Genomic DNA, 240,411 nt, shown 5'->3' on the forward strand with positions numbered 1-240,411 from the left:
TAGGTTTAGGTATAGATATCATTAGATCCCTCAAATTCAAAGCTGTTATATAAAGTATATGATGAATTTTAGATTGAAGATCTGCCTTATTACTTGCTTCACTCTGTTAGGTTTTCCATCAGCCAGATTCTGATTAGCAGAAATTGAAAACTGAATTTAAAAGTACTCTCTTGTTTAATATGGTAAGTGTTCTGCATTTATGTGACAGAAATTGGACAATAATTGGTGGGTTTCATCTTGATTTAAATTTGGGTATACTTCATACAATGAGCTATACATACACTATATATTCACGTGAATATTTTTTTTATTTATGAAACATCATTTTAGACCACATCACTATCCAGTAAAAACAATAGATTATTAAACTTAAGTACTATTATTGGCTTCTCTTAAAATACATCCTTACCACAGTGTCTGATTAGCAGTTCTACAATTTCAGTCCCTCATTCCCAGATCTGATTTTACCCAGCTAAGACTCTCTTGGTTTAGGAAAGAGTTACGGCATACAAAAGAATACCACAATCACTGTACAGTTATATCCTTAGCCTTATGTTTACAATTGCTCATATTGTACAGTCTCAATGACAAGAAGAAGAGACAGCCAAATACCACAAAGATAATACATGTCTTTCCGAAAGGCGTACTCAGGATTGAAAATCATATTCCCAGGAAGTCAAAGTCATTAATGTGACATTAAAATAACCTTTTAGAAAATTGTTCCTTGGAGGCAGACCTAACCTTTTTGCTTCAACCATATGAAACAAACTCTACATGAGGCCACATTAGAGCTGACATTTTTGATCAATCGGAAATCTGTACAGAAGGAACTCCAGGTAACTAAAACTAGGGAAGCATCAGCTGCCACGAGAGTCTCTGGCTCAGATTAAAAATTTAGAAACAAAATTCTTTGCATTTCAAAGAGCAAAGAATTGCTAGCATTGCCAGTTATAGAGATATTTTCCTGGCCGGCTTCTAGCCCTCTGAAAGGTCTCAAATTAACCCTTTGCAGAGGACTAAGAAAAACTATCAAAAGGTGAAATGGGCTATTGCTCTCCTGCAATTAAACATGCAACTTTTATTGAATCAAGGGCTCCATTCAGCCTTTGAAAAATGTGCTGGGGGCCATATACTAACAAGTGAAACCATACAAAAAATGGGTGGGGTCATGGCCCTCTGGGGAAACATGGAATTCACCCCAATATTCAATATATCCTGATAACACTTCCCCTATATCTGCAAGTCGTTCACAACAAAAATCACTTCAAATGCAACATTTAATGCAACATTTTAAAAGAGTTGGGAGTCGAGAAAAATGAATCAAAACAAAACAGCTCATTCCATGTACATACAAGGGAAATGTGGGTGAAAGAGATGCCCAGAACATTGAGGGCATGCCCTCAACCTTTTGGGCACCAGGGACCGGTTCCATGGAGAAAGGTTTTTGCGCAAACCAGAGAGAGTTTGGTTTTGTGTGCTGCCTACATCCTGCAGATGTTTGCATGGCCTGGTTGCTGGCATGCCACAAACCAGTGCCAGTCCACAGACTGGGGGTTGGGGACCCCTGGCCTAGAACAATTAACAATAATTAGGAATAAACAATAATAGCTTCATAAGCTATAGTAAGAAAAAATATTTTGGTATATAAATGGCACCAAAGAAAAGACTGTCCTGTGAAGGAATGACCACAAAGTCAGTCATTCTTTCAATGATCTTACTGCTTAACTAGGTCTGTAATGCTAAAGATAGGAGCTGTGGTGGAGCAGTGGTTGGAATGCAATATTTTAGGCAAATTCTGTTTTATTCTCACTGGCTTAAGGCTGACTTAACCTTCCATCCTTCCAATGTTAATAAAATGAGGATCCAGATTGTTGGGGGGCAATATGCTGAATCTGTAAACCGCTTAGAGAAGGTTGTAGAGCACTGTAAAGTTGTATATAAGTCTAAGTGCTATTGCTATTGATGTAGTCAAGTGGGTATCATGGTCCCAAGTTATTTAAGGATTTATATGTCAGAAGCAAATCAGTAACCAATTGTGATTGCTTCAAAAAGGGTGTAGATTGTGCATGCATGACCTGATGGCACACTCTACAAACTAGTCATCGTTTACAGATTTGGACCAGTCTCAAGAACATCCTCACCTTATGAAGTTAACAGTGAATGAACAACCATAGCTAGGTTGTCCTCTCCAGAAAGGAATATAACTGGGTCAATCAACAAAGAGCCACTGCCCATCACCAAGATTCTTAGAGACTCCAATTATTCCAGGAACATTCAATTTTTACTAATCCATACCCCATTAAAATAGCAATGCCTTCTCTCATACCCAGGAACCATCTACCCACAAAGTCCTTCTATTACCAGCAGTCTGCACCTAGTAGCTATAAATGAATAATTACATTTTACTATGGATAAAGGGAGGGATGTGGCGGCTCAGTGGTGGTTCGAATCCCTAGCACCGCATAACGGTGTGAGCTCCCATTACTTATCTCAGCTTCTGCCAACCTACCAGTTCAAAAGCATGTAAAATGCAAGTAGAAAAATAGGGATCACCTTTGGTGGGAAGATAACAGCGTTCCATGCGCCTTTGGTGTTTAGTCATGCTGGCCACATGACCATGGAGATGTCTTCGGACAGCGCTGGGTCTTCAGATTTGAAACGGAGATCAGTACTGTCCCATAGAGTTGGGAACGACTAGCACATAAGTACAAGGGGAACTCTTTACCTTTACCTTTTATGGATAAAGGGATACTTTCAACATATCAACAGCATAGCAGCCAATACGCAGCAGCACCATCATCCGCCATTTCTTTCTGAGATAATCTTTGCAGTTAGGACCAAAACTCTATGGAATCCCGAATCTACAGAGACAGCCCAGGAAAATACTATAGTCAGAGTGGCACTGTCTCTTCAACACTTACTGGCCACAAGAAACAATGATTGTAGATAGAAAGTAGACAATTTAGACTTTGTGTATCATTATTTCCTTAAAACATATTTTTGTTATAGTTATAAAACTTAGTTCATTAATGCTTACTCAGGTCAGATTTCTGCTTTCAGGAAGACTCGTATGCAGACAGAGAATGCTTCTATCTTCAACAGGTCTATAGTATTAAAGTTGCTGAGAGATCAAGATGGACCCTTTCTCTAACTCCTTCCCATATGAGATGGGGTAGAATCACCAAGGCAGCCATGAATGATTCTGTCCCTAAACCAGACCTGAACTCAGATTGAGAAGCACTGAGTTAATCAGCATCCTTCAAGAATGACTGCACTATATACAAACTATGCTCACAAATTTCTTGCACGAAAAAGGGGTTTCTGTCACTGGGAAGTACTGGCGTATCCAACCCACAGCTCGTGAGCTGCATGTGGCTCTAGTAATGTGGCCCCACCAGACCTCAAAAATTAAAGGAAGTTTATTATTTATATATATTGTATATATCATATATTTTATACACAGCCCAAGATAATTCCATTTCACTCAATGCAGTCCAGGCATGCCAAAACTGTGGGCACATCTAGAGTAATAGTTGGCATAGGAGTTGGTTCCTTGGTTCAAGGAGATTTTTTTCACAAATGGTAGGACTGTGTCTTTTAAAATTGAAAGTTCACACTTCTTGGGATCTACCAAGTCAATCTCCTTGACATAGCTTCTTTTTTTAAAAAAAAATATTTTTAATTGAATATTTTACACTTTTAAAACCAAAGACGTAACAGAAAAAGACAAAAAAGAAAGAAAAAAGAAAGAAAGAAAACATACATACACCAAATGGTAAAATACAAAACGTAAGTAACAATCAGATGGAAAGCCATCTGATATGGAAGACTTAAAAATTCACAGCCGCTTGATCTTGCCTGGATTGAGCTCCATAAAAGCATATCTTCTGAGTGAAATGTTGCCTTTCAATTATTTGAATCCATGCAAATTAGCATCATCACAAACTCCTCTAAATTCATGTTTTACATAAAGACTGATCGAAACAGGGAACATTATGGCAACAATGAGGATGTGTGGGTCCCTTTCCCTACAGGTAGACCTCGACTTGCAAGGGTTCATTTAGTGACCATTCAAAGTTACAGCGGCATTGAAAAAATGTGACTTGTAACCATTTTTCACATTTACAGCCATTGTCGTATCCCCATGGTTACATGATCAAAATGGGGAAGTCAGAACCATGTTACTTACTTAACAACTGCAATGATTCACTTAACAACTGTTCCAAGAAAGGTCGTAAAGTAGGGCAAACTTAACAAATGTTTCACTTAGCAACATAAATACTGGACTCAATTGTAATCCTAACTCAAGGACACGAATCCCAACCGTGGCTTTTCTCATGCAAATATGGAATATGGAATTAGAAATATGGAAAATTAAACTATGCTGTTAATGGAAGATGAATTAATTGAATACCTTCCATGGAAAAAATAGGTCCAGGGATTCAAGTAATTTAACAACCGGTTTTCTGCCATGATGATTTCTTCCAACAACCAAGTTGCCAAACTGCTCAGAAACTTAACAACCGGTTCTCCCGAAGTGGTGCGAACTGGCTGAATCCCACCACTGGGTCCAGTGCTCCTGTTTGGAAGGGACAGTTGAAATCAGGGGTGAAATGCTACTAGTTCGGACAGATTCGGACGAACCGGTAGGGAAAATCAGCTGTGCCATGCGATTTGTATTCGCTAGAAAGCAGGAAATCCTGCTTTCTAGCAAATCTAAATTGCACGGCACAGCTGTTCCCCCTGCCACCGCCTCGCTCTTCTATTTACCTTGGAAAAGGCTTCTTAATGCTTCTTTTTCAGCGCTGTGCAGTAGTGCCTGGAGTGTGCATACACACGAAGTGTGCATTTGGCATGCAATGCACATGCATGCGTAAAGTACTCGTTTGGCGGGCATTAGGCATGCACACACAGCAAGCCAGTAGCAGACCTTGGAGGATTTCACCACTGGATGAAATCAACTTCTTCAAGGATTAATTTTGATTGTCACTTTTTTTTTTTATTTGCATTTATATCCCGCCCTTCTCCAAAGACTCAGGGCGGCTTACACTATGTCAAGCAATAGTCTTCATCCATTTGTATATTATATACAAAGTCAACTTATTGCCCCCAACAATCTGGGTCCTCATTTTACCTACCTTATAAAGGATGGAAGGCTGAGTCAACCTTGGGCCTGGTGGGACTTGAACCTGCAGTAATTGCAAGCAGCTGCTGTTAATAACAGACTGTCTTACCAGTCTGAGCCACAGAGGCCACTGATCGGAATGATACCTCATAACAAAGCAAAAGAGAAAAAAGATTTTAACAAACACAGTGAATGTGCATGTTGATTCAACACTCCTTGAAAAAAGAAAATATACAAAGTATATAATATACTTATTAAATTTTGCAAGTTCATTATTAAATGAACATTCCTTAATATCTGACCAGGCTCAATACTGGTTTTTTTTACAAGAGCAATAAACATTATTTCTCTTTCTCGTGCTTCTGTCTGTAGTGTAGTTTTTCCAGAATGAGCAAAAAGGAAAATACTTGTATTGAATAGAGAAGAATCCAGCAAGAGGCTGACAGCTTTCTCCACATAAATATTAAATTGGATTTTTTTTTAAAAAAAAATAGAGGTTGAAAGCAAGCCACTAACATCAATTTGCATGAAACCCAGCCTTTGTCAGGCTCCTGCCTAATTACTAAGATGAAACAATTTACTTGGAGCAGATATTCCTTTGTGAGGAGGGAAATGAATGAACGCAATACAGAGCACAAAATGCCTCGTTTTAAAAGAAAAATTACGGGCCGCACTACACTCATTCAATTCAATGATGTGTCATCAAGGTCCTTGTCCCATCAATCTAATCAAAAGCAATCAGAATTAACCCTTGGAAAAGACGATTTCAACAGTCCCTTTAAAACAGGAGCATTGAACCTATTTTTTCCCCCTGCAAGTTATCCAATTAGTTCATCTTCCATTAACAGCAGAGCTTAATTTTTCAGGCCTGTGTAGCAGAGGTGGATTCTACTTACCTATACTACCGGTTCACAACGGGAGCGTGCATGCACGCTTGTTTTGCTCGGGAATGCATGCGCTTCTGTGCATGAGCAGATCATCAATTATGACATTTGGGCGGGTGGGTGGAGCCTCCCGCTACTTTTACTACCGGTTCTATAGAACCAGACAGAACTGGGAGCAACCCACCACTGCTATGTAGCTGATGCGGATGGGGCAATGCCACAAGCAGATATCCATGCACAGCACGCTCTACACAGAAGGAAATCTTCAAATGAAACCAGAAGTGAAATTTTCTTCAAGCAGGATAGTATTGGAGGTGAATGGCAGTTGAATTGGATCCGATTAGCCTCTATAAATGAATGGTTTCATTTCCAAGTCAAGCTGCTGTCATTAGCAAGGTCAAGAAAGCAAGCTGGGTGTAGGAAGTGATCGTGAATATCCTCCCAGATTTCTCATTTGGAATGACCGCCCCCCTCTCCCTTCGTCCTGCTGTGTGCAGCAGATACATTTGGCAATAAATTAATCCTTGGACTCCTCTCACTGCATTTTGGTGTTCCTACTACACCTTGTTATCGGATGAATAATATAAGAAGCTAGAGAAGTATTAGTATTTTTCTGGTTTTAAAGAATAACTTAGAGGAGAGACTCACTGATTTGCTCTTATCGGGAAGGGAAAGAATGGACAATCATTTGTCCAAGATGGTATAAGGACTCCTTTCTTCGGTAGAGGTTTTTTAGACTAGAAGACCCTAGACATTAAAGATCCCTTCCAGCCCTATCATTCTATGATTCTAAGATGTACTCTTCTGATTCAAACATCCTCTTTGGGTTGCTTGGTTGGATGTCCATGTATGATCATATATGATCCTCTGGGCAATCCAGGAGGCATTTGTGAAAAGAAGCCCATTTGGAGAACTCTGAACAGCAGAAAGAGAAGGAGATCTGAAGACTGGTTGATGGATTTCTTTTTTTATTGTTTAAAAAGCAAACTGCCCACCTGCATCAAGTTGCTACCTTGGCATTAACCATTCCATAATTTTTGCACACTTTTCTTAGATCCTTGACTTTATCTGACAATTCCCATATTCTGGCTCAACTTCTCAAAGTATTTTCTTTCACTATAACATTTTCAACATTTCTCTCAACGTATGTATTCAAAGTGGTTGAATGAGAGTAATATTTTATTTTATTTTATTATTTTTTATTTTTGTCACAACAATATACATAAGCATCAAACAAAATGATTATATAGTATATAAACATATATATGAGGAAATATGAGGAAGTATAAGCATATATATATAAGAATTTTTTAAAAAAGGACAGGAACAGTAGGCATGTTTGTGCTCTTATGCACGCCCCTTATAGTCCTCTTAGGAATGGGGTGAGGTCAATAGTAGAAAGTTTTTGGTTAAAGCTTTTGGGGTTATGAGAAGAGATCACAGAGTCAGGTAATGTTAGTAGTGTAGTGTTTCTGGAGAAGAAGCTATGCAAAATTAAGTTTACAACTCTTAAAGACTTTTTTGTGATGTAGTTGCAGTGAGCTTTGGAACTTAGATCATTTGATATGAAAACTCCAAGGTCTTTAACAGGGTGAGGGTCATCTACAAGGTAATGTCCATCAAGCTTGTATTTAGTGTTCAGATTCTTTTTTCCAATGTGTAGGACAGAGCATTTGCTGGTTGAGATTTGGAGTTGCCAAGTTTTTGACCATTCCGACACAAAGTCAAGATCTTTTTGAAGGGTAGCTGTATAGTTTAACATCATCAGCGAAGAGAACACAATTACTTATAATATGGTCACAGAGATCGTTAAAGTATAATATGAAGAGTGTTGGTCCAAGAACGCTGCCTTGGGGAACGCCGCTATTGACAGGAACAGGATTTGATAGGGCACTGCCTAATTTGACCACTTGTTGTCTGTTTGACAGGAACGCTGTTATCCAATTGTGGAGGGGTCCGGATATGCCATAGGATTTTAGTTTTAGGAGAAGTTTGTCATGCACCACAGAGTCAAAAGCAGGGGTGAAATGCTCCCGGTTTGCACCGGCTCGCCCGATTAGGTAGCCATGGCAGCTGCTGGTTTGGAGGACCGGTAGCAAAAATCCCTGGCCCTGCCACCCCCCCTGCCTCTGCTGAGCCGCACCATCAGCAGAGGTTTTTTTTTTACTTTTAAAAGTTTTTCTTCAGCCGAAACATGCCTTTAAAAGTAAAAAAAAAAAACCTCTGATGATCGCGGGGCTGAACAGAGATCATCAAAACCCTTTAAAAGTTTTTTTTTAAAAAACCCTCTTCAGCTGAAGAGGAAAAAAAACAAGAAAAAAAACGAGGTTTTAAAAGCCTCCTCTGGTGATCCCGGAGGAGTTTCCTGATCCTCACAGGCTTTTAAACTCCCTTTTTAACAGCCCCCATTTACAAGAACCCCCACCCATGCCCAGCCAATTCCCCCTCCTCACTTACCTATAATTCCTGGTCTTTCGGACTGGCAACGCCATGCTTTCTTCAGCTACTGAAGAAAAAAAAAAGCTTGCTTTGACTTCCTGCTTTGCTGGCTAAGGAACTCTGGGATTTGAAGTCCACAATAAAATAAAATAAAATAATAAAATAAAATATTTGTGCAGCTTTCTGAGATTTGGTCTGTTTCTGTAGTGTTTCACTTTAACTACACAAACACACAAAATCTCAGAAAGCTGTATGTGGCATTTTGTGTGTGTGTGTGTGTGAGTTGTGTGTGTGTAAAGTGTGAAAGCTGGTTTCTGAGCTTTTTGTGGCTGTGTGAAGTGTGAAGTGCAGTTGCTTTTACATTGTGTGTGAGTCAGTTGTGTTGTGTTGTATTGTGTGTGTGTAGTGTGAAAGTTGGTTTTTGATACCTCTTATTGTTTTTTATACTTTATTATTTTTATTATTTATTGTTATTGGCCATGCCCACCCAGTCATCTGACCACCAAGCCACGCCCAGCAATTAAGCCACGCCCACAGAACCGGTAGGGAAAATTTTTAGATTTCACCCCTGGTCAAAAGCTTTACAGAAGTCTATGTAAATTGCATCTATTACTTTGTCCTGATCAAGATTTTTAGTCCATATGTTTTTGCAGTGCAGAAGTTTTAAATTACAGGATAATTTTTTTCTGAAACCAAATTATTCATTAGAGAGTAGGTTGTTTGTTTCTAGATGGAGGATAATGGATTGGTTGATGATTCCATTACTTTGCAGGTGACGCAGCATAAAGAAATTAGTCTATAATTTTCAACAAGGTTGGGGTCTCCTTTTTTGAAGACAGGGATGACCATGGCTAGTGACCAAAGTTTGGGAAGGGAGCTGGTCGTGAAAGCTTTTTCAAAGATTATGCTTAGGTGTTCTGCTATATTAGTGGAAAGTTTTTTTAAGAAGTATGCACATAGGCCAGCAGGTCCAATAGATAGAGATGGTTTCAGTTTGCGAAGGGCCTTTTCAACATTATCTTCTGTGAAATCTATCTGTGAAATCTAATCTATTAGGTCATTGTACTCATTGTTGGTACGACTGGGGAATGTTGGGTGTGAGCCATTACTGTTAACAAAGACTGAGCTGAAGAATGTGTTAAAGAGGTTTGTTTTAACTGTTTCATCATTATATTCTTTGCCATTAGATCCGTTTAGTGGTGGGATGGATCTCGAGTCTTTAAGTTTATTGAATAAACAATGAATGTTTATTGTTCACAAAATTATAAAAAGCACAATTGGATTTTGTGCACAGAAGGTGTTCTTCTTGTTTGGTGTGGTAATTGGTGCATTCAATTTTTATTTGGTTGCATATATTTTTATAGCGGTTTCTAGAGTTGGCTACATAGCCAGTTTTGTTTCTTCGCCAGAGGAATTTTTTGGGGGGGGATTAGAGCTTTTTTATTGATATGGGTAATTTGTTTTTTCTGATTTTGGGGGTGGTTTGTGGTGGTTTGTTAATGACTCTAATGACTTCAAGTAAGAAATCTCTATAGTGGTCTTCAGCAGTGATACAGGTTGAGAATAGATTTTGCCAGTCAAGAGATGAGAGATAGGTGTTTATTAGGTCATAGTTGGTTTTTTTGAAATTGTAGTTTGGAATATCATTATTATGACAATTTTTGTAAGGGCGTATATTGAGACAAAAGTCTATCATGCTGTGGTCACTGTTGGAAAAGGGTTCTTTTATTTGTAGTCCATAAATTGAGTTTGCATTGTTGTAGAAGATGAGGTCAAGGCAGTTGTTGAGTTTTGTATTGTTAGTTACTAGTTGATCAAGACCTAGATTTGTAACAGCATTGTACAGGGTAGTATGGATGGGTTCAGTTGTGCATTCATTTGTTATCCAGTTAATAAGAGGTAGATTGAGGTCACCCAAGAAGATGAGAGTATATGGGCAAGAGGTAGCCCATGTTAGTAGCGTGGTTAACCTATTCGCATGTGCGATGTCGTAGTCAGGGGCTCTGTAGCATAGCAAGAAGCGAAGTGTGATGTTAAGGGACAGTTCATATACAATAGTTTCAGGAAGAGTGAGTTTATGTGCAACTTGAATATTTTTTAGATTCAGTGACTTTTTGTAAAAGATAACCACTCCACCTCCTCTGCGGGTATCGCGATCTGACCGAAAAACATGATACTCTTTGTCTGAAATAGTGGAGTCAAGGATGGATGAGTTCAGCCATACAAATATAATGTCAAATTTACCAGTATTTAACAAGAGGAGAAATTCAGGCAATTTGTTTACAATGCTTCTTCCATTTATCAATTTGCATTTAAGATCTGCAGGAAATAAGGGGCGTGCGTACCTAGTTTTGGATGACAGTTGGTTGGAGGTTCTGAACGACGGGTGGTTGGAAGTTCTGTACGACGGATGGTTGGAGGTTGGTTGGTTGAACGAAGGTTGGTTGAAGGTTCTGTACAACAAGTTGATGGTTCTGTACGACGGGTGGTTGGAAGTTCTGTATGGGTGGTTGGAAGTTCTGTACGATGGATGGTTGGAGGCTGTTTGGTTGAATGATGATTGGTTGAAGGTTCTGTACGACGGATGGTTGGAATTTTTGTACGACGGATGGTTGGATGTTTTGAGTGATGGGGGGTTAGATGTTTGCCAATTGACTGTAGGTTTTTCTTTTTATATAGTCAGCACGGTAGTCAATATAAAGGTTGGTTTCGCCTTCGTCTTGTTATCGTTTGAGTTCTATGCAGAGTTCACGGGAGCAAATTCATTGCAGAAATGATAGAACTTAGGCCTTGCTCTAAGTTTGTTGAGGCTGGGGATGTTTCTGGCAATTGAGTTTATAGCATGAATGAACTTTCGTTTCCACCAATTTTTCTTCTAATTTCTTTGTAACTGTAGCCTTGTTCACTTAATAATACTATTTTACATTGCTTTCTGGGTGACCAGTCAACTCTTTGCACCATTACTTTAATTTTATTACATTTTACAAGCTCACTAAATGAAAGAACAGGAAAAAAAACCCAACCAACTTGATAGCGATCACATAACACACTGACAAATGTCTCAGCTTCAATACATGACATCATTAACTGAATCCTACTGTGATCTGATTGGCTCATTGCCAAAACAAGATGACACCTGATTGGTTCTCTAAACACTCATGATCATTGGCTACAATCAGATGAAGGAAAGCTACCTGATATCAGCCTAAGCAAGTTGTGCTTCCTTTTTCTGGTTATTTGGCTATAACCTTTCATAGAATACAGATAATTGAGCAAACTTTGTTGCATTATATTCTTGATTAAATTATCTTTCCATTGATATATAATTTTATGGTAATACTCCAAAAAAAGTGGTATTATTAGCCATCAAACCTTAAAAATACACTTTTCCCAAAAGGTTTCCATAATTTTGGCCATTACTGTACATTAAATTAACACAGAAATAAAGACAAGCTAGAATGCATTTTAAACTGGATGCAATTTTTGTGATTTTATATTGAAATTTATAAGGATTAACTTTTTAACAGAACAGAAGGTACATTTCGAATGTTGTCAGCTAAGTTTCACAAGATTAACAGAAACAACTTAATAAGAAAGTATAATAAGAAAGCAACATAAGACATACTATTACTACTGTTCTTCTTCCATATTTGGTGACAGTTTAAACATTCACATATTTGATTTTATATCAAGTCACATTGCACAAAAAAAGGTCACAAAAAAGTGGGATAATAAGTTTCATGAAAAAGCAATAATTAAAACATTATTTTAAAAATGAAAAACATATATAGAAAAAGTTCTTGGGTTTTATATCTGTGATGTTTTAATGTGACCAAGAAATGCAACTTGGGGTGAAGCTAAAATAGATGCTTCATTTCATTCCTAAATAGCTCGTATTAAATAATAGACCAGGAAATATTTTGACTATTGTTTGAGATAAAGAAGGGAGAAACATGTTCCTTTTCTAAGCACCTAAAGTTACTCCTTAGCCAAATCAAGTTCTTTACTTACTCAAGTAAATTGCTCTAGTCTACTTCTCAGAGGATAATTAGCACATAACGTTAGACAAGCTAGAAATTCCTGTTTATAGGTGGTGTGCGAAGAATAATTTGGGGTTCCATCTCAAGCCGGGCTTGCACAAGAATAAATAAAAATGAGATCCAGACATCTGTGAGGAAAGAAGAAATATTTATTCCTAAAAGCAGAACAGTTTGTTTTAGGGGAAGGCTGCAAAGAAATAGGGTATATATATATGTTTTCTGAGGTTTTCGCGGGTGTTTGTATGTAGGTCTTTGGTTATTCGGGTTTTCTCCTGCGTAAAATTGGAAGTGTCTTGGCGGCGTTTCGACGAAATCCCATTCGTCATCATCAGGCTAGGTGTTTACAGCTTCGTGCTTCTAGGAGAAAAAAATATATATAATAATATATATAGTATATAATATTATATCGGAGGTAGATTGTTCAGAAAATGATTGGAATACTGTTGATTAGTTTATGATTAAACAGTATATTAAGACAATTGAAGTATTTACCAGAATTGCCAAAAATTGACAAATGGCATTATCTTCAGTTAAAACATCTTTTAGTTTTACAGTTTGGTCCAGATGCACGAGCAGCTTCTAAAAATCTTAAATTAGAGTTTCGTTGGTGTCTAAATTTACTCTTCATTTTTACACATAGCTGAAACTATTATTAATATAGGAGTGGTGATTTGCAAGAACTCTGAAATAATGATTTAAAGAATCTCATTTTAGCAAATCACAAGTCCTATGTTTTGAAGAATGTTAAACATGTTTCTTACAATCCAAAAAACGACACTAATTCATCAATAGATGGCTAAAGATAGATACTTAAATACCATTATGCTGAAAATCTAATATATTGAACAGGAATTTGACTCATTATTTTACATAATAATTTCTAAAATTATTTATGCTTGCTGTTATGAAGGGGAGAGTCATTTCTTCATATATTTCTTTTTTCTTTATTATATTCTTATTTTTACTTCCTTTTCTATTTTTCCTTCCATTCTGCACTTTTTATTTTTTTTCTTATCCTTTTTTTTTTTAGTGTGTACTAGTTCTCATCTTTTTAATAGTATTATTCCATAAAATTACTACAAAGAAAAAGACGTACATACTCTCATTATAGTACTTATGACCAAAACAATTTTATCCTGCTTCTCCCAGGCAGATGGACGGGATTATTCCCTTTGCACTATGAAACAGACTCCAGAACTACAGAATCATTAAATGAAAATAAACAAAGACCTGTTGCTGGGGAAAATATTGCATTCCCTGCCAAACACATGATGACCTGACTTTGTGCATCCTATATTTATGTACAAACTGAGAAAAAGCACAAAATGTTAGAGTGATGTAGCTCCTCCAAATGCTCCCATTTTTCCTTTAAAAAATCTAGATCTTGAGACTTTGAAAAAAAATTTATTTGTGCATTTGTTTATAGAAGTTTTGTACCACCTTCTTGCAAAATGTTATACAGAGAACATCTGATAAAATTACATAAGAATTAAATATAATTTCTATCTTTACATGCAATTTTTTAAAAAATTAAAATGTTTTGCTTGCCAAAGCAATGCTGGACAGATAACTGAATAAATCAAAACATTCCTTGTATATCCCTTTTGTTTTCTTACAGGAATAACAGAGATAGAATAAGGAAGCAAATGTCTCAGCCTTTATTGGGAGAATAATAATTGACCTGTATGAGGCTCAGATCAGAGTAATAATATAGAGGATGTAGCTGCAATTAATATTAGGATAATACTTATAATGTACTATGTGTTTCAAAATGTTCCTCTGCAATTTATTTTTGAACAATCTTCAGTTTGTCAAGGAATAAAAAAAATGTAGAAATATATGAGTTGATAGCAATCTGGCTCCCAGCACACAAATTGGTCAGAAGACAGCCGAGACATGTATATGAATGTCTGACTTCTCTTGAATAATCACCTCTCCAGACAACTGCAGCTTCTCTGAATTTTCACACTTCCATTAAATTCAGATATCATGGGTGTTCCTTCCTATAGGGAAGCTGCAAAGTGATAGAAAGATATATAAGAGAAAAAAGCAATGTTAGCCTCTCCTTCCATATGTAAAGTCAAAAGATATTTTATAAATACTTTCAGGCCAAGTCAATCTTCTACAAGATGAAGGACTCTTCGCTGGACCCTATTCTATCACTTCTCGATCTTTTAACTAAGATCAAGTGTGTGTTTTGTGACCATAATCTACAATGCTGGTCCAGTGTTAATTAGTAGATAGCAGAGGTGGGTTTCAGCAGGTTATGACCAGTTCTGGAGAATCGGAAGCGGAAATTTTGAGTAGTTCAGAGAACCGGTAAATACCACCTCTGACTAGCCCCACCCCCATCTATTCTCTGCCTCCCGAATCCCAGCTGATCGGGAGGAAATGGGGATTTTGCAGTAACCTCCCCCTGGAGTGGGGAGGAAATGGAGATTTTACAGTATCCTTCCCCTGCTATGCCCATCAAGCCATGCCCACTAAGCCACGCCCACAGAACCAGTAGTAAACATTTTTGAATCCCACCACTGGTAGATAGATTTTTTTTTAACTTCCTAGTTTAGTCTGAGAGACTAATCGTCCCATAATCAATCTCATATGCCTAAGGGTTATGAAGGACTAGGTCTCCCCACTGCTAATCCAGCATCATAACATAATACTCATTATAAATATATATTATACCAAAAACAATATTCATTTTTTAACTTTATCGCTTTATCATTATATTCAACTTTTGTTGATATCCAAAAATGATTATTTCATCAGATATTTCATTTGATTTTCACTATGGTGCTCCAGATCTTTTCACAATCCATCTTTACATCTGAAATGGGCATGTGTGATTATAAGGCTGCAAGCATATCTTTTTTCATTGTCAGGTAGAAATGCAATGTGCTGTGCTCATATATATTTCTGTTTTTATGCTATTTTTTATGACATCTTTGAAAATGCACCACTGACTTTCCTTACTTCTGCTCTGCTCTCTAAGGAAGATTTTTAACATTCTTTTCTGCATCTGATTTCTGCAGCTGCTACCCTTCAAAACCAGATTGCTAGAAGGACTATTGTATTTAAAAGTATATGTTGTCATTATTGTTGCCATTATTTTTTTATTATTATAGTTTTGTTAAATATAATATATTTAATCAGAACTAGAATGGGTTCAAGAAACATCCAATACACTTAATATTTTTCTCCAGCTTTTTGTTTTTTGAAGAGGAAAAAAATCTTCAAGTGAATCTTACCATCACATCCTGTATCCTGTGGAGGACCCTAAAATAAGTGTTCTCCAGTTAAAAAAATGTTTCCCTACAAGCTGACTTCACACAGCTTTCCAGATGGCAAAGAATTCCATTTCCTTTGAAACAGGAAGAAGAGTGGGTTAGTATAAGAAACAGAGAACACACACACTAAATCTCACAATGATGCATAGATAGAAAGACCATCTGTGATGCTCATAGAGTTTGTATCTGACATCTGATACCCTTCCAGTTCCATCTAAACCCAGGCACAAGCACTTAGCTCCAAAACTTCTTGAAGTTTACACACCCACGGGTAACTTTTCACTTCTGCAAAAGCTCATTTATCACTGCAAGATGATGCCAAATCTCACTAGTTCTACTTAGGAATTTGAATTTGTTTTCTGCGTTTGCTCCAAATTTCATCTCTCTTGTTTCTAGCTTGCTTGAACTAATCAAGATGATGGTAAATAATCAAGAGGCATAATATTTGATGCCTAGCACCTTTAGGCTTGGTGTACATTCTTCCTGAAAGTTCTTCAAGATCAAAACACATGGGCACCAACATGGCGGTCTTCCATAGTGGCGCAGTGGTTAGAGTGCAGTACTGCAGGCTACTTCTGCTGACTGCCGGTCGACTGCAAGTTAGCAGTTCAAATCTCACCAGGTTCAAAGTTGACTCAGCCTTCCATCCTTCCGAGGTGGGTAAACCGAGGACCCAAATTGTTGGGGGCAATAGGCTGACTCTGTAAATTGCTTAGAGAGGGCTGTAAAGCACTGTAAAGCCGTAGCACTATAAGTGCTATTGCTGTTCTAGCCTGGATTGTTTGGTCTTGTTTTGTTGATACGTTTGCTTGCTATGTGCAAATCATTTTCATTTATGAGAAAAAGGCCATCAAAATGTTGTTAGACAATTGCATTTGAAGACGTCCGATCTAGCAAAACGGCACCCAGGGTTTTGCTGATCAAACAGCTTCATGTTTCCTTTGGAGATTCAAGAGATTGTCTCATTGTTCACATGACCCTTTATCCCAGTTTCTATTTATTCTTCACTGGAAGACAAACCATATTCCTTATAATGGCCAAGGCAACAGATGGTATCAGTTTTTCCTCTAGGGGAAAAGGAGAGGGAAATGAAAAATAAATTAATTCGGATCAGGACATTGTTTATCATTTATATTGTATTTTTCCCTAATGCACTGTATTTGCATCTTTGGCTTTGGCTTTGTATTTTATGGTGTTTTTAATTCTGTACGTTGCCTTAAGTCTTTTGATTTGACACCTGTATAAATCTAAGGAATTATTCCAATAGTAAAATATAAATGTAGGTCCGGGTTGAATTGTTACCTAGCCTGATAATGAAACATCTGCAGGAAAACAATCAAACCCGGAGAAGCCAAGAAATTTATTATTATTGTATGTGGATAATCTATAGTTAGATTCACAATCTAAGACTGGTAGAAACTTAATAATTCAAGTCCCAACCACGAACCTAAGAATTATTAAGGAAGCATCTAGGAATATAGGCAGTTCAAAGCAGGATGCTGTTTTTCTTTTTCTTTTTTGTAAAATTTAGGGTGTTCAGGGTCAATAAATTCAGTATTTCCATATATCAAGGGAATCCTTTAGTTATTGCTCCGAGGGCTCCGGTCATGATTGATAAAACAACAGATTTCTTTTTCCATAAACATTCAAATGCAAATCCTGGTATTTGTAATTTCCCCCCAACTGTTTTTCCTCAATTCTAACATCTCCCACTATGTTCTACAACAACATTATGGTTGGTCACACAGTCAGCCAGATGTTTACACTGGGTCTGGCATTTTTATCCACTTAGCAAATCCTTCCTAAGGATCTAGGATAGACAGATGTTGTTGTTGGATGGTGTTACAGTTATCGTCACAGGATATTATAAGCCAGTGATGGCTAACCTTTTCCTGACAGAGTGCCCAAAGTGTGCGAGTGCCCAACCCCCCAAAATGCTATGCACATGAGCTCCGCCCCTGTGCAAGCATGCACACCCCCTTCACATGCCTTGCTGCCCATGCATGTGCATGTGACCCACACACACACACACACACACACACATACACACACATGTGCATCCCCATGCATGCATGCATGGCCCCCCCTGCAGCAGCACCCCCATACATGCACACATGGGCCCACACACATGTCCCCCGTGCATCCCTTTGCATGCTTTGGGCCCCCCATGCAGTGCCCCACCCACCACGCATGCACGGCAGAGACCCAAAGACCAGCTGGCTGGTGGGAGGCACACATGCATACACAGCAGAGCTGAACTGCTCTGGCAACAATACTCATATTTGTGACAGTTGCAGTCATGTGAACCACTTTTGTGACCTTCTGACAAGCAAAGTCAATGGGGAAGCCAGATTCACTCAACAACCACGTTGCTAACTTAACAACTGCAGTGATTCAGTTAACAATGGTGGCTAGAAATGGGACAAACATACTTAAGAAATGTCTCATTTATCAACATAAATTTTGGGCTCAATTGTGGTCATAAATTGAGGACTACCTATAAAAACGCCTTTTGCAATTGACAGTTGAGGATTTTGTCAAATGCTGATGATGTTCAAGTGATGCTCCAGAAGTTTTGGGATTGCGTTCCAGGCGTCTATTACTATATTTTCTCTCATTTTCTTCTCTTCCCCTATCTCCAGGTAATGCCACATCCACTCTTCAGACTCTTTTGTCTTTCTTATTGACATTTAAGGGGGTTTTTTTTTAATCTTTTCTTTTTCTTTCTTTTCTATTCCGTTTGCCCATGGTTCTGTCCCAAGGTTGATTGGTTGGTTGGTTGGGTTTTGTTTTGTTTTTTAACTCAAGTAATTTTTGGAGGTATTGCCTGGAGGTTTTTTTCTTTCAATAAGAAAGCAAAGCAGAGCACAAACAACTCAGATGGAGGGAAAACAGGAAACTATCCAGAAGTTGGAATGCTGCCAGCAGAAGCAGAGGCATCCTCAGTGGGAGGCCAAAACCACAAGATGGCTGACGGAGCATCACAATACAGGCCCCATCCTTTTTCTAGGTGCATTGTATCCGGGTTTGAAATGGGTGGGGCTTGTATCAGGTCTCTTCTTCTGCTCAATTGCCAATGTTGATGCATGAACCGTCCCTAGTGGATGGCACTGAGCACGAACAGTTGTTGTCCAGGTGCATCCAAGAAGCTAAAATGGTTCTTTCGGTGGTTCTTGAAAGACCTAAGGAAGCACGATAAAAAAATATCCTACATTCTCTTCTAAGACCCAGACTGTTTCAGCTGGAACTGGATTAGTTTCCTCATCACTCCTGACCACTGGCCAAACTGGGAATAAAATCTGGAGGATTATGCATTGCCTATTTGTACCTGGTTCAAAAACAGTAACTGTGAGAGGGACCTTGGAATCCTAATGGATGATCATTTAAACATGAGCCAGCAGTTGTTGTGACTGAGGCCAAGTAGTGATTACCAAACACAATTAGTCCTGAACAAACTTATTTTATTAAAACAGCTAAGAATTAATTCATTCTCAGTTTAGTCCAAAACAAATTCTTCATAAACAGTCCTTTAGCCTTATCACCAAACTTCATTGTCTTTGGCAACCTGCCAAAGGCTTTTCTTGGCAAAAACCCCACAAAGTTCAAGAAACGTTGACAAGAAGCACTGGAATCAATGTTGCTTTTCTACAAAGAACCCAACGGCTCGTTGCTGCTCTTTTAAGCCTTATGGAAGTGGCCAATCATCTTCTGGCCTTACTCCTGAGTCATCCTTTTTGCTTCAGCTGCTCTTGCCTTCTGGAAGCTCTTCTCATGCATGAACTAGGAACAGGCTCCTCCTGTTCCTTTGCTTCTTTGCTGTCTGCCTCTGGAGGCTCTGGAGTCCGTGCATTGCTCCCAGATGGCCCTGGTCCCATCTCTGCCTCTGACACAGAGCCCTCATCCAGGCCTTCCCTTGACTCCAGGACTGGCCCATTATCCTCCCCAGCCTCCTCACAGTCCAACTCTACTGCCAGGTCCGCAGGCTGCTGGCAGACCACAACAGCACTGTGCGGCAGCAGCCAAAAAAGCTAATACAATCCTTGGTTGTCTAAACAGAGGCATAGAATCAAAATCAGGTGAAGTATTAGTACCACTTTATAAAGCCTTAGTAAGACCACACCTGGAATACTGCATCCAGTTTTGGTCACCACGTTACAAAAAAGATGTTGAGACTTTGGAAAAAGTACAAAGAAGAGCAATTAAGATGATTAAAGGCGAGGAGACTAAAACATATGAAGAATGGTTGCAAGATTTGGGCTTGGCTAGTTAGAGAAAAGAAGGACCAGGGGTGACAGGTTAAAGTATTCCAGTATTTGAGATGCTGCCACATAGAGGAGGGAGTCCATTTATTTTCCAAAGCACCAGAGTACAGGACAAGAAACAATGAATGGAAACTAATCAAGGAGAGATGCAACTTGGAATTAAGGAGAAACTTCCTAACAGTGAGGACAAGTAACCAGTGGAACGGCTGGCCTTCAGAAGTTGTGGGTGCTTCATCACTGAAGATTTTTAAGAAGAGACTGGACAGTCACTTGTCTGAAATGATATAGGATCTCCTGCTTGCGCAGGGGCTGGACTAGAAGACCTCCAAGGTCCCTTCCAACTCCATTCTGATTCTGATTATTTTCATGAGTGAAAATTGAGTGGCACGGAGGCCCCAAAGAGTTTCTTTCTGATAGGGTTCTAGTGGGCTTTCTCAACTGGGAGGAACCACCCAATTCCCATTCAGCCATTCAGGATGTTTTGCTAAGAGGGAACCCATTGTAGTCCCAAATCCCTACAGCTTCTGAAAGCCAGTGGTATTAGTCAGTATGTCTAAAATCCAAACCAGAGCATTTTTTTAAAAAAGAAACCCTTCCTCTTCCTTCACTGCCATGTCATGTCACTTCTTGCCAAGGGCAGTAGCTGATCGATATGCTCACAGCAGTGACCCGTCTTCACGCCTGCCACTGTCTGTCTGGATAGCCTCATCATCTGTCTGCGCTGTTGCTCAACAACACACCCCCTTATTGCTCCCCGACCCCAGCCTTATTACTCACTGCTAGAAGCTGCGTCCTGGCAGATGGAGAAAGTAGAGAGGAAGCAGCTGCTTCCTCTCTAGTAATCAGAGGAGCAGGAGCACAATATAATTATATTGTATTGTGCCCTTGCTCCTGCAATCGCTATAGTGTCCTTCTCTTCTGATTGCTAGAAAGCAAGAAGTTGCTTCCTCTTTACTTTCTCCATCTGCCAGGATATATTATTCTTGTGTAAGTTCCTACTTTTATGGTGTTTTTTTTTACTTTATGGTTTTCCCAGTTGCAATGTATGGCTGTGAAAGTTGTACCATAAGGAAGGCTGAGCGCCAAAGAATTGAGGCCTTTGAAGTAGAGGTGAAATCTACTTACCTTCCCTACTGGTTCGGAAGTGCGTGCACCATCGTCAAGTCCAATTGTAGACCCTCTGCACATGTGCAAAGCCTTCTGCGCATATGCAGAGGGTCAAAAAGAGGTTACTTCCTGGTTAAAACCAGAAAGTAATGACATCCGGGTGGGTGGGTGGACCCTCATGCTGCCACCATTATCGCCACCGCTGATACTGGTTCCCCTGAACCAGAGCGAACCAGTAGCATTTCACCCCTGCTTTGAACTATGGTGCTGGAGAAGACTCCTGTGAGTCCCTTGGACTGCAAGGTGATCAAACCAATCAGTCCTAATGGAGATCAACCCTGACTGCTCTTTAGATGGTCAGATCCTGAAGATGAAACTCAAATACTTTGGCCACCTAATAAGAAGGAAGGACACACTGGAGAAGAGCCTAATGCTGGGAAAGATTGAGGGCAAAAGAAGAAGGGGACGACAGAGAACGAGGTGGCTGGATGGAGTCACTGAAGCAGTAGGCGTGAGCTTAAATGGACTCCAGAGGATGGTAGAGGACAGGAAGGCCTGGAGGAACGTTGTCCATGGGGTCAGACATGACTTCGCAACTAACAACAAAGCTCCTACTTTTAGCTACTATGGTTGAATAATCACCATTTCTTTAGCTAAATCTCAATGAGCCTGGACCACAAGGAATCCAGCATTTCCCTGGGCATATTTCAGAAAATGAATCAATGGCGAGTCTGCAGTTAATCCTCCAATACAGGGGTCTCCAACCTTGACAACTTTAAGACTTGTGGACTTCAACTCTTAAAATTGCAAAGCTAGCTGAGGTATTCTGGGAGTTGAAGTCCACAAGTCTTAAAGTTGCCAAGGTTGGAGACCCCTGCTCCAGTGTCAAAACAGGCTGCATGGTTGACTCCTCCAATTGTCCAGCAGCCCAGGCACCATATGTCAAGAGCATAGGAAGGCAGATTTTAACAGCAATCAAGAGAACTCAAGCAAGGAAGAGAGACCTGAGAAAAGAGTGCAAATGTGTGAATATGAGATTTGAAAAATAAAAGTAAGCAGATTTGCGTGGCTACGAGGGGTAAGATCAGGATCAATATTCTATAATGGCGCTCTAAGGAGCCAAGTGGCCTAGGGACAGCTAAATATGGTGCATGCAATGCAACACAACACAACACAACACAATCCAATCCAATCTTGAATAAAAAGAATAGCAATCACACTTAGACTTATATTCTGCTTCACAGTGCTTTTACAGCCCTCTCTAAGCAGTTTACAGAGTCAGCCTATTGCCCCCAACAATATGGGTCCTCATTTTACTGACCTTGGAAGGATGGAAGGCTGAGTCAACCTTGAGCCAGTGAGACTCGAACTGCCAAACTGCTGGCAGCCAGCAGTCAGCAGAAGTAGCCTGCAATACTGCACTCTAACCACTGCGCCACCACAGCTCTTTGTTTCTCATGTATCTTTGGCAGTTTCCTTGGCCTATGGGGATAAAACAGACTTTCTTGTGGAGCCAAGGGGCACTCAGGTAAAGATCCTTTCCTACATGCTAATAATGAAGCTTCTGACACTGAGGGCATGTTCAAAAGCGGGAGTTCCCAAGCCCCAGTCCATGGCCACAAACAACCCATTTGAAACTGGGTCACAGAAGTGGTGGGCAAGTACATGCGTGTGTGTATAAAGGTGCATTTGTGAAAGTGGCCCATGAGCATGCGTGAAACTATCCCCTCTCATTCCTTCCACCCTATCACTGCCACCAGTCCGCCAAGCCAGAAAGGTTGAGATCACTATTTATTTATTATTTATTTTATAATTTAATTTCTATACCGCCCTTCTCCCGAAGGACTCAGGGCGGTTTACAGCCATATTTAAAAACAAAATACAAACAGCAAATTTAAAACAAAATTAAAACCAAATATTTAATAGGCCGAATCAAACTAAAACGGTCATAGACCGACGTAAAACCCATTTAAAAATTTTGATTTAAAATTACGCTTAGGCCGGTCCCGCACGATAAAATAATAAAGTCTTAAGTTCACGTTTGAAGGTCCGGAGGTCGGGGAGTTGGCGCAACCCCGGAGGCAGCTCATTCCAAAGGGCCGGTGCCACCACAGAGAAGGCTCTCCCCCTGGAGGCCACCAACCGACATTATTTGGTCAACGGCACCCTGAGAAGGCCCACCCTGTGGGAGCGCACAGGTCGTTGGGAGGCTATAGGTGGCAGAAGGCGGTCTCGTAAATAGCCCGGTCCTAAGCCATGGAGCTCTTTAAAGGTGATGACCAGCACCTTGAATTACACCCGGAAGGCTACTGGCAGTCAATGCAGGCCGCGCAGGATAGGTGTTATATGGGAGCAACGAGGTGCTCCCTCTATCACCCGCGCAGCCGCATTCTGGACTAGCTGGAGCCTCCTGGTGCTCTTCAAGGGGAGCCCCATGTAGAGAGCATTGCAATAGTCCAGCCGGGAGGTAACAAGGGCGTCAGTAACCGTGCATAAGGAGTCCCGGTCTAGGAAGGGGCGCAACTGGTGAATCAGGCGAACCTGATAAAATGCTCCCCTGGCGACGGCCGTCAGATGTTCCTCTAAGGACAGCCGATCGTCCAGGAGAACGCCCAAGTTGCGCACCCTCCCCCTGGGGGGCCAGTACTTCACCCCCAACAGTCAGCGATGGCGTAAGCTGACTGTATCGGGACGCCGGAACCGACAGCCACTCTGTCTTGGAAGGGTTGAGCTGGAGCCTGTTCCTCCCCATCCAGACCCGCACGGCTTCAAGACACCGGGCCATCACCTCGACGGCTTCGTTGGGGTGGTTCGGCGTGGAAATGTACAGCTGGGTATCATCAGCGTACAGATGGTATTCCACCCCGAAACCACGGATAACCTCGCCCAGTGGCTTCATGTAGATGTTGAACAGGAAAGGCGAGAGAACCAACCTCTGTGGCACCCCACAAGTGAGGCACCTCGAGGTTGATCTCTGCCCCCCTGCCAACACCATCTGCGAACGGTCCGAGGGATAGGAGGAGAACCACCGATAAACAGTGCCCCCTACCCCCAATCCCTCCAACCGCTGCAGCAGGATACCATGGTCGATGGTATCAAAAGCTGCTGAGAGATCTAAAAGGACCAGGACAGAGAAACATCCCCTGTCCCGAGCCCTCCAGAGATCATCCACCAACGCGACCAAAGCCGTCTCTGTGCTGTATCCAGGTCTGAAGCCAGACTGGAACGGGTCTAGATAGACAGTTTCCTCCAGGTATTGGGGAAGCTGATATGCCACTATTCTAAAGCAGGTGTCTCCAACCTTGACAACGTTAAGCCTGGTGGACTTCAACTCCCAGAATTCCCCAGCCAGCAAAGCAAAGCTGGCTGAGGGACTCTGGGAGTTGAAGTTCTCCAGGCTTAAAATTGCCAAGGTTGGAGACCCCTGTTCTAAAGGACTTCCTCTGCTGATCTGAGCAGGTTATTAGTGGAAGAAGTCCATCCGATCTCTACCTTCTGTAGTTGCTGAACCAGTTGAGAATTCTAGACACTTCTCAAAAATAGTGTCTCTAAAGTACAGGTAGTCCTCAACATGCAACCAAAATTGGGACCAGAATTTCTGTGGCTAGGCAAGTTGGCTGTTAAGTGAGCCACGCCTGATTTTTTTTTTTTTTTGCCATGATTGCTAAGCAAATCACCTCCATTGTTAAGTAAAACATGTAATTGTTAAGTAAATCATGTAATCTCCCCATTGAACTCTTGCCAGAAGCTGGTTGGGAGGATCGCAAATGGTAATCAAATCACCCAGGATGCTGAAGCCGTCAAAAATACATGCCAGTTGCCGAGCGCCCAAATTTTGATTACTTGACCATGGGGATGCTACCACTGTCATAAGTGTAAGGACCAGTCAAAAGTAGCTTTTTTCAGTGCTGCTGTAACTTTGAACAGTCACTAAATGAATGGTTGTAAGTAGAAGACTACCTGTATATTGATTGGCATAAATTAGACAAATTGTCCAGACAAGTCATATATAACTAATCATCTCAAGAAGGTGGCACGCTATTCAGTTAGACTTAAGACTTAGAATAACTTTACTGTCACTTTGAATGTACACTAATCAGCATACATTAAAATGAAATTTCATTGCATACAGCTCTCAAAGGGTCTCCACCTCTAATATACACTACATAAACTTGACTAAATGAATGAATAAATGAATGAATGAATAAATACATACATACATACATACAAAATTATGCATATACTCACATATATTACATGACACAGAGAAACAACAGAGTCTAGTTCGGATGTATACATGTCAGAGGTGGTATTCAGCAGGTTCTGACCAGTTCTGGAGAACTGGTAGCAGAAATTTTGAGTAGAACTGGTAAAAAATACCACCTTTAACTGGTCACACCTCCATCTATTCTCTGCCTCCCGAGTCCCAGCTGATCAGGAGGAAATGAGGATTTTGCAGTAACCTTCCCCTGGAGTGGGGAGGGAATGGAGATTTTACAGTATCCTTCCCCTGCCACACCCGCCATGCCACGCCCATCAAACCATGCCACGCCCATCAAACCACACCCACAGAACCAGTAGTAAAAAAAATCAAATCCCACCACTGATACATGTATATGGCAAGAGAAACGAATCTTGCGAGTTTACCAGACGGATGGCATAGAGGACAAAGCTGTTACAGAATCTGGAAATCCTGCTAGAGATGCTTCGAAACCTCTTCCCAGTGGGGAGCAACAGAAACAGACTGTGAAGTGGGTGTGTGGGGTCCCTGACAATGCTTTGAGCTCTAAGCACATAGCGCTTATAAGCACTATCCTGAATGAAAGGATGCCAGCTTCCTATAATCTTCTCGGCTGTCCTTACCACTCTCTGAATGGGCTTTCTATCTGAGGCACTGCAGCCACCAAACCAAACAGTGATGCAGTTTGTTAAGACTCTCCTTGCCACACTGAGAGACAGTGAGGGGATCAAAGAACAGTTCCCCTGTTGTAAAGTGTCTTTTATCATCAGCTGGTACAATAAGCTTCCTCTGAATCCTCAAGCCCATTTTTCTTTTTAACAGCATCACCTCCATCCTGCATGAATTTAATTTCAGCGTCTTCTCCCTCTTCCACCATGCGATATCTTAATTGTATGTGCAAAGCAGGCCATTATGGTGTTGTCGAAAAGGAAAATTCCCATTTTTAAAAATGCTGGATTAGTGTGCTATATGGACTCAGCCATTCAAAATTGAACTTGCAATACGTGAAAACCTGCAAATGTCAAACCATCCATATTCAGGGGATTCTCCAATATATAGAAGTCATCGTTCCCATCATCCCCAAATTTGTATTTAGAAGACATACATTTTCTTTCTAATGGTTGAAAAGCCAAGAGTGAAGTTTTTAAATAAATGTATTTCCACATTTATCTCTCACTGTCCTTCAGTTCAGCCATTATTCTTTCTCCCAACAATCTATGGAAATAACTTCAAAGTTATTTGGACATCTAATAAAAATAATTGCTATTTAACGTTTTTTTATGTTTCTAAAAACACAACCTTCCACACTCCAATATCCTTTAAACTCAAGTTGTCACATTTATAGAATAGAATAGAATAGAATTTTTTATTGGCCAAGTGTGATTGGACACACAAGGAATTTGTCTTGGTGCATATGCTCTCAGTGTACATAAAAGAAAAGATACCTTCATCAAGGATCATAAGGATTGCCAGCAACAAGTTATAGTCATACAGTCATAAGTGGAAAGAGATTGGTGATGGGAACTATGAAACGATTAATAGTAGTGCAGATTCAGTAAATAGGTATAGGTATATATATATATATATATATATATAGGTATATATATATAGGTATATATATATATATTATAGGTAGTCCTTAATTTACAACAGTTCATTTAATGACCAATCCAAGTTACAATGGCACTGAAAAAAAGTAACTTTATGACCGTTGCAACATCCCCCATGGTTAAGTGATCAAAATTCAGACATTTGGCACCTGACTAATACTTATGACGGTTGCAGTATTCCAGGGTCACGTGATCACCTTTTGCAACCTTCTGACAAGCAAAGTCAAATGGGGACGCCAGATTCACTTAACAATCATGTTACTAACTTAACAACTGCAGTGATTCACTTAACATCCGTAGCAAGAGAGGTCACAAAACTCACTTAACAAATGTCTCACTTTGCAACACAAGGTTTGGGCTCAACTGTGTTCGTAAGTCAAGGATTATTGTTAGTCTTAGCAAGGCAGTCTCACTGAATTTTGCTCTTTTTTCTCTTTCACCAGGAAAAAGAAAAACAGGAGGACATCAGTAACTGAAACACATTAAATTTTAGCAGATGCCCTTGGGAATAGGCAGAATCCTTTACTAATTCAGAATCTTCTTAAAAAATGGAAGGAAGATGTTAATTATTTTTGCTATTCATGGTTTAAAGAAATGATGAGCTACCTGGGGATTCTGAATACGCTGTTTGTTGATTATGTTTCAAGTGTGCTACATCAGTGTCGGATGCAAATCTAATGATGTCAAAAGGTGCCCAAGCAAATTACAGTCACGAGATATGCATTAAAATGCAAGCATTCATCAGTGGAAACAAATATCCAATTCTGATTTGTCAAAACAGCTTATGACTTCTCTCTCTTCTTGAGACTAATTTTTCCATCATTACTGAGCACTTCTCGCCGAGCTTAACTCTATCAACACACCTAGTTCCTCTTCATGCTTTACCCGCAATAAATATGTTCATGAATTTGAATGGGGGACTTGTAGGGCTACATATCTGGAGTACGTGAGAACTCAGGAAGTGGACTGAGTTCAAATTAAATCAAATCAAGGAGAGATTTAGGCCTCCCTGCTGTTACAGGTGTTATGTCTGCCTTGTACTTTATGATTCTTGACGAATGTATTTTTATGTACACTGAGAGCTTAAGACAAATTCCTTGTGTGTCCAATCACACTTGGCCAATAAAAAATTCTATTCTATTTGCAAATACATTCATTTGCATCACCTTGAAGTCAGAAATTAGTCCAAGGAGATACTTTCCAAAAACCCATCTTGCAATGTTATCTTGGAAGAGTTTGAACCTATTAATACTCAGGAAGTGGATTGAGTCCTTAATGAGATGAGGTCTGTCACCTAAAGGCTGGGTCCTTTTCCATTTGAATTGCATATGGCCAACTGAAATTTATTTATTTCATTTCATTTCTATAGCCACCGATCTCAGACCAGCAACTCTGGGCAGTGAACAGAATAAATAGTCCAGTTGAGCTGAGTCCAGTTTGTTACCAATGGTTTTTGTGGGATGGGAAGATGCCAATGTCCTGGAAGAGGGCACTGCCCTGCCATCTCCTTCATGGGCAAACAGATAAAACACTTTTTAACTTTAAAACGTAGCCTTGCAATTATGCAGTGTGGCAGAGTATCACAGAGCTGCCTAATTAACAAGATACAACAGCTGGTAAATTATTTAAAGCAAAACAAAAACAAAAACACAAAAGACTGCAGGAAGACACTCAGGTGTTAAATTCCCCCAAGCTCCAGGTTTTATGGTTGAAATATATATATATATATATTTGTTTTCTGAGGTTTTCACGGGTGTTTGTATATAGGTCTTTGGTTGTTCGGGTTTTCTCCCATGTAAAATTGGAAATGTCTTGGCGACGTTTCGACGAAGTCTCATTCGTCATCTTCAGGCTTCAGCTTCGTGCTTCTGGGAGCAATGTGTGATCGCAGCTGTTTCTTCCTTTTAACTGCTTGTGGGGGTTTGAACTGATTGAGTGGGAGCTTGGCTGTGCTCTGATTGGATGGGGTTTTTTCTGTGCTCTGATTGGATGGGGGTGTGTCCTGTGTTGGTGGGGGCTTGGTTGTGCTCAGTCTAGTCTGTGCTGCAGGGGGATTTGAGCTGGTGAGCTGCATAGCTGTTGTTTGGCTTTGTGGTCATGCTACATCTTCATAGTGGGTGTCAGTCTGCTGCATGAATGGATTGGAGGGGTTTGAAATGGCTAATGTTGCAGCTGCGGTCTGGCTTCTGGTCCTTGGTCGTGCTTCATGATCAGTGTGGGTTTGGGTCTGCTTTCTGGGTGGATGTGCAGTGGTGACATCCTGTGTGGACCTTGTGAGTGTGGGTCTGGTGTCATTCCTCGTGTTAGGGACTCGTTTGTCAATAAGGGCGGGTTTCCAAATGGCTGGTAGGCGGGAGGTATCATCTCGTTTGTTCATGCTGTGTGGGCGTTTTTCTATCTCAATGGCTTCTCTGATTATTATTATTATATATAAATTTTATAGGGAAAAGTGAGATGCTTTAAACTGAAGTTGCCCCACACCACTTTCTATACCTCTTAAATCACACGAGTAGACATCAAGCTTGCCAATAGGGTGTCCTGCCAGCAAGTGCTGATGAAGAGATAGTAACTTGACCAATATCCAGTGTCTTTCTTTTACCAAGTTGGTTTTTGAGTTTTTGTCCTTTCAGTTCCCTTCGTGTACATCTCACACTTTGCTCATTGAAACCTGGCAGGTAAATAAGGCAGAGGCTCCTCACACTGAGAGGAAGGTTTAAATCATTTGTTATGTTTCTTGGTTTCTGCAGGAGGAAACAGCTGAAACATTTACATAAATGTGGCTGAAGTCCATTTAGTTTAGGAATTATATTTGAGAAACAAAAAGGAAGCCCCAGAGTTTAGATTCGACCCCAAACTGTCAGTTGTTGATCCCAACGGTAAAAGTTTGCCCAAACTGGCACTTCGTAGCAGCAGGCATGATTTCAGCTGCAGGCTGGTTCCACTAATGAGCTTAGCAAAGTTTCAACACAACCGAATGAAAAATGTTGCTAGGATGAATAGGATCCAATTGATATAGTTATTGCATGCTTATGCTTATATATATATATATATATATATAGCTTATATGTTATATGGTTACTTTCATGCTTATGCTTATATATACGCTGTGGTGACAAAATAAATAAATAAATAAAATAAATAAATGAACTGATGTAGTGAACGTAGTCAACCTAGCCCTCTTTGAAACTTGTCTGGGGAGAGAAGAGGAAGATTTCACAGCGGAGCTGTCAAGCTTCCCCCTTGGCCTTCTGGAAGGGTTTCAAAACCTGGTTTTGCTGGTTGGCCTGGAGCCCCAATGAGGGCACTCACCGCTGGAGTTGGCTGAGAGGGTAAGAAGACCTCATCCCTGTCCCATCCGTCTCTTAACTCTTTCAGCACGGTTTTTAATAAGATGTTAGTTGTTGGTTCATTTTAATATTTTAACTAAGCCGCCTAGAGTCATCTTATAGGAGAAATGGATGGCATAGAAATTTAATAAACAAAATATCAATCAATCAGAATAGAGCTGGAAAGGACCTTAGAAGTCTTCTAGTCCAACCCTCTGTTCAAGCAGGAGACCCTATACCTGTTCTGTCTCCTTCCTCACTTCGGATTAACGAGCTGGCCTTCAGCCAGTGGATTCACGGCTCTTATCAGTCTTGGCAGAGAAATCGCAGCTGCCTGCCAAAGTTCAAACAAATGACTCATGTAGCAAGACGTTCAGCTCTTTTTAAAACGGTTCAGCTAAACTTTTGCTTCCCATGGAGTGAGAGCAGTCCCAAAGCTCCTTATATATCCTGTGGGGTGGGGCTCCTGCCCCACCCTTCCCTTTGATGACGCCGCCTCTCTAATCTTCTGAAGTGCGGGTCAATCCAAGCTTGATTGTTATTATTGTCAGCTGAGTCTGAAGGCGTAGCCTGAGGAAGGGAGGAATCAGGAGATGACGGCCTCATTACGTCCTCTGACTGGTCTGGTTCTGGCTCCTGGAGTTCTGGCTCCAAAGGAATCGGTGCTCCCGAGGTAAGCCTTACCGGCCCTTCCCCCTCACTCTCGGAGTCACTTTTGGGCATGGGGCCAGGCTCAGGGGCTGGAATCACAACAATACCAGTGATGGTGAACCTTTTTGCTGTCACGTGCCAAAAGCGGGGGGAGAGGGGGGAGGTCACGTGCGCATGTGCCAATACCCATAATCCAATGCACCCTGCCCCCCATGCATATGGATGTGACCCTCCCACACTTCCCCCACTTTTGGCACATGATGGCCTGATGGGCCCGGTAGGGCCGTTTTTCGCCCTCCCCAGGCTCCAGAGCCTTTCTAAGAGCCTGGGGAGGTTGAAAACGGCCTTCCCCAAGGCCCAAAAATCAGCTGGCCAGTGCGTGCATGTGTGCTGGAGCTGAGATAGGACGTCTCTTGCGTGCCCACAGATATGGCTCTGCGTGCCTTAGGTTCGCCATCATGGCCCTGTACCATTTCAGACAGGTGGCTGTCCAGTCTCTGTTTAAAAACCTCCAGAAGTATAAATAAACAAGTTTTATTTATTCATAAATAACTAAAGTAGAATTAAATAAATAAGTTTTCTCCATGACTAGACTTCAGAAAGGATTCTTCATAGCATTATTAAATTTAAAACTAAAAGCTATCTCTGACAAGTTCATGTGTGCCCTTATTCATACTGCAGCCGGCTTTCTTCAGTGATTTACCACACCTTGGATGCAGTGCGTTGCTTTCTTCACCACACAACGAATCAGTGGATACAATGGATTAATTTTACTTTCCACGTGACTTTATCCCCTTTGGTTAAGCAAATCCACAAGGAATATGCCTTCCTCTTCGGCTGACCCGCTGAAGAGTATCTTTCCTTTCCCATGAGAAGTGTTGACTTTTCCTGCCCCAGGCCCTACCATGAGACAGACACAAGGGAAGAGGAAGCAGGAAGGGGAACAGAGGCAATAAGCATTCATTTTTATATTGGGAAATCAAATACCTTGCAAGCCATCTCAGGCTAGCAGGTTTAGACATAAAGACTGGTCTGGTAAGGGCTTCCTGTATACTACAGATATTCTACAGATGTGTTGTGACCCAGACCCAAGTAGGTAGTAATAAACTTAGTCCGTGGAAAAACAAACTTTATTTGAACAGCTGGGAATTACTTCATTCCCAGCGTCGTTCAATTCAGAGTAAAACAAATGCCTCCCAACACAAATTCCTCAGTTATCTAATAAACCTTAGTCCAATTAGGCAAACTGCCAAAGGCCCTTCCTGGCAAATGTCCAGAAGCCACAAAAACAAAGACGTACATGAAGCAGAAGATGGAGCAGATGACGCAGCTACAACGTTGTTTTCCAGCAAAGCTGAAACACCGGTGCTGGTCTGTTTTAAGCCTTATGGGAGGGGCCAATCATCTCTTAGCCCTACTTCTGAGTTGTCCTCTCTGGCTGAAGTTGAAGTAGTCATTGACAGGTAGGACATTGTAGCAGATGATTTGATGAGCTACGCTTAGATCATACTGAAGGTAGCATAGTTCTAAATTTTCTAAACCCAGAATTTCAAGTCTGGTGGCATAAGGTATTTTGTTGCAAGCAGAGGAGTGGAGGAGGACTCTTCTTGTGAAATATTTCTGGGCATGCTCAATTGCATTAATGTCCGATATGCTGTGCGGGTTCCAGACATAACATAACATAACATAACATAACATGACATGACATGACATGACATGACATAACATAACATAACATAACATAACATAACATAACATAACATAACATAACATAACATAACATAACATAACATAACATAACATAACATAACATAACATAACATAACATAACATAACATAACATAACATAACATAACATAACATAACAACAGAGTTGGAAGGAACCTTGGAGGCCTTCTAGTCCAACCCCCTCCCCAGGCAGGAAACCCTACACCATCTCAGTCAGATGGTTATCCAACATTTTCTTAAAAATTTCCAGTGTTGGAGCATTCACAACTTCTGAAGGCAAGTCGTTCCACTTATTAATTGTTCTAACTGTCAGGAAATTTCTCCTTAGTTCTAAGTTGCTTCTTTCTTTGATCAGTTTCCACCCATTGCTTCTTGTTCTACCCTCAGGTGCTTTGGAGAACAGCCCGACTCCCTCTTCTTTGTGGCAGCCCCTGAGATATTGGAACACTGCTATCATGTCTCCCCTAGTCCTTCTTTTTATTAAACTAGACATACCCAGTTCCTGCAACCATTCTTCATATGTTTTATCCTCCAGTCCCCTAATCATCTTTGTTGCTCTTCTCTGCACTCTTTCTAGAGTCTCAACATCTTTTTTACATCGTGGCGACCAAAACTGGATGCAATATTCCAAGTGTGGCCTTACCAAGGCATTATAAAGTGGTACTAACACTTCACGTGATCTTGATTCTATCCCTCTGTTTATGCAGCCCAGAACTGTGTTGGCTTTTTTAACAGCTGCTGCACACTGCTGGCTCATATCTAAATGGTTATCCACTAGGACTCCAAGATCCCTCTCACAGGTACTACTATTGAGCAAGGTACCACATATACGGTACTGGTGCATTTTGTTTTTTTGGCCTAAATGTAGAACCTTACTTTTTTCACTGTTGAATTTCATTTTGTTAGATAGCGCCCAATGTTCAAGTCTGTCAAGATCTTTCTGTAACTTGAGCCTATCTTCTGGAGTGTTGGCTATTCCTGCCAGCTTGGTGTCATCTGCAAATTTGATGAGTTCCCCATCTATCCCCTCGTCCAAGTCATTGATGAAGATGTTGAAGAGTACTGGGCCTAAAACAGAGCCTTGGGGTACTCCACTGCATACTTCCCTCCATGTGGATGTAGTTCCATTGAGGACTACACGTTGAGTGCGGTTGGTCAGCCAGTTACGAATCCATCTGGTGGTGGTGCTGTCTAACCCACATTTTTCTACTTTATCTAGTAGTAGGTTATGGTCTACTTTATCAAATGCTTTACTGAAGTCCAAGTAAATTATATCGACAGCATTCCTCTGGTCTACTAATTTTGTCATTTTGTCAAAGAATGCGATAAGATTAGTCTGGCATGATCTGTTTCTGACAAACCCATGTTGGCTTTTGGTTATTACTTTGTTTGCTTCTAGGTGTTCGGTGATTCGTTGTTTGATTATCTTTTCCAGAATCTTCCCCGGTATTGAGGTCAGGCTGATAGGTCTATAGTTTCCTGGATCTGTTTTTTCCCCCTTTTTTGAAGATGGGAACTACATCAGCTCTTTTCCAGTCCTCTGGCAGCTCCCCTGTGCTCCAGGATCTTTGAAAGATATAGTTCAGTGGTTCTGAGATCACGTCTGCCAGTTCCTTCAGAACCTTGGGGTGTAATCCATCCGGTCTGGTGATTTGAACTTGTCTAGGGTAGACAGGTGTTCACTTACCATTTTCTTCCCTATTTTAACTTGTGTTTCTAATCTGTTTTTTGTAGTGCTGTTTTTGATAGGTTGGATTGTTTTTTCCTTTTGTGTAAAGACAGATGCAAAATATGAGTTAAGTAGATCTGCTTTCTCCCTGTTGCTTGTCATCTTCTTGCCACTTTCTCCCAGCAATGGGCCAATTGTTTCCTTGACTTTTTTCTTGTTTTTAACATGTTGGAAGAAGCTTTTTTTGTTATTTTTTACTTTTGTCGCTAGCCTTTGTTCATTGTGAGCCTTAGCTTTCCTCACTTCATCTTTACAGGCTTGGGCTATTTGCTGATATTCTGCCTTAGTTATTTGCCCCTCTTTCCACTTTTTATATTTGTCCTTTTTGTCTTTCAATTTGTCAGATAGTTCTTTATGCATCCATAAAGACAGATGAGATGTATTTGAGAATTGGTCTAGCAAATGTTTTGTATGCTCTATTTAGTAGTGCAATATTACCAGAGAAGAAGCTATGCAAGATTAGGTTTACAACTCTTAATGCCTTTTTGGCGACGTTGTTACAGTGGGCTTTGACACTTAGATCATTTGATATGAGTACTCCAAGGTCCTTGACAGAGTGAGGGTCATCTACAAGGTCATGTCCACTCAGTTTGTATTTTATGTTCTGATTCCTTTTGCCAATGTGTAATACAGAGCATTTGGTGGTTGAGATTTGGAGTTTCCAACTTTTTGACCATTCCGACACAAAATCAAGGTCTTTTTGAAGGGTAGCAGCATTGTTGGTAGTGTTAAATAGTTTAACATCATTGGCGAAGAGAACACTGTTGCTTATAATATGATCACAAAGGTCATTTATGTATAGTATGAAGAGTGTTGGCCCATTGTGTTGCTATTCATGGTACACAGAAACAACTTTGTCCCATTGTTGTTTGATAAAGCCAATTCTTCCCTCAATTAAGAATATAAAAATGTTTTTCTAGCTCACAATAACATTCCTTTGCCAAGAGTGATTAGTTAGATATTTCTGTAACTGTTTCCCCAGAATAATCAGCCTGTAAAGGTTGTGCTGGCTGGGAGTTATAAAACTCCACAGGGATCCAGATTGGGTAAAATTGCTCTGAAGACAAACATTCTTCATTTCTGATTACCCTATATCCAAGATTGAGAACTTGTTTGTATGCTGTGTCTATACATGGAATTTCTATTTAGGGATCATGTTATATCATAGTTTTTATTTTATCTTTGTTTAACCTTTCTCAGAAAGCTCTTTTGGGCAGTAGGCACATCAAGTAAATTCCTTCACAAGGCGATATGAAAGCCTTCTTCCTTAGTTTGTAGATGATTGGTTTGCAACCTATCCACAGAGCTTACTACTATATGCTTAGTTTCTGGCACAAGGCACATTGGCCACTATGAAAGACAGCATAGGGCCTGCACTAAAGAGCTGTCCGACAACGTACAGTAGTGGCCAAAATTGTGGAAACGTTTTGGGAAAAAAGTATTTTCTAAAACTAGCTAATAACCACCACTTTTTTTTTTTTTTTGGAATAGTACCATAAAATTATATATCAATGGAAAGATAAGAATGTAATGCAATAACTTTTATGAAGGATTTGCTATTAGAACAGCAGTTACAGTATAAAGAAGAAAAGTGAAACACGTAGAAAAAATGAGATATACAAAAATTATCACCATAGAAAAAATGAGATATATAAAAATTATCACCATGTCAGTTAATAGTTGGGTAACCTTAAGCATGAATTACGACCTTAGAGCATGGAGTGAACCAAGTCTTTTAGTTCTGCAGCTGCTCTAATGTGAAACCAAGATCGAATGATTTGCTTTTATTAACTGGGTTTTATTTCTGGGTCGCTTCTGACTAACAAGTTTCTTTAGTTGGCTCCATAGATTTTCAATTGGGTTAAGGTCTGGGCTATTTCCAGGCCATTCCAGAAGTGGTGTTATCAGCAATCAAACCTCAAAAATACACTTTTCCCAAAAAGGTTTCCACAATTTTGGCCACTACTGTAATCAAAAGTAAGATAATATCACTTATATCCTAATGGTTTTGCTAAGCAAAGTTAGCTTTCTGGCCAAAAACCATGAGCTTGGGGGCAAAAGGATCTATATCCATAAGAGATGGAAACTCTGAGTGGTAAAATAATAATAATAATAATCACTTTCTCATGTCCTAGATCTTTTAGAGGATGATATGAAATCATCTATTAACATCATCAACAAAGAGTGTGGCTGAAATTTTTCAGCCTGTTTATGCCATTGGGAGGGAATTTTTAATATAAGAAGGGGAGTAGGAAGTCTCAAAAAAATTGAATAGTGGCCCAAACCATGCCACTCTTTATTACGCTGCTGCTAAATTATAGCAATATGATGTTGGGATTATATGGGGCTTTATTTTACACAAGAAGTTTATTATGGTGTATTTATTTATTCATCCAATTTAAATAGCTGGCCATCTCAATGTGACTCTGCCTGGTGAACAGAATTAAATTAAAATAAAATAAAAAGAATAATTACAAGCATTAGAAAAATTAAAATACAAAGAAGCTTCAAATGTGCAGAAGCAAACCTTAAAGTTTACATAACATAACATCAGAGTTGGAAGGGACCTTGGAGGCCTTCTAGTCCAACCCCCTGCCCAGGCAGGAAACCCTATACCATCTCAGTCAGATGGTTATCCAACATTTTCTTAAAAATTTCCAGTGTTGGAGCATTCACAACTTCTGAAGGCAAGTCGTTCCACTTATTAATTAGTTTAGGCTTCAACAAATTTGACTTTGTTGTGTAACCATTTTGAAGTAAAGGTTTGCAAAGTTTTGAACTGAACTTCTGCCCAAAACTATCCTTATACCTTAACTATTCTTGTCTAATCATCGTTAATTGCTGATACAGAGTACAGGGCGTACCATAAATCAGTCTGCATAGACAATTTATTATGTAAATTACATTAAATGTGCAAATTGGTTGCCCTTTTCTTCAAAACACTTCCTTACTCATTTCATGCATGACCTTTGAACATTCCTATATACAGGAACAATTAAGCATATTATGAATGGCCCACGACATTGGTGAAATCGTTAGTAAATGAGTTTAAACATGCCTGGGATAAACATGTGTCCATCATCTGAATTTTTTTAAAAAAAATAAAATAATAATAATAATGATGATGATTAGGAATTAATGAATTAATTAAAAAGGAAAAAAAACCCTCAAAGGGCAGACTCGATGGACCACTAGGTTTTCTTCTGACCTCAATTTTCTATGTTTCTTAATATGATATAAATTAATCATTGTGGTTTATCAACATGGTTTATAGTTCATCTGCATATCTACCTTGAGCTGCAGTGGCGCAGTGGTTAGAGTGCAGTACTGCAGGCTTCTTCTACTGACTGCTGGCTGTCTGCAATTTGGCAGTTCAAATCTCACCAGGCTCAAGGTTGACTCAGCCTTTCATTGTTCCAAAGTGGGTAAAATGAGGACCCAGATTGTTGGGGGCAATAGGTTGACTCTGTAAAATCACTTAGAGAGGGCTTTAAGGCACTGTAAAGTGGTATATAAGTCTAAGTGCTATTGCTGCATTCCTTTCTTCTTTTATTAGCTCTGGTCTTCTTATCAGGACATGAACATGTTATTCATAACAATACGTTTGTTTCCTGATTGCCTCCATAACAGTAATCTTGTAAAGAAAACAAGGCTAAAAGCAGGTGACTGGCCCAAAATCCTTCAGCAAGTGGATTTGAATCTTCAGTTCTACCATCCTAATCCAATAAACTACCTTCTATATCACACTGACTTTACATATGCATCAATTTACTACGGCTTATTTTTAAAAGCCATAGCTAAAGAACATTCAGCAATTACTCCTTTGCCCTAGTGACTGCCTGACCGAGATGCTGGTTGTGACCAGTGCCTTTCAAACAAGGTTGGTTGGGCTGCTGCCCCACCACTTAAATTCTAGGCCAGCATATTTTTCATTCTCGTGTTGGTGTTTTAGATTGTTCTACCTTGTATATACATATGGCACCAATGATGTTACCTAGCTGGGTAATGAAAGACCTGCAAGAAAACAACCGAGCTCAGAGAGTACCAAGAACCCAATTTGTGCATAGTATCCCAAAATCAACTTGTGCCCGACTTATCTGTGTAGAAGCTCTCTATCACTACAAAGACCTAAAAAGAGAGAGCACACACAGAGAAGTCATAAAATCATAAACTTGTGCAGTCTTTAATAGAGTGGATTTAGGTGGCTCAGTGGCTAAGACTCTGAGTTTGTCAATCAGAAAGGTCAGCAGTTTGATGGTTAGAATCCCTAGTATAGGTGTCCTGCATGAGCAGGGGGTTGGACTAGATGACCTCCAAGGCCTGGGTGAAATGCTCCTGGTTCGGACCCGATCTCCCGATCCAGTAGCAATGGCGGCGGGTGGTTCGGAGAACCGGTAGCAAAAATTCCTGCCCCCCTCTTTCCCACCCCAGCTGAGCTGCGCGATCATCAAACGATATTTTTACTTTTAAAAGCATTTTTTCTTTGGCTGAAAAAAATGTTTTTAAAAGTAAAAAAAAGAAGCCTCTGATGATTGCATGGCTCAGCTGGGATTGTCAGAACCCTTTCAAAGCATTTTTTTCTACCAGCTCTTTGGCCGAAGAGGCTGTAAAAAAAAATGCCTTGAAAGGGTTCTGACGATCCCAGATGAGTTGCCTGATCGCCTGGACCGTTTCAAAGCATTTTTTCTACAAGCTCAGCTTTTTTACAGCTGAAGAGGCTGTAAAAAAATGCTTTGAAAGGGTTCAGGCAATCAGGCAACTCACCTGGGATTGTCAGAACCCTTTCAAAGCATTTTTTCTACAAGCTCTTTGGCTGGAGAGGTTGTAGAAAAAATGCTTTTAAAAGTAAAAGAAAAAGAGTTGGCCAAGCCCACCCAGTCACATTACCACCCCCCACCAAGCCACCCCCACAGAACCAGTAGTACAAAAAATTTACATTTCACCCCTGTTCCAAGGTCCCTTCCAACTCTGTTACTGTTATAACAACTGTTAGTTCTGAGCAAAGATGGAATCTCAGTCAGGGAAGGGAGAAGACTGGGAAGCAATTCTTTCCTTAATCATCTTTGTTCCAAAGTGTTAAGGTGTGCAGACACAGATAGTATGCCTGCTGAGATATACAGAAGCTAATTACCCCGGCAATGTAGGAACTGAACTGAGATCTATGTAATCAGGTTAATCCCATGGTGGGGGGGGCGAGGAAAAACATTAAGTCAGAGACAGGTTGATGCTGGTAAAACCTGCGGTCAATGCCCTTGACTCCCCTTGACAGGTTGGGCTCTCTGGAAAGGTTTTTAGCCTGCTCAACCTGTTCTAAATCTGTGGGGTTGTTGTTGTTTTTTTCAGGAGTTAAGGGGTGATTTATTGCTTAATTAGGCAGTAAGAACATCATAAAAATAAATATGTGGATTTCTATGGAGATTTTGCAGCCACTTCAAATCATGTTTTAATTGGAAAAGGAAACATTATGATAGACCTCCCAGTGACACCCGCATACAGGCCCATTATGCTACCCTAAGCCTCCCGTGCAAATGGTTAATGAAAAGCCATCACCGGCTGGTTCGGTGGGAACCACAGTTTGTTTCAAGAGGAAACGTGCATTTTTAAAATACGAAATGCCTATCAGGCAGAAGTTTCAAACTTGGAAAAGCAAAGGAACCCTGCTAACGATGATTTGTATTGACAGTGTACACTTCATTATAAATTTAAGTGTGTGTTCAGCTACCTTATTACAGCACAAGTTCAGTAAGAGGCAATCCTTCTCTCTCTCTCTCTCTCTCTCTCTCTCTCTCTCTCTCTCTCGTGTGTGTGCGTGCACACACACATATGCATGGGGACTTCTGTCAGAGCAGAAACTGATCCAAATTCCTGATATCCTGCAAACAAATTAAAAAGCTCTGCTGAGATGAAGCCCCATGTTTGGCTTCTGACTCTTACAAAAAACAAAAGAAAAAACTGTCTTCATTTTCCCAAAAGACGCTGAATCATTTTACTCCGGGACATGAAGAATAGGGCAATCAGGAAACGATCTCAATCGATTTGGAAAGAGGGCTGTTGGTCTTTTCAAATTCCTGGCCCTACTAAAAAAAAGAGAAGAAAAGGAAGGAATATGTGACTATTCTTATGTACTGATAAATATGTAAATATTGCCATCTTCCAGCACACAGATGAGTCTGAAAAACATTTCAAAGGACCTTTTCAAAGCTGCGACTTTCTTCCTGTAATAAAATATATCCTTCAAAAAGTTAAATGTCAAAAAATGGGAATATTGTGTGTGTGTGTCTGTGTGTGTGTGTGTGTGTGTGTTCACCTGGAACAGCAGCAGAACACTTAAAGAGAAATAACACATTTACAGAAATTATTTTATGCCTTGGACACTCGATTTAAGTAAAGATCTCAGCACCTGTACAGTAAATCTTAGAACAAAGGTGGAAGAGCAAGGGTTAGAAGTCTCTCTCCCTTTTAGCAGACATTAAGTAAATAATGATTATTACCGAAATAGACTCTGAAAGGGATTTGGTAAAGGACTGTATGATAAAATGGGCACAAAATTTTCAGGAGCCAATATTATTGGAAACTTGGGAAAAATTTGGGTTAGAAATGTTAAATTTACACAGGCACAGAATTTAAGGGAAAATTTTTATAAAATGTTTTACAGATGGCATTTAGATCCTAAGAAATTATCGTTTATGTATCCAGATATGCAAGCAAAATGTTGGAGATGTAATTGTGATGACGCTACATATTTTCATATTTGGTGGACTTGCAAAAATATTAAGGCTTTTTGGATAAGAATTTGGTGGATTCTACAAAATGTTTTGAAAAAGAAGATAAAGTTCCTGCCGCAAGTTTTTTTGCTGGGAATTATCACAGACTGTACAGTAATTGAGACTAAGTTGATTTTAAATTTAATAACAGCGGCAAGATTACTAATAGGACAGTATTGGAAGAAAAAAGAAGTACCTACAATAGGAGAATGGATATTGAAAGTTGCCAATTTGGCTGAGATGGCAAAAATCTCAGCCTTTTTGAAAGACAATACGCAAGAAAAATATTTAAGTGAATGGAAAAAATGGATTGACTATATTCAAAACAGATATCAGACTAAGAGTTATCAGACTGCCTTTGAATGATTAGCATGTATTATTTTTGATTGTTTTGGGGGAAGTTAGGAATTGATGAGAATTGTAGGATTATAATTTAGTTAGGAAGGAAAATTTTTTAGTATATGTTTGTTTTATTTTTACTATACCTTGTGTTTGTTCCAGGAAGTCGGGGGAGGGGGATTTGTGAAGGGAGGGGGGAAAGGGGGGAGGGGGGAAGGGGGGGAATTTTGTAAAACTTTTTCAATAAATAATAATAATAATAATGATGAATATTACCGCCAAAAGCCCAATTAAGGTACAGAATGATTGTGGCGTCTTCCCCTTCCAGGAGTGTATTTTTTTTCCGTGATGTTCATCTGGTGACTCATAGACATGTCCAGGTTGTGGTCTTAGCAACAAGATGCAAAGGCTTTGCTATTGGCTCCTCTCAAGGTACTTTTTCAGCTTCCATGACCATGACTATGGGGTGCCTCTGACTCTTCATCCAAGCATCAATCAGGTATGACCCTGCTTAACTTTTTCAGACAGGGTACCCATGATCTAAATAGGTGAAAATCAGTTTGGTCTAGTGGTCAAAGCACCAGGCTAGAAAAATGGGAGGCTCTGAATTCAAGTCCTAGCCTTAGCCATGAAAACTGGGTGGGTGACCTTGGGTCAGTCTCTCTCTCTCTCTCTCTCAGGGCAACTCACTTCAGAGGTTGTTGTTGTAGGGAAAATAACAGAAGGAAGATGTGTTGGATATGTTCGGTACCTTGAGTTGTTTGTAAAAAAAATAATAAAGGCAGGATAAAAAAAATAAATACAATCAACATTACTGAATGGTCTAGAGTCAAACTAATCACTCAATCCTATGCATCTGCAATCAGAAATAAATGTCTATATAAGATTACAAAACAGATCTTACATAGATCATGATTAATATTAACTGTAATTCACAGGCTACAGTTCTGTACATACTCACCAGGACTGCTCAACTCATTAGGTTTCCGCTGGCGTTTTCTACACTTTCATTCCAGCAGTTCTGCACACATCCTGCCACCATCCCAGGACTTGGTATCTCCCAGTTTCTAGTGCTTGTTCTCACATTCTTTCAAAGCCTAACCAAAGGCAAATCAAAGGTAAACTCATAGTTATAGCATTGGACTTTGTTTTCTTCTTCCATTCCTTTTGCTTTGCTTTGTTTACCATCTTGCCTGATCAAGAAGACATGAATGCAGAGGTGGGCTGCTGCCAGTTTGGACCAGTTCAGGCAAACCAGTAGTTGTGACCTGTGGGTGGGCCCTCCAGCCCGCCCCAGCGCTATCCCAACCTATATCACTGTGTTTTTGAAGCTGTGCTCATGTGTGGAAGGCCACAGGCACACTCACATTTTCAGTGCTGGGCGAACTGGTTGTTACAACTGGCAGAAGCCTACCACTGCATGAATGCCTGTAGATTATCTGGTGGCCTCAAGTAGGCATCATAACATTATTGCCCTAAACATAGCCTTTTAGAATTTCAATAAGTTGCCCTTGGTTTTTTTAATGCTTCATTGGTAAGACTTTTTTTGTCAATACAAATGTCCTTAATTAGAAATCTTTAAATCAAGATAGAGCACGGATGTCAAATTCAAGGCCGTGGGCCAGATCTGGCCTGCAATGTGGTTAGGTCTAGCCCGAGAGTCATCCTGGAAACCGTGAAGAAGATGCCTGCAATGCCTCGACTGGCCCAGGCTGACTGGGCACTGATCTACAACCCGGTGGCAACCATCCAGGCCAGAAAGGAGATAGGAGCTGCTCACTTGCATACGCAGGCCTTATTGTTTGAGTGCAGGAATGAAGCCTTCAACTGAACGAGGAGGCACCACGGGGCCAGCCCCTCACACTCGCGTCCAGCCCGCAAGAGATCCAAGAGATACCAAGAGAGAAATGAGAGACCCTGGTGTCTCACAGAGCGCACCACCGCTTGAGTGGGGAGGACAAGGAGGAGAAGAGCAGGAGGCTTTGTGGCCCTCAACAAAATCGAGTTTGACACTCCTGAAATAGAGAATCTTATAACCTTTAAACTGGGTCAATCAATCAATCAATCAATCAATCAATTCCCAGAACCCTCTATGGATACTAAGAAAAAAATAGCCTCATAGATTTGTTCATCCCTCAACATGAATAACATAAATATTGGTTCTAAAGAAATGACATCAGATTGGTGGATAGGGAAGCGAAAGATCCCCTACTTTGAAAAACACTATCCAACAATGCCTATCAATATTCTAAGCCGAAAGTTTAAAATGTCAGTTTCTAAAGTTTGGTTATTCTTTGCTAATTCCCAGTACTGAAGAAACGTGCGTTATTTAACATCATTACCAAGGCTCACAAAATTTCCTAAAGTACTCATCACTCATTGGTAGCTGGTATTGTAATAGACTTGATATTTATAGCTTATATCAGGGGTGTCCAAACTTGGTCCCTTTAAGACTTTTGGACTTCAACTCCCAGAGTCCCTCAGCCAGCAAAGCTGGCTGAGGAACTCTGGGAGTTGAAGTCCAAAAGTCTTAAAGGGACCAAGTTTGGACACCCCTGGCTTATATGCTTTCCTCTGTGCTATTCTAGCCACTTGTGCTAAAAATAAATCAGTCATAAAAGCCTGTCTTCCCACACTTATGACATCTCAGTGATGTTTCTTCTTTGCTGTTTCTGATTTCAGCAACCAAGTGCAAACAGCTGATTGTCCAGGTGTTGAATTAGCTTGTTCCCATAATTTATTTATTTTATTTATTTTATTAAATTTTTATACCGCCCTTCTCCCGAAGGACTCAGGGCGGTGTACAGCCAAAATAAAATACAGACTATATACAATTAAAAGAATTTAAAATAAAACTATTACTAAACGGCTGATAATTAAAAAAGATTTAAAAATTTAAAATATTAATAAAACCCCAATTTAAAATCAACTATTTATGCCAGTCCTGCTTGAATGAATAAATATGTTTTAGCTCACGAAAGGTCCAATGCAGTAACATGTATTTTTTCAGCAGTGTCCATACCTTTGAACAGAAGGTATGGTAGAAAGATAATATCATTAATAGTAAAATCACTGCTGTATTCAAGCATGTCCTCATCGCTATATTATATTGCCTTGTCTGAATAATATTACTCGACTGAATAATGAAACATCTATTGTAGGTTTAAAACAAGAAAGGGAAAACTAGTTTAGCAGCATACTTATTACCTATATTTACTTGAAGATGAAACACTTTTGAGAGCAAGATAAAAATCAGTATTTTTAATTTTCCTCCACATTATGAATGTGAACTGCAAGTTTATCTCAGTTATGTTTCTGGAAAGCCTGAGTAGCTACATGTCAAATACAAAATCTCCCACTGTCAAATGCTAAATACTTGTCAGCATGAAAGCTGAAATTAATTCATCCCATATTTTTTCCTTAAAGACCTTCAATTTTGATAGTGAATATTATATAGGTAGTGGTTAGAAATATAGATATTCTGTGGATGGGCAATAATTAACATTGACATTCATATCCCCAATTTTTACAACAGGGGGAAAAACTCATTTGACAATATGGAATGTTAACAACTTTGTCAGGATTTAATCATTTTCGATCCATAACAGTCTCAACACGTGTTATTGGACAAATTAATAAATCACTAGACATGATAATGTTTTAACAGCTGAAATTTCATTTTTCGTTGTTTTGTCAGGGAGCACAAATGCCAGACAATATTTGATAGGCAGCATCCTCCATCAAGCATTGAGATAGCAACTGGCGTGGTGTGGTGGTGAAGGAATTAGGACTAGAAAAATCCAGGTTAATGTTCACTTTCAGGCATGAAAGCTCACAGGATTTGGGCCATTTTTTTTTACTTGCAACCTAAACTAGCTTACCAGGTTGTTATGATCCAAAACTGAAGGTGAGAGTATGTTCTCCCTGCAGCTCTGAAAGGAAAGGTGAATATGAGTAGTCTTTGGCTTAAAATTGGGACCAGAAAATTTGTCAATAAGCAGTATGGTTGTTAAGTGAAGCGTCACGTGACTGTACCTGATTTTGCAGCCTTTTTTGCTGTCAAGTAAGACATCATATGGCAGTCAGAAGACACAATGAAAATTCTTTAATTTCACAACATATAGACAGATGTAACCACAGTTTCAACTGGGAAAATGTGTCAATCCTAGACCAGGCCAACAATGTCAGGAAATTTCTAGAAGCCTGGCACGCTGACAAATCAGGCATCCATGGACACATAGACATTAACAACATCTATAGACTATGCAAAAGAGACAATCAGTCAGCCCAAAAGAGAACAAAAAGACTCCAGCACCTCTCCACTGGTAATCAGTACCATATAAAATAAGAGGTGGATGATTAACTTAGTTAAAAAGCAAAAGTGGAATAAGTTGAAATATATGGTTAATAATTTTAAAAAATATGATGGGAGTTCTGAGAAATAATATTAATAAATGGAGGAAAAATCGGGGTTGCCTGGACACCATAGTGAAAATACTGAATTGAAAATGAATACAGCAACAGAGAGAGACGGCAGAAGGATAGAGAGATGGAAGGGAGGGAGAAGGAGAGAGAGGAATAGAAGAAAGAGAAGAGGGGAGGAAGAAAGGGAGGGGAATTAAGAGTAGGAGAGAAGATCAGATAGGGAGGAAGAAAGGAGGAGGGGAAGAGGAAGGTGGAGGAGAGGAGGGAAGGCGATAGTAGGAAGGATAAAAGAAGGGAGGGAGAGGAAAGAGAGGGAAAAGAGAAGAAAGATTGCTACAAAACAAAAAAGATGAAATGGAAGAAAGGCAACCTCTAATGCATTTAAACAGTAATCAACATCCAGTTCAGCATAGTCTAACTCCAAGGTTAACTTCAGACTAACAATCAGGTAAACAATACCCCAATCAAGAAACTGCCAAAGAGTCATTAACAAACAGCCCAATCAAAGAATCCCTAAAACTGCCCCCACAACAGTGGTGAGTTTCAAAAATTTTTAATACTGGTTCTCTGGGTGTGGCTTGGTGGGCGTAGCATGGCTTGGTGGGCGTGGCAGGGGAAAGATACTGTAAAATCTCCATTTCCTCCCCACTCCAGGGGAAGGTTACTGCAAAATCCCCATTTCCTCCCAATCAGCTGGGACTCGGGAGGTAGAGAATAGATGGGGGCGGGGCCAGTCAGAATTTTTACTACCGGTTTTCCAACTACTCAAAATTTCCACTGCCAGTTCTCCAGAACTGGTCAGAACCTGCTGAAACCCACCTCTGCCCCACAAGTGGTGGGATTCAAAAAAATTTACTACCGGTTCTGTGGGTGTGGCTTGGTGGGCGTAGCATGGCTTGGTGGGCATGGCTTGGTCGGTGTGGTAGGGGAAGGATACTGTAAAATCTCCATTCCCTCCCCACTCCACGGGAAGGATACTTCAAAATTCCCCTTTCCCTCCCGATCAGCTGGGACTTGGGAGGCAGAGAATAGATGGGGGTGGGGCCAGTCAGAGGTAGCATTTACCGGTTCTCCAAACTACTCATAATTTCCGCTACCGGTTCTCCAGAATTGATCAGAACCTGCTGAAACCCACCTCTGGCCCCCACCGACACTGACAGGCAAGTCACCAGAATATAAACTGACAGCAAACAGCACTCCTTACGAGCACTGATGATGTTACCTAAGTTAGGGTGATGAAACATCTCCAAGAAAGCAAGCAAGGTCAGAGAGCACCTAGGACTCCCTCAAGACATCATATGGTCATCATTTGCAACCTTCCCTGCCAGCTTCCCCATTTGACTCCACTTGTCAGAAGCCAATTGAGAAGGTGGCAATTAAATGATAACCTGGAATGCTGCAATCATTGTACATACAGGCTAGTTGCCAAACCCTTGAATCGCAAGCAGGTAACAATCCCTGTGTGAAGTCCAGTCATAAGTCACTTTTTTCAGTTCTATCATAACTTTAAATGGTCACTAAGTGAACAGTCCTAAGTCAAGGTCTATTTGTATCTAACAAATGGATGAATAACATGACAGTGAGTGGAACTATATATCGCCTGCCACAAACAAATGATCCATGGAAAGTTTCTGATTTTGCTCAATGATGCTGTCAGCCTGCCCCAGATCAGTGTTTGAGAAAATAAAAACCCAACTTCATCATGTTGAAGAATTTGGTAATCTTTATCATACAAGTCTGGATGCGGTGAAAGCAAAGCTGGAACTGGAAGTAAATCAAATCCCCAGAGTCATATTTTCTCCTGAACCCTCCCCCTACTAGAGGTCATACAATAATAGTCCAATGTCTTCTTTCTCCTCAGCCACGTGTAGTTTCACTTCCAATATTCTCCCTCTGTCAATCTTCTGAATGGAATGTGGAATCAGCAGCTGCCGTTACATTCGCACGCCAACACAATTCAAACCTCTGGTTTTGAAAATGGCATTTCCCCTCTCCCCCACATACAATGTCAGCCGACGCTGGGAACAGTGAAAACCTCCCCCCCTTCTCCATAAAGCAATCAGTAGAGCAAACTTTTAACAAGGTAATAAAATAGTCAGATAATCTAGTAGGAGAAATACACTAAATTAAAGCAGAGGCTGACATTCGGCCCTCCTTCGAAAGAAGGACGTTAGTCCTGGAAAAGAAAAGAAAAGTTAGGGTTTATCAGGATATTTGTTATAAAATTATGCCAGTTTTTTGGGGGCCTGCATATCTTCCCAATCCAGTTATTATTATTATTATTATTTCTTTTTAATCTGGACCGTGTGTTCTCATTTGAAATCTTTTGCGAGAACGTTAGAAAACTCATTAGATTTGGAGCACTTAAAATATATTTTTTAAAATATTATTTTGTTTTGATCTTGGAAACGAACAGCGCAGGCATTACAGCTTTTACCTGATTCTCCGCCCACTCCTTCTATTTGTCTGGCTACCTGGGGCAGGGAGGGGAATCTGGATAAACAGCAGAAGTTTTCAGGAGAAGGCCTGCTATTATAAAAGACGATTTTGTGCCTTTCAAAACAACACAGGAATTTTCAGGAGAAAATGTTTTTAGCTCTCTGACCCAATTACCTGCTTTTTCCTGCTTGCAGCTTCCTTGTGAACAGGACAAAATACAAGAAGTCTGCAGGGGATAAAAACATCATATATATAATGTACTCATAATTTTTCTCCCCCTGGGATACATAAATATGTGCTAAAATAAATCAGTCATAAAGGCCTGTCTTCCCACACTTATGACATCTCAGTGATGTTTCTTCTTTGCTGTTTCTGATTTCAGCAACCAAGTGCAAACAGCTGATTGTCCAGGTGTTGAATTAGCTTGTTCCCATAATTTATTTATTTTATTTATTTTATTAAATTTTTATACCGCCCTTCTCCCGAAGGACTCAGGGCGGTGTACAGCCAAAATAAAATACAGACTATATACAATTAAAAGAATTTAAAATAAAACTATTACTAAACGGCTGATAATTAAAAAAGATTTAAAAATTTAAAATATTAATAAAACCCCAATTTAAAATCAACTATCTATGCCAGTCCTGCTTGAATGAATAAATATGTTTTTAGCTCACGACGAAAGGTCCGAATGCAGTAACATGTATTTTTTTCAGCAGTGTCCATACCTTTGAACAGAAGGTATGGTAGAAAGATAATATCATTAATAGTAAAATCACTGCTGTATTCAAGCATGTCCTCATTGCTATATTATATTGCCTTGTCTGAATAATATTACTCGACTGAATAATGAAACATCTATTGTAGGTTTAAAACAAGAAAGGGAAAACTAGTTTAGCAGCATACTTATTACCTATATTTACTTGAAGATGAAACACTTTTGAGAGCAAGATAAAAATCAGTATTTTTAATTTTCCTCCACATTATGAATGTGAACTGCAAGTTTATCTCAGTTATGTTTCTGGAAAGCCTGAGTAGCTACACGTCAAATACAAAATCTCCCACTGTCAAATGCTAAATACTTGTCAGTATGAAAGCTGAAATTAATTCATCCCATATTTTTTCCTTAAAGACCTTCAATTTTGATAGTGAATATTATATAGGTAGTGGTTAGAAATATAGATATTCTGTGGATGGGCAATAATTAACATTGACATTCATATCCCCAATTTTTACAACAGGGGGAAAAACTCATTTGACAATATGGAATGTTAACAACTTTGTCAGGATTTAATCATTTTCGATCCATAACAGTCTCAACACGTGTTATTGGACAAATTAATAAATCACTAGACATGATAATGTTTTAACAGCTGAAATTTAATTTTCTGTTGTTTTGTCAGGGAGCGCAAATGCCAGACAATATTTGATAGGCAGCATCCTCCATCAGGCATTGAGATAGCAACTGGTGTGGTGTGGTGGTGAAGGAATTAGGACTGGAAAAATCCAGGTTAACGTTCACTTTCAGGCATGAAAGCTCAGAGGATTTGGGCCATATTTTTTTTTACTTGCAACCTAAACTAGCTTACCAGGTTGTTATGATCCAAAACTGAAGGTGAGAGTGTGTTCTCCCTGCAGCTCTGAAAGGAAAGGTGAATATGAGTAGTCTTTGGCTTAAAATTGGGGACCAGAAAATTTGTCAATAAGCAGTATGGTTGTTAAGTGAAGCGTCACGTGACTGTACCTGATTTTGCAGCCTTTTTTGCGGTCAGGTAAGACATCATATAGCAGTCAGAAGACACAATGAAAATTCTTTAATTTCACAACATATAGACAGATGTAACCACAGTTTCAACTGGGAAAATGTGCCAATCCTAGACCAGGCCAACAATGTCAGGAAATTTCTAGAAGCCTGGCACGCTGACAAATCAGGCATCCATGGACACATAGACATTAACAACATCTATAGACTATGCAAAAGAGACAATCAGTCAGCCCAAAAGAGAACAAAAAGACTCCAGCACCTCTCCACTGGTAATCAGCACCCATATAAAATAAGAGGTGGATGATTAACTTAGTTAAAAGGCAAAAGTGGAATAAGTTGAAATATTATGGTTAATAATTAAAAAAAATATGATGGGAGTTCTGAGAAATAATATTAATAAATGGAGGAAAAATCGGGGTTGCCTGGACACCATAGTGAAAATACTGAATTGAAAATGAATACAGCAACAGAGAGAGATGGCAGAAGGATAGAGAGATGGAAGGGAGGGAGAAGGAGAGAGAGGAATAGAAGAAAGGGAAGAGGGGAGGAAGAAAGGGAGGGGAATTAAGAGTAGGAGAGAAGATCAGATAGGGAGGAAGAAAGGAGGAGGGGAAGAGGAAGGTGGAGGAGAGGAGGGAAGGCGATAGTAGGAAGGATAAAAGAAGGGAGGGAGAGGAAAGAGAGGGAAAAGAGAAGAAAGATTGCTACAAAACAAAAAAGATGAAATGGAAGAAAGGCAACCTCTAATGCGTTTAAACAGTAATCAACACCCAGTTCAGCATAGTCTAATTCCAAGGTTAACTTCAGACTAACAATCAGGTAAACAATACCCCAATCAAGAAACTGCCAAAGAGCCATTAACAAACAGCCCAATCAAAGAATCCCTAAAACTGCCCCCACAACAGTGGTGAGTTTCAAAACTTTTTAATACTGGTTCTATGGGTGTGGCTTGGTGGGCGTGGCTTGGTGGGCGTGGCAGGGGAAAGATACTGTAAAATCTCCATTCCCTCCCCACTCCAGGGGAAGGTTACTGCAAAATCCCCATTTCCTCCCAATCAGCTGGGACTCGGGAGGTAGAGAATAGATGGGGGTGGGGCCAGTCAGAATTTTTACTACCGGTTTTCCAACTACTCAAAATTTCCACTGCCAGTTCTCCAGAACTGGTCAGAACCTGTTGAAACCCACCTCTGCCCCACAAGTGCTGGGATTCAAAAAATTTTACTACCGGTTCTGTGGGTGTAGCTTGGTGGGCGTAGCATGGCTTGGTGGGCATGGCTTGGTCGGTGTGGTAGGGGAAGGATACTGTAAAATCTCCATTCCCTCCCCACTCCACGGGAAGGATACTTCAAAATTCCCATTCCCTCCCGATCAGCTGGGACTCGGGAGGCAGAGAATAGATGGGGGTGGGGCCAGTCAGAGGTGGCATTTATCGGTTCTCCAAACTACTCCTAATTTTACTACCGGTTCTGTGGGTGTAGCTTGGTGGGCGTAGCATGGCTTGGTGGGCATGGCTTGGTCGGTGTGGTAGGGGAAGGATACTGTAAAATCTCCATTCCCTCCCCACTCCACGGGAAGGATACTTCAAAATTCCCATTCCCTCCCGATCAGCTGGGACTCGGGAGGCAGAGAATAGATGGGGGTGGGGCCAGTCAGAGGTGGCATTTATCGGTTCTCCAAACTACTCCTAATTTCCGCTACCGGTTCTCCAGAACTGATCAGAACCTGCTGAAACCCACCTCTGGCGCCCACCCACACTGACAGGCAAGTCACCAGAATATAAACTGACAGCAAACAGCACTCCTTACGAGCACTGATGATGTTACCTAAGTTAGGGTGATGAAACGTCTCCAAGAAAACAAGCAAGGTCAGAGAGCACCTAGGACCCCTCAAGACATCATATAGTCATCATTTGCAACCTTCCCTGCCAGCTTCCCCATTTGACTCCACTTGTCAGAAGCCAATTGAGAAGATGGCCATTAAATGATAACCTGGAATGCTGCAATCATTGTACATACAGGCTAGTTGCCAAACCCTTGAATCGCAAGCAGGTAACAATCCCTGTGTGAAGTCCAGTCATAAGTCACTTTTTTCAGTTCTATCATAACTTTAAATGGTCACTAAGTGAACAGTCCTAAGTCAAGGTCTATTTGTATCTAACAAATGGATGAATAATATGACAGTGAGTGGAACTATATATCGCCTGCCACAAACAAATGATCCATGGAAAGTTTCTGATTTTGCCCAATGATGCTGTCAGCCTGCCCCAGATCAGTGTTTGAGAAAATAAAAACCCAACTTCATCATGTTGAAGAATTTGGTAATCTTTATCATACAAGTCTGGATGCGGTGAAAGCAAAGCTGGAACTGGAAGTAAATCAAATCCCCAGAGTCATATTCTCTCCTGAACCCTCCCCCTACTAGAGGTCATACAGTAATAGTCCAATGTCTTCTTTCTCCTCAGCCACGTGTAGTTTCACTTCCGATATTCTCCCTCTGTCAATCTTCTGAATGGAATGTGGAATCAGCAGCTGCCATTTCATTCACACGCCAACACAATTCAAACCTCTGGTTTTGAAAATGGCATTTCCCCTCTCCCCCACATACAATGTCAGCCGACGCTGGGAACAGTGAAAACCTCCCCCCCCCTTCTCCATAAAGACAATCAGTAGAGCAAACTTTTAACAAGGTAATAAAATAGTCAGATAATCTAGTAGGAGAAATACACTAAATTAAAGCGGAGGCTGACATTCGGCCCTCCTTCGAAAGAAGGATGTTAGTCCTGGAAAAGAAAAAGAAAAGTTAGGGTTTATCAGGATATTTGTTATAAAATTGTGCCAGTTTTTTGGGGGCCTGCATATCTTCTCAATCCAGTTATTATTATTATTATTATTTCTTTTTAATCTGGACCGTGTGTTCTCATTTGAAATCTTTTGCGAGAACGTTAGAAAACTCATTAGATTTGGAGCACTTAAAATATATTTTTAAAATATTATTTTGTTTTGATCTTGGAAACGTACAGCGCAGGCATTGCAGCTTTTACCTGATTCTCCGCCCACTCCTTCTATTTGTCTGGCTACCTGGGGCAGGGAGGGCATCTGGATAAACAGCAAAAGTTTTCAGGAGAAGTCCTGCTATTATAAAAGACGATTTTGTGCCTTTCAAAACAACACAGGAATTTTCAGGAGAAAATGTTTTTAGCTCTCTGACCCAATTACCTGCTTTTTCCTGCATGCAGCTTCCTTGTGAACAGGACAAAATAAAATAAATCTGCAGGGGATAAAAACATCATATACATAATGTACTCATAATTTTTCTCCCCCTGGGATACATAAATATGTGCTAAAAAAATCTGAGGGCCCCCAATGTCAAATGTAGCCTGTGTGTTAAAATGGTTTAAGATAGGTGCAATTCAAAGTTGTTGCAATTCAAATTGCAATTCATAGGTGTAATTCTTACCTATAAAGCTCTATGTGGGGCCACTTATTTGAGGAACCATTTATCATTCATGGTTTCTGTCTTTCCAGTATGGCTTTACAGAGGGCATACTCTGGATCAGTGATGGGATTCAAAAATATTTTCTACCAGTTTTGCGGGCATGGCTTGGTGGGGGTGGTTTGGTGGGCATGGCAGGGGAAAGATACTGTAAAATCTCCATTTCCTCCCGATCAGCTGGGACTTGGGAGGCAGAGAATAGATGGGTGCGGGGCCAGTCAGAATTTTTACTACCAGTTCTCCGAACTATTCAAAATTTCTGCTACAGGTTCTCCAGAACTGGTCAGAATCTGCTGCAACCCACCTCTGCTCTGGATTCCCTCGATCAAACAATGTCCTATTTTGGGACCAAAATTTATTTATTTATTTTGTTGAATACATATTAAATAATATATATAAGTATAAGCATGAATTGAATACATAAAATGAATACAATTAAAGGGAATATTAAGACAGGAATGGTAGGCATGCTGGTGCTCTTATGCACACCCCTTACAGACCTCTTAGGAATGGGGTGAGGTCAACAGTAGACAGTATTAGGTTAAAGTTTTGGGGATTTTGGGATGAGACCACAGAGTCTGGTAGTGCATTCCAGTCATATTTTCTGCAATCGAGATTGGTGTGGTTCACTTTAAGTTTGTATCTATTGTGTGCTCGTGTATTGTTGTGGTTGAAGCTGAAGTAGTCATTGACAGGTAGGATGTTGTAGCAGGTGATTTTATGAGCTATGCTCAGGTCATACCGAAGGCGGCTTAGTTCTAAATCTTCTAAACCCAAAATTTCAAGTCTGGTAGCATAAAGTATTTTGTTGCGAGCGGAGGAGTGGAGTACTCTTCTTGTGAAATATTTCTGGACGCGCTCAATTGTACTGTATTTTGGGAGCCCTCCAGAGTTGGCTGGGAGTAAAACTGGATAAATATTTTGTTAGTTTGTTAGTTTTGCCGTACAGTATTAGATTATTTTAGACTGGGTTGTCTCCTTGAATCAATATTTTTAGCTGTTTTTATATTTTTCCTAGTTTGGTATATCACCCAGAGTCCACTGAAGGTGGGAGTTAAATTTAAATAAATAAATCATACTGTCTACAGGACTATTGAACTGGGATGCAGGGTTTCCCAATTTTAGCAGCTTTAAGATACATGAACTCCAACTCCCAGAATTCTCCAGCCAACACAGACATGCTCTGTAAAGGACAGCATGGCTGGCTAGGGATTCTGGGAGCTGAAGTCCACATATCTTAAAATGGCCAAGGTTGGGAAACCCTACATAAATGGAAGGGAAGTATTTAAACAAGCGAAGATGTTGGCTCATCCAAGCAATTGAAGCTCCATCCTTTTTACATGTGTCCTGTGTGCAATGCACACTTCAGTTGCACAATTGAAGGCACCATTTCGACAAAATTTTTACCTTTAAATAATCCGTCTGTCTGTCTCTTTTGCTTTCGCAGCCCACCCATCTAATTGATGATTCTTCTTGAGTGAAATTTTAATATAACAACCTTCAGTTAAATTCCCAATTCTGAAGTTTTGTTCCCATTCAGTGTATATTTCTAAATTTCGTATGGTATGCAATACTAAGCATTGAAGTATGCAGATACACTTCAATATTGTTCTGGAATTATTATGATTGTTTTAAGATGTTTTTTCGCCTCTGTTTTTAAAACGCTTAGCTGGGTGATATTGTTTTCTTTTTGAACAACTCATGCAGCTGCGCGGGTGATAGAGGGAGCTACGCGTAGCTCCCATGTAACACCGCTCCTGCGCAGACTGCACTGGCTACCTGTGGCCTTTCGAGTGCACTTTAAGGTGTTGGTTACGACCTTTAAAGCGCTCCATGGCTTAGGGCCTGGGTACTTACGGGACCGCCTGCTGTTACCACATGCCTCCCACCGTCCCGTACGCTCTCACAGAGAGGGACTTCTCAGGGTGCCATCCGCCAAACAATGTCGGCTGGTGGCCCCCAGGGGAAGGGCCTTCTCTGTGGGGGCTCCCACACTCTGGAACGAGCTTCCCCCGAGCTTACGCCAAATACCTGACCTTCGGACATTTCGTCGCGAACTGAAGACACACCTTTTTACTCGCGCGGGGCTGGCTTGAATTGAATTTTAATTTCAAATTTTGTAAATTTGATTAATTTTAAATGGAGTTTTTAGTTCATGGCATATTTTAATTTTTTTCAGGCTAATTTTAAAATAAGTTTTTTAAATTGCATTTTAATTTGTACATTGTATGTTTTATCTTGCCTGTACACCGCCCTGAGTCCTTCGGGAGAAGGGCGGTATAAAAATCAAATAAATAAATAAATAAATAAATAAATCCAGCTTCACTGTGAGGCTGTGAAGGACTGACAGAGGACCTGTTCAAAGAAAGGCTCAAAAACTATGCTTAATTTACAGACACAGCCTTGGTTAATGTTCCTATACACAAGCAATTCTACATCATGCTTTTCAATCCCATGGATGGCTTTAAATGAAATAGTCAGATAGTGAAAAATAACGTAAGCAATTATGGCAATTGCCTTTAAAAGGAACAGTAACACTATTTTTGTATTGCTCTCCTGAGTATTTGCTCACAGTTCAAAATGAGGCCGGGATTTGGCAATTTCCCAGCTTAAATGCTTCTGCACTAAAGGCCTCTTAAATTGCTCCTGTGAGATTCATTTATAGATTTCCATAAAGTGAATCTAGTCTTCATTTAGGTGGATTACATTTGCATCCTGTCTCATTCCATCGGATAGTTTATGACCTTCTTTAACTTCTGCATCCCATCTATTTTATAACAAAACTATGGAGAAAACTGCTTGGTGAACTTTGAAAAACCTACTATGACAAAAGCTGTAGAAATCAAAGTCCCATCTAGACCACAGGTAAGGAGCCAATTCATTTTTGTGGTGTGTCTCTTAAGTTACATTGATGTCAGAAACACAAAAGAGGAAAGGGGACACCTTTCTCAGTGGGAAGGTAGAGAGAAAGCATCAACCTTGTTCAGGGTTCGTAATGAGTGTATGCTTTATTTTTGGTATTGCTGTAAAATTTCAATTAAATTAGAAGACATGAAATCCTTTGAATACCAGGAAGCTCTATGGAACTGTTAAGTAATATTCTCTTTTGACACATGCTAATTTTGTTTCACCAAACCTTGGAAAGATGGCAGGACTATGCTAATGAAGGGTGGGAACTGCTCAGAGATTGACACATTGACTGCCCATTAACATGTCCCAAATTCTTTCACATCCATATGGCCTTGAAGCCAAGTGATGTAGGGGATGACCAGGCTTGAAGGAGAGGTCAAATGCATCATCAGTCATGAATCTCTTCATGCCCACAAGAGATCTAAGTCCAGTCCACCTTGAATTCCTATATCTACCACAAAATTGCTCTGACTATTAGTAGTTCAGATTCTTATAGAGAGCTTAAACTTGCAATTAAACTAGTGGTGGGTTGCTACCAGTTCGCCCCAGGTCAGGCGAACCAGTAGTGGCGGTGGCGGGAGACTCCGCCCATCTGTGCATTTGCAGAAGCAGTAGTGGGTTTCAAAAAATTTTACTACCGGTGATGTGAGTGTGGCTTGGTGGGCATAGCATGGCTTGGTGGGCATGGCAGGGGAAGGATACTGTAAAATCTCCATTCCCACCCCACTCCAGGGGAAGGATACTGCAAAATCCCCATTTCCTCCCAATCACCTGGGACTCGGGAGGCAGAGAATAGATGGGGGCGGGGCCAGTCAGAATTTTTACTACCGGTTCTTCGAACTCCTCAAATTTCCGCTACCGGTTCTCCAGAACAGGTCAGAACCTGCTGAAACTCACCTCTGTGCAGAAGCATGTGCACACACCCACAAGCGAACCGGTAGCTACGGGTTTTGAAACCCGCCCCTGAATTAAATTTTATATCCATTTGAACTGCCTGGATCTCCTGATTTCCCTGGTACTTGACAAGTACATGGTGGGGCCAACCAGGACAAAAACTACTTCTGATTCACTTTCATTCGTTTTTAAACATCACTGAAAGTAAAAATAGATAACATCACCAGCAATTGTTATGTCTTCAATATTTCCTCGTTTACATTGAAAATAATGATTTAATTACTTTTAAAGTAATAATTAGAAAAGTTTAAAAAAATTTTTTTTACAGGGGTTAAGGGCATAATCAGGGGTTCAAGTAGAGCCCCTGAAGATGATGAAGCTACACAGGAATATACCTGATCAATATTAGCAACTGTAAGTTGGGCCATCAGGAGACATTTAGGGGGTAGGAAAAAGTAACAAAGACATAAAATTGTGACTGATGGATTCAGCAAGACTTTGTGAGTTACTTGCATTAGTGATGAAATGTCATTTGACCTACATTTCAACCATCAAAATATTTTGGGCCTAATAAGAAGTGAGCACTTAATAATGATAATTTAAATTTAATCATCATAAGGATACTTTCATATAATAATAGGTCCCAAGTGTGACAGGAAGAAAACTTCAGCTTAATATTACCTTAAATCCTTATACAAATTCAGGTTTTCTACATTAAACATTTATTTATTATTTATTATTTAAACTTTTATACCGCCCTTCTCCGAGGACTCAGGGCAGTGAACATGAACATGAATATTTAAAATAAACAATTAAATATAATTGCAAACTGTGAGCAACATTTGTAAAAAACAGTAAATAAATGAAGCAGAAGAAATGAAACAATCATATAAAACCTAAGTCCTCATTCTAATATAAGGATATTTTATATTTTCTTACAGAAATTGAAGAAAGTGAAAATGCAGATGAAAATGTAGCATATCTATTGGTGCTAGTAGAATTCTTATTTGACAAATAGGAAATAAATGACATCTCCTTCAAATAACTGATTTTACTGGGAGATGATAAATATACATTCCTGCTGTGGAAAATATTCTAATTATCTGGGTCGTTAGGAGCTGGACTCTGATTGGGCAAGTCCATTGGGGTGATTGGAGCTCAGTCTTGAGGGATTCCGAGATGAATTTGAATTAATAACTCTTGAAGAAGTGGACAGGATCCTCCTGCGTGGGTAAAACCATAAGATTACATGCAGTGGAGTCAACGTCTTTGAGAGAGGTAGTAAAGCTTCAGACTTGAAGGAAGCTGTGGTGCACTCCGTCTTCTAATTTGGGTAATTACTGCCCTGTTTCCAACTTTTCCTTTCAAACAATAGTTATAAAGAATCCTGGAGGAAGCAAATTTTCTGGATTCATTCGATCATACCCATTATATATCTTGATTCTGAGCCAGCCAAGTATGATGTCAGTGTCCTGTCTCAGTATCTGGAGGCACTGCAGATTTAGATGGAGCAGAAACAGAATCTGGCTCAATCCACCAAGACTGAATATTGCGGCTATTAGGGGCCTCTGGATCTGATGATGCCGCATCCTTAGCCTCTGATGGGTTTGCTGTTCTCCATTCACATGGTCCATAATATGAGTATTGTGTGAGATCCACAGCTCCAGTTCGGACTAGGTGGCGACTGTGGGCCAAGAAGGCTTTGTTCAATTACATCTTATGCACCAGTTATGCCCATTTCTGGATCTGGAGGCCCGTCATTTACATCTTTGTCAGTCCAAGTTGAACTGTTGCAATGTGTTCTACAAGGGGCTACTCTTAAAACCATTGAGAAGCTACAATTGATACCAAATGCAATGGTGCAGGCAAGGAAGACTGCGTCTCAATATGCCCATGCTTCACTTTTCTGCAAGGTGTACTGGGAACCAATAAATTTTCAGCTCCTATTCAAGGTAATGCTTCTTACCTATAGAGCTATTCATGGCATAGAACCTGGCTGTTTGACGGTCCCCTATTGGAACCAAGGAAGCATGCTTTCCCTGTCATGGCACCTACCCTTTGGAATAATGATTGTCCAGAAATCTGTCTGGCTCCCATCATATTGGTGTTCCAGAAGTCCTTGAAAAGTTATCCTAGACTCTGGAGTTGGGCATCTGTTGAATCTCTCAAATTTGTGATTTGTATACTGTTTGGATCTAATGGTCAGAATGAATCTGAGACCTTCTAGCTTGAGTTTTTAATTTTTTTTCTAGTATATCTCCCTTTTTGTAATTGTTTTCAATCTCCTGGTATGGCAGCTTTGCTTTTTTAAGAAGAATTTGTTGATTCTGTGCAGTTCTGAAGGTAAATCCACCCTTGAGTTGAACTCAGTTGCTGGTGACTATGCAGATATATCATTGTATGGAAGTGGTTGGAAATTGTTTTCTTCTGAGACATTTTCTCAACTCTGTAGTCTGGTCTACCGTTGGAGTTTGCTGTTGGACATGAAAAGTCCAACCCTATTCAGATGTTTTTGCAACCAGCCAAGGACAGCAAGGTACTCCCACACAGCTCTGAATTGTTTACGAAATGAGTGAAGAAGATAACGGGGAGAGCAAAAATCCGGCTATGTTTACCCATGAAGTTTCTTTCAGATTATGTAGTTGTTTTTCTATTTCTTTCCTTTCTTTTCCTTGTAGTAGTTTGTGGAACTGCAATATGCTGCGGAACCCACATTTCTGTCAAGTGATTTATTGTCATGAAATCTTGACATATTTCACATCTTGGCAGGATGTACTTCAACGTCTGTAGTTTTGAGTCACTAGCTTCAACCTTTCTTCCCACGCCTAGTTAACGCCTTCTTATCGCACAGCAGAAATTCTGAGCATGTACGCAAATGGTTCACACATTATCCACAAGCACTATGTTTTCTAACTGGAATTTCACAACCACCAGTTATCTCTAAGCCACTTCTTTACTGCACCCTTTCACAATAATATTTTATCTTTTTATTTTCTAATAATGAAAAAATTCTATTATTTGCAAAGCAATCTTTAACAACAGGCTTGCTCAATTCAACCGAGCTCTTTAATGCGTAAAAAATTGTCCTATGAAATTTTATTTGCTAAAAACTTGGCAATAGCCTTATGCACCCATGTGGTCTTTTTAGCATCGGTGTTTTCATACAAACATATCTTTCTCTTTAAAAATACAGAATACTAATTTACAAATAGATCATTCTGAACACATGAAGGAAAGTAAACTTTTGATTGTAAAAGTAAGGACATCAATGTGGTTTTCTCTTTTAAAAAACAAACCAACAGCATTCCAATGTACAACTGTATATACAATTATTAGTTGTCCAATTTCCAGATGTTCTATTTCCTAAGGAACTGGGAAAGAGAAGAAGGGAGGATAAAGAACAAAGAATTCAAAGCTCATAAAACATCACTGAAAAAGACAGTAGAAAATTTGCATCTGGAGAGATCTGACCGGTTAAGAGAAAAAAAATGAACATTAAAATATGAGCTTGTGGCCAAAAGAGAACAACAATAGAGCTATATGTCCCTCTTTTTCTTCTGCAATTATCATTGAACTTCTAATGGAGAGATTCACAGTACAAGAACCAATACTATATTAGCATTTGAATTAATCTTACTCAACATAAGATTACTCTTTACACATATAATTTGATTTTCAATTCTAACCCAGTAAGAACAATTCCTGAAGTTGCATAGGCTTTTTTTTAAATTTCCTGAAATATCAGTCCTGATGATAAAGAGGAACAAAATGGGTTTTTTCCCCCTGATTATTATTCTTACCAGCAAGTTTACAGGAGAAAATTCATGGGCTTTCAGGATTACAATTCTTTTTTTTTCTCTCTTTTAAATATCTTGAAATGTTAATAGCAAAAAAGCTGGAACAATTAGTGTTGAGAAATTCTAATTCGCTTGTGGGGGGAAAAAATCAAATGAGACTTTGACAGGCAGAGAACAATTAAATCTATCACTCCTAGATAAAGCTATAATACAAATTACAATCCTTCCTTGCTTTTTTAACCCCCTCCATTTCAATATATTCCCATTGTGCTCTCCAATGAGAAACTCAAACCCTGTTAATCTCTTATGGAAACATTTATCAGCCAGGGCAAAATGTTTCCAATTTCTAATGTAGTTAAATATTGGGGTGAGACTGGTGTGTGTGTGTGTGTGTGGCAGTGGTGAATGATGTATTCCAAGGCTTTATCTACAGCACAACATATTTGCAGCATGTCACATGCACAATATAACATACCTGATGGAGGAATATGCATCAAGGCCCACAAAATATGATGGAATTGCCTCCCATAGGAAAATACAGTTATGCTAATCATCTCCTGCTGTCTATATTAACATCCACCTCTTTACATTAAAGCACTTGCAATGCCAACCAAATATAAATAAGAAGATAAATAAGAAGAAAGAGGCATGTTCTGGGCATCCAATTTAATTTTAAATCATCTACTTTGGTCAGTGGATCTTATTTAAAGCAAACTTGAAGATCAACCACTGAGCTTCATTCATTTATTTCAAGCTTAATAACAAAATGGGAGGTTGCATAACAATAGAATAATCTTGTGTAGCTCCAGAAGGGTTTCTAAAGGTTTAAGGGGAGAAATACGACACCACCTGTTTCTTGTTTACAACTACAGTTCTTTCAGCAGTTCCAAGAAGGTTCCACACCCATTTGCACTATTCAGGTGACGCTGAGTGCACAGAGGAACTTTCAATTGGCCTCAACGATTTGCAGAGAGAGTACTACTGATCAGATGACCAACAAGGAACATAAATTACTTCCATTCTGCACTATTGATATATTGATATATTGATCATCAATTGTGTTGTAAATGTTGTACCTTGATGAACGTATCTTTTTCTTTTATGTACACTGAGAGCATATGCACCAAGACAAATTCCTTGTGTGTCCAATCACACTTGGCCAATAAAATTCTATTCTATTCTATTCTATTCTAAATTACTTCCATTCTGCACTATTTAGTCAGAACCGAAGAAGCTTGTTGGATGAGAAGCAAAATGTCTTCAAGGCAAAACAAAGAAAGTCCAGTTGCCTTTTGAAAAAGCATCTTTGGGATAACTATAACCTGGAGGTCTGAGAATCTCCATAGACATTTAATTTAAGAAGTTTATGGATTATTGATTTTGCACTTATTCATGCCTAAAATCTTTGTGAGGAAATGTCATTATCTGATTCTCAATGGGAAGGGTTGAGGAATCATTCACTAGAAAACAGTTTCTGCAGAGTTTGGAAAAACATTTTAAACAAATGCATGGATGTGGCACTTAACCTTCATTAAATTATACCAACGGTTGTTTTCTTTTTCCATCCGTATAGTGAGGCTAGCACTGCTCAGCACACTTGGCTTATCTGACCAACTATTAAAAAAAACTTTTTGGAAGCTTTAAAGTTTACAAAATTTTACAATTTTGTAGAGGTGATTAGATTGTTCAGCTTCGGAGTGTGTTGCTTTCTTTTCTCTATTAAATATAGTTTTGTATTTTAACCAATATGTTACTCGGAATACCGAAGACTGAATTATCGAAAAATATGGAACATGATTCTGGCCCAAAGCTTGACGAAGGCTAATTGAAAACCAAAAAACAGAAATTGCAAATACAGTGTCAAGCTTTCCCCATTACTCAAATTCCAAGTCTACCTTTGAAAGTCAAAAAATAAACTTTTACAAACCAGTGTAATAAGATATTATTAGAGATACTGGAAAAGCCATAATTTAAGCAGAAAACCATACAGCTTTTTCTCCTCTCACATATACACTCTCCCCTTCCCTTCCATTGTATCTTTTTCATTTCTTCAGATCTTTGCATGCTCTTTTCTCACTAGGAAGGTCCAATGATATGTTTATTACTGCCTCAGACTGGCCTACTGTAGTCTCAGATATATAAGTAGTCTTCAACTTACAACATTACATTTAGAGATCGTTCAACATTACAACAGCACTGAAACAAATGACTTATGACTGTTTTTCACACTTATGACCATTGCAGCATCCCCATAGTGATCAAAATACTGATGCTTGGCAACTGATTCATATTTATGACGGTTGCAGGGTTTCGGGGTCATGTGATCTCCTTTGGCGACCTTTTGACAAGCCAGCGACCTGGGTAAGCCAGATTCACTTAACAATCATGGAGCTAACTTAACAAGTACAGCAGTTCACTTCACAAATGTGGCAAGATAGGTCATAAAATGGGGCAAAATTCACCTAACAAATGTCTCACTTAACAGCAGAAATTTGGGCTCAGTTGTGCTCGTAAGTCAAGGACTTCCTGTACTGTATGACTTTTGACTGCAGTATTTTTAGTCCTCACACATGGTCTCCTTTAAATTCCTTTTGCATTCATTCTATGCCAAGGAGTCCTTCCTTCAACCAACCAAGTGGAAGATAGTACTTGAAAGTATTATCTAATCATTTTCAGGTTAAACAGTCAATCCTCTTTATTTATGGATGGCTTCTTTTCAATATGGGCCTTGCGGTCTTTTATAAAGGTCTGGTTTCTTTTGTTGAAAAACAAACTCTGCATTTCACATTTGCTTGAACCAGATAAATAGACTCTTAAGGCAGACATCAATTGCTTGAAAGCTTAACAGGACAAGATTTGTGGAAATTGAAGTTTTCTTCTCTCCATTCCAAAAAGCTTTCTTGGGCTCCATGGAGCAGAGAAAGTAAATATTGCTATTTTATGTCATTGGGTAATTCTTAAGAGGCATACAATTATAATTATGATTTTGGTCAACTTTAAGTCACTGTATTTTGACTTCTAATTCCATTTGAGTTTGGGAAATAAATACAATGGGCATATAACCAGTGGTGGGATCCTCTCTGTTGTAACGCAGGCCCAAGTAGGTAATAAGAAATTCAGTCCATGAAAAAAAAAAAACTTTATTCGAACAGCTGAGAATTACTTCATTCCCAGCGTGGTTCAACTCAAATTAAAACAAATGCCTCCCAACACAAATTCCTCAGTTCTCTCACAAACCTTGGTCCAATTAGGCAAACTGCCAAAGGCCCTTCCTGGCAAATGTTCACAAGTCACAAAAATAAAGGCAAGATGTAGACGAAGCAGAAGACGAAGCAAAAGACAAAGCTACCAATGTTGTTTTCCGGCAAAGCCCAAACGCCATTACTGATCTGTTTTAAGCCTTATGGGAGGGGCCAATCATCTCTTGGCCCTACTCCCAAGTTGTCCTTTTTACTTGAGTTGCTCTTGCCTTCTGGCAGCTCTTCTCATGCATGCATTAGGAACAGGCTCCTCCTGTTCCTCTGCCTCACTACTATCAGTCTCTGGAGTCTCTGGAGTCGACACCTCACTTCCTGATGGCCCTAGCCTCACCTCAGCCTCATCACTGTCTGACTCCATTGCCAGTTCCATAGGCTGCTGATGGACCACAACACTCTCAATTTAATGACCACCTGGACGTCATCACGTCCCATTATTGACCCTCTGCGCATACACAGAAAGCTCTATTCATGTGTGGAGGTGTGCACGCTCACATTTGCGAACCGGTAGCAAAAGTAAGTGAATACCACCCCTGATTTTGATACTCAGAGAGTAAGAGAGATACTACATGTGGCTTGTGAATTAGTAAAGAATTAGAACAAATTGCCCAGTAGTTTCGACTGTTAAACCCACAACGCTCTTTTCCAGCTGGTTGTTACATTATTATGAACAGAAAGGTTATTGGAGAAATGCATTGGCATATATTTCAGTCAGCTGCGTGGAAAGTGGGTACAGTCTCTGTTAATTGGTCTTATTTAAATGCTCCATTTTCCTTTTTCAACAAACAGTAGAAATTCTGCCTCTGAATATTATGTGTTTATGTTCTGTTATTTCCTCTTTGGATTATTAGCTTGTTCATTGTGGCTGTCATGTGAATGAATGAATGAATGAATGAATGAATGAATGAATGAATGAATGAATGAATGAATGAATGAATCTATCTATCTATCTATCTATCTATCTATCTATCTATCTATCTATCTATCTATTAATTTTGGCTACCAGAAGGAAAGCATAATCCTGATTTCATGGTTTGTTTATTTGTTTTTCATTCCCACTTTCTACAGGCTGTTCTTGCACGATTTCTAACAATGTTTCAATTTACTAAACAAATAAGCAAAAGTTGTTCATGGCAAAACCATATAATTGGATACCTATTAAAGGGATATGATATAAAATTGCATGTGAATTTATCACACAACTAGGGATACTAATCTGTGTTGTAGAAATCCAGATGATCATTAGATGGTAGCAAATATTTATAATGTTGATATCTTCCCCTGATCATCTAGGGCACGGGTGTCAAACTCACAGCGTCACATTGCCGTCACATGATGTTTCACTAATGTTTTTTCCCTTCGTGGAGTCGGGGTGGGTGTGGCCTGCACCACAAGTGGGTTTCAACAGGTTCTGACCAGTTCTGGAGAACCGGTAGCGGAAACTTTGAGTAGTTCAGAGAACTGGTAGTAAAAATTCTGGCCCTGCCCCCATCTATTCTCTGCCTCCCAAGTCCCAGCTGATCGGGAGGAAATGGAGATTTTACAATAACCTTCCACTGCCATGCCTACCAAGCCACGCCCACCAATCCATGCCACACCCACCATGCCACACCCACAGAACCGGTAGTAATCATTTTTGAAACCCCCCACTGGCCTGCACGTGACACATCCGGCCTGTGGGCTACCAGTTTGACATCCCTGACCTAGAGGTCTACAGTCCAAATCTTCTGACTGGAATAATTTTGGAACAAAACAAATTCTACAATGACTATCTATATAGCAGGAAATGGTTCACCACTAAGACAAGAAAAAAATTTTGTTCTCCAATTGTTTCATGTGTTGGGACACAAAATACCTCTAGTCAAGAGAAAAAAAACAGAGGGTAAGGAAAGAAAATTGGAATTTTTTTTGGTCTCATTTTTGGCTGTTAAGAAATACTTTAAGGAAACAATCTATCTCCATTAATCCTTTCCCTGCCAACTCTCACCCCAACTGATAATCTAATCCCAAAACAAACCAATGCATATCTTAAACTAATGGAATCAAGCAGTAAAAACAAAATGTGTTTCACATGACTTGACCAGAATCATTGCTTGATATTTCTCCACCTTGTAATACTAAAGAACACAGAGCAAAACAAGAAAGGAAAGGAAAGGGAAGGGAAGGGAAGGGAAGGGAAGGGAAGGGAGGAAGGAAGGAAGGAAGGAAGGAAGGAAGGAAGGAAGGAAGGAAGGAAGGAAGGAAGGAAGGAAGGAAGGAAGGAAGGAAAGAAAGAAAGAAAGAAAGAAAGAAAGAAAGAAAGAAAGAAAGAAAGAAAGAAAGAAAGACGTTTCTTCCTTTTTGCTCACAATACTCTATGCATTATAAAGTGACAGCTAAGGTACACATACATATATCTATGTATATTTAGAAACCAAACTCACTGACATAGCAGTAAAATACTTTTAGTACTTTCCAATTCACTCTGTCGAATCCAACAAAACCCCCAGTATAAGAATGTAATAACGTTTCACTTTTTAAATTACTCCCACTGAGCATTTTGTCCGAAATGCTTCGTCTTATATATGAGTGAGGCCTCCGGTAGTACATTCTAGACCAGTCCTTCTGCTAATGAAATCCATCCATATTGCTACAGGGGGACAATAAATTACAAATATTGATTCGAGAGCGACAAAAGTTTCCAAATCTCATTGGCCTGTAATTCTGGTTCTTTGCAACACTTTTGATGCCAGTTGGGTGTACAATTTATCCAAGTATCAACTGATGTCAGTGCTAGTATAATAACATCATTTTCTCCAGAAGCTGCACAAGCAATGAAACTAAGATTACACCATATATATAAAATTAATGGACAAATAGGTACATTATATCTTTGCATTTCACATAGATAGGTTAGATCAGGGGTCTCCAACTCCAGCTTAGCTGCCTGAGGAATTCTGGGAGTTGAAGTCCACAAGTCTTAAAGTTGCCAAGGTTGGAGACCCCTGGGTTAGATTGTATCTGTTGTGAGGATACACACACATACACACAGAGAGAGAGAGAGACAGACAGGCCCTCACAACAGATATAATCTAGCTTGATCTATGTCAGGGGTGTCCAAACTACGGCCCGCGGGCCAACTGCGGCCCGCGGGTCAGTTTTTATTGGCCCGCAGCAAATTCTGAAAATATAATTGAATATGGCCCGCCGCCTTCACCATTCTGCGCTGTTGCAAAGAGGGTTGGGGCAGTTCAGCCGCCGAGCAGCAGGGGGAGCTCGCGCAGCAACGGAAAGGTGGCGCCTGCGTAGCTGCGCCGCCAAAATGGGTGACTCTGAGGATGAATTTCGGTGGCGGGATCCGCTGGGGGGGCGGCGGGGGGAAGCGGCACGCGGGATAGGCACAGGCGCTGCTCCGCCACCGCCCGTCCCGTCCCAGTGCGGACTGAAGCGAGGCGGTGCCCCTCGGCTGCCCGGGAGGAAGAGGCAGCGGGAGGCGGACGGAGAGCCGTTGGTGGTTCCGGCCAAGTTCCGCTCGGAGGCCGGGCCAGGCGGGAGGCGGCCCAGGGCTGATGAGTCAGGCGGGAGGCGGGGAGTGGGGGGGAAGAGGCTGAGGGGATCGCCGCCTGGGAGCCACTGACTGCCACCTGCTCTCCGCCTAGGGACGAAGGGCCACGGAGGCCGCCGCCCCGCTGCTGCTTCAAGGGCGGAGGACGCCAGCCGCGGACTCAAGGTCCGGGCGGCCCTACTGCTTTTGGGAGGCCCCGCCCGCCCCCCGCACGCCCCCGCGCCCCACCAGCTGCGGGAAAGGGGCCCTGGCTAAGGCGAGGCCGGGCTGGCTGTGGGAGCTGAGCTCGTTGACGGGCACCCCGGGCGTAGCTGCGCCGCCAAAATGGGCGACTCTGAGGATGAATTTCGGTGGCGGGATCCGCTGGGCGGCGGGGAAGCGGCGCGGGATAGGCACAGGCGCTGCTCCGCCACCGCCCGTCCCGTCCCCGGAGTGCGGACTGAAGCGAGGCGGTGCCTCGGCTGCCCGGGAGGAAGAGGCGGCGGAGGCGGACGGAGAGCCGCTGGTGGTTCCGGCCAAGTTCCGCTGGAGGCCGGGCCAGGTGGGAGGCGGCCCAGGGCTGGTGAGTCAGGCGGGAGGCGGGAGTGGGGAAGAGGCTGAGGATCGCCGCCTGGGAGCCACTGACTGCCACCTGCTCTCCGCCTAGAGACGAAGGGCCACGGAGGCCGCCGCCCCGCTGCTGCTTCAAGGGCGGAGGGCGCCAGCCGCGGACTCAAGGTCCGGGCGGCCCTACTGCTTTTGAGGCCGCCGCCGCCCCGCTGCCCACCAGCTGCTGGAAAGGGGCCCTGGCTAATGCGAGGCCGGGCTGGCTGTGGGAGCTGAGCTCGTTGACGGGCACCCCGGGCGTAGCTGCGCCGCCAAAATGGGCGACTCTGAGGATGAATTTCGGTGGCGTGGTCCGCTGGGCGGCGGCGGGGAAGCGGCGCGGGATAGGCACAGGCGCTGCTCCGCCACCGCCCGTCCCGTCCCAGTGCGGACTGAAGCGGCGGTGCCCTCGGCTGCCCGGGAGGAAGAGGCGGCGGAGGCGGACGGAGAGCCGCTGGTGGTTCCGCCAAGTCCCGCTCGGAGGCCGGGCCAGGTGGGAGGCGGCCCAGGGCTGGTGAGTCAGGCGGGAGGCGGGGAGTGGGGGGGAAGAGGCTGAGGGGATCGCCGCCTGGGAGCCACTGACTGCCACCTGCTCTCCGCCTAGAGACGAAGGGCCACGGGAGGCTGCCGGCCCCGCTGCTGCTTCAAGGGCCGGAGGACGCCAGCCGCGGACTCAAGGCCTGGGCGGCCCTACTGCTTTGGAGGCCCGGCGCGCCCTGCGCCCGCTCCCCACCAGCTGCGGGAAAGGGGCCCCGGCTAATGTGAGGCCGGGCTGGCTGTGGGAGCTGAGCTCGTTGACGGGCACCCCGGCCGTAGCTCCTTGGGAGGCCGATCAGGTGCGTGGCTGCGGCGAAGCGTCGGGCTCTTCTCCGGGGTCCTCCCTTCCCCTTGGGGGCAGCTGAGCTGTCGCTCTTTTGCGGCGTTTCTGTCCCCGGAGCATCCCGAGGCCGAGTTCGCCTTCAATCCAAATATTACATTAAAATCAACATAACACAAACACACACGTACACAAACATAGAGATACACATGCACATATATATAACTCACACATATAGTATACTTAAGCCTAAACTGTGCATAGGGACTACCCAGACGGCTGAAAAAGTGATTTCTGACAGGTTCTCACACTTTTGACTGGTCCTCACACGTACAACTATCTTTACATTTTGCACCCTATCTTGTAACCGTGGTGAAGAGAAGCAGTTGTGAAATGAGTGATATGGTTGTTAAAAATGCTGCAATGGGCATAAATGTGAGGATGGTCATAAGTGTGAGGACTGGTCAAAAATTACTTTTTTTAGCCCTCTGAGTAGTTTCTATGCCCATAGCCACATCCACTCAGTCACATGAGCAGTTAGCCACGCCCACCAGTCACATGACCACCAAGCCACACCCCAAAATAAGCCACGCCCATTCCCCGTGGCCCGGGCCTTTGCTTATTTTTCTGTATTTGGCCCTCACTCAAAAAAGTTTGGACACCCCTGATCTATGTGAAATTCAAATACATAATGTACCTATTTGTCCATGACCATTAATTTAGGGTTATCTACTTGCATGCTTTTAAAAACTAATTTTATTAAAGATTATAATAGCAGTAGTAAAAACTGATACAAACTAATAGGTAGAAAGATAAAGTGCAACGGAAAGGGATTTTTTTTCAGGGTTTATATTAGAAGTGCGTTGTTGTTTTCCTTCTTGTTATTTCCATCTTTTGAACTATAAATGTTTTAGATCCAGGATACAAAATCTGTAAAACGAACAAACCAATGAACCAGTGGCAGTATTCAGCCGGTTCTATCCGGTTCAGGTGAACCGGTAGGGGCGACGGTGGGATGCCCCGCCCACCCACACGGACATCATAACATCCCATTTTTCCACGTTTTTGAGGCTCTGCACACGCACGGAAGCAATCAAACTTACAACAGTTTGTTTAGTGACTGTTCTAAGTTATAACAGCACTGGAAAAAAGGACTTATCATTCCTTGGCAACTGTCTCATATTTATGACAATGGCAGGAGGTCATTTGATCCCCTTTTGCTACCTTCTGACAAGTGAAGTCAATGGAGAAGCCAGATTCACTTATCAACTGTGTTACTAACTTCACAACTGCAATGATTCACTTAACAACTGTAGTAAGAAAGCTCGTAAAATGAGGCAAAACTCAGCAATAGTGTCGCGTAGGCACAGAAATGAGGTGCTCAATTGCGGTTGCAAGGCATCTAAAAAACAACAGCTCCCAATGAAACAGAGGCTCGTTCCATCCTTGTGCAAAGGCTGAGGCCACTGAAATCCCGCTTCTCCTTGGCAGTGGTTCTTTATCTTTAAAGCAGACTTGGATCAGACTAAGAGGATCTCTTTAGCTAGAAAATTGCTCTTAAACCCGGTTTGGGACTAAGTGGGGCTAAAATTGAGAAGCAGCCATTTGGATAGAGACCACTAAGCCATTCTCTCTGGCCCTGATTCAATCCTATGGATAAAGTCTCCAACTTGGCTTCTGATTCTTGTCCAGGCACTGCATTTGTCATCTGCCTTGGCACATGGACCTTGCTGCCTGCAGTTTCTACCCAGTCATGAAGGTGACCTTAAATGAGCCTCACACAAGAAGCAGTTCTAAGTCTTCTTAACTATCTGGTTTGGTTCTGCAACCCAACAAGACAGACACAGACTTCAGAGGATAATTAGAACTGCTGAAAAAAACAATTGCTACCAACCTGCCTTCCATATCTCCTTCGGGAGATAGGGCGGTATATAAATATGATTAAATAAATAAATAAATAAATAAATAAATAAATAAATAAATAAATAAATAAATGATTCTTGATGAAGGTATCTTTTCTTTTATGTATACTGACAGCGTATGCACCAAAGACAAATTCCTTGTGTATCCAATCACACTTGGCCAATAAAGAATTCTATTCTATTCTAGAATTCTAGAATATATTTGTATACTGCACAAATCAAGAAGATGGCTGTGAAAATATTTACAGACCCCTCACATCCTGGACATAAACTGTTTCAACTCCTACCCTCAAAACGACGCTATAGAGCACTGCACACCAGAACAACTAGACACAAGAACAGTTTTTTCCCGAACGCCATCACTCTGCTAAACAAATAATTCCCTCAACACTGTCAAACTATTTACTAAATCTGCACTACTATTAATCTTCTCATCGTTCCCATCACCCATCTCCTCCCACTTATGACTGTATGACTGTAACCTTGTTGCTGGTATCCTTACAATTTATATTGACTGTTTACCTATGACTATCATTAAGTGTTGTACCTTATGAGTCCTTCGGGAGATAGGGCGGTATATAAATATGATTAAATAAATAAATAAATAAATAAATAAATAAATAAATAAATGATTCTTGATGAAGGTATCTTTTCTTTTATGTATACTGACAGCGTATGCACCAAAGACAAATTCCTTGTGTATCCAATCACACTTGGCCAATAAAGAATTCTATTCTATTCTATTCTATTCTATTCTATTCTAGTCTAGTCTAGTCTAGTCTAGTCTAGTCTAGTCTAGTCTAGTCTAGTCTATTCCCAGTTTAAGGGATCCAGTTTCTAAGTAGGACACAATCAAGTTGGCATCATCCTTGCTTTTCCATAAGCGATCATCCTTGCTGTTCAATGGTTGGCTGCTACAGATTTTTCTGCTTGCTTGCTACATGACACGATTTCTAAATATGGCCCTTTGACTGGATTCTCAGGTAGGAAACCCATATGCTCAAGAGCCTGGCTCTCTGAAAAGAATGCTGTTCCTCTTGCGTTCTCTGGGGAAAAAATAATAGGGTAAACCATAACCCTTTGCCTGGAAACAACTGAAAATGGCTTAGCTGGGCACAAACTCCTTATGGCCACCCAGATGAAAATGCTGGCGCATTGACATTTATTCAAGAGCCATCAACTATTATAGCAAGAGTATCAAACTCAAGGCCCGTGGGCCAGGTGTGGCCCATAGGGTGTTTAGTTCTGGCCTTGGGGCGGGGGGGGCACCCTGGAAACAACGAAGGACCAGCCCATGGTTCCTCGGCTGGCCCAGCCCGACCGGGTGCTGATCTACAACCTAGTGGCAGCCATTTTTGCTGGCAGAATGCTGAAGGAAGCTGTCACAGCCAAAAACAGAGCTCAGTGTCCCTTGCCCTCTCCCTGGTCTCGCCTTCCTCTGCTGGAGACAGTGGATTCCCCTCAACCCTATCTGGGCCACCACAGATGCCCTCAACATGAGTGATGTCGAGGTGGCCATGCCCACCCCAGCCACACCCACTGATGCGGCCCTCAATGAAATCGAGTTTGACACCCCTGATTTAAAGGAAAATTTACCTTCAATCCCGGAAAGATACTTACTGCTTTTACTGTTCTTTCTTTACATCATTTTCCCAGAAGTTCGTAAGCCACTTCACACTGAGGCAAACACTGCACCCCAGCAAAGCAAAAATAAAAATAAGAAAATTAAGGTTTCAGCAGTTTGATATGATTGCAGATGCAGAATTCCAAGAAACCATTTAAAGGCACCGGAATGTATACCATGTCCATAGGGGAGAACAAACCAAGAATTTTTGGAATTGTTATGTTGTGTTCTTGTGTACATTTATCCTAAGTTCTCTTGGTTGTATATACAGTACATCCAAGGGTGGGAGGAATTGCCTCAAGCATGTACATTTTTACTTATGAGGCGGGAAGATTGGTCACCTTGCTGTTACGGCCCTCAGAAGTATATTTGGATGCACAGCAACAATAGCAATTGAGCTAAGAGGATAGCATCTGGCAGCCAAATTACTCTTTGTTTCAGAGGCATCCTAAAACCGAGGAGCAAATTATCCAAGAACAAAATGCGATGACATGTGGATGTGGCAGGAATACTTGTGTGTTCTTTGAAATGCCCTCCAGCCTTCTAAGATCAGGATGTCAGGCCTGGAAGCCATCGTTTGCACTAGGCCTTCAGACCTGCCACGTTTACTATTGTGGAAAACTCGGAGGAATTGCCTCAAGCATGTACATTTTTACTTATGAGGCGGGAAGATTGGTCACCTTGCTGTTACGGCCCTCAGAAGTATATTTGGATGCACAGCAACAATAGCAATTGAGCTAAGAGGATAGCATCTGGCAGCCAAATTACTCTTTGTTTCAGAGGCATCCTAAAACCGAGGAGCAAATTATCCAAGAACAAAATGCGATGACATGTGGATGTGGCAGGAATATTTGTGTGTTCTTTGAAATGCCCTCCAGCCTTCTAAGATCAGGATGTCAGGCCTGGAAGCCATCGTTTGCACTAGGCCTTCAGACCTGCCACGTTTACTACTGTGGGAAACTGGGAGGGGGAATTGTATGGAACTGGGATGATATATAGACATAATAACATTCCTTTCTCAGAAAATCAAGGATAAATTGCCCTGCACCTGGAAGGCTGGACTTGGGAGGCATCTCTAGTTGGGACAATGTTTGATTGGACCATGTGATGGACTTGTGGGTGTTGTGGGTCTTGGGCAGGGACTTGAACTTTCCTTTGGCTGAGGAAAACCTTGAAACTTTCAGATTCGGGTTTTCCCAGATATGCCAATATAACATCTCTAATAAAATGTAGCTTTGAGGAACTTCAAGCCTCGGAGTTTTATTTCGTTGGGGGTGTTACTTGGAACCCTGACACAGGATACTTTTTAGGATGGAAGGTGGACCTCCATATAGGGAGTCCTTGACTTACGATCACAGTTGAGACCAAAGTTTCTGTTGCTAAGCAAGACAGTTGTTAAGTGAGTCTTGTTCCATCTTTACTACCTTTCTTGCTGCGGCAGTTAAGTGAATTGCTAGAAGAGCTCCAAGTTCTCTTCCAATCCTGTTATTCTATGTTACATTCTGTGTGAAAAGGACCCATACCACAATTATCAAAAGCAACAGCATCAGAGAGGTTGGGAAATTTCTTAAGCTTGCTTAGCTTGTTGTAGTACCCCCTCGCAAAGATGGATTTGTTTGCCAGTCACTATTTAAACCAATTGTTTTATATAGGAGTCCTCAGACCCCACCCAGCAGAAAAAGATTGGCCCCAGAATTGAACTCACCAAATTTTGAAGTCAAGCATACCTGTTCTGTCCTCCTCCGCCTCCATCCGAATGATGGCTTAATTAGCCGGCACTATCAGCTCTGGCGGCAAAAGAGCCAGCGTCTGCCAAGAGCCCTCGTTATCTTCCACGACACTGGTGAGGCACAAACTTCAGCTCTAGTCAATCAGTGGATTTGCCTGTTACAAAGAGACACACCAGCTCTCGCTGGGGTATGGCTCCATGACTCAGCACTTCCTGGGCCTGCCCCACCCTTGCTTCTGTTGTTCCCTCCTCTCCTGCCTACAAAACCTAGGATTCAACCAAGCCTGATTGCTGTCAGCTGGGTCTGCAGGGGGGGAAAGAGTCGGGATGGAGGCCTCATTATTTCTTCCACCTGGCCTGCTTCTGGCTCCTGGAGCTGAGCCAGGGAAGCCAATGCTCCCGAGGTAAGTCCTGACGGCCTTTCCCCCTCACTGTCCAAGTCACTTTCTGGCAGGAGGGCCAGCTCGGGGGGCGCAGACACAACAGTACCATCAAGAGTGGGGAACTGCGTGAATATGGGGCAAATCCAGCTGTTCAGGGATTTCCTGACTATCACTTCCCATCCCTTCTAAATGCATTGAAATGAATGGGCCACCCAAGCTTACCAAATAAGACTATAAATATCAGGATGTACCTGATCTAAAAACGAAGACCTTCTGAAGAACAAACACTGTTTAAGACGAGGATTGCAGAAATACACAAGGGGTAACACTTTTCACACTAATCCAAGGCTGGGGAGGGGGGGAAGAGCCAGAGTTAAGGATTTGTTTAATAAGATCTGGGGTGGGGGGGAGTAAGAGCTTAAAAGCCATCTGAAAGCCCTTTCCCTTCTTCGCAACATTTCATTTGGCCCTTATCAAGGTGTGAACCTCACAATTATTGCTGCTGTTTAGGAATTGGTTTCTTTGGAAATTAGCTGAACAGAGAGCTTCAGCCTCTGAAAGACAGAGAATTTGCATATCTACATTGTGCTGTTTCTCTTGTTTTCTCTCTTTCTTTGGCGAAAAACAGGGGGACCTTTCAGGCATTGGTGATAAATATAGAGAATTATTTATAAGTCATTTGAAAAGAAATGCTACTGAAGAAACTGCAGCGGCTGCTTCACAGTCTAATTTCAAACGTTCTGAAACTGCCAGAGACTTGGCTTTTGTGCCATTGTGATGCAAAGTATCTTCAGACCAGAGTGTTGATGCATACAGGGCAGTGAGCTCCTATATGGAAATGAATACATAAATGTTCCTTTTTTTTCAGTTTAATTGTGTTCTACACTTGCTTCAAGATGCTACAACCGACAAAACTCTTGGAATAGCCTAGACCAGGAGTCTGCAAACTTGGCTGTTTTTAAGACTTGTGGACTTCAACTCCCAGAGTTACTCAGCCAGCAAAGCTGGCTGAGGAACTCTGGGAGTTGAAGTCCACAAGTCTTAAAAGAGCCAACTTTGCAGACCCCTGGCCTAGACTAAACAGCCTTTGGGATATTATTGTGTTTCACGTGAATCCTTCAACCCACACAGATGAACTGCAAATATGTTTGGGACATGTCTGTTGAAATCAGATCTACAGTCCAATCCTACTCATATTCTTTTGTTCAGATTTATTCCCATAGAAAGGAAGCCTACAATCAATTTCATTCCTGACATGCTTAAATGCTGAATACTGTAGAATCAGAATAAAATATTTAGTAAGGCAAGCTTTACATTTGGCTTAATATCATTAAGGTAATTAGTTGTTAGGCTCTGCCTAGCCTTTTTTCCATTATTTTTGGATTCCTACAATGTCCGCAATGTTCTGTAGACTTGAGGCATCATGAAAATTTTTATTCCCTACTGTGTCCCCCAAAGACTACTATGTTGGAGACACTACTAATACCAGGTAGTCCTTGACTTAACAACCATTCATTTAATAACCATTTGAAGTTATAACAGCACTGAAAAAAGTGTTTTCTGACTGTTTTTCACCCTTATAACTGTTACCGTATCCCCATGGTCATGTAGTCAAAATTCTGGTTCATATGTTTGTCAGTTGCACTGGATGCATCTGGATTGACAAATATCCGTATTCCACGATAATGTCACAGGATCCAATCTGGGTCAGTCAATGGGACCACAGTTCTTCAGAGCTTTCAGATTTGTTGTGGGAGGGAGGTCATCCTCAGGGAACTTCTTTCTACTGGAATATGTCCTGTTGACCGATATGGGGCCTGTTTCCTAAGCCTCAATCATTTCCCTTGCTAAGATTGATGGCTGAGCATGTACAAAAATAGCCAGAGAAATGATTGAAGCCTGGAAAACAGGCCCCTTGTCAGCCAACAGGAGTGCTGGTTTACTGCCAGCTTATCAGGTACTTAGGAGCAAAGGTCTTGGCAGCACAAGGAAACAACAGCCATCAACTTAATAACCAGCCATCAACACCTAATCAACAACTAAAAAGCCACACCCAATCCAGTACCCCATAAATACTATGCATAGAGTAGCCCAAAGCACACATTATGGTGAAAGAGAAGTTCCCTGAGGAAAACTCGGAAGACTAAACCTCTGGCTGATTACTGTAGTGCAGGGGTGTCAAACTCACGTCGTCATGGCAGCGTCACGTAACATATTGTGACTTTTTCCCCCTTTGCTAAATGGGGCATGGGCACAGCCAGTGCGTGACGCATCTGGCCTGTAGACTGCGAGTTTGACAGCCCTGCTCTAGTGTATGGGAAACCTTGATCATCAAATCTTGCCATGAATGCATCCTAGAATCTTAGTGGCACAGTAAGCTATCTGTAAATCAATTCCTGTGGCAAAGCGTACCTTTCATTTTATGAAGACCAAGTCTATTAAAGAATCAACTGCATCATATTAGAATTAGAATCAAAGGATTAGATTGATAGCGCCCATGAATAAGTCATTAAAGTATTTTTACACCAATACACAAATACATCAGTGTTTCTCTGTAAAGCAGCTGCTCACCAGTTTAGCTGAGATAATCAAAGGGGAGGGGGAAGAGCATTCTACGCTTCTTTGGGCTCTGGGTGTTTTTACCCTTCCAACCTGTTTACCTATAATAAATATTTCATGCTCCGTTCATTGGAAGTGCTTCACGTTAATCATGGACTGATAACTATCCTTCAAAATTATAAGAATGTCAGTGCATGCTTAAGAAATAGTGATAAGAGTAAAATGAGGTTGTGCTGAAGTCCCAAAGGTGCTTTTTCGGAAGGAAGGAAGGAAGGAAGGAAGGAAGGAAGGAAGGAAGGAAGGAAGGAAGAAAGAAAGAAAGAAAGAAAGAAAGAAAGAAAGAAAGAAAGAAAGAAAGAAAGAAAGAAAGAAAGAAAGTCTAGTTATCTTTTGAAAAAAACGTCTTTGGGACAACCATGACCTGGATGATTGAGAATCTCCATAGACATTTAGTTCCCCTGAAGACCTCCCAGATTCAGGGGAGTAGGGGGCAGTAGGGGGCAGATGTTCCTACAAAGATGAGGGAACAACCACAGGAATCTGTGCCAGGAATATGCAATAGGGTCACTCAAAGTGTGAAGGTCATCCTAGCTACCCAACTAAAGCAAGCAGACAGTGTGTCGAGCAGCAGCGGTATAGGAAGATGCTGAAGGCAGATGATCGCTTGAGTGACAAAGGCAGAAGCATGAATTCATACTGCACAGGAAAAGGCAAAATTAAATCGCTCCTGTATGTTTGGCAAGAAACCCATATGGATATAAGTTGATTGAAGTCAGTGTTGGGCTCCTCAGGTCAACAAGCTACTGAGCAAGAGCCAAAAATGGTTGGGATGGCAATTACATTCCTAAGACAGCAAGGAGCACCATTTGCATTTACTGCTGATAAGTCTGAATCTTTGGTGATAAGTGAATGTTTAAATAATTTTCATCTGGCAGAAAGATTGTACTAATACGTTTCCATTTTAAAAATGGAATGCATTATCCTGGGAAGAATCAATCAGTGTTTAGAGCAGCCTTCCAAAATATACACAGCTATCACAAAGATAGGTCGTGGGGGTTGGGAAATCAGACAATTTGATATGATTTATGGGCACAAGAAATTGCTGATACCAACAAAAAAGCAAACAGATGTAACCCTTTCAAAATAGGCTGCAAATGAGACTATGCTTTAAAAAAAAAGACAGAGACAGACATCAGTGAATTAACAAATGCTGCCTGTCACTCTATAAGGGTGGGGTTTTTTATCTCTTTTTTTCCTCTTTCAAATGAACCCAGACAAGCATCTTGGAGTGAAGCATTGAGACACCCAGTGGGGTATTTTGTTTGGATATTTTGGGAATTGGTGCCACATTTCTGAAATGGAAATTGGAGCTGTCACCAAGAATGTCACTTTTACAATCACCTCAATAAAAAAAAAACTATTCCATTTCCTAATGTCCCAGTGTTGCCTCATCAGTCTAGAGAATTCTGATAGCCACACTAGATATTAACACTGTCAGGGCCAGTTCTGGTTCTGGGCTTCAACTAAAGTAGGCTTACATTACCCATAATTCTTAGAATTCCAGAATGATCTATTGGAAGGAAAATCCAGTCCGGTTCCAAGTCAGGAGAAAGGCGCTAGAAATAAAATGGAGGCTGTCTGGGTGCAAGGAAAGAAGGTGAGCCAAACCAACTATCAGCATGTAGTTCTGGGGCAGCTGACAATGTGGTTTGACGAGTACGTGGAGTTCTGGAATTTTGTGATTGAGATTTTGCTATTCTAATGGTGGTGGCTTAATCTTATTATATCCTAAAAGTTGTGACCTGTTCTTAGAATTTGGGGGGGGGGATGTAAATTCTAAATCCCATCAGCTGGAACTGAAGGTGTTTTGTTTCTGAATAAGTTGGCCAGGATTTCTTAATGCGCACAAAATATCCATCTCTAAAGGCTTCAGGCATCTGCTGGAGGATGTTTTACTATGCAGGAAGCTCCATTTCTCCTTTGGGAAAATATAATATTCTGCCTCTTTTAATGTTCCTCAAAATATTTTATTCTTTGGGGGAGGGGGCTTCCTACAGATCTTTTCCAATCTAAAATAAAAGCCATTTATTTTATTTTTTCCGATCCAGCAACTTTATTGAGCATACCATCTGCTTGGTTTTGGTTTTGGTTTTGGTTTTTTGCAAGGAAAAATTGAACTATACTTAATGTTTTATATTAAAATGAAGAAAACATTGGACAGGTCTATATTTTAAACCTATATTTCAAGCATTCTTTGCCAGAGGGGATTGTACACTACATTAAAAAAAAAAGCACAGTAACATTAGATTAGAAATAAAATCACGAAGCTCATAGGATAAATCAGAGATGAAGTATATTAAAGTTAAATCTTTCCAAAGCCAGTTTGGTTACATAAATTTTACACAAAATGCCATTCACTGATTTAAGACAAAGAGAATCATAACTTCAAGAAATTCTGTCTCAGGTGGTTTATCAGCCAATCCAGATAAAAAAGCAAGCAATTGCATAATAAGAAACAAAATTCCAAACACAGGTATCAGATTGAATGGTTGATGCATTTTATTCCAACACTTGTTTATGTCAGCGGCCACCCAATATTTTGGGCACCGGGAACCATTTCCTTGGAGTGGTGGAGGTATGGTTTCATGTGCTGCCTACACCCCATGAATGGGGCTTCGCTAGTTTGCGCAGACTGGTTTTTGGCATGCCACGGACTGGTATCAGTCCCCAGACTGGAGGTTTGGACCAGTGGTGGGTTGCCCCCGGTTCGTACCGGTTCTATAGAACCAGTAGTAAAACTGGTGGGAGGCTCCACCCTCTGACCCAAATGTCATCAAAACTCTTCTGCGCATATGTAGAAGAGCACGCGAGCAAGCGGAACGACCGCATGTGCGCAGGCACGATGCGAACCGGTAGTAAAGGTAAGTAGAACCCACCCCTGGTTTGGACCCCTGATTTATTGATTAAGCAACAAAATGACCACATGCCCGAGTATTAATAGCCTCCTTGAAGAACCAGCAGTTTGTTCTGTGTACTTTTCTGAGGTACAAAACCCATGAAAAAAATTAAAGGGATACTATCGGTCGGTCGGTCTGTTCATCAGAAGGATCTCCCTCTGCAAGCAAACCAGAGCAGATTCAACTCTGATGTACAGGGGAAGCCAGAAAAAGAAAGATGAATTCAAAAATGGGCAGGATCCCACTGGGGGCTACAAAAAAACTGTTCTCCCCCAAATTCCTTTCTATGGGGAAGAAAATTGAACAATGGCCTGGAATACTGCTACCTTCTCCTTTCTTAAGATTCCTCTCTCTTCTTTCCCAAAGTGGCATACTGTATATGCAACCCACCCTGTGCTTCTCAGAACACACATACACACAGAAATGCAACAAGGGGAGAGTAGAATCACACATAAAGCCAACACATATGCACCAGTGGTGGAATTCAATTTTTTTTACTATCGGTTCTGTGGGCATGGCTTGGTGGGCATGGCAAGGGAAGGATACTCCCTGCAAATCTCCATTCCCTCCCCACTCCTGGGGGAAGGATATTGCAAAATCTCCATTCCCATCCCACTCTGAGGCTAGCCAGAGGTGGTGTTTGCCAGTTCTCCGAACTACTCAAAATTTCTGCTACCGGTTCTCCAGAACCTGTCAGAACCTGCTGAATAGCAACCCTGATACACACCCAGCTTGATATGGAAGAAAGTGCAGAGGTCTTCTATGGCTTCAGCTGGTAAATAATTCCAGAAGCTGTGACCTTGAATGTCTTCTCTATATGATTGCTTTTAGAGTAAATATCAGACAACTCAAACCTGGCCTTCTTTTGAATCTGTAGCGATACATCTCTAAAAATCTTATAAGTGAGGACATTATAATGCCAAATTTCTGGAGGACACTTCTGGAGGTGGAGAAAGGTGAAAATTAGGAAGGATGTAAATAATGACTGTGTCCTTGTACTAATAAGGGTGGGATGTCAAAAGGACAGAATTCAAATGTTATAGCAATTTGCTTACTTGGTACAAGGGAATGATAGGTATGTTCTTTTGCTTTGCCTTCCACATTTTAGTGGAAACAGAATAATCAAATATTGGGATCTTTTTTGCTCCTTTTACCTCCTTGTTCCTTTTTTGCTTAGAATTCATTTAGGTCTTCATTCTAGAAGAATAAACAATATGTGTGTGTTTGTGTTTGTTTCAGGGGTGAAATCCAGCAGGTTCTGACAGGTTCTGGAGAACCCGTAGAGGAAATTTTGAGTAGTTCAGAGAACTACTTCAGGGGTGGGAATGGAGATTTTGCAATATGCTTCCCCCAGGAGTGGGGAGGGAATGGGGATTTTGCAGTATCCTTCCCCTGCCACGCCCACCAAGCCACACCACGCCCACCAAGCCATGCCCACAGAACCGGTAGTAAAAAAAATTGGATTTCACCACTGGTTTGTTTGTATGTGTGGGTATGTGTGTGTGTGTGTGTGTGTGTGTGTGTGTGTTAATAGAGATTGAAATGGAGGAGGAGAAGGAGAAAGAAGGAGAAGGATAAAGAAGGAGAAAAGAGGAGGAGGGGGACATGGACATAGGCATAGATAATAAAGTGAGGGCAGAAAAAACTGTATTTTCATTATCTCTGACACTTGGAAAAGACAGAGTTTGCACAATTTGAACTGAGAAGAAGGGGAGGGTTACTGTCTAGAAGCACCTGCTATCTTCAGATATGATACGTGACTTTGTTTAATTTCATAATACAAAGTTGGATGAGAAAATTACAATTACTGAAAAACCCGATACACATCTAAAAATTGGGAAAGGACAAAACTAGCAATTAGTGGTTTCCCACACTAATTATTTTGAAAGATACCATAATTTACAGAAAAGGAAACAAATGAGAATGGTACAACTGTTCACTGTTAAAATTGCAAGCACCGAATGAGCTCGATTGCAACTGAGGTCTTGGCATTGCTTCATACCTTCTGTGTCAAGGGCAAGTACTCTGTTGTTTCTAATCAAGATGAAGACAGACAATGTGTTGTATTCTTCAGTGGGACCAGCTTATCCACCTAAATCTTTTCCAACAAATAAAGGCAGGCGTTCAGATTCAAATTTATGGAATACCCTGATCTAATGGCTAGGTAAATACCAACCATTTTTAATATTTTGCATCTGCCTTTATAGCAGGAATTTAATTCCCAGTGTCTCACTAACAGCTATGGATTCATTCAAGATCATTTTATCAAAAAATCTTACAGACTGTCAAATTCTGATTTCCTCCAGTCATAAATGACGGTATTCAGTGTTATGGGTGTCACAGAAATGCCAACCTAAATCAGATTGTGCCAGATTGGAGATAAGCAATATATAGTTCATCAAATGTTATTCAGTCATTTAGTTATCTAGCTATTAAATCTTTACCACTTTATCACTTTTCTATTTGTAAAAGCACTCAGGGCGGCTTATGGTTCTCATTCTTACCACTGGTAAGGCCATTCAAGGGATCTGCTGAAGGACAGTTGAGCAATAACTGGATAATCTGGATAAACCCGTATTTTCCATCTAAGGGCTATGTGATTAAGAATTTCATTAATACTGTAGAAAATATGGCAGGCAAAAAAAAAAATCCTAACAGAAAAATATCTTACAAAAAATTGTCCTTGCTACATAGTCAATCTTCACTTTCTTTTGGCCAGCAAATGGTACTGTTTTAGTGCAAGGCAAATCAAGTTGCGATAAATGGTGGATTTTTCTGCCGGCTGAAAAAATATATATTCCCCAACCACTCCTTCTAAAATGGGTTAAGGGAGGTGGTGAGTTTTGGCAGATAGCTACCCCAGTGGGTTCAGCCATCTGTTAAAACCTCTAACTGTGTTCTAGCAATCTTCGTCCAATCTAGCTGTCAGACCCAAATAGGAACTGTGAAGCCCAGATGATAGGCAAGATGGTTTAGAAAGGAACTGATCACCACCTGTAATGATCATGGCATTATTTTAGCCATAGCAGGCAAAACAGAACTTAGTAGTACGCTAAATCGACCTGCCTGATGGGGCATTTATTATTTAAATGGAGCTGATAGGCTGATCAGTTGGAAGGACACCAATCAACTAGCAATCTTGATGGCGTTTCTCCACCAGTGTCACATCAGTGTACCAGAAGAAACCCTACCCAGGGAGGGAGCTGGTTGCAACCAAGAAAAGGAGACCTTCCCACAGCAGCCCAAAGTGGGTCGTAAAAGTTGGAGAAATTCCAGTCCTTATCATTTCATCACCAGGTTCATGATAGAATGACAGAAATAGGAGTAAGGCTAGTATTTGGAGAAGAAAGAACACATCAATCTAATATCAGGGACAAAATGGTTAGCTGTCCTTGGCTACGGGTTGAGATGAGAGGAAGGTTACATCATGCAAATAAGTCATTATAGAAGACATTGTTATTATAGAAGATAACAAGACATTTTCCTATTGAAGTTAGGGGGCTGTGAAGTTATGTGTTTTCAATGACATATGATGATGCATTTCTTGTGCGAAAGATATTGTAATATAAACATTCTGCTCAGGTTAAGATACAATTACTAAGATGAGGAATCTTCCTTTGGAAGTTCATCAATCAATGCTCATTTATCTAAACGTATTCTAAATAAAGGGGGACCCGGTGGCTCAGGGGCTAAGACAGCTGAGCTGTCGATCGAAAGGTTGGCAGTTCGGCGGTTCGAATCCCTAGTGCTGCCGTGTAACGGGGTGAGCTCTTGTTACTTGTCCCAGCTTCTGCCAACCTAGCAGTTTCGAAAGCACGTAAAAACGCAAATAGAAAAAATAGGGACCACCTTTGGTGGGAAGGTAACAGCGTTCCGTGTGCCTTTGGTGTTGAGTCATGCCGGCCACATGACCACGGAGACGTCTTCGGACAGCGCTGGCTCTTCGGCTTTGAAACTGAGATGAGCACCGCCCCCTAGAGTCGGCAACGATTAGCACATATGTGCGAGGGAAACCTTTACCTTTACCTTATTCTAAATAAAAACCTGTTTGCTTTAATGATTAATTATTGCACATTACTACTGAGACTGGGAATGACAGTACAGTTATGGAGATGTGGCTTGCAAGTGCATCTTTTATTAAAAGATGTAAACTTTCATAACCTATAGCTCACTTCATCGTAATCATAGAATGACTAAACTTATATAGGATTTAATCAGAATGTGGTGGAAGAACTACTGAACACATCTATATTCAAGTTACAGATAATCTAAATATCTCAATAAACACAACTGTTTCATATATTACAAATGTTAATTGTTAACATTACGATCTGTTTTACATGTAACCTGTATCTCTTTTTTCTTTTCTGTGGTCTCTGAGCCATTTTGGCTTCAACTGCAGCAAGCATTTCCAAATTCATCCCTTTTGCCTCTTCCAAACAGCTTATTCACTGGCTGGTTTTGGACATCGTGTTCTTTCTTTTTTTAAAAAAATAAATTTTATTAAAAGTTTTACAAAGAACATAAAAATTATTAAGTTGGCAAAGGACAAAAAAGCAATGAAAGAAAGGGAGGAAAAGAGAAAGAGAGAGGAGAAGAGGAAGAGGGAAGGGGAGAAGAGAAAAGAGAAGAGAAGAGAAGAGAAAAAGTGCAGAATAATTGAAGCAAAAAAGGTAGAAAAATTCTGCAGCAATTTCAAATTACAATATTGGTTCTCAAGTTCTCATGACAAAATCATTTTTTCCTAATCATCAAAAATCACAGATCATTAGTTCATTTTTTCTGCTTCATACAAAAAGTCCATAAGAGGTTTCCACTCAGCCACAATATTGTTTTTTTATCTAATCAAAGAGGTTTTGTCAGGCTGCCTCTGATTATATCTAGGAAAGAATACACCTTGACTTCATTTGAAAATAAAGAAAAGTACTTTTACTAGGTACATCTTGATTGCAGCAGTATAAAGTTGGATCTGAGACAAAATATGGCTAACATTTCATATCCCCCCATTTGTCCCTCCTCTTCTCAGGAGGTCAGGCTGGTCTGGTCCAATGCCAGCTCCTTCTCGGGCCCCGTGGTAATCTTCTTCCGCCAGTCTCTAGCTGTCAATCATCTCAGGAATGTAGTGTCTGTTGAAAAAGCCCGTGCTCTTAACATTCAGCCGTTAATCACCCCTCCCCCACTGTTATGTCAGACGACACTCTTAAAGGGCCCTCTTCCCTTACCCTGTATGGGGCAATGATACATCTTACATCCTTAACTATTTTACATTACAGAAAGAACCCTTTTACATTCTAACTACTGAATATAAATTGTACAAAAAATATGTGAGGATTGGAGTGGAGGCTGACATTCGGTCCTCCTGCAACAAGGACGTCAGTCCTAGAAAGAAAAAGAGAAAAGTTAGGGTTTGTCAGGATATTTTTTATAGAATTGTGCTATCTTTTCTGAAGCACGAACATCTTCCTTGTTCACCCATTCAGCTTGGGACAAAGGGAAGTGCTTCCAAGCAATGAGATATTGAATTTTATTTCTATGTTTTCTTGAATCCAAGATTTCTTTTACTTCAAAATGTTGTTCGCCCTCTATGAGAATTGGTATAGGAGGGGGTGTATGGTTAGCACGGAAAGTAGATGTGTGTTCTGGTTTCAGCAAGCTTACATGGAAAACGGGGTGAATTCTTCTAAGTGTTTTTGGTAATTCTAGCTGTACAGTCACGGGGTTGATGATTTTCACTATGGGGAAAAGTCCCACATACTTAGGTCCCAGTTTTTTAGATTTTTGAGTGGTTTGTAAATATTTGGTGGAGAGATAAACTCTATCTCCAACTTGGTATTTGTTCTCAGGGGATCTTTTTTTATCTGCTTGTTTTTTATGTGCATGGTGAGCGTCATCGATCGCCTTGCGAGTCATTTTCCATGTGCTTTGTATTTGATCTATCCATTCTGACAAGGAGGAAACCGTGGTTTTTTCCTTTGGAAGTTCCGAAATGGGAACAAAGTCTTGGCCTGAAGCTATTTTAAAAGGAGTAAATCCCGTGCTACTATGAATTGAGTTATTGTAGGCGACTTCAGCAAAAGGTAGTAGGTCTGCCCAATTGTCTTGTTGATAGTTAATGTAACAACGTAAATATTGTTCTAGTACCGAGTTCGAGCGTTCACAACTTCCATTAGTCTGGGGATGATGGGAGGAGCTTAATCCTTGGGCGGAGCCAATCAGTCGCAAAAATTCTTTCCAAAATTGAGAAGTGAATTGAACTCCTCGATCTGAGATGATGCGTTCAGGAACTCCGTAGAGTCTATAAATGTGTTGCACAAACAACTTCGCCAGAGGCTTTGAGGAGGGTATTTTTGAACATGGAATAAAATGGACTTGTTTGGAGGAAAGGTCTGTGACTACCCAGATTACAGTATTGCCTGCACTTTCGGGTAGCTCCACTATGAAATCCATGGATATTTCTTTCCATGGAGCTCCTGGCCGGGCTACTGTTTGAAGTAGTCCAGGAGGTTTTCCTGGAGGCCTTTTAGACGATGCACAAACAGGGCAACTTGCTGTATACGATTGAATGTCCTTTTTAAGACTTGGCCACCAAAATTGTCTTTTAAGAAGATGCAAGGTTTTCACAAATCCAAAATGTCCTGCCATTTTGGCATCATGGCATCGTTGTAGGATGGTTTCTCTGAGTGATAGAGGAACATATAGTTTCGCTCCAACCCAAGCTAGTCCATCACGGAGCGTGCATTCATGCGAATGCGCCAAGAACCAGTCATCGGAGTTCAAAGCTTCCTTAAACAACTTAGTTAGTTCATCTGGCAGTGATGTCAGCATCTGCCAAAAAGTTTTTTCCTCCAGGAATGTAATGTAAGATGAAATTAAAGCGGTTAAAATATTGAGCCCAACGGGCTTGTTTAGGCGAAAGTTTTCTAGGAGTTTTTAGCGCTTCTAAATTTTTGTGATCAGTCCAAACTTCAAAAGGATGATTAGAACCTTCTAAGAATTTGTCCCCATGTGCGAAGAGCCCAATGAACTGCAAATGCTTCTTTTTCCCAAATAGCCCACCGTCTTTCAGTTTCAGTCAATTTTCGAGAAGTGAAAGCACAGGGTTGTAGCTTACCATCGGAATTGTTTTGGAGTAAAACGGCTCCGACTGCTACATCACTAGCATCTGCTTGTATCACAAAAGGAACATCCATGTCGGGGTGTTTTAAAATAGGTTCAGCGGCAAACAGTCGTTTCAATTTCTCAAACGCTGCTTGACATTCCATTGTCCATTCGAGAGGTAATGATGGTTTGGGTTTTGTATCTCCTTTAGTTTTTAAGAGGTTGGTGATTGGCAAAGCAATTTGAGCAAAGAAGGGGATGAATTGACGATAAAAGTTTGCAAACCCCAAAAAACTTTGTAGCTGTTTGCGTGTGCGTGGGGGGGCCCATTCCAAGACAGCTTTCACTTTCTCTGGGTCCATTTCTAATCCATCTGCTGATATGCGGTACCCTAAATAGTCTATTTTTGTTTGATGGAAATCACATTTGGATAGCTTGCAATAAAGTTCTGCAGACAATAACTTTTTGAGAACAGCTCTTACTAGTTTAATATGTTCTTCCATTGTTTCTGTATAGATAAGTATGTCGTCAAGGTAGACAAGAACCCCTTTAAACAAATGCTGATGGAGTATTTCATTTATCAGTTGCATGAAAACTGCGGGCACCCCCTGCAGTCCAAACAGCAGTACTCAAAACTGGAAACACCCTAGAGGACAGTTGAAAGCGGTTTTCCATTCATCCCCCTCCTTTATACGAACTCTGTAGTAAGCCTCTCGTAGGTCCAATTTGGTGAAAAACTTTCCTTTCACTAGATGCGCTAACATATCTTTCATGAGCGGCATGGGGTATACGTTTTCGGCGCATACTGCGTTAAGATTTCTATAGTCAACAATAAGATGAAAAGAGCCATCTTTCTTTTCTCGGAACATCACTGGTGCGGCCACATGAGGCCTAGCCGGTTGGATAAACCCCCGCTATGAGTTTTTGTCTATAAATTTACGTAGCTCCCCCAATTCTTTTTGGGTCATGGGATAAGCTTTTGGTTTTGGAAGCTTTACCCCTGGAAGTATGTCTATTGCACAGTCAGTAGGCCTATGGGGAGGTAGAACATCTGATGCTTTCTCACTAAAGACTTCTCTCAAGTCCCAGTATTCCTTAGGTATCCTCTCCTCCCCTTCTATTCGTTCTGTCATTGCCCCCATCACGTCATGGGACATGGCCATGGTAGATCCCTCCTTGGTTTCTCTTTTCTCCCCTCTTAGTGTCCTAGAGTGAAAACATAACACTCCCGTCTTCCAATTAATCCGGGGGTTCCACTTCCGTAGCCATGACAACCCTAGCAACAGGGGTTGGTCCATCCCCGGGGCTACTATGAAGTTTAAGACCTCACGATGGTCTCCCATTATCATTTCTATGGGTTCTGTTACAAAATGGGTGGGTCCTCCCCCTGCCACAGAGCCATCCAATTGGGCAAAGGCTATGGGCCTACGTAGGGTTCTCAATTTTAGTTCCATTTTCTCTACTACCTCGGGACTAATGATGCACCTAGTACATCCAGAGTCTAGTAGCGCTAGCATTTCCCCCTTATTACCCGAAGAGGGGACATGCAGTTTGACTGGGATGTCCAAGGGACCCCGTGTCCAACTCACCAGAAGATCTTCATCGGACTCTGACGTGGTTTTGCTGTCATCGGATTCGGTCAGCGTTTCACGCTCCTCCCTGATGGGAGTGGCCTTCTTGGCGGCACCTTCTCCCACCTTTGCCGGCTTTCTCACCTTAGCAGCTGGTTTCACTGGTTCCTTTTCACCACCAGGGGTTGACTTAGGCACCAGCTTCACCCAACAGTCGGCTGCTCGGTGGCCTTCTTTTCCACATCTGTAGCACGCAGTCGAGTGTTGCCTCCCACTCTCCAACGTAAGAGCGTCCTTAGGAAGGCCTCTAGGAGCATGGGCAGGGTATGGCCTTCCATTGCGCTCTCTTCTGCCACAATCCTTCGCTAGCTCGATTTCCATCTCCGCTACCAGGGTGTACCAGCTGTACAATGTAGTTGGAGAGGCCCGTGCCCGGCACAACTCATAGAGATCTCCATTCAGTCCATCTTTGTAGATGTCCACAAGGGTCACCTCCGACCATCCTCTCATCAGGGGAACCAAATCACTGAACTCCTGGCTGTAATCAGCCACCGGTCTCCTCTCTTGCCTGATAGTTTTCATCCGGCCTTTGGCCTTCTGCTCTGCCAGGGGGTCTTCGAACCTCCTCCTCAGTGCAGTCATAAAATGCTCGTAGTTTTGCAGCAAGGGGGAGTGGTTGGTATATAGTGACACAGACCATGCAGCTGCTCTTCCTGTTAGGTTTTGGGTCACAGCTCTAACTTGTGCTGCCTGTGACCAATAATCTTTCCCCCAGTCCATCATATGGTTATTCACTAATGCTAGGAACAGCCCTAGCTCCTTGGCATTTCCATCAAATTTCCCTGATATGGGGGGGATTTTAGGCTTTTTCCTTCCTCTGCGCGACTTTGCTTGGCCAATAGGTGGCGTTCGCCCTCCATCCGACTCCTCTGCCTCTGGGAAGGGGATTTCTGGCTCTGGTTGTTCCAAAATCTCTACGCATTGGGAATCTTCCCCAGTTGCTCCCCTGGTAATTTCTTCTTCCTCTTCTCCCTCCCCCCTGGAGGACCGAACAGGAGATTCATACCTTTGGCGTGCTGCTTGCCTTACTTTCACCTCACGGTAAAGACGCAATGCCTCGTCCAACTGGAGCTTGTCTCTGATCTCCTGTTCTTCCTTCCAGTCTGAAAGTCTTACTTTCCCCTTTTTTTTTCTTTTAGTCACTCCAGAAGGAAACTCTTCAGGGTCTGGTTTCCACCCTTTTTCTTCCAGGTGTAATTGCTCCATCCACCGGGCTCTGCAATCCTCCAGTTCAGGGTTAAAACTGTCAGAAGGAAATCTTCCGGACGCCTCCCCCAGTTCAGCAGTTGGCTGGCTTCCCATCAAATTTTTTCTGTCAACCCCCTCGGTATTTTGGTTAAAATCCTGGTTGGTTGACATGCTGGGAGATCCAACTTAATGTCAGGCTGCCTCTGATTATATCTAGGAAAGAATACACCTTGACTTCATTTGAAAATAAACAAAAGTACTTTTACTAGGTACATCTTGATTGCAGCAGTATAAAGTTGGATCTGAGACAAAATATGGCTAACATTTCATATCCCCCCATTTGTCCCTCCTCTCCTCAGGAGGTCAGGCTGGTCTGGTCCAATGCCAGCTCCTTCTCGGGCCCCGTGGTAATCTTCTTCCGCCAGTCTCTAGCTGTCAATCATCTCAGGAATGTAGTGTCTGTTGAAAAAGCCCGTGCTCTTAACATTCAGCCGTTAATCACCCCTCCCCCACTGTTATGTCAGACGACACTCTTAAAGGGCCCTCTTCCCTTACCCTGCATGGGGCAATGATACATCTTACATCCTTAACTATTTTACATTACAGAAAGAACCCTTTTACATTCTAACTACTGAATATAAATTGTACAAAAAATATGTGAGGATTGGAGTGGAGGCTGACAGGTTTATTTAGCCACCTCTGCAAGTTCCATCATCTTCACCAGCCTTTCCTCTGTTATGGTATCCCATAACAGAGGAACCTTTTCATTTTGAACATGTTTGCTGTTGTTATATATAAAAACAAAGTTCCATTATTATTTTTTCTTATTGTCTGCCCATTAGTCTCAAAAGAAAATCCCCTAGCTTCAATTGCACTTTAACCTTCAACATCTTCTGGATTAATGTATTAATTTGATTCCAAACATTTTTGCTTTTTTTCTATGTCCAGCAAACATTGTAAAATGTCCCTTCATGTTTTTCATGGTTCCAGCAAAGATTTGAAGTTCCTTTATGTAGTCTAGACAATTTCTTTGGTGACAAATACTACTGATACAGCATTTTATAAAAATTCTCTTTAAGACTACAACATGAAGTGAATTTCTATCCTTCCAATCACATATTTTCCTCTTGATCCTCCTTTGTATATTATAACCAACATTTTTAGCCCATTTTATCATACATACTTTCCCTTGTTCTTTAGATTTAGGGCACTTCCAAAATAGCCTGACAGTTCACATAGACAAGATATTACTTGTGACCTATTAGACAATTTCACAGTGGCCAGAACCATCATTCAAAGCACTAGCTTTCATTCAAGCAGCTTTCATCCACCTCCACCCACCGCATGTTAAGAAAACTGAGTGGTGACCAGCAGGTAAATGTTAGCAGAAGAAATGAAGTTTGAGGTAGTATTTCACTGGTTTTTTTTTATTATTATTCAAAAAGTTTTACAGAAAATTTTTTTCCCCTTTCCCCCTCCTCCCCTCCCTTCACAATCCCTCCCCCGACTTCCCGGAACGAGCACAAGGTATAGTTAAAAATAAAACAAACATATGCTAAAAAATTTCCATCCCAACTTAATTATACCCCTACAATCATCAATTCCTAACTTCCCCCGACAACAATCAAAAATAATACATCATAATCATTCAAAAACAGTCTGATAACTCTTAGTCTGATATCTACGTTGAATATAGTCAATCCATTTTTTCCATTCCTTTAAGTATCTTTCTTGCGTATTGTCTTTCAAAAAGGCTGATATCTTCGCCATCTCAGCCAAATTGGCAACCTTCAATATCCATTCTTCTATTGTAGGTACTTCTTTTTTCTTCCAGTATTGTCCTATTAGTAATCTTGCTGCTGTTATTAGATTTAAAATCAATTTAGTCTCAATTACTGTACAGCCCGTAATAATTCCCAACAGAAAAATTATGCAGGAACTTTATCTTCTTATTCAAAACATTTTGTAAAATCCACCAAATTTTTATCCAAAAGGCCTTTATATCCTTACAAGTCCACCAAATGTGAAAATATGTAGCATCATCACAATTACATCTCCAACATTTTGCTTGCATATCTGGATACATACATGATAATTTCTTAGGATCTAAATGCCATCTATAAAACATTTTATAAAAATTTTCCCTCAGATTCTGTGCCTGTGTGAATTTAACATTTCTAACCCAATTTTTTCCCCAAGTTTCCAATAATATTGGCTCCTGAAAATTTTGTGCCCACTTTATCATACAGTCCTTTACCAAATCCCTTTCAGAATCTATTTCAAGTAACACATTATACAATCTCTTTATATGCTCCTGAGACTGATTTCTAATTTGCTTTACCAAATTTCCCTCGTTCTGCTCTATACCAATTTTCTGATCTTCCTTCCATCTAGCACGTAATTGCTCGTATTGAAACCAAGTATAATTTTTCCCTTCTTCTTTTAGTATGTGCAGAGATTTTAATTGCAAATTACCTCTTTCAGTATACAAAAGATCTTTATATGTAATCATTTCCTGATTCTGTTCTATATTTATATTCTCTATTGTATGTCTTCTACCCCCAGTCTTTGATGGTTTAGTAGCCATTTCAGTTTTTTTAAAATTCACAAAATATAAATCTAGAAACTTCTCTTTTCCCCTTTAAGTATAGGAGAGCTCACTTCACTTCATTAAAATCCACACATAACGTTTCTTAGCTTCTTAGTTACACAGGCTGTTTACAATTCCATTCTTCACTTTCACTTCCTTGCAGGCGCCATCTTAAACAGTCAGTTAAAACAAAGAAAAAAAGTTTCTCTTTTTAAAAGGGTAGAAGTCAGGAAATCAAAAATACTTGCAATCCAGTAGTTGTTCACTCGTGCTTATTCCATCTGCTTATAAAAATCCATAAAGATAAGACAATTAGCAGAGATGGACACTTTCTTCTTTTCCTGCTTTTGCAGGAGCGCACTGAAGGTCGAAGCTTGTGGCAGGGTGATTTATGGGACTCGACCCTCAGGCCTCTGTTTAATAAAACAAAGTTCCATTATTATTTTTTCTTATTGTCTGCCCATTAGTCTCAAAAGAAAATCCCCTAGCTTCAATTGCACTTTAACCTTCAACATCTTCTGGATTAATGTATTAATTTGATTCCAAACATTTTTGCTTTTTTTCTATGTCCAGCAAACATTGTAAAATGTCCCTTCATGTTTTTCATGGTTCCAGCAAAGATTTGAAGTTCCTTTATGTAGTCTAGACAATTTCTTTGGTGACAAATACTACTGATACAGCATTTTATAAAAATTCTCTTTAAGACTACAACATGAAGTGAATTTCTATCCTTCCAATCACATATTTTCCTCTTGATCCTCCTTTGTATATTATAACCAACATTTTTAGCCCATTTTATCATACATACTTTCCCTTGTTCTTTAGATTTAGGGCACTTCCAAAATAGCCTGACAGTTCACATAGACAAGATATTACTTGTGACCTATTAGACAATTTCACAGTGGCCAGAACCATCATTCAAAGCACTAGCTTTCATTCAAGCAGCTTTCATCCACCTCCACCCACCGCATGTTAAGAAAACTGAGTGGTGACCAGCAGGTAAATGTTAGCAGAAGAAATGAAGTTTGAGGTAGTATTTCACTGGTTTTTTTTTATTATTATTCAAAAAGTTTTACAGAAAATTTTTTTCCCCTTTCCCCCCCTCCCCTCCCTTCACAATCCCTCCCCCGACTTCCCGGAACGAGCACAAGGTATAGTTAAAAATAAAACAAACATATGCTAAAAAATTTCCATCCCAACTTAATTATACCCCTACAATCATCAATTCCTAACTTCCCCCGACAACAATCAAAAATAATACATCATAATCATTCAAAAACAGTCTGATAACTCTTAGTCTGATATCTACGTTGAATATAGTCAATCCATTTTTTCCATTCCTTTAAGTATCTTTCTTGCGTATTGTCTTTCAAAAAGGCTGATATCTTCGCCATCTCAGCCAAATTGGCAACCTTCAATATCCATTCTTCTATTGTAGGTACTTCTTTTTTCTTCCAGTATTGTCCTATTAGTAATCTTGCTGCTGTTATTAGATTTAAAATCAATTTAGTCTCAATTACTGTACAGCCCGTAATAATTCCCAACAGAAAAAATTGCGGCAGAAACTTTATCTTCTTTTTCAAAACATTTTGTAAAATCCACCAAATTTTTATCCAAAAGGCCTTTATATCCTTACAAGTCCACCAAATGTGAAAATATGTAGCATCATCACAATTACATCTCCAACATTTTGCTTGCATATCTGGATACATACACGATAATTTTTTAGGATCTAAATGCCATCTATAAAACATTTTATAAAAATTTTCCCTCAAATTCTGTGCCTGCGTGAATTTAACATTTCTAACCCAAATTTTTTCCCAAGTTTCCAATAATATTGGCTCCTGAAAATTTTGTGCCCACTTTATCATACAGTCCTTTACCAAGTCCCTTTCAGAATCTATTTCAAGTAACACATTATACAATCTCTTTATATGCTCCTGAGACTGATTTCTAATTTGCTTTACCAAATTTCCCTCGTTCTGCTCTATACCAATTTTCTGATCTTCCTTCCATCTAGCACGTAATTGCTCGTATTGAAACCAAGTATAATTTTTCCCTTCTTCTTTTAGTATGTGCAGAGATTTTAATTGCAAATTACCTCTTTCAGTATACAAAAGATCTTTATATGTAATCATTTCCTGATTCTGTTCTATATTTATATTCTCTATTGTATGTCTTCTACCCCCAGTCTTTGATGGTTTAGTAGCCATTTCAGTTTTTTTAAAATTCACAAAATATAAATCTAGAAACTTCTCTTTTCCCCTTTAAGTATAGGAGAGCTCACTTCACTTCATTAAAATCCACACATAACGTTTCTTAGCTTCTTAGTTACACAGGCTGTTTACAATTCCATTCTTCACTTTCACTTCCTTGCAGGCGCCATCTTAAACAGTCAGTTAAAACAAAGAAAAAAAGTTTCTCTTTTTAAAAGGGTAGAAGTCAGGAAATCAAAAATACTTGCAATCCAGTAGTTGTTCACTCGTGCTTATTCCATCTGCTTATAAAAATCCATAAAGATAAGACAATTAGCAGAGATGGACACTTTCTTCTTTTCCTGCTTTTGCAGGAGCGCACTGAAGGTCGAAGCTTGTGGCAGGGTGATTTATGGGACTCGACCCTCAGGCCTCTGTTTAATAAAAAACAAAGCCCCTGGGGAGGTCTACCACTCCCTCACAGCTCTTATCTTTCCCTTTCATCCAGGGAGAGAGATTAAAGCCGGCTTTTCCTGGCTTTTACGATGTTCAGTACGGAGCCCCTTAATTAGGAACTCAGCGAAGAAGGTGGAAGTCTGTAGTATTTTACTGTTGATGGGAGGGAAAAATCTGTCTCGAGACACTTGCTTTGCCGGGTGTCTTGTGGTTTTGTTCTCTGTCTGTTCCTGTTCAACATCTGTATGAGATTGCTAGTCATCTTTCAGTATGGGATTAGATGCCATCTTTAATAATGTTCAACTATACATCTCAACTTTAGGGCCTCCATCAGACGTTCACTCTTGGTGTCTAGAGGCTGTAGGAGTTTCAATTGATGCATGCAGTTTTATAAGACTGAGTGACTGTGATTTGTGGTATCTTAGGTCCAGGTATAGTCCTTCTTTGGTCTGGATCAGAGGTGGGTTTCAGCAGGTTCTGACCAGTTCTGGAGAAACGGTAGCAGAAATTTTGAGTAGTTCGGAGAACCGGTAGTAAAAATTCTGACTGGCCCTACTCCCATCTATTCCATGCCTCCCAAGTCCCAGCTGATCAGGAGGAAATGGGGATTTTGCTGTAACCTTCCCCTGCCATGCCCACCAAGCCCCATCCACAGAACTGGTAGTAAAAAAATTTGAAACCCACCACTGGTCTGGATGGAGTTGCACTGCCCAAGATGCCATGTATAATTTGAGATCTTCCTCATTTTACAGCTCAAAGGGCCTTGCACAGCTCCATCTTCCACACCAATTGGGCCTGCTCCTGGATTACAGTCACTCACCATCTCAACCGCCTTGTGAGGAGATTGCTGCAATGTATTCTACATGGGGCTGCCCTTGGCTACCAGTTGGAAACTTCAGCTGCATCAAGAATGCAGCATCATTGGTAATTATGGGCATATTTTATTATATTCATGTAGTATCTCTGCTTCCCAAGCTGCACTGGCTACCAGTGAACTTCTGGGTGCAAAGGAAGGATTTGGTTCTTACCTATAAAGCCCTTCATGGCACAGGGCCAGGCTACTTGTAGGACCATCTGCAAATCATTATTTCTGCCCAGTCAATAAGATCTGACAGGGTCAAAGTGCTCTGGATCCTGCTGTTGAGTCAACATCTTCTGGTGGGATGAGGAGAGGTGTCTTCTCTGTTGCTGCTCCAACCTTTGGAAAAGGTTCCTCCTTGAGAGTCAGCTGGCCCTGCTCCTCCTTCCTTTCAGAAGATCTTCACCATTCCCCCACCCCACCCTCCCAGCCCTCCAGCATTAGATCTGACCTATTTGGATGATTTTTTTCCCCCAACACTTTATGTGTTTCTTGTATTCCTGTTTTGGATTATAGTCATCATGCTTTGTTTTATTGTGTGTGTGTTTTTTTTAATTGAGTCATTATTTTTTATTAGTGAAATAAGGCACCCTGTTTCATTTGCTGAGTGGGCAGCGATATAAATCAAGCAAACAAATAATTAAAATACTACAATGTGTGAGTTCAGCTATTTGGCTTTATAAATTGTGGTTGATAGCCTGGCATTATACACAAGCCAGGCCATTATGACTTGTTTAACTAACCTTGGTAAAACCAAACATGACCAAGGTCAACTATACTCCAGTTAAACTGTTCCAGTAATTTCAATTCATATCCAACCTGTAATAATATATGGTCACAGGAAGACCACCATAGTTAGTTGTCTGTCAGAATGCTGTGGAATAACCAGAGATCTTTTAATGCCATGTACAATTTCAGACTCACTGGAGAAGACCCTAATACTTGGAACAATTGAGAGCAAAAGAAGAAGGGGACCACAGAGAACAAGGCGGCTGGATGGAGTCACTGAAGCAGTAGGCGTGAGCTTAAATGGGCTCCAGAGGATGGTAGAGGACAGGAAAGCCTGTAGGAACGTTGTCCATGGAGTCGCGATGGGTCGGACAGGACTTCGCAACTAACAACAACAATTTCAGCTAAAGAGCACAGGTGAATCACTGTTTAAAGTAATAAATTACTGACCCCCTCCCTCCAAAAAATATGACATTAAACATGTTTTTAAATAGTTCACGCTCATAGTCCTTTAGTTAGGCTTAATTTCTAATTCATGTTATCTATATTTACAGCCTTGCTGCATTTATGCGTATTCTTGCATAAAGCTGTTAATTAATTTCTCAAACCTGGTCCCTTCGTTTCCAGTTACTTAGCATTGGTTTTTCAATTAATAAGCTTTTTTTTTTCATTCATATCATCAGTTCAAAGGCAATTTCTGCTCAGAACGTCACTCCACATTATGGAAAAGAGCAGTTGTACAACAGCCTTATGTGGAATTAGATGGAGAGAAATAAGAGTTTCCTACTTTACACAGAATCTAGAACCTAAATCAGAAGAATATGACTTTTTAAAAAAAGAGTAACTGGAACACTGCCTCTGGCAACTTGAAACTAAAGGACACAAAGTATTTCTTGGGTGAAAACTACTCATACAAAATCCTTCATGATCAAACAGTAGGCAACTCCTTGTGGTCAAGAGTTCCTGGTAGTTACAGAAGTACCTTTCATATATCACAGAGGCATCGGAGTGGGATGCAAACTTAACAGTTCATGCTCCATAAAAGGTAAAGGTTCCCCTCACACATATGTGCTAGTCGTTCCCGACTCTAAAGGGTGGTGCTCATCTCCATTTCAAAGCGGTAGAGCCAGCGCTGTCCGAAGACATTTCCATGGTCATGTAGCCGGCATGACTAAATGCCAAAGGCACACGAAACGCTGTTACCTTCCCACCAAAGGTGGTCCCTATTTTTTCTATTTGCATTTTTTATGTGCTTTCGAACTGCTAGGTTGGCAGAAGCTGGGAAGGGAGCTCACCCCATTACACGGTACTAGGAATTTGAACCGCTGAACTGCCGACCATTCAATAGACTAGCTCATCATCTTAGCCACTGAGCCACCACATCCCTTTCAGAATCCATAAGCTTAGTCAAAAAAACAGCTTCAAATCTTGGTCTATCCATTCGAGGAAGGCATGGAGGTTTCTAGGAATATAAATGCTGGAGACACCACCTGACCTACTCTCTCCACAGTAGCATTATGAGGGTAATATGGGCCAATTTTGAGTTGCACCTGTTGGCCACAATGAAGCCTGGATGGCTATGTGAAGGGGCCACTTCATCGTCCTTCTCAAGATAGTAAGAGTATATCATGGGCAGAACACAAGGAATTATAGTGTCCCAAAAAACACAACAAATGAAATGTGATGTCTTTTCTTAAGAAAACCTTTTCCTCTGGTTCATCAAGATGCAGGACACATCAGTTATCCTTCTATAGACAACTTAAGCCTCAAGAAATAAAGAAGCAACACTGACAACCAACTTAGAAATGGCACTTTAAGGAATGGAGGCAGGGAAGAATGGCCAAAACACTGTACATTCCAGAAAAAGACATTGACTTCCCATTCCCTTGCAATTCAGCCATGCAAATGTTGTTTACAAAACAAATTACAAAGTGATACAGGTTTATAATAACTAACCTTGTAAGGAAGGCAATCTGTAGCCCAAAACTATGTATTTTCCTAACCTTCAGCTGTGCCACCAAGAACTGTAATATACAAAGATGCCAAACTGGATGGGAGTGAATAGCTCCAGCCCTGTCTATCATTATAACCTATCACTAGCAGTTTGGGGGTCATTGCTCATCCTTTGTGGCTTTGGCATACTACAAAAAAAAGAGAGAGAGAGAGACTGTGTAATTTCCAGCTCCTAATATTGTCCAGCAGAATAAGCTGTCTGCTTTCCTGCTCTTGAGTGATGATTCTGCTCCGTCATTTCATAGCAGTTCCATCACCAAGGGATCCATTTGGTATCCTCAGATGTACTGAGACTGCAATATCCAGCATCAGGAAGGTGTCAAGTTGCCAAACCGTCCTGGTATAAAACTTATTACATTTATATATTATGGAATAGAGGATCGTATGGCAGGGCGACCTTTGGAACTGCAGCCATTGTGCTTCTCCATTTCGAAAAATGGCAAAAGGACCAGGGAAGTCACAGAGTTGATTGATAGAGCAGTGTTTCCTGAAGAAATGAGTCAGCCTTCGTTCCATGATATGAAAAAGCAGAGGGCAAATGCAATGAGTCGTTCATCTCATTTGGGGCCAATTCCTCTTTATACATGCACAATGCAGTCAAAGACATAAGAGGGGGGGCAAAAAAGAGATGAGATCAGGAGGATGTGGGTTAAAGCATAATTCGATGTACCTTCAGCTCATCTGGAAGCCCATCAACAGCCAGCCTAGAGCAAGATGGAAAGGTAAAAAAACAAAACAAAAAACCTCCAGGCACAAGCCTTTGATCAGGGTATATTACAGATACAGCAGGAACAAGAGAAACCTCTTTATGCAGCTCATCGCTGAGACTTGTTTTGTGGAATGTTTTTGCACCTGACAGAGGCTCAGGGGTTTCTCTTCATTCTTCTTTCTTCTCCCACAGGAGTAAATAATAAACTAAAACCTCATTCCTTTCCCCCATATAGTGATCAGAACAGAATGGTCAATGCCTGGAATGCACTACCGGACTCTGCGGTTTCTTCCCCAAACCCCCAAAACTTTAAACTTAGACTGTCTACTGTTGACCTCACCCCATTCCCAAGAGGTCTGTAAGGCGCGTGCATAAGAGCACCAGCGTGTCTTTGGTCTCTGTCCTAATGTCCCCTTTTATTCGTATCCATTTTATGTATTCATAATCATGTTTATACTTATATCTGTTATCTAATACATGCTACACACACACACACACACACACACACACACACATATATATTCATCTCACACGGTGTCAGAGAGGCAGAAGATGAGATGTTTGAATGGAATTTATAGCTAGCTCAGGGGTCTCCAACCTTGGCAACTTTAAGCCTGGCGGATTTCAACTCCCAGGATTCTGAGAGTTGAAGTCCGCCAGGCTTAAAGTTGCCAAGGTTGGAGACCCCTGAGCTAGATAACTAGAAGCACGGAGGATCTGGGATTCTTCGAAGGACAAATCAAAGAAGAATCAGCTGGGTAATTTGTGAATCAAAGGGCTCCCCATCCACTCCTGGCTACTCAAAACCCAACTCGCTCACTGCTTTTGGTCAGGCTCAACCAATGATGTACCTCCCAGTGATGGTGGGAAGGCATTTATTATCTATAATTTCTTTATTGGTCAAATTTGTATAGCGCCTATCTCACAAAAAAAACCTCTGGATGGCATACAAGAATAAAAAAAACATATAAAAATCCACATTACAAGATAAATATTATAAAAGGTTCCAAGCTATGTCCATGTCATTTTTATAGCCTCACGATGGATGCTCGTGAGAACAACAGAAACAGAAGCTATTTAGATACTGCAAATCCAGGTGCCTAAAATCCTATGTCCTAGCCTCAGATGCCTCAAACTCAAATTGTCACAAGCAACACGCGAGACTAGAATTTCATCCCAGAGGCTGTAACTCTGGACCCATATCATCTCTTGATACAAAAGCCTCTGTGTGGCTTTGAGTCACTTTTTGTTTCCTGGCAACTATTTGGATTAGTCCCTGCAATTTTCTTCGCAAGTTTTTCAGAAGTGGTTTGGCATTGCCTCTTTCCTAGGTCTAAGAAAGAGAGACGGACTGTCCCAAAGTTACTCATGCTGCCTTGTGCCCTAAGTTGGAGTAGAACTCGGAGTCTCCTGGTTACTAGCCTAGTCTTAAGCATTACACCAAACTGCTGTGCCAAAAATGGAAAAAAGCAGAAGATCTAAGAGTCCCACCATGCCAATCAGAGGCAGCAACCCAGCTATTTCTTTTTGGCGCTTATTCTTCATTAATTGAGGACCTTTTGCACGAGTCAAAAAGAGGGCTGTGAAAATATTTATAGACCCCTCGGAATCTGGACATAAACTGTTTCAATTCCTACCCTCAAAACGACACTACAGCACACTGCACACCAGGACAACTAGACACAAGAAGTTTTTTCCCAAACACCATCACTCTGCTAAACAAATAATTCCCTCAACACTTTCAAATTAGTTACTAAATCTGCACTACTATTAATTTTCTCATCGTTCCAATCACCCATCTCCTTCCACTTATGACTATAAGACTGTAACTTTGTTGCTTGTATCCTTACGATTTATATTGATATTGATTGTTTCCTGATTGCTTATTTGTAGCCTATGACTATCATTAAGTGTTGTATTATTAAGTGTTAAATTTGTAGCCTATGACTATCATTAAGTGTTGAAGTGTTGTACCTTGATGAAGGTATCTTTTCTTTTATGGACACTGAGAGCATATGCACCAAGACAAATTCCTTGTGTGTCCAATCACACTTGGCCAATAAAAAATTCTATTCTATTCTATTCTATTCTATTCTATTCTATTCTATTCTATTCTATTCTATTCTATTCTATACTAAACCATGCACTTTCCAAGTTCCTATCTAGGAATGATATAACTAGGGAATCTCATCCCATTAAGAGCTGTTTCTTTTCTCTCCTGTTTCTTTCCTTTGGTCTCCTCATTTGCTTTCCCCTTGACTTTCTCTCCCAACTTTTCTTGTCTGCCATCTTCCCCATTCCATGCCTAGAAGAGAGACGCTCTTGTGCCAACCTATCAGATCCAGCCCCCTTCCTTCAGGATGGGGAAGGCCATGGGGGGGGCTAGTGATGGAACAGGCCACCTGCTTAAGACCACCCAAGTCCTCCCTGACCCACTGAAATACCTCATGCTCCCCACAATTGTTTCCCCCCCCCCCACCCAACCAGCTGTGGCATCTCATCTACCATGTGAATATCTAGGAAGCTGTCTCCTCTCCAGCCTCTAAGCCGTGTGCGCCCTTCTGCAGCTGTTTTGGTGTGCTCAGGCTTCACCCAGCACTTTGCTGGCCTAAAATGGAGCATTGCAGGGGCAGGGGCAGGGGCAGGCCCATCCCTCCGAAGCTCTGTTTTGGCTGGCAAAGTTCAGGACGAATGTTGCAGAGCCTCTTACGAATGTTGATCGTAAGGGCAAAAACTGCCATGGTGGGGCAAGATTCATAGTTTCGGGACGTGTTTGTAAAGACATGGGGGCACTTATCACGTAACTTGGAACATTCGCTAAGGGAATGTTCGTAACCCAGGGATTACCTGAAAACGCGAGTGATCAGGCAAAACACTTTCTCACTACAAATTATGTTACTGGGTATCACAGAACAGCACAATCATTGGAACAAACCATACAATAAAGGAGGTAATAAAAAGCAACAGAATTCCACCAGAGATTGATCAGGAGATGACAGTTCTTGACCTGTGCAACTCCCGTGTAATTCATATAAAACAGTCTCAGCATCTCTGGAGGTTTCCTTAGCAGGAGGGATGCTCAATGTTTCCTTCCTTCCTCCCTTCCTTCCTTCGACAGCAGGACAGATGCAGCTCTCCTGGTTAAACCTTGCCTCCTTGCTCCTTGCTGCCCCTTCCCAGAGTCCAGGAGAAGCAGGCGTGTTCCATCCCCAAGTGCTGAAATGGGCAGGGGTTTCCCCAAAGGCAGGCTTACTCAGTGCAAAAGGATTGGGGCCCCAGAGCAAAATGAATAGGACCTGAGACAAAGTCACTGCTCGCTCTCTCTCATCCCTGACACTGATGTGTATTCATTATATCGGTTCCAAAAAAAAAAAAATTACAACTATTGAAAAAGGTAATAGCCATGAATAGAAGCTTTTCCCAACTCTGACTCATCTCGCTATTGATTTGGTTTGCCGTAGTCTATAAACCTTAGTTAGATATTTAATCTGTTTTGCTCCTTTGTTTTTATATCACCTCTACTGAAATATTTTTTTCTCTGATGCATCACAATGGCAGCTCAACTTATTCATCTTCGGTATGTGGAAAAACACCAGCCTAACCTGTGTTAGCAAACAACTTTCTTTATCTGCAGTAAGGATGACCAGTTTATCCCGGCTGGATATGAGGCAGATTATACCCAGCTCATACATCTGAAGAACACCAGGTTAAGAATAAATGGACAAGACCTTTCCAAGACAGAAGGAACCAGTATTTCCAACTCTTGTCCACCCTGGGCTATCCCATACTACCTACATGACCACTTCAGTCTTGAATGGTTGGCTGGTACACAGTTCTATAGATGACCAGGTTGAAGCAGAGGAAGGGATCAAACATGTCAGAGTCATGAGTCCCTTCGCACCCACAAGAGATCTAAGTCCACCTCACCTTGATTTCCTTCTACCCTTATCTACCCCCAATTTCCTTTGGCCGTTAGTAGTTCAGATTCTTGTAGAAAACTCAAGCTTGCAATAAAATCTTTATACCCATTTGAACTGCCTGGATCTCCTGATCTCCCTGGTACTTGGCACATTCCTTCAATTATACAATGTCATCTATCAGGACCCTAGAAGATGATCCAGACAAGAAATATAAACCACCTCCATTTTTACTATAAAGCTACATGAACAGAACTTTGCAAGGCTGGAAGTATTTCTCCTCTCCTTTCCTTTTACTCTTCAGAAAACAAGAAGGGGTCCATTTTGAAATGTTTCTCAACCTTGACTGGGCTCAGGGTTGACTCAGCCTTCCAAGGTCAGTAAAATGAGGACTCAGATTGTTGGAAGCAATATGCAAATAATGTTTCTAACACTGTAAACAGCCCAGAGAGTGCTGTAAAGCGCTGTGGGGCTGTATATAAGCCTAAATGCTATTGCTGTTGCTATTCCCACACCTCCCCTCCTTCCCTGGGCTGAGATATCCTTTACCTGCCTGTTGTCCAATCTATAGCTGTCACTCCTGTCGCCCAAGAGCATTTCCACATGTCATTACAGGAAGCACAACTTCTCTGAAGAAATGCCTATCTTCGGTAATGAGGGGGGGCCCCCTCCCAAGATCAGATGACCTCCCCTTCTGCTGTTATTCAAAAGAACCATGAAAACCTGTCTTTTCAGGCAGGCCTTTGGTGAAGGAGAGTGAGACACCTCACTTCATTTCCCGTGCCAATATATGCCTTTATTTTGTATTAATTCTACTCTAATGTCTGATTGTTATGAGTCACCTAGGGTTGTTGGAGTCAGGCAGCATATAAGTTTAATATGTTGTTGTTTCATCTTTCACAATGGCAGCATAGAATCCTGATGGTCGGTCTGCCTCAGAAGAAGATGGTGGAGGTTAAAAATCCTTTCCTGGAATCTACAAGATCCTTTCTACCAATAGAATAGGAATAGGAATAGGAATAGGAATAGGAATAGGAATAGGAATAGGAATAGGAATAGGAATAGGAATAGGAATAGGGATGGGATGGGATGGGATGGGATGGGATGGGATAGAATAGAATAGAATAGAATAGAATAGAATAGAATAGAATAGAATAGAATAGAATAGAATAGAATAGAATAGAATAGAATAGAATAGAATAGAATAGAATTCTTTAATGGCCAAGTGTGATTGGACACACAAGGAATTTGTCTTTGGTGCATATGTTCTCACTGTACATAAAAAAAAAATACATTCGTCAAGAATCATAACGTACAGCACTTAATGATAGTCATAGGGTACATAGGATACAAATAAGCAATCAAATCATACTAGGAAACAATCAATATAAATTGCAAGGATACAAGCAACGAAGTTACAGTCATACAGTCATAAGTCAGAGGAGATGAGTGATAGGGATGATGAGAAGATTAATAGTAATGCTAGACTTAGTGAATAGTTTGACAGTGTTGAGGGAATTATTTATTTAGCAGGGTGATGGTGTTTGGGAAAAAAACTGTTCTTGTGTCTAGTTGTTCTGTTGTGTAGTGCTCTATAAAGAGCCTATCTCTCAATAATGCAGCCAAATCTAATTAAACATACCCATTTCCATTCCCAGGCAATATCCATGTCCTTGAGAAGCCATCCTTCAATTAGAAAGAGCTGGACGATTTGTAGATCAAATCCAATCATATGTTTTATTATTTACTTATTTAAACCATTTATATGGCCACCCATCTCATAAACGTTACTTTGGGTGTGTACATGAATTGAAAGCCACAATGTACCAAACCAGTCATGATGCCCGCAGTAGCAAACAAACAATGGCAACTCATAACGAGAACATTAACTAGCAGAGCTCACCTAACCATCTGGTCCAATGCCTGGAGAAATAGGCAGGACTTTGACTTATCAATGCTTAAAGCAGGAGTAGGGGAATAGTTTAAGAGTAGATATATGAGCAGGTTGCTCCACGCTCTTTGTTTCACCTTTAATTTGCGGGGGGGCAGGGGGGGATGAGAAACTTTACTCCTTAAAAATAATCAAAATGTGTTCCTTTTGTATGATTCTGCTGATCTTCTTGAAGATTGGGTCAATATTTTTCAAACTTGGATCCCCAGATGTTTAAAACTCCAAGTTATTCCTGGAAACACTGGACACAGGTATCCAGCTTGGTAGCTACTAGCTTACACAGAGCCAGCAGTGTGCTGCAGTTGCCAAAAAAAGTCAATGCAGTCCTAGGCTGTATTAAGAGAGGGATAGAATCAAGATCACGTGAAGTGTTAGTACCACTTTATAATGTCTTGGTAAGACCACACTTGGAATATTGCATCCAGTTTTGGATGCCACAATACAATAAAGATGTTGAGACTCTAGAAAGAGTGCAGAGAAAAGCAACGAAGATGATTAGGGGACTGGAGGCTAGAACATATAAAGAACAGTTGCAGGAATTGGGTATGTCTAGTTTAATAAAAAGAAGGACTAGGGGTTATGCAATAAAGTGTTCCAATTGCTAAGGGGCTGCCACAAAGAAGAAGGTGTCAAGCTATTCTCCGAAGCACCTGGAGGTAATACAAGAAGTAATGGATGGAAATAATCAAAGAGAGAACCAATCTAGAAATAAGAAGAAATTTTCTGGCAGTTAGAACAATTAATCAGTGGAATGGCTAGCCTTCAGAAGTTGTAGGTGCTCCATCACCAGAGGTTTTTAAGAAGAGATTGGACAATCATTTGCATGAAATGGTATAGGGTTTCCTGCTTGAGCAGGGGGTTGTTTCTAGAAGACCTCCAAGCCCCCTTCCAATTCTGTTATTCTGTTATTCTAGAGCCAAGCAATTCTCTGAGATGTTTTAACAAAGTATTTCCCTGTCCCACTAGGTTTCAGATTAAAATCAAAAACTTCTTCATACAAAATACGTGCTTTCCGTCCCAAGGGAATTTTCTTGAGAAAAAAATCGTATTAGGAAAAATAATGAATTCAGGTTTAACAAATTCAATTATCAAGGCATTCAACCCATGGTGCCAATTTCACACACAATGTCTCTGTGATTTATCCCCATCTTTCTTGTTGTGTGTGTGTGTGCTGTTCAGATTTAAAAAAAATATAATTTCATGGACAGACTTGTAAATTCCATAGAGCAGAAATAAAGTGCAACAAATATTTAGAATGCTCTAAAGCTGTGATGGCAAACTTATGACATGTGTATATCAAAGATGTCACACCACGACATTTTGGGTGACATGCCAGCCTTCACCAACACCCAGCAACTATTCTCAAAGGCATGACTCCAAAAATGAGTGTGTTTTATTCATATTTCATTTTTGTAATTATTTGACATTTATTTATAGAATACATATCACTACACGATTGGATTGTATTTTTTTTTAAAAAAGCAATAAATATGTCAAGAATGGTTCCTCTTTTGTTGGGGTGGGACATGCCAGCAGAGTCAAATTAGGCATTTTCTGAATTTTTGACATGCCAGGCCCAAAAGGTTCACCATCATTGGTCTAAAGCAGGGCTCTCCAACCTTGGCAACTTTAAACCTGGAGGACTTTAAGTCTGCCAGGCTTAAAGTTGCCAAGGTTGGAGATCCCTGCTCTAATTTGTGTTGTAAATGTCGTACCTTGATGAACGTATCTTTTCTTTTATGTACACTGAGAGCATATGCACCAAGACAAATTCCTTGTGTGTCCAATCACACTTGGCCAATAAAAATTCTATTCTATTCTATTCTAAAGCATCTGAGAGCTTAAGGCACATTTCAGAGAAGCACTGAGGACACATTTCAGAACCAGTCTCATCCTTCACTCCACAGTGGATGGCTAGTTAAAGGCACGGAATACAAAATAGATGCAATAAATCTGACCAAAGTGGAGAAAAAGATATGGTGTTTTAACAGATTAACAGAGTTGGAAGGGACCTTGTAGGTCTTCTAGTCCAACCTCCCACCCTGCCTAAGCAGGAGACCCTACACCATTTCTGACAAATGGCAGTCCAGTCTCTTCTTGGAAGCCTCCAGTGATGATGCTCCCACAACTTCTGAAGGCAATCCATTCCATTGGTTGATTGTTCTCGCTGTCAGAAAATTTCTCCTTATTTCTAGATTAAATCTCTCCTTGATCAGTTTCCATCCATCATTCCTTGTCTGGCCTTCAGGGGCCTTGAAAAATAGCTTGACTTGAAAGCCAGAAAAGGAATAATGGATGGAAAGTGTTCCACTCACTAGAACTGGGGTGGGTAATTAATCTTCCCAAGGGTGGGGGGGTCACACGAGAACCTAGGACTGTTGTGGAGGGCCGAACCAATAGGGCTGTGAAGGTGCGTAGGCATGCACACATGCAAATATATACATTGAAAAAAAATAGCAGTCACCTTCAAAATAAAAGCAATCCATGTGGCCAGACAGGGACAGCCAAAGGGCCAATGTGGCTCAGGGACTATAAAAGGCCCAGGTATGCACTAGAATGAATATCAACAGATTAAAGATGATTTATTTTATCATTGGTTAGATGGAAAGATATGTTAGAAAAGATAATATAAGATATATGCATGAAAGAGATGTTTATTTTGTGAATGCACAAAAAGATATGTTAACACCCATGCAGCACGTTGTAAATTGTTTTGATTGATTTGATACTGGGTTTTTTTTCTGTTAAAATAAATAAATCAAAATTAGGAAAAAAAACAGATTAAAGATGGAACAGCCGAGTGACAGGTCCTCGTGATGGCTATCTGATGTCAAAGCTTTATGTTCCTTACAATTGCAGGAAGATTAGCAATAACAAAATAAAAAGGAAACCAAATATTTTAGTTAATAATAGAATAGAATAGAATTTTTTATTGGCCAAGTGTGATTGGACACACAAGGAATTTGTCTTGGTGCATATGCTCTCAGTGTACATAAAAGAAAAAATACGTTCATCAAGTTACAACATTTACAACACAAATGATGGTCAATATATCAATATAAATCATAAGGATTGCCAGCAACAAAGTTACAGTCATACAGTCATAAGTGGAAAGAGATTGGTGATGGGAACGATGAGAAGATTAATAGTAGTGCAGATTTAGTAAATAGTTTGACAGTGTTGAGGGAATTAATTGTTTAGCAGAGTAATGGCCTTCGGGAAAAAACTGTTCTTGTGTCTAGTTGTTCTGGTGTGCAGGGCTCTATAGCGTCGTTTTGAGGGTAGGAGTTGAAACAGTTTATGTCCTGGATGTGAGGGATCTGTAAATATTTTCACAGCCCTCTTCTTGATTCGTGCAATATACAGGTCCTCAATGGAAGGCAGGTTGGTAGCAATTATTTTTTCTGCAGTTCTAATTATCCTCTGAAGTCTGTGTCTTTCTTGTTGGCTTGCAGAACCGAACCAGACAGTTATAGAGGTGCAAATGACAGACTCAATAATTCCTCTGTAGAACTGAATCAGCAGCTCCTTGGGCAGTTTGAGCTTACTGAGTTGGCTCAGAAAGAACATTCTTTGTTGTCCTTTTTTGATGGTGTTTTTGATGTTAGCTGTCCATTTTAGATCTTGCGATATGATAGAACCTAGAAATTTAAAGGTTTTATTTATTTATTTATTTTATTTATTTATTTCATCACAACAATATATGTAGGTATCATACAAAAAGATTATATAGTATATAAACACATATTTGAGTAAATATTAGGAGTTATAAGCATATATATATATATATATGTATATATATATATGAAGAAGAAAAGAAAAGAAAAAAGAAAAGAAAAAAAAACCAATATGACAGGAACGGTAGGCACGTTTGTGCGCTTATGCACGCCCCTTATGGTCCTCTTAGGAATGGGGTGAGGTCAATAGTAGAAAGTTTTTGGTTAAAGCTTTTAGGATTATGAGAAGAGACCACAGAGTCAGGTAAACTATTCCAAGCACTGATGATTCTGTTACAGAAGTCATATTTTCTGCAATCTAGATTAAAACGGTTGACATTAAGTTTAAATCTATTAGTTGCTCTAGTATTATTGCAATTAAAGCTGAAGTAGTCTTTAACAGGAAGGACATTACAATAGATGATTCTGTGAGTTAAACTGAGATCTTGTCGAAGGCGACGGAGTTCCAAGCTTTCTAAGCCTAGGATTTCACGTCTGGTGGGATAAGGTATTTTATTGTTTTCAGAGGAATGGAGAACTCTTCTTGTGAAATATTTCTTGACACGTTCGATTTGATGTCAGAGATGTGGTGAGGATTCCAAACAGGTGAGCTGTATTTTAGAATTGGTCTAGCAAATGTTTTATATGCTCTGGTTAGTAGTGTGGTGTTTTTGGAAAAGAAGCTACGCAAGGTTTACAACTCTTAGAGCTTTTTTTGCTATGTAGTTGCAGTGGGCTTTGGCACTTAGATCATTTGACATGAAAACTCCAAGGTCTTTAACGGGATGGGGGTTGTCAGTAAAGTAATGTCCATCTAGTGTGTACTTAGTGTTTGGGTTCTTTTTTCCTATATGTAAGACTGAGCATTTGCTAGATGAAATTTGGAGCTGCCAATTTTTAGACCAAGCAGTTAGATGATCAAGGTCATTTTGAATGATAGAAGTATTGTCTGTGGTATTAAATAGTTTGACATCGTCAGCAAAGAGAACACAATTACTTGAGATGTGGTCACAAAGATCATTAATGTATAGTATAAAGAGTGTTGGTCCAAGGACGCTGCCTTGAGGAACACCACTCTTGACAGGAACACGATTTGATAAAGCACTACCAATTTTGACCACTTGTTATCTGTTAGACAGAAAAGCAGATATCCATTTGTGAAGGGGTCCTGAGATGCCATAGGATGTTAGTTTTAGGAGAAGTTTATCGTGTACTACTGAGTCGAAAGCTTTGCAGAAGTCTATGTAGATTGCATCTATTGGTTTGCCTTGATCAAGATTTGTAGTCCATATGTTTTTACAGTGGAGAAATTGTAAGTTACATGATAATTTTTTCCTGAAACCAAATTGTTTATTGGAGAGTAGGTTGTTAGTTTCTAAGTGTCAGGTGATGGATTGGTTGATGATTGATTCCATGACTTTGCAGGTGACACAGCAAAGAGAGATCGGTCTGTAATTTTCAACTAAGCTGGGGTCTCCTTTTTTGAAGATAGGGATGACTGTGGCTAGTTACCAAAGTTTGGGAAGGGAACTGGTAGTGAAGACTTTATCAAAGATAATACTTAGGGGTTCAGCTATATTAATGGAAAGTTTTTTTAAGAAGTATGCACATAGTCCATCGGGTCCAATAGATAGTGAAGGTTTTAAGTTATGAAGAGCTTTTCCAACGTTATCTTCAGTGAAATCTATATGAGTTAAGTCATCAGAATCATTGCTGGTATGTTTGTGGAATGTCGGATATGTGTTATCGGAGTTAACAAAAACTGAGCCAAAGAAAATGTTGAAGAGGTTAGCTTTAACTGTTTCATCATTGCATTCTTTTTGTTAGAATCTTTTAGTGGTGGGATGGATCTTGAGTCTTTAAGTTTATTGTTAACAAAATTATAGAAGGCACGATTGGAACTTGTGCGTAGAAGGTTCTCTTCTTGCTTGGTGTGGTAATTTGTGCATTCAGTTTTTATTTGGTTGCATATGTTTCTGTAGCGGTTTTTGAAATTTGCAACATAACCTTTTTTGTTTCTTTTCCAGAGGGATTTTTTTTTTGATTGAAGCTTTTTTATTGATATGGGTAGTTTGTTTTTCCTGATCATGGTGGTCATTTGTGGTACATATAGTTTAATGACTCTATTGATTTCAAGTAGGAAGACTCTATAGTGGTCTTCAGCGGTTATGCAGGTTGCAAACGGATTTTGCCAGTCCAGAAATGAAAGATCGTTGTTTATAAGGTCATAATTGGCTTTTTTGAAGTTGTAGTTGGGAATACTGTTGTTATGAAGATTTAAGTATGGACGTATATTGAGACGAAAATCAATCATGCAGTGGTCACTGTTGGAAAAAGGTTCTTTAATTTGTAGTCCGTAAATTGAGTTTGAATTGTTGCAGAAGATGAGATCAAGGCAGTTGTTGAGTCTTGTATTGTTAGTTACAAGTTGTTCAAGACCTAGGTTTGTAACAGCGTTGTATAGTGTAGTATGGATTGGGTTAGTTGAACATTCATTAGTTATCCAGTTAATGAGAGGTAGATTTAGGTCACCCAGGAAGATGAGAGAATATGGGCAGGAGGTAGCCCATGTTAGCATTGAGGTTAGCATATTTGCATGGGTAATGTCATAGTCAGGGGCTCTGTAGCATAGTAAGAATCGAAGTCTACTGTTGATACTGTGTTGTCTAGTATTGTGAGAGGTGGAAGTATGGAAGGGTTTCTCCTAAAGTCTACCACCATTTCTACGGTTTTGAGCGTGTTCAGTTCCAGATTGTTTCAGTCGCACCACAAGGCTAGTCGTTCGACCTCTCATCTATATGGAAATTCGTCATTGTCTTGAATGAGACCGATCACTGTTGTGTCATCTGCGAACTTCAGTAGCTTGACAGATGGATCGTTGGAGATGCAGTCATTGGTATACAGAGAGAAGAGAAGCGGGGAGAGCACACAGCTTGGGGGGCCCCTGTGCTAATTGTACAGGTATTTGATGTGATCTTGATAATGTGAAAGACAACTAAGAAAACACAGTGCAGAGAGACATCTTGTTTTATAGAAAGGTTGGCAAGACTAAATATATTTGCCCAATGACTCTTTTTGAAGTTGAAAGATTGACCACTTGGGATTGAAGACCTGAGAAATGTGTGCATGCTTATATAAATAATTGGTCCACTAAAACTGATACTACTTTTCTAAGACAGGACTCATTTTCATGGTGAAGGTCTTCTTTGGGCCTCTTTTCTTTTACTGAAGATGCTGAATCCTGTGAATTCTTGGACAAGGTGGACTAATAATTAGTGATAAAGCAGCTGTTTCGCACATAGAAGATATCAGGTTCAGTACTTTATATCTCAGGTAAAACGGGGGAGAAGCCATATGAAATTGGCTGTGTTAGACCAGAGATTTTCTGAACTTCTCCAAAGCAGGACAAGAAGTAATGGGGGTGGGGGGGAGATTATCAAAGAGAAATCAAACCTAGAATTAAGGAGAAATTTCCTGACTGTGAGAACAATTAATCAGTGGAATGGCTTTCCTCCAGAAGTTGTGAGTGCTCTGTCACTGGAGGCTTTTTAAGAAGAGATTGGACAGCCATTTGTCCTGAATGTAATAGATTTTCCTGTCTGAACAGTGAGTTGGACTAAAAGATCTCTTCCTACTCCGTGATTGTGTATTCTAGATCCTGGACCACAAAAATATGCCTGCCCTGATATAGTAAGAAAAAAATGCTGCATTTATTTAAAGTTTGTCCAACTACTGCATTTCTCCAGGATTTGAAGGTTTGAATCTTTTTTGTCAGTCAACAATGCTCACCTGTCCTTCCTTTTAATCTGAAATTCCACATTAAATACTAATTTCATTTAGTGTCACAGCATTATAATAAATTAAACAACAGAAACTGTGAGAGTGATGGATCTTGCCCCCTTGCCAATTACCAGCTGGTAAGCAATTTAGGAAATATGCAGAATTGTTAGAGTAAATCAACATCAAAACGTTATTAAATTATATCCCTGTATTATTCAAGTAATTTAATTGCGATTCAGATTCATGGAAATAGCTTGATTTGTAGATGAAAGTACACAGGGAACAACAACACATGTGTTTCCCCCTCCCTGTCTAAAATCTAATGTTCTGGTACATTTTAAAAATCTAATTTAAAAAAAACAGAATAAATAAAACGCCTCAAATAAAATGCATTATATATCTGCCTTTTCGGAGCAAGTCTTCTTAATCCGTGTGTCCATCTAGCAAATGCCACAGAAGCAGCAGCACATGTGGGAATTTCAATATAAACCTTTAGCACCACCACTGGGAAAAAGTGGGTATTACACTAGACAATTACAGTAAACAGGAAATTTTCTGCCTTGAGGTTTAGATCCCAGCTTCACCATTTTGCTTCCTACCGAAATAAATTTAGTTTCCAAAGTACATGCTGTGTGACAGGAATCAAAAATGTACCTTAGGTGAAAGACTATATGGAGGAAAGAATCGTGAGGATGGCAGAGATAGTAGAAATGGCTCTATTGATTTGTCTGATTAAGGGAGGGAGCAGTAAATATTACGATAAAAGACAGGAAACCCTGTATGAATTTTGGCTGAAAATGGATTAAGCAAATATATTGATTAAAAAGAGTAGTTTATTGAAAGAAGGGAACATATGTCGTTCGTGAGGCTGCAAATGGCAATTATTTATGTTTGAAAGATTGGAAGTCACTCTTTAGATCTTTTATTTTTTTTTCATTTCTTTTTTATCTTTTTCTTTTATATTTTCTGTCTTTTTTCACTTTTCCTTTTGTGTTCCTGTAATTTTTATAATCTTGTGTCAAATTCCCTTCTAATAATTTTTTAAAAAAAAAGCAATTGAAAGCATACTTTAGAAAGTTAAAGTGTGGACGGGAAGAAGGGGGAAAAGGCTTTTACTCCATGAAAAAGTACAAACACAATTCACTTGAGAGGGGAAGTTATCGAGGAGGGAGGGAGGGAAGGAGGAAGGAAGGAAGGAAACACTGAGCATCCCTTCTGCTAAGGAAACCTCCAGAGACGCTAAGATTGTTTTATATGAATTACACAGGAGTTGCACAGGTCAAGAACTGGCATTTCCTGTTCAATCTCTGGCGGAATTCTGTTGCTTTTTATTATCTCCTTTATTGTATGGTTTGTTCCAATGATTGTGCTGTTCTGTGATACCCAATAACATAATTTGTAGTGAGAAAGTGTTTTGCCTGATCACTCGCATTTACAGGTAATCCCTGGGTTCCGAACATTCCCTTAGCGAACGTTCCAAGTTACGTGACAAGTGCCCCCATGTCTTTACAAACAAGTCCCGAAACTATGAATTTTGCCCCACCACGACAGTTTTTGCCCTTACGATCAACAGCAGAGGCTCTGCAACATTCGTCCTGCACTTTGCCGGCCCAAACGGAGCTTCGGAGGGATGGGCCTGCCCCTGCCCCTGCCCCTGCCCAGCTCCGTTTTAGGTCGGCAAAGAGCCGGGTGAGGCCTGAGCACACCAAAACAGCTGCAGAAGGGCGCACACGGCTTAGAGGCTGGAGAAGAGACAGCTTCCTAGATCTTTGCATGGTTACATGCCACAGCAGGTTGGGGGTGGGGGAAAGCAATTGTGGGGAGTATGAGGTATTTCAGTGGGTCAGGGAGGCCTTGGGTGGTCTTAAGCAGGTGGCCTGCTCCATCACTAACCCCCACGACCTTCCCCACCCTGAAATACCTGATGTGCACTTAACAAACTGCGCATTCGATTAGCGAATGTGTGGGCAAAAGGAGGGAATGATCACGTTCAAGGTACGAGATTCACTCCCACAAATCCTCAGGTTACAAATGGAATGGGCAGGCTCCCATTCCATTCCATAGTAACTTCCTGTATTTACTAAATGGTCCACATCTTACAAATTCTGCAAGTGTTGTATAAACCAGGGGTCTCCAACCTTGTCAACTTTAAGACTTGTGGACTTCAAAGCTGGCTGAGGAACTCTGGGAGTTGAAGTCCACAAATCTTAAAGTTGACAAGGTTGGAGACCCCTGGTATAAACCTAGGAACACAAATGTACACACCTGAGCTCAGGGATTATTTTTAATGCCAAAAGCCTTATTTTTTCCACCCAGTTCCAACTGGTGAAAGGTTAGTAAAAATGAATGGGTGAAGTTGTATATGAAACTATAATGCAGCAGCTGCATCTTGTCAGTATCAATGATTCAGGAGAGGCACTGGAGGCTCTTAACAATCATGAGCAATAAAGAGATATTTTTTTTATCAAAATGCTTCTGTGAAGATTTTGTAATTTATGCAGATTACAGAGTTGCACTTTACAAATCTTGTAAAAATGCAAAATTTTAAACTTTTTTTTTTGTTCTGGATGTATCTAGCAAGAAATTTAAATCCTCATGTAGAAGAAATCAAACATGTTATGTCTTATGGTAGGAGTCTCTTAAGCTTTTAAATAATGCTACAGGTAAGAAGCTCAACAAAAGGATTGCCACAGGAACATAACTAATCATTTGTAATAATTCTTTTTTAGTTACCTATAGACTTCTAGTGTAAAGGCAACAAACTGATGTAAATCAATAAATATACATGATTTTTGTTTGTTTTTTGGGAGGGGGTGATTTCATGTAAAAAAAATATCTCAAAATCAAGGCATACATATATCAAAATAATTAGTTTTATCCATATCTAAGTTAAGTCAGTTAATCCATGATCTAACAATTCAAAATCCATAGATGGACAACTGTTTTATTAGAATCAAGACCTGTGTGTGTGTGAATTCTCCATAACTTATCAATAGGTGAATACTACAGTTCAGGAGCAATAAATTAATTGTTGGTTGGCTGGTTGGTTGGTTGGTCGGACGGACGGACGGACGGACGGATGGATCTCAATCCGTCATTGCAGCCATGAAGTCTGCTGACAGGCTGGTTTTAATTTGTAAGCCTTACGGCCGCATAACAAGTTCAATTCCCATTACTTGTCCCAGCTTCTGCCAACCTAGCAGTTCGAAAGCACGTAAAAAATGCAAGCACAAAAAAAGGGATCACTTTTGGTGGGAAGATAACAGCATTCTGTGCGTGCACCACATGACCACGGAGATATCTTCAGACAGCGCTGACTCTTTGGCTTTGAAACGGAGATGAGCACCGCCCCCTAGAGACGGGAACGACTAGCACATATGTACGAGGGGAACCTTTACCTTTACGGCTAAGCTAAATTTTGAATTTTCATAAACCAAATGTATTAGTCAACCAAATGCATGTAGATAACAGATTATACATTTCAGAGACCCAAAAACCCACAGAAATCACTGAGACATAAATCTGCTAACTGCCATGGGATGGATTCACAGACCACTAGCCTAGCAGGCAGCTTTTTCATTCATTGATTGATTGATCATGTCCCAACAAGTCAGTGTCAACTCTTGGAAATTACATGACAATCTATTCCTAAACTGGTCTTTCAGGTCTTCCATTAGAGAATGTTCATTGTACTGGATTCCAAAGTTATTTGCAAACACAAAGAGATTCATCTGTTACTTTCAAACCCTTGAAAAACAGAGATCAGACAACTTTTTTTTTTTTTGCTTTTATTACAAGCATATAATATTAATTGGCAGAACACTGAATACAAGCTTCACTATAATAAAAATCAAAACAAGCAATAATTCCCAGAAAGGCTTATTCAGACAAAAACTAGCCACCAATAGTACAAAAGTTACACAGCAACACAAAGCATAAAAAAATGTAAACGTCCAATTGAAACCAAGCCAAAACTATGATTTTTTTCCCCCCAATACGGCAAGAATTTTCAGTCACTTTATGATGCCACATAGTAAGGATAAAGGATTAAATGGTTGCACTGGCTTATTGTCCTATAACCCTAAATTGCCTGGTTGCTATACTGATCGCATTTAAAAAAAAAAAATTAGGGCATTTTTTGGAGGACCCTGTTATATAACGGGTATGCACAGCACATCTTAGTTGACTCCTCATGCAAGAACATGTGCCCAATCACACAATGTATAGGGGACAGGGTGACTTACCAACATTTTCTTTAATTGAATGTTTATGGACCTAAGTTTGATTTTAGACACCTGCCCCTGGCAAAAGCTATTCATTCAGCAACAGATCTAGATATGGGATTCCAAATATCTACTAAAGAACTGCAGTGCAGTATGCCGAGTGTGTGTTTTGTAATAAAACAGATGGTGGGCAGGCAAGAAAGAAAGAAAGCACATGGTGCTTCCTTTACCGCTTTTCCTCGTTAAGCCTCCTTGTACTCTTCAGCCATGGATAAAAATGTCTGTTTGCTGGGTTGCAGGACAAGTGGTGGATAGGAAAAACTGTTAAGCACAGGCACTCCTACTCCTCCACTGTACATCACCCTCTTGGCATTTTTAGGGTTAGCTATCTAGGTTCTTGGAGAATTTAGGGTTAGAAAGAAATTCTTGGAGCAAGTTTATGTCATGTAAGTTCCACTTAGAAATGAAAGCGTGTTTCCAAGCCAAGAGTACACCTCTGAAGAAAAATGCTGTGTTTTCTGTGCACATTTTGACTACAAGGTGAAGATATCCACTTGCAATTTTGACATGCAATGGTCTGTCCGTGTGCCTTGTCATTTTATATTTTAAATCCCAAAGCACACACACAAATATATGCTAAGTTAAGGTATCACATGAAGTGTTTAACACCAGAGCAATTACCTGAGGAAATACAGAAAGAGGATTTTTTCCTGTAAAATACAGTTTGGTCTGCAGTAAATGCATTTCTTATGTACTGATTTAAAATATAAAGTTATCAAAGAGTCATAGTGTAAGATGTACAAACTGGTTGGCTTTCTCCTATTGCATTTGCAGCTCAGTTTCAAATAATTGCAAATAGGTTAACATTAACTTAATGTTAATAAGTCTGCCATCCACTGGAAAAGAAAGTGAGACAGTAAATTTCCCAAAGATCAGTTAAATCGTTGTGAAAACAACAGGAGCCAGATAAACTTTCCAAAATCTCAAATCCAACTGAAGAGGGGGAAAAAATAGCACCATCATAGTTTGTAATCTGATATTTAAAATTATTGTATTACTCCCAGAACATAAGAGATTGTGTCTAGAACATTGCACAACCGCAAAGAAATAAATATTTCCAAGTTCAATGGTATCATATTGAGAAATACCAGACATACCAATGGCACACAAGAAACATTTCTGATAGGCTGCAAAAGTTTCCACAGTTCATATTGAAGAGGTCTTGCCAGATTGTTGTTAAAATATTGCCAACAGGTAGTTCTTGCACACAGAAACAACTCCCCATTTGTCACTCTTAAGCTTCCCAAGAAAAGGGAGAAGGAAGGAGATCCCATTTGAATGTAAACTTAAAACTACCTACATCATCTTTCTCCAAACTGCAGTTAGTCAATGCTACATTTACCATTTAAAAAATTATGCCTAACAGAAGCATGTTTCCAACCTATTGCACAAAAAGCATAAAGTAATGCTCTCTTTATCCATACAAAAACATACCATTTATTTTTTTAAAAAAATAATAAGAATAAATGGGGCCAAACTAAAATTACACTAAATGTGGCAACTATGGTAGCCAATTGCCGCTCTATGTTTGTTCGTTGCTTTACAACATCTCATTAAATTTACCCAGGATTTAAGTTACAAAGTTGTTCTCTGAGATTTCCTCCCCCCCCCCTTAAGTGGTGAGAAAGAAATACAGAATGTAAAGATACCATGTTCTTTACATCAGACTTTACAACAGGTGGAAAACAGGTAGACAGGTGCCATTTTTGGTAAGAGACCTCATTTAGTGCAAAAATCTAATTTGGCCCCTCACAAAAGGAAGGAAGAAGCTTGTAAAAAACATCTCACAATTTCATTTTATATGCCCATAAATAAAGCTGGACCATCGAAACCAAAAAAAAAAAAAAAAGTAATAATAATAATAAAAAAAATACTTAGATGGTAAAAAGTAAGAGAGAAAAGCTTAAAATAGAATAAATAATTTTATAAAGTTAACTTTTCAAACCCCGCCCCCCATCTTATTTAAAATTCAATATTATATATTCTGATTTCTCTATCTTAAAAAGAAAATTATACCAAGCGAGACCATCAGCCTGTCTCGTCCTGTCTTTTTTGTTGCTAAAGATAATGCAACAAGACCATTTGACTGCTTTTGTTTACCAGTGGTAAGCAGTTAATTAAAACAAAGAACAGAAATTACTTCACAGTTAATCATGTATCACTTAATCAATCTAGACAAACTTAATGTGGCCGGAGCAACTCCAAGCCATTTACACTAGAAATGAAGACCTAAAGCCAGAAAAATCAACAGAATGTTTCCACACCCGAATCATTGTGCAACCTGCCCCTTAAAAGCTTCACAGAAGAGAGACAGCTGATATAACAAGAATCTGTTCTACTGGTATTAACCATCGTTTTTCTGATAAAACAAGACAGGCCTTTGAAACAAATAATCCCCAAAGGATGCCGTTTCCATAGGAGAAGAAATATTCTGAGAAACTGTTTAGAAGGAAAACAAAAAATTCTTTTTTTAAAAAAGTATTTTCTGCCACTGTCTTTTGTTGTCAGGCTGTTAGAAAATAATCATCTATGAGTGATCAAACCAGCTTAGGTGTCAACAGCTGGCTTTTGTTTCATGCACCTGATTACATAATGTAGTAATATAGCACCGTATCAAATTCAAGTGATTCAAAAACTTGCTAGAAACATTAGCAGTGCGGGTTCTGTAAAAGGCTGCAGTCCAAGAGAGTAACGGGGTTACAGTTTTGCACCTTAATACTATTTAATCCCTCAGTTTAAATTACGCAATGGGTGTGTGTGTGAGGGGGTGGGGGTGTTGTATTCTGCATTTTAAGATGGCATTGGTGGAACAATTCAGCTGTGTATCTGTTCTGAGGTAGAGTTAATAGTTGCACAAGGTCATTATACCCACTAAAGCAGGGGTCTCCAACCTTGGTCCCTTTAAGACTTGTGGACTTCAACTCCCAGAGTCCCTCAGCCAGCAAAACTGGCTGAGGAACTCTGGGGGTTGAAGTCCACAAGTCTTAAAGGGACCAAGGTTGGAGACCCCTGCTCTAAAGGCTTAACACACACACTTCTCCCCAACCTGGTGTTCTCGAAATAAATGTATTGAAATAAAACTCTCATCAAGCCCACTGGCCATGTCTAGAGAGCAAAAGTTTGGGAAAGCCTGAATCAAATGGGTATTCAACAGGCTGGCTAAATTTAAGGTTCATTAAGCACTGTTAGCCAGGATGTTTTCAGATAGCACCTGGTCACCTATAAAAGGAGAAGATGGGGAATTTTAAAGGCTGTCCTATTTATGGCAGCCTGGCACGTTTTCCCACAGCCTGCCCCCCTCCCCCACTTCAATAAAGGTGTCTTCTTCCGTTCCCTAACCATTTTATTTATATCTCAGCTATTTTTCCAGAATAATGGCGAGCAATCATCTATCATTAGTAAGCACTTACTTATTACACAAATTTTATATAATTAAGAACTATTACCTTTTTAAGCGCACTTACTAGTAGAAAATCTCCTGCAACACGCCCCAATTTAAATGAGTGCAAATGTTACAAGGGGGGGGGTGCCAGTGCACTCATGTTAATCTCGTATGGAGAGTGAAAAATTGCTTTTAAGGTGTGTGATGTACTTTTCTTTTTCTTTCAACTCTAGCTCATAGCAACAAGACATGCGCAGAACGCTCTCTACCAAAAGGTTGCCCAATGTTTTTTTCCATTTGTCCTCCATTCCCACTTCCACTGCTCATGTGCAAGCTGACTCTTGTACCTTTCTCCACCTCCTCCCGTTTCTTCTTTGTTCCCTTCTTTTGATTTCCATCTAATTTATCATTATGAAATTAGAGAAGAAAAACAACTTGGGAGGGACGGGCTCCTAACGTGTTGCCAACAGGAGAAACTCCAGGAGGAGAAATTGGTACTTTACCAAAAAAAAAAAAAAAAAGTGACCCTTTTAACTTCAGCAGATATATAGGAAATAATTGGCATTATGAAAGGAATGTGTTTTGTCTCCTAACGTAAATTATAAGGGGTTTCCACGGTGTGAGAACAATTCATTCCAGAAAATGAGATCTAATAGCTTAATTAAATATATGTTATCTGATGCATTACCGATGTCTAAAAAATCCTGAACAATATGAAAAGAGCCCTTCCTTGCCTCACGTTTGCATTTACTCATTTGCATTTTGTTTCCTGACTGTACTTATTCAGGTTTGTCCATTCACTCACACCCGTCTTTTTTTTTTTTAATCCTTTGCTGAGGCTTGCTCCCTATAGGAAAAATTCCATGAGTCACACTTGCAGAGCAAGGATATTCAGAAGAACAAGAAACAAATGTTAACAAATTGCTACCAGTCCTGAATATTCACCATCAGAACATAAACCTCCACACGGAAGTGACTTCCGTAAAGGATGACGAAACTCAAGACTTTTGTCTTCCTAGTGATCTCTCTCTCAAACTCAGCCAATATAATCCCATCCTCATTGGGCTATCCTCTGCTTCTGCCTAAGGACCTGTTCAATCAGCAGCGGGATTATAAACAATAGAGCTAGTTAAACAGAGTAAAGGCAAACTTCTGCATCAAAGAGAAAAATCTTGAAAAATTAAAAAAATATACCCTCTCAAGTAATCCTTCTCGGCAGCAACTTCTTCCCTGTTCTGGTCATATCCCATCCAAACTGGTATCCCAATGGAGGAAAGGCAGACTTGTGTTCATGCAAAGAATACTTGTGCCTCTGCATATATGTATGTGCATATGGAAGAGAGAGAGAGAGAGAGACAGACAGAAAACATGCCTATATACATGCAACAAGGAGTATGCGCATGCATTCTTGAACACACTGGAGTATTTAAAATCAATGACGTGGTTCTCCCAGATGAAAGTGTCTTACATATCCCTCCAGATGAAGAATAACATATATTTCACATGGTCCATATTTGCGGTACCACCACTGAATGCAACCTTTTTTAAAAAAACAACAACCAAAAAAAAAAACAACCACCACCCAACCTTAAAGATATTAAAGGGAAAGCAACATTGCCCTTCACACACCGTTCCCACCTCTACTTAAAGAGAAAGTGCACTTACATAGTCTAGAGGGAGAAATCAAATCCCTTGGGGGCTGGATTTAAAAATAAATAGATTTATAGGTTAAGGCCCAAAAGTACCATAGTGCCAACTAAATCCGAACACATAAGGATAGTTCAAGTAGAGAATTAGGCAAACACAATGGTCTTCTTATAGAAGCTAGAACCCAGCAGGAAGGTCAGCGAACTCATGCTTGTCATAGAATGCATGCTCCAGCATTAGTATTGAGTGTTGTTCAAGAGAACAATACTGGAGTTCAAGTAGTTAAGGCTGCTAAAGGCTTATTTCATTTTTCAGAAGAGGAAATCCCCGTTTCCGCCCCAGCTATGTAAGTCACACATATTACAGAAAAAGGATGTTTCCCCCCCTAAATGCTCAACAGTTTGTGTGATCTGAGAAAACTGAAATAAAATGGAAATCACTCATTTCAATACCTTCCTCAAATAATCAGCAGAGGAACAAAGGAGCAGAATCCAGAACTGTATCATGATGTCAAGTCACTGCCAACCATTACATTTTTTTTTCAATGTTAAACACTATGAAGGGCTTACTGATCAACAAGATGCCCGTGAGGTTTAAGAGACAGAACACTTGGTGAGAGAGGGAAGGAGAGAAGGAAGGAAGGAAGGAAGGAAGGAAGGAAGGAAGGAAGGAAGGAAGGAAGGAAGGAAGGAAGGAAGGAAGGAAGGAAGGAAGGAAGGAAGGAAGGAAGGAAGGAAGGAAGGAAGGGCTATGTTTAAGCTAAATTGCAAAACAATCCAAGAGCTGCTTGGTGACAAGAAATTGAAAATTACCTCCTTCCCTTACATTTTAACCTATTTTGCATCTTTTAAGATGATGACTAAGAACTGAGCTACACAGAGGGAACTGTGAAGTGCTTTCAATGTCTGTAAACATCATGCTGGTAGTGTCCGTTCAAACTGCACTTTCCTTTTTTTTTTTTTTGTAGAAAATAGTATAAATATTTTTTTTTTTACTGTCCTGAACGTTGAGTTTAATGCATCTCTCAAGAGAAATTTTCAGAATGGTGGGGTGGGAAAGTACTACTGTTTTTCAGGAATGGATTTTGCTGGTCTGTGTCACGAGTGAATTGAGTAACGATGCACTAAGAAGGTGCCTGATGATAGTCTCTGCAAAAAAACCGTCCACAAGGACAAAACAGTTCTTACAGCAAGTCCATTTTCGGTCTGTAATGTAGCAGTAGAGGTGCTTTCTGAAAAATAAACATAAGTGCTTGAGGAACTCTCTGATGCAGACCATTAATAAACAAACAAACATGTTTTTAAGTTAACCTTTGTTTAGGATTCTGATGCCCATCACTGATGGCCCAGGAGACACAGCAACCCTCAGGCTCAATATCTCAGCAGGTTCTGCAAGGCTACCCCTAAATGGTGGGGAAATTGGAGATTTCTAGTCTGAAGACTTTGGCAGACATTATCTCTATCTTTGCCCAAAACAAAGATGTCCCAAAGCCCAGTATCCCCTCCTTTATTTTCCTGCCCAAGCTAAAACAAAACAGTAAGATAATTTCTGACCTGAGAACATGGAAAGAGAAGGACCACAAGGAATCAGGACATCAGTTATATCTTTATGAATGATAAAGTAAAGGTTTAGAGTTTCAAAGGGAGAATATTAAATGCATCCATCGATTACCAATGCTGCATACCTTAAATCTCCATCTTGTGACAACTACAAATTTGAGAGTATGGTCCTTGCCCAGAATTTCTTCATTGCATAATATATCCAGCTGATAAAGGAACAAAAGATTCATATTTTTACTAAAGAGATTGATTTACAAGATCCAAATAACGATGCAATTAAAACAACTTTCGTTTTTGCTTTTTAATGGCATGAAATGGTATGATACTACCAGTCAAATATTGCCTCCCAAAATCTCTTCAGGTGTCTGGACTTTTCCAATACTGTAAAACTCAGCTAGAGTTTTAGTTCTAACCAACAAGCTGAATAATATGTATATTCTATCATTTAATTTCCTGGTAAGTGGGAGATAAAAATTTCAGCACTTACAGGAGATGCAGAGTTATTTCAGGGCATAAACTTCACTCTTCACTCTGCTGGATCACCATCTGCTCCATAATCTACAAAAGACCAGATATTCTGGTCTTACAGAAATTAACTAAATCCAGAGTGAGAAAATTAACAAAGTGAACATGTGCAAGTTCTGAGCAACATCGTCTGAAAAACCTGGAAGCGAAGGCCTGAGAAAATGAGTTCTAAAACTGGTAGATTTAAAAAATGAGTTCCTGATAGGATTCTATATAGGATATGTGTAGGCTAATTTAATTAGCTGTACAGGGAATGATTATTAGGCAAGTTATAAGCAATAGCAAACAGAAAATGGTAGAAATAAGTGTCCCTTTGGATGTGAAATTTCTTGCCTGCTTTTAATTTGAAAGCCAGTGTCTGATACTATGAAGATCAAAAACCACACGTAGCTATTTCAGCTATAACCTATGTATGCCCTCAAAACATGGCAGATGTCCTACTTGACACATAAACGATTGTACATTTATTCTCTCCTTCTGTTCCATCAGTTGCTGATACTAAATTTTACACTTAAAATTCTCACACTCCAAAAGTTCTTCTCACAATTTGCCAGATAATCTCCAAAATAAATACATATTGCCTAATAATTGGAAAATCTTTTCTCCCTGGATCCTTTCAACAGGGACTAGAACTTTATTCCCACCTCCAAAGAGCTACCAAACCAGCCTTGACTCCCTCAGTGTCTTAAGTTCACAAAGTTAAAAAAAAAAGAAAGAACGAACAAACGGTGGTCCAGGTTGAATAATCAGTTATTTTCTTGACTTCAAGTTGATTTTCCAAAGAAATAAAGTGTCTCTGCATTTTAATTAACAGATCTTCATTAACATGTATTAGAACATTTTGCTGTTTTCAAGACAGTGTTGACTGCTGGCAATTGGATGGACAAGTCCCTGGAGTTTTCTTGGCAAAGTTTGTCAAAGTTTCCTAGAGCTTGGAAAGAGTGACTGGCCCAAGATCACCCAACTGGCTTTGTGCCTAACGTGGCACTAAAAATCATGGCATTCTAATGCCTGGTTCTTTAACCACTACACCACAACGGCTATATCTTAATATACTGCCCTAGTATACTGCCAAGTAAGTATCAGACAAGAGTTTTCCTCAAATATAAGCCAATGTGTTTATACGCTAATGAAAAATGAATCAAACTCAATTTCCTTGCAACAAATACAGCAGATAACTTAGACATTGGCTTTCAAGATATTATTTAAATAAATGCATGGCAATTGAGCAGACATTAGTTATAACAGATTATTTTTCAATTATTTGCACTGAATTTTTACATCATCTCTTTCACAATCCATCCACAATACGTGTGTAACTTAAAATCTTGAAAGTTTAAACTGGCAACTTTTTTTATTTTTAAGGAAATTATTGTGACCTTCAGAATTCATATAAACAGCTGAAGTCACTTGCTTGTTCTGCAGAAAGAGAGTACACTGTCAATTTTAAACTCATCTCCACTAAAGGTCTCCCCAGGAATTTTTCTCACTAGATATATTTACATTAATGGTTCAAGTGCAAACTAAGGAATATTGGGAAGCTTCAGAATTCAAAATGTTAAAAGCTTAATATCTGTTAAGGCACTGCTTCATGTATTATACATTAGTTAAGTGACTGAAACAACAATTCGGTATCAGGAAAAATTAGCCATCTCTAAGGATTTAACATGTCTTTTTAAGAAAAAAAAGTTACAGTTATTTTTTTTAAAAAAACAGCGACACTTTTTTGTTTCTCTTCGTTTTACTCTACCACCACTGATTACCTCATTAAATGAAGAAAGATTAAGTTTTTTGGCAATGAACTTCTTTAGATGCAAGACTGTAGCTTGTGCTGAGCAACGAATCCATTTTCTCTTCAATCCACGCAATTTGCTACTGTTGCATTCCAAGCAGATGCTTACCTTTAAGGAAAGAGCCAGTACAGATTACAATTTAAGCTCTCATTTTGTGGCAGCAGAAGTAGAGCATTCTAAACCAGGGGTCACCAACCTTTCGGACCTCAGGGCCCACTAAATTCATAATTTTAAATCCCGTGGACCACTCATATGATCTGCCTAATGACTGGGTGGGTGGGCGTGGCTAGATGGTCATGTGACTGGGTGGGCGTGGCCAAAACTCCTTACCTCCCGCCTGGGTTCCTTAGGGCCCCAACAGGAAGCAGTTGTTGGAGCTAAGCAGTCATGACGAGAAAGAGTTGGCGAAACAGCTCAGTTCAAATTGGATCTGACCAAGAAGGAGGCTCAGTAGAAGCACCTCACTGAGGACTACGAGCATATGTTTTCTAAGCAGAGGGAAGACCTGTGGGAGTGCAAGGCCAGGTACAGGCACCTGGAGGCTCAGCGGGCTGAGATGGTCAGCCAGTTCCAGGCCATGATGCAGTCCCAGTGGAACAAGGTCCTCTGGCTCTTCGCCACCAGCGACACTTCCCTCCAGACTTCGCCCAAAGCCACGCACCTCGAGGCTGAAGCAGACCCCAAATTGGAATTTATGCCCCCCTCTGACCCACACAAAAAGACCTCGAAGGGGGAGACTCTGTGCAGCAACACAAACATTCATTGCACGTATCCGTCCCAGGAGCCGTAGTTTAAGGACCCCTGATTTAGTGCATATTAAAAATGCAAATAATTTTTCTGTGGACCACCAAAATTTTCTTGTGGACCATCAGTGGTCCATAGACCACCAGTTGCTGATCGCTGTTCTAAACTGCATGACGCCCACGTTACGTAACAAGGGGAAACAACAGATCAGTGGTGGGTCTGCTTAAATTCAGAAGGGAGCCTATCTGGCAATCCTAGCTACAAAGAATGGTTTTCTGTGGTGGGAAAGTCCTCCAACTGAAATCTGGAAGAGCTTAAGGATAAGAAAGTAAAAGAGTGGTTATTCTAATATGATCTAAGGCAGGAGTCTCCAACTTTGGTTCCTTTAAGACTTGCGGACTTCAACTCCCAGAGTTCCTCATCCAGCTTTGCTGGCTGAGGGACTCTGGGAGTTGAAGTCCGCAAGTCTTAAAGGGACCAAGGTTGGAGACCCCTGCTCTAAGGCATTTTCTCTATGATACTTGGAGAAATATTCACTAAGTAGAGGCAATTGCCTATCAAACTGAATTAAATCATGTGTTTGCAAGTGTGTGTTTGGGAGGGAGAAATTCCTTCACTGTGATGACAATTTCTTATCGTGTGCAGTTGCTGGTTTAGTAAAGGGTGTGCATACACCATTTTACTAATCCCATGGACATTTGGATCTATGCTCATCCTAGAATCTCCAGGTTCCATAAACGTTTATTTTTTATGTGTATGTATATTATTTTCCTGGGCTCCAAGATCACCGCAGATGGGGACTGCAGCCAAGAAATTAAAAGATGCTTGATCCTGGGGAAGAAAGCTATGGCAAATCTAGACAGCATACTAAAAAGCAGAGACATCACCCTGCCAACAAAAGTGCGTATAGTCAAGTCTATGGTTTTCCAAGTTGCAATGTATGGTAACTTGGACCATAAGAAAGGCTGAGCGCCAAAGAATTGAGGCCTTTGAACTCTGGTGATGGAGAAGATTCCTGCGAGTCCCTTGGACTGAAAGGCGAACAAACCGATCAGTCCTAGAGGAGATCAACCCTGATTACTCTTTAGAAGGCCAGATCCTGAAGATGAAACTCAAATACTTTGGCCACCTAATGAGAAGGAAGGACTCACTGGAGGAGAACCTAATGCTGGGAAAGATTGAGGGCAAAAGAAGGGGGCAACAGAGAATGAGGTGGTTGGATGGAGTCACTGAAGCAGTAGGTGTGAGCTTAAATGGACTCCAGAGGATGGTAGAGGACAGGAAGGCCTGGAGGAACATTGTACATGGGGTTGTAATGGGTCAGACACGACTTTGCAACTAATAACAAATACACACACACACACACAAATAAAACTTAGCTGAACCTGGAGATTTTAGGATGAGCATAGATCCAAATATTCATGGGATTAATAAAATGGTGTATGCACAACCTTTACTAAACAATATAAGTTCGTCTCTGCCTAAGGCCTTTTCAACTAATACACTGAGCAATAAGTTCCAGGTCTTCTGCTTCCAGTTATTCCCAGATGTTAAGCATAAATACAGTTGGTCACTTTACATTCTTCAGTTGAAAACAACAAATTATGCAGCAAGGAAAAATGTGTAGAATGAATACAAGTAGTCCTCGACTCACAACCACAAATGAGCCAATGTATCTGTTGCTAAGCAAAACGGTTAAATGAATCACTTCACAACTGTGAAGTTAGTACCATGGTTGTTAAGAAAATCTGGCTTCTCCATTGACGTTGCTTGTCTGAAGGTCACAAAAAAAGGTGATCACCAAAGATGACCCCGGGATGCTGCAACTGTCATAAATATGAGCCAGTTGCCAAGCATCTGAATTTTGATTACATGACTATGGGGATGCTGAATGTGTGAAAAATGGTCGTAAGACACTTCGTTAGTGCCATTGTAACATTTCATTTGAACTAGGACTACCTGTAACACTTAATTCGTGCACAATGTTCTAGCCCCTTGATGGCGAACCTATGGCACGTGTGCCCAAAGTGGGACATGAAGCCATGTCGCCTGGCACACGCAGCCTTGCCTGTTTGCATTCCGAGTTTCTGCTGTGCATGTGTGCACGATGATCAACTGTCCTTCGCACACACAGCAGTGCCAAAAAACGGTGTGTGCATGTGTGCTGGCCAGCTGATTGTCAGGTTTTCATGTGTGCCAAAACCCGGAAGTTTGGCTTTTCCGGAGTGTAATCCCTTTGTGTGCACGGCAGTGCCGAAAACCGGCCTGTGCATGCACACCGGCCAGCTGATCCGACGTCGGACATACATGTGCGCTAGGACCCGGAAGATTGGCTTTTCCGGAGCGCGGCTCTGAGGAGCAAGCGTGCACAAAGTTTCCGTGAAAAGGTTCACCATCACTGTTCTAGCCCTTCAGTAGTTAAGATTTTTAGATCTAATGAAGTAGGTAATTTTTAGAACTACTGAAGTAACTGGGAACAGCCATACAGGCCTGCTGACCACCAAAGTCAACCTACTGCTTCGAGCTATTGCGAATGAAAAACTTTTTTTTTTTTAATTTCAAAGAATTTTGAATAATTTGTAAGGAATAGATTGAGTTGGTAAATGAGAACAAAGTGAATAGTGAAAAGGGAGACAGCCAACTGTGAGGGGATCACTAAGGTCTCCCCACATTTATTTTTGCCCAGAAAAAAATTCAAGGACTGGTGCCAGAGATTTCAGTCAAGTTTGGGAAGTCACAACCAGCCATTCTTAGGATTTTAAAAAATTATGGTATCTAAGACATTCTTGCTTTCATTAGCGACAATTTCAAACATTTCTTCTAAAAATGAACCTCCCTAGTTATTAATGGAAATGAATTCACTGAAAGGATTGTTGTTATTTGGAAGGTATTTTAAGAAAAAAAATTAAAGAAAACATCCTGTAACTTTAAACATGTATTTCTGTACTTGGGCAGCTGCCAAAAGTGTGAACTTCAGCTCTTAGAATTATCTAGACAGCGTGTTGAGAATTCTGGGAGTCAGCGCTATACATCTGGAAATTCCCTCACTGAGAAATGCTGTCTTAAACCACCAAAAAGGGAAACAATTGCTAGTTCAAAGATTATATTTCAACAATACCTGTTCATCACTTCTGTGATAATCATTATCTTCTTCCTGTTTCTCTTCTGATGTTTCTTTGTTTGTGTTCTCATCTGCTTTAGTTTCCCCTTATGACAAAAGCATAGAGGATCTGTTATAAACGGGAAGACTCCAAAGATAGAAATATTTGCATGAAACAAAATGAAATCAAGATCAACAGCTTTTTCAGAATGAAGCCCGTTAATCACACAGAAGTCAAATCTCAAATCTCTGTAGGATCGGCATTATACTTTGATAAACTGTGTTGCAATATCACTTAGCAAATTCTATCTAAAATATATCTGCCATCCATTTTAGCACTGAGAAATTTACAGTCTATCTACTCAATTTATATAGCTGACTGTCTCACATACATGACGTTGTGTAGTTCAATGTTAAAACACAAAAAAACCAATGTTTATTTTAAAGTCCAACCCTGTTGCTCAACTGTAACCTAAGAAGCTCAACCAATTCATAACAAAGTAAAAATAAAGGAGAATTCTACAGCCAGCAAGTCATCTCTACTACGTATTTAAATAATGCTTGTACAGACAAGGCACTACAAAACGACCACATTGTGACTTGAGACAAAGTGGCCCTCTGGATTTATTTATTTTTATTTATGTATTTATGAAATTTATTTGCCGCCCATCTTGTATCCAATGAAACTGAGTGCTTTATCCTTGTAAAGTGGCACAATCATCTGCAGTGATCTATGCTCTGTTACTGAGTGCAGTTCTGTCACTGACTCTGGTACAGCAATAAACACTTTCCCAGCGGAGCCAAGTCTAGCATTTACCAATGTTATCTGCCTCAGAATTAGCAACATGAATTCTCCTAGGAATTGCCCTCAAAAGAAACGGTTGCCACAAGACTTACCTAACAGACTTAAGCACATAAAAAGGCAAACGTTTTTGCAATGCTATTAAATGCAGCAAGCTCACAGGACTTGATTATGGATCATCAAGCTTGCTGCCTTGGAACAGTTTAATATATAAGAACATCCAGTTTTCAGTAGTCTGTGAAAACTAGGATTATTGTCCTAGATCAGCAGAGGGCGACCTATGGCCAGGAAGTCTCAACACTCCATTTGTAGCCCTTTCCCAATCCCAGAGTCAATGGGGTTGAAAATTTAAGATCTCTTTTATTTTGTTGTTATTTTTATTTAATTTTATTATTTATTTTAGCAATTTAAGGAACATTTTACTCCTTTAACCTTATACAAAACTTTAACCTTACATAAAACCTTACACAAAATCACTGATTTATGTGGCTTTGTGTAAGGTTAAAGGAGTAAAATGCTCCTTAAATTGCTAAAATAAATAATCTACACTAGTGATTTCTACACTAGTGATTTATTAGCAAAACTACTGTGCCCCATAGTGAGGCACCCAGAACTTTCTAAACAAATCGTTCAAGAGCCATCCTCCTGGGATGAGATTTTGGATCTCAATGTTCACATTTATACAATTGTTTATCTATTTCTTGGTGCCCATAACTGTGTGACATCACAAAATGGTTTCTGACAGTGAAAAGGTTGCCAAACCCTGTCCTACCACAGAGGTTCTCAACCTTTTTTTGTTCTAGTGGGAGTCACATGAAATTTTGGAAGAGTGCTATGCTTTGGTCAAGCTGACACCCATTTTTACAAGATAGCCACAATTTATTGGTACCATAAGTTTAAACAGAGAGGCTATATATGCGCAAATAATGGGGCCAGTTCAACAATTCTGGGGCTCACTAGGCCATTCCAAAGCTTGGAGTGAAGATCTTGTTGCAAACACATGGATAAGAAAATTAGTGAATTTTCAGCTTTCCAGTCAAGTACTCACAGCAAAGCCCTAATTTACGCAAGAAATTGACAGCTTGTATTTCTTTAGCAAGGTTGTGATAAATGTACTAAATTAAACTAATCTAGTTAAACAAAGAGCAAACAATTTCCTTTGGCAAGCACAGTAATTATTCTGAAAAGAACAAGCACATGCATTTCTATTTACCATTACGGTGAGTATCTAAATGCTGCTTGGCTGAGCACGTCTCCCCTTTGATGTCACCTGGTACTTCCATGCCCAATTTGTGGTAGAATTCCCTCTGCTTTTTCATTTCCGCTGTTTAACATTTTAAAATAGTGTCTTTAACTAAGAATGTGGACTTCATCAACTCAAGCAAACATTGTATTCCTCTTCTTTGTTTAGAACATGTAACAAGAGCCCCCTCTAATGTTCAAATGCTTTTTTTTTTTGTGGCTAACTCATAACACAATTTGGATTTTAAGAACATCCTATACAATGCAATACTACTTTTCAAGTGTTACATCCTACATTAAGATGACTCAATACTGTTCCTCTCACTTGTCTATTTGTTCAGTAACATTTGGAAAAAATCAGAATCCAGGGAACAAACTAATTTTTGTTTTATAAAATTTACTTATGCATTCATTTGTTTGAATTTTGGAAATCACCTCCCCCTCCTGCTGCCATACATACAGAGATGTATGTTCTCCAACCACACTTTTAGGAATAGAGTCTAGCAACTGAGAGTTAACTTCTTATATTAATCTTCTACCAAAGTAACTGGATTGATCAAAAATATGATCCACCAACTGTTATTTTATAGCATAATTTTCACAATCCTAATCATGGTATTTATAGTCCATCTATCATAAGATTCAAAATATTTATGTGAGTGAAATAAGTAAATGTAAAATTGGACACCTTAATTGCTTCTACACTATCAAAATTACTTCTGTATTCGCTTTATGTTTATAAGTATGAAGAACTTTGGGAGATGCCAATATTCCTTCAGATTTAGAAAATGCCCTGGGAAGTCCCAGGAACGTTGAAATTGTAAAACTTGTTTCTGTCAATTGCTTACACTGTTTTTTAGAAAAAGACTTTTTTGAGTTATATGACTAAAATGAAGATACAACCAACCATTTACTGAAGATACTTTAACTTTTTACTGATTAATGTTGAGGATACCTGCCTCTTTATTCCTCTTCAGAGTAGAGGAATAAATAAATAAAGACCTGCCTCTTTATTCCTCTTGTAAACCATCTTATATAATTTATGATATGTGGACAAAGAATGGAGAAATTTAGCGCAATACCAGCTATACTGGTTGGGGAATTCCAGGAACTGATATCCTATCTGAAGGATATCCAGGTTGAGAACGGCTTGATTTTTCTTTTCAATCCTGAGTATACATTTAAAAAATAAAACTTTTGCCTTGGGCTCCAATGTAATGTGTGGTTGTCCTTGCTTTCACAAAGCAAGTGAGTAAAGCGAAGCAACAGTAAATTGCATCATTTCCTGCAACCACCTGACAGTTTAAATAGTGTCTCCCAAACATCACACAGAACGGATTTATTCATATATAAATGCCTTTTGAACAGTTTACTGTTGTCTTACCTTCTTGAAGACCTGGAACAAGCTTGTAAACAATATCTTGCATTGTTCTGTCATGACTGACAAGACAAAAAATGAGAAATTAAAATAGTTACTGCAAAGGCCTATAATAAACCTTTATATATTTACACCATTAGAATAAGTGAAAATATCCTCTTCCTTTGGGCACAAATGAAACTAAAGAAAGAAAATAAGTGGTTCCTGTATCCATTTCCATTTTGCTGAAACACAATGGAAAAATCCAATCATAGGCACACTGTTTTGCCCAATTCATGTTTTATAAAAGGCACATCCAGGAAATTTCTGCATGTATTTCTTTTGACACAATACTTACGGGACCGCCTGCTGTTACCCTATGCCTCCCACCGACCCGTACGCTCACACAGAGAGAGTCTTCTCAGGGTGCCGTCCGCCAAGCAATGTCGGTTGGCGGCCCCCAGGGGAAGGGCCTTCTCTGTTGGAGCACCTGCCCTCTGGAACGAACTTCCCCCTGGTTTGCGTCAATTACCTGACCTTCGGACCTTTCGCCGTGAATTGAAAACGTACTTGTTTATTCAAGCGGGACTGGCTTAATTTTTAATATCCTAAATTTTTAAATTTTTAAATTTTAATAATTTTAACTGGTGTATTTTATTTACGGGTCAAATTTGACGGTTTTAATTTTCGGCCATTTATAGAATACGTTATTTTAACTATGGTTTTAATTTGTATATTGTTCTGTTTTAATCTGGCTGTACACCGCCCTGAGTCCTTCGGGAGAAGGGCGGTATAAAAATCTAAATAATAAAAATAAAAATAAAAAAACTTACCCAATATACTGGAGAGGGTGACTCTGGTGTATTACTATCCTGCATGTGGGACAGGTATTATTTTCCTCCAAATACTTTACCAAGCAACTCCTGCAAACTGTTTTTACAAAATATATATATATATCAGTTAAAATGATTGTAAGAAAACATTTTCATCTGCTAATAACATTTAAACTCTGCACATAATTGAATCTGTATTGCTCAATGAAGCAAAGATAAACAATGTCACCCTTTCATAGTTCTGGATGCAGAACCAAATGGTTGTTTTCAAAGCCCAGTTTTAACAAACACAGAAACTGCCCCAACGAGTGTTTGTAGTCTAATGAACATTTTATAAGGAGTACTTTCTTTTCCTGAATAAACTTAGCATACCCCAAATTTGCATCAGAAAAATGCCAATATAAAGACTTCAGAAATAAAATCAGTGTCTTTTGTTGTTATTTGAGATATGTAAGACTGTAAAAAATTTATAAACATTGTGGGGCCATTTCAAACACAAAATAGACAGCTACTGTCCTATAAGCAGAGTTTTTTTTAAAAAAGATATAGGAGTATTATTTAATATTTATAGTGATAGATCATTAAGGTAAAGGTAAAAGGTAAAGGTTCCCCTCGCACATAGATGCTAGTCGTTCCTAACTCTAGGGGGCTGTGCTCATCTCCGTTTCAAAGCCGAAGAGCCAGCGCTGTCCGAAGACATCTCTGTGGTCATGTGGCCTGCATGACTCAACGCCAAAGGCGCATGGAATGCTGTTACCTTCCCACCAAAGGTGGTCCCTATTTTTCTACTTGCATTTTTTACATGCTTTCAAACTGCTGGGTTGGCAGAAGCTGGGACAAGTAACAGGAGCTCACCCCATTATGCGACACTAGGGATTCAAACCGCTGATCTGCCAAACTTTCGATCGATAAGCTCAGCGTTTTACCCACTAAGCCACTGCGTCCCTGATAGATCATTAGCCTTACTTAAAAGTAAACACTGAAATATATCCAACTGCATGGCATAATTGGTTGTTGGCTGTCAGTATACTTGCATCCAAGCTGATTCTGAAGCTAATGATTGCTGTTGGAAAAGTGAAAATTCCTCAGTAATAATTCGATTGACATTTGCTGTATCTTCAACTCTTGAAAAGTAACAATACCAAAGACTAAAAGCTGCGGTTAAACAGTGCCATCTACTTTTCATACATGAAGATACACTTTCTAGCAGATACATGAGCAAACTTGGGATAATATTTACAGAACAGAGAAGAGATTTCCTTCAGAGGGAAACTCAGAAAGGAAGAGGGTAAATCCACACACATGCATACTGGCATTCCAGAAGACCTTGAAAATCTGGTTTTGTGGCCAAGCCTGGGGCCAAAGCCATGTGACGGAGCCTATTCCTATTCCTGCTCCTTCCGATTCCTACTGTCGTGTCCCACTCCTCCGCTGACGGCCGGGTCAGGGAAATCCGAATCAGGCGTGCCTCTGCAGCTCTGCCAAAGTCCTAGCAAAGTCCTCAGGGCAGGCAGGAGACCAGAAAGTGACTTCAGCAAGATATGTTTAGACTTTGCCTGACTCAGAGAATGCCAGAAAGCAGGTCCTTTATATAGGCCATGGGGTGTGGCTCTATGACTCAGCACTTATCCAGGCCTGCCCCTCCCTTCCTTCTGTTGCCTCCGTCTATCAAGTCTTCTGACGCGAGGGTCACTCCAGTCTTCAGCTGTTGGCAATTGACCTCCCTCAGGCTCACATGCTGTGGAGGAGGGGGAGGGGTCTAGTTGCTCCGTTTGCCTGGGCATGGAGCCAGAGCTGGGGGCTGGAGATACTTCCTCCTCTTCAGCCTGTCTGGGCATGGAGCCAGGGCTGGGGCCGGGAGGCATACTAGGACATTCCTCCGTGTTCGGAAGCAGATAAGAAGGCCCCGGCTGTGGTGAGATCGGACGAGACACAACACCTACTCCTTCGGAGCCTCCCCGAAGAATGTGTGTTGTTAACACATTTGGGCATCCGCTGGACAACAGTTTATAGCTGGCCAATCCTTTCAATCCAGAAGCATCCAAAGCGTAGTGAGATGCTCATTCATATGTATGTATGCATGCATGCATTCATTTTTGTGCATCACCCAGAGCCATGTATGTGAGATGAGGCCATCATGCAAATCAAATCAATAAATAAAGTATTATTATCATTTTTATATGTGGGTAATCTACATTTTAATGGGACGCAGTGGCTTAGTGGCTAAGACGCTGAGCTTGCTGATTGAAAGATCGGCAGTTCAGCGGTTCAAATCCCTAGAGCCATGTTCCGTGCACCTTTGCGTTTAGTCATGCCAGCCATATGACCACGGAGACGTCTTTGGACAGCGTTGGCTCTTCAGCTTTGAAACAGAGATGGGCACCACCCCCTAGAGTCGGGAACGACTAGCACATATGTGCGAGGGGAACCTTTACCTAATCTACATTTAGTTTCACAATCTAAGATTGGGGGAAAGTTAATAATTCAAATCCTAACCAAGGACCTAACAATTATTAAGGTAGCATCTAAGAACGTAGGCAGTTCCAAGCAGGGTTGTTTTTTGTTAAATTAGGTTGTTCCAGTCCAATACATTCTATATTTTCAAATATTGAGGGAGTTGTTTAGGTATTGCTCCAAGGGCTCCAATCACTATTGGTATAAGAACTGATTTTTTCCCCATAAACACTCAACTTCAAACTGCAAGTCTGGGTATTTTGTAATTTTTTCCAGCTGATTTCCTCAATCCTGGCATCACCTGGTAAAGCAACATTAATGAACCAGACTTTCTTCTATTCAATAACCATTATATAAGGCATGTTATGAAAAACATATCTGTCTGTTTGGATCTTAGCATACGTAAGATCTTAACCTGCTCATTTTCCAAAACCCTAACTTGATGGTCTCAGTAGTATTTACTACACTCAAAACTAGACCTCTAATAAAGTTTTCAATGAATAATTTTAGCAACTTGATCACGACCCTGCTTATAATAAAGAGTTTGTGACATTTTGCTGTAGACACTGATCAAATGGTCAATTGTTTCTTCCTTTTCACTACAATGATGACACTTCTTGTTGTCTGTTACATGTTGAATTTTCACCTTCTTCCTTTCCAGACCAACAGGCCCTATTCATGATCACGTATGACCTAGACACCTCCACCTTGACTGCTGCAATGAGCTCTAGATTGGGCTGCCCTTGAAAAGTATTCAGAAGCTTCAACTGGCTCAAAATGCAATGACACACATTATTTATTCTAGATTTCCTCATATGTCACCCCTCCTGCAGTCTGGTGATTTGCTTCCAGGTCCAATTCAAGATGCTGATTATCACTTTTAAAGCCCTACAAGGGGCCAGGTTATTTTGAAGGTCCGTCTTTTCCTAGTTCCACCTACCCGATCCACCAGAGAGGTGGTGCTTAGCAGGGAATGCTAAGGGTCCCCTCTCCTAAGGAAGTCTATCTACTGGGACCAAGAAGAAGGCTCTTCTCCATGGTAGCTCCCTCCTCTATGGAACATCGTCCCTGCAAAAATAAGATTGGGCCCCTTCTCAAGGCCCTAAAGACATGGTTTTGCCAGCAGGCTTAGGAATTCTCAGTGTGATATGGTCGAGTAGTTGATTTCATTGTTGTTGCCGGGGGGGGGGGTATTGGTTTTTGTACTGGGGTTTTATTTCTATAAGCCACCTGGAGACACCATGAAGGAGTTGGGCTGACATACTGTATACATTTTCTGAATAATTAGGTGTGCGCTCAAGGTGGCAAAAGAGAAGCCACTGGAAGGAAGTTCTTGGTTTTGGAAGCACCGAATTATGGCAAGTTCTATGAAGATGAGATTCCTTTTATTTGATCCATTCTTTCTGTTCACAAAAAAGGGAGGGTCTTTAATATGCCATCATATTCATAAAATCCTCAATACAAAAAGTAAAAACTAGAAAAAGCAAAGGAAGATTTGAATTTAGGAATGGTAGGTGATTAAATGCAGTACAGCTACACCTGAGCTAAAGAAATTTAACGCAAGCCTTTCAGCTTTTTGACCATAATTACACATTACATAATTCTCATTAGCTACCCTGCAAGCTGTCCATTTTGTAAGACACTCTAGCACCCAAATTAGATCCCGTCATCTTGTTAAACAAAGCCGTAACTGTCCACCAATTCCTATATAACCTGGCAAACATTGTTTTAACTAAATTGATTTATTTGTTATTTCTAAATATCCTTTCAATCACTGTCAGCAAAATTCTCTTCATTGTATTAGCTACAGATCTGCGCATTCAGTTCAAAGGGGAAATGGGCGGGGGGGGGGGGGGGAATGATGTCTTCGCACCAGCAATTATAAATATATTATTTGACTTTCAGCAAAAGAGCATCACAATCTTTACATCATGTTCTTTAGTAAAAGCTCCCTTTTCAGCATTCCTAGGTATGTACCTGAAGGAGCCATTACCTTCTGTTTTAAAAAAAGTTCAGAACATTATATGATGTTACGTATTTACATTAGGGGAGAGTTCTACTTACCTTTACTACCAGTTCGCAATGGGGCTGCACGCACAGATCATCATTTATGACGTCTGGGCGGGTGGGTGGAGCCTCCCACCAATTTTACTACCAGTTCTTTAGAACCGGGAGCAACCCACCACTGATTTACATCCTCTCCTAGATGAATAAGTAAGAGGTCTTAACACCTCAGTTCAGAGCAGAGGATTTTTACTACTATGTTCTGGTCTCTGGAAAGATAATAAGGTGCCTAAGTTTCTTCTGCAGGAACAGAACTGTTCTTACCCATTCCTTATATAATCAGCCTTTATTTACTTGCTTCTCAGAGAATTATCTCAATATTATGGGATTAAGGGAAAACCTTTTCAGGTATTAATAGAATTGCACAATTGGCTCACGCTGGTTGCCCCATTGGTTGGTTCACTAACTTCATTGCAAGGGGAATCAAAACAGAGCTGAGAGTGGACACCTTTTAGGCAAACCAAGCGTGGGAATTTTAAAAATAATGAAGATTCGGATAATTTCTATTCCATAGAGAATCAGGTAGAATAAAAGCCATAAATGAATAAGATCTACTTGCTTGCAGTAAACAGGCAAGCAAGTAGATATATCTCATTGTGCCAACTGCTGTAATTCAAAGTTCTCTGAATTTCTTGGTAAGAGCCGAGGCATGCATTTAAAAAGAGATTCGCCTATGAATAAATCTTGTGAAATTAAGAGGTCTCTTTAAGCATTAGCCTTTCAAATCAAAATCAAAATTAAATCCCAAATGATTATCTTTACATGAAAGTAAATCTTAATTCACAATACACGGTAATAATCATACTCACAGGTATGCAAGCATTCCGTTACAGTGGTAGCATCGATAAGATAACCATTGCAAAGGCGGCAGGTTATATGGGCATTGATGTCCCAAAGTTTAATTTTTCTTGTCAGCATCTTTGGTGTCTGCAAGAAAACCAGGATAGGCAGGCATTTGAGATATAAATGTCTACTTCTTTTAAAACATCTGACCTTCATTATAAGCCTTGACTGCAGGAAAAAAATGAAAATGATTGAAACAGTTTTCTTCTCCAAAACACCTTATTTGGAAAAAAATAAGGGTGGTTAAGAATAATGTACAACCATAAAGCTAAAACAAGGCAGCAACTGTTGTTCTGGGCTTTACACTGCAAGATTTACGGCATTCCACACCACAAATTTTAAATCAGCCTACTTTTCAGAAACAGCAAATAAGTGAATGCCCCAGTTTTATCTGTAATCCGTATTCTGGAAAGTCTTCCAGATAATGCTTAGCTCCTTAAAAAATCTATACTTTTCTGAATCGTATTGGTAATATAAGAAAAAGCCAACTCTAGTCAACATATCTTTTCAGATGATTAGGTTTTAGAAGAATGTACATATAAGATCTGTACATTCAAATGGAGGTAGTGACAGATTTTATTTTCCTGGACTCCAAGATCACCGTAGATGGGGACTGCAGCCAAGAAATTAAAAGATGCTTGCTCCTGGGGAGGAAAGCTATGGCAAATCTAGACAGCGTACTAAAAAGCAGAGACATCACCCTGCCAACAAAAGTGTGTATAGTCAAGGCTATGGTTTTCCCAGTTGCAATGTATGGCTGTGAAGGCTGGACCATAAGAAAGGCTGAGCGCCAAAGAATTGAGGCCTTTGAACTCTGGTGATGGAGAAGACTCCTGCGAGTCCCTTGGACTGCAAGGCGAACAAACTGGTCAGTCCTAGAGGAGATGAACCCTGACTGCTCTTTAGAAGGCCAGATCCTGAAGATGAAACTGAAATACTTTGGCCACCTAATGAGAAAGAAGGACTCACTGGAGAAGAGCCTAATGCTGGGAAAGATTGAGGGCCAAAGAAGAAGGGGACGACAGAGAATTAGGTGGCTGGATGGAGTCACTGAAGCAGTAGGCATGGTAGAGGACAGGAAGGCCTGGAGGAACATTGTCCATGGGGTCACGATGGGTCAGACACAACTTCACAACTAACAACAACAACATATAAGATAAACTGTATAGCATTTGGGGAAAACAAAGTCTCTTGCTTAAATATGTTTAGGAGTTCACTCCTCACTTTTAAACTATAGAGAAATAACTTAAAGTAATTTTCACAAATTGAAAAATAAGCACAATTATGAATTGTGAATTATATTTGAACTTTATAAATCATAGTTTTTTTCATTTTTCCTTCCAGAAAACATTTTAATAGAATTCAGTTTCTGAAAAAGGAATTACTGTATGTCTTTATGTAGCATTTAAAATTTCCAGGAAAGTCTTGGAAAAGTTTTTGGTTTTTTGGTTTTCCAACATTATTTGGGAAAGTCTTCACCAGGTAGACAATTAAAAAATAAATATCAGATGCTGCACCCTAATTATGGAGCTCTCTGCTTCTTTAGATTTAAACATACTGATCTGTATGATTTTAACTATCTCCTTTCCTACTTGTGATTTCACTGTTTGTTGTTTAAAAACCTATAAATAGCTTTAAATTTTGAAATCGTTAGTTACCCGGGGACCTCTTATGGATAAAAAGGTAATTTAGAAATTCCTATATAAATGTTTACAAAAACCTTCACATCTATCAGAAGTACCATTTACATTTGCTTTTATTTTCTCACTGGAGAAAACTGCACCAGAGGAAATGAAATAGAGTAGAAAATAATAAAGACAGGAGGAAAGTATTTTTACCATCTGCTGCAATGAGTTTCTACATGGCAGGTGTCACCAAACTAAGATGTTTTCAATAAAAATTGCTCAGACATTTTGACTGAAAAGTTGTAATTTTTTGCAACTTATCCTTATAATTTGATTGCAACTAAGACAGTCAATATGTTTATGACCTTAAAATCAGGATACCTAAAAACCAGGTTTTTTTTTCATATGATATGTAGTCGGCTCGATTAGCAGCCCCCTTCTTTCATTTTATAAGTCACTAAAAAAACTTGTAGCTTCTCCTACCTCCCACCACCCTTATCTTTCTCTGAGCTGCTTTAAGGTAGAGGAAGAGATGTGGCAGCCAGCCAGCTTTCCCTAGTTGGATGGCTGGTTGGAGCCTTACCCCTGGGACTGGGACAGGGAGGGACCCTGGGGGAGATTTATGGGAAAAGTAGTCCCCAGCAGAGGGAACTAAATTAAGAGTGCTGGAGAGGGGACTACAGATTCCAGCAGCTCAGAGAGAGAAAGAGAAGGGCGGCATCAGAAAAGGCAACTGGAAAAAAAAAGGTTTTAAAAGGACTGAGAGGGAATTAAAAAAAAGAATACTACCATGGGGAAGGAGACTGAATTTCTTTGGAATGAGAGAGAGATTGCCACCCCAAGAAAGAGTAACTGTTATATTTCGGCCCAGACCAGGGGTGAAATCCAACAGGTTCTGACAGGTTCGGGAGACCTGATAGCAGAAATTTTGAGCAGTTTGGAGAAACAGCAAATACCACCTCTGGCTGGCCCCAGAGTGGGGTGGGAATAGAGATTATGCAATATCCTTTTCCCAGGAGTGGGGAGGGAATGGGGATTTTGCAGTATCCTTCCCCTGGAGTAGGGTGGGAATGGAAATTTTGCAGTATCCTTCCCCTGCCACATCCACCAAGCCACCCCCCAGAATCGGTAGTAAAAAAATTGGATTTCACCACTGGCCCGGACACAGTATCTTAGCTGCCACGAGAGAGGTGGCATTCTTATCCAAAGCATGGTTCCAGAATAGCTGCATCTTTGGTTCAAGGGAGCTCCTGAGCAATTGTCCCTTGCAGGAAGAAGTGGACTCCATAAACCTCTCACTGGGCTTACAGAGGACGACAACAAGATCAGCGAGGAACTGTTGTGGTCCGTCAGCAGCCTACGGAGCTGGCAATGGAGTCAGAGAGCGATGAGGCTGAGGTGAGGCCAGGGCCATTGGGATGTGAGGTGCGGACTCCAGAGTCTCCAGAGACTGATAGTAGTGAGGCAGAGGAACAGGAGGAGCCTGTTCCTAATGCACGCATGAGAAGAGCTGCCAGAAGGCAAAAGAAGCTCAAGCAGAGAGGTCAACTCGGGAATAGGGCTAAGAGATGATTGGACCCTCCTATAAGGCTTAAAACAGGCCAGCACCGGTGTTTCAGCTTTGCCGGAAAACAACATTTAGCTGCGTCTTCTGCTTCATCCTCTGCTTTGTGTATGTCTTTGTTTTTGTGGCTTCTGGATGTTTGCCAGGAAGGGCCTTTGGCAGTTTGCCTAACTGGACTAAGGTTTGTGAGATAACTGAGGAATTTGTGTTGGGAGGCATTTGTTTTACTTTGAGTTGAAGGACACTGGGAATGAAGTAATTCCCAGCTGTTCAAATAAAGTTTGTTTTTCCATGGACTAAGTTTATTACTACCTACTTGGGCCTGGGTCACAACAGGAACCATTTGGCTAAAGGAGTTTTTGGGACCTATTTGCGTGTTTTAACTGAATCCTCCAATTGAAGCTTGAGCCTTTATGCTGGCCATTGCTGAGCCACATCAGAGGCACTGGGACATTTTTCATTTGAGCAATGTTGCTCACCATAAGGTTTAACATTTTATACTATTGTGCTGTTTAATCTGATTTTATCCTGAGGGCCACCTTTTTAATGTATTAGTTGTGTCGTTGTGTGTCTATTGCATTGGTGCTTGTTGCCATTATCTGTAGTTGTTGCTTAATTTTATTTTATTTTAAGGACCACTGTTTTAATTTGCTTGCATGGTTCTTGTTCGTTTATTGCACCGGTGCCTGTTGTTACCTGCAGTTGCTATTTAATTTGATTTTCTCTTAACAGCCATTATTTTAATTAAAGCCCATAATTCTCTCCAAGATATGTTGGTATGCCTGAGCCAGGTGGGCTGGTCACCTGGGAAAAGGGATAGAAGGGCCCAATTGCTAGGGTCCACTTTGGGGCAAGCACTGCATATATTTACATCATACCTTCTTTTTTATCAAATATATATGAAATGATTTAGAAATAGCTAGAACCAAGAACCAGATTTGAGTAGAAAAAAGGTAAAATCTTCAAGTGATTCACACTCCTTTTCCATTCTCCCTTCAGAGGATTTCTTCAAAATGCTGGTTTATTTTAAATAAAAATGTACACCCATCAAGCAAAACATTTTAATGTTAAAATTCTCAAGGAATTCTGCATGACTCAAGGCCTGAGGAATTCACACAAAATTATGATGTGGTAATCATACAAGCTTTTCATATATCTGATAGAATATAAATATAATACCTAACAAAAAAGGGCTTTTTTTATTTGCTTATCTTCTTTTCTCTAGGATCAGCCAAATGTTTATATAACAAGATTTAACTATTATCATTCCCTCACCAGCTAATGTTACCAATTAATTACCCATTGTGCAAGGAAGTAAACAAAGATGCAAGCCATCTACTTAATCCAAAGTACACTGAAAGATATTTTCCAAAATCCACAATAAATAAACAGTGTACCATGGATCTGAGATCCAATGCCCAGAGGTAAAAACTGAACAAGTTAATCTAATCCTCAAAGACTTAATCCTACCTAATCTATGAAAACAGAAAATTCAGTTGCTTCAGGAAAAGCAAGGCATGAATTGAGTTTGGACTAGCAACTGTAATGGGATCAATCTGCAATCAGGAATACAGTATTTACTAATTCAACTGTCAGAGAATTTAAAATTTAAAAATCCTCATCCTAGTCTGTTGCTGACTTCTTTGGTATGTTAAAAACTAAACCTCTCCACTATTGTTTCTGTGAAAAATTGCATCTTCTGTTGAGCAAGTGTGAAAGCAATTTTCACTGAGAAATGGCACCAAGAAAATATTACATTTGAAAGTTCATTACATCTGAAAATGCAACTATGAAACAAGTATGCATGTGTATGGACTTATATTTTATATCAAATTATTAATGATACCAACACAGGTGCACAAAGATGATTATGTTGGCTCATAACAAAGAGCTATTGAATCCATCATTCTGTTTCCATGGTGGCCAATCAAATGCCAACAGGAAACTGACCAGCAGAACATGAGCACAACATTGTGCATGTTCCCTATGACACTGAAATTGAGGAACCTACTGACTGATATTACAGGTGATATATATACCCATTTCAAATAGCAGTCACATCCCATCCTGATCAAACTGAAGATACAGCCTTCAAAGACCATGCATGGAAATGAGAAGAGGGAAGCTGAATTGTAGTTCTCCCAAGTTGTACCTGGCTTACTCCCAAGATACTCTTTGTTCCTTACAATGGCAATTTTTTAAAGTTATTTTTCAATTTATCAGCAATAGTTATTGTTGTTATTCTCCCCCACCCCCCAAATAGCATAAAATTGCAGTGCTTGCTTTCAGAGAAAGTCAGTCAACAGAACCATTTTCTTCATTTCCTTATTTTTGCCTTGTTACACAATACATATATATTTAAAACCTTGCATCTGGCCTAATTTCATAACTGAAACAAAAAAATTTTTTAAAAAAATAATATATACTGTACCTACAACATTGTATTGATCTGCATAGTTTTGGATAAAACTCTAGTAACTTCACTCTTTTATTTCTAAATCACGGGGAAGACTCCACTTCTTTTCCATGTTTCACCAACTGTGTAAAGATGGATAGTTTACATGATGCTGGCATGAAAATGAGACAGCAGCAATTATTTTACAAATCTGTGTGGTTTGCACACTTGTGTAAATCCAGTTATCAAAGTACTATTTCTAAAATATTAGTGACCAATTGCTGGTTCACTAATTCCCAAATTATAGCCACAGGAAAGAACATGCATTTTATTTTGAAAGGTTCTGCAAGCTGAATGCCCACCCACAGAGTTGACTGTATACCCTATTGCTTTATGAGTCACTTGGTGTGACTAGTAGCTTGGATGAACTTCCTTTTCAACAGTTTCTGCAGAAGGCTTCTTTCAGAGGTGTCTCTACATTGAATGCAGCTGAACTTTTCACTTGATCTGCATGGGAAGTGAAGCAATTTTTCCATAGATTTATTAAGTGTTTCAATTTCTCCATAGATTTATCAAGTATTTCTTGTTAACAATTACATTATTTTGAATATTGTTCCTCCGGTGACTAATGTAACTACTAAAAAGCTTGCTTGCTTGTTAAATTTTGTGCGACATGTCAAAATTAGTAGCAGGAAAGAGCACTTGCCACTAACAGGAATTCCCTAATTCCTATTAGCAGGATAAGTGATATGAGAAAATTCAAATATTTTTCTGTGGTTTACATTTAAATAGGTTTTAGGAGTTCAACTGAAACACTTTCACACATCAAATACTATGATTAAAACAATGAAATTATTCCTTTTTAGTTTCAACATAGCTATCACACTGTGGCTCTTAAAGCCAATATAAAGACAGCTTATAGCTGGCTTGGGGAGAAAAACAAGATGTTCACGTTAGAAATATTGTAGCCATATTAGGTGAAACCATAGCAATACTTCTTGTATATATCAAAAATAGACATTCCCTAAAGAGAAAACACTCTTTAAGTTATAACTAGACCTCAAAAAGGTTTTGAGTTTTTTTTCAGAACACTTAAGTTTTTTTCAGAACACCTTTTAGATACTTTTATATATATTTAAAGGAGGTTGTAGAATTCAATCAGAAAAAAATCTCTTCACAAACTGAGAGAAAAGTATTATTTTTCTCTAAGCATACCTCTTAAAACAGCATTTCTTTTCAGTGTCTGCCATCCAGAGACCTGAAAAGATAGAAAAAGAAGTCTGAAACTGAACAGCTACTTAGAATACATTGAAGGAAATGCAACAGTATTTATTAATAGACAAATATTAGATGAACAACTATTTGTTTTTAACATGAAAATGATTAATTTCGGCTAGAAATCAGCGGCTCCAATTTAGTCTGAATTAAATATTGCTAAGTAAAACTGAGGCCATTCTTCCTACCACCACAGGGTGACAGAAATGAGAAGACTAATGTTTTTCTATTACACTTTCGTCAGTTTAAAATCAAGTAGATTTTGAACTAACTTTGATATCAAAAAGCCACTTATTTTGATATGTAAAATAGCACGTTCAGTAAAACATCTCCCAAGATCTATACAATGCTAGTTCTTCCCAGTATTTAAAGGTCTAAATATATTTCTTGTATCAAGTTAAATAATTTATCTGTGCTACCAAAATGTGCTCTCATATTTATATTCCATATGTTTTCGCAAGGAAAAGACAAACACCAGTTTAGCTCTGTGCAAAACAATCTTTAAAACCAAAATGAGCAAACAACAGCATAGCACTTGACCGTAATTGCTTAAAATGGTTTAATAGAGGTGCTCAAGGGCTAATAAAACTATTAACTAATAATGAGAGTCAGTAATAAATGGGAGGCCCCTAGAAAGGGCTGTTCACTTTTTCCTCTATACGAAGGCTGTTTCTGAACAAGTTTAGGAACTAGCTTTAACTTACAGCTTAGCTCCAGCTTGTCAATCCCAGTTTTGAAAGGCAGGGAGGGCTTTTCTTGCAAATATGGTGTGCATTCTATCACTTCTCCAGCTCCTGTGCACATAGTAAGCCTTTTGACCTGCATTTCACAATCAAGATCCAAGGCCAGAGAGGACCTTTCAATGGTCTTGAGAGGACTTTTCAATGTTTCCTTAATTCTGCCAAAATAAAGCCCAGATCTACAGAATGAACTGCCACCAAGCATTGGCCAAAGTATACTCAAATAGACTTCAGAATTATTATCCTTTTTAAATGAAAGAAACCATTTGTCTACAAGATTTCATAGATCTTCCAGTTCTGCCTTTCAGCAAAGTCACTGGATATACAGGATATATAAAAGATGATTAATATTAATGACATGATTAATATTTTTAGTTGGATATCTATTTGTCCAAAAAAAAGGGTACCACTCATGGACTTACATTTTTCATTATGTACTGTAAGTAAACACCTAAAAATATGGGACCAATATAATTTTCAAAAATCCTCTATCATAAAAGGATAATGGAGCTAGTGACTGGTTATGACTCCCTGTTGAAATGATCAAGGGTTAACATAACTTTAGTGTGAAAAAATCAACCGCTGCAGTTCCTTATACAGATAGTCCTCGATTTACGACCACAACTGAGCCCAAAATTTTTGTTGTTTATTAAGTTAGCTTTGTCCCGTTTTACGACATTTCTCGCCACAGTTGTTAAGTGAATCACTGCAGTTGATGAGTTAGTAACCTAAGTTGCAAAAGGGGGGGGGTGTCACATGATCTTGGGACACAACAATGAAATATATAAATATGTACCAGTTGCCAAGAATCTGAATTTTGATCACATGATCATGAGGATGCTTCAAAGGTCACAACTGTGAAAAATGTCACCTTTTTTCAGCACAGTTGTAACTTTGAATGGTCACTAGCTGAACTATTGTAAGTCGAGAACCACCTGTAGACTGTATCTTTGTTACAAAACATCTGTATGTATACATCAATGCGCTTTTCAAGAGCACGGAAAGATTTTACCACACTTGACTAAATCCTTAATAAGATTATTTGTAAAAGCTATTAACAAATGAATCCTAGTCGCTCTGATAGTAAGCTGATTCTCTGATGAACATTTGGTTTAGTTCACATTGCTGATGGGCGTTACATAGACACACAGAAGCACACACAAACCCACCTACAACATAGTGGTGATTAAAAGTTCTTTTGCCACACATTTTTCTCAATTGAAAAAATTGATAGATGTAATGTTTGGACTTCTTTTTTAGTTCGCTCTATCTTGCTTTAGGATTTGTGTAGAGAACAAATCACGTTTTATATTTATGCAGAAATATTGAAATTTCAAAAAAGATTCACAAATTGTAAATCACCATTATTGTGTGTGTATGTGTGTGTATTTTAACAAAAGTTTTGACTAAACAATCACAAATGACCAATTAAGCATCATTTGTTCAAAGAATCCATTATTATCTAATCGTGTACCATTTCCTTCACCTTCTTCTCAGCATCCTTTAGTGCAAGGGTCTCCAACCTTGGTCCCTTTAAGACTTGTGGACTTCAACTCCCAGAGTTCCTCAGCCAGCTTTGCAAAGCTTTGCAAAGCTGGCTGAGGAACTCTGGGAGTTGAAGTTCACAAGTCTTAAAGGGACCAAGGTTGGAGACCCCCTGCTTTACTGAACAGATGGTGCCAAAGAAATGGATCAGAACTGTCTGGTTAATTAAGTGGTGTAAGGAAGTCTAGCCTCATTTGCCTGCAAAGAGGATAACTACAGTGGGAGGGAAGAAGACTGATATCAACTTTCCCTCATCATATTATCACTCAAACTAAGTAAGCTGGTGACCACACCCTGCAGTTTTTACTTTTTGGATGGAAAGAAGAAACAAGCCCATATCCAAAATGGAAATGATGGGCAGAGTTCAACTCATCATGTCATCCAAAAGCTAACTAGAAGATAATTCTACAAAAACACTAGAATCTTTTGATATTTCAAAAACAGGGCTACTAATTTTGGGGACAAATAAGTAAAAAGCTAAACTCAAAGATGCACATGCTGTAGCATTATACTATATACTACTAGAATTCTGATTCTAGTAGTATAACTATTTTAAGCTAAAAACAAATTTCAATGAAATATTGGTAAGGGGGAAACATTCAAGCAGATGGCTCAGCATATTTTTTTCAAAGATTCTGATAGGTAGGTAGGTAGGTAGGCAGGCAGGCAGGCAGGCAGGCAGGTAGGCAAATAGACAGACACCTGCATGCCACCACAACTTCAATCTCTCCTATAGTTTACTAAGGTGTGATCGATGCTCATAAAATCCTTGAAAGGAGAAGTTGTGGAATGTGAACAAAATACTTCATGTGCCAATATCAACTTCCTCTTTGAAATATTGCAGTTCCTGAATAACTCAGAGACATTGCTCCATCCATTTAAGCTTTCTGCAAATCTACGAGAACTCTTTCATCAGCAACTTGTTCAATTCACTCAATAATACAAGCAGCTTTATGAAGACAGCAGTGGCTCTGGCAAATTTAAGCTCTTTTGCGAAAGCATGCCTTTCTGTGCCAGTAATAAAAATAAAAAAGTGACAGGTTAAGATAAAAAGTAAACTCTATCATAAATTCAGGAGCAGAGTTAGCTTTCTTTTACACCTGAAATGCATACAATGTCCTGGTGGTCTCCCATTGTAGTACTATCCAAGTTTGGACCTGCTTAACTTTTTGAGATTAGCTAAAATCGATTAAGCACGGCCACATACATGTTCAGAAAACATATGGAGTCCAGAGTTTTTGGTACAATTCACAGAATTTCTCCCAGAGTTGCAACTAAAATCTTTTTAAAACACGGCACAGCAAGAAAATAATTAAATAACCATATTAAATGATCTTGATTAAAGTTTAATTAAATTGAAATTTAATATTTTATTCTGGTCACGCTCATTACTTCTTTTCTCTAGTCCTACTTCTTGGCAATGCAGCTCTGATAAGGCAATGAAAAATTAAGAATAACCCTTAACCTAAAAACCTAGTTCAATTACTTGTTCAATTGCTTTAATAGGAGGAGCCGACATTGGGACAGGGCCTCATTAATCAGAGATACAACAAGTAGCTTGCTTCTTGCACTTCCTTTACACAGATACTTAATTTGAATTACTGTTCTTCAAGAGGTCTCAACACCAAAGAAGTACAATAGGAGCAAACCACTTTGCACTCTCCAAGTGTTTTAGATTACACTTCATAGAGTCTGTAATTATTGGTCGTTTTAACGGTGGATTATAAAACTTGAAGTGCAATAAAAATGAAGGGTACCACATAGTTTGGAGAAGCAGAAAAGAAAGCTTAATTTATTCTGATTTTGTGGCTAAAGAAAAGCTAGATATACTGCCTTGAATTCATGGAAGAAAGGAGTGATATAAATCTTATATAATTAAATAAATAAGCCAGAAACTAATTTGGAATTGAATCACAAAAGATCTCAACTGAATCTGGTTTTCTAAAATTACAAAAGTATTTTTAAAATACAAAATTATTTCACCACTCTGCCACAGTATGAAAGTCCTCCCCAAAGAGGAGTTGTTGTTAGTTGTGAAGTCATGTCCAACCCATCGCAACTCCATGGACAACGTTCCTCCAGGCCTTCCTGTCCTCTACCAGATCCCCGAAGAGTAATGAGTACAAAATATGAAATATACTAAGCCAGCAAGCAACAACAACAAAAAAGGAAACACAGTGGGGAAAATGCAAGATGGATTTTAATAAGAGGAAACAGCACTGTGAGAGATGGCCTTGACATATTTCTGAGCTCCAGAGGACCTAGTTATGGGAGAAAAGTATGCCTATGAGCTAAAACAGAATTAAATCAATCCCCAAGTCCTTAACAATGGACTTATACAAGGCAAACAAAAGCAGTTTCTGTGATACACAAAGCTAAAAGTTTGAAGAGCTTTAAAAGCCTTCGCAAAAACTGAAATGAATCTGAACATCATTGACAACTGCTATGAAGTGCAAAGTAAAAGGTACAGTATACTCTCTTGGAGCTCACCCTCTCAAGCCTCCTATCCTGCTTTGAATCAAATGTTTATTCACGAGATAAAAACAGTGAATTAAATTTCTTTGAAGCTAGAGGGCAAAGTCATGGTACTGTTCTTCCCACCTGATCACCTTTACAATTCAAAAAGACTTTTATTAAACTAATGAGACTTGCCATCTTGCTAATCAGATACCTCTCACCGACCCGTGCGCTCTCACAGAGAGGGACTCCTCAGGGTGCCGTCAGCTAGGCAGTGTCGGTTGGCGACGCCCAGGGGAAGGGCCTTCTCTGTGGGGGCTCCCACCCTCTGGAACGAACTCCCCCCAGGACTCCGTCAACTTCCTGACCTTCGAACCTTCCGTCGCGAGCTCAAGACACATTTATTCATCTGTGCAGGACTGGCTTAGATTTTTAAATTTAGAGGGGTTTTAAATTGATTTTAATATTTATATTTGATATTTATATTTCTATTTTTAATAATTTGGGCGCTAGAATAAGTTTTTTAAGGATTATTTTAATTTGTATATTGATATTGATGTTTTATATGCCTGTAAACCGCCCTGAGTCCTTTGGGAGATAGGGCGGTATATAAATTCGAATAATAAATAAATAAATAAATAAATAAATAATCCTCAAGGGCCACCTTCCGTAAGAGCTTGAGAAGATTCATTCCCAACTTGGGATGGAAATTCTGAAGTTCTGAAATACTAAAGGATAATATGGCAGAATATTCTGGTTCAGGTATAAAGCTCATTGGCTCAGAGCTATATCCTACTTTTGCTTTGTTGCAGAGTTTGTGACGTAACGGAATGACTTAAGGTACACCTAAATGTTTCAAAATTCCTTAAAAAATTATCAGTTGACTAAAAATACCATAGAACTGGTTTTACAGCATATAGAAAACTTTTCCAAATTCTTGTAGTAGAGCTGGTTACAAACAAATAAATTAAGCAATGAAATTTCATACATGAAGTTTACCCTACAATATAATGATTATACATTCTGAGTTTGCAATCATTTCCATACTTATCCGGGAATAAATATTAACTGAATGTAAATTGACATGCTTACAATGTATTGTGAATACAGCAATCCAATTTCTTTTAGACACTAATTCTTGTGCTATAGTGAGATTAACTGCTGCAACTATTTTTAAGCTAATTTGTGTAAGGGTTCAAATGTCAATTCTTTCCCCAAAGCGAGAAGCCCTGTTTGTGAAACGCCATAATTGTTGTGAGTCTGCCCAGTATTTAAACATTTTTAAATAAAATAAAATAAAACTCTAAATAAAAAAGGATCTTGAGGATTAAAAATCCAATATGCAGTAACCATAAATTGACTACATTAAATTAGACAAATCAAGGTATGAGTCAAAATAAAATTTTGTATGATTAATGTTCAATAGATAAAAAACACCTTGGATGAAATTTTTTAAGAAGGAAACAAATCTTTTTCAAACAAGTCGACAAAACAAGCTTTTACACAAAGGAATGTTGGCCCTATTGCAAATTATCCTGAAAATATCATTACACTGTTACTCCAGGCTACTGCAAATAAGTCCTAAACTTACAACCATTTGTTTAGTGACTTTTTGAAGTTACAACAGCACTGAAAAAAGTGACTTATGATTGGTTTCCACAGTTAACGACTGTTGCAGCATCCCTATGGTCACATGATCAAAATTTTGGTGCCTGACAACTAGCATGTATTTATGACAGCTATACGGCCCCAGGATCATGTGATCTCTATTTGAAATCTTCCCAGCTGGCTTCCGACAAGCAAAGTCAATGAGGGAAGCCAGATTCACTTAACAACCGCATGGTTTACTTAACAGTTGCAGTGATTCATTTAATAATGGTGGCAAAAAAAGAAGTCATAAAATGGGGCACAACTCACTTCACAACTGCCTTGCTTAGCAACAGAAATTTTGGGCTCCGCTGTGGTCATAAGTCAAAGACTGCCTGTAATATGTGAAAATGGTTGATAGCATTGAGGGAACCTGACCTTTTTTATTTTTTTCCTTTAAGTAGAAATCCATTATTTCAGCTTGGGCAGCCCAAGAAACAATCAAAAAACGGGGCCGTCGATTAATGATCACTACTTTCATTCCTGCTTCTGTGTCATATTTTAAGTAGCAGGTTATAAAATAATTGTCATTAACATAGGTTAGATGATTTACTCTCTAGACAACTGCCTCAGGGAGATACCTGGCCTAAGCAGCAACACTTGGACTCTAATATTTTAGAAAAACATAGGCCACAAGGAGTGTATTTACATATTCATATTTATGCTCTTATATAGTCAGAAAGCTGCACGCAAACTCCCGCCAGCATTTTGCAGCTCCAAGTGCCACTCGAAGACGGAACGAAATTCTGCTGTGCAATATTTCTTTCCCACCTGGTCAGCACACACAAAATGATAAATTTCTTTTTAAACAAAACATTTTCAGACCCACTTCCAGACATCTTTTAGCACTTGGGTAGTACTGCTACAGAACTGAGTGTCCTGAAAAATGAGGTGTAGGGCATTTTTTACATAAAACCATACGAGACATTTGATATAATTTGGAAACACATGCTGCTTTTTCTATTCTGTCTGCAAACCTCTGTGTAAATTACGTGAAAAAAAATGGACTAATCTGATTGTTTTTCCAAATTACATAATCTTTTAACAAATGACTCCATTATAAATAGCCTATTATTGTTCTATTTTTTCAGACCTACAGGCAATTTGATGCCCAACCAGACCTCAACTGCATTTTCCACTTCAGAGATGGTCATGCTAGAATTCGTAGCCAAAATAAAGAATTTTGTGAAGGCTTAAAACATTAACAAATTTATTTTAAAATGTGTTTAATTATCAGATGCTGTAAGAAAAAAGAAGCAGCTAAGATGCAGTGCAAAGAGAGTAGTTGGTATAGAGTTGTTACAAAATGCTTTCTCCCTGTCGGGGAAAACGGCCGTCAGGACTGGGTAAATCTCCTCGATGCTGATTGGACCGAGTCTTAAAATTAGTTGTTTGAGATCCCCGCCTACTCCTCTTTCTTTCCAGCTTTTTCGACTCGGTTAGCTTTGGACCAGTCGTGTATCTATTACCTCAGGTTTTAAAAATAATTATTATTAGTATTATTATTATTATTATTATTATTTTTCTTCTCTTTGTTGTGGATTTTTAATTGTTTCAGCGAAGAAGGGACTGGCTCCCGAGCCCGCTGAAGGCGGCTTCGGCGTTTTCTTATTTTTATTTTTATTTTTTATTTTTTTTTTTCGCCGGCCCGCCAAACAGCTGAGAGGCGCCCACGGGCGTGTTCCCCGTAGCGTGGAGAGCCGCGGCGGTGGTTGAAAAGAGAGAAAAACCACCGGCAGGCTCACGGGCAAGGCCCCGAAGCATTCTCAACGGCCGGCTCTCTATCTCTCGCTCTCAGCGCCTCAAGCCTTTCCGCCTCGCTCCCGCGCTTATTTTTCATCAGGGAGCTTTTTAAACGGCGTTCGAAGCCAGGAGGCGAGCGGCCCCCCCCCACCCTCCATTTGGATCCTGCGGTTTGGAGGCTTTGGGAGCTGCACAGAGGCTATTGCAGGGCTGCAGTGAAGCCATCGGGCTGGCAAACAAGCGGCGGCCGGCGGAGCGAACGGCCTAAAATAAAACAAAAAAGAGAGAGAGACATTTTATTGTGCCGCTTTAAGCCCAGCAGCCGGTTATCCAGCAGCCGGCTAGACGTGGAAGGCCTGAATCGCCTGCAGCCCCTTCAGAACAAAACTGTAAGTAGGCCACAGCGGCCCGGAATTGGCGGGAAGAAATTTCAAAATGGCGGACGCCATTTGCAACCAGCCGGAATTGCCGGCCTCAGCCCTAGAAGTCTCTAATCAAGACAACCCTGAGGAGGGCTCCTCTTCAGACCCTCGGGATTCACCTACCAGGGGCAGGAAAATGGCCAAGGGCAAGAAAGGGGCGCGGGCGGAGGAGAGGCGCCATAAGGCGCTCGAGAGGGCTTTCTCTAAGGCATCCAAGAGGGTTCGCAGATCCCCTTCACCTAAACAAAGGGGGAACAAGAGCACCTCCGACCCTCAGGCCCCTCCAAACCCAGATCTCAGTTCAATACCAATCCAGGGGTCTGGGTCTTGGTCCCCAGACAGATCATCTCCATGGCCCATGGCCCAAGCTGGGGTTGCTCCCTTGTTCCGTACGCTTTCGGAAATAGAACTTCAAAATATTGCTGACCCAATCCCAAGCCAATCAGACAATGTGACCCAGGAGCCAGGAGGGCCTAGGCAACAATCGGAGGCCACATTAACCCAGCTACCAGTTTGTCAGCTTCCTGATTCTTTGGGATTGATGATTCAACAGGCTATACGCCAGGAATTAGCTTCGCTTTTCCAAAAGGAATCTGCTCCCTCCGCGGCCCCCAAACCTCGTAGCGTGGATAGAGCACGAGAGGCCTCTACTTTAAGTTCAGTCAGGCTCAGGCCTCAGGTGGAACAAGCCAATGAGGGGGACAGCCAAGCATCTTTATCGGAAGAGGAGGATACCGGGGAGGCCTTGTCGGAAGATGAGGGGTTGGGGCCTGATCAACCTTCATTTGTGGGGCTCTTTAAACCTCATCTCTTTCGTTCTCTGCTGTTTAAGGCTTTAACAACCACGGGTCTTGGGGCGATTCAGGCCCCTCCGGCTGAGGCTCAGTCTCTGCCTAGCACCTCAACTAGTCTATTCGTGGAACCCACGGTGGTTGCAGAAACCATCCCTGCTCCAAAGATGTTTGTGGACGTGGTCCAGCGGCAGTGGTCTCATCCGGGTTCGGGTTCTAATCCCAACGCCACAGACAAAAAGTTTTATAATTGTGCTCCGGAGCTGGAGAATATTTTGCAGGTACCTACGGTGGATGCCCCGGTAGTGGCCCTGACAACGACATCTCATGTTACGGGTCCGGAGAATGAAGCTCTTCGTCCGGAAGATAAAAAGCGGACCAATCCTCGTCAAATCCCATCAGGCCGCGGCCTGGTCCATCAGGTCCTCCATAGCGTCTTCCTTTTTTAATAGAGCATCAATTATGTGGCTAAAACAGCTTCAGAGCCGCCTTGCAGCTTCAGACGTGAGAGCCCATCAGGACCTTAATAAGGTAATTGCAGCATTAGAATTCTCTGCCGATTCGACACTGAACGCAGCCAGGTTTTCAGCAAAATCTATCGGGTCCACCATCACTTCCCGCCGGCTTTTATGGCTCCGACACTGGCGGGCTGACACCAGGAATAAGTGGCGTCTGGCATCATCTCCTTATGCAGGCTCACACTTGTTCGGGGCCTCTCTGGACCCGATCCTAGTAGAAACCAAGGACAAGAAGAAGGTGTTGCCATCCTTATCCCGCCGGGGAGAATTTCGTCAACAGCCGTACTTTCGCCCAGTGGCTTCTTCTTCTTCTTCTTCCTTTCGTGGCCAGGAACTCGGAGGATCGGGGTTTCGTCGACAAAGGTTTTCACCGTATAGAGGAAACTCTCAGAGGACCGATCAGGTTAGACCAGGGTCCAAATTCACCGCCCGTAAATCATTCCGAGGTGGGCGGGGTAAGCCTTTCAACCGTTTCAAATAATTCTGGGGAGGTTCTCCCCATTGGAGGCCGGCTGGCTTATTTTTCTGCCCAATGGGAGTCCTCCACTTCAGACAAGTGGGTCCTAAATACCATCCGTCTAGGTCTGGCCCTAGAGTTCCTGTCCACCCCCCCAACGGTTTTCTTGCCTTGCCCAACGTCCAACCGCAGTTCCAGCACTGCCCTCGTGGAGTCAGCGGTCAACCATCTTCTGTCTATTCGGGCCATCCAACCGGTTCCCATGGATCAACGAAAGCAGGGCTTCTATTCCAGGCTCTTCGTAGTTAGCAAACCGTCGGGGGGCTGGAGGGCTATTCTAGACCTTAAAGCGCTCAATAGGTACATTGTGTACCGTCGTTTTAAAATGCACTCCTTACGTTCCATCTTAGAGTGCATAAGGCTAGGGGATTACATGGCATCCATTGATTTAACGGAAGCCTACCTACACATTCCTATTAGACGAGACCACCGTAAGTTCCTCAGATTTTGCTTCAAGGGCGCTCACTATCAGTATAGGGCATTACCCTTTGGGTTGTCGTCGGCCCCCAGGGTTTTCACAAAAATCATGGCGGCTCTCCTGGCCCATATTCGAGGGACCCCGGTTAGGCTTCAGGCCTACTTAGATGATATTCTCATTCTCTCTTCTTCAAAGGAAAAAGCAGATAGGGATATTTCTTTGACCATTGAGGTGTTACAATCGCACAGGTTCTCGATTAATTGGGATAAGAGCCACCTTATACCTTCGACTTCCATTGTTCACTTAGGGGCTCAGATTGATTCACAGAAGTCGATGGTCTATCTGTCGGCTGAACGCCAAAGTAGTTTAGCGGAGTTAGCCAGTATATCTAGAAGGTCTCAGTCAGTTCCCATAGAGCAACTTGCCCAGCTCCTAGGGAAGATGGTTTCGGCATACGATATAGTTCCATGGTCTCGTCTCCACAGTCGGCCCCTTCAGTGGTTCCTCTTGCCACACCAGAGGAGCCGATGCGGTCTTTCAGGCGGCGGGTGCTCCTGCCACGGGAGGTAGCCGACTCTTTGGCATGGTGGAATCCGGAGGGTGGCCAGAGGATCAGTCTTCAGGGAACCAGTGAGGACCGTTATCACCACCGGCGCCAGCCTGTCGGGATGGGGAGCTCATCTAGACCAACACCTGGCCCAGGGCAAGTGGAACCCATCGAAATCTGCCACGGCATCAATTTTTTGGAGCTGAGGGCCATCCGTCTCGCTCTCTTAGCCTTCAAGACTCTCATCCAGGACGGGAACGCCCTTATCCTCACGGACAATGTGACAGCGAAGGCGCATATAAACAGATGGGGAGGTACTCACTCTCGCTCGTTGATGACGGAAACGCTCTCCCTCGGTCAGTGGGCGAATCCCACCTGCGGTCAATAAGAGCGGAACATATTGCGGGGCGAAAAATTGCACAGCGGACTCCTCAGCCGTCAGACTATCGACCAGTCGGAATGGTCCTTATCCCCAGAGAATTTCCAAGAGTTGAAATCCAGGTTCGGGCTCCCGGTGGTGGACTTGTTCTCCTCCGAGACCAACAATCAAGTGCCTCGATTCTTTTCGAGGTTCCTTCTCGGGGAGCGGAATCAGTGGACGCCCTCCGCAGCAGCTGGCCTCGGGGCCTCCTGTACGCCTTTCCACCGATTCCACTGATCCCCAGAGTGATCCGGAAGCTCCTATACGAGAAGTCAGAATTAATATTGGTCGCCCCCTTCTGGCCCAGGAGACCCTGGTTCGCGGACCTGATCACTCTGTCAATTCGAGAACCGTGGAGGATTCCGGACAACCAGGTGTCCCTCTGCCAGGGACCGGTTCGACATCCCGATCCGCAATGGCTACGCCTAGCCGTATGGAGGTTGAGCGGTGCGTCTTAGCTACAGCAAGGGTTCCGCATCAGGTCATTCCTACCATGCTAGCTTCTCGCCGAGACTCTACCAAACGAATTTACGAGGCCACGTGGCGCACGTTCGAAAAGTGGTGCACATCTCATAGTATAAGGGCCACCTCGGCTTCCGTCTTGGACATTCTGGCTTTTCTGCAGCGAGGTCTTGATTCAGGACTGGCGACGAACACACTCAAGAGGCAGGTGGCGGCTATTTCGTCAGTCCTGAGGTGCGGTTCACTCATTTCCCTTTCAAAAGAGCCTCTCATTCAACAATTCTTCCGAGGGGCCAACAATGTCAACCCGCCGGTCGTACATCGCTTTCCATCTTGGCGATTGAACGCGGTACTCAATGCTCTGACCAAGACACCGTTTGAACCACTTAGAGACTCCTCTCTCCGGTTTCTGTCGCTGAAGGTTTCCTTTCTGATAGCCATCACATCGGCCCGCAGAATTTCGGAATTATCAGCTTTGTCAGTTCGTCAAGACCTCTGCACTTTCTTTAATGATAGGGTGGTGCTACGTCTAGACCCTACCTTCGTCCCGAAGGTTAACAGTCAATTCCATAGAGCACAAGACATCGTACTGCCCAATTTCTGCCCAAATCCGAGACACCATTTGGAAAAGGTGTGGCACACTCTAGACGTTCGGAGAGCATTGAAGATTTACATTGATCGGACATCGACCTTCCGTAAAACAGAAGCTCTCTTCGTGTCATTCCAACCACTTACTCTGGGTCAGAAGGTGACCAAATCGGTTCTGGCTAGGTGGATCAGAGCAACAATAGCCACAGCATATGAGAGTCAGTCTCTTCCGGTACCGCGTAATATTACAGCACACTCTACCAGGAGTGCAGCTTCTTCTGCCGCTTGGGGGGCCCAGGCTTCGATCGATGAGATCTGCAGGGCAGCTACATGGTCCACTCCTTCTTCGTTCATTCGACACTACCGGGTGGACTCCTACGCGTCGGCGGACGCAGCGTTTGGCAGGCGAGTTCTACAGACGGTTTTTTCGCAACAACAATGACTAGCCGCCATCGACCCTCCCGGTAAGACTTTGGGCTTTGGTATGTCCCAGTCCTGACGGCCGTTTTCCCCGACAGGGAGAAGGGAACGTTGTCTTACCTGAACGTCCCTTCTTAGAGAGGGGGAAACGGCCGTCAGCCCCCCCCAAGCGTCTGTTCAATCTGGGTTCAGGGGCGGAGGCGCTAATTCTCTCTCATTTCAGTTCAACACGACGACCTGCAGTTGGATCCTCGCCGAAAAAGCTGGAAAGAAAGAGGAGTAGGCGGGGATCTCAAACAACTAATTTTAAGACTCGGTCCAATCAGCATCGAGGAGATTTACCCAGTCCTGACGGCCGTTTTCCCCGACAGGGAGAAGGGAATGTTGTCTTACCTGAACGTCCCTTCTTAGAGAGGGGAAAACCGCCGTCAGCCCCACCCAAGGCGTCGGTTCAATCTGGAGTCAGGGGCGGGAGGGCGCTAATTCTCTCTCATTTCAGTTCAACACGACGACCTGCAGTTGGATCCTCGCCGAAAAAGCTGGAAAGAAAGAGGAGTAGGCGGGGACCACAAACAACTAATTTTAAGACTCGGTCCAATCAGCATCGAGGAGATTTACCCAGTCCTGACGGCCGTTTTCCCCTCTCTAAGAAGGGACGTTCAGGTAAGACAACGTTCCCTTTTTTTTTTTTTGAAGTATGCCCATCTGTCCAGGATTGTGGATCCCTTGTGTCATCATTTTAGAGATATTTTCTTACCAGATCCCTCAGTGCTTTCAACAATATCGGAGCTTCTAATATGTTGCATTCACTGGAAAAGTTCTTTTGAAAAATTCAGTGAAATATTCCGAAAAAGGTCTGCCTTGCAAATAGCCCATATTGAACTGTATAGGGCAGTCAAATATCAATGTAGTCGACCACAGGAAATGTTTCATGACATTTTTATTACTTTGTAAAATGCTTTATGATAAATTTTTCTGTCATGAAATGTTTTATGTAATTTGCCAAATTCCAATTCCATAGGAGACATGGGTTCAGGATTTTAGAGATATTCTGTAAATTAGATTATTTAACATACCTCAAAAATTGTTGTTTTTTGTATACTTCATTTAAAAGTTACAAGAGAGGGGGGAAGGGAGGGAGAGAGAGGGAGAGGGAGGGAGGGAGAGGGAGAGAGGGAGGGAGAGAGAGAGAGAGATGCTTCTAACATTCCAACAAAACATGTTGCTTACTTACCATAACTGTTCTCCCCAACCACACTGCATGCTACAAAGAGATGCTTGTGATTATATGTCTGACTAAATATCTATTTAACATTGATTGTGTACATATATATAAGAAAATTTATATAGATAGATAGAGATAGAGATAGAGATAGAGATAGAGATAGAGATAGAGATAGAGATAGAGATATATTTTCAAGCAAGATAATCTTATCTGTTCATATTCAATCTTGATTTAACCCTCATCTCTTTTTTACTTTTGTTTCAGTTGGTGTAACTGTTGGCAGCTTTCAAGCCATAGCTTCTTACTCTGGCCTTACACCCACACACATACACACAAACTTTTTGGCTTGTTTTGCTCTTTAGTTTTCTAAACACGGAGACCATTTTTATTTTCATGCGTGTATTTTTGCAAATATAGGCAACAATATAAAACCACCTGGCAAGAGAAAAAAGAATAGGAGAAGCAAAAGCAGAAGAGCAAAATAATCAGCTGTATCCAGGTTATCTCACATGATATTTGTTCTTTCACAGATAAGTTACTGTCTTTACCCCAAAAAATGACCCTGATTTGACCATTCCAAAAACAGAAATACAAACACAGGGGGGGAAAATCCTCTGCCATTCCCACCTTCCAACTAAAACAAATATGTTTCCAATATATATGACCTTATTTTTTATCTTAAAAAGTAAGGTAGCCATTTAGAAAACAAACAGATTCGACAGCCATCCCATGAGACACACAAACTACTCAGAAAATCATAAAGCTACACATACACTCTCATTCCTCCTTCCAGTAAAAAATAAAAAAAAGGAAAAAACAGCAAAAGCATTAAAGAAGAATAGTTGCACTGGGTACTATCTCTTTACAAGAGCAAAGAAAACTGTACAGAAATAAATGTCTATGGATATTCTGTCATCTAGGTCAGGGGTCTCCAACCTAGCAAAGCTGGCTGAGGAACTCTGGGAGTTGAAGTCCACAAGTCTTAAAGGGACCAAGGTTGGAGAACCCTGATCTAGGTCATGGTTATCCCAAAGGTTCTTTTTCAAAAGGTAACTAGACTGTTTTTCCTTGAAGATGTTTCGCTTCTCATCAAAGAAGCTTCTTAAACTGAAGAAGCTTTTTAGAAGTAGCAGTGAAAAGTCTTGAAAAAGCACCTTTGTACAGAAATCACTAAAGAGTTTGTTTCCACATAGATTACGAAAGGAAGTGACATCTCTCTGAAGCAAATAGATGACATTCTAAATAAACAAAATCTACTGAAGATTACAGAGGAACAGAAACAACTGTGATGGGACCTATCTAAGGAAAATGTCTAAATCTATAAAAAAAATTAAACCTGGAAAGGTGTTTAGACCAGATGGATCATCGGGTTCTTATTATAAATGTTTTTAGGATGAACAAAACACTATGACTTTTATCAAGGGGGAAAGAGCCAGACAGCTGGAAAGAGGCCAATATAGCACTAATATTTAAAGAGGGGTAAGATCTGACTTTAATAAGAAACCACAGGTTGATATCATTACTGAATAATGACTATAAGAGATTTACAATTCTAGCTAATAGACTAAAAGTCATTTTGCAAGAATTTATTCATTCGGATCAATGTGTGTTTTTACTCAAAATAACAAATGAATAGAAAAGTGTTGGCTATATTGGAATATTTGAAGTAACATAATGAAAAACAAGCCAAACTGATTTTCTGAGCTGCAGAGAAAGCAAATAGAACCTGGCTATCTTGCTCAAAGTTTAGGATACCAACTTTGGAGAGAAATTTATAAAATGGCTAACCTAAACTATACTTCATAGAAAGAATAAATAATTGATAATGGAGATCTAACAATGCTTTGTAAGCTACTAAAAGGAATGCCCACTGTTTCCCCTTTTGTTGTTCTTGTTCTTGAAATACTGAATAAACATTTAAGCAAGATGAAAGAACTCTGAGATAAAGATTAAAAAATAAACTTTTTAAAGGTTTATTTTGCAGATATCTTCTTGTTGGTCTCTGAAGATTTATTTGTAACCTGCCTTATTAGTTTTATATGTAACCCAAGGTGGCAAATATATCCAGCACGCATTCCTCCTCTTATTTTCCCCACAACAAGCCAGTGAGGTGGGATTGAGCTGAGAGAGTGTAGCCAGCTTTCTTGACTTGAATTCATGGTCCCCCGCTTTCTAGCCAAGAGCCTTAACCATTAGAGCAAACCTTCTCTTGTGCTAAGATCCTTTAAAAAAAAAGGAAATGGAAACATTTAAGGGGAAAACTAAAAGAATTTGGTACAGCAGCAGGTTTTAAAATAAAAAAACTCAGAAATTACATTTCAGACATTCACAGCATGAGAACTTTCAACATACATTTATATTCTTCCCCCCCCCTCTCTCCCTCCCTCCCTCCCTCCCTCTCCCTCTGTTTAAACATATATGTATGGGTATTGCATAAAAAGTAAACATCCCTGGTCAGAATTACAGGCAAAAAAAGCTGGATGACATAGACAGAGAAAAGCTATCCATGCCAGCCCCTACATAGAGATATCATTCCACAACAATAGGATGTTAATTCCCTAAGAGACTAAGTTTTATTTGCCATCATTAACAATAAAAAAGGAAAAGGAAAAGACTGCAGGAGCTGCCTGAATGCTCCAAAGCTCCAAACCAGTTAGGAAATAATTAACATATTTGTGCTCAGGGGGTAGGACGTTGAGCTTGTCGGATCGAAAGGTCGGCAGTTCAGCGGTTCGAATCCCTAGTGCGGCCTTGTAATGGGGTGAGCTCCCGTTACTTGTCCCAGCTTCTGCCAACCTAGCAGTTTCGAAAGCATGTAAAAATGCAAGTAGAAAAAATAGGGACCACCTTGGTGGGAAGGTAACAAAGGGACCACCTTGGTGCACCTTTGGCATTGAGTCATGACGGCCACATGACCATGGAGACGTCTTCGGACAGTGCTGACTCTTCGGCTTTGAAACTGAGATGAGCACCGCCCCCTAGAGTCGGCAACGACTAGCACGTATGTGCGAGGGGAACCTTTACCTTTACTTACAATTCAACACTTGAAAGTGCAGAGTTAAAGAGATATTTTCAAAGAACTGCAAAAGCTTAGAACAATCTCTCTATCACTGTTCCTTTAACTCATAATCACTGAATAGAAGTGAGCAAAAGTCTTTAAAAAAGTTGCCCTCATAAATGTGGATTACAAAAATAATGTGAAACAGATAAACATATAGCTCCCTTGTGGAGGAAAAGACTTGATTATTATTGGAATTCTAACAGGATCAACATTTTAATATTATTTTATGTATTTCTCAGTAAGCCCATCAGCCATCAGAAAACTAACTCCTGAACCTACTTGCACCAAAAAATTAGTATAAAGAAACCATCCACCTTTGTTTGCCTATTTTAAGCTTTAAAAGTGTCCCTCTTTGGAATATCACTTCTTCAGAGATTAGATTGGTCTTGTCCCCGTTAGTTTTTCATAAGGCCCTGAAAACTTGCCATTGTGCTCAAGCCTAGGAGTCTGGATGTGGGTTAGATATAAATATATGGATGATAGGTCAGATCATAACTCCGCTACAGAGGACCCATGTTGGCTGTGTGCTTTTATTTTTGTATTATGTTATGTATTTTGATCTGTTTTATTCTAAGTCATCTAGAGTCATGTAAAAATATGTACAATGAACAGCTACATAAATTGAGGAAGAAAATAAATACTCAACATTTATATTTACAGAATATTAGAAAACTTTTTTTAAAAAATGAAGAGGGGGGGGGAAAGAAATGACAGTTCAGGGATAATAGAAAGAAATGAAGTGACCAAAGATGAAAGCAAGGTAAAAAAAGAGGAAGTAGAGAATGAGACAAGGGAATAGAGTTTATCAGAAAAAGCAGCAGCTTCCCAATAGGTCATTGCTCTCACAGATATGTTTCTGGATTTAAAAGGGTTGAGTGAGGGAAAATATATGCCAGGTCTTTGTAAACTAAATACTGTATGCCTTCAGGCAATATTTCTTCTTTGAGGACTTTTTATGAAAGCCAAACCATTTAGTCTCACAGGTGAAGAGGGTTTTAAAAAAATATTCAGTGCAACAGCATTCTTTCATTCAGCACTTCTATGCAAATGAGTAGTTTTAAAAAAATTCTTCCTTTCTTTCCTAAATTTGAATTTTCTTTTTAAAAAAGAACCATCAAAACTCACCAGAGTTTCTAGGACATTGGAAATTGCATTTAATCCATTTAAAATTTAGTTAAAATTATAATGGTAAATGCTCAAAACATTTCCCCCTCTCCTTTACCACTTCAAATTTTAACCAAGATACCATACAATACTGAACACGTGTCATCATGATTTCTACAGAAGCAATGCCACTAAAGACAGGATTTTGACTTTACTGGATAAAATCCTTGAATTAAAAAAAGTCTCAGAGAAACCCGTAAGGACAAAGGCAGATGTCTGAAAATTTTATAATGAATCATGCAAAATCAACTGGAATAATGAAAAAAGTAAGGAAGGTTTATCAGAGGTTTTCATACCACAAAGCAGCCATTTGAGTACTTTCTCCATAAAACTGAACAGAGTTGAGCAACTGATAATTAGTAAACTACTTCTTTTTTGCATTTGAGTCAGACTTTATTCCTAGTGACAACCTGAATAACCTATATGCTTTACTAGACAAAATTATCAGAAGTAGTTTACTACTTACTACCTGCTTCCTAGGGCTATGAAAAAATGACCAGCCCAAAGTCACCCAAAAATGGTTTCCCTGCCTAAAGCAAGAATAGAATCCAATTTTCCTACTCCAGCACCTTCATCATTAGACCAAACTGGTTCTCAAAATCATTTCTTCTATGTAGAAATGGCAGGGCCAGTACAGGATCCCACCAGCTGCATCATGATCCAATTACTGAAATGGTTACATTCATTTCAGAAAAGGAGAAAAAAAGATGTCATTCCCTTTACTTCACAAATTTATATTCTGCTTACTCTGAAATGGCTCTGGCCAGCTTACAGTAAAAATACAAACAGATTGAAAACCATGTATGAAAACTTTCAAAAACCAACTACATAAGTTCATTCAAACTCAATTTTTTCAATGATAAGAAGATTCAAAGAGAAAATGTGAACAAACTCACTTCTTTCACATAAAGCTGCATTTTGTGTCACTACAGGAGCTCCACCTGGAAGTTACCAAGTGACAAACGACACTGAGAAAAGACTCTAAAGGATAAGATAGAAATGCAGGTAAGTCTTCAGGTTATGACAGCGATCGGGACTGGGATTTCTGCTGCTGAGAGCTGTGGTCGTGAAACACAATGTCATATGACCACACTGCCTAGCAAAGGTGATCCCACAATCCTGGTTGCTACTGTAATTTCAGGACTGTGCAGGCAGTTGAATGGGAGGTGGGAGTCCCAGGCAAGTAGACTGTTGAGTGTCCAGATGCCATAGTAGAGTGGGCATGGACAGAGACACTCTAGTGTAGGCAGGTGTGTAGATGCTGCAGGGGCAGAAGGGACCACAGGCAGACACTACAGAGCAGGCAAAAATGTAGTGCAAGTTGAAGGAACTTCTGATTTTTTACCAGCTGGTGGGGTTCAAAAGATTTTACTACCGGTTCTGTGGATGTGCTTGGTGGGCGTGGCATAGCTTGGTGAGTGTGGCATGGTGGGGCTGGCAGGGGAAGAATACTGTAAAATCTCCATTCCCTACTCACTCCAGGGGAAGGTTATTTAAAAATCCCCATTTCCTCCCGATCAGCTGGGACTCGGGAGGCAGAGAATAGATGGGGGTGGAGCCAGTCAGAGATGGTATTGAACGGTTCTCTGAACTACTCAAAATTTCCGCTACCGGTTCTCCAGAACCTGCTGAAACCCACCACCTTGTAAAATCCTAGCAAGGGACATCAGAAATCACCCTCATGTGACCACAGTTTACTAAACTATTGTAAGCATGACCCCAGAACCAACAGCCTGGATCATGGTCTCTTGACCATGGAGGCATTGCAATACCTGGAACTGCAATACCTGGAACTCTGATGTCTGGTCATGTCCCCCTTATTCAATGCCATAAGTTTGAAAGGTCACTGAACAAGCAGAGGACTACCTGTATATTCCAGGCAGTGAATTCCAGACACTCCAAACGTGTGACAGTAGTAACCAAGGAGGGTTAAACTTTTTCAGTGTGACAAAGGCCTTGACCTCACAAAATCACAAAGCCAGGCATTTCTCACAACTCCAAACTTTTCTGGGTTGTTAATGAACGTCATAACTCTAGAGTTGTATTTGTCCCAAACTAATAAAGAGCTACAGCTACAAAATGCTTTTTATTTTATTACTCACATTAATATGTTGTCATCGCTGTATACCTAACACTGACTGAATTCACACAACTCATTAAGCCATAAACTGATTTCTTTGATTCTGGCATGCTATGGGATACATGAACTTGGCTACTTTGTTATATAAATAATACTTTACATATTAGCATGTTTTGTAAACTCAGCCATGACTAAGCAAACCACTGCTTAGCACATTATTCAAAGAGCCAAGACTGAAGACTTCGGCCAGATGGAGAAGGAAGGCTGAAATGAGCAGTACAAGCATGTTGAGGCAAGAGTCCAGGTAATATCCCCCAGCAGCATCATACTCGTATTGAAAAAGGAATATGGAATATATTTTTACTTGTGCATTTAATTGAAGAGGTTCTAAACTATATTTGAAATGCTAAAGGTAGTGGAGGAAGACATGTGAAACGTGGTTGTGGAATACAGGCAGTCCACACAACTATTTCTACAGATGATAAAAGTTATGACTGAAATACATAGTGTAGATATTAAGTTCCTGGATGTTGTGGGTAAAAATTGCTCGATTCCATAACAGGAGAAAGCGAAGAGGAACTAAAAAGCCTCTTGAGGCGGGTGAAGGAGGAGAGTGCAAAAGATGGCTTGAAAATCAACATTAAGAAAACTAAGATCATGGCATCCAGCCGTCTCAATTCCTGGCAGATAGATGAGGAAGAAATTGAGGTAGTGACAGATTTTATTTTCCTGGGCTCCAAGATCACCGCAGATGGGGACTGCAGCCAAGAAATTAAAAGACGCTTGCTCCTGCGGAGGAAAGCTATGGCAAATCTGGACAGCGTACTAAAAAGCAAAGACATCACCCTGCCAATAAAAGTGCGTATAGCCAAAGTTATAGTTTTCCCAGTTGCAATGTATGGCTATGAAAGTTGAACCATAAGAAAGGCTGAGCGCCAAAGAATTGAGGCCTTTGAACTCTGGTGCTGGAGAAGACTCCTGCGAGTCCCTTGGACTGCAAGGCGAACAAACAAGTCAGTCCTAGAGGAGATCAACCCTGACTGCTCTTTAGAAGGCCAGATCCTGAAGATGAAACTCAAATACTTTGGCCACCTAATGAGAATGAAAGACTCATTGGAGAAGAGCCTAATGCTGGGAAAGATTGAGGGCAAAAGAAGAAGGGACGGCAGAGAATGAGGTGGCTGGATGGAGTCACTGAAGCAGTAGGTGTGAGTTTAAATGGACTCCAAAGGATGGTAGATGATAGGAAGGCCTGGAGGAATGTTGTCCATGGGGTCGCAATGGGTCGGACACGACTTCACAACTAACAACAACAATAACAGGAGCTATGTCAAATTCCACTAGGTTCTCAATAATGCCCATATTTTTCCCTTACTTCCATTAAACTCTGCTGCTTTCTGTCACTCACATGCTCATTCCTGACATTAACAACAAGCAAAGTTCTTCTGTTGTGTCTGCGCCCCCCGAGCCGGTCCTGCTGCCAGAAAGTGACTTGGAGCCGGTCCTGCTGCCAGAAAGTGACTTGGACAGTGAGGGGGAAGGGCCGTCAGGACTTAGCTCAGGAGCACCGGCTTCCCTGGCTCAGCTCCAGAGCCAGAAGCAGGCCAGGTGGAAGAGATAGCAAGGCCTCCTTCCCCTGACTCTTCCCCCCCCAGGCCACTCCTGCAGACCCAGCGGACGGCAATCAGGCTTGGTTGAACCCTAGGTTTTGTAGGCAGGAGAGGAGGGAACAACAGAAGCAAGGGTGGGGCAGGCCTAGGAAGTGCTGAGTCATGGAGCCACACCACACAGGATATAAAAGGCAGCCAGAGCTGCTGTGTCTCTTTGTAACAGGCAAATCCACTGATTAAGAGCTGAAGTTTGTTTCTGGGTGACTCACCAGCGTCGTGGAAGATAACGGAGGCTCTTGGCAGACGCTGGCTATTCTGCTGCCAGAGCTAATAGTGCCGGCTAATTAAGCCATCACTTGGACGGAGGCGAGGGAGGACAGAACATCTTCTGAATGGACTTTTGGATATCTAAAGGACTGCCAAACTAGCACACAATTCTACTCTTTGCAGGATGGCTACACAGCCCAAACAATATCAAGACATTACCTTTCAGGAGAACTTATGCAGTCGATAAAATACATGGAGCAGAGTTTATTACTAGTGTGGTTTCACTTCATTCAGAAGTGCCATTGATGATATGGAAGGAATTTTAGTGAGGATGCACTACAGGTAGTCCTTAACTTATGACCACAATTGAGCCCAAAATTTGAGTTGCTAAGTGAGACAGTTAAGTGAGTCTTGCTTCATTTTACGACCTTTCTTGCCACAGTTGTTAAGCAAGTCGCTGCAGCTGTTAAATTAGTAATATAGTTGTTAAGTGAATCTGGCTTCCCCATTTACTTTGCTTGTCAGAAGGTTGCAAAAGGTGATCCCTTGACCTCGGGCCACTGCTACCGTCATAAATATGAGTCAGTTGCCAAGGGTCTGAAATTTAATCACATGACTATGGGGATGCTGCAAGGGTTATAAGTGTGAAAAATGGTCATAACTCACTTTATTCAGTAACTTCGAATGGTCATTAAATGAATTGTTGTAAGTCGAGGACTACCTATACAACATCCGTGAATCAGAGCAACAGGAAGCTGCAATAAGTTGACAGCTGGAAAGACAACATCAAATTCGGTACAGGTAAGCAGGAATGGGCTCCAACCCCAACTTCTTGATTTTAAGCTGCCTAGTCGCCTTTGGGAAATGGACGGCATATAGATTTAATAGACAGACAGACACCAATCCCTGATGGCAGCCTTGGTTATACTTGTAGCAGGCAAGATTCAGTCGCAGTATTTTAAAAATATTTATCTCTTGTGTAAGCTTGTCTAAAAGCAATCCTCAACACACACACCCCAAGTCCCCCCCCCCCAGCTATCTGGAAATACATACCCTGGCTCTACTTACAGCCCTGGTACAACTGCGTCATAGTTACTCTGCCACCTTTCAAGGGGATGCCTCACCTAGTCTCCTCCCCCAGCCCTGGTCTAGACAAACGGGGTTCTCACAACTTGTATAGATGTTTAGCCATATAGACTAACAGCGTATTATTAGTAGTTTCAGCCTTCCTCCTTTGTTAAAAGAAATAGATCAATCTTGCAAAACAAAAATCACACTTTTTAAAAATAACTCAAAGATAGATAGATAGATAGATAGATAGATAGATAGATAGATAGATAGATAGATAGATAGATAGATAGATCCCAGTTTATAAATATCCATGCATATAGAGTGCTGGCCCAGTATTAGCAATCTTGAGAGAGACGGCTTCTAATTTATATATCAGCTTCCAGCAAATGAATAAAGGGAAAAGAAATATTTTGAATACAGTCTGAAACTATGCAGAATGTGCAAAGAAATAGGAGCAGGAGAGAATATAGAGATAAAAGAAATAATAAACTTGATACAGTGTCTCACTAAAGCAGTTGCTTTATTCCTTCTTTTCTTTTTCTTTCTCGCTTTTTTCTTTCTTTCCTTTTTTTTCTTTTCTTTTCAGATCAGTTTTTGACTCTTGGTGGCTGCAGTTTTCTTGGCAAGGGTTTTTAGAAATGGTTTGCCATTGCCTCTCCCAAGGTCTGAAAGGTATTACAGACGCAAGGTCATTCAGCTGGCTTTGTGCCTAAGGTGGAATTCTGGAATTCACCTGGTTTCTAGCCTGGTGATTAACAACTACACCAAACTGGCTCTCTGCATATTCCTTAGAGAGATCTTAAACCTTGAAGTAAAGTCCTGCTTCTTTCTCTCCTGGCTTCTTGGAGAAATTCCATTTATCAGAGCTGCTGAAGAGATGTTACATCTATTGGTGTTCCCAGCTCAGGGTTTGCTTTGAATCCCTGGAGCTTCACCTGGATCTTTTAAAACAGAGGTCTTCAAACTTGGCAGTTTTAAGACTTGTGGACTTCTACTCCCAGAATTCTCCAGCCCAGCTGGCTGGAGAATTCTGGGAGTTGAAGTCCACAAGTCTTAAAGCTGCCAAGTTTGAAGACCTCTGTTTTAAAAGAACAAACTTTTTCTCTATATAGAAAGGCAAAGGTGGGTGGAATCTCCTAATTATGTCTCTGTCCATCCCAGAGAGAAACTCTATTCAAAAGCAGACACAATCTGACATTTAGACTAGCAAGGGAGGCTACAGGGAGGTGAATACTAGCTGGCTATTCATAAGACCATTTTCTCTACTGACATTTTGATGTAAGGAGATACACATCAAGTGTAAATTTACTGCCTTTTCTTGTTGCACCATCCTGATATGCTGTGCTACAATTCCCATAAATACCATTCTGTACAATTTAGGACATACTTATTTGGGATTGTAGAATTGGAGGATACTGTTCAAGGTTACTTTTTAAATATAGTTACCTCTACCAAATTTTCAGCCCTCCGCTTTCATTCTTTAACCATTCTCCATACCCCAATCTCCAGAGGTGAAAACTAAAACCTTCAATCCTCTATGACAGGGGTCTCCAACCTTGGTCCCTTTAAGACTTGTGGACTTCAACTCCCAGAGTTCCTCAGCCAGCTGAAGTATGGCAGCTCAAATATTCCCACAGAGATGAATGCAGTTTAAAAAAAATAGAGCCAAATTAAAATACATTATTCTTAACAGAAAGCATTTGATTTTGACAATCCCTCCATTTTTCATCTCAAAGTCAAGATTGATTCCTAGTGATTACATGGACTTGTCCGTATCACCATAGGTTGGCAGCTGACCTTAACTGTACTGAAAAATGAGCTGAACTGGAGCCGACTTAGTCAGGATATAGATAGGAGACCACCAGAAAATCTCAAAGCTCTATGCCAGACTAGGAAATTGAAAATATCTTACGTATTATTGCTAAGGATTTCTCTATACAGACATTTGGAGGCAAATATGATTCAATGACGCCTACATTTTTCATCTCATGACAACTAGGGATCACCTCCAGGCAACTAACTAAAATTTCTCCATTATATGTAAATTAACCATTTAATTAATGAGTTGAGGAACGAAATTCCATCAAAGTCAGCAAAAATCTGAACACTGTGGTGGCTATCCATATGGTTAATTGACTAAACATGAATTAATTTATCCCTATGTAATCTTTCTATATCTCTAAAAAGCTATTGGTGTTAATCCTTAAGATTTAAATTCTGACTCCAGGTGTTTTACCCTTTACCTTTTCTTAAATAAAAGTAAGCAGGATGGGAAAGTAGGAGTTCAGGCTTCTTCCTGCTCAATAAGACAACCAGATACGGAGATTAGAAACTGAAACTAAGTATATAAGGAATAAGCATACACTGGTCCATTCTAATTCTAATATAAGATGCAAAAAAGGAATGTGTGTGTTATTCCTCCCATTATTACGTTTATGGGGAAATCTACACCCTGGTGGCAGAATCACACTGTATTTTCATGCACAATAACACCATGCTGTTTGTTTCTTTGAAATCATTTAATAATAATGGGATGACAGAAAATTATCCAACACAGTGTTTCTGTAACTATGTATTATTGACAGGGCAGGAAATTTGACACACCGTTTATATTTTCAGCAATCTTATCTGGGTTGTGATATTTTTGTTCTAAATCAATTACATACCGAACGTGTGTGTGCCTCTTCTATGGGGAAGAAGGGCTTGCTAATTTTTGCTATAGCACAAGAAAAAAGTACCTTCCAAATGTGAATTGGTAGCCTTTTTTTTTCTCCCTATGAATCTTTTTTTTCACCACTAATGAGTCCAAATTAATCTGTACTGTTAGCTGACTACCAATCAAGGTAAATAAATTACATTAGTAGAAAAGCAGAATATGATTCACTTATTGGGATGCTAAGAACCTTTGATCACTTCATACCTAATTAGCAACCTGCTAAAAACACTGGGAGTCAAAGTGCTATGGTCCAGAATGACTGTTAGCATGCCACATTACTGCCAAGTCATTGATTTATTTGTTTGCTTGCTTGCAAACTTATTTATTTTCTCCAACTTATATTCTGCTCGAGTCCCAAAGAACTCAAAGCAGAATACGGCTAGCATATTTATAAATATTTACACCATCATGCAAATATTCCACTGAAATACATCAAGCGGTACAATTTAAATAATGAAATTTGTCAGAAACAATACAAAACCCAGAAAACTTAGATAAGTGTCACCATCAGGACACCCAGGGGGAGGGGGGAGTGAGTCTCCCTGTGTGATTCATATAGCTTAGCTTGATCACATTCTGATTTATCCAGATTTCAAAATATTGATTAAACATGGCAATGATAGTTCAATTTGATTGCCAGAACAATCTAACAACTGAATGCTTTTGCATCTTTATCCAAGGAAATAGAGTATACAAATTGTACGCCAAATGTTTAAGCTACTCCCAACACAGTCAACATAATGAAAATTTGGAGTGCATGCGAAGAATCTTTGAAAATTTGAGAGTAAATAACAATGGAAAGAAAGCAAGATGTTTATAAATCTTTCTCTGGAAAGACGGGCCATGAAATCACTTAAACTGGTCAAGAAAATTCCAAACAAAAAAGACCCCTGAAAATAGGAGACATTATCCAACTGACACCACTTACTAAAAATGACTCTAAATGCTATATATGAAAATCTGAAATATACAAAAATCAGACTGCATTTTAGTTCAATGAAAAGACATTATGACTTTTCTTCATAAATAAAGCTAAAGTTCCCCCATAAAAAACCAAGCCACACAGGTTTCAATCTTGAACCACTGATGCAACAGTCTCACGCTCTATCACTGGAGTGTGAATATTTGCACAACAGGGAAAAACAACATGCAGTTTGAGAGAAATCTTCACCCCTTGACACTTCTTCATCTTCAATCATATCTTTCTGAAATATGTTTCAGCTGTTTGAGATACTTCTAGGCTAGGGCCTGATCTCCATGGGGTGTACAGGCCCACTTGAAGAGAATAGATAGGTAAGAGAGTAATTATTGATGGACCCTCTGGTGCATTCTTTCAAACAAGAAATACAAAACTTGAAAGCATTTGGTAATTAGGTTTCATCCAGTAAAATGCATGCTGGTTTTGCTATTAGAAAGATACTATGAGAGAATCAATGAACATCTGGAATTCTCAAGAGTGCAATATATTTTCGTAAAACAAAAAATAGCCCAATTTAAACTATACCCTCATTCAGTGAAGTTGCTCCAGGCAGCTTGATTTCTAAAAACTCATTTCCCCTTGATAATAATCACTCCAAAATAATGTGAAGCAAACATCAAAAGTTTATCCAAAACCTAAATCTCTCAAAAAGAATGAATTCCATTCAAAGTAATCTTAGAATGATATACACTTGAGTTGCTTATTTAATGATGGGTAATTGATTTTAAAATATAGTAATCTGTTAAGGAGTTCAGGAACATTTCAATTAATACTGAGCCAGAAACGCTAGTTGAGCTTCCTGAATGCTTACTGCACCTGCAAAAGAGATTTCTGGTGGTTTGTTTGTTTTTTCACTTCTTTAATTCTATTATATTTCTCTCCATTATTCTGCACCTTCTCTGCTTCTTTATTCCATCCTCATCTGAAAAACCACATGGGATGATTTTCTTCCCAATGTCTTCCCTTAGGGTTTAATTGAAACAAAAAAAAACTAGACTACTCCAGATATTAGAAAGATGACTGTATAATGAAACAGAGAATTTTATTTATATTGTTGATTGTAACTGTTTTAATCTGACTTACAAAGATGGGAAATGCATGTTGCTTAGACAGTTTGATTGAGGTGGGTTACAAAACTTGCAACTATAGAGAAACAAATAAATGAGAAATTCCCATAACCCATTCAAGTGAGAATTTTGATCAGACTTCTTTCCTCCTTTAAGAAAAAAAAACCATTTTCTATTCTATGAAATTGAATGAAAATGGTTCAATAAAAAAATAATACAAAATGAAATATGTATAAAATATGCATAAAATTAACCAAAATAGAAACTTTCACTAAAGCTAAGATCATGGCATCCGGCCCTCTCAATTCCTGGAAAATAGATGGGGGGAAAATGGAGGTAGTGATAGATTTTATTTTCCTGGGCTCAAAGATCACCGCAGATGGGGATTGCAGCCAAGAAATTAAAAGATGCTTGATCCTGGAAGCTATGGCAAATCTAGACAGCATACTAAAAAGCAGAGACATCACCCTGTCAACAAAAGTGCATATAGCCAAAGCTATGATTTTCCCAGCTGCAATGTAGGCTGTGAAAGTTGGACCATAAGAAAGGCTGAGCGCCAAAGAATTGAGGCCTTTGAACTCTAGTGCAGGAGAAGACTCCTGCGAGTCCCTTGAACTGCAAAGCAATGAAACTGGTTAGTCTTAGAGGAGATCAACCCTGACTGCTCTTTAGAAGGCCAGATCCTAAAGATGAAACTGAAATACTTTGGCCACCTAATGAGAACGAAGGACTCACTGGAGAAGAGCCTAATGCTGGGAAAGATTGAGGGCAAAAGAAGAAAGGGAATGAGGTGGCTGGATAGAGTCACTGAAGCAGTTGGTATGAACTTAAATCAACTCCAGAGGATGGTAGAGGACAGGAAGGCCTGGAGGAACATTGTCCATGGGATCATTGACTTCGCAACTAACAACAAGAAAAAGAAACTTTCACCAATGGTTCTGAAATGGTGATGGCTCAAAGAATAGTCAGAGTCCTCCTATTGTAAATTGCACAGATAGGATGTACTTTGGAGGAACATATAATCTGTGTACTGAATTACACTCCAGATAGCAGAAAGAACTATTTTCTGAATTTACTTAACTGGGTAATGCCTAGGCTGCATGTTTAAAAAAAAAAATATGGTGCACAAATACTTTATTCCAAAGTGTCAATCCTGACACAAATTCAAGGAGAAAAAAAATCTCTTCTTCGTGAGCACAGTTGCAACAGGAACAACTTTCAAAGTATCTCACATTCTGGATTAAAGGTTTAGGAATAAAAGACATACACACTGTATTCCTTTCTTTTTCCTTTTTTTAGTTTTGTGTGTGTGTTTTTTGTCTCCATCTTTAATAGATTATATGTGTAATCTTATATTTTTTAACTTTTTAAACAAACTTTTTCTGATTTGGAGATTGAAGCTGTGTTACTGAACATATAATGCACAATTCATCAACCCTAACCCCAGAAAAACTGAGATTTTTAGATAGATTTCCGGTGAATGGTTAGCACAACCTATAGTTCTGTGGGACAAATAGAATCTTACTTAAAACCTTCTGTTTCAGTAAGCAAAGGGAAAAATGTAATCTACTGTTATATTTAAGAGCCAAGGAATTTATATCACTCACGCTAGGCCTAAGCACGCAATATGGTCTCTATAGGCACAAAACAGAATTTGTGCAGTAAAGGATACCACACCTATTCTGTCCCGAAGGTGCTTTTTAAGGAGGCAACTGGACTTCCTTGTTTTTTCTTTTGAAGTTTCGCTTTTCATCAAGAAGTTTCTTCAGCTCTGACAGGATAGTGAGGAATGGAAAGATTTATATTCCTGGAAGACAGCTGGTCATTTGCATCCTTTTAGAAGGTCCTTGAAGCACTTGGGAGGTTTATCTGCGTCCTCGAGGTCACCTGAGTAGTGCTCCTGGTTCCTGTAGTCTGCAATTTTTCCTCTGGAAATCCATTCCTACTCCCAGATTTCCAGAGGATTTCTTCTGGATTTCCAGATGAAAAATTGTAGACTACAGGAACTAGGAGCACTACTCAGGTGACCTCGAGGACACAGATAAACTTCCAAGTGCTTCAATGACCCTCTAAAAGGATGCAAAAGATCAGCTGACTGCAAGGAATATAAATCTTTCCATTCCCCACTATCCTGTCAGAGCTGAAGAAGCTTCTTGGATGAGAAGCGAAATGTCTTCAAAAGAAAAAACAAGGAAGTCCAGTTGCCTCCTGAAAAAGCACCTTTGGGACAACCATGACCTGGATGGCTGAGAATCTCTACAGACATACCTATTCTGTTCTGTGTATAAAGAGTCAGATATAACCTGCATCATTTCTTCTCTCAAGTATCATATACAGGGAGTCCCTGATGTACAATTGAGCCTAAAATTCTGTTGCTAAGCAAGACATTTGTTAAGTGAGTTTTGGCCCATTTTATGGCCTTTCTTGCACAGTTGTTAAGTGAGTCACTGCACTTGTTAAATTAGTAATATGGTTGTTAAATTAATCCGACTTCCCCATTGACTTTCTTTGTGAAAGGTGATCACATGACCCCAGGACACTGCAACCGTCATAAATGTGTGTCATTTGAATGATCACATGACCATGGGAATGGTGTAACAGCCGTAAGTGTGAAAAACGGTCACAGGTCACTTTTTTCAATGCTGTTGTGACACTTCCGTCACTAAACAAACTGTTGTAAATTGAGGATTATCTGTATTGTTTTGTAAAGTGTACAAATTTGTAACTGCTTCTGTAAGGGGCAACGAACAGCAGAACTGATACCGACATATATCATATCTATACAGTTGCAATGTCCCAGGGTCATGTGATCATCTTTTGCAACCTTCTGACAAGCAAAGTCAATGGGGACGCCAGATTCACTTAACAACCATGTTACTAACTTAATAACTGCAGTGATTCACTTAACAACTGTGGAAAAGTCGTAAAATGGAGCAAAACTCGCTTAACGACTTTCTCACTCAGCACCAGAAATTCTGGGCTCAATTATGGTTGTAAGTCGAGGACTAGTTGTATATATATAAAAACACTCCTTTCTAGCTACTGTTACCTTTGAGGAAAAAAATTAAATCAGATGCTCTCACCAAGACAACAACGGCCAGAATATTTGTTAGGATTAAATTTAAACAAGCCATTTATATTTCTGGGTTCTATCATATCGCAAGATCTCAAATGGACAGCTAACATCAAAAACATCATTAAAAAAGGACAACAAAGAATGTTCTTTCTGCGCCAACTCAGTAAGCTCAAACTGCCCAAGGAGCTGCTGATCCAATTCTACAGAGGAATTATTGAGTCTGTCATTTGCACCTCTATAACTGTCTGGTTCGGTTCTGCAACCCAACAAGAAAAACACAGACTTCAGAGGATAATTAGAACTGCAGAAAAAATAATTGCTACCAACTTGCCTTCCATTGAGGACCTGTATACTGCACGAATCAAGAAGAGGGCCGTGAAAATATTTGCAGATCCCTCGCATCCTGGACATAAACTGTTTCAACTCCTACCCTCAAAACGACGCTATAGAGCACTGCACACCAGAACAACTAGACACAAGAACAGTTTTTTCCCGAAGGCCATCACTCTGCTAAACAAATAATTCCCTCAACACTGTCAGACTATTTACTGAATCTGCACTACTATTAATCGTTTCATAGTTCCCATCACCAATCTCTTTCCACTTAGGACTGTATGACTATAACTTGTTGCTGGCAATCCTTATGATTTATATTGATATATTGATCATCAATTGTGTTGTAAATGTTGTACCTTGATGAACGTATCTTTTCTTTTATGTACACTGAGAGCATATGCACCAAGACAAATTCCTTGTGTGTCCAATCACACTTGGCCAATAAAATTCTATTCTATTCTATTCTATTCTAACTAAGAAAATACAGGGCATATTCCCATCAGGTGGCATCTTCTCAAACAACAATAAACATTCATATATTATTAGAGGGTTCGGATCCAGCCAGTTACTTGCTAGGAAGAGATACTAAGGTCAAACTCTCACCAAGTAACCTTTTAACTTGCATCCTGCTTTATCACAGGAACAGATAACAGTTTGTTTGCACACACAGCACCTTTTTGGTCAGAAAAGTTCATGACAACTGAAAGCTGATTTAAAAACGTATGCACATAAGCATATAAATGATAATGGATATGGGATATTATACTACTGTTTCTAGACTGTTCTGATAACCCCCAAAACAATCAGCAGCAAGTTATTCAAGTAGTATCATTCATACTTGAATAATGGATCAAACTAAGCAGCACTCTTTAAATACACTCATCTCAACAGTACCAAATCTTATCTTGTAACTTATATATTTAATCGCGTGAGCTTCCCAAGGAAGAAAAGCTATTTGCTTTAGTTCTGATTTACATATCGCTGCTATTAATTACCTAGTTTTTCCCAATTTACAGGATGGCACGTACATGCAGATTTGGCAATTTACTCACTCAGAAAGAATGTTCCTGATCCCAGGTGTGGCTATTTGTAAGGCCACGCTTAAAATACACAAACACACACACACAGAGTACCCAATGCTTTTCTTTAGTACTCAATTTTAGAATAGAAATTGGATTTAACAAAATTGCCAAATAAGACTCTGTCAAGAGGCACTTTCTGCTATTGCTTCTTTAAAAATGGAAGCAAAAAAACAAAAACAAAACAGGGGACAGACTGGATTTTAACTTCAGGGTGACAGTGCTTTGCAGTTTTTAGGAAGAAGAGCAGAAAAACTACTATGAAGACTGTATTAAGTATAGTAAGCATTCTACAACAATATATTACAAAACGGATTTGCAGTTAAGCCTTTAGGCTAGCTTCTTATGAATCCTTTCTGTCTTTGGACAATATAAGGAATCACATGATGTAAGTTATGTCTGCTTATTTTACAGCCTTGGCAGCAATTTCCACTTCACTTTTGGCTCTAGGTGTGCAAACCGGTACAAGGTACAAGGTGACACCCACTCTTGGCCATCTAAGTTAACTTTGCAGTATCTTTTCTTACATATCCAATTGTACACTCCATGCAAAATTTAGGGACATGCTAAGTGTGCTGTGCATTAAACAGCTAGTTTCAGGGAGACAGAAATGCACATGTATGAAGATGAAGTGTTTTAGGAAACGAAAGCAGGAAAAACCTAATTAATTGTGGGCAGTGAAAAGCATTGGCTAAGAAAAGGTAGGAAAGAAAGGTGCTAGGGAAGAGCTGGTTCAGACACTATGTGGTGAAGGAAGGGAGAGACTGACAATATGCATTATGAGGCTTCTCCCACCCATTTGATAAGTTCTCAGTAGTTACAAATTGTATTTTCTTTGAAAAGACATAATTAATCACATAATTAATATATTGGAGACACAAAAACAGGTTTACTTAGCTGGATGACAGATGATAATTTGCATCTACAGTATCACCTACTTAATATCAGAGCTTAATTTAAACAAAACATTTAACATACCGTAATTTAACATTTAGTAAGAACTGAAGAGCTTTCTGTGTATATATCACACTTACTTATCATGCCTTCTAAGCAACCTTGAGAGAATAAGAACTAACAATAAAAAAAAATAAGAAAAAGAAACTAGCTAAAATTTTTACACCGTTCATTATAACTCTTTGTATCTTTTTATTCTTTCAAATCATTTTTGCTTCTATCATGGACATACCCCGCTTCATATATTGCCTCTTTTTCTTTAAACTTTTTTTTCCTGACTTTTTGAGAATCTCATCAACATTATTCAACTATGAATTTCTTGTTCTTCTCATTCCTATTAAATCATTTGCTGTTTCTTCGTATATTTGTTGTGCAATGTAATCCTTAATCATTTTCTACGTGACCAAACTAATATTATTTCTTCCATACTGGTCACTCACTTGCATATAATTGCAAAGTTATATACCGTATTTTTCAAAATATAAGACACACCTTTTTTCCCCAAAAAAGAGGGTAAAAATCTGGGTGCGTCTTATACTCCAAATTTAGCCTGGCCCAGGTTCTCAAACTGAAGTTTCAGAGGCTGAAAAAAGCATCAGAAACAAAGCTTCAGAAAAGAAGCCCCCAAACAGAGCTTCAGAGGCTTTTTTTCTGAAGCTCTGTTTCTGAGGCTTTCAGAGGCAGAAAAAACGGTTTTTTCTGAAACAGAGTTTCAGAAGTTTCGGAGGCAGAAAAAATAACGCCAAAAAAAGCAAGGCACAGAGCTCACAATCAAAGAACTTGTTGCTAAAATTCACCTCTGGAAACAGCTGATTGGGGGTATTCCGGGAGGCCGATCAGCTTTTTTCTTATTTTCCTCTCCAAAATCTAAGGTACGTTTTATACTCCGAAAAATACGGCACATAGCCCTGCTTGCTGGATATTTGAAGGACTGCCTCTTTCTAGTTACATCTAGCCAGCTGATTAGAACTGAAAGACAAGGTATCTTCCCATCTATAAAGGAAGTACATCTAGTGGGACCAAAGAAAAGAGCCTTCTCTGTGGTGGCTCCCGCCATTTGAAATTCAATCCCCTTGGAGATAAGATTGACCCCCCGCATTGATACTTGATTTGGACGGCCCTGAAGAGATTATTCTGTCAGCAAGCATGAGGCCCACAGGGGGATATAGACTGACTAAGTGGTCAGTGTGACTACATACCTGCTGCCGGGGTGAGGGAGGGGGTGGGTGGGTTTTGGTTTCTTAAATTGTGAAATTTTAATGTTGTAAGCCGCCTGGAGTTACAGTGAGTTCGGCAGCCATATAAATTTAATAAATAAAAAATATAACAGTGGAAAGAGTGCACTTGTGAACTATCACTTTTGCTTTTATGACATTCACTCATCCCTTGCAATTAGACTTTAAATTACCATAACCTTTCTACCAGCATTTGTATATTCTAAAATTTAATAGTTAACATAACATAATTAATTAATTAAACATAACATAGTTAATCTGGCGTTCTACACAAATATACTTACTTGTTCATTAACTTCTAAAACAACTTTAAGCTTCCATCTAAATTGTTCTGCATTTTTTCTGCCTCTTTTATTCATAACTCTTTCTTGCTCTATTTTGATTACATTACTTGCAGCTCTTTCTTTCTATATAGCTTACATAATATCTGGATGGGACAAAACAGGTTGAAGTTAAAGCCAAACAAACCAATGCCGCTATTTGTTCCCTTGGATTCCTAAATATTTCAAGAAGTGTCTCTGGGTAGCACTGTTCCTGAAAGAGCAGAACTGTAACTTGGAGGTCCTCTTGAATTCATTACTACACCCATGGATAGGTGAAAGTCATGGCCAGGGAGATCTTTGCCCAGCTCTGCCTCATGTGCTAGTTGTGGACCAACCTGGAACAAAAGGGCCTTGCAACCCTAATTCATACTCTATCTGAACTGTTACCATGTAACATACAACATGGGTTGCGCCCTTAAAGACGACTAAGAATCTTCAACTGGTCCAGCATGCCATGGCCCATTACCCTACAGCTTCAGACCCTGCACTCGCCCTCTATGAGCTTCCAAGGGCTGCTTTTGTTTCTAAAGTTCTTCACGCCATGATACCGGAGTATCTTCTCCATCTGATTTTGACCCACTTGAGTCAGATTCTTTTCATTTTGCTCCAAGATTTCAGTCCTTTTCCTTACTTTGTTTAGAGATTAAACTTTGAGTGGTTTTTCCTAAAGGACTAATAATTTATCTTCCTGAAAATGTTCACTTTTACGCTTCTTTCTTTCCCTCCTTTCGTTTTCCGTCAAATGCTGCTTTCCAAGATTCATTCTCAATACTACCACTAACCCACATTCAAAGCCACAGGATGTTTGTAGCCTTCAACAATTTTAAAGCTCTTTCATCATAAACAATTAATCATGCTTTTATATGCATATTCATTCCTGTGTCATGTATACATAAAGACACATGCTTAAGCCACATATTTGAAACAAACAGATGCAAGTCATTACTTATCAGTCACAGCTCTCTCATTCTTGGGTCTCTGAATGAACAACTATCTTTTATTGTACTCTTCACATTTTGTTTCCATTCATGCCATATAACAGATTTTCTCCCTCCCTACACCCCATCATTCAGAAGGTTTCCTAATTTTTCCTACAACTCATCTCTAATTCTTCTATCAACAGTCACTGAAGTATAACATCTCCAACTTCTGAATTATTATTTTTTTAATTTGCATTTATATCCCGCCCTTCTCCGAAGACTCAGGGCGGCTTACACTATGTCAAGCAATAGTCTTCATTCATTTGTATATTATATACAAATTTTTACTTTCATATGTACCTGTAACAATCTAAATGATACTTTCTGACATACTCTTTAGCCCATATGTTCACATTTAAATCTACACTTTTATTTACTTGCAGGAAGTTATCAAGTTTACTCAACAAGGCATTTCATTACGTTTCATTTGTTAATTTGTCGTCTTTGCTATCTACTCTTCTTACACGTTCAGTCACAATCTTTGATAGGCTGCAGTCATCACCACCCTTTATACGTTTGCCCAGCTGAGGTTTTTCTAAGGTCTATTTTAATAGGCTAGAGAAATTACTAGATTTAATGCATTTCCTGTTAAGTATTCGGACAGTATTGGTCAGCCCTGGCACATCTGGGCTGGCATCCAACATACACAACGAAAGTTCAATTCTATCCCATACGGGCTAATGTTTCTCAATCTCCACTGTACAGGCCACATTACAAGACAACAACCAGTTACCCATCTCACCAATTAGATGGTCTGGGCAGTGTACAGGTAGTCCTCAACTTGCAACAATTCATTTACTGACCATTCAAAGTTACAACAGCACTGGAAAAAGAGACATGACCGTTTTTGCCAGTTGCAAGCATCCCCATGGTCACCTGATCAAAATTCAAACGCTTGGCAACTGACTCATATTTATGATGGTTGCAGTGTCCCATAGTCACGTGACTTCCTTTTGTGACCTTCTGACAAGCAAAGTCGATGGGGAAGCCTGATTTACTTAACAACTATGTTAAAAGTTAACAGCTGCAGTGATTCACTTAACAACTGTGGCAAGAAAGGTCGTAAAATGGGGCAAAATTCACTTAGTAACTGTCTCACTTAGCAACAGAAATTTTGGGACTCAATTGTGGTCATAAATTGAAGACTACCTGTATTGATACGCATTCAGTATACTGACACTACATAATGAGATTCTTCACTTCTAAAGTTTTTTAAAAGTAGAGAAAATTATCAGGGTGGAGGGGGTGGAGGGGGTTTTGAGAGGGAGGGCAGTCCATTCAATTTTAAGCAGCTGTTGATCTTAACCTTAAATACTAAAAGCAACTTTTATTCAGAAGGTCATATTTAAGGAGATAAAAAGTTATTTGTTCACAGCATGTTTGTGAGAACAGCATAATTCCTTGTCAAAGTGGTGACAGATAAAATAATATTGTGACAGGGTTAAGAACAAACAAAAAAAGTTGCAATAAACTGAGGAATGGTTCTGAATGCAAGGGAAAATAACGCTGGTTTTTTTAATCTAAGCTTATTTGAAGAATGAGGGTAAGAGAAAGTATAACAATTTACTCCCAAAGTGGACCGAACTGGTAGAAAAAAATGGGAAAAGAATTATTACAAGCTAGAGCATCATAAATTATTCAAGACTACTTATTTGCTTTTTCTGGACTGAAGCTGGAGGTGACACCAATATATGTCTGAATGCTCCCAGGGAAAACTCCAGCACATAGAAAATTAGTTGTCAGGAATCAAACATTCAGCATAGCTTCTTTCTTCAACTAACTTTCTCTAGACAGGGAATTTTAGAATAACTAATACATTTCAAAAGCAGTTCTGTAGAATTTACAGCTGTTGTGCTTTAGACGGCTATTTGGGAAGACATGTCTGAATGCCATCACTTATATAGACCCATATAGAAGAATCCTGCATCAAAACGTGAATGCTGTTCCTAACCTATGTCTCTCTTCCCCTGCAAATTTTCCATTAAAAAAAAGACCATCCTTACAGAGTAGGAGCAACATCCTCTGTAAATCTGTTCCTACAGTGTGCAGTTTATGTCAGACACGCAGAATTACTTTAAAACCTTTGCTGGAACATTTTAAAAAATAAAGTCATCTGGCTATAGTTTGAAATTTCAAATTTCATAGGTTTCCAGTCTCATTCCACAATTTTCTGCTGTAAAATGTGTAACCGGCTCTTATTCATGTGTGAGCATTCACATGTTGCCTCTACTGTTATTTGCAGCTCAAGATCATATAGTAAAAGTTTAACCACTTTTTTTTTAAACCAACTGTACAAATTGTTCATCAGAACAGGATAATCATGTGTTGAATAAGAGAGAATAAAAGGGAGATAATTTTGCAGGGAAACTAACATTGTGAAAAAGATGATAGTAGAGGTTTTGCCCTAAATTCCAACTGTGCTTTGAAGCTACTCTCTCTCACACACTCACACACACCTGTTTGTACTCGCAGCATCTGAGAAAACAGTGAGTCATTTTTCTTAACTGCGTAACTATTGGAGAACCTGTGCTCCTCGTTTTAGTTTAAGGTTTAAACAGGGAATAAATATGGCTTTTTCCCTGTGACAGTAGGAAAAAAACGATAGGGCATTCTTTAACCGAAAGTTTTTCAGGCAATAAGAATAGTAATTTCATAGTGAAATTATTTATTTCAATTTGTTGTTGTTAGTTAGGAAGTCGTGTCTGACCCATCGAAACCCCATGGACAACGTTCCTCCAGGCCTTTCTGTCCTCTACCATCCTCTGGAGTCCATTTAAGCTTATGCCGACTGCTTCAGTGACTCCATCCAGCCACCTCATTCTCTGTCGTCCCCTCCTTCTTTTGCCCTCAGTCTTTCCCAGCATTAGGCTCTTCTCCAGTGAGTCCTTCCTTCTCATTAGGTGGCCAAAGTATTTGAGTTTCATCTTCAGGACTGGCCTTCTAAAGAGCAGTCAGGGTTGATCTCCTCTAGGACTGATTTGTTTGTTCACCTTGCAGTCCAAAGGACTTGCAGTAATCTTCTCCAGCACCAGAGTTCAAAGGCCTCAATTCTTTGGCGCTCAGTCTTTCTTATGGACCAACTTTCACAGCCATACATTTTCTTAAGTTAAGTTTTCTTAATGCTGAGTTTCAAGCCAACTTTTGCACTCTCCTCCTTCACCCAGATTAAGGAGGCTTTTTTAAATAAATTTTCTTAATTAAGCCAGCACATAATGCTAGTTCAGGCAGAAAAGTTAGTTATGGAGCAAGGTGTGAAGATGTGACAAAATGATCAAGATTACATTAATATACTTTTCCTTAAGATACTGTAGAATAGGAAGCCCTCCACTTAACAATAATTCGTTTAGTGATCATTTCAAGTTACAATGGCACCGAAAAAGTGGCTTATGACCAGTTTACACATCTACAACATTGCAGCATTACTTGATCAAAATTTAGGCACTTTGGCAACTGGCATGTATTTGTAACAGGTGCACTGTCCTGGGGTCACATGATCACCAATTGCAACCTTTCCAGATGGCTTTTGACAGCAAAGTTCAAGGGGGGAAGCCAGATTAATGACCGCATGATTTACCTAACAACTGCAGTGATTCACTAAACAGCTATGGCAAAAATGTCGTAAAATGGGGCAAAACTCACTTAACAACCGCTTTCCTCAGCAATGGAAATTTTGGGCTCCATTGTAGTCGTAAGTCAAGGACTACCTGTATACAGCAGTTTCATGCACATGCCTTTCAGAAATGAAATACAGGGAAAATCGAGCTACGGCAAAAGTAAATGGGAAGTAAGAATTTATTCTACATCCTGCCTTCCTTGTGACTACCAGAGAGTCAAAGAGATCAGAATAAGTACTGGTTTCTGAAATATGACCATTAGTGGCTGTACCAAAAATTCAACTGAGAAGAAGTATGACAAGACTGATCTTCCCTTCTTTCCTCACTTACAGTGTATTTCACTATGGCTGCATCAGTTTCAGTTCTGAACACCAGAATCAAAACAGTACCTATTTCTCAAAAAAAAAAAAAAAAGGCCCCTGGAAAAATAGCTAGCCCTTCTTTTTGGAGGGTTCTAATTATTGACTCACCTCACGGCAGTAACACCGACAGCCCAACCAGCAGGAGCCCGCTGGTGGCCCACTTCTTCTGCAGCCGCTTGCCGCCACTTGCATGCATTGCCCTGGCCTCCGTTTCGCCTTCAGATGCCTGCCAGAAGGCATCTGCAGCTGATAACGGAGCTGTTATCGGCATCTGAAGGCAAAACGGAGGCCAGGACGATGCACGCGAGTGGCGGCAAGCGGCCACAGAAGGCAAGGCAGGTGTCGGGGTGTGCGAGGCCTGGTGGGTAGGGTAGCTCCACCACCCCCATCCCCACCCTAGCTTATTTTTTACCTGTGTGCCTCACCCCACCCCCTGCACCCTAGGGTGAGCAGGGTTTTAATTAGGGCTAATTTTGCGGGTGAGGCTTAATTTGATCGCATGCACTCAATTAGGGCTTCTTTTCAAGGTGGATCATCTTTTTGGAGAAACATGGTTGAATGTTTCACATTGTTATAACACTGGAGATGACAACCCACTGTTCAAGGATCAATAACAAAGGCACCAAAACTTATATTTTAATTTACTTGAAGATAAAAAATTTATACAAACAAGAACTTGAAGCTTCCATAGAGGCTCACTTTGCTTACCTTCACGTATCTGATGAAGTTAACCCATGCATTATAATAGTATTATATTGAAGGTTTTTTACATTGTATGTAGTTCTCTATCACATGTATCACATGTCCTATAATACAGAATTCACTGGACTCTCTGCAATTTGACATACAATATCAATAATCCAAAATTATAATAGCAAAATAACAAAATCCAACACAACCTAAAATGCAAAGACAAAACCTAAGCCACTAGCAGGGTACAAGAGTTAATTCCACATGCCAAGAAATAAAAAGAAATAGTCATAAATGTCTTGAGAATACGGAATACTTAAAATGCCTAAGATAATGGGAAAGGGGTAGCCTAGAACTGCAAAGACAGGAATGTGGTTGGATAGAAGTATTTCCTTAGAAGACTTAAATAATAAAATTAGGCTATTTTTAATCTGAATAGAAAATAGAAAGCTTTTATATTAAAAAGTATACACTAGATAATACATCATACAGATTAGATCACAGGTTTCCACGTGCTTACTAGAAATTGTTCAATCAGAACACCAGTACCAATGGATCACATTACTCCCTACCTCCGATTGGAAAGCACAATTGTTATGTGAATATTTAAAGAAGTCGTCTTAGTTTGCACAGGGCTAAGACCAACAGCCTTATGTGCCCCATTAACTTTCTGTGCACCCTAAAACGTGCCCAGGGATCCTTGGAACTTCCTTAACAGTAAAGTTGATAAAGAAATGGAAAAGAAGTTTCCACCATCACCAGGATATTCATTAACTTCATTTAAACAATGTATCTGACAGATCGCAGCAAACTATATTTTTCAGGTCGAAGTTTCTAAAGTATATATGCAGTGCACAAATCACACACATGCAACAGGTCCATGTATTATGGGATATAAAATACTTTTTAAAAAATCTAATATATACAAGCTTCAATTAAACAAAGCAGCTGGGACATTTAAATTGGGGGTTTTTTGAACAGAAAGATCCCCTCCCCCCCCCTTTCCTTCTGTTCAATTGCGTCCAATTCTTGAAGACTGCCTGGGACAAGTCCCTGCAGTTTTCTTGGCAAGGTTTTACAGAAGTGATTTGCCATTGTCTTCTTCTCAAGGCTGAGAAAAAGTGATTGTCCCAAGGTCATCCAGCTGGCTTCGTATCTATGGCAGGACTAAAACTCGTGGTCTCCCAGTTTCTAGCCTGATGCCTTAGCCACTATATAAACAGGCTTTTTGTAAAAAAAAAAAAAAAAAGTCTTGTTTATTAGTAAGACCTTCAACACTAAACATCTTAGTCAAACAGGACACCAGAGTTTGGAGTAAAGTTTCTAAATAAGGATAGTAGAAAACCTGGATGAGAATGTTAGCATTTTAATGAATACTACAATTATAATCAGATTATGTGAGTTCGGAGAAGGAGGAAGAGGATGCAGTGTGTATGTGTACATATGTATTGTATAAAATGACTTCAAGAATAAGTTGCAATGCTGTATGAAATTAAGCACACCTATAAATGAATATATGAATAAACCCAATTCTTACTAGTTTCACATTATACTTTTCCATGCAGGATTACATTTGTTAAACATAGTAAATTTTCTGAAACTATATTATTACAGTATAGACAGTCTTAAGGGTTTTTTTTTTCAGAGTGTTTGAAATTTACAGCAACTCATAATTGGTTAGGAAGATTATGTATTTACTACCCCATTCTAACCATTACATTACCATAGCAACACAAAACTTAAATGCCAACCAACTGATTTTAACATAATCAGGAGGAACTCAGTTTGAAGCCACAAAAGTGTCTTTCTTCAGCAATCATACCTTATGACAAGAAGCACACATCTAAAACTCAGAATATATTATTTAAAAGAAAATCATATTACTATTGAATTACTCAATACATATCTACCATTTCCAGTACAGCCATTCCCCAGAAGCAAAATCAAGTACATTCACATAGACAAACATCTGAGGCCATGAACATTTTTAAAGTCCACACACTGACACTGTAAGATAGTTACTGCTGCTATTGAGTCAAGAGTTCTGCAAATTAACTAGAGACTTCCAACAACTATACCACCACCTTAAACTGTGCCACAGCAGAGCTTTTGTCCTGCCCGATAAAACACAACGAATCACACTTTATTTTTTTTTAAAAACACACACAGCTAAACTTGTAGGGCAAGCTTACCAGTTGAGCAGCAATGGGCACTGCTACACAAGTACGGCACTGATGGTGAACAAGCCCTTAGTCACTATGCAAAAGCAAGCAAGACTATTTCTCGCTATAATTTGGGGGCGGAAAGGTGGGGTGAGAAAGAAGACAAAATTAAGTGTAGTGGGGGGTTTTTTTTTCCCCCAGAGCAGGGTGAGTTTCTTTTTTAGGGACAAACACACATCTCCTGCAAGAAAGAAGCCAACACTTCAATGTTGAAAGGGGGAGGAGGGGGAAAAGAGAGAGGAAGAGGAGTCCCGGGACAGGATTTTAAAAATACATTAAGATAGCTATGGTTGACTGGGGCGGGGAGGGGGGGGGAGAGAGAGCAGTGTAGTTACCCAAAAGGAGAAAGCAAAAAGTCTCCAACTCTAAATCAGAGAAATGACCACCCCGCCCCCTGGAAGTATTTGCTGCAGTCCCAGAAAGTTAAGAGAGGTGCCCTTGAAATCCACCACCCCAAATTAGGATCCCCCCCCCTCCAGCCCCAGGCTCAAAGGCAGAGAGGGAGGAAGAGGGAAGGGGGTCTGGCCCAAGACTTCCCCATATACACACACACACACATACACACCAGCCCCTCCTCTCGATCAAGAGGGGGGGGGGACAGGCACCCACCGCCGCCACCCAGGAGGTGGGGGGCTCCTCTCGCAAAAACCTCCACCACCCACCAACTCCTTTGGCCCAACCGTGGGAGGGAACCCGCCCCTGTGGGGCCTCCGTGGTAGGTCTGCGAGGGGAAGAGGAGGAGGAGGAGGAAGGTGGGGGGGAGTAGAGAAGCAAGGAGGCAGCCCAAAGGAGAAAGACACTGACCTGGCTGGGGGAGGAGGAGGAGGAGGAGGAAGAAGAAGCAGCAGCAGCAGCGGCAGCAGCAGCAGCAACGAGGACGGCGCCGGCCACGCGGGTGGATGACGAGGGAGGGAGCCCGCTCCCCTTTAAGACTCTCGAAGAGACTGGGGGTGGGGGGGATTTAAAAAAAAAAAAACCAAACGAAAACGAGAACCAGGAGAAGGTTAGAAGGGGGAAAAAATTATTCCGGTCGGGAGTTAGTACAACAAAGAGGCGGAAATAGCCGAACCGAGCCGAACGCGCCCGAGCGGGGGCGCCCAGAGCATGCGCGCTTGGGCCAATCCGAGCGCGCCGCCCCCCCCTACCCTCCACCACCACCACCACCACTATTACCGACGCGGCTGGGTCTGGTCAGCAGCGGCCAAGTCCTTCAGACCTCGGCGGCGGCCCCAAAGCAAAACTGAGGGGAGGGGGGATTGGCGGGAGGTGGAACGGCAGAGCGCGAGGACTGGCAGGGGGGCGAGCCTCGCCAGAAGTGGGAAGAGCAACGGCGGCCCCTGGCAGCGTCCGCCGAAGGAAACGGGGAGCCAGAACCCACCCCCACACCCCTGCCCCTCTCACCTCGTGCGCGTTCCACACCTTCCGTTCCCATGACAACGGGTTGCTACTTCTGGGCCGGGTCGTGACTTCCCTCCTTGCCCCTTCACCGGGGTGGCGGTCGGGTGGAATCCTACAGGTGGCTCGGTGTTTGCTGGGCGCCCTGAGTACTTCCTCGCCCTTGACCGCTCCTGCTGCTTCTGCTGCCGCCGCACTTGGCTTTGCGCTTATTAAAACAGCGGCGGCAACCCCAAAAACAAACAGCAGAGTGTGACCCCCAGACTTGCAGCACCGCCTTGTTGAATGAACACCTTATAGCCTCCAGGAGGAGAAAGGGGTGTGTGTGTGTGTGTGGAATCAATAATCTTTTAAGAAATGCTTGACCAAGCTATCTATCCAGCTCAGGCTCATGCAGTCTCAGTTAAAAGATTTGATAAATCGAAAGTTTGAAGTTTTGGTGGGTTTTTACAAATTCGGGGAAGGCGGGTGGGATAGTGCACGACATGTAGGGTGAATGCAATTGGTTGTCACCCTCTCCAAGTGCTGAATAAGGTGGCAATCCGAGTTCTTACAAGTTTGTGCTACGCTGTAGATAGGGGCACTGTCCAAAAGTACTAGGTAATTTCCCCAAAGAAATGGCATTCCTGGGGAAGACTCACGTGGATTTTTGACGCAGCAGCTAATGCAAAGCTAATTGTAGCACTAAATAAAATCTGGTGTGCTGACAGAAAAACCTGGAATAGCTCAGAGAAAACACCCCAAGGGATAAAGATACAGAACAGCTAAAATGATGATCAACCTGGTCCTGTTAATGGTTTAGTAAACAAGTCAGGGCTCCGGTTCAAGAAATTCCCCTATCACAATTTCACAAGGTAGAGAAATTAAAATTATTCTTGGATAACCCTCCTATCATTATCATGAAGAACCTAGAAAATAGCTTGAATTTCTAATAGTATCCTAACAGATATCTCTTTTTCTGCCTGTCGAGGTCACTACAACTGTTGGGGTCTGACTCAAAGTTTGACTCTTAAGAACTTTTTTTTCATTTACTTTTTTTTACAGGGGGGGTAGGAAATTGTTAAGCTTTAAAGCAAAAACACTAATTCCGGTGTTATCTTGATTTTTAAAGCCTCTAAAGATCTACATTGTCTCTAGAGGCATTTGTGGATGGGCAGATAAGTAATAAACCTCTGAGAAGAGAGTGCAGAGAGTATTTTCATCAGCTTGCTTCTTAATAAATAAATGCTTAGAATTAGAATAGAATAGAATAGAATAGAATAGAATAGAATAGAATTTTTATTGGCCAAGTGTGATTGGACACACAAGGAATTTGTCTTGGTGCATATGCTCTCAGTGTACATGAAAGAAAAGATACCTTCATCAAGGTACAACACTTACAACACATAATGATAGTCATAGGGTACAGATTCAACATTTAATGATTGTAACTTCACAATAATCTTTGGTGAGAGCATCTGCAACGCTTCCTCAAAAGTCCAATGGTTCCAAAGTGGTAATGTATAATGGGATATATAATGGGTAATGTATAATGAGACCCATCATTGGGTCTCGGGACACCAACATCTGTATGGGAATCACACAAATTACAACTCAACTATTCAAAGTCTGCAGCATGGGACTATATCTCTGGTTCATGTTGCAGAAAATAGTTTATTTTAGAACACTTCCAAGAACTAGAACCCACTACTGACAAGTTCTACTGAGAACTGTGAATACTTCTCTTGAAACATTGGCAGCATTGTTAGAGTGCCTGTGTCCCTATGATCATCTCTGCTGGTCAGCTGAACTGATATATTTCAAGTTCATCCTTGATGTATCAGAAAACACTGCAAATCTGATTTTCATTCAAAATACTAAAGCTGCTTGAGAGCTCCTGGGTCCTTCATGATTCCTTATGTTGATCAATGCCCATATGCTCATGCCCATGAGATGCTTGTATCTCATCCATCTCTGGAGCTGAGCAGAAGGATGGCTCCGTTTTGCTTTTTCACCTTCCCACAAAGCAACGACTGTAATTTTTAGAAATTCCCAAACACAAATCACAATGCAGAGAAGGACAGGCGCTACCAGTTGGGTGCTATTTTTATCTGATTGGGTAGTTTAGAAGGACCAACCATTTGGCTCATGGGGGATTCTCAACAATTCTAGGTCAGCTATCATGAGGGCAAATATATATATGGTATTTCTGGGGAATGAAAGCAATGGCCATGTGAAAGAACTTCGTTTAAATACCCCATAGGAACATTATAATGGAATATTAGATATATACACTAGTTGATGTCCAAGACAGTGCCTTGGAACTGATTTCAGCAAGATGCTTCAGAATATGGGTACAAAAATAATACCTTTCTCAACTCTTTTAAGCCATCTGTAGCTGCTATGTGATCCTAGGGAAAAGTAAACCTGCTTTAGAGAGTTATAGATAGGTGCTATGTTCACAATCCTGCTCATTTGGATGCATCTATTTGGCAGCACATTTAAAACGCTGAACAGGTGTAACAAATATCCCAAAGTAGCCCTTCTCAACTTCATGTTCAATTGGCTGTGGTAGAGCATACTATTTCCTCCCCCCTCCCTCCCAAAAATGAACTTTGTTGTAGAGCTGGTACATCCTCCTCCTTCCTACTCATCAAATGCTTTTGATCATTTTTATCTTGCAGGATTAGCCTGGATACATGGAGCAAAGCAATAGTTATCCATACCCATATTTGCACTACATCTGGCATGAAGCATGCACACATATCGCCACATAGGGAAATGTTTTTGAGACATGAGGACTTCTGTGTGACTTCTTCACTTTTCCTTTCATTCCTTACAAACATCATAGAGGATCCATCCCATATTTTGGACTAAGTCATACTGAAATAACTGAAAACCAGCTTTGCATATATCTTTTTTAGGAGCTTCACTGACTATTATATTGATAAATAAAAGAAGTGATTTTGCAACTTGACTCAAGACGAAGTTGATGGGCCTCTCTTTTTCTCCCCTTTGTAGGAACTTGTAGGAATATCGGGAGGGGCATTCTGCTGGGTCCAGGACAATGTCTACTCTCTATATCTGGGCTGTTAGAAAGTAGATCTTTCACAGTTCAAAAGAGAGAGGAGTGTTAGTATTACGAAATCAAATATGGAGAATTTTGAACAGGAATAATGAGACTTATGGGCTATCACCTGATGGGCCTATTTGGAAAAAGGACAGAGACAATGATTTGATTATATGGATGGAAACAGCAAAGCGAGACAAAACAAATGTGTTGCACTCTATAGGCTACTGCTTTATATCGAGTAGTAGAATAGAATAGAATTCTTTATTGGCCAATTGTGATTGGACACACAAGGAGCATAAGCTCTCAGTGTACATAAAAGAAAAGATACATTCGTCAAGAAGTCATCAAGGCCAACTTTCAGAGGCTGAGAGCCACATTTAATATTCTGGAGGAGGCCTACAGAGTACCAAGTGATGATTTTAATTGACTGAACTGAAATTTGGCCTTTGTTTTTTATAAGCTATATTAAACTCATTTTAGAAGTTGAGAACCACAGAAGTGACCTTATGGCAGGGGTGAAATCCAGCAGGTTCTTACAGGATCTGGAGAACCAGTAACGGAAATTTTGAGTAGTTCGAAGAACCGGCAAATACCACCTCTGGCTGGCCCAAAGTGGGGTGGGAATGGAGATTTTGCAATATCCTTCCCCCAGGAGTGGGGAGGGAATGTGGATTTTGCAGTATCCTTCCCCTGGAGTAGGGTAGGAATGGAGATTTTGCCATTCCCCGCCATGCCCCCCAAGCCATGCCCAGCAAGCCACACCCACAGAACCGGTAGTAAAAAAAATTGGATTTCACCACTGTATTATGGGTTTTTATTCTGAAAAATGGCAGACTCAAACTAGTTTTAGCAAATTGTCCAACCTATTAAATAAACACTGGAGAGAATATAAGTTGTCTGGTCAGTAGTAAAAAAAACACCCCATAACGATAAAATTCTGAGTTGTTGCAACACCTGATGGAAAAGTACCTTGAATGTTTAATAAAAGTTTACATGATGTAATGTTTTTCTTTCCCAAAATCGATCTTAGTGGGATACTTTCCAATCTTCTTCCTTCTAATCCATCTCCCTGATTCCTGGGGGGGGAGGTTAATTTTAACAAAACTGCCATGTTTTTTCTAAGGGGAGACAAGACACAGGCATAGAAAACTAGATGTGGGATGTTGTCATGGAGAATATGTGGTCGCTTCAACATGGTCTTGATGGCAAATCAATGTGGGATGTAGACAGTAATTTTTCTTTTTTTCATTTTAGTTTAGCCCAGTTATCTAGCAAAGCTGAATGTTTAGAGAACCAGGTTAAAACTGGGCTCCTCTTTCATAAATAAAGTTCATGACTACAACACGTTACGGTGAAATTTTACCAATCAGTAGTAATAATAACAATGATAACATAACCAAGGTGTTAACGCATCTAGGAATGAATACGTTCCTTGATGCCTCCTATGTTTCCTAAGCCATCCAATTTTTCTTTTTAAATTCTTTTAATTAAAAAGAAAAAGAGTAGAAAAGTAACTTATCAAACAGAACACTAAGATAAACTCTTATTTCCTCCAGGAAAAAAAAGAACACAAAGGTAAGCCAATGTACTAGAAAACATCTATGGAAGATGGAAGGAATGCTGGGAATAAACTCACATATATTTTCTATTAAATTATTGTTTTCTGACTGGCCACACGCATTCTAGAACAATTTTATAACTCTCTCCATATCATGTTCTCAAAATTCTAAGCATGTTCTCTGACCCAAAAGGTTGGGAATCCTTTTGCCATCTCCAGTAAGGAACATTATTGCTTCTGGGTCCAAATATGAACTAGAGAATATCACCTAGAACATTTTTTTTAATTAAAAAGCATTATAGTTACATTTTCTTGAAAGACATTGTGTATTAATTAACAACAAATATTGGTTATTTGCCATCAAGTAGGTGTCAGTTCTTAGCAACCACGAGGACATGATCTTCTGTCCTCAACTTGGCCTTTCAGCACTTCCATTGAGGCACCGAATGCTGTTCTAATTCAGTCCATCCACTTCCTGTTGATTGTCCTCTTTCTTTTAACAAATGTAGATGTGGACCAGGGGCAGTCAACCTTTTTATACCTAACACCCAGTTTTGTATCTCTGTTAGTAGTAAAATTTTCTAACCGCCCACCGGTTCCACAGTAATGTGCCGTGTATCTTCTGTGCATGCCTCTCACGCAACGTGGATTGGGGTTGGAGGGGGTGCCGGCTACCAGCTGTGCTTGTCTGTTACAGCTGGGTGGTGGTGGGGGAGATGCGCGAGCTATTCTGGGACGAGGCTCTTGTTTGTTGCCGCACTTACGTAACGTGAAGTAAACTTATGCGCGCACGATACAAATAGTATATTTTCAGAAATTTAAATTGTCACGGGGAATTTTATGAAAACCTAATGAAAATGTTTTTAAATAATGCTATGAAATTTTTTTTTTAAATCAATTAAATTAAAAAAAAAGAAAAGTGCTTCAGTATTGGACAAAACCCCTACTGCTCACCATGAAAGCTGGAACACCCACTAGTGGGCGGTAGGGACCAGGTTGACTACCACTGATGTAGCAGCCCCAGGTAGCTACTAATGCAGCCCCACATGATTGTAAACTTGTAACATTATTATATGATTCATGTACATTAATTGTTATATATTTTATATGCAGCCCAAGACAATTTCTCTTCACTCAATGTGGCCCAGGCAAGCCAACCTTAGCATCTTTAAGACATGTAGACTTCAACTCCCAGAATTCCCCACCCAGCAAGATATTCTTAACTTAAAAAGCTGAGAACTTAAAAAGCTGAGAAAAAGTAAAACAAAACATAGAGGAAAACGAATTATAAAAATAACAAATAAAATGGAAAGGGGAAAAATAATTAAAATACCATCATTCAATTTTCAACGTAACATTCTACAGTTTCAAGTTTTTAATTTCGTCTTTCTTGAAAGATAGAGACCATTCATACGTTAAATAGTGAATATTGGCTGGTCCTTTATTCTTCAGAATAAAGTTAATTCAAAAGTAAGAGCTGACAAATTTTCCGAAGCCAACTTTTTGAATCAGGAACCCAAGTATAATTCTAGGAGTGCATAATCAATTATTTTTCTCCCCATGCCAGGCCTGATATAATATTCATAATAAAGGGATTCCAGATTTGGGGATACTGTTTAACAATGCATTAACATCTTGGAATCTTAATTCCTTCCAAGAACTAACCAGCAAGGAATTATCAGTGGACATGCCCATAAAATATGCATTAAGATTTTTTTCAGATCGAGTACATCTGCAGCACAGGATGGACGACTGCCAATCTTTTTGAAAACATTCTTTGTGGGATCCAATAAATTCCCCCAAATAATGTTTAGCTGAGCTAACCAAGCTTTTAAATTACATAAAACACTTCTATGTTTCCCCAAAGTCTGAAACCATCAATTAATGTGACACTTCCAATTCTCCATCCCCAGTTTCCTGTATATTTTCCAAATTTATCTTGGGAAATATTTTAATTTAAGCTTATAATGAATTGCCCATTTACTCTTGATGAAAACCTTTTCCCATACAGTCAATATCTTATAAATTTCGGAGGTTAGGTGGACATTGGGGCCAAACAATTAAAATAGCAAGTGTTTTAGTTGTATGTATTCCCACATAGCCTTATTAAGTAAATTATATTCTTTTTAAAAACTTCTAATGTTTTAAAGTGTCATTACCTATTAGCTGGTTAAGAGTAACCATCTCAGTTTCAGGCCAAGTTTCCCCACCCTTCCTACCCAAAATAAAGACTTTTAGCCATTGAAGCTCGCTGGTTGATTTTGGCCCAATCACTCAGTTCACCAGCTAATTTACAGGGTTGCTTTTATGGCAAAAATTGGAAGAAAGGGAGGGCTCTTCCTTGAGCTTCTGAACAAAAGGCAGGATATAAATCAAATGAATATATAAATATATTACTAACTATTCTAAAATAAGAATTAACCCAAGGTCTCAATTGTTCATGTCAGCAAAGATCTTGTTTTGTCCTAGTCCAGTCAAGTCTAAATGTGTCTTACCAACTTCAATCCTGTGAAAAAGGACCAAATTCGTGCCATAGTTAGAACCAGGAACTTGTGAGGAACAGAAGGGAGACAAATAATAACTCTTAAATTGAGGCCTCTATGATGAATAGCATCATTTTCAGTCCAGTACATTATTCAACTTAACAAATATGCCCATTTTTTTAAAAAAAAATCTCAAGAAAATTAAAGCCAGCATCAAATATGTGTAAATTTATTAAATAATTGTTTACTCAAAATTAACCATTCATTTGCCAATCTGTGTAAAGTATTTGAGCAGAACTGACAAAAACTTTACTATCCGAGTCTGTATAGGTCCCGATGCAAAATTCATTTTCACTCCTTCAAACCCTGAGAATCATTTTTAACCGCCTCTTAATGACCTCTTTCATCTAGGCAATAAAAATTGAAATGTTCTTAACCACTAAAGAGTATACTTGTCCATTTAATAACCCCCAGACGGATTCTGAATATGACCTGGTACTTTGCAGTGTGTTCATATCAGCTTCCCAGCGGCATTTGGTTGGGGGGAAAAAATCTTGGTCTTCCTCTTAGGTCACAATTCTTCTTCCTGCTCACTCCATGTGTGCAAAGCACAGCCAATAGTTCTCAATTGGTGTGTGTTGCAGCAGGGATCTCAAGGGCAGCTAGATATGTCTCAAATTGTACAATTCTATACTTCGGCCATGATTTAAACCATTTTTTATTACAGTCAGAGGGTGGTGTGCAGCCAATGAAACAGCATAGATAGAAGATCTGAAAAAAGTTAGGGCACACTAAAAGATATGAAACAGAAAATATAGATTAAAAACAAAAGTCTAAAAGATTCTAAAGCAGGGGTGTTCAACGTTGACAAATTTAAGACCTGTGGACTTCAATTTCCAGAATTCCCCAGCCAGCAAGTCTTAAAACTGGTAAAAGATGTAATGCTGCAATATTAGAGAAGGGGCCAAGCTGGCCATCATAAATAAGTTGTGCTAATTAGTTTGGCTTTGAGTAATTTGATTGCTGTAGGTATTTGTCTTAAGAAATGTAAAGATAGCAGATGAGGTCCTTTGTGCATTTTCAGCAACTTATTGTGACCTTCATAGGGTTTCGCACTGTGCAGAATGTAGGACTAGTCCCAGATATTCGAAACAGGATGCCTGCTCAGACTTATAGCCATCAGTGCTCCAGGAGAGATGGCTACAAGATTTACGATTTTAATTTTTTTGTGATTGAGTCTAGATTGCAATACGATTGAACACCGTCTTGCAATATGGTGTCAGTGCTCTCAGTGCTCTTTTTAAAGATCAATAGATATTTTTTTTAGAATAGATATTTACAAACCCCTCACATCCTGGACATAAACTGTTTCCACTCCTACCCTCAAAATAACGCTATGGAGCACTGCACACTAGAACAACTAGACACAAGAACAACTAGACACAAGAACAGTTTCTTCCCGAACGCCATCACTCTGCTAAACAAATAATTCCCTGAACCCTGTCAAACTATTTACTAAATCTGCACTACTATTAATCTTCTCATCGTTCCCATCACCCATCTCCTTTCACTTATGACTGTATGACTGTAACTTTGTTGCTTGTATCCTGATTGTTGATTTGTACCCTATGACTATCATTAAGTATTGTACATTATGATTCTTGACAAATGTATCTTTTCTTTTATGTACACTGAGAGCATATGCACCAAGACAAATTCTTTGTGTGTCCAATCACACTTGGCCAATAAAAAATTATATTCTATTCTAGATATTCTTGAAAGCAGTGCTGCATCATCTTCATAAAGTAGATGTATCTTCCAGCATGTTTTGGGGAATGAAAGTTTGCTTTCATTTGCTTTTCATTTGCTTGGAGATGGCCCACCATGGAGTTGAAATAGAGACTGAATACATATGGGGCCAATATGCAAGCTTGCTTGATGCTTTTCTCAGCCTTAAAATTGCTACCGGTAAGGTTGGATACCCCTGATCTAAAGGAAAGCATAGGGTCATTAGATGGATATAGGAGAACATACGCAGAAGACTTTATCAAATTACAAAACTCTCTAATATGGCGAAGTAGATGTTCGTAAGTCTAGTTTATGGCCCAGGTCACCATCAAACAAATTTTAAGGGCTGCTGTGGAGATCTTGGCAAGATTGTTTATTGCAACAGGGTTGATATCTGAAAGCAGTCGAGAAATCTAAAATTGTCCTGGGCACCCTAGGTCAGGGGTCTGCAACCTTAAACACTCAAAGAGCCATTTAAACCCATTTCCCACAGAAAAGAAAACATCGGGAGCCATAAAACCTGGATGGGCATGGACAACTCGACATCACTTACTTGCACCAATCATATGACTCCCCCAGCCACGCCTACCCAGCCAGTCATTTAGGGCAGAGAACTGATGGTTAAAAAACACTGGGAACCACAAAATCCTTTTGACATCTCTCTCCCGCTCCCTCCCTCCCTCCCTCCCTCTCTCTCTGCCCCTCTCTCTGTATCTCTCTATGTCTCTCTATCTCTATTTCTCTGTCTCTGCCGCAGCCACTTTTCTATCCCCTGCCGTCGCCCTTACCTTCTCAGGCCAGGTGAGGAGTGACTGGGAGGGGAGGGTGAGGGGTAGGGCCAGCCAGTGGTGGGATCACCCAACAGGGAGCCACAGCAGAGGGCCCAAAGAGCCACAAGTGGCTCCAGAGTCACAGGTTGCTGACACCCGCCCTAGGTATTTGTCTGGCCTAGAGGTGGAGCTCTTGCTCACAATCAGGAGGTTGTGAGTTCGATCCTAGGTAGAGGCAGATATAGGGTCTCCTGTTTGGGCAGGGGGTTGGACTAGATGACCTGCAAGGTCCCTTCCAACTCTGTTAATCTGTTACAAACCAACAGTGGCACTCTTACTTTAAGCTAGATCCTTTCGTCTTAAATGAAGTAGACATTGGTCAATCGAGGCCTCCAGTTTTTCCCACAGTTTAGCTCAGAACATGGAATCAAATGCTGCTTTGAAGTCTATGAAATTCACATAAAGGGAGATTGTGTTGCGAGAGGAATATTTTTTCATGAGATAACAGAGCACTAGACGCTGATCAATGATGGATCAGCCTTCCCTAAAGGCAGCTATACTTCATGTTTTCAAATCTGATGAAGGCAGCTTATGGAAGCAATACTGTAACTTTCAAAAAAAATCAAAACCAGGTGCAATAAAAAGGTTTGTATTTATACTTTTTAATGATATATGAGAGAGAGTTTGCCAATTCTGAACTTAATAATTAATAAAGTATATCAGATGGTTTTATTACCAAATGCCCTTTGAGATGTTGTTCCCTCCCCATCCTTAAGAGGAATAGCAGCAAAGTTGAAGAGAAGAAAAATCATTCCATTGCCGTCTTCCCAACTTGGTAAGAGGAAAAACAAATTTTACCTTCACAGTTGAAGGAAGGATTTGAACCCAAGGCTCCCTGATTAAATAGTTCCCTTGGTTTACATCCAGACTAACGCCCTGGGTGATTTTGAGCCTGTTGTGATCTCTCAGTTGTTATGAAAACATGGAGAAAGAAGAGCTGTACAGATAGTTCCCGACTTACAATAATTCATTTAGTGTCCGTTCAAAGTTACAACTGAAAAAACTGACTTATGACCATTTTTCACATTTATGACCTTTGTAGCATCCCCATGGTCAGGTGATCAAAATTTGGATGCTTGGCAACTGGTTCATTTTTATGATGGTTGTAATGTCGCAGGATTATGCGATCCCCTTTTGTGAGCATCTGACAAGCAAAGTCAATGGGGAAGCCAGATCATTTAACAACCATGTTACTAACTTAACAGCTGCAGTGATTCACTTAACAACCATGGCAGGAAAGGTTGTAAAATGGGACAAAATGTACTTTTAAAATGTCTCACTTAGCAACCAAAATTGTGGCCATAAGTTGAGGACTACCTGTATATGCAGCTTTGAACTCCTTTGAACTCCTGTAGGAAAGGCAGGATATATGTCTCACACACAACTATCTAATAGTCTCAGAAGTGCTTCCACTATAATTAAAGAAATGCAAAAACCTTTGATTTGAGTAATGCCTTAATTCAGCCTCGCTGTAATATATCTGCACTGTGAAAGAAACGTGCCTTCAAATTTCCAGGCCATTACCCAGCTACGGTGATCTATGCGTTTACACAAGAGGGGAATATTAAGAGCTGCCAAATTAAGACGTAACCATTCATTTCCTACCTCTCCAATCCAAACATTCTTATGCAGTTTGTTATGTAGCCAGGTATTTTTTAGTATTTCTTAAAATAAGAATTTCTTATTCTTCCGTCTTATTTCGTATTTCCTAAGAACCCGCTGAGAAAGTTTGCCCTTATCCATATGATAATGCAACCACTGTTTGCTTACTACAGTTCTTGGCAAAGTATCCAATCTCTATTTTTCTTTGCTTGTCTCCTGCTCTCTGCTAAACGTGAAAAGGCGATTAACCCAACAGACCAGTATTTATGATATGCTAGTTTAATTGTCATGGTTTCCCCCAAGGAATTCCAGGAATCGTCTATTGATGTGGATACCGACAAGTTTCTTTTAGTAACCTACTATTAACTTTGTTTGGGTGGTTAGCAGAACACATAGAACTATCCAGTGGGAAAACATTTTGAAATTTTTGAGGAATGCCATGCATAGAAGCAAACATTTTCCTTTTTATTTTTTACCCCACAGAAGAATTTTGGAGGAAGTCTCATAGAAAGTTGAACTTAGTAGTTTAAATGTGTCCTCTAGCTATGAAAACTCTTGTGTTCATTGATGCAAGAATGCCTTCACCGAATTACAACCACTCAGGCCCTCAAATACATTCCCCCAAATAAGCAACCTTTATGGAGAAAACTATGAGGGGGCAAGAAGAGGAACAACCATGAAAGAATAGCAGAACTGCTTTCTTACACTGGGAAGATTAGCTGGAAAAGACTATCAAAGTAAATAGCAAGACCTTCTAAGACAGTTTAGAAAACAGAAGAGATGGGAATGTGAATAAGCAAAAGAAGAAGAAAGGTTCAGATAAGGCTTTTCACAAACACACTTTTTTTGGAAAGTAAATATTTGTGTATATTGATTTATGGCATGCAAGAGGAGCAAATACATTTATTTGTAGGAGGTGATTGGAAGTCAATTTGTTTGGGGGGGCTGGAGAGAAGAAGACAGAGGAGGAAGGAGAGCCCAAATTGCTGCTACAAGAAATAGTAATTAATCTGATTATTTAAAGGATGTGTTTCTTCCTAGTCCCAATTTATTATTTTGTGAATGAGGCACCCCTTCTGAGATGTTACCCCTTCTTCAGAGTTCTGAAACTCAACAAAATATCTGTCCTTGACATTAGAGCCAACTGCATTTCTTCTTAAGTATACCATAGACAGCTGCATTTCTATTTGTTTTTGTTTTTTCGTTCTTTCTTACATTTCAGTAAATAACTATGGTGCAATCCAGATATAGATTCCCATATGCTGGGGATGGAGGTAAACCTTATTCCCTAGGCTCATTTTTGGAAGACACTCAGACATTCAGTGCATACATTTAAAATAAAATACTTGGCACAATCTAGCATTCCGGGGCCCCCCACACACACAAATATATTCATGTGTGAGTATGTTTTCCAAACAAGGAGTCCAGATCAAGAGGCATGAAGAGCAATTTTTCACAGGGATATAGTGCCAGCAGGTCCAAAGCAGCTCCATATTTCTGCAATTCCCTAGTGTTGACTGCATACAAGAATTTCTGTCTCAACCCCATTGTGTTTGTAACAGCAAGAAATCTCATAAACGTCTCTGGAATTCATGAGACACATCTTTCTCCATTTGCTGGAACTCCTGCCTCATTGCATCTCTTAGCTTTTGGACTCCATCCCTGTTAAGATGGCTTGACACCTTCCTGACTCATCTTTGCAGGAATCAATACCAGGGGTGAAATGCTCCCGGTTTGGATCGCTGATCCGGTAGCAATGGCGGCGGGTAGTTCAGAGAACCGGTAGCAAAAATCCCTGCCCCCCCCCTCCGCCCATGCCCAACTGAGCCGCTTGATCATCAGAGGGTTTTTTTAACTTTTAAAAGCATTTTTTCTTCTGCTGAAAAAATGCTTTTAAAAGTAAAAAAAAAGCCTCTGATGATCGCGTGGCTCAACTGGGATCTCAACTGGAAAAGAAAAAATGCTTTTAAAAGGCTCCTCTGGCAATCCCAGCTGAGTTGCCTGATCATCAGAGGCTTTTAAAAAGCATGTTTTACAACCTCTTCCACCGAAGAGGTTGTAGAAAATATGTTTTTAAAAGTAAAAAAAAAAAAAAGTTGGCCATGCCCACACAGTCTCATTACCCCCCCACCAAGCCACACCCATAGAACTAGTAGTAACATATTTTACATTTCACCCCTGATCAATACATTGCTTTTGGGCACTCCTAAAATGGCCCATGTAACATCTCTACTATGTGAACTGCACTGGGCGCCAGTTTTGCTTCCAGGTCCAATTCAAAGTGTTAGTCATTATCTTGAAAACCCTTCATTGCATGGGGCCAAGATACCTGAGGAACCATCACATCCCAATTACAGGCAATCCTCGACTTACAACAGTTCATTCAAAGTCACAATGGCACTGAAAAAAAGTGACTTATGACCATTTTTCACACTTCTGACCTTTGCAGCATCCCCGTGGTCACATGATCAAATTTCAAACACTTGGCAACTGACATGACTCATATTTATGACGGTTGCAGTGCCTTGGGGTCATGCAATCACCTTCTGCGACCATCTGACAAGCAAATTCAATGGGGAAGCCAGAGTCACTCAACAACCATGTTACTAACTTAACAACTGCAATGGTTCACTTAACAACTGTGGCAAAAAAAAAAAAAGTTGTAAACTTGGGCAAACCTTAGTTAGCAAATATTTCACTTAGCAACAGATATTTGGGGCTTAATTATGGTCGTAAGTGCTAAGTCGTCATGGTCATAATTGTGATCGTAAGTTGATTTAGGATGTGTGCAAGCAACTAATTATATTTTCCTTTTGGTTATTTGTTGCTGTCTGCAGCAGCTTGAAGTGGAAAGTTGCTTTATTTTTTTCCCGCTCCTTGTTCAGAGCATTTTGAAATGGCATGAAGACAACCATGAGTCAACTTCTTTTTAAGGAACTGAGAACAGTGTGGGGTAGGAAGTGACCCCTCCTATATTATGTACAGGGTGCTTTTGATCCAGCTTGAACCCCTGAATTCTTATCCTAGTGGGATGAAATTAGCAATGTGAAATTCAGTACAAATGAAAAATTCAACATCAGGTTACACAAAAATCAAATCCCCAAACACAAGTTGAATTCCGGGCTTGTTAAAAGTTTCCGGCTTGGGAAAGCATCTTGGAGTTGTCTGTGACTAAAACCTGAACAAAAAACAAGAATTTAAAGCAGGAAGGAAAAGGAAGAGAAAGGCTAATCTGATTTTAGGCTATATATTAATCCAACTGCCATACCCAAGAGTGATTAAAATACTTATTAAGTTTTAAACTTGTATGGATTCTGCCTGATTCTATATGCCTTACTTGTAAAGCCATTGAAAAGGATTAGTTAGTGATATGGAAAATAAGGAAGAAAAGATGGAAGGAATAGGCAAAACTGAGAGGAATATAATGACAATACTGCTGAAATATCTGTAAGGCATTTGCATAGGTCTTGCTCTCTATGGACTGGACTACATTTCATGCTGCAATGTAGGCTTTTGGCTGAAGAGTAGGAATAATTATCTTATGGTAAAAGCAATCCAGAAATGTAAACTTCTGCTTGGAGAACCAGTTACCTTGTGGAGCAGGCCTTTGGAACTCAGAGCTTCAAAATTCCTGGAGCAAACTGGGGATGGATGAGATCACACTCTGTGCAATGAACAAATTGGTCCCGATTCTAAAATTTCAATGACTTGCATAAGGATCCATACAAGTCCCTCTAGGAATATCAGCCTCCTCTAGCCCACCAGATGGCAACGAAGAGATAAATCTATATCTCTTTGCAAGCCAAGTAGAGTAGCCCTAGTTTGGGTGCATTTTTACCTCTAGTGTCAAACTCAAGGCTGGATCCAGTCCACAGGGTGCTTAGATCTGGCCCACAGGGCCACCCTTGAAACAGCAACGGTCTGCCCCACGGTGCCTCTGCCAGTGAAAATGGAGCTTGGGAGGGGCGTACTGGCAGAGGGCTGCAGGAGGCCGTCGCGGCCGAAAACAGGGCCCGGGAGCCCTGTTCGCTGGCAGAGCGCTTGGGCCACCACAGGCGCCCTTGACACGAGTGATGTCCTGCTGGCCGTGGCCCACCCCAGCCCCCGAGGTCAAACACAACCCTGATGTGGCCCTCAGTGAAATCGAGTTTGACATCCCAGCTCTAGCCTATTGTGAGAGTGAGAGGCAGGCAAGATTCTAAGCCACAGTCTAGCTAAGAAATAGCAGGAATGTGCCTAAAACTTTTGCATCTTGTGGCAATAGCCTAAAAGTAATGGTGTTTCTTCATTACACAGGATGGTGGTGATGGATCACAGGGTTGATAGATCTTACACCAGGTTTCAGGAGAGGAGAGGACAAGGGTTTACCTATGGACTCCATGGATGCCCAAGTCCTATTCCTGAAAAAATGCTCCTGGCAGGATGAAAGTAAACTCATTAGCTCACTGTGATGCTCTAATATGAAAAAGGAATGTATGATAGAAAGGAAACCATAAAGAGGCAAGAAGAAAAAAAACTGATCTCAGGCCAAGAATTCATATGAATTTCAGAAGACTTTCAAATGTCTCCTATAGTAGATCACTTCCAGTCAAGGTTGCCAATGTCTAAGTGGGTTAAACACTACTGCAAGTTGTCCAAGTTTGCATAACACCAAATCATGAACCATACAGGCAAAACTTTTATAATATCAGGCTACTACAGGGATGGCTAGTTTATGAGCATGTAAGTTATCATTAACCCACAATGATTTTTCACTAGAATGCATGAGATAGAACAGATAAAAAACCATTCTCTGTTATAATTCCAATAAATCTCTCACCCCTAAAATGCCATTAATCCTCAATTACTTTTGTTAGATTTATATTCCACTTATTCTCCAGGAATTCAAGAGAAAGCTTTGCCTGTTTAATTTTAATGCAAACTTAATTGAAGCCGGTCAATAATAGAGATCCCCAAGACATTTGAAAGAGTTTAATAGTAATTTCCTCTGTCTAGAATCCCCAAGAATTGCTGCAATTTGAAGTCTCAAAGGATCTCAATTTGCTGTATTCTACTTGAAGTATTATTTCCAAGAAACATTGCTAAAAATTGGTTATAAGAATGTTGCAGTATAAACACAAGCTGGGGGGGGGGAGGTTTCCAAGCTCTGTTCTGGAAGACCTTCCAATTCCTCATCATTTATGGTGGCTCCAGGTCTCGATTCAACTCTAGAAATATCAGCCTCCTCTAGCTCACTACACAGCAATGAACTTGGCACCAACAGACCATAAGCCTATTGTTCTAGGAAAATCAAGATAACCTGCCTCCCAGTGGTGGATTGTTACAGGTTCTCCCTGGTTCGGGAGAGCTGGTAGCAGAGATGCTGAAGTGACAGCGAACCGGTTCACTTCACCCATCATCTAGGCCCTCTGCCTGCCCCTGCACTATACCTACCTTTATTCCTCTGTTTTTAGCCCAGCTGAAAGGCACGGCAGAGCGGATTGCAATGCCTCAGCTGTTCAGCCAGTCAATGCACTTTGGTGTGTATGTGAGCAAAGCAAGCATGCACGTGCCGATCGCATGCAAAGCATGTGCGCGAAGCGAACCGGTGGTAACACTGGTTAGAACCCACCACTGCTGCCTCCAGAAAACTATGTTTCTGTTGTGATCCAGGCCCAAGTAGGTAGTAGAAAACTCAGTCCATGAAAAAAAAAATCTTTATTCAAACAGCTGAGAATTACTCCATTCCCAGCATAGTTCAACTAAATTCAAACAAATCCCTCCCAACACAAATTCCTCAGTCCTATCGCAAACCTTGGTCCAATTAGGCAAACGCCAAAGGCCTTTCTTGGCAAACGTTCAAAAGTCACAAAAATAAATGCAAGACATAGACAAAGCAGAAGACGAAGCTACCAACATTGTTTTCCGGCAAAGCCCAAACGCCGTTGCTGGTCTATTTTAAGCTTTATGGGAGGGGCCAATCATCTCTTGCCCCTACTCCCGAGTTGTCCTTTTTGCTTGAGCTGCTCTTGCCTTCTGGCAGCTCTTCTCATGCGTGCATTAGGAACAGGCTCCTCCTGTTCTTCTGCCTCACTACTATCAGTTTCTGGAGGCTCTGGAGTCCGCACCTCACTTCCCAATGGCCCTGGCCTCACCTCAGCCTCATCGCTGTCTGACTTCGTTGCCAGCTCCGCAGGCTGCTGGAGGCAACAACAGTTTCAAAGGCCCTTAACTTTGAGATGATCAGAGGTAGAAACAAGATTTTCAACAGGGGATCTCAGAAGCCAAATCCACCAAACTGCAATATCTGTACAAGAGATTGCCATTCTATCCTTAGCCAACACTATCATTAAGCCAGAACATCATTATTCCTTGCAGACAGAAGAATTACATTCACCAGAAGAACAAGGGTCGATGTCAGGCTTTTCCCCAAGAAACTGGCTGCTCTTAAATGTCTCTGCTGCCTAATTAAATCTTCTGCTCCACTCTATTCAAAGTAGTTAATCACCTGGGATAAGTCTGATCGAGATTTAAATTCCATTTAGGTGGACTGATCATAAGCTCTCAGCACTTCATTCGTTGCTTATCAGTTGTCTGAGGATATAAGTAGTTTTTATTTTAAAAAAACAAAAGTTTCCTTCCTTAGTACTACCGTAAGTTCCAGTTCTGTTTGATTTTCTACAGCCTGCCAAGCTTTTGTTGCTGCGTGCTTCACAGAGAGAGACTTCTATAATGCAGACCTATCTTGTAGAAACAAATCAATCCAGATCTACCTGAGGTTATAGCTGGGTGCAACACAATATTAAAAGCCAGCCATTCTTGAAGAAGTTTTCCATAGATTTAGCAGCTCTAGAAACTACTATCCAGCTGCAGATTTTCCTTTCTGTGCCTGGTTTAGTATAGCTACCATCTTCCCTACTCAGCCTAGATTCAGTAATCTATGCCCCAATAAATTTCAATTAGATTCTGTAATGTATTTCACATGGGGCCATCATTCAAGATATTAATACTCCCTAAGCAAGTGAAGACAGGATTATTGGAACGAGCCATCGGTTTTGAATGAGCGTGTTCATTTTCTGTACTTACCCATGATGTCTTACAATTTTTTGTTTGCTTCTTGTTGTGTGTTGCCCAGAATTCTCTGGAATTGAGATGCTATATAAGCAGCAAATAAATAGGTTCAAAAGGACTAATTTGGGATCTAGATACTTGGTTGTTAAATCCTAAATGGTGTGATTATATGAACAGCCCTTAAAGTGGGGCACTTGTCTAAATAGCAGAGTACAGAATAACAGAGTTGGAAGGGACCTTGGAGGTCTTCTAGTCCAACCTCCTGCCTAGGCAGGAAACCCTACACCACTTCAGACAAATGGTTATTCAATATCTTCTTAAAAATTTCCGGTGTTGGAGCATTCACAACTTCTGCAGGCAAGTTGTTCCGCTGATTAATTGTTCTAACTGTCAGGAAATTTCTCCTTAGTTCTATGTTGCTTATCTCCTTGATTAGTTTCCACCCATTGCTTCTTGTCCTGCCTTCAGGTGCTTTGGAGAATAGCTTGACTCCCTCTTCTTTGGGGCAGCCCCTGAGATATTGGAACACAGCTATCATGTCTCCTCTAGTCCTTCTTTTTTATTAAACTAGACATACCCAGTTCCTGCAGCTGTTCTTCATATGTTTTAGCCTCCAGCCCCCTAATCATCTTTGTTGCTCTTCTTGTACTCTTTCTAGAGTCTCCACATCCACCATTAAGCCAGAATGTTATTAAACCTTGCAGACAGAAGAATTACGTTCACCAGAAGAACAAGTGTCGATGTCACATATTTATGACGGTTGCAGTGTCCTGGGATCATGTGATCACCTTTTGTGACCTTCTGATAAGCAAAGTCAATGGGGAAGCCAGATTCCATCCACCAACTACCATGTTACTAAGTTAATTATACTTAAGAATTGTGACAAGAAAGTGAGACAATTGTCTCACTTAGCAACATAAATTTTGGGCTAATTTGTGGTCATAAGTTGAGGACTACTTGTACCAATAGTTTTGGCTCATCATACAGAGGCCAGGAATAAGGTTTTTTCAGTGTCACTACTTATTTAAGAATTTTTGTCAAGATGTTCAGCATCTTCATTTACAAACAAACGAAGGCACGTTTGTTTACCCAGGCATTTCGGAGGGTAGCATCTGCTCTAGAATTAGGTACGTTAAAGATTGTCTATTTTTATATTGTTTGTTTTTAGTCTGCACTTTTCATACTTATTGCTTCTAAGCAATTTTGGTTTTATTGCCATGGTTTCTTTCTAGACTCCCCCTGCGTTTTTGTATCTCTCGGGGCTCCTCTGGAAAAAAAGAGTAGCATAGAAATTAATTGGAAATAGACTTTGTCATTGCCAACTAATGCAGGGGTGAAATGCTCCCGGTTCGGACCGGATCACTCGATCCGGTAGCGATGGTGGCGGGTGGTTCAGAGAACCGGTAGTAAAAATCCTTGCCCTCTGCCCTCTGCCATGCTCAACTGAGCCGCGCGATCATCAGAGTTTTTTTTTTTTTACTTTTAAAAGCCGAAAAAATGCCTTTAAAAGTAAAAAAAAAAGCCTCTGATGATCACATGGCTCAGCTGGGATCATCAGAACCCTTTAAAAGCATTTTTTACAACCTCTTCGGCCGAAGAAGTCGTAGAAAAAATGCTTTTAAAAGTTAAAAAAAAAAGTTGGCCATGCCTACCCAGTCACATTACCCACCACCAAGCCACACCCACAAAACCAGTAGTAACAAATTTTACATTTCACCACTGAACTAACGTATCGTCTCATGAGATAAAATGAGAGGTAAAAGGATAGGCATCCTTTGAGTCCTGCCCACCTGGCAGTTCAAAAGCATGAAAGTGTGAGTAGATTAATAGGTACCACTTTGGTGGGAAGGTAAGAGTATTCAGTGTGCCTTTGGTGTATAGCCATGCTGGCCACATGACCACAGAAATTGTCTTTGGACGCTGCTGGCTCCCTTAGCCAAGAAATAGAGATGAGCACCATGCCCTAGGTAGAGACATGACTGACAGGGTAATTTTTACCTTTTTACCTGTGTGTCCTGTGTTTGAAACAATGGCACCTGATTGACCCCAAACAGGGACATTTTCAATTGATGTATCTGATGTACCTTTGATGTACCTTTGGAATTGTCTTCCATGAGATACAGCTGGTCTGGACTCATCACCCACACCCACTGACCTTTAGAAACTGCTTAAAATTCTGGTTATTTTCCCAAACCTTGGGACTCCCATGAGTAAATTCCCATCAGGGGAGAATATGAACGTGAGCTAAGTCATATATTACTCTTTATTGTTACTTGTCATTTTTATCCTGATTGTAGGGTGGTGTGTTTTTTTTGTAAGCTGTGCAGATATGTGTTGTTTGAATAGGGTGGCCATGTAAGATCTTTCAATAAATCATTAATTTAAAAAAAAAAGTTAACAATTCCCGGTAGTCTGAAGTTACTCCTGAATTATGTTTTAAAATCAAACCTTGAACAATACATGTCTTTCAAGCCAACCCATCATTTCAGGATCTAGTAACTAAAATGAAGATTGCCTATGTGGATGTAGTTCATAGAAATTTTAAAAAGAAATTTAGAGTGACAAATAAATGCATTAAGGCATTCTTTTCGCAGACTGGAATCTTCTTCATCAGAACCACAAAGTGAAGTGTGAGTCACAAAAAAATGTGCTATTATTTATTAGTTTATAGTTATCAGAAAAGTGTTGTTTTGGCTACAGCAGACTAACAAGGTCATTTCTCTCTGAAATTTTAACTTTGTCTGTGCTGCAATGCAGATTAGCTTTAACAAATCACACTACCACAGTCTTCCAACACAATATGAGACTCCTGGTTGAATATATCAGAAATGTGTTGGCTACAGGAATAAAACAAACCAAACAGTTTAACCCTTAACAACCAAAAACATTAATGCTAAAAGATTCGCTATACATTTGGTTAGTAACAGGATCTTGTTTGGCAACGTTTAGATTATTTTATCTGGTCTAAGAAACTAAGCAGGGTTTTCCTCAATTATTTGGGTGGTCCAAAGCAGTAGTTTTACTGGAAGGCTGAAACGCAGTCCAAGAGAAGACATGGTAAACATTTTTGTATCGTCAAAGAAAACTGCATGGGTGTGCTAATCTAGGCTGCCAACAACAATATTTGTTTGATGAAACTACATTGGAAACGTTTGAACTGATCAGCCTGAAATGACAGCTCTTCCCAACACAGATGGGCAGAATGCAGAAGAAACAATACAGGTAGTGCTCAACTTACAACTGTTCCTTTAGTGACACAATAGAACAGAATCCAGGAAGATCTTGGATTTATCCCATTGGGAACTTTGTAGAAATCACATTGTCTTTTGACATACCGTATATACTCGAGTATAAGCCGAGTTTTTCAGCACGTTTTTTGTGCTGAAAAACGTCCCCTCGGCTTATACTCGGGTCTATACGGCTTATACTCGAGTTTTTTTTAAGCCTCGGCTTATACTCGAGTATATACGGCTTATACTCGAGTTTTTTTTTTTTCTTTTTTTCACATTTTACCGGACGGCGCGGGGAAGCCCTGCCGGTGCAGTGAGAGGGCGGGGCGGGGGAGCCGCCAGCCTTCTCAGCTGAGGGAGGGAGGGTTTCCCCAACCGGTAGGTGCCTCATTTCCCACCCTCGGCTTATACTCGAGTCCCCAGTTTACCCCAGTTTTTGGGGTAAAATTGGGGACCTCGGCTTATACTCGGATCGGCTTATATTCGAGTATATACGGTAAGCTGAATACGGTTACAAAGGCACTGAAAAGAAGTGACCGCTTTTCACACTTATGACCATGGTATAATCCCCATGGTCATGTGATCAAAATTCAAATACTTGGCAACTGGCATGTATTTATGACAGTTGCAATGCCTCGGGCTCATGTGACTGCCTTTTGCCGTCTCCTAAAAAGCAAAGTCAATGGGGAAGCCAGATTCACTGAACAATCGTGTTACTAACTTAACAGCTGTAGCAATTCACTTAAAACAGGGGTGTCCAAACTTGGCAACTTTAAGACTTGTGGACTTCAACTCCCAGAATTCTGGGAGTTGAAGTCCACAAGTCTTAAAGTTGCCAAGTTTAGACACTCCTGACTTAAAATGTGGCAAGAAATGTCATAAAAGGAGGCAAAACTCACTTAACTTACTGTCTTGCTTAGCAACAGAATTTTTGGACTCTATTGTTGTAGATTGAGGACTACTTGCAGTAGGTTTTAGTGCTGCTTCTCTTTTCTGTTCCCCTCAGCAGATGGCAGCAATGCATTTAGCTGATCTAGAAAGCGAGGCAAGATCAGACCTACTTAATACTTGGAAAGAGACTATCTTACTTTGGAAGATAAGACTAAACTGGGAAGCTGAAATTTTTTGAAAAAAGGAATCCCAGAGAAAGGAAATGGCAAACAACATTGGTGTCATCCAAATAAAATTATACGGATGGATCTCCAGGAATCAAGCTTGATGCAAAACAGACTTTGCCCTTATTATATTCAGGTTTCCAGAAGAATGGAAGTAAATAGCTTGGGTTCATGGTAGCAAATCTTTCCCTTATAATTATAATATCAGACCAGCTTTGCATCTTCTAAAGCAATACTATATTTTGTAGTAAGAATGGTGGGTATATGTCTTTTTACCATTAACAGGTGCCATATGCTAAATCAGGGGTCAACAACCTTTCAGACCTCAGGGACCACTAAATTCATAACTTTAAATCTGCGGACCCCTAATATGAATTAGTGACAGGACGGGGTCCTTCAGGCACTTAGCGTGGCCACCTGTTAGCAAAGAGAAGCACCCGGGGTCAACCCTGGCTTTGCTGTCCATTGCAGCTTGAAATCTCAGATACGATCAAGAATGAATGTTTGTCTTGCAACCAGCCCGGGCGCTAGATCCCCCCCCCCCCGCTGCAAACTCTGTCTCTCGAGGAGCCTGACTGCTGACTGAAGCACCTGGACTCCAAAGGAGGAAGGGAGAAGCTGGAGCTACTAAACAGGCAGCCAAGCTAAATGCCTGAATTTATTATTTATTTATTCAAATTTATATACCGCCCTATCTCCCGAAGGACTCAGGGCGGTTCACAGGCAAATAAAACAGCATATATATACAAATTAAGAAAACCATTAAGAAAACATATTCAAAAAGCCTGATTATTAAAATAATATAGATATTAAAACCAATTAAAACCCCTATAAAATTTAAAAATTCAAAATTAGAAAATTTAAAAAACTAGTCCAGTCCCGCGCAGATAAATAGGTGTGTTTTAAGCTCGCGACGGAAGGTTCAAAGGTCTGGAAGCTGGCGGAGTCCTGGGGGGAGTTCGTTCCAGAGGGTGGGAGCCCCCACAGAGAAGGCCCTTCCCCTGGGCGTCGCCAGACGGCACTGTCTAGCTGACGGCACCCTGAGGAGTCCCTCTCTGTGAGAGCGCACAGGCCGGTGAGAGGTATCCGGTAGCAGTAGACGGTCCCGTAAGTAACCCGGCCCTATGCCATGGAGCGCTTTAAAGGTGGTTACCAGAACCTTGAAGCGCACCCGGAAGGCCACAGGTAGCCAGTGCAGTCTGCGCAGGATAGGTGTCATACGGGAGCCACGAGGGCTCCTCTATAACCCGCGCAGCCGCATTCTGAACTAACTGCAGTCTCCGGATGCCCTTCAAGGGAGCCCCATGTAGAGAGCATTGCAATAATCCAGGCGAGGCGTCACGAGGCGTGAGTGACCGTGCACAGGGCATCCCGGTCTAGAAAGGGGCGCAACTGGCGCACCAGGCGAACCTGGTAAAAAGCTCTCCTGGAGACGGCCGCCAAATGATCTTCAAAAGACAGCCGTTCATCCAGGAGGACGCCCAAGTTGCGCACCCTCTCCATCGGGGCCAGTGACTCGCCCCCGACAGTCAGCCGTGGACTCAGCTGACTGTACCGGGATGCCGGCATCCACAGCCACTCTGTCTTGGAGGGATTGAGCTTGAGCCTGTTTCTCCCCATCCAGACCCGTACGGCCTCCAAACACCGGGACAGCACTTCGATAGCTTCGTTGGGGTGGCCCGGTGTGGAAAAGTACAGCTGGGTGTCATCAGCGTACAGCTGGTACCTCACACCGAAGCCACTGATGATCTCACCCAGCGGCTTCATATAGATGTTGAACAGAAGGGGCGAGAGGATCGACCCCTGCGGCACCCCACAAGTGAGGCGCCTCGGAGCCGACCTCTGCCCCCCTGTCAACACCGTCTGCGACCGATCGGAGAGATAGGAGGAGAACCACCGATAAACGGTGCCTCCCACTCCCAATCCCTCCAACCGGTGCAGCAGGATACCATGGTCGATGGTATCAAAAGCCGCTGAGAGGTCTAATAGGACCAGGGCAGAGGAACAACCCCTATCCCTGGCCCTCCAGAGATCATCCACCAACGCGACCAAAGCCGTCTCAGTGCTGTAACCGGGTCGGAAACCGGACTGGAACGGGTCTAGATAGACAGTTTCCTCCAGGTGCAAGGAAAACTGATATCCCACCATACTCTCTACAACCTTCGCCGCGAAGCGAAGGTTGGAGACCGGACGATAATTACCTAAAACAGCCGGGTCCAGGGAAGGCTTCTTGAGGAGGGGTCTCACCACCGCCTCTTTCAAGGCGGCTGGGAAGACTCCCTCCACCAAGGAAGCGCTCGTAATAGCCTGGAGCCAGCCTCGTGTCACCTCCTGAGTGGCCAGTACCAACCAGGAGGGGCACGGGTCCAGTAAACACGTGGTAGCATTCAGCCTACCCAACAACCTGTCCATGTCCTCGGGAGCCACAGGGTCAAACTCATCCCACAAAATGTCACCAAGACCACCCTCAGACGTCCCATCTGAGTCACCGCAATTCTGGTCCAGACCGTCCCGAAGCTGAACGATTTTATCGTATAGATAACCGTTAAACTCCTCAGCACGTCCCTGCAACGGGTCATCCCGCTCCCCTTGATGAAGGAGGGAACGAGTCACCCGAAACAGGGCGGCTGGGCGGTTATCTGCCGATGCAATGAGGGAGGAGGCGAGCTACGCCGCTTCCTCAATGCCACTAGGTAAGCCCTATTATAGGACTTCACTAGTGTCCGATCAGCCTCGAACGGCTAGACCTCCAGGAACTCTCTAGGCGTCTTCTCCGCGCTTCATCCTCTCAGCTCCTCGGAGAACCAAGGAGCCGGTTGGGACCTGCGCCGGGTCAGAGGCCGCAAAGGCACGACACGGTCTAGGGCCCCCACCGCGGCCTGTTCCCAGGCCGCAACAAGTTCCTCAGCCGTGCCGTGAGCCAGACTCTCAGGAAGTGGCCCAAGCTCCGTCCGGAACCTCTCCGGGTCCATCAGGCGCCTGGGACGGAACCAACGTATCGGCTCCGTCTCCCTGCAGTGTTGAATGGCGGTCAGAAAGTCCAGGCGAAGGAGAGAGTGATCTGACCATGACAAAGGTTCAATGACTATTTCCTTCAAGTCCAGATCTCTCAACCACTGACCAGAGACAAAAATCAAATCCAAAGTGCCTCCCCCAATGTGAGTAGGGCCATCAACTACTTGGGTCAGGTCCAAGGCCGTCATGGAAGCCATGAACTCCCGAGCTGCTGTCGATGACGAGCCGGACGATGGCAAGTTAAAGTCCCCCATGACTAAAAGTCTGGGGATCTCAACTGCCACCCCAGCAAGCACCTCCAGGAGCTCGGGCAGGGCAGCTGTCACGCAGCAAGGAGCCAGGTACGCGACCAGCAAGCCCATCTGACACCTATGACCCCATCTCACAAAGAGGGATTCGCACCGGCAATCTGAGGTACAGTGGTCTCCCTCGGCTCCAGACTCTCTCTAATCACAACCGCCACCCCCCCACCCCTACCCTGAGCCCTCGGCTGATGGAATGCGCGGAAACCCGGTGGGCACATCTCGACAAGGGGCACGCCCCCTTCTGCACCCAACCAGGTCTCCGTGACGCCCATAAGGTCCGCGGCACCCCCCTGGATAAGATCATGAATTAGGGGGGCCTTATTGGCCACGGACCGTGCGTTGCACAGCATCAGCCGAAGGCCCAGGCTCTGAGAGTCTTGACCATCCGGGAAACGGGAGAAGTCTGGGGGCCCGGGGCGCGCGGTCGCCTGCAAACATCGAGCGCGCGCCCCCAAAGAACGATATGAGCCCCCGCTTCCGTCATATCTGCCCCTCCCACTTACCGTGCAAATAGAACCACCCTCAACCGACGGAACACAAACCCCCCCCGTGACCTCCGAACTATAGACTTACCGCGCGAGCACTGCAGGAACTGGACCCCCAACGGGTTTCCCCAACACCCGCCCTTACCCTCCCACCCCTTAAAATGCCCTGTCTAAAACCCCAAAGGCTCCTCCTCTTCGTGCCACCTCTGTGGGTCCCAAGACCCGTCATGGAGGCCGGCCTCGTAGCGTAACAGGCCGCTCCTCATGAGGCGGGGCACCTCGCAGGTGCAAGAGTTCAGTTCTAGAATAGCGCATACAATACAGTAAAAGTCAGCAGAAGATAGATCATCCTAGGCTGGCAGAGATGTTAACAGGGATGTTCTCCTGAGGTAGCTCTCGACTTAGGATCCAGATATAAGATGACATAAGATGTAAAAATGGACAGTCAATCTCCATGGTACAAGTGGGATATAAGATGTAACATGTAGCATATAAGATGTAAAATATACTCAACCATCAAACCCATGGTACAGTCTTAGTAAGTCCATAATCAGCGACTAATAGTCCAGGACTTAAATAGCACAATCTGTCCAGAGAAACATCCGGGTCCCAAGAAGAGGAGGGGGGGGAAGGGGAGGCGCTCCATGGCCGCCATCCAAGCCATCCAAGCCGCCCTCTACGTCCATCGCTGTTTCCAGATGGCACTCCCATCTACCCCTAGCAGCTCCCAGAACTCCAGTCCGACTCCAGTACAACCCATCCACTCCTCCAGTGTCCTCCGAAGTATCCTCCTCCAGTGTCCTCCGAAGTGTCCTCCGAAGTCGCCCCCACCCTCTAATATCGAGGGGGGGCAGTTGTTAATCACGGGAGCTGTTGTTAATCACAGGAGCTGTTGTTAATCACAGGAGCGAGTCCTTAAGAGTCCTTGAGAGTCCTTAAGGTAAAAAACATAGGGAGCAAACCAGGAAGAGCTGGGAGGGGCGGCACACAAGCCGAACGCCGGCTAAAACGCCACCTCATCCCCAGCACCTAAAATGGCCGCCGTCTTTCGCCGATCGCCCTCCCGGCCCGTTCTCAGCAGCCGCGGGTCCTAAAAGGTCCGCAGACCTCTCCCGCGGCTGCGAGGAAGATCGTCTACCGGACCGGGGGGCGAAAACAGCTAGACGAGCTGCCCCGATACTGCCATTCGCCCGGCGAGCTCAGATCTGCTGAGCCGGATCTTACAGCAGCGCCATCTTGCGCACGCGCAGGAGCCGATACTCTATTCGGCTGAAGGACCCCATCCCATCAGCTAGTGGGATTAATTGCTTTGGCAGACCATATCCAGCCCAGGGGCCATAGTTTGAGGATCCTTGACTTAGTACAATATAAAAAATGTAAAAATGCAAAGATTTTTCTGCGTACCACCAAAATTTTCACGTGGACCACCAGTTGGTGACCACTGTGGTAAATAAATAAACTATTAACAGGAAGCCTAAATCAACCTAGTTTCTTGATGTATATATAATACCTACAGAATGTGCATGGAAAATCATGATTGGTCTATATCTAGAACCTAGTTATTTAAAGGACTACCTGTCTCCGGTAGTTTATGCCTTCCATTGAGGATCTGTATACTGCACGAGTCAAAAAGGGGGCTGTGAAAATATTTACAGATCCCTCGCATCCTGGACATAAACTGTTTCAACTCCTACCTTCAAAATGACACTATAGAGAACTGCAGACCAAAACAACTAGACACAAGAACAGTTTTTTCCCGAACACCATCACTCTGCTAAATAAATAATTCTCTCAACACTGTCAAACTATTGCATTACTATTACTATTAGTCTTCTCATTGTTCCCATCACTCATCTCCTCCCACTTATGACTGCACGACTGTAAATTTGTTGCTTGTATCCTTATGATTTATATTGATTTGATTGCTTATTTGTATCCTATGACCAGTGGGGAAATGTAAAATTTGTTACTACCGGTTCTGTGGGGGTGGCTTGGGGGGGGGCAATGTGACTGGGTGGCCGTGGCCGACTTTTTTTTTTTACTTTTAAAAGCATTTTTTCTACAACCTCTTTGGCTGAAAATGCTTTTAAAAGGCTCTGGCGATCCCAGCTGAGTTGCCTGATCGTCAGAGGCTTTTTTTTTTACTTTTAAAAGCATTTTTTCAGCTGAAGAAAAAATGCTTTTAAAAGTTTAAAAAAAAACTCTGATGATTGCACAGCTCAGCTGGGCATGTGGGGGGGGGCAGGGATTTTTGCTACTGGTTCTCCGAACCACCCGCCACCATCGCTACCAGATCGGGCAATCTGGTCCGAATCGGGAGCATTTCACCCCACCTATGACTATCATTAAGTGTTGTACCTTATGATTCTTGACGAATATATTGTGTCTTTTTATGTACACTGAGAGCATGCGCACCAAAGACAAATTCCTTGTGTGTCCAATCACACTTGGCCAATAAAGAATTCTATTCTATTCTATTCTATTCTATTCTATTCTATTCTATTCTATTCATGTCTTCCCAGTAGGTTTGGGCGCAGTGGGTGCAAATCAGGTCCATGCAAAGAAAGAGCCTCATCTTCTGGATCCCAGGAAATTTGCTTTCTCTGTTGTGGCTGTTGCCTTCTGAAATGGCAATTCTCGAGCCATCTGTTGTGGGTCCCACCTTGATAATATTCTGAAAGGCTTTGAAAATCTGGCTGTTCTCCCAGGCCTGGCAATAGGATGCTGCTGCTTCTTCTTCTTCTTCTTCTTCTTCTTCTTCTTCTTCTTCTTCTTCTTCTTCTTCTTCTTCTTCTTCTTCTTCTTCTTCTTCTTCTTCTTCTTCTTCTTCTTCTTCTTTGGTCCCTGTGGGTTTTCTCCGACGTGTTGTGTTTGTTTCTTCCAGACGTGATCTTTTATTTTTATCTTATTATTTATTCTTGACTCCTTTAAAGTGTAAGCTGCCTGGAGTCATTTGGAATCAAGCAGCCTCTCGTTTCTTTTTTCGTTTATTTAACCTTCTTAACGTGCACAATTAACAAAACAAAGATTTCATTTAAAAAATTTAAAAAATAGAAAAGAGACAACTCCAAGCAAATTAAATAAAGCTTTGGTTTCTAGTTCAGCAAGCGGCCTTCAGGTTTAATAAGGTAAATAAAGTGGAATGCATTAAAAAGATCTTCAGAGCTGATTCCCAGTTGATTTGTTAGTAGATTAAGTCCACAAAGGTTAAATATCTCAATGAAAACTCAACCCTCCAGGCCAAAAGTATCTTTAAAAAAAAGGTGAAATCATGGCCACTAACCAAAGTTTGTTAATGTGAGATGTTTTGATACTCATCCAAGTAACTTCACCAGTCAAAATAAGATACAAAGGTTAAGTGTCCATGACAGTGTGTATTTAGAAAAAGAGGGTGTACTTGTTTAAGCCAAACATACATATAACATAACATAACATAACATAACATAACATAACATAACATAACATAACATAACATAACATAACATAACATAACATAACATAACATAACATAACATAACATAACATAACATAACATAACAACATAACATAACATAACATAACAACAGAGTTGGAAGGGACCTTGGAGGCCTTCTAGTCCAACCCCCTGCCCAGGCAGGAAACCCTACACCATCTCAGTCAGATGATTATCCAACATTTTCTTAGAAATTTCCAGTGTTGGAGCATTCACAACTTCTGAAGGCAAGTCGTTCCACTTATTAATTGTTCTAACTGTCAGGAAATTTCTCCTTAGTTCTAAGTTGCTTCTTTCTTTGATCAGTTTCCACCCATTGCTTCTTGTTCTACCCTCAGGTGCTTTGGAGAACAGCCCGACTCCCTCTTCTTTGTGGCAACCCCTGAGATGTTGGAACACAGCTATCATGTCTCCCCTAGTCCTTCTTTTTATTAAACTAGACATACCCAGTTCCTGCAACCGTTCTTCATATGTTTTATCCTCCAGTCCCCTAATCATCTTTGTTGCTCTTCTCTGCACTCTTTCTAGAGTCTCAACATCTTTTTTACATCGTGGCGACCAAAACTGGATGCAATATTCCAAGTGTGGCCTTACCAAGGCATTATAAAGTGGTACTAACACTTCACGTGATCTTGATTCTATCCCTCTGTTTATGCAGCCCAGAACTGTGTTGGCTTTTTTAGCAGCTGCTGCACACTGCTGGTTCATATCTAAATGATTATCCACTAGGACTCCAAGATCCCTCTCACAGGTACTACTATTGAGCAAGGTACTACATATACGGTACTGGTGCATTTTGTTTTTTTGGCCTAAATGTAGAACCTTACTTTTTTCACTGTTGAATTTCATTTTGTTAGATAGCGCCCAATGTTCAAGTCTGTCAAGATCTTTCTGTAACTTGAGCCTATCTTCTGGAGTGTTGGCTATTCCTGCCAGCTTGGTGTCATCTGCAAATTTGATGAGTTCCCCATCTATTCCCTCGTCCAAGTCATTGATGAAGATGTTGAAGAGTACTGGGCCTAAAACAGAGCCTTGGGGTACTCCACTGCATACTTCCCTCCATGTGGATGTAGTTCCATTGAGGACTACACATTGAGTGCGGTTGGTCAGCCAGTTACGAATCCATCTGGTGGTGGTGCTGTCTAACCCACATTTTTCTACTTTATCTAGTAGTAGGTTATGGTCTACTTTATCAAATGCTTTACTGAAGTCCAAGTAAATTATATCGACAGCATTCCTCTGGTCTACTAATTTTGTCATTTTGTCAAAGAATGCGATAAGATTAGTCTGGCATGATCTGTTTTTGACAAACCCATGTTGGCTTTTGATTATTACTTTGTTTGCTTCTAGGTGTTTGATGATTCGTTGCTTGATTATCTTTTCCAGAATCTTCCCTGGTATTGAGGTCAGGCTGATAGGTATGTAGTTTTCTGGATCTGGTTTTTTCCCCCCTTTTTTGAAGATGGGAACTACATCAGCTCTTTTCCAGTCCTCTGACAGTTCCCCTGTGCTCCAGGATCTTTGAAAGATATAGTTCAGTGGTTCTGAGATCTCGTCTGCCAGTTCCTTCAGAACCTTGGGGTGTAATCCATCCAGTCCTGGTGATTTGAACTCGTCTAGGGTAGACAGGTGTTCACTCACCATTTTCTTCCCTATTTTAACTTGTGTTTCTAATCTGTTTTTTGTAGTGCTGTTTTTGATAGGTTGGATTGTTTTTTCCTTTTGTGTAAAGACAGATGCAAAATATGAGTTAAGTAGATCTGCTTTCTCCCTGTTGCTTGTCCTCTTCTTGCCACTTTCTCCCAGCAATGGCCAATTGTTTCCTTGACTTTTTTCTTGTTTTTAACATATTGGAAGGAGCTTTTTTTGTTATTTTTTACTCTTGTCGCTAGCCTTTGTTCATTGTGAGCCTTAGCTTTCCTCACTTCATCTTTTCAGGCTCGGGCTATTTGCTGATATTCTGCCTTAGTTATTTGCCCCTCTTTCCACTTTTTATATTTGTCCTTTTTGTCTTTCAATTTGTCAGATAGTTCTTTATGCATCCATGCTGGTTTCTTTTGAGATCTATTATTTTTCTTACATACACAAAGGAGAAATTAAACCAAACATCTAGCAAAGATACTTGTGTTTATCTATCATTTTAAAAAAAAGATTGGATGGGTATCCCTCAGCTGTGAAAAGCCTCCACTTCAGGTATCAGAAAGTTCTACATTCCAGATGGAAGGAACCAGAATAAAATTAATCTACAGACTCTCTTACTTAAGGAGGTTCTTATGGGAGAAGGCATTTGTTCAGCTACTCTGAGTGAGGTCTATAAAATATATATATTTTTCCCACAGCAGTTTTGGAAAGCTGATGTTAAACTGGGTAACATCATCAGTGCTAGGTTGCATAAAGGATGCTAAACTGTGTCTTCCAATACCTTTCCACTATTCCTCAACTTTCTCCTCCAGTCACCATTTGCTTCGGTCTGTCTAACAATGGAATGGAGACACGTCTGCGAAGGCGCTGAGAGGACACAGCTTCTAAGATCCCTCATGACTCCAACAAGGACATGACATCAATATGTTTTATTTCAGACATGATTTGATTTTCAAACATGCAGATCTGGGAATTCAGCTGCCATTAGTTATAGCACAGAGAATATGACAAGTTGCTGATCAAAAGCTATTTGGGTGCAAAGGCAGGCCCAGAAGCATTGCCATACTGTGCGCTTTTCATCTTTAAGGAAAGTAAAAGCTGACTTGGAACCTTATCTGGAAGCTGGTAATTGAATGTGTTCCAAGTGCTTGTCAAGCATGAGTCATTCTATCCTTAGAATGCAATCATGCTCTGCCATATTAGTATTTGATTAAGGGGTGGAGGCTTAGCAAGCACCTTTGGCTTACCTGAGGCCATCCAGTGACTGAGGGAAAAAATGAACGGAGGTCTTTTCACGCTGTATTTGAGTGTATCTTGTCATTACAGTGTCAAGAAGTATGCCAATTTTAATTCTTGTACTCATATGGCCACAAGGGGAACAAGGAACAATTGTCAAATGAAGAAAAAAAGGGAAGAGGGAAGAGGGAAGAGGGAAAGGAGAAAGGGAAGGGAAGGGAAGGGAAGAGAAGAGAAGAGAAGAGAAGAGAAGAGAAGAGAAGAGAAGAGAAGAGAAGAGAAGAGAAGAAAGGGAAGGGAAGAGGGAAGAGGGAAGAGGGAAGAGGGAAGAGGAAAGGGGAAAGGGGAAAGGAGGAAGGAAAGAGAAGGGAAGGGAAGGGGAAAGGGGAAAGAGGAAGGGAAGGAAAAAGTTAGCTCTTTTAGAAACTGAGATATGGGACAAAACATATAATCATTATTCTTCCCATTTTTTTTAAAGTTCTATTCTAGATTTCAGTGCTTCTAGGCAAAGAATGAACTGGGCCAGTAATGACTGAGTTGTTTATTATCTGGAGAAGAAAGTTATTGAAGACCTTTTCACTTAACAACAAAAACTACTCTGGTAGAGAAGACATTAGAAAGTAAAATTGTTTTGTGCTGAGCTCAGCTCTTTTGGAGCTTTTAAAAACTTTCCAGTCTAGGCTACAATCACCTAGACAGTTTAATTTTTTCAAGATCAGTTTTATAAACCAGCTAGCTTACTGGGATGTTATTCCAGCCTCTGTCTATATTCAGAAATATGGTTTGGGGATAGCCATGAATAGGTGATAGTGTAGCTCCCCCAGAAGAAAAAAAGATAGGAGTAAAGTTAGGAATTCTTAAGATACCTAATTCTTTTTTTTTTTAAGAATTGATGATTTGTAATCTGAATTGCTATTTTTATTCTAATAGAGATGCATAAAGGACAACATTTTAAAAGGCATCTTGCCAGAAATAAGATGGTAGCTAAGAGATTGTGATCATATCTAGTTTTCCCTTTCATTTCACTCTAAAGTTAATTGTTAAAATTATGAACATCCTGGGCTGAGGACTGGAGGATTTCACTTGGGACATCTTTCTAAGCTGATATAGAACCACTTGCAAGCATCTTTGGAATGTGACTCTTGCAAATCCCAAATTATGGCATCTTCTAGATATTCATTCATCTTCATCTCCACTCCACTCATCTTATCCACAGCGATAAGAAGAACCAGAAACCAAGGAGACCATTATAGGTAGTCTCTCTCTTTGATAAGCTTCCATTGATTGCTTCTTATCCTGCCCTTGTATTTTGGAGAACAGGTTTACCCCTTCTGTGACAGCCCCTCAAGTACTGGAAGACTGCTATCATATCAACATTATCTTTGTTATACTGTATATACCTAATTCCCACAACTGTTCATCATACAGTTTAGCCTCCAGTCCCCTAATCATCTTTGTTGCTCTTTTATGCACTCTTTCTAGGGTATCAACATCTTTTTTGCATCATGGTGACCAGAAATGGATGCAATATTCTAAGTATGGTCTTACCAATGCAGTATAAAGCAGTACTAACACTTCACATCAGGGGTGAAATCCAGCAGGTTCTAGAGAACCAGCAGTGGAAATTTGGAGTAGTTTGGAGAAACAGCAAATACCACCTCTGGCTGGCCCCAGAGTGGGGTGGGAATGGAGATTTTGCAATAACCTTCCCTTGGAGTGGGGTGGGAATGGGAATTTGGCAGTATCCTTCCCCTGACATGCCCACCAAGCCATGCCCACCAAGCCACACTACGCCCACCAAGCCACACCCACAGAACTGGTAGTAAAAAAATGTGGCTTTCACCACTGCTTCGCATGGCCTTGATACCATCCCTCTGTTGATGTAACCAAGTAACATTCTTGTTCAGTGGCAGCTCTGGAGTTTCTAGAGGAAACTGATCCCTGTCTGTCAGGGATAGCGATAACCTTGATATCTGCAATTACATATTCTGTAGGCCTTAGAAGAGAAGTAGCTGAGAGTAAGTTTACTTCTGATAGAGCTTTGAAATCCTTGAGATTTAAAGATGAACAACCATCAATAGTTTCATCACCAATCTCTTTCCATTTATGACTGTATGACTATAACTTATTGCTGGCAATCCTTATGATTTATATTGATATATTGACCATCAATTGTGTTGTAAATGTTGTACCTTGATGAACGTATCTTTTCTTTTATGTACACTGAGAGCATATGCACCAAGACAAATTCCTTGTGTGTCCAATCACACTTGGCCAATAAAAAATTCTATTCTATTCTATTCTATTCTATTCTATTCTATTCTATTCTATTCTATTCTATTCTATTCTATTCTATTCTATTCTATTCTATTCTATCAATGTCTTCAGTGTCCTTAGGAGGTGATGATCAGTAATGGTAGAGCCATGTCTCTGTTCTGCTTGCATCTAACAACAGCACATATATGCCCTGGCAGCATCTATTTTCTTTCTTCTGCTTTCTCACAATGTTGCCTTATTTATTTTATTTATTTATTTGTTGAGTACATATTAGATAATATATATAAGTATAAGCATGAATTGACTACATAAAATGAATATAATTAAAGGGAACATTAGGACAGGGACAGTAGGCATGCTGGTGCTCTTACACACGCCCCTTACAGACCTCTTAGGAATGGGGTGAGGTCAACAGTAGACAGTCTAAGGTTAAAATTTGGTGGTTTTTGGGATGAAACCACAGAGTCAGGTAGTGCATTCCAGGCGTTGACCACTCTGTTGCTGAAGTCATATTTTCTGCAATCGAGATTGGTGTGGTTTACCTTACGTTTGTATCTATTGTGTGCTCGTGTATTGTTGTGGTTGAAGCTGCAGTAGGACATTGACAGGTAGGACATTGTAGCAGACGATTTTATGAGCTACGCTTAGGTCATACCGAAGGCGCAGTAGTTCTAAATTTTCTAAGCCCAAAATTTCAAGTCTGGTGGCATAAGGTATTTTGTTGCAAGTGGAGGAATGGAGGACTCTTCTTGTGAAATATTTCTGGACATGTTCAATTGTATTAATGTCCGATATGCAGTGCGGGTTCCAGACAGACGAGTTGTATTCGAGAATTGGTCTAGCAAATGTTTTGTATGCTCTGGTTAGTAGTGTAATATTATTGGAGAAGAAGCTACGCAAGATTAGATAGAATAGAATAGAATAGAATTTTTTTATTGGCCAAGTGTGATTGGACACACAAGGAATTTGTCTTGGTGCATACGCTCTCAGTGTACATAAAAGAAAAGATACGTTCACCAAGGTACAACATTTACATTTACAACACAATTGATGGTCAGTATATCAATATAAATCATAAGGATTGCCAGCAACAAAGTTACAGTCATATAGTCATAAGTGGAAGGAGATGGGTGATGGGAACTATGAGAAGATTAATAGTAGTGCAGATTCAGTAAATAGTCTGACAGTGTTGAGGGAATTATTTGTTTAGCAGAGTGATGGCCTTCGGGAAAAAACTGTTCTTGTGTCTAGTTGTTCTGGTGTGCAGTGCTCTATAGCGTCGTTTTGAGGGTAGGAGTTGAAACAGTTCATGTCCAGGATGCGAGGGGTTTACAACCCTTAATGCCTTTTTGGCGATGTTATTACAGCGGGCTTTCATCTCATCTGCAGCCTATGAAGCCACCCATATTATGTAACTGCTGCTACAGTAGTATTTTTTCTCTCATTCTGATACAGTCTAACTATAGCCAACGATGCATAAAATGGGTTAACTTTCTAGGGCAATCAGGTGATTGGGAGCGATTGAGGACAGAGGCAAAAGAGGCAGAATAGGAATCGGCCGTGGGGAGCAGCACATTGATTTTGTTTCTGCAGACTCGAAGTGGGTGGTTAGCACTTTAACTCAACAGCAAAGAAGCCTCCCACTTACTGTTTGCTGAGGACATCTTGTAAGCAGGTCCCTGCTGAGGCAGACTGAAGCATCCCAACATGTTCCAGCATGAAAATAGTGTTTTCCCTGAGAAAGTGAAAAAGCCGCAATCTGAAAACACATGAGGGATGGAGAAAAAATGCTTAGGTTTGATGCAGTTGTGGGGGGAAATCTATGTAACTTACCATTATCTCCCAGATCTGTTGTGGGACTGTCCCTTTCGTTGGGTTCCTGAGCTCAGTGTGTATTCTGCAGTGTTGCTGTGGCTCTGAGGAAACCACAGGTCCCTGGCTTCTGTTCCACAGCTGCTTCTCTTTCCTCTTTTCTTCCTTTTTACAAGATTGGGTAATGGACTGAGCTTAAACATAAAGGTTTTCCCTGTCTACTCGTATCTGACTCCAGAGGCAGTGTTCATTTCCATTTATTAGCTGAGGGAGCCAGCATTGTCTGAAGACATTTCTGTGGTCATGTAGCCAGCATGACTATCGCCGAGGCACACAGAACGCTGTTACCTTCCCACTGAAGTGGTACCTATTTATCTAGTCCCATTTGCATGCTTTCAAACTGCTAGGTGGGCAGGAGCTGTGGCAAATACCAGGAACTCACCTCTATTGTGGTCCGTCAGCAGCTTGCGGAGCTGGCAACGGAGTTGGACAGCAATGAGGCTGAGGAAGAACATGGGCCAGTCCTGGAGGCTGGAGAAGGCCTGTGTCAGCCTGCCCCAGATCAGTGTTTGAGAAAATAAAAACCCAACTTCATCATGTTGAAGAATTTGGTAATTTATATCATACAAGTCTGGATGCAGTGGAAGCAAAGCTGGAACTGGAAGTAAATCAAAACCCCAGAGTCATATTCTCTCCTGAACCCTCCCCCTACTAGAGGTCATACAGTAATAGTCCAATGTCTTCTTTCTCCTCAGCCACGTGTAGTTTCACTTCCGATATTCTCCCTCTGTCAATCTTCTGAATGGAATGTGGAATCAGCAGCTGCCGTTTCATTCACGCGCCAACACAATTCAAACCTCTGGTTTTGAAAATGGCATTTCCCCTCTCCCCCACATACAATGTCAGCCGACGCTGGGAACAGTGAAAACCTCCCCCCCCCTTCTCCATAAAGCATGTAAGACAATCAGTAGAGCAAACTTTTAACAAGGTAATAAAATAGTCAGATAATCTAGTAGGAGAAATACACTAAATTAAAGCGGAGGCTGACAGCCTGGACGAGGGCTCTGCGTCGGAGGCAGAGATGGGTCCAGGGCCATCGGGGAGTGATATACGGATTCTGGAGCCTCCAGAGGCTGACAGTAGTGAGACAAAGGAACAGGAGGAGCCTGTTCCTAATGCACACATGAGAAGAGCTGCTAGAAGGCAAGAGCAGCTAAAGCTAAGAGGACGACTCGGGTGTAGGGCCAAGAGATTATTGGCCCCTCCCCTAAGGCTTAAAAGACCAGCAACGGCGTTTGGGCTCTTTGTCGGAAAACAACGTTGATAGCCTTGCTCCTTGTCTTGCTGCATTTATTTCTTGTCAGCGTCTTCTGCTTTTGAACTTTTGCCAAGAAAAGCCTTTGGCAGTTTGCCTAATTAGACCAAGGTTGGTGATAAGACTGAAGAATTGTGTTATGAAGAATTTGCTTTGATTTAGTTTGGACTACGCTGAGAATGAGTTAATTCTCAGCTGTTCTAATAAAGTCTGTTTGTTTTTGAACTGATTGTGTCTACTACTATCTACTTGAGCCTGGGTCACAACAATCCTGTCGCCTGGCACTTGGGTCTTGAACTTAGGCTGTCAGCTGACAAACTCAGCATTTTTAGGATGTGAAACCTTGAAACTGACTTGCTTGTGCCTGACTCAACTAGCTGACGTTTTCTGGGCAACAAAAAGGCAGGGCTTTCCCAGATGGAGAACATCAGGAAAGGAAGACATGGCTCCCAACTTCTCGTCTTTGGAAAAGTTCATGCCATCCTAAAATGCAACCCGGTGTAGATATGACTTCAAAATACTGCTATCTTTACCCCGCTTTTTTATGAATGTTTCAATCTAATACCAGAAGCAATAGAAGTGATTTCTCATATTACAACTCTTATCTAGTGGCTGTCCAAATCCAGATGGTCACTAGATGGCAGCCAAGAGAATCAAACTCTTGTTTCTCAACCTTGGCAATTTTAAAATGAGAAAAAGATATTATCTGTTTGCTGCCCTCTTGTGGTTGTTAGGGTTGTAGAAGTCTTTTGGAGAAAAAATTAGGGGACAAAATTAATAGACTGAGCACCCAGACCTTACAAACATTACCCCATCACCCATTCCGTATAGCAATTGGTGGCTGCTTTTTCCCATGATGGGTGACATAATCATTTAGATTTCAGGTGCTGTAACATGGAACGGTGCAGCTCCATGCTTGAGCAGGGGGTTGAACTAGAACACCTTCAAGGTCCCTTCCAACTCTTTCATTCTGTATTCTATTCTTTAGCTAGCCTTAGCACATCCATCTTCCTGTTGCACAGTAAGGGCATATGTAGTATTGGTCTAGTGGTATGAGCTAGATTAGAGTTCTTATAAGCAGTTCATTTCTTCATGGCCTCACCCAAAGATTCTTTCAATCAGCTGTCTTAATAAAACTGGATTATATTAGATAGATAGATAGATAGATAGATAGATAGATAGATAGATAGATAGATAGAGGGGTGAAATGCTCCCGGTTCAGACCGGATTGCCCGATCCGGTAGCTAAGGTAGCAGGTGATTCGGAGAACTGGTAGTAAAAATCCCTGCCCCCTTCCCATGCCCAGCTGAGCTGCGCGATCATCAGAAGTTTTTTTTTAGTTTTAAAAGCATTTTTTCTTCACCCGAAAAAATGCTTTTAAAAGTAAAAAAAAAGCCTCTGATGATCACGCGGCTCAGCTGGGATTGTCAGAGCCTTTTAAAAGCATTTTTACAACCTCTTCACCCCCCCACCAACAAGCCACCCACAGAATCGGTAGTAACAAATTTTACACTTCACCACTGGATGGATGGATGGATGGATGGATAGATAGATAGATGATAGATAGATAGATAGATAGATAGATAGATAGATAGATAGATAGATAGATATACATATACATATACATATACATATACATATACATATACATATACATATACATATACATATACATATACATATACATATACATATACATATATATATATATATATATATATATATATATATACATATTAAAAATATTTAAGTCCTTTGCCAAATCTAAGCAAAGTATCTTCTACTTCATGCACCTCATCTTTTTTTCTGGAATCTTAATGTGTTATATGTTACTTAATTGGCAATTTTCCATATTCATGTTCATCAGATTCATTAACCTCTTGTATTTATATGCATTTCTCACAAAGATTATAAAGAATTACCAACTCAGCACATTTAAATACTTCCTTTAATATAACATCAAGGTAATGAAAGGGCTTTTAAATACTATTTTAATACTATTTTGGGTCCAAGGATTCATCACATTTTCTACCCACACCTTTTAATCTTCAATGGAGGCAAATTTAGTTTTATAGACTATATGCATTTTTTTTAAAAAGAAAAACCTGAGACCAATCAACTTGAAATCTCTGCTCAGCCATAAAGAAATACACATGGATTAGCTGTAGTATTGCTTAGCTGGCATCATCACACATTTAAAAAATCCTAAGATGTGACAACGTCAACAGAAAAAGAAGCAATAACTGTGTAACCAAATATCAGAGCCACAGGCATGTTGATTGCAGCAACATTTTCTGTAATAAGCATTTATTTAACAAACCAAAACTGCTTGACACATGAGTTTCCAGGGTGTGAAATTATTATGGTAGTGGAAAGCTTTGATGGGGGTGATCAAATTCCAATGTGATTTTCTGAACACCCCCACCTCCCCAGTAAAGCAGATTCAGGGGTGAAATTCACTTACCTTTGCTACCAGTTCGCAAATGTGAGCGTGCGTGCATCCTCCACGCATACGCAGAGCCTTCTGCGCATGCACAGAGGGTCAAAAACAGGACGTGACGACGTCCAGATGGGTGGGCGGAGCCTCCCGCCGCTGGCACTACCGGTTTGCCCAAGCCGGATAGAACCGGTTGAATTTTACCACTGAGCAGATCTATAAGGCAACACAACACTTCCATTGATTGAACCTGAATAGCTGTGGCATTTTGGCCACTTCTCTAATCCTTTACTGCTTTTCTGCATAAGCTGTTTTTTTTTAAAGGGAAGCAGCTGATCAACGCAAGTCAACCCTACTTCAGTGCTTCCCTGCAGCCTGCTGAAGGTTTAGTTTTCAATGGTGTTTAGATGCAGAGAAAGATAGTTTTTTTTTAAAAAGTAACTGGAATCACACAACATAAGATGGAATTTGCAAGTGAATTTCAGATAGTCCTTGACTTACGATCGCAATTGAGCACCAATTTTCTCTTGTTAAGCGAGACATTTGTTAAGTGAGTTTTGATCCATTTTACGACCTTTCTTGCCACTGTTGTTAAGTGAATTACTGCAGTTGATAAATTAGTAACCCAGTTGTTAAGTAAATCTGGCTTCCCCATTGACTTTGCTTGTCAGAAGGTCACAACAGGTGATCACATGACCCTGGGACACTGCAAAGGTCATAAGTAGGAAGCAGTTGCCAAGCATCTGGATTTTGATCACATGAGCATGGGGATGCTGCAAAAGTCGTAAGTGTGAAAAATGGTCATAAGTCACTCCTTTCAGTGCCGTTGTAACTTTGAACGGTCACTAAATGAAGTGTTGTAAATTGAGGATTATCTTTATGTACAAATGATGATAGGGTTAGAAAAAAAGTACAATTTTTAATCAGGTTTGGAAGAAAAGTAGAACAAAATGGACTATGAATTTTGGTTATAAAATACAGATGGATAAATGGAAGAGAATGTGTGGGTAAATGGGATGAAAGTCACATGGTGTTACTATATATATATATATATATATATATATATATGTATGTATGTATGTATGTATGTATGTATGTATGTATGTATGTATGTATGTATGTATGTATGTATGTATGTTTTCTGAGGTTTTTGCAGGTGTTTGTATGTAGGTATTTGATTATTTGGGTTTTCTCCCGCGTAAAATTGGAAGTGTCTTGGTGACGTTTCGACGAAATCCCATTCGTCATCTTCAGGCTATATATACATATATATATATATGTAGGTCTTTGGTTATTCGGGTTTTCAGCTGAAGCCTGAAGATGATGAATGAGACTTCGTCGAAACGTCGCCAAGACACTTCCAATTTTACGGAGAAAACCCAAATAACCAAAGACCTCAGAAAACAAATATATATATATATATATGTATGTATGTTTTCTGAGGTTTTCGCGGGTGTTTGTATGTAGGTCTTTGGTTATTCGGGTTTTCTCCCGCGTAAGAGGAACCAACTTCTTCCCTGGTCCAACACCTTAAAGCCACAGGACACGATATTGACTTTAAAAAGACCAGAACTATCGCCAAAACTGAACACTTTAACAACAGAATAATCAGAGAAGCCATCGAGATAGAAAAACGCCCACACAGCATGAACAAACGAGATGATACCTCCCGCCTACCAGCCATTTGGAAACCCGCCCTTATTGACAAATGAGTCCCTAACACGAGGAATGACACCAGACCCACACTCACGAGGTCCACACAGGATGTCACCACCACACATCCACCCAGAAAGCAGACCCAAACCCACACTGATCAGGAAGCACGACCAAGGACCAGAAGCCAGACCGCAGCTGCAACATTAGCCATTTCAAACCCCTCCAATCCATACATACAGCAGACAGACACCCACTATGATGATGTAGCACGACCACAAACACGAAGCCAAACAACAGCAATGCAGCTCACCAGCTCAAATCCCCTTGCAACTCAGACTAATCTGAGCAAAACCAAGCCCCCACCAACACAGGACACACCCCCAGCCAATCAGAGCACAAAAAACTCCCATCCAATCAGAGCACAGCCAAGCTCCCACCCAATCAGTTCAAACCCCCACTAGCAGTTAAAAAGGAAGAAACAGCTGCAATCACACATTGCTCCCAGAAGCACGAAGCTGAAGCCTGAAGGTGACGAATGAGACTTCATCGAAACGTCGCCAAGACACTTCCAATTTTACGCGGGAGAAAACCCAAATAACCAAAGACCTGTTCTGTTTCCCTCCCCCAATACTCCCAACAAAGAGTCAGTCAAAGGCCTCCTCTTCTACTTTATTTACATAGATAAATGTCCTGGCCACGTCTACCCACGGGCCTGCCAAGTTTCTGGAGATAACGAGGAAATTATAGATAAGGCCAGAATTACTCACGAATATATTCTTCCCTCCATTGATACAATTTGCCTGCGCAAATTCATTGCTTTGTCCAAGACAAAAAACCAGGAAGTCCCGCCTCCTATTTATAGTCTCTGCAGATGTCACTGCATGACCATCATTCCTTGGCTTTATCCCAACGCTTCTGCTGCGCGCGCCGGTCACGTCTGCGCAGTCTTGCATCACTCCAAAACTGTTCTTGGGGCGTTGCCAAATCAGAAGAAGGCTCGAGAGAATCAGGCCTTGCCAGCCCCTCCTCCTCCCTTTGAGTGGGTGCCAGGGAGGGAGAGGGCCCAAGAGAAGCAGGGCTTGCCAGGTCTTCTCCCTCACTTTCTGAATCATCCGAGTCCAGGAGTCCGGGTCCAGGAACCTGGGTCACAACAAGACCTATATGTATGTATGTATGTATGTATGTATGTATGTATGTATGTATGAGGCACTGTTGGTATAGGACACCAGAAAATTTATTAAAGAGATAAAGAAGTACTTCAAGCCAAAGTTGGAATGTAAAAACTGTGAAGGGATATTTTAGATAGTGGACCAGTGGTGGGTTTCAAAAAATTTTACTACCGGTTCTGTGGATGTGGCTTGGTGGGTATTGCATAGCTTGGTGGGCATGGCTTGGTGGGCGTGGCTTGGTGGGCATTGCATGGGAAGGATACTGTAAAATCTCCATTCCCTCCCCACTCCAGGGGAAGGTTACTGCAAAATCCCCATTTCCTCCCAATCAGCTGGGACTTGGGAGGCAGAGAATAGATGGGGGTGGGGCCAGTCAGAATTTTTACTACCAGTTCTCTGAATTACTCAAAATTTCTGCTACAGGTTCTCTAGAACTGGTCAGAACCTGCTGAAACCCACCTCTGTAGTGGACGTGTGAAGAACTCATAAAATTTGGGATTCAAAGTACACGTCATGATACAAGGGATTTTAAAAATCAATACTGAAAAACAAAAAGAACTAGAAGATTGATATTATACGTGGTAATTGCAGCAAGATTGTTATGCAGGTAGCCTTCGACATATGAACACACTGAACCCAAATTTCCATTGCTAAGCAAGATAGTTGTTCAGTGAATTTTTGCCACATTTTGCAACCTTAACCAGTTGTTAAGTGAAGTTACTAACACAGTTGTTATGTGAATCCGGCTTCCCCATTAACTTTGGTTGTCAGAAAGTCACAAAAGGTGACCATACGACCCCGGGACACTGCAGCCATCATAAATACATGCCAATTGACAAGCATCTGAATTTTGATCATGTGACCATGAGGATGCGCTATAAATGGTTATAAGTGTGAAAAACAGTCATGAATCACTTTTTTTCAATGCCATTGTAACTTTGAAAAGTCACTGAATGAATGGCTGTAAGTTGAAGACTACCTGTATGCATAACAATGGAGGAATACCAAAACTCCCAAAATGGCGGAATGGCCTGTGAATTTGTCAGGATTGGCAGAAATGGCAAAACTAATTTGTTGGACAAAATAATAAGTACTTTTCCTAGAAGACTGGAAACCTTTTATGGACTTTTTTTGTTCAAAATGGAAAAAAGTGAAGTGATGATTTATTGATTTGATGATTGAAGAAGGGATTTAAAAGGGTCTGAAGAGATTGCTGTAACACCAAGAGGGAAGGATGGAAAATAAGTTTGTTTATAACCGTTGACAAGAAAGCTGCAAGTCACTTATATTTTCGAATTCTTGTTCCGTTACCCTTCTTACTTCCTATTTTACTTTGTGCACATTTTTTCCTTTATTTTTCATATTTTTATTTATATTTGTCTTTTACTGATATAAAAATTCTCAATAAAAATTATATATAATTACCCCGATACAAAAACAAAAAAGAAAAAAAAAAGCCAAAAGTGATTTTGGCCTTTTTGCACAGGCCTAAAAGCAAGATGAACTCAAGTCTCCTCTTTTGCCCCCAAAAGGTTCCAAGCTAACAAACAGGATTTACATTTGTCCATCTGCTAGTGAGGCCTACCTGATAATGCTTCATATTAGCCTTAGGCATGAAAAGCTGGCTGGATGACTTTGGGCCAGTCATTCACTCTCAGCCTAACCCACCTCATAGGGTTGTTGTTATTGTGGGGGAAATAGGAAGAGGAAGTTGTGTTGGATATGTTCATCACCTTGAGTTATTCGCAAAAATAAAAAAAGTGGGATACAAATAAATAAATAGAGATCCTCAGTGTTTTTCTTTCCTTTTGTCAGACCTAGTCAATAGGTTTGTTTGATGTTTATTCTTCTTCTTCTTTTTTTAATCCCAGAAAGGTAGAAGCAGCCTTTGAAAAGGAGAAAGAATGAAGTGTGAGCTTACAACTGAATTAATAGATCCAGCCTTCTAAAGGCAAGGCTATAAATAAGGTCCAAACTTATGTAGCTGGATCAGTAGTGAAATCCAAATTTTTTTACTACCGGTTTTGTGGGCATGGCTTGGTGGGCGTGGTGTGACTTGATGGGCGTGGCAGGGGAAGGATACTGCAAAATCCTCATTCCCTCTCACTCCTGGGGGAAGGATATAGCAAAATCTCCATTCCTACCCCACTCAGGGGCCAGCCAGAGGTGGCATTTGCCGGTTCTCCAAACTACTCAAAATTTCCACCACCGGTTCTCCAGAACCTGTCAGAACCTGCTGGATTTCATCCCTGAGCTGCATGATATGATTATCTCCATCTCTTGCACAGAGCACCAGATTTGGTAGGAAGTTCATGGGAAGGAAATGCTTTCCCTTCCAGTCTTCACACATCAAGTTTGAAGAAGTCAGAACACATCATGTGATAGGCTCCACAACAAAGTCACATCAAAACTCCGGTTTGGATAAGTACATATGCAAACACCCTGATCCTTATTGTGCCAAAGTTCACCAGCAAATATCAGTGCAAAGTTCAAATTGTCCTGTCATTGTGGAGCCAAACTATAGGAAATAGGGACCTTTAGACTCTGATTTTGAAGGAACCTTGGATTCACTGCTACAGAACAGCAACGTCTTTTTGTAGGTCAATAAAGTTGTACAACCAGACAGTATACAAATAAGGCAAAAGCAAACGAAGGATGATAGTGGCTTTGGGACAAAAGCATGCAAAAAGGACTCAAAATAAGGAGTCGGCTATGGAAGAAATTTCAACTCAAACCCTGAAAGCTACTGCTGGTTAGCTCAGACATACTGAATGAGATAGGACTTGTATTAGTGAAGAGAAGGCAGTTTTGTGTGTGTGTTGTGTCTCGTTTGCTTCCCCCGCAGCCGGGCCCGTCTTATCTGCTTCCGAACGCTGAGGAATGTCCTAGCATGCCTCCCGGTCCCTGCCCTGGCTCCATGTCCAGACAGGCCGAGGAAGAAGAAGTGCTTCCAGCCCCCAGCCCTGGCTCCATGCCCAGGCAAACGGAGCAACTAGACCCCTCCCCCTCCCCCACAGCATGTGAGCCTGAGGAAGGTCAATTACCAACAGCTGCAGACTGGAGTGACCCTCGCTTCAGGAGAATTGATAGGCGGCGTCAACAGAAGGAAGGGAGGGGCAGGCCTGGATAAGTGCTGAGTCATGGAGCCACACCCCATGGCCTATATAAAGGATCTGCTTTCTGGCATTCTCTGAGTCAGGCAAAGTCTACCTTATATTGCTGAAGTCACTTTCTGGTCTCCTGCCTGCCTTGAGAACTTTGCTAGGACTTTGGCAGAGCTGCAGAGGCACACCTGATTCGGATTTCCCTGACCTGGCCATCAGCAGAAGAGTGGGACACGACAGTCTGGATCAGGGGTGACATACTGATGTATCCGAATTGCTGATAACCTGCTGGTTTCCCCCTTGTAATCTCAAGATGGTGGGGCCAAACATGTTAGTTTTTTTTTCCTGGGGGTGGGGGAGTGGGTAGTTTAACAAGCAATATGGTAGTTGGATGGTCTTGTAAAAACACCCATTTTACTTCTTAACATTAATGATTCCCTGCCCTAAAAATTATGGTATTAGTCCACCTTTGGAGTATGGCCTTTAATTTGCTACTGGTTTCTAGGAAACCTTAACATCTGTGTGGCAGGGGTGAAATGCTCCCGGTTCAGACCGGCTTGCCCGATCCAGTAGCGATGGCGGCTGCTGGTTCGGCGAACCGGTGGCAAAAATCCCTGGTGCCGCACCATCAGCAGAGGGTTGGGTTTTTTTTACTTTTAAAAGCAGTTTTTCTTCAGCCGAAAACATGCCTTTAAAAGTAAAAAAAAAAAAGCCTTTGAGGCCATGAGGCAAGTCTCATGGGATCGTCAGAGGAGCCTTTTAAAAACTTTTTTTCCTCTGACGATCCCAGAGGATTTTCCTGATCCTCACAGGCTTTTAAAATCATTTGTAACAACCTCTTACAACAGCCCATGTGCACCCAATCATCCCTTCCCCATTTACCTTATTCCTGCTCCTTTCAGGCTGGCAAAGCATCAGCAAAACAGGGAGTTTCAGTTGCTAGCAGATTCAGGCAGATGAATATGCCTGTGTAAAATCCATCTGCCTGAATCTGCTAGCAACTGAAACTGCCTGTTTTGCTGGCTGGGGAACTCTGGGAATTGAAGTCCACAAACCTTAAAGTTACTAAGGTTGGAGACCCCTGATCTAAAAATATAAATAAAATAAAATAATAAAATAAAACATTTGTACAGCTTTCTGAGATTTGGTGTGTTTCTGTAGTGTTTCATTCTAACTACACAAACACACAAAATCTCAGAAAGCTGTATGTGGCATTTTGTGTGTGTGTGTGAGTCAGTTGTGTTGTGTTGTGTTGTGTTATGTGTGTGTAAAGTGTGAAAGTTGGTTTTTGAGCTTTTTGTGACTGTGTGAGGTTCCTGCTTGTTGCAGGGGCCATTTTGGGTGAAGTGCAGCTGCTTTTACATTGTGTGTGAGTCAGTTGTGTTGTTTTGTGTTGTGTCTGTGTTGTGTCTCGTTCGCTTCCCCCGCAGCCGGGCCCGTCTTATCTGCTTCCGAATGCTGAGGAATGTCCTAGCATGCCTCCCGGCCCCAGCCCTGGCTCCATGCCCAGACAGGCGGAGGAAGAAGAAGTGCCTCCAGCCCCCTGGCTCCATGCCCAGGCAAACGGAGCAACTAGACCCCTCCCCCTCCCCCACAGCATGTGAGCCTGAGGAAGGTCAATTACCAACAGCTGGAGACTGGAGTGACCCTCGCTTCAGGAGAATTGATAGGCGGCGTCAACAGAAGGAAGGGAGGGGCAGGCCTGGATAAGTGCTGAGTCATGGAGCCACAACCCATGGCCTATATAAAGGATCTGCTTTCTGGCATTCTCTGAGTCAGGCAAAGTCTACCTTATATTGCTGAAGTCACTTTCTGGTCTCCTGCTTGCCTTGAGAACTTTGCTAGGACTTTGGCAGAGCTGCAGAGGCACGCCTGATTCGGATTTCCCTGACCCGGCCGTCAGCGGAGGAGTGGGACACGACAGTCTGGATCAGGGGTGCCATACTGATGTATCCGAATTGCTGATAACCTGCTGGTTTCCCCCTTGTAATCTCAAGATGGTGGGGCCAAACATGTTAGGTTTTTTTTTCCTGGGGGTGGAGGAATGGGTAGTTTAACAAGCAATATGGTAGTTGGATGGTCTTGTAA

At 40.7% G+C, this 240,411-nt stretch overlaps 2 protein-coding genes across 21 annotated transcripts; one reads left to right on the forward strand and one right to left on the reverse strand.

The window, feature by feature from the left end:
• Window positions 1-120,704: 120,704 nt before the first annotated feature.
• On the reverse strand, window positions 120,705-232,525 carry PCGF3 (polycomb group ring finger 3). Of its 20 annotated transcripts, none has more exons than XR_009153408.1 (11): window positions 191,101-191,333; window positions 145,711-146,932; window positions 140,057-140,174; window positions 134,730-134,826; window positions 133,924-133,979; window positions 132,511-132,621; window positions 130,514-130,602; window positions 126,622-126,759; window positions 124,459-124,539; window positions 124,085-124,176; window positions 120,705-124,005 (listed from the first exon to the last, which is right to left on the reverse strand). XR_009153408.1 is itself a non-coding variant. In XM_058168758.1 (11 exons), the coding sequence occupies exons 5-11, from the start codon at window positions 140,163-140,165 to the stop codon at window positions 124,411-124,413; spliced, it is 729 nt and encodes a 242-aa protein (XP_058024741.1). In that variant the 5' UTR covers window positions 140,166-140,174; window positions 145,711-145,817; window positions 146,057-146,181; window positions 146,890-146,932; window positions 191,101-191,333; the 3' UTR covers window positions 120,705-124,410. The 20 variants fall into 20 exon arrangements, 16 of the variants coding, with proteins under 16 accessions (XP_058024741.1, XP_058024749.1, XP_058024743.1 ...); XR_009153407.1 differs by having other exon boundaries at window positions 124,328-124,539; XM_058168758.1 differs by having other exon boundaries at window positions 120,705-124,539; window positions 145,711-145,817; window positions 146,057-146,181; window positions 146,890-146,932.
• Window positions 158,925-160,540, forward strand: LOC131191046 (uncharacterized). Its single transcript, XM_058168749.1, has 2 exons — window positions 158,925-160,229; window positions 160,409-160,540. The coding sequence occupies exon 1, from the start codon at window positions 159,131-159,133 to the stop codon at window positions 160,205-160,207; it is 1,077 nt and encodes a 358-aa protein (XP_058024732.1). The 5' UTR covers window positions 158,925-159,130; the 3' UTR covers window positions 160,208-160,229; window positions 160,409-160,540.
• Window positions 232,526-240,411: the final 7,886 nt, after the last annotated feature.

This window comes from Ahaetulla prasina, chromosome 2, assembly GCF_028640845.1.
Source record: "Ahaetulla prasina isolate Xishuangbanna chromosome 2, ASM2864084v1, whole genome shotgun sequence".
Taxonomy (NCBI): Eukaryota; Metazoa; Chordata; class Lepidosauria; order Squamata; family Colubridae; genus Ahaetulla; species Ahaetulla prasina.

Excerpts from the sequence above, each read along its gene's own strand:
- PCGF3 (XM_058168753.1), bottom strand. The coding sequence starts at position 140,165 with ATGCTGACAAGAAAAATTAAACTTTGGGACATCAATGCCCATATAACC. Across the intron at positions 133,980-134,729 it reads CACCCTCTCCAGTATATTGG|TCATGACAGAACAATGCAAG; the intron begins GTAAGTTTTTTT and ends TTGTCTTGTCAG. Across the intron at positions 126,760-130,513 it reads ATCACAGAAGTGATGAACAG|GTAAGCATCTGCTTGGAATG; the intron begins GTATTGTTGAAA and ends CTTTCCTTAAAG.
- LOC131191046 (XM_058168749.1), top strand. The coding sequence starts at position 159,131 with ATGGCTACGCCTAGCCGTATGGAGGTTGAGCGGTGCGTCTTAGCTACA.